This window comes from Tenrec ecaudatus, chromosome 5, assembly GCF_050624435.1.
Source record: "Tenrec ecaudatus isolate mTenEca1 chromosome 5, mTenEca1.hap1, whole genome shotgun sequence".
In the NCBI taxonomy this organism is placed as follows: domain Eukaryota; kingdom Metazoa; phylum Chordata; class Mammalia; order Afrosoricida; family Tenrecidae; genus Tenrec; species Tenrec ecaudatus.
In genome coordinates this window covers 58,302,167-58,590,524 of record NC_134534.1, presented here as the reverse complement: position 1 = coordinate 58,590,524, position 288,358 = coordinate 58,302,167, and the positions used below count along the sequence as shown (strand labels likewise).

At 43.8% G+C, this 288,358-nt stretch overlaps 2 protein-coding genes, 2 non-coding genes and 3 pseudogenes across 6 annotated transcripts; 2 read left to right on the top strand and 5 right to left on the bottom strand.

The window, feature by feature from the left end:
* Window positions 1–52,343: 52,343 nt before the first annotated feature.
* LOC142449535 (U6 spliceosomal RNA) lies at window positions 52,344–52,428 on the top strand (annotated as a pseudogene).
* Window positions 52,429–85,414: 32,986 nt separating this feature from the next.
* MRPS28 (mitochondrial ribosomal protein S28) lies at window positions 85,415–223,671 on the bottom strand. The gene is made up of 3 exons (XM_075550637.1): window positions 223,420–223,671; window positions 178,557–178,738; window positions 85,415–85,684 (listed from the first exon to the last, which is right to left on the bottom strand). Exons 1-3 carry the CDS (start codon window positions 223,633–223,635, stop codon window positions 85,525–85,527), a joined length of 558 nt encoding a protein of 185 aa, XP_075406752.1. The 5' UTR covers window positions 223,636–223,671; the 3' UTR covers window positions 85,415–85,524.
* LOC142449349 (U1 spliceosomal RNA) lies at window positions 115,992–116,154 on the bottom strand. The gene has a single exon (XR_012784548.1). It is a non-coding gene; the product is annotated as a U1 spliceosomal RNA (small nuclear RNA).
* LOC142448741 (peptidyl-prolyl cis-trans isomerase H pseudogene) lies at window positions 171,595–172,126 on the top strand (annotated as a pseudogene).
* On the bottom strand, window positions 191,326–192,369 carry LOC142448740 (DNA-directed RNA polymerase II subunit RPB7-like; annotated as a pseudogene).
* Window positions 223,672–229,730: 6,059 nt separating the features above from the next.
* TPD52 (tumor protein D52) lies at window positions 229,731–262,992 on the bottom strand. 3 transcript variants are annotated; one of them, XM_075550634.1, is made up of 8 exons: window positions 262,854–262,992; window positions 246,130–246,245; window positions 244,767–244,915; window positions 242,439–242,540; window positions 241,245–241,271; window positions 235,622–235,663; window positions 233,361–233,409; window positions 229,731–229,976 (listed from the first exon to the last, which is right to left on the bottom strand). In XM_075550634.1, exons 1-8 carry the CDS (start codon window positions 262,990–262,992, stop codon window positions 229,854–229,856), a joined length of 747 nt encoding a protein of 248 aa, XP_075406749.1. In that variant the 3' UTR covers window positions 229,731–229,853. The 3 variants fall into 3 exon arrangements, with proteins under 3 accessions (XP_075406749.1, XP_075406751.1, XP_075406750.1); XM_075550636.1 differs by lacking the exon at window positions 235,622–235,663; XM_075550635.1 differs by lacking the exon at window positions 241,245–241,271.
* A 12,790-nt stretch (window positions 262,993–275,782) lies between these two features.
* On the bottom strand, window positions 275,783–275,946 carry LOC142449427 (U1 spliceosomal RNA). Its single transcript, XR_012784605.1, has one exon. It is a non-coding gene; the product is annotated as a U1 spliceosomal RNA (small nuclear RNA).
* Between the last annotated feature and the right edge of the window lie 12,412 nt (window positions 275,947–288,358).

Genomic DNA, 288,358 nt, shown 5'->3' with positions numbered 1-288,358 from the left:
TATGCTGATGTTTTTATTTCTGGGTCTTCAGCATTTTTCCATTGGTCTGAATATCTGTCATTATACCAGTACCACACTGTTTTGACTATTGTGGCCATATAGTATGTGCTAAAGTCAGGTAGAGCAAGCCCTCCTACTTTGTCCTTCTTCTTGAGGAGTCTCTGCTAATTCTGGGCTTCTTCCCTCTCCATATGAAATTGGTAATCAGTTTTTCCATTTCCTTGAAGAAAGATGAGGGTAATTGTATCAGGATTGCATTAAATTTATATAGTGCCTTTGGTAGAACTGACATCTTAACTATATTGAATCCACGAGCATGGGACATTCTTCCATTTGTTGAGATCACTCTTGGTTTCTTGTAATAGGGTTTTGTAGGTTTTCCCATATAGATCTTTTGTTCTTTTAGTCAAGTATATCCCTAGATATTTCCATTTGTGTTTCGCTATTGTGAAGGGTACCACCTTTTTGATCTCCTCTTCTGCAGTCTTATCTGATGTGTATAATAGTCCGATGGACTTCTATTTGTTGATCTTGTATCCTGCCACTCTGCCAAACTCCTCTGTGATTCCAGTACTCCCCTTGTGGAACTTTTGGGATTTTCCATATATGAAATCACATCATCTGCAAATAATGATAGTTTCACCTCTTCCCTCCCCAGACGAATACCTTTGATGTCTTTTCTTTGCCTTATGCTGTTAGCTAAAACATCCAGCACAATATTAAATAAGAGTGGGGGCAAGGAACATTCTTGTCTGGTCCTCTTTTTTCAGTGGGATTGTGTTAGTCTTTTCGCCATTGACTACCATGTTGGTTTTTCATATATAGCTTGTATTGTCTTGAGGAATTTCCCTTCTGTTTCTATGTTCTCAAGTGTCTTAAACAGGAATTGGTGTTGAATGTTGTCGAAGGTTTTTTCTGTGTCTATCAATATTATCATGTGGTTCATGTAATTTTTCATGTCAATGTGATGAATAATAGTAATGGTCTTTCGTATTTTGAACCATCCCTGCATCCCTGGTATGAATCCCACTTGATCATGGTGAATTATTTGTTTTATATACTTTTGTATTCTGTTGGCTAGTATTTTGTTAAGTAATTTTGCATGGATATTCATTAGGGATATTGGTCTGTAGTCCTCGATTCTTGTGGGATCCTTGCCCAGTTTTGGTATCAGAGTTATACTAGCTTCATAGAAGGAGTTCTGGAGTTTGCCATCTTTTTCTATGTTCTGGAAATGTTTGTGTAGGATCGGTGTCAGTTCTTCCCTAAAAGCTTTGTAGAATTCTCCAGTGAAGCCATCTGGTCCAGGGGATTTTTGTTGGTAATCCCTTGATAACCTTTTCTATTTTTTCTATTGCTATGGGTCTGTTGAGATTCTTAACGTCATTGAGGGATTGTTTTTCCAAAAATTTGTCGATGTCTTCCAAATTGTTGAATTCTTGGGAGTACAATCCTTCGTAGTACTATGTAATTATTGTTTTGATTTCATTAAGGTCTGTTGTAATGTCCCCTCTTTCAGCCCTTATTCTTGCTATTGAAATTTGTTCCCTCCTTTCTTTGTTTAGGTTTGCCAGTGGTCTGTCAATTCTGTTTATTCTTTCAAAGAATCAACTTTTAGCAGCATTAATTTTTCCCATAGTTTTCTCATTTTCCCTCTCCTGAACCTCAGCCCTGATTTTTATCACTTTAAAAAAATTTTCTATTACTAGGATTGTCCTGCTGACTCTACTCTAGTTGTAAATTTTGTGCCAGCATATGAAACATGAGTCTCTCTTCCTTTCTCAGGTGTGCATGTATTGCTATGAAACTTCCTCTGATAACTGCCTTTGCTGTGTCCCATAAGTTTTGGTACGTCATATGCTCATTCTCATTGGTTTCTAGAAATTTCCTAATTTCATGTCTGATCTGTGCCAGCACGCACTCCTTTAGCAGTAGAATTATTCATCCTCCAATTGTTTGCTTTTGTTGTCTTTGTCTTCCTTTGGTTGATTTCCAGGCTTATGGCACATTGGTCAGAAAGAGAGGTCTGTATGATATCAATGTACATTCACTTTAAATTTATGTAGATTCTCCTTATGCCCCAGAATGTGATCTATCTTCGAATATGTGCCATGTGAACTTGAGAAGAATTTGAATTTTTTTGTATTTGGGTGACAAACTCTGTAAACATCCATCAGTTAAAATTGTCTAATTGTAGTGTTTAGAACTCTAGCCTCCTTGTTGAGTTTCTTTTCCTGTGATCTATCTTTCTCAGACAGCGGTGTATTGAAGTCACCCACTATAATTGTTGAGGCTGTGATTTCTTTTTTCTTCTTTTGGAGTGTTTGGTTGACATATTCAGCACGTCTCTCATTCGGGGAATATATGTTTACAATGCTTAGTAGTTCTTTGTCTACCATTCCCTTGAGCATTATATAATGTCCCTCCTTATCTTTTTTATGGTTTGCACTTTGAGGCCTGCTTTTTTTGAATTGTTGTTTTCTTGATATACCTTTCTCCAGCCTTTGATTCTCAGTCTACTTTTGTCTGCAGACTTGAGATGTGTCTCCTGTAGGCAGCAGATTGATGGGTTGTGTTTTCTACGCCTGTCTGTTAGTCTCAGTCTTTTAATGCCTGAGTTCAGGCCATTGATATTCAGGGTTATTATTGCCATCTGAGGACTCTGTGATGCCATCTTATTCCTTTTGTGTTGAGTGTTTCCTACTTTCCTTTTTCGTGTGTGTGTGTGTGTGTGTGTGTGTGTGTGTGATTCTTGACTTCTTTCCATCCTTAAGCCAATTCCACATTGGGGTCTGTTTTCTCTTTGTTGTCCTCTGGGTGAGGTTGTTCTCTGAGGCGGTCTCTTATTTATGCTTGGTGAGTGTTTTTCTTCTGCCCATACTGGGTCGGCAAGGATCTTTTTTAGGGCTGGGTTTCTTCTAACGTATTCTTTGAGTTTTTGCTTGTCTGGGGAGACTCTTACTTCTCCATCTATCTTGATCATATAATTTGGCTTGGTAGAGTATTCTTGGGTTTGCATTGTTTAACTTCAATTTTTGGAATGTGTTACTCCACTCTCCTCTTCTTCATAGTTTCTGCTGATATGTCTGAGCATATTCTTATTTGGGAACCTTTATAGGTAATTGCTTGTTTTTCCCTAGCTGCTCTTATGGTTTTTTTCCTTTTCCTCAAAGTTGGATAGTTTAACTATTATGTGACTTCTTTTTGATATTCAGGCTAGCTCGTGTTCTTTCAGCCTCCTAAATGGTTGCCTGGTTTTCATTAATTAAGCTGAGGAAGTTTTCCTCCAAGAATTCTCTCACTATTGTTGAAGATGACTTCTTTGTTGTGTCTTCCACCGATAAGCCAATAATTCTAATGTTGTTCTGCTTCATAGCATCAGATATCGCTCTTAAGTTTTCTACAGCTTCTCTGATGATTTTATTAGATTTTTGTTCGTGTTTGTTAAAGTCTGCTTGGCTGTCCAAGTCACTGATGCAGTTCTCTGCTTCCTCCCTTCAATTCTCAAGGTCCGTGTTTCTGCTACTGGTTTTTGTTATATCCTCCCTAAGCTCCTGTGTTTCCCTTTGGTGTATGGCCTTTATCTCCTCTATCATTTCATCCATTTTCTGTATTGTTTTTCCTCATGTCTTGTATGACTCCAAGCAGCATTCTGAAAATTTCTTTCTGTGCAGCTCAATGTCTGATTCTTCTACGCATGTCATTATGTTTGGGACCTCTTCTGCCGTTGCCTTTTGTTTCTCCTGTTTTTTCGTTGAGCTCGTTGGGGCTGATGGTTGTGTAGGCAGAGTTCCCCGATGGTTTAGTGACCCGCAGTGGTGAGATGTTCCTGAAACTGGAGTGGGGGCTGGAGCCTCAGTGAGTGCCCTCAGGCTGCTTTGATCTGGGTTTTCAGGGTACCCTTAGCAGCCCTTTTTTTGGGATTAGTAATAAAAAATAATTTAAACAAAATTTTGGGCAGATAAAGGAAAAAATGGAGAGAGAGAAAGAAGGAGAAGGTGAAAAAAAGGAGAGAAAATACGTGATAATAGTAGAAGTGGAAGGAGAAGAAAAAAGAGATAGAAGGAAAACCTATAGAAAGGGGGAAGAAGAGAAGTACTAGCAATAATGAAAAAGGAGGAAGAAAGAAGAGAGAAAAGGCAACACAAAAAGTAAAAGAAAGAAAAGAGAAAAACCAGCACATGATAAAAGATGTATATATGTATACATATAAATTCCCCCCCTTCATTTCCCTCTAAGTTCTGGTGATGCCTAATAGAACACGGAGGTGGAGTAGGCCTCGCTGTGACGGGATGTGGTGCTGATCTGGGCTCCGGTGCCGGGCTATGTGGGGGGGGGGGGGAATGCTCTTCAGATCAGCAGGCACTCCCAGGTCCCTGCAGGCCTGTAGAGTTGAGCCTGTGGGCAGCGGCTACACAGGCAGGAGCAGCCCCCCAAGGGTGGGCCTCCTGCACCGGCTGGAAAGGGTCCCTCAGTGGTGAGAGCCAGCTGGAGCACACAGACGGCTCCAGCGGGGACCACAAAGCTGTGTCCTAGGCTCCCTAGCAGGCAGGGACGTTTATTGCTTAATCCGACAGCCCTGTGAGCTGTGCAGGCAGGCTCCGCAACAACGTGGTCCTAGCTGGATGGGATAGCAGCGGCTCTGGCTGGAAACTGTGGCCAATGGCGCGTGTCCACTGCCCAGGCCCAGAGCTAGGAGCTGCCGACCGCTGGAATCCCCGCAGCGCATGGGGTGGGCAATGCCACTGCCACAAGAGTGCAGAACCATGTCGCTCATGTTCCCAGCAGGCAGGGGCACCCACTGTTGTGCCTGGCGCTGTCAACGCTGGAAGGGGCGCCGTCAGCAGGCAGACTCAGCAGCTACAGGTCTCCGCAGGCCAGCCTGAAGTGGCTCCAGCGGAAGTGCAGTGTCGGGGGTAGCAGCGGATGCGCTATGGTGTGACTGGAGCCTGTGGGAAGTGCTCAGTGCAGGTTCCGGGCCAGGAGTGGGGCGGATGCTAAGCTGACAGGGGTGAATGGACGGGCAAATGGGGTGCAGGTATAGAGGTCCCAGGTAGCAATTGGTCCCTTGTGGGGGTCGCCAGGCAGCCCCCGATGGCCTGCAGGTCAGTTACCCCGGCCTTGGATGAATGGAGGGAGGGACTCGGTCCCAAGAGCAGATCGCTGCCACGTGGGGAGAGGGGAACCATGGGAAAGAGAAGCTTCTCTCCTAGTGAGGTCCTGTGAGTGGGCAGCTGCTGTAGGGGGTACTGTGACTGCTGCGTGGTCTCGGCAGGGCAGGCAAGTGACTCTGGGCTCAGGGTCCCGGTCTGGGGATGGAGTGGGGCTATAGCTAGTGGCAGCCACGATGGTGGCAGCCTAGTGACAGTATTGCCAAGTCCCTGCTCAGGACAAATCCATGGGGGTGGAGGGGGGTGCTGTCCCTGGAGAATATTTTACTCACCAGACTCCTACCACTCAGCTACCTGGACACCAAGCCCACTTTGTTCGAAGAGCTCTCAGAGTATGCGGGTCCCCTGGTCCGCCATCTTCCCAGAATCTCTAAATTGTCTTTAAGGCATGCATCTAAACTCAAAGTAGATTATCTTTTATAGCTTATTATACTCTCACTAGAAGGCAGGGGCTCAAATTCTCAAGACTGTCGGATCTGGTTTAGAACCCCACAGGGAAACCGAGGAAGGTCCTCAGGGAGAGATGGAGTGGCACACTGGCTGTCCCCATGGGCTCTGGCATCGGGACAATGGTGAGGATGGCGCAGGACCCTGCAGTGGTGCATTTGTTGTGCAGAGGGTTGCTGCGGGTTGGAACCAGTCCGATGGCCCCAACAACAACAACAAAAACAGCAAGACGTACTGGCCCTGCGATCTTAGATAAGGTACTATGCCTACTTTGTTTCATCAATGAAATGAAGACGATACCTGAATTAAACGGTTTATAAGGATGAAACAAGATAATGTATCAGAGGAAACAGCAGTATGGCACAAAACAGACATCTAATAATTATTAGTATTAGCAATTAGCATACTCTCCTTAAGTCTGTTGAGAGCTTTGAAAAGTATGACACCCTAAACAAATGCCAAATACTATCAGTGACATGTTTGGACTTCAGATAGTGAGCCAAGTAAGAATTCATGATTTTGAATTTAATGATATGTACATAAATAATGGAATAAAGATAAGCAAGTAGGTCAATGTTGTAAAATAGAGAATCCAGGGGTAGACCTACATATCAGTCAAGTAACTGGTTTTCAAACCAGTGTGCCAAATCAATCTAGTGAAGGGGGGAAAAGGTATGTATTTTCAGTAAATATTACTGAAACAGCTGAGCATCCACATGAAGGAAAAGTAAATCTTTGATCCTATTTTATTTTTACCCCTCAAATTACCCTGAGTTGAATCACAGACCTAAACTTAAAACCCTGAGCTATGAAACATCCAAAAGAAAACAGAATAGTTTTACAATCTTGAAATAGGAACTGATTTCTTAGACTAAACATATAAATATGTATTAGCCATTAAAATTCATAAATTGGACCTCATCAAAATTTGAAATGTCTGCTCCTTAAAAGACACTACCAAGAAAATAGATGAGCCAAAATCTGGGAAATGTATACCCAATAAAGAAAACATATCGAGACTATATGATGAATTCCACAACTAATTGATAGAAACACAGTCTACTGTACAATGGGCCAAGGCTTGAAGAAATGCTTCACAAATAATGGTGTGGTAGTTACCTAATCTGGTATCAACTTGAAACTATTATGAATGAAGGGGTGGAGTTTAGCCTGTCAATCAGGTTGCAACTTGATGACCTCATTTGGAGGTGCAAAGGAGATAAAGACTCACTGCGGGCGGGACACACTCTCTCTCTGCTAGACATTCCTGATGACAAGTCACATGGTGCTTTGCTGATCAAGCCAGTGCTCTGGAGCAGGAGAAGCCATGTGGAGACCCATGTCAGCACTGAGATGCTTCCACTGCCACTGGATCCGCAAGGCTTTCCGCCCACTGGCCTGTGATCTTCCTGTACTTGGCGTCATTGCGTGTTTTGTGTGAGTCTGAAGAGGAATTTATAGACTGGTATCAGACATATTGGCTAATATTGAACTTATGGACTTGATCTGGACCAGGCTGGGATGTTTTCTTAATATACAATTACTCTTTGATATAAGATTCTCTCTTACCCAGGAGTCTCCCTGGATCTGTTTCTCTAGTCTAACCAGACTAACACACATGGAAATATGGATGGTCAATAAGCCCATCGAAAACTACATTGCATCAAGAGTCTTCAGAGAAATGAAAAAGCATATCAAATGGAGATTCTCTCTCATAAGCTCACTAGCCGAGAGCAAACCCATTACCAATGGACCAGTTCCAATCAGGATGACCCCACTGGACAGAGCAGAATCGCCCCCTAGGGTTGCCAAGGGGCAGGCCGCATCCTTACCTTCTTCCTGCAGAACAGCTGGTGGGCTCAGACAACTGGCCAGCTATTGGCTTGTCAGTCCAGCTCTTTGACAATGGCATCCCCAGGGCTCTGCCCCTGAACCTGACAGCATTGGAAACTCGATGGGCATGTCCTCCCCCACCTCGCAGGGTCACCATGCATTTGCATTGACTCCACTGCCGGGGGTTTTAGCATGATTCCAACACAGAAGACTGTTACTACATGTGGATGTAGAGTATGTGCGGCTCCCATCCATTGCTAGTGAGGATGTCAAATGTCACAATTGTCTGAGAAACTATTTGGAAGTTTATGAAACTATCAAATGTAAATTAGATATAAACTATTAAGTTTATGTCTGCCCTATAAACTCAACATTTCATTTTCGGTGTCTATCCAAAAGAAATGAGAATGCATGTCCACCAAAAGAGTGCAATCATAATAGCCAAGTACCAATCAACCGAATGTTCATCAGCAGGGGAATGGATAAACACACAGTCAGATATACCCACAATGGAATCTTGTTCCCAGAAGAGTCAGCCAAGGTCTCAGAAAGATGATGTCAAATAAAGTGGTCACGGTAGGAAAGGCTACAAGGCCATCGTACAGGACATAGGAGGTGAAGGAGGATGCTAGCGTGATTGGACGTAGTGTGATCACCATAATAAACCTTTATTTTGTGGACACTACAAAGACAACTCTATGGTGGGAACACGCTAATAGAACTCTGTCCCCACTGGTCCTCCCCGAGACTGCTCTAGCATCCGCTGGAGCGCCGGAACTGCCTGGAGAGGCAGAAGGAGCAGGTACCGGGAGCAGAGTGAGAGGAGGCCAGCAGGGAGGAAGCGGAGGGTGCCCGGCTCTGCCCGCTGTTGGGCCTGCCGGGGCAGCAGGCTGCCACTGACACGGCCACTGCTGCCTCCTGCCCACCAGACAGCCTGAGAGCCTGAACCCAGAGCCACGTCCTCTGCCTCACCTGCCTGTTTCCTACCTGCCAAGGGAGGCAAGAAGCTGAGTTGGAAACCTTTAGATCCACTGTGGGTCTGTATGTGTGGGGGGATGGGGTGTGGGTTAACCAAAGGGGGGCTGATTTTCCTTTCAAAAAGAAAGGCCTTATGAAAACATGAGCATAGATGCAGTTGGACATTGCTTGAATGGGCGTTAAGCGATGCACACCTTGAAATCGAACACAGGCCAGACTAATCCAGGGTGATGGAAGTCCAGGACACCTGGGAAGTGGCCCGTGAAGGGCACCTTCTGGAACACTGACCATATCCCAGATCTTGTTTTGGGTGGTGACCCTATGTGTGTATGGCATTGTCAGAAACCCATCAGACTGGTCACTTAAGGTCCCTACGTGTTCGGTGTGTGCCCACCCTGCCTCCTTGACTGAGTCCCGGGGCAGCACAACTGGTTCGGCGCTCAGCTATGGGCTGTTTGGAATCCACCCAGAGGAGACAGAGGTCCCGGCCTTCTCAGAGCTGAGGACAAAGGTCATTATCCCATTTCGAGTATTAGAGGCAGTAGAAGACACTTCTAAAGTATTTGTGGACTCTTGTCCATTCAAATAGCGGGTGGCAGGACACACAGCAAGATGGATCCTGAGAAGCCGCTACCCTGCGGGACCTTGCTGAGGCTTTCAGGGCACACAGAAACTCTGTGGGCCACGGCCCCCCTCTTTCTAGAGATTAGCTGAAAGATGTTGGCAGGTGGCTGTGAAGCGGCCCTTCTCCTCCGGCCAAGGAGCTCAGGGTTACTAAACTCTTCCTCCTCCGCCTTGCTCACCTTCACTGTGTATTGTTCGTCTTGTTTATCCACGGCTGCCAGCCCAAGGCAGGACCTTGTGCTCTTTGTATTCTGAACCCCCCCCCCCCCCCCCGCCCCACGAGGGATTAGGCCTTACTCAACACTCAGTACTGCGTTCATGGCTGATCCCAGCGTCAGTCACAATATCACGAATAAAAACAGCAGTCCCGCACTCCCTCCTGAGACCCAAAAACCGAATCTCCAACCATCTTTTCCCAGTCTGGTTTTATTCGGAGGGTAGCTTTATCTATTTAAATCCAGGGCAACCTTGCTTTCGAATCCGTGATGTTCTAATTGATAGTGGCATCTGCTGACACTTAAAAGGCCACCCACCAGCAAGCACTCTGGGCGCCCCAGTCCACGGAGTGCAGGGAAGTGTCCTGACACGTTAAAAAAAAGCTCTGTGGGTGCAAGAGAGAAGCCAAGAACAAGCCCTGGATTGGGGCATTGTTTCCATTTCTAAACCATTCTATCTTGTGTCCTCTTTTCACTCACAAGTGCAATATTGTCCCCTTCCTCTGCCAACAGACCCGAAGGAGAGGAGAGCCGGAGGCTAAGAAGCGGAGCGGAGAAAAGGGTCTACAAAATGGTTTGCATTGTGAGGCAAATGCGAGGACATGGAAACCAGAGAGGGGAAACAGACCTGTTCCCTGACATTGTCCCGCCCTCACGGAGGACAGGTGACATCTCCCCGAGCAGGTGGACACGGTGTGCAGGGGAAGAACCAACATTGAGAGCGTGCCTATAACCTTTTGGTGGCAGCCTACCCATTCAGCAAAAACACTGAAGACACCCGATTAAAGGTCGAAAGCAACCTAATTGGTAATCCACCGGCTACACCATTTGGTGTTTGTGCCGGTTCTGTTGGGATCCCAGCCTCATTCCAGTGACACTGCTAGGATGGTCTCCCTCACTGTGGCAGTCATGGTGTCACACCTCCTCGTGCCCATGAACTTGCTCCAGTACTGTCATCTACTGAGTCCTTGCTGGTGTTTGTTGCCCTTTTAATCATAGACGACTCAGTGGTATACATGCCCGTAATTACTAACTGCTTCAATCCTCAAAAAACAAACCAAACGCACTGCCATCATGTTGGTTCCGACTAATAGTGACCCTATAGGACAGGGTAGAACTGCACTGTGGGTTCCCCAGACTACACCTCTTTACCGGAGTAGAAAGCCTCATCTTTCTCCTATGGGCCAATTGGTGGTTTCAAACTGCTGACCTTGTGCTCAGCAGCCCAGCGTGTATGTCACCAGGGCTCCTCATATGAATACTCACAATAAAACTGTTCTGGAAAATCATTCTATAGGGAATTGCAGCAATATTATCAGTAACTGGGTGGAAGCCTTGTTTTACTTTACTCCTTTTTTTCTCGCAGTTTCGTCGACACTTCTACACATCATACAATTTAATAGTTCAATCATATCAAGAAGACTTGGAGAGTCATGACCACAACTTTAGCACAGTTTCCTCTTCCTTGTATTCTTTATTCGTGTAATTAACTGTGGCAATTCTCCAGTTCAATACCTTCTATATGTTTATATCAGTGCCCTTTCTCAAGAACGTTACAGATATAATATTAATCACCACAAAATAGTACCTAAAGTACCAGACACCTTGGCAAAATCAGCGACTGTAGAAATACGACCAGCAAAAAAAAAATAACAACAGCATGTGTGTATAGTGCATGCATATGAAACCACATGATTGAAGAGTCACTGTTGCTGAATAACAATGACAGGTCTTCCCAGAGATGCGTAGAAATTAAAAATAAATAAACTAGCAGATAGTTATGTGATTTGGGCTTAAGAAAAATGTTTCTGAAAAAAGAGAAAGAAGGAAAAACGTTTCTTTTGCTATAACTTAACAACAGGGTTATTCTTATTTAGAAAATAATACATTTCTACTGAAATATTGCACCCAACATTTTATAGACAATCGCTTTGACGTCACCTGGTGTGGTTCACACCCTCTGCCGCCCGGAGTAATCTCACAACATAATGGAGACTTCCCACTTAAAGGTGAAATTATCTTGTCATCCACATTGCAGTCTTTTAGAGACAAAATTATTTAGAGTTTTTCTAAGCTATTTGACTTCCAAAATGTCCACATCCGAACCATATTCGGTTTCCAGATCCATTGCCAAGGGTCACCTTCTTCATCCTCTAATTCCCCTGCGACGTGGAAGTCCACTTGCTTTCTGCTCTCATTTTAGCTGTTGTACCCTCCCACAGCATGTAGGGTTCCCTAGCTCATCAATCATTTGATCCTGCGCGTCTCGGTCTGAGGACTGACTTCATAGGGAAGCACAGGTAGACTAAGGGGTCCTAGGGACACAAACCAGAGGCCTCAGCAGCTAATTGAACAACTGATGGTGTGAACCAATTGTGTCATACGTGGTTAGGTATTGAACTGGTCACAAGGTCAGCTGTTCAAATGCTGAGAGAGAAATACGTGGCTGTCTACGCCCTTGAAAGCTTAAAGTCTCAGGACCCCGAAGAGGCTGCTATCCACTGTCCAAAAGAGCCACTATGCGCCGAATCAACTCGACGGTAGCGATTTTCAGTTTGGTTCCGTGGTTTGCAATACTAGCTAGCAAGCTTAGGGGGTACTGATGAGAAAGGGACAACCCCAGGAATGTAAAGTAAGAATGATTGCACAAGTCAAAGACTGCAACAGCAACGTCACTAACTTGCACATGCAAAAACTGCTGAACTGGCGCATATTTCCCCATATTTTTGACAACAACCAAATGAATATACTAGGGGAAGAAAAACGTGATTCAAGATGAAACTTTAACACATTTATTTAGTTGCATCTTCATGAATACTCTTTTCTCGCCCTCCTTGCTTCATTCTCTCCTCCATCCGACGAGCTCAGACTGAGTGGTCTGTTCATTCTCATCTAAAATGCACCTCTATCTGCTCTCTTAATCTGAGTTCCTCTTATCTCCCTCGAAACGTTGATCTCTTTATTTTGAATTCCGCATCTCTTGTCTTCAGTTGTTTCCACTCTGAGGGCTCCTCGCCACTGCCTATACACAAACACAGGCCTCTACTATTCTCTATGACCTTACTTTTATCATTATTCATTTTTCCACCCTTCATTCCCACCCTCTCTTTCACAGTCAATTCCTTAAGAGAGTGGTCTGCCCCCTCCACTGCCACATCTCTGCACCTTCTTACTCTTGTACTCACTGACATTCTTTCTGACATCTTCATGTTAATAACATACTATTGTAGAAGACTTCACCACTTTATTGCTAAATCCAATGATCATGCTTCTATATCTAGCTTATTCATTCATATGTTGGTGGGTGGCTAGGTGGTCTCTACCTTTTGGCTATTGTGATCCGTGCTGTAATAAATTGGTGTACAAGTGGCTGGGCCTCTGCTTTCAAGCCATTTGGGTTTATACATATGAGTGGAATTGTTAAGGCATATGTGATGCTACTTCTAGATTTTTTGAGGAACCTCTTCAGCTAGTGTCTTAATAAAACAATTTACCTGGAAATGATAGAATCTAGAAATGTGCTATTTCCCAGAATAAAGATGCCCCCATGCATGACAAAAGACAACTATACAATTGCAAAGTTACTTTGCCAAGTTCTTCCTATGCCCATTTTTAGCTACCATCACCAGGAATGTGCCTACAATCCATATTAAGGGGGACAAACACAAATCAAGAGCTAAACTCTCACGGAAGACAAATTTAAGAACTAATGTCGATAAATTCAAGATGGACCAATAATTCAGAAATTATCTTTAGGAGGTTTTGAATATTAGGTTTGATTTCATAAAACATAAGGAGGTGTCTGATTAGCATTTTTAGAAATTGGACTTCCATATCAATAATTTGATGACTTTGTATCAATTGAGGAAAGAGATTTCTCTTGCCCCTGGCATACCATGTTGTAAGCCTTTTGTACTACCATGGGGTGTAGTAGGCCTTGAGTCAGAGAGATCTCCAGTGGGGGCACAATGAAAAGATATCTTTCCATTCATTCCACAAAGACTGGGCATCTACCGTGTGCCATATCCTATACTTGAGGCCATCGACAGGGACCACACCAATGGTCCTGCGCTAGCGTCACAATTGTTCTTGTGTGTGAGACCCTTGTTGCAACCACTGTGTCCACCCATCACCTTGAAGGTCCTCCTCTTTTCCCTGCCCCTTTTTACTCAGGGCCGGTCTCTCCCGAAACCTGTCTAAAGCAGCTGTGACAAAGTCTCACCATCCTTGCTTCTAAGGAACATTCTAGCTGGACTTTTTCCTAGTCAGACTTGTTGGTTCTTTTGGCAGTCCATAGTACTTTCAATATTCTTCTCCAGCACCAAAATTCAAATATATCGATTGTCCTTTGTTCTTCCGTATTCAATGTCCAACTTTCCCATGCATACGAGGTGGTTGAAAGTACCATGAGTTTGGGAAAGCACACCTTAGTTTTCCAAATGACATCTTCGCTTTTCAATACCCCAAAGGGGTCTTATGCAACATATTTGCCCAATGTGATCCATAGTTTGACCTCTTGATTGCTGCTTCATGAGTTTGATTGTGGATCTAAGCAAGACAAAATCCTTCACAGCTTCTAACTTGTCTCCATTTTCCATCAAGTTTCCTACTGATTCGGTTGTGAGGATTTAGGGTTTTCTTTGTTTTGGGTTGTCATCCACATGGAAGGCTGCAATCCTTGATCTCCATCACCGAGTGTCTCCATTTCTCCTCACTTTCAGCAAGCAAGGTTGTGTTACGGATATATTGTTAGATGACACAGATGTCAATAGGTAGTTGTAATATTAATGCTGTAAAGAGCAAGGCTGCATGCTGTAAGTATGTAGACCAGAGCTAGGAAGAGAGGTCAGAAAAAAGCTTTCTGAAGAACTAAAAAAATTAGTTAGATCAAGTGTGTGTGTGTGGTGGTGGGGTGGGAATTCCAGGAAAAAGAACCCACATGCAGAAGGCCACAAAGCAGTAGCGAGTAGGGCAGCTGAGAAATCTAGAGGACACTAAGTCAGCTGACACATCCACGCCACAGGTGTGTAAGAGCGTGAGGATGGAGAGGTAGGCAGAACTGACCTCATGGAGAGCTTTGTAAGTCATGGTGAAGAGTGCGGATTGAATCCTAAGAGCAACGAGAAACCACTAAGCACTTTAAACAGATTAGATTTGCATTTTTCAAAGTACTCTGCCTGCAGAGTGGAGAATCTTGACTGGAGGTTGGAAGACTAACTAAGGGGATGTTGTAAACGTTCAAGATGAGAAGTGTGGAGTTGGAGATGGAGAATTCAGGAAAGCTTTGGGAAGGAGAAATGGCAGGAGCAGACAGATCATGGACAGGAGAGGGGGAGGGCAGAGGAGCATGGTCACTCATGGGCAAGTGGGTGCCGGAGACACCATTAACTAAGACAGCAAACACCGAAGGAGGGCCGCCTTCTCCATCCACGAGGCGGATATGCATTAATCTGAAAATCTCATGTGAGTTCCCTAGCCAGCCCTGCACAGGACTGGCCACATGCCCACTCTTCCCCCAGTTGCCAACATTGTCAGTACCTTGGTTTGTGGTTGTTGAAAGATGGAGCAGCCGCGGCTTACGTGTGGAGACTCCTGTGCTACATGTCCCCTAGCTGACACCACAGTCTGACGACAGGAACAAATACAACTCTGTGGTTTGCTTTCTTTCTTTTCTGTCAGCTCCCAACAAGCCTTTTTACATAACCTCCAACAATAAGCGGCCTTTGAGTATCTGGGCACAGGCTGTACTGTACTCAGGGACATTTATCTTCCACATGAAGATGAAAAGATAAGCATTTTGTCTCTTGATAAAGCATTAGGCAGCTCATTCAGCAGTAGGCCACGTGGTTTCTGCCTCCTTTTCTCTTCAGCCAGGACAGTGGCCTGCCTCTGGGGTTGCCCGGGGTGGTCGTAATCCGACTTCACCTACTGTAGCTGGGTATTCTGGGCGATGCCCTTGCCACCGGCCTCAGCCCAGAACAGGCACAGAGCTGACTTCCGTGTTCTTTCCGAGGAAAGAGCTATAGGAGGCAAAATGCAAAAGAACCAGCAGCCCAGTCTGTGGAGGGACACCTTCCTGCTTCCCCTGCCCCGGCCTAAGGACTGAGCCTGTCCTCAGCCCTCTGCCTGAGGTTGCGGGAGGCATGCGGTGCTCTTGAAGCGCTCCAAAGGAATACTGGGCCAGGACGTCCCAGGGAAAATGTAGCGGGAAGTCTGAGGAACTGGGCCCTCCTCTTAGCCCTGACCTTCATTAGTATGGTGATCACGAACAAGTAACTGGGCCTTGGTCACCTCGTCATTGTTCTTAAATAAATAGGGAAAGAGAAGCATATGGCATCTCCATGTTCATTTCAGTCTTGTCCCGGGAAAGGCAAAACCACATCTGGCTCTACGTGTCTGAGGCGTAAGAATCGTTTCTTGCTTTCCAACTAGACGGCCTCGCCAGAAGGATGCCCTGCTATTTCCACGATGGAGTTTCATGAAGGGGGAGGTGAGAAGGCAGGACTGTGTGCTCGTGCTTTATGATTTCTGGCCTGAGAGAGGCACACATCGCACGAGAATGGAGACTGAGCCTCTCCCGTGCGCCCTCGTGCAGCGCTCAGTAAACGGGGCTTCACAACTGTGACGGCACAGCCGTCTCTGCAGGGAGAATGGGAGGCTCTCCACCCGGCGAAGTCAGCATGAGGCCTTCCAGGAACCGAAACTCTCCTTGCGGTTGTTGAAAATGTCCACAGCAAAATCGGAACCACTTCAAAGGGCTCTGCGTGTACTCTGAAGTGACGTCGGTTACAGAGTGTTTGTTTTTCAGTTCTTGCATGCTCTGGTCACCACGCTTGATCTGTAGGACGGGAGGAGACACAGGAAGCACAGAATGATGCTTTTCAGACAGGCCCTAGCAGCAATGGGCTGAAATTGCATGAAATCACGGAATCTTCATGAATATTGGTTTGCTGGACAAATTAATGGAACATATTATTTTCATGGTAAACAAAAGTATTCATGTTATGAAGTACCTGTAGGATGGGAAATTAGCATCACTTTTTTTGGGGGGACTGCAGTGGACTGGGGCTGGAAACCAAGAGTCTCGACTCCACTGCCCTGGAGATTCGACTTTGAGTAAGTCGCCTTCGCTTCACGTACAACAAGGGGCTTGGGCTATGTGATCTCCTGGAGACCCCTGAGAGATCGCTCTCCATCTTACAATACTTTGATGATGATTCCACAGGGAAGACCAGCTAACGGCTCTTGTCTAGTTATAGCTTCTGACCTATTTTATCCTTGCTCTGACCTACTCTCTAGCCTCAGCAATGGCTTGTGTCAACCATTCTTTAAACTGCTTTTTAGCTCTATGATTAGGCGCTACCATTTGTTGTGTGCCTCTGCGTCAATTCCGACTCATCTGAGCCCTACGTGACCTAGAATTGCCCCACAGGGTGCCCTGAGCTACTTAATGGCAGCGCGTCATCTCAAGTGTTCTCTCTTGCAGAGCCACTTATGGGCGTGACCCCATCATCCCTTTTCGTAAGGAGCCGCTGAGCACGTAACCAGCTTAACATCCCGACTCTTCTGTCCGTGGATAGCAGGGCAGTACAAGAGGGCAGACGGGTAAGCTTCCTACTAAGGATCTTACGAAGATCTGCAAAATGTCTGCGAAAGACATATAACCTTCCGAAGCTTTTGTGCTTTCTTTTCCTCAGTCTTTGTCATGAATTGGGTGTAAGTTTACAGAACAGGCCGTTGTTTTCCATTGGGCCATTCGTACACATGCACATTCTCTCCTCATCCCACTCCTCTCAATGCGCTGTGCGTACCCCTCTTCCTCCCTGTGCCTCCTCTTTCCAGTCCTCTTTCTTCACTCTCTGAACTTTGTCCACAGGTAAATGCTGTCCTTCTGATTTTAAACGACTGATTATTCTAATGTGAAGCTGGGTTCAGTTACAGACCCGAAGGGTAAGAGTCATAGTCTTTGAGGGGGCGCGGATCCCAGTAGTCTCTGTCTGACGAGCGAGGCTGGACTCTTGAATACTCTTGAGTTCGGTTCCGCATTTTTCTCTCACACTGTTTAGGAGCTCCTAGTGTGACTTCTTTTCGAGCAATTGGTAGTGGTCGCTGGGCACCATTTATCTCATTCTTCTGGTCTCAGAATTGCTGAGTCTGATATTTGCATGGTCCATCAGTCCGTTGGACTTATTGTTTCCATTGGGCCTTCCAATCTTTTTTTTTTTAACATTTTATAAGGGGCTCATATAACTCTTATTACAATCCATATATATACATACATCAATTGTATAAAGCATGTCTGTACATTCTTTGCCCTAATCATTTTCAAAGCATTTGCTCTCCACTTAAGCCCTTTGTATCAGGTTCTCTTTTTTCCCCCTTCCCTCCCCGCTCCCCCCTCTCTCATGAGCCCTTGATAATTTATAGATTATTATTTTTTCATATTTTGCCCTATCCGGCGTCTCCCTTCATCCCCTCCTCTGTTGTCCGTCCCCCAGGGAGGAAGTCACATGTAGATCCTTGTAATCGGTTCCCCCTTTCCAACCCACTCACCCTCCACTCTCCCAGCATCGCCCCTCACATCCCTGGTCCTGAAGGTATCATCCGCCCTGGATTCCCTGTGCCTCCAGCTCCTATAATCTTGTCACTCTTCTTTACCCTGAAATGGCAGAGACTAATAGTTGCACCGTGGTGACTCCCCATGGCCCTTTAAGACCCCCCTCACTACTCACCGCATTAGGGAGTAGAGGGTTGCTTTGTGAACTCTGGTCTACCAATTGACCTGGCTGTCCCTCAAGATGATGGTCTTCATCCCCCAGGCCCAGAGACTTGCTTCCTCAAGGTGTTTGGTTATGTCTAAGGAGTTTTCATAACTGTAACCCCTCTACATTCATGGAAATATGTGTACAAATATCTTCTATCAAATCCATACACGTTCATGAGTATATTTCTCTTCCCCTCCCCTCTGTTCAGTCTGCATGTGTATCCAAGCATTGGCTTGTGGATTGGCTGCAATCCACCCAGTTGCAAGATTGAGTATGTAACAGTGTTTGCCTCTGTTGCCTCTAACCCTCCCAAGTCTCCCAGTGTCTTCCTTTGCCACCATCACTTGTTCCCACCCTTCCTCCTATTGCTTATTGCCTTCCCCTTCACTTCAGATGCCACTTGTCTAGTCCCTAGCCAGTGACTTCTCTCCTGCCCCACCCCAGGAAGGGGAAGGAGATGCTCCAGCCCAAGGCTAAGTCCCTGAGGCAGAGGTCAGACGTAATTTCACCCTGTAGCCCTTTGCTCCTTCTCTGACACCCACCACCCCTCCCAGGACACCCCACTTTTTTGCTGGGTTCAGTCATCTGTGGGAATGGCCCCAGAGGCCTCTCAGACAGTACTCCTAACTATGGGATTTATTAGGGGTTAACAGTTTACACTGAATCAATTCTTCGGTCAGGAGCCCCTCTTCTTAGCTATTCTCCCAGGAAGACTTTTCTCTGGCCCCTGGCCCCTCAGTCACTCAGCCCTTTGGCTTCTGGCCTGCTCAGGGCAGTGTTAGAAAACTCTTTGAGCATTGATAAAAGCTTAAAGGTACTTCACTCTGAAAACCAGCTCCCGCCCAAAATCACTCAACGTTGCACAATCCTTGGGCCAGGAACCCCACACTCTGTCTCTTGTTCTTGATGTTGCTGTCTTTGCTGAAACCTCCGCAGCTGCCACCCCTTCACAGGGCTCTCAGGGCCCAAGGGTCATGCTACACTCATGGCTCTTATATATTGCCGGTTGTAGATCCCTCATTCCTTCCTGCTTGTAAGGGGGTAAATTAGTTAGTTTATTGTGCCAACCTGGCCAATAAACACATGTGGGGTTAATAGAAGGGTGGAGAGATAAATGGCTCAGTGAGCCTCATCTTTCTAGTTCTCTGGTCTCTTGCTTTGTGATGGTCGGACCAGGGTGCAGCTGCCTTAGCAGTTCCCAGCTTCAGCTTGCAAGGCTCACTTCCTGCAAGGCATCCCTGAGGAGAAGTCACATGGACCTACCCTGATGCAGCCCTCGGTGCTGGAGCAGCCGTGTGGAGACCGCTGCCAACCCTGAGATGCTTACACATTCACTGATTCAGCTTTCCTCCTGCGGTTGGCATCATAGTGTGTGTTTTGTGAGATGGAGGAGGACTTTGTGGATTGGTGTTGGACGTATGGGTTAATGTTGGACTTGTGGACTTGAGCAGCACTGGCTTGGGATGTTTTCTTGATGCGAACTTAACCTTTATATAAAACTCGGTCTTATACATGAGTTTCTGTGGATTTGTTTCTCTAAAGTACCCAGACTAATACAGGGGGCTCACTTAATTCCCAATGGAATGGCAAAACTGACCAACCCTCCCCGTGGTAGACCACCATACACCTTATTTGCATGTTCCCATGCCGTCACCTGGTGGGAAGTTAAATCAACTGCACCACACCTAGGTATCCTCGTGGCAGTGGCTCTCAGTGATGGCGCTTATACACAGCGGGTGCACTCAGTCACCGTTGAACATTGAAGGACCTACTTTTGCAGAAGAACCTCTTTCTTCTTTTAGATATTAACCAATTAAAAATCATTGCTGTGGTAACTTAACGTTCAATTCATATTCTTCCTGTAGTACATAGGTTATTTTGAAGTAGACAGAAAGATGTGAGGTTACAGCTGGCTCCCTATAACCCATCTTGGGTTTTCTGTGTTCATTGGGAAAGGGGTGGGAAATGGGTGAGACTTTAACACCTTCCTTCACGGCTCTAGTCTCTTCTGGCATTGTCCTCCTGTTTTTCTCCTCCCCCTTCATTCTAGACCACCATGTGTCCCTGTTACTGCAGCCCTGCTCCTGGGCCCTGGAGCGCTGTCTACCTGTACACGTACGTCATAACTCATGCTAATCCAGCATCTAAAAGTTAGGCCCTCACATCCCAACAAAGCCGCCCGGCTGTTAGTGATTCTTTATTAATTACTTGTTGACACTCGTTGATGAAAAACCCCTGTTGTTCTAAAGTTTCTTTCAGACCCCACTTCCCTGGTAGTCTACCCTCTGCTCATAATAAATGATCTTACCTTTTATTCTACTTTACAGGGAAGGTTGAATCTATCAAATCTGGTCACCCAACTGTTTCCTCTGCCAATTTAATTGCTTCAAAATCTCCAACATTTCTTCCTCTTGTTGCCTTCACTTGATAAACATGGCTCTCTTCCCTTTGCCAGCGTTTGCTCTTCTCTCTCTGTGTCCCAATTTCATTTCTCCCTAAGTCCCTCAATCTATTGCTCTATCCGCGCCTCCACTGCCTTTTTCTATTTTCTTCTCCTCTCTCCCGTTTCTCTCTTCCACCCTTCCTATGTGTACGCTTCCAGAAACATGCACCAATGAATACAGCTAACCCACTGAAGTGCCTACTTAGTCTCAAGCTTCTTTACTCCCATAACCAACACAACTCTTGAAAATCAGTCTGCGCGCATCTTTTATATATATACATACACACATATATAATTTTGTTGGCTCTTACAGTTAACTCTTATAACAATTCATGTATCACTTGCATCAAGCACATTTGTTACATATGTTGTCATCATCCTTTTCAAAACATTTTCTTTCTACTTGAGCCCTTGGTATCAGCTCCTCTTTTTCCCTCCCTCCACACTCTCACACCCTTGTGAGCCCTTGATAAATTATAAATGATTATTATGTTCCAATCTTACACCATGCGCTGTCTCACTTCACCCATATTTCTGTTGCTTGTCCCCCTTGAGGAGTGGTTTTACATCAATCATTATAATTAGTTCCCCCTTTCTCCCGCTTCTCCCCTCCCCTTCCCTCTCCCCTCAGTATCATTACTCTCATTATTGTTCCTAAGGGGGTTATGTGTCCTTGATTCCATGTGTTGAGAACTCTTATCTGTACCAGCATGTACATGCTCCCATGTAGCCAGATTTGCAAGATAGAACTAGGGTCATGATAGTGGAGGAGGGGGGGAGCATTAAAGAACTAGAAAAATGTCATGTGCTTCATAGGTGCTATACTGCACCCCAACTGGCTTGTCCCTTTCTTGTGACCTTTCTGTGAGGGGATGTCCAATTGTCTACATATGTGTTCAGGGTCTCGACTTCATCCCTCCCATTCACCTTGATATGATTGTTTGTTCTGGGTCTTCTGATGCCTGATACCTGATCCCATCGACACCTCATGATCACACAGGCTGGTGTGCTCCTTCCAGGCAGCCCTCCTTGTCTTGATGTCGCACCATTCGCTTGCTCCTTGTGCACTACCTGACTTGTGCACTTGCCCCTTGTGCACTACCTGACTTGTGCACTTGCCCCTTGTGCACTTGCCCCTTGTGCACTACCTGACTTGTGCACTTGCTCCTTGTGTACTACCTGACTTGTGCACTTGCTCCTTGTGCACTACCTGACTTGTACACTACCTGACTTGTGCACTTGCTCCGTGTGCACTACCTGACTTGTACACTTGCTCCTTGTGCACTACCTGACTGTGCACTTGCTCCTTGTGCACTACCTGACTTGTGCACTTGCTCCTCGACCAAATGCCATGATGTCCTTTTACTAAATGCAACCAGATCCAATCTGTGACATCTAAGGAAATACTCATTCGACTCCCATTTCTCCCAGAGCCTTGTGTGAATTAGGCACTGCATACATATTTGTTGAATTTAGTTTCTGAATATAGAACTATTGTTTTATCCTTGATGTGATTACAAAGTAACCATACTCCTACTAAAAACTGTCTCTTTGGGAGGAAAACTTTCTTTTGACTAAATTGAATTTAGAAAGAGCAGAAAGTTAAAACATAATCAGCTACTTCCTATCTCTCCCTCTCCAAATAAAAGCCTTTGAAGCATGATAAACTTTCACAAATTCTTCCAGCCACCTCTCTCTATCCCAGAATCCATCTCCACCTGTCAAATCCTACGGTACTTCAATGTCCATCTCAATAGACAATACAATGCTCTTATAGAAAGTGCTTCCTCACTGTCACTATTGGAAATAGTTTCTCTATTTTACCCTAAAAAGTACACAAAATTATAACTTTTTGGTTCTTATTTTCTTTTTCAAGTATTATAATACCCCAAACCAACCTGTTGTCAAGGTTGGTTCATAGATTCATAGCGTCCCTAGGGTGGAACGGAACAACTCCACGGTGTTTTAAAATTAGGAAGGGTGTTTGTTAGGGTTGGATCCACTCACCATGTGTATTCAATCTGTGTGCTGAACAAATCATCAGAGAAGTTGGATTTTATGAAGAAGAATGCATTAACTGGATTAGAAGAAAGCTGATCAACAACTTCCAATATGCAGTACACGCAACCTTGCCAGCAGACAGTGAGCAGGACTTGCAGCACTTGCTGAGGAAGATCAACGACTGCAGTCTTCTGAAGGGACCATAACTCACTGTCAAGAAAGCCAAAGGCCTCCCACCTGGATCAAGAGGTAGCATCATGGGAAACGGACACAAGCGTGACGTTGACCAGGGTTTTGTCGTGCTTGGTTCCATAATCTGTGCTCTGGAAGCAGCAGTCAGGAGACCAAAAGACGCATTGACGTGGCAAATCAGCTTCACAAAACCTCCTTAGAGTATTGGAAAGCAAAAACATGACTCTGAGGGAGGACTAAAGCACACTTGACCCAAGCCATGATATTTTCAATTGTCTCATATGCACGTTAAATTTGGATATTGAATCAATTCGTTTTATTTGAATTGGAGAAGAATATTGGCAGAACCATGGACTGCTCATAGGTCAAGCTGATCTGTGTTGGGCAAAGTTCGGCCAGTGTGCTCCTTAGGGGCAAGAATAGCAAGACATCATTTTACATTGTTTGGACCTCTTGTCCAGAGTGACCATCCCTGGAGAAGGACATCATGCTTGGTAAAGTGGAGGGGCAGCGACAAAGAGGACCCTCCAGGAGAGGGACTGACAGACACAGTGACTTCGATGATGGGCTCAGCAGAGAAGCAATGAGGAGAACCAGGCAGGTTTCCGTTCTGTTGTGCATCAAGTGGCTATGGGTCGGAACGAGATGGGTGGCCCGTCAGCAGCAACAACCACATGCAGTTTCCAAGGCCGTACATCTTTATGGAGACAGCCCCCCACAACTTTCTCCTGTAGAGAGCCTGGGGGGACAGACTGCCCCACCCACCTTTCAGTCAGCCAATGAACAATGAACTGCTGCAGCACCAGTGTTACTGTCTATCATTATAGTTATTAATAATCCCATGAAAAAAAATAACTCCTTAAAGGGCAAGGTCTCTTTTGGCGATTTTCTTTGTGCCCCAATGCACTTAGTAAAAAAGACCTAATAAATATTTGGCGTGTGGGGAAAAAATGAGAACCTGATGCCAGGGTTCAAGTGGAGAGCAAATGTTTTGAGAATGATGAGGGCAATGAATGTACAAATGTGCTTTACACAATTGATGTGTGTATGGATTGTGATAAGAGATGTATCAGCCCCTAATAAAAGGATTAAAAAATATTTGGCGTGGGGCCGATGCTTACGCTTTCTTTACTATCATTTCTTCATAAACCCATACTGCTTCGCGATAAACGATTGTGATGATGTGTTTGTTACAGTCACCACTTCCTAACGGTGTCTTCTCTCTCCTGTCATAGCAAGTTTAGCATAAAAGTTCTTTGTGAGTCATCTGTTTGATTTTGAAGGGCGCGTGAGAAATAGTCCAAGGTGGTCACGCCACGCTGGCTGTATAGTCATACCTATGAGGAGAGTTGTGTTGTTAGGTGCGTCGAGCCGGTTCCGACCCATAGCTACCGCACAACCGAGCCAAGCACGGCACAGTCCAGTGCCAGCCTCACATATGTTCCTCTGCTTGAGCCCATCACTGCAGCCAAGGGCCTGCCTTCCTCTTTCTGACTGTGCCTCTGTTTTGCCAAGTAGGATGCCCTTCTCCAGAGACTGGTCTCTCCTGACGACATGTCTGAAGTGTGTACGTTTTTTTGCCATTTTTGTCTCTAAGGAACACTCTGGCTGGACTTCTTCCAAGAGAGAGGGGCTTGTCCCGGTAGCAGTCCAATGTCTTTTCCAGCACCACAGTTCAAATGCATTGGTCCTTCGGTCTTCCTTATTCCAGGGTCCAACTTTCACGGACATAGGAGGCGATTGAAAACACCGTGGTTTGTGTGAGGCACACCTTCGTCCTCAAAATAGCATCCTTACTTTCTAATGCTCCAAAGAGGTCTTTTGCACAGATTGACCTGATGCAAAGCATTATTTCACCCTTGACTGTTGTTTCGTGTAGTGGTCTGAAGCATCTATTCAATATATATTTGTTGGGCACCTGCCACTGTGCCAAACCTGTTCTAAGCACTGGCTCTATAGTGGAAACTGAAGCAAAGTAAGGAAAAGGTCCCTGCCCTCATAGAGCTTATCTTTCAGAAGGGAGAAGAGACGATAGACAAGGTAAGCAAAGGACACATTAGAAAATAAAAAGGGCTAAGAAGAAAACTACAGCAGGGAAGGGGATAGGATGTGTGGCGTAGTTACTGGGGGACTCTGAAAAACTGACATTTGTGGAAGGGAGAGAGAGTGAGCTGTCTGGTACAGAGGGAGACTATTCCTGGCAGAGGGCCCAATGAAAGGAGTGGCTTGCTGGATTTAAGGAACAACAGGTCAGTATTGTTTGGATGGTGGGACAGTGAAGCGAACAGTAGGAGTGAAGGTTGGGAGTTAATTGCGTGGTGCACGAGGCAGATTGTGCAGGGCCTTCTAAATCGTACGAAGAATGTCGGCTCTCACTTTGGAGCAATCTGAGCAGAACAGCATGATCTGACTTTAGTGTTCAAAGGATCACTCTCTGTTGTAAAAAGTCTATAAAGAAGCAAAGGTAAAAACTGACCACTTACGAAGTTAATTCAATAATGTAGGTGAGAAGTGACGATGGATTGAGTCGGGATGATGGAAGTAGACGTGGTGAGAAATTATGGAATTCTGAATCTATTTTGAATGTAAGTCAATAGGATTTACTAGCTACACAAACATGAAGTACATAAGAGGAGTTGAGTATGATTCCTAAATGTGTTACATGAGCAAATACGTCTTGGGAGGTTGGAGGTGAAGAGGACCAGAAGTGCATTTTAGGGCATAGTCAATTTGGCAGTGCCGACTAGACTCAATGGAGTAGCTACTAAGTAAATTGCTATACATCGACACCTCAATTATTAACTGTCTCAGTCAATATTTTGCTTTACAACAATAGTAAAACACCGATTCTCAATTTTGTACATGGACAACCCACATATAACAGTAACAGATGTGGAGTGCCAGCCACGTGTAACCCTGGCTGTGATGGTTACAGTAGGTGTTAACTTTGGGGGCTACAATTCTCTGATTTGACATTGATGTAAGGATCTAGGTGGAGAGCTTTAAAAAGGTTGTGGAAATTTTTCATTATATTTTCATTCCATTTTTCCACAAAATTTTTGAACCCCCTCATATTTATTTTGGAAGTTATGGAATGATCAAAATTGGAAGTTTTATAATGATACAATTTGGCAATTATGCAATTTGGTGGTTATATAATGATGTCATCATATTACATTTTGGGACCTGATGTGGCTGTCCTCCATTAGTACATAAGGCCAATTTTTGCATTGGAAGCTAATTATGTTGATAAGTGAGGGATAGTTAGGTAGGTAGGTAGATAATAGATAGATGTTAGATAGTTGTTAAATACATAGATACATAGATAGATACATAGATAAATCTAGAAAGGTTCAGGCTAGAAATATTCATGGGGAGTCCAAGCTGTGAAAGTGTATGAGCTCCCTGAGGTAGATGTGTAGAGAAGAGAAGCTGATCTGACTGAATCCCATGGTGCTCCAACTTGAAGCCATAGGGAAAATGAATAGTGTAAGCATACTCGCGTGTTATGAATCTGTTTCCAATTTCTTCTCTCCAACATTCAGAGGCTCCTCTATATCAAACCTAGTGAGGTCCTTCTGCATTAGGACCAAATGCTTCTGAAATTGAGAGTTGCCTAACTACAGTTTTCTAGAAAGACCCCTGAAAAAGGCCCTTTGAGTTTATGGGCCCTATCGCCTAATTCCATGTCCTCAGTTTTGCTTTTAACGGGAAAAGAGGGAGGGCCCAGGAGGGGGCATTACATGATTGCCACAGTGTTTCCTAGAGCAAAGTTATTCCGGAATGCTCAACCACAAGATGCACGCTGAAGCACACAGAGCACAGCGAGAGCATCTTGGAAACCAAAACAACGCTCGCTTTCCAAGAGGAAGAAGTAACCAGAGCCAACCCATCTACCTGTGGCTGAATTCTCAGAGGAACAGATGGCAAGCCTGAACCTTGAACCCAACCAAACCTGAAATTCTCTTAAAGAGGACTTTTTAAAGTGTGTGTGTGTGTGTGTGTGTGTGTGTGTGTGTGTTTGATGCATGTCTGTCTCTTAAAGTTTTCATCATATTTTCAAAACTTTAAAATGAAATGTAGACTCGAAAAAAAACATTAAACGCTATTTTCTGACCTAAATCTAGTCCCACCACCCACTAGGAGAAGAGCAAGGTGGGAAATAAATGGTAATCCTATTTATTTTCAAAGTTTGAATAGGTAAAATGCTAGCTCAGTTGAGGAACAAACACTATTCTCAGGAGAGAAAGTTCATGGGAATGTAATTTGCTTTTTTTCAAAAAGAGAAATTTAACACCCGTGGTGTTAAATTTCTTCCTAATTTTCTTTTTCACAAACCTTAACTTTGGGTTATCACCTTATTGTACCTTTCAGCATTTCTCAAACCTTAGACAAAGGGAAGAAAGTACACAACTACACAAGGCCCCAATCCTCTCTGTGTGAGAACACAGTCACAGCCCCTCCTCCAGTGACCTGGGACTGTCCTTTCTTCTTCGTCTTGAGTTGTAGAAAGAATGCAGTCATGTTTCTGATCCTTCACTGGTGTCCATCAGGCATCTCCAGCTGTATTTGAAGCAACTTAGCAATACTCAAATGAGGTATAGACATCTGACATGTTTTCTAAATAGCTGTTTACTTTGAAAAGCTTGAGCGACTGTTAATAAAAGAGGGGGGGCTGCGACGGGGAGGGGTGTAAGAATTCCAAATAAATTCCATACGTTTGTGAATAGCTAAAGACTTGTGCGTATCCAGATCTTGGAATAAATCAAATGCTATAAGTCAATGGAATTGAATTCTTTGGAGAAGGCACATGAAAGGGGCACCAGTTTCATGAAAAACACAGACCAGGGTTTGAAGTCTCACTGGAGCACTTACCTCACTGCCCCCGAGTCGATGCTGACTCATAGTGACCCTGTAGGACAGGGAGGAATGCCCCTGTGAGTTTCTGAAACTTTCGCTTGCTAAGAGAGGAGAATGCTTTACCTTCTTCCTTGGAGAGACTGCTGGTTTCCCACTGCTGATCTGGCGGGTCCCAGGCCAACCTGTAGCCACCATGGCACCAGGCTCCTCTGTCACTTGCACTGCCTATAAGTCCACGGCCAAGGTACCATCTCGCTGTCAGCTTTAATTCCCTGGTCTATAAACAAAGATGGTGAGTACCTACTCCATAGGTTATAGTGAGGCTTCCCCAAGATACATCAGGTAGCCATCGGGATAAGACAGGGCTGGTCCCCGACAAGTATGACACCTCCAGTTAGCGACGAAGAGGAGAAACTCAACTACTGTCAGCTGTGCAAGAAGGCATGTTGAAGGAGACACATCCTAGACGGTGGTTCTCCGCCTTCCTCAGGCTGCGACCCTGTCATACAGTTCCCCCATCATAAAATTATTTCCGTTGCTACTTCATCACTGTCATTTTGCTACTGTTATGAATCAGGCAATCCCTGTGAAAGAGTCGGTCGACCCCCAAAGGGGGCGTGACCCACAGGTTGAGAACCGCTGTACTAGAGGAAAGGCTAGTGCCGACGGTTAAAAAGCTAACTGTGAAGTGAACGATGGAAGATCTCAGTCCACCCAGAGACGCCTTAGGAGCAAACCCAGACAAGCTGCTCCTGAACAGGCAGCTGCTGAAACCATGGCAACGAACAATTCTCCTGTGACACATAGGAGGTCCTTCGCCATGAGTCGGACCATACAGTAGTGGGTAGTAGCGGGGAAGCAAACTCCTTTGTCAGGGGATGACATGCTGTGCCTGGCATGCTCTAGTACCAAACCCGTGACTGCGCCTTCTGGCGACTGCTCTAGGGCCAGCGGGGGGGTGGGGGGTGTGGGGGGTGGGGTGTGTGTGTGTGTGTGTGTGTGTGTGTGTGTGTGTCTTTTGTTCTTGTTTTCATTGAGATAGGAGGTCAGACGAAAAATTCTCCAGGGTTTTGTAAATTCAAATAATGATAACCAGTTCTGAAAACAGCCATTCATTTATCCCTGTAGTTGGACTGAGCCAACTGGAATCATGACCGTGGGTTTTATTTCGGAAGCCGTATTTCATTCACATAAATCACGACATGATGGTTACAAGCGGAGGTAACAGAGTGACGGCAGGAATGGCTCCACAGTCACCACGTTGTTCTGATTTTGTTTTCTTATTTTCATGGTAGCTGGATGTGCTCGTTACACAATCTGTTGTCAACTTGAGTATTAAGAGTGAAGGGGTGGGGTTTAGTCTGTCAATCAGGCCGCACCTTGATGAGCTCATTTGGAGGCACTAAGGAGATAAATAGCTCGCTGGAGACAGGAGATGGGTACCCTCCCTGCGAGACATCCCTGAAGACACATGGAGCTACACTAGAGCCCAGGAGCTGGAGGGGCCACGTGGAGACCCCTGCCAACACTGAGATGCGGTCGCTCCCACTGGACCCACTCGACTTCCCACCCACTGGCCTGTGATCTTCCTCCATTCGGTGTCATTGAATGTGCTGCGTGAGTCTGAAGAAGAATTTATAGGTTGTTATCAGACATGTGGGTTAATATCAGACTTGTGGACTTGATCTGAATGGGGCTGGGATGTTTTCTCAATATTCAATTGCTTTTGTATATAAAGCTCTCTTATACACATATGAGTGACCATGAATTTGTTTCTCTAGTCTACGCAGACTCACACACCGGAGAAGCTCAGCTCAAATGAAACTCAATGCTATCGAGTTGCTCCTGACCCATCGTGAGCCTGGAGGACAATGCTGACGTAGGCTAGGTGGAGGGTCCTGCTCCCACTACGTTAGAACAGCAGTCTGGGCATCAAAGGACTCAAACTGTGCTCCTTGTCATTGGTCTTTGAGGGGAACAAAAAGAAGTCTGAATGGGGCACAACTGGGGGTGTAGGGTACCTAGGGCAAAGTTTCCCCACTAAATTCTCATAGGACAGGCCCTGCCACCCTCAAAACATGAGCAGGTGCATAGTTGTAAAGGAAAACACTTTTCTCAGTGCATCTTTTCGGGTCTTTTTCTCATCAATGCAGTTTTCCATGTTCATAAATTTTCTATGCTACCATCATCTTGCCTCCATCAAGAAAATCGATCAAGATGACCCCTTGGGTGCCCCAAAACACAGGGGCCAGCACCTTCTCAGCTGACCTCTCTGCCTTGCATTTAACTGGCCCAGCAGATCCCCTCTGAAGACACTGCTTTGCTTGGATTTTTTATTTGTTTTGATTTGATTGCTCTTTGGAGTATGTTGGTAAATCTAAAACCTGTCCCCAGCTATGCTTCCTTGCATAACACTATGCTCAATATCTTTGATCATGCTTCAGAGTCTGACGGAAGGTCACCTCTGTGAGGCAGGTGCACTGGGCCCTGTGTTCTTTTAGCCCCCGCCCCTCCTTTTTTGGATGGCATTCATTAAGTCCAGTGTGTTGCGGAGAAAACTTGTTTGCCACTGTCACTGAGCATGTTTTGTTTGTGATAAGCCTGTGCATGTGTGAACTCAAACCTTAGGAGCAGCAGTGTTTTTTAATATTTAAATCTAAGTATAAGTCACACAGGCCACAGTGGGAAAGTACATTGAGGCTCTTTTCAGCCCAGAAGGTTCCCTAGTCCCCTTTGCCACTCTGCTCATGGGACTTTGGGGGTGTGGGGGCAGGAGGGAGAGCACAGGTTATAGGAGTGGGAAGATGACTGAATGCCCCACTAGTGACTCCCTCAGTCTGAATGGAGCACTATGTGGGCAAAGAAGCCAGCCAGAGAGTGCATTGTACTCAGGCTAGCCAGGGAACTTTGGGCGGAGTTGGTTAACCCCTCGTTCTCCAAAAGGAAGAAGGTAGTATATTGTTAGCTGTTAATTTCACTCCATTCAATTATTTATATCTAACATGAAAATTTGCTGAAATCTTAAAAAATTTAAAAACAGTTGTCTCCAACTTGTAGCGACACAGAGTGTACCGCCCAGTAAGATTTCCAGAACTGTAATCTCTTAGGGAAGCTCACTGCCACATCTTTCTCCTTTGGAAATGCCCGGTGGCTGGTTGGTTTTGACTGAAGACCTCTCAGCAGACTAGCGCTGAAATGACTGTACCACTAGGCTCCCCCTCCCTCTTTTTAAAACATCAACTCACCTATTTGTTTAAGAACAAGCAAATTATAGATAGATGATAGATAGATAGATAGATTAGATTAGATTAATAGATAGATATGGTTGGCCATTTAGTGAAGTCTTGGGAATTTTGCATCCCAGCAGAAAAATATGAAATATGGAGCAGTTCACTTGAAATTAAGACCTTACTTTCATTTATCAAGCCTTAGGGATTTCCCAGCCCTGCAATTCATCTGGTTTTGGTTTTTTTAAGGGTGTCCCAGCACTACCCCCCCAACACACACGTGCACATGCACGCGCACATATACATCCGGTTACATAATGATGCCAAAACAGACAAGGACGGGAAGTGAAGATTAATAGCAACGCGAACGGTGAGGATTGTAATCAGCTCAGCCAGTTCTATTTACACAGCATCCTCCTCAAGAACCGCAGCGCCCTACAAGATATTATCGCGCTAAGCCGCCCAGCGGCTTTCTCAGAGTGGCTTTGTGGGAGCTCAATGCAGAAAGGGAGCAGCAGCCGGGCGGGCGGGCGGAGGCTAAGTCATGGGTGAAGCTGGAAACCTGACCCAGCGCCCCTGACGCACGGGCCATTGTCCTGTCCACGTCTCCGGCCACCTTCCTGTCAGGTGCCCAGTAAGCAGGTTAACTGATACGGCGGCGATTATGTGGCTCCTGCCTACGTGCAAAGTGCCTGGTGGAATGCAGACTGTTCTTATTCACATGATTAGATTTTTGAGTACACATCAGCGACGGGAGATGGAAAGATGGTCTCAGATGCGGAAAGTCGCTGCGCCCGCAATGCGGCGCGGACCGTCTGAGCACAGGCGGGGGGCCTGGGGAATGAAGGCCACCTCTTAATTGCGGAATGGGCAGTTCAGGGCCCTGGTGCCATAGAAAAGCACGCCCCATTCTTTATTCATTTATTTTTATATTCGTAAATGCCACCAGCACATTCCTTTAAAAAAAAGGATTTTTATTTTATTACTTAAAAAAAAAAAAGAAAGAATAAAAGGGAAAAGGTCCTGAGAAACGCCGGGTGCCGAACCCTAAGGCCACTGGAGGCAGACCACGTCCTTTCGCACTGGGCCGCTGGGAGCGCCGGGGATGGGGGGAATAGGGGCTGGGGGTGGGGGTGGGGGGCCGTGGAGACATGGGGGCCCGGGGAGCGCGCGGGCTGGGGGCGGCGCGCGGGGGGCGCGGGGCTGGGTCCGGGGGTGGGGGGCGCGGCCGGCGCTTTCCCTCGCCGTCAGGGTGACAGGGTGACGGGGTGACAACCCGGGCAACAGCCGCTGTTCACCCCAGCCTCGGCTGCCTGCACTCCCGGGGGCCGCGCGCCGCCGCCGTCATTAGCCCGGGGCCTTTGGCCGGCCGCTGGGTCGGCGACTGCAGCGTCAGCTCCAGGGAGCCGCCACTCTTTCACAGCCCAGGGCCCCGCGCGGCCGCCTCCGGCTCCCCGCTCCCCGCTCCCGGGTGCCCAGGGCTCACAGCCAGCGCCAGAGGCTCCTGGGGCTCGCCCACGCGCTCGGGCAGCTCCCCCTGGAACCCGGGGGACCCCGAAATGGTTCAGACCTCCGCAGAGAAAGAAACGGGATTCGTCTAGGTTACTCATGTTACTCATTACACATACACACACACACACACACACACACGTAACGTGTATGTCAGAGGGGGAATATCCACCTAATTCTGTTAGGTGGTGTGGGTTTTGAATTGGGCTGCGGACCGCGAGGTGAGCAGTTTGAAACCTCCACGTGTTCAGTGGGAGAAAGACAGGCCTTCTACTCCAGTGACTAGCTACAGTCTGGGAAAGCCACGGGGCGGTCTGCCATGAGTCAGAATGAACTGATTCCCAGGCAGGGATTTTTTTTTTTAATTGTTTTTGGTAGGCACTTCAGTCTACTCTAAAGAAAGGGCCCGTCTCTTTGGCGCCTTTGCTCCTGGGCAAGCTGAACGTGGCTTGGCATCTCCCTCCCCTGCCTCCCCTCTGCTGGCATGATTCTCTTTGGCTGCCATCGGGTGGACATGGACTCTTAGCGACCCTATAGGACAGAGTTGAACTGCCCCTGTGGGTTTCTGAGCCTGCTACTCTGCAGAAGTCAAAAGCTCATTTTCCCCAGCAGAGCAACAGGTGGTTTTGAACTGCTGATCTTGCAGACTATAGTCCAATGTGTCACTATGGTCACCAGGGCTCAGTCTCTTTTATTAATTTTGTTACAGTTGCATTAAAGAGACATTTTTATTGGTCTGTGCTTCACATGTCATACAATTAAATCACTCAGTCCTAGTAGCAAAGGTTGTGCCCTCATCCCCGCAGTCTCAGAGCATTTTCTTCATTGTTAGCTCCCCTTTCTCCCCATCCTCCCCTGCCAGGCCCCAGGTAGTTTATTAACCCAGGTACTGCCTCTGTAGATTACCTCTCTTAGGTTTCATATACAGGAAATCAAAGCACAAACAGGAAACCAACAACCCAAGCCAACAACGAAGACTAGGCAAAATATAGAAAAAAAACTCCACTTGAAAAAGCAGAAATTACTAAATCCAAAACAACTTTAAAATGGGTCAAAAGGGAGAGCAAACGATAAGGTGCTAGATTTTTAACTAACTGTATCTGCCATTTCGCTTTACAAAGCTCTCTGTTCACAAAGCTATTTACATCCCTGAACTAACCATGTTCAGGTTTACAAGAACCTTAATCCAGGTAAGGAGCCTGTACATGAATTTTGGGCTTCCACTGTCATCCAGTCATCTGCGAACCAGGTGTTCAGAGTTTAAGCTCTGATGCCATTCCTTCCTTCAAATTTGGATTTTAGTATTTACCATCTTCGGATCACAGCAGCTTTGGAAAAATGACTTCTTTTAACCTCACATTTATTCTGCTTCCGAGATGAGACTTCAGCTCTTGGGGAAGACATGAGGCCCTGGCCCCTCTCAGCATCACTCACTCTTCAGGGTACCTGGGGGTCGTGGCTAACTGATGAGTGATGTATGACTTTCTAATCTGTGTGATTGCCTCAGAAACATGGGTAGGCCATGTTCATCACTGCTCCTGGTCTAGGTAAAGGCTTCTAACCTCCTGGGGAGCACAGGCTAACAAAACAGCATGACCTGCTTAATACTTCCCCGTGTTTTTAATGCTATCTCATCACACCTCACAGCCATCTGTTTGGAAACCAGTTTCAGGAAATTCAGGAATTTGGCTCAGCTGCAGATTAGTAAGCAGCAGTTCTGTCAGGTGTCATGCTCTCAAATCCACAGTCTTATTCTAGATAAAGGAAAAGTTCAGAAGAAGAGAGGACGTTGCACTTTTTGTTCAGAGACCCAGCGTACAGAAGTGCTATTCCCATTCTGACTGGACAGACCTTGTCTCAGCTTTATACCCAAAAGGATTCTCTCAGAGACTTGAGATCTTAACCAGTACCTGAAAGTGTCTCTGTTTTAACTGCTCACCGAGCTCTCCCCAAGTTCTAATGAAGTTCCTCTGTGACCTTGGTGCCTGCACACACACACAAAAAAAGTGCTGAACTCAGAATGAGCAAACAGAAACGTAACAAGCAGTGTGGCCAGAGTACCAGCCTAAAACAACGTCTTCCTGTGCTCCTTGTACATGTTTTGGTCATTTCCTCTTTAGTATGAAATCATTTAACTCCTAAATGATCAATGGAATAAATACTTTTCCCAATAGTTTAATCTTTTATAGATCATGATATACTTTATTTGTAAAGTTTCTTTCCACAAACCACGACCTTCTGAAAACCCATCTTCAGATCAATAGAAGACTTGATGGAATCGATCAAGGGGCAAAAGTAAAGCTATAGCATCTGGGGTCTCAAAGACTTGAAGTTAAACAAGCGGCCATCTAGCAGAGAAACAGAAGAAGCCCACCAGCCTCTGTGATCACAAGGTATCAACAGGATCAGGCATAAGAATCCTCCCCACCCCCCACCAAAAAAAAAAAGACCCAACAAAACATATTGTTGAGAATGAGGGGGGTTGGAGCAGAGACTCAGACCCATCTGTTGACAATAGGACCTCCCCTCACAGAAGGGTCACAAGGAAGGGATGAGTCAACCAGGACGCAGTGTAGCTCCAATGAAACACTCAATATTCCTCTGGTTCTTTGAGGCTTCCTCATCCCCTCTATCATGACCCCAGTCCTGCCTTTCAGTTCTGGCTAGACTGGGAACAGAAATGGGAATAGCAATACCAGGAGGGTAGAGGGAAAATAGGGGGTGCTGGGGAGGAAGGGAGAAACTGAAGGCAATGATTAACACATAACCCCGCCCCCTGAGGGGGGTGAGCAGCAGAAATGTGGGCGAAGGGAGACAGCGGGCAGTATAAGACATGAAAATAATCATTTGTAACTTATCAAGAAGTCATGAGGATGGGAGGTGGGGGAGGGAGGGGAAAATGAGGAGCTGTTACCAAGGGCTCAAATAGAAATTAAATGTTTAGAAAAAAATTTAAAAAAAGCAAAAGTAGTGGCAAGTCTAGCTAACTGTGCCTGCCTTCCTGGATGACAAGCCAGGGACTGGGTGTGGAATAGAAGATGAGAGGCTTAGGGCTTCACAGTTTCAGTGGCAAAGGCATTTTGTACCTGGTGGGCAGGGGACATTTGGAACACAGAGAGGGAGCCTGTTTGATCTGCTTGTGGTTTAGTGAGCTAAGGCCTTGCCAGATCCCTTGGCACATACTTGGTCCATGGCCTGTTGTTGGTAGAAGGCTCATGGAGGCATCATTGAACTATGAAGCTGGAAAGGGTGGTTCTGCTGCGACTCTTACAGTACATGACCGAGACCAGGGAAGATAAAAAATGCCCCAGACATTGCATCCTAAATTGCATAATAATAACACCCCAACTTTGCTGGGTATCTGAACTATGCATACCCCTTCTTGTATATATTTGTCCTTTGTTTCGACAGGCAGATGGTGTTGAGCCTCGCTTACTGGGAAATAATTAGGGTCCACGGTTTCACCAAGATTACTTCAGAGTAAGGACTTTTTAATAAGCACTAGTAATGAAAGATAGAATTAAATAAAAATGATACTGTCCTTCAGAATAGAGCACTTGGGAAATTACATACTGCCTTGGTGATAGCTTGCTGCAGAAAGCAGTGTGCGTGTGTCCGTGTGAGTGTGTGTGTCCATGTGAGTGTGGGTGTGTATGTGTGTCAGTGTGAGTGTGTGTGTCCATGTGAGTGTGGGTATGAGTGTGGGTGTGTATGTGTGTCAGTGTGAGTGTGTGTGTCCATGTGTGTGTGTATGAGTGTGGGTGTGTGTATGTGTATCAGTGTGAGTGTGTGTCCATGTGAGTGTGGGTATGAGTGTGGGTGTGTATGTGTGTCAGTGTGACTGTGTGTGTCAGTGTGAGTGTGTGTGTCCATATGAGTGTGGGTATGAGTGTGTGTGTGTGTGTGTGTGTTAGTGTGAGTGTGTGTGTCCATATGATTGTGGGTATGAGTGTGGGTGTGTGTATGTGTGTCAGTGTGAGTGTATGTGTCCATGTGAATGTGTGTGTGTGTCCATGTGTGTGTGTCCGTGTGATTGTGTCTATGTGAGTGTGTGTGTCCATGTGAGTGTGTGTTGTCCGTGTGAGTGTGTGTGTGTCCTGTGATTTTGTCCATGCGAGTGTGTGTCCATGTGAATGTGTGTGTGTCCGTGTGAGTGTGTGTCCGTGTGAGTGTGTGTGTGTGTCCATGTGAGTGTGTGTCCGTGTGAGTGTGTGTGTGTCTGTGTAAGTGTGTGTGTTCGTGTGAGTGTGTGTGTTCATGTGAGTGTGTGCGTGTGTCCGTGTGAGTGTGTGTGTCCATGTGAGTGTGTGTGTCCGTGTGAGTGTGTGTGTGTCAGTGTGAGTGCCTCTCTCGGTTGAAGCCAAGGTGCCCGAACCCGCCTTGTTATTTCAGAGTCACAGATGATACAGCCAGCTTGATCCCTAGCTGTTTTGTCCATCATATTTGGCTACATGGCTTTTGATTCTTTAACAAAAAATTAAATCCTCTCTTCAGGGATAAAACCCCACTCCTCGGGATATCCAAAAGAATATTTGAACTTTGAAGGCAATTCTGAAAGAAAAGGCTTTGGGCAGTAGCAACAGAGTTGAAATAAGTACTTTGTGTACGAGGGTAACTTCTACCGAAGGAGACAACATTCATTAAGATATGTATGCTTGGCTGTATTTGCAGAAGAATTGGTTGCTTTATATTCCTGCCTCTTCTTTCTCAATATAACCTATGTGTGTGTGGAATTTGCCTCTTACTCTGTTTTCCCTTCTTCAAAGTGTTCCATGACCTGACTCTTAAACCACAGCTTCAGAACCTTCTGTCTCCTTAAGCCGCAGCCGGATTGCTTTGATACTCTGGTCAAAAGGCTCTGCTCTCAATGGGGCTCAGTTTACAGGCAAGCTGCAGGCCCCTCTCCCTTGCCCTCCGAAGAAACACGTCAAGGTAGGGTCATTATGAAAGACTCGGCGATCCGAGAGGAGAGCAAGTCCTGGGAAAGGAGGCCTTTGTGCCTTGAGGAACAGCTGAGCTGCCTGCGGGGACTGTGAGCCGTCATGCACACTGAGCTGGCTACAGGCACATTGAGCAGGGATCGCCCTGAACCTTCCACATAAGGAAACTTGGTCAGTTATTTTACCCAGAAAGAAATGGTGGCAAGAGCCACCATGGCCGATGTTCTTATTAAACCAACATCTGACTTTCCCAAGAGTCCTTGTCTGCTAAAATCTCACTGCATGTTTCTTCAGAAATGACATCACCTCAGAATCTAATTGATGTTTCTGAAAAACAAAGTCGTTTCTCCCTGGGCAGGACTCCTTGAGGATGCCTGCACCTTTATCACCTCTACACACTCAACATAGTACCACCAAAATAAAAACCCATTGCCTCTGACTTGTTGCAGATGCATAGCAAGCCTATAGGACAGGGTAGACCTGGCCCTGCGTGTTTCTGAGACTTTGCTCTTATGGGAGCAGAACGCTTCATCTTTCTCCCAAGCATAGTACTAGGGACTCTGTCCATGTTGAGTGAAAATTTATAATCCTTCACTAGGCTTATAATTTCTGTAACACCAGTGTTCATTTTTCTTTGTTAAATTCCTAATTCCTGTCTCATGTGCTTTTCTCTTATCCTATAATTCTGATGTTGATGCCTGAATTTATAATAAAACTCTGCCCACAACAGACCCCAACAAGATTAAAAGGATAATTGCAAAGTACTTTGAAAGTCCATATTCTAATGAATTCAACAACGTGGAAGACATGGACAAATACTTGGAAAAATAATCCCTCCCTAAATTATCCCAGATAGAGGTCAAATACCTCAACAGACCCAAACAGAGAAGAAATTGATATTCTTATCAAGAAACTACCAACCAAAAAAAAGCTCCCAGAGCAGATGCTTCACAGGAGAATTCTACCAAGCATTCAGGGAAGAACTGACACTGATCCTCCACAAATTATTCCAGAGCATAGAAAAAGATGGCAAACTAACTCCCAAACTCATTCTATGAAGCCAGTATAACTTTGATACCCATACAGGGCAAGGATCCTACAGGAATAGAAAACTACAGACTGATATCTCTAATGAACATAGATGCAAAAATCCTTAAAAATATATTGGCCAATAAATACAAAAGTATATAAAACATATTCATCATGATCAGGTGGGATTCATTCCAGGGATGCAGGGATGATTTAACATCCAAAAGTCCATCAATATTATTTGCCACATTGATAAGAAAAGGGATAAGAATCACATGATAATATTGATAGAAGCAGAAAAACATCTGACAACATCCAACACCTATGCCTAATTAAGACACTCAAGAAGATAGGAATGGTGGGGGAGGGGACCGATTACAAGGATCTACATATAACCTCCTCCCTGGGGGACAGACAACAAAAAAGTGGGTGAAGGGAGACATCAAACAGTGCAAGATATGACAAAATAATTTATAAATTATCAAGGGTTCCTGAGGGAGAGGGAGCGGGGAGGGAGGGGAAAAATGAGGAATTGATGCCAGGGGCTTAGGTGGAGAGCAAATGTTTTGAGAATGATGAGGGCAATCAATGTACAAATGTGCTTTACACAATTGATGTATGTATGGATTGTGATAAGGGTTGTACAAGCCCCTAATAAAATGATTTTTTTAAAAAAAGAAGGTAGGAATGGAAGGAAAATTCCTCAAGTTAATCCAAGCTATTTATAAAAAGCCAATAGCCACCATCATAATCAATGGAGAAAAAAATGAAAACAATCCCGCTGGAAAAGGGGACCAGACAAGAATACCCCCTGCCCCCACTTCTTTTCAACATCGTACTGGAGGTCCTAACTAACAACATAAGGCAGCGGAAGGACATTAAAGATATCTGCCTGGGAGAGGAGGAGGTGAAACTATCACTATTTGCAGATGACACGATTCTGTACACTGAAAATCCCAAAAGCTCCACAACAGAAGTACTGACAGTGATAGAGGAATATGGAAGAGTGGCAGGATAAAAGATCAACAAACAGAAGTCTATTGGTTTGCTGAATACATAGGACAAGACCACAGAAGAGGAGATCAAGAGGGCCTTCACAATAGCCAAGAACAAATAAAAATATCTACAGATATATCTAACTAAAAAGTGAAAGGCTTATACAAGGAAAACTACAAAACCCTACTACAGGAAACCAAAAGTGACCTCCATTAATGGAAGAATATTCCATTCTTGTGGATTGGAAGACTCAATATAGTAAAGATGTCAACCTTACCCATGACACCATATAAGTTTAATCTGACCACCAATTTCATATGGAGAGTGAAGAAGCCCAGAATTATCAGAGAACTCCTCAAAAAGGGGAAAGCCAGAGGGCTCGCTTTATACCTGACTTTAACACCTACTATACAGCCACGGTGCTCAAAACAGCATGGTACTGGCATAGCGACAGAACCTAGACCAACGGAAAAGAACAGAAGACCCAGAACTAAAGCTATTAGCTTATAGACAGCTGATCTTCGACAAAGGCCCCAAAAGCATCAAGTGGGAGGTGGATGTCTTCTTTAACGAGTGATACTGGATGTGATGGATATCCACCTGTAGAAAAATGAACCAAGACCCTTACCTCAGCCCATACACAAACACAAACTCAAGGTGGATCGATCACAGACCTAGAAGCAAACCCCTATACTATTAGGACCATCAACGAAGGAATCAGGGATCAGGACAAAGCTAAGAACCTTGGCTCAAGGGTAATGCACAGGCTCACTGTAATAGGGAAGGGTACACACGCAGGTGAACCTGAAATCTACAAGTGGGCTCTACTGAGGATAAAAACCTGTGTGTGTCTAAAGACTTCACCAAGAGAGTAACAAGAGAACACACAGATTGGGGAGTATTTTTTAGCAATGATACAACAGACAAAGGGCTTATTACTAAAATCTATAATACCCACCTAGCCTGCAAAAAGAGGAAAACAGTTAACCCCCTGAGGAAGTGGGCAAAAAATCTGAAAAGACATTTCACCAGGGAAGAGAGCTGAATGGCCAATAAACATATGAGAAAATGCTCCCCATTATTAGACATCATAAAAAGGCAAATTAAAACAACTATGAGATGCCTCCTAATACCCTTGAGGATATAGCCCAAATCACAAAATCAGCGAGCAAAAAATGACGGAGGGGATGTGGCTAGATAGGAACTCTCCTCCACTGCTGGTGGTTGTGTAGATATGTGCAGCCACTATAGAAAGTGGTGCTTATACACAGAAGAGGTAAGAAATCGACTACAACTAGTCATCTGTGCCCCAATATTTATTGCAGCACAATTCACAATAGCAAAGAGTTGGAAACAACCTAAATTTCCATGGATGGATGAGTGGATTAGTAAACTCTGGCACATACACACAATGGAGTACTATGCATCACTGAAAAGCATTGATGATCACATGAAGCACGTCATTTCATGGGAAGAGTTGGAGGAAATTGTATGCTAAGTAAAGTCAGTCAATCACAAAAGGAGGAGTACAGAATGAGTCCACTGAGGTAAGTATAATCAGCACAGTGCTTAATCAATGCAAGAACACTTTGTTCTATTAAATTGGCTTTCCATGATGCACACCACGATCACTGACGACAAATGTGTGCATAAGCAAATGTGGCGAAGAAAGCTGATGGTGCCTGGCTATCAAAAGATATAGCATCTGGGGTTTTAAAGGCTTGAAGATAAACAAGTGGCCATCTAGCTCAGAAGCAACAAAGCCCACATGGAAGGAGCACACCAGCCTGTGAGACCACTAGTTGTCGAAAGGATCAAGTAGCAGGCATCAAAGAACAAAAACTCATATCATTGTAAATCAGGGTGAGTGCAGAGTGGAGCCCCAAAGTCCATTTGTAGGCAACTTGTCACCCCCTTACTGAAGAGTCGCAGGGAAGAGATGAACCAGTCAAGTTGTAGGTTAGCAACAATGAAACACACAACTTTCCTCTACTTCTTAAATGCTTCCACGATCATGATCCCAATTCTACCTTACAAATCTAGCTAGACCAGAGGATATACATTGGTACAGATAGGAACTGGAAACACAGGGAATCCAGGACAGATGACCCCTTCAGGACCAGTGGTGAGAGTGATAGATAATACGGGGAAGGTCGGGTAGAAAGGGGGAACCAATTGCAAGGATTTACATATAACCTCCTCCCTGGGGGATGGACAACATAAATGTGGGTGAAGGGAGATGTCGGACAGTGTAAGATATGATACAATAATAATTTATAAATTATCAAGGGTTCATGAAGGAGGGGGAAGTGGGGAGGGAGGGGGGAAATGAAGAGCTGATATTTAGGGCTCAAGTAGAAAGCAAAGGTTGTGAGCATGATGATGGCAACAAATGTGCATATGTTCTTGACACAATGGATGTATGTATGGATTGTGGTAAGAATTGCACGAGCCCCCAATAAAATGATTTAATAAACAAAACAAAAAAAACAAGCACAATTGCCCAACTGGAAAAAAAATTAGTTATTGGCCCATGTACATATATTTATATGGCAATACATTGAGGAAGTGGAAGGACTTTGGGCCTATGCTCAAGCCCTCCCTCAACACAAGAACACTTTGGTCTAACAACCTGGCATTCTGTGATGCTCACCTTCCTGATAAGATCACAGAAGACACAATGGGCACATAAGCAAATGCGGTGAAAAAAGCTGATGATACCCAGCTATCAAAAGATATCACATCTGGGGTCTTAAAGCTTGAACAAGAAGCCATCTGCAGAGAAGCAACAAGCCCCCATGGAAGAAGCACACCAGCCTGTGTGATCATGAGGTGTTGATGGAATCAGATAACAGGTATCAGAAGACTCAAAACAAACAAAGAAACAAAAATAGATTGTTGAGAATGACGGGGACTTGAGCAGAGATGCAAACCCATCTGTTGACAATAGGACCTCCCCTCACAGAAGGGTCACAAGGAAGGGGTGAGTCAACCAGGGCACAATATAGCTCCAATGAAACACTCAATATTCCTCTGGTTCTTTGAGGCTTCCTCACCCCCTCTATCATGACCCCAGTCCTGCCTTTCAGTTCTGGCTAGACTGGAGCATGTGCACTGGTACAGATAAGAGCTCATGACACATGGAATCCAGGACAGATAAACCCCTCAGGAACAGAAATGGGAGTAGCGATACCAGGAGTACAGGAGGAAGGTGGGAGGAGGAGGGGAGGAAGGGGGAACTGATCTCAATGATCAAACGCATACTCGTCCCCCTGAAGGAGAGGAACAACAGAAGTGTGGGTGAAGGGAGACAGTGGTTGGTGTAAGATGTGAAAATAATAATTTATATTTTATCATGGGTTCATGGGGTGGGGAGAGAGGAGCTGATACCAAGGGCTCAAATTGAAAGCAAATGTTTAGAAAAGGATGATGGCAACATATGTAAAAATATGCTTGATGCAATTGATGTATAGAATGTATGTAAGAGACCCCAATAAAGTGATTTAAAAACAAACAAACAAACAAAGCAAGAAGGAAACCCGGCGGTGCACATGCATGATCAGAATCATGTTTGGTTTCATCCTAGCTGTGAATTTGACTTGTAGGCTAGCTCTGGGCTACATAAGTTAAGTGGATGCTAGGTAATCTGAGGGTGGAGCCCCACTGGCACAATGGTTGAGTGCTCAGCAATAAGCCTAAAGGGTTCAGTATCTGGGCGAAAGGACCTGGTGATCTCCTCCTACAAAGACCACAGTGTAGGAAGCCCTCTGGAGCAGATCTACTGTGTCACATGGGTCACATGTGTTGGTGTGGCAGTTATGGTTATGTCACCTTGTACTTGTGTGGAAGAGGAGTCCCTCCTGTCAATCAGGTCACAGCCTGACGAGGCCTCCCAGGAGGTGTGGCCTTTTTATAAGAGAGACAATGGGGATCCTTTACCCCCTCTCTCTCAGCCCCCTTCACCTTCCTGCTTGCTGGGACTATGTGCCTGCCTCCAAGGATGACCCACCTGGGCTGCCACACATAGAGAGCTGTCAGAACTCTGACCTTGGATCCATACAACTCTGCACCTATCAGCCTGTGACCTTCGAGACCCGGCTTCACCTTTCTGTGTCATGGACTTGTAGCAACGTGCGCCTGAAGAAGGCTCTGACTAGCACGGGAGCCATGGATTTGCGTTGAACTGGGCTGGGAGGCTTTCTCGATACTGAAGGACTGACTTTATCTCAAGTTCCTTCGTAGGCATATGTGAGTGTCGCTGACTTTGTTCCTTTAGCCAACCCAGCCTAACAGTCTGAACCAACTCGACGGATCATATGGATTGTTAAGTGCTGGCCCTGAGTTAGAAGTCCACAATCGGGGCTCTTCGCTCTCATCACTGGTCTGCTGCACTCCCCTTTTGACTTGCCCTCATGTGTGAGGGTCAGACTGGCCACTCTCCCTGAGCTGCATCTTCAGGGCTGTCTTCTGCAGTGCTGTCCTCTAGGGAGCAGAGATCATGTTTTGAGCTGAGGCTGGCCCTGCAGCCCTCACAAGGAACAAGCTGCTTTGAGCAGAAACATTGTCCTCTAGGTCTGGCACCCACAATGAGGTCTACTCTGCTGAGAGGTGAACTATTACCCCATACTAGTGGAGTAAGAGGAAAGGAGGAGAAGACCACACACACACACACACACACACACACACACACTACAAGGAGGTACCCCCCCCAACAGATTTTTTTTCAAAGCTGTGTGTTTAAATTTTTTTTTTTTACAAATGAACCTTATGGGAAGTGTACTTTCCATTACACTTAATACATTTGTCAAATCTGCGATTCCATTCTTGGAAACATTTTTCAAACTCATCTCTTTGGATGGCTGACAGCACCTCCCTCGTTTTTCTTTACCTTTTCTAGGTCATCAAATTGCTGTCCTTTCAGGACCCTCTTCATTTGAGGAAACAAAAAGAAGTCACATGGAAGAAGTGAGGTCAGGTGAGTAAGGTGTGTGGGCAAGAGAGGCATGCTGTTTTTTTTGCCAAAAACTGGTGCACTGAGATGGCTGCATGAGCAGGTGCATTATTGTGGTGCCAAAATCAGCTCCCTGTCTGCCACAGACCAGGTCTTTTGTCCCATACTGCTTTGCTATCTTTTCAGAACCTCTAAATAGAAAGCTTGGTTAACAGTCTGACCTAGTGCATCGAACTCCAAATGCATTATGCCTCAACAGTTTCATCCGTTCAGGAAGTGGACCAACTTCCAGAATCAATCTACATTTCATCTTTTTTGAAGTGAGAACACTACTCGTACACTTGAGTTTGCCCATAGCATTGTCCTTGTAAGCTGTGTTCAATATCACAAGTTTCTTTGGCATTTTTCCAGAGCAGGGAATACAATTTCACAGCTGCACACCGTTCTCTTAAATCGGCCGTCACAAAAAGCAAGGTCTGAGCTAAATTGCTTTTGTGAAAAATTTCACTGTGACCAGAGAGGACCTTCCCAGGCAGCGCCGCTAGGTGCACTAACTCAGAGGGAGTGACTTGATGCTCACCAGTAGGAAAAATGAGTACAGAGCTGTTTTCCATTTGGGGTTTTTTTTTTGAGGGAGGATACCCCTCATATAAATAACAAAAAAATGTTTGCCATTTTAACCATTTTTAAGTATATAGTTTAATAAAATTACTGTCTTTTATGAAAATAGCACATGCCTCTTATGTTTGTTAACCAATGCTCACTTCCCCTGACATGCTTTTGTAAACGCGCTTCACTAAAAGGAGCTCTGGTGGCTGAGGGGCTCCATACTGGGCTGCTAACCAGAAGGTTGGTGGTTTGAAACCACCAGCTACTCGGTGGGAGAAAGACATGGATTTCTGCTCCCTTATGGAGTTATGCTCTCAGAAAACCCACAGGGGCAGAGTTACAGCTTGTCCTGGATGGTCACTCTGAGTCAGAATTGAATCAATGGCAGGGAGCATTGTGTTTTGGTTTTGCTAATCTAATAATAATAATAATAAATAGCCATGTTATTCCATTCCCAGGTTGTGCTCCCATCGCCACGATCCAATTCCACAAGATTCTAGCACCTCAAACAGAAACGCAGTATCCTTCCCCATTAACACCTTTCTCCATCCTCCCAGCCCGTGGTAAGTACTAATACATTTTGACTCTTTTAATTTGTCTATTCTAGTTATTTCACTATATGGGATCATGCAATATGTGTGCTTTTGTGTCCAACCGATGTTAGTAGCATGTTTTCAAGACTCGCCCACATTGGAACATGGGTTCTCTCTCTCGATGGCTCGCCAGTCGTGCACTGTGTGCACGTAGCGCGTTTGGTTGTCCCACTCCTCTGGTGGTGGACCTTAGCCCCATTAATGGCTGAAGCCATATGGCTTTAAGGTAAACATCTTCAGACTTCAGATGTTTAATAAAATCAGGTGACCGATGAGAACTCTTTGGGTTATGATGGGAGGGGGCAGAGAATCCTAGTGCAATTATTTTCATTTAAAAAGTCATATGGACCCACAACTCGGCAAATCACTGCCATGGAGTCAGTTTGAACTCACATCAACCCTATGGACAGAGTGGGACTGCACCTCTGGATTTCTGGGACTGTACATCTCTACGGGAGTAGAAAACTCATCTTTCCCCCATGCTGCTGCGAGCAGTTCCAAACTGCTGACTTAAACCGTTAGTAGTCCATCTTGTATCCTACTGGGCTAACCTGCTCCTTACAGGGACCCAAGCGCCGGCCTGGGTCTCCCATGGTCATGCAGCTCCGTGGCCATGTGAATCCAGAACAACTTGTTACACGGTTCCCCATCCTCACACCTTGGACAGAACAGTGACCCAAAGCGACACCGACACAGAGAAAGAAATTTGAATTCCAGAAAGCCTTCCGACAGACCTCCGCACTGGCAGGCAGGCCCCGGGGACACCGCCTTTGTGGGCTCCAGGAGCGTTTTAACTATGCTGGAACATGGAAAATATGCCCAAGAGGGAGCTTTCTTTTTTGAGAACCAAGGAATGCTATATGCACAATTTAACTATTTTCCCCCTTCCTGGAGCTATTTGATTCCTCATTATTGCCAAGAGAAAGGGCTTATAAAGGCCCTTGACATATAAACGTCTAATTAGGAGACTTTCAAAGCTGACGCCACCTAAAACGCTTAATTGCTTTTTAAGAGAAGAAAAAGAAATTACGAATTTATCACTCTACAGCTAAAGAATTCCTTATTTCTGCGTTTCACTCCATCTAGACTAAGCCTATCGCTGTCACTCACGAAGTCAAATGAGCAGCACGCCTTTACGCTGAGCAGGCGCGTGATGTTCATTCTGTGTCACTGCACTCGCTTCGGCTCCTTGAGGAGAAGCCTGAGACCCGGGCTGTGTACGGCTCATCTGAGGGCTGATCCTAGAGAAGGGAGAGAAAGGGCAGGGAGAGCAAAACAGGGAATGAGGGAAACACACTTCTGTGGGAAGCAGGGCTTTCATTTTGCCGGGGCCACCTGAGAAGACCACTTAATGCCTGCTAAAATTGTTCTCTTGAAAGCTAGGAAGCCGGGCCACGACGTCCCAATCCATTTATATGGCCAAGCCAATCCCCCCTCCCCCCCCCACAATGTCGGCAACGTCTCAGCACAAAAAGTAAAACAGATGTAATCTATTAGCCATCTATTGCTATGTTATAGTCCACTCCAGAACGCAAAACACAACCAACACAGCTTGTTTTCCAGTTGGTGTGAATCAAGAATGCAGGAGCTCAGCTGGGTAACTGTCTCCCAACTCTTGCGAGAGTCAAGATGCTGATGCAGCTTGCTACCATCTGAAGGCTTCCTTGGGGCTGGGACCCGGTTCAAGGATGACTCCTTCACATGGCTGTTGATGGAAACCTTCAGTTTCTTGCCATGAGAATCTCTCTAAAATGTTGGCAAGCGTCCTTCCCACATGGCAGACTAGTGAACCAAGAAAGTTCCAGAACAAGTGAACCAAGAAAGAGAGCAAGACAGAAGCCATCATCTACTTATATGCCCCAGTCGATACTATTTAGGTTATTGGGCACACAGAACAGCCCTGATTCAATGGAGAGTCATCTCCAAGGATACGAAGGCTAGAAGGTGAGTATGGTTGGTGCCACCCTGGTTTACTACCACACACGAGTATGATGCCCAACTGCAAAAACAAAACAAAAACAACAAAAAACTTCCCATCTATTATGTCAGAATGGTCATTTTTGACACTCTGACCAAAAAAATTCATATGAAGTCTGTTGCTGGGTTCTCTGGATTTGCTTTTAGAAGAGTTTTGTTTTCCTGATTGCCATCTTACCCATGTCTCTGAGGTAGTGACTGAGGCGGGAGCCAAGTAACTGTCTTGCAGCCATGAGAAGACCAAATGGACCCTACAGATCTCCTTGTACCACCCAACAACCAGTCACTGGTTCGCGCAGTGCCTGCTGGGTGAGGAAAAGGCCATTTGCCTTTAGTCATTGCTCTTGTGTTTTCTGCTGCTCGCAGGTGAACTCAAGCCCTAGTGGGTACAGTGCTCCCAAGTAGGTTTAGAGTATCTGCTTTGGATTGTAATGTGTCTCCTACAAAGGTGTGATGAAGTGTTAGTCTCTGCACCTATGAAAGTGACTTTGCTTGGGGAAGTAGGCAGTGTGTCACTGGAGGTATTGGAATACAGACCACTCAGGTGACATGATCAAAGAAAGGAAGGGATGCCAAAATGTCTCTAAAATTTTTGTACAATGTTGCAGCTGAAATTTACTATCTTTTATAAAAGCATTGCTGTAGTTAGGTGTACTGTCAGGCTTATCTCCTTTCAATATACTAAATTCAATCTGCACAATGAGCAAATAATCTGACAAACAAGGTAAATGAAGAACAGCCTCAGGACTGGAGGAAGACTCGCTACCAACTTGCAATGTGCAGATGACACAACCTTGCTTGCTGGAAGGGAAGAGAACTTGATGCACAAAGATCAAAGACGACAGCCTTCAGTGTTGATTACACCTCAATTTAAAGAAAACAAACATCTCCACAACTAAGCCAATAAACAAAATTAAGACAAATGGGGGAAAGATTGAAGTGGACAAGGATTTCATGTTACTTGTACCCACAATAAACACTTAGGGAAGCAGCAGTCATGAAATCAAAGGACATATTGCACCAGGGAAATCTTCTGAAAATATCTCTTTAAAGATGTTAAAAAGACAAGATGTCACTTTGTGGATTAAGGTGCACCTGATCTAAGCTATGGTATTTTAAGTTGTGTTATATGCATGTGAAAGTTAACAACAGGGAGAGTGGAGAAGAATAGAGGCATTTGAATTATGCTATTTGTGTTGGGCTGGGTTCTCTAAAGAAGTAAAACTAGTGATAGAGAGCTAGATCTATATGTAGTTAGAGAGAGAGAGAGAGAGAGAGAGAGAGAGAGAGAGAGAGAGAGAGAGAGAGAGAGAGAGAGAGAGTTACTTTAAGTCAGAAAGGAGTTGAGGACACCTCACAAGTTCGTTGTGCCCTTTACATAATCTCCCGTCAACTTCAAAGGGGTGGAGTCTAGCCTGTCAATTGTGTTGCAGCTTGATGACCTCATTTGGAGGTATGATGGAGATAAATAGCTCACTGGAGGCCAGACACACACTCCCTGCAAGACATTCCTGTTGACAAGCCACATGGAGCCATGCTGATGGAGCCAGAGCCCTGGAGCTAGAGGAACCACATGGAGATCTACTCTAGGGCTGAGATACCCCCCGCCCCAGGATCCACAAGACTTTCCACCCACTGGTCTGTGATCTCCCTGCATTCAACATCATTGAATGTGTTGTGTGAGTCTCAAGAGGACTTTATAGACGGGTATCAGACACATGGGCTAATATTGGACTTATGGACTTTATCTGGACTGGGCTGGGATATTTTCTTAATATACAATTACTCTTCATATTAAGCTCTGTCTTATACACATATGAGTCTCCCTAGATTTGTTTCTCTCGTTTACCCGGACTAACACATTAGTTGTCCCACCAAAACCTTTTTTCTTTTTGGCTTATGTGCACACAATACTTACAAGACTAAAACTTTATGCTGATTTACATCATGGAGCATTACTGGGCCTTAACTGCCAAACCATTGAGAATCCTGATCCAGCCCAGTGAACATAAAACCTATCACAGTGTTGATGAAAAATATAGAATATACCATGGGCATGTGGACATGTTGTCCAAAGGGACCAGTCCCTGAAGGACATCTTGCTTGGGAAAGTGAAGGGGCAGAGACAAAGAGGAAGACACTGGTGAGATGCAATAATGAGCTCAAACAATAACAACAAATGTGGAGTCCAGGACATGCAACAACAAGGTCGTTCTAATAACAAAAACAATCTTTTGTAAACCAAGTTTACATGCAGCAATATGCTTACATTTAACAATATACTTGCAAGATTAAAACTCTATGCTAATTTTCTTTGGAAACTTCTAGCGTCCTCAGATGAGACCTGTCACTATTATTCAATTGCAACACAGTTGCATCTGCATGCTGGATTGTTTCTTCCTAGTTGCTGATCTTGTCAAAGCACCTGGTGTTCCAGCTACAATGTAGCAATCTTAACACGGGAGGCAGTAGATTGGGGGGAGTTACACCAAGCCAAGTAATGTCACTGGAAACAGGGTTTCTCTTTAAGATATCATTATTCAATTAATGATCCTGTAATTCTATGCAATCAGAATCGTCCCTCCACCCCCCCCCCGCCCCCATGTATTTGAAATAAACTTGTATATCACTAAAGACTACAAGTCCACTTCAGTTTTTTGGTTTTTTCCTACCCCCACCCCAGCCCCCCTCCCCCCAGCTATTCAGACCAATATTTAGATCCAACTGGTAAGGAATTTGGAGGGATTTTTTTTTTAAGGCTATGAGTCTTGACTTTCGGGTTTTTCGTTCTTTCAAAAAAAAAGCATATTCTTACACAGCCCATCTCAACAAATGAAATCAGTAATCATATCATGCTAAACCCCCCATAAATGTGGTTCGCTTTCTTTTTTTTTCCTTTGCTATCCTCACTCCCTCCTTCTATAATTTTTTAATCTCTCCTTTTTCCTTGTTGCCACCCTGTTCCCTGGTCTCCTTGTAGTTCTCAGTCTTGTCCATTGGGGAAAAAGCCACGTTTCTGTTTCTTTCTTTTTTGTCCCCTTACATAACACGCCACTAAAGAGTTACCTTTCTAAGATCAGCTTTGCTAAGCTTAATGTTGCCTAGTTTTGTCCATGTCTTGTGGTGTTTAAGACAGTTGTCATTGTTGTCCATTGATGCGTAATCGTCCACTCTCTGAGTGGACCAGACTTGTTGATGCATACCTTTATCGTCACAGATCTTGGTGGTTTCCATGTCTTTTCGGTCATGGAAGTTACTGCAAAAAAATAGAGGTGTGCCTGTGTCTGCTGCTGCTGTGTTCTTTATGTCCTAAGGTAGATACCCAGTGGAGAAAGCGTGGAATCCGAAGGTGTTTATATTTGCGTATGTTTAAAGACGTGGCCCCGATTCCCCTCGTGGCTGTACAATCACAGTCTCACTGGCAGTCTGGGAGCCTTCCAATCTCTCTGCACATGCTCCGACATTTATTATTTTCTGTTTTATTAAATTTTGCTAAAATGTCAGTGTGAGGTGGCATCGCATTGTTATTGTGATGTGTATTTCTTACTGCTAATGAATGTGAATGTCTTCCTGTGGTTGTTGAACCTGATGTCTTCTGGCAAATTATCTGTTCATGCCTTGGGCCCATTTTTGATTGGATTATTTATATTTTTCTTATTAAGGTGCTGTATTTTTAATAGATTTTTGAGATGATTCCTTTACCTCATGTATTATTACTAATACCTTCCCCCAAATTTGTGGGTTCTCTTTTGAAGTCTTTTGATAAGCATATACATCCCAATTTTAGGAAGGTCCTAATCCTTTATTTTGCCTTCTACAGAGTGGTTATTTTGTCAATATGTTCAGGAGAGTCTTAAAAAAATAGGATAGACTCACCAACAATGACATATACTGGGGGAGGGCGGCGTGTGGAGGTCAGCCTCTAAGCTGAGAAATGCCTTGGGCTACAGAAGCTGCAAGAGACAGCGAAGGGTCTCACCCCGGAGCACAGCTCAGCCCAGTAGCATCAACAGAGTTGGTGCCGGCCAATGGAGTAACACATGGCCTCATACCCCCTTGCCCTCGCCCTGCATCTAATACAGAATCTTTAGTAAAGTTTATCATTAATGTAATCATGCAGCACAATGTTAAGTACCGTTGCAAATTGCTCAGGTGTATTGTGTCTTAGATTATATGACTGCTAAGAACAACATTGGTTTATAAAATCTTTCTAAAGTGAAACATAACAGCATTCCAAAAGCAACGACTCTCTCCACCAAGTGGATTCTCACTCACCATGACTTACAGGACAGAGCTGACTCCCCGTGGGTTTCCAGGCTGTGAGACTCTACGGGAACAGACTGCGTCGTCTTCCTCCATCGGGTGGGTCCAAACTACTGACCTTATCACTAGCAGCCCGACCTGCAACCCAGCTCCAGCCCAGTTACCACTCGCTGAGCTGGTTTTAAAATTGGGAGATCATTTTAAACCTTTATCCTTCCTTCCACTTAATTCTACCTCATTCTAAAAAAATAATACTGATAGAGGTTCACAAATACTACGTACTGTAGCTGAAACACCAGAAGACGTGACAACATCGGTGGCTGTAAAAGCGCCAGGAGCAATAAAAACCATAGAGCGCGGTTGAAATCCCACGATTAGAGCACCATTGCCTGTGGGTGGTGATGACGGCTTGGGCAGGAGCCCATCGGGGGGTTCGAAAGTAAATTAGCGTCGGGTCAGCCGGGTAGGTAGAGTGGAGATGATCCCTTTACTTGAGGATCATTCCCAGTTCCCACCCTTACCCCGCCCGTGGGTGCTCTCTTCACTCTTCTGATGAAGCTTTTGATAGGCATATAATACGTTTAGAAGGTCCCAATCCTTCACTTGGTCTTCTGTTTTCAATATTTTGATACAGGTAAGCTAGACTTACAAAAACAAGTCTTTGTTGTTGTAACAAGGATACTTTTATAATAAACTACATTTCTGTTAAAACACTGCACAGTGGCAGCACAGGTACTAAAACTGGAGCCATACAGAGAAGATCAGCATGGCCCCTGCGCAAATCTGTGGAGTGTTCCATACTTTCAGCGTTGTTTCTTTAAACAACAACAACACGGCATGATCATTGTAGTGCCGCTTCTTCTGACAGTGTCCCTCAGTGCAAGCCCCTGCTGGTACCACTGGCCCAGCCACTGTTGTGGTGTACATTTCTAACAACCAGAACCATCTGAAACAAGAAATCCCTATCTTGAAAGGTACTGATGTCATGGTATTTTGATATGGCATCGGAAGAAACAGGGACACATCTTTAACAAAATCACCATGGGGGTGGGGGGTTGATGGTTGATTTTTTAAAAATCTCACCAAGTTCCAAGATGTGGTTTTAAAGTTGTCAAGAATATAACATTGCAGGTGTTTTCTTAAAACAAAATATCCTCTGCATGATGATCTCCACACTTGCGCAGAATGATGTTTCTCCAGTTCTCTCACCTGGTCAATTGTCCACACACCTTTGGGTTTTCATGGGTGGCAGTCCCTGTACTGAGAGGCCCCCGAGCTTCTCCCTGGTCCATCCTGGTCCATCCTCAGTCTTCTCATATTTCCTTCAGCAGCCTTCCCTGTCTCCTCTCATCTACATTAGCTCCCTGAGTCATATTCCCATTCAAATGTGACATTTTCTTTTTGGAATTTACCAAAGTTCTATCTCTTCTATTCATTTTTGGAATTATGTGTGTAATTTGCTTTCCCCACTAAAATATAAACCCCTCTGGGCAGGGGCCATATTGATGACATGCATCCCTAAATTCCGGGTTCTAGCAAGAGTACAGGTGGGATGTGTCAGTGCCCACTCATTGGAAAGTAGGGCATTTTAGTCGACCAGCAAAGGCCTGCTGATCTATCTTGAGAATCAGCCATTGGAATTGTACTGCGACACACTGTATTAGACAAGGTTCTCTAGAGAGATAAAACCAGATTGCTGATAGATAGATAGATAGATAGATAGATAGATAGATAGATAGATAGATAGATAGATAGATAGATAAACACAAGAAATAAACTGTTAAATTATAAAGCAGTACAAATGGCTCAGTGCAACTCACTCTTGTGAGAGAGTTGTGAGACACTAGCAGTCCTTCAAGTCTTAAGGGCTGCTAGGTAGTCCTCTGTAGAGAGAGCTAGGCTATCTCAGCACAGGCAGCAAACAGCAAGGCAGGTCACCAACTGTGAGCCAGGTCACCAACTGTCAGTCCCCAGCTCAAGAGATGTACATTCCAATCATGTGGTCTTAAAGGGAGATCAAATTACAGTGACACAGTCCATAGGCTACGCATCCCACAGGTAGTGTAGCCTGTAAATTGAGGCACAGAACAAGCAAGGCAGCCACACACTGGTCTGATGAACAAAGAGCAAGAGACAAGACAGGCGAGGCTCACCAAGCCATTTATCTCCCACCCTTCAATTAATCCCACTTGTGTTTATTGGTCAGGCTGGCACACTAAACTAATTATCACAATCTACCCCTTGCCAGTCTGGGACCTATACACAGAATTTAGTCATATATAATTATATAAGTTCTGGATATTGATGAATTTACACTTATACTTATCATCAATCATCTATCATACATATAAATGAAAACACACTGAGTCCAATTGTATCTGATATAGCATACCCAAACAAAGGAAAGATACGCAATAAGCACATAAAAAGAAAATACATTGACAATTATAAACCTCGCTTTTGCAATTGATCATGTGGTCGAAACTGATAGGTAGAACTACCTTCTTCTACTACCCATTCTGTATCACCTTTGCCTTCAGCAAGCACCTCAGCTGGCTGTGGTTTTTTGCCTGGTGGCATGACACAGACCTTCATTCCTGAGGGGTCTGGGTCATTATAAGGCCCGTCAGAATTGTGTTGCTGTAATTTACCATTTACTTTAATCACAGGTCATGGTAGCACTAAGAGTCGGCCTATGGGATCTCCTGGATTCCAGACATATTCTTCTTTACCTCCATTATATAACACCAGTCCAATCTGTCCTGGGTAATCAGGATCAATCACACCACTTAGTACAATGACACCCTTCCTGACCTGTTGATCCAAAGGCATGAGGAGCCCAAAGTGGCCAGGGGGCATTCTCAGCTTCCAGTTCAGTGGAATCCGTGCTGGGCTTCCAGGGGGGAGAGTTCCTTCCTTCTGGACCAGGACCTCCAGGCCTGAGGAACACAGGGTTGCTGGGACAGGAAGCAAAAATGCTGCAAGTGGATCACTAGGAGTAATAGTGAGTGGTGCCACTCCAGCTTCCACTCCTTGGTTCCTGCACCCATGAATTCTGACTATTGGAGACACAGCACCATATATTGGCCACTGGTTTAGAGCGTATACAGCTTCCTGGAGAACATTGCCCCAGCCCTGCAAGTTGTTGCCACCTAGTTGGTGCCGTAATTGTGTCTTTAGGAGCCCATTCCATCGTTCTATCAAGCCAGCAGCTTCAGGATGATGAGGAACATGACACGGCCAGTGGATTCCATGGGAATGGGCCCATTGCCGCACTGTATTTGCTGTAAAGTGAGTTCCTTGATCTGAAGCAATGCTATGTGGGATGCCATGCCGGTGGATGAGGCATTCTGTAAGTCCACGAATAGTTTTGGCAGAAGCATCATGTGCAGGGAAGGCAAATCCATATCCAGAGTAGGTGTCTATTCCAGTAAGAACAAAACGCTGTCCCCTCCATGATGGAAGTGGTCCTTTGTAATCAACCTGCCACCAAGTTGCTGGTTGATCTTCCCGAGGAATGGTCCCATATCTTGAATTTAATGTTAGTTTCTGCTGCTGGCAAATGGGGCACTCAGCAGTGGCAGTGGCCAAGTCAGCCTTGGTGAGTGGAAGTCCATGTTGCTGTGCCCATGCATAACCTCCATCCCTGCCACCATGTCCACTTTGTTCATGTGCCCATTGGGCAATAACAGGGGTGGCAGAGGAAAGAGGAGGACCAGTCTCCACAGCGTGTGTCATCTTATCCACTTGATTATTAAAGTCCTCCTCTTCAGAGGTAATCCTTTGGTGAGCGTTCACGTGAGATACAATTACCTTTACTTTCTTGCCCCATTCAGTGAGGTCTATCCACATACCTCTTCCCCACACCTCCTTGTCACCAATTTTCCAATCATGGTCCTTCCAATTCCCTGACCATCCAGCCAAGCCATTAGCCACAGCCCATGAATCAGTATATAATCTCACTTCTGGCCATTTTTCCTTATATGCAAACTGAACGGCCAGGTGCACTGCTCGAAGTTCTGCCATTGGGAAGATTTCCCTTCACCACTGTCCTTGAGGGATATTCCAGAAAGGGGCTGTAGAGCTGCTGCTGTCCACTTATGAGTGGCACCTGCATATCATGCAGACCATCTGTAAACCAAGCATGACTTTTTTGGTCTTCAGTTAAAGTATGGTAAGGAACTCCCCAGGAGGCCATAGGTGCAGACTGGGAGAAAGAAGGTAATGTGACAGGAGTGGAGAATGTGGGCATTTGGGCCACTTCTTCATGCAGCTTACTTGTCCCTTTAGGTCCTGCTTTGGCCTGATCTCAGATATACCCCTTCCATTTAACAATGGAGTGTTGCTGCGCACGTCCAACTTTATGATTCCGTGGGTCAGACAATGCCCAGTTCACGACAGGTAGTTCAGGCCTCATGGTGACGTGGTGGCCCATGGTGAGGGGCTCAGTCTCCACCAAAGCTCAGTAACAAGCCAACAGCTTGTTTTCAAAGGGGGAGTAGTCTGCAGAGAATGGCAGGACTTTACTCCAAAATCCCAATGGTCTACACTGTGATTTACCAATAGGGGTCTGCCAAAGACTCCACACTGCATCTTTATCTACAACTGACACCTCTAGCACCATTGGGTCAGCTGGATCATATGGTCCCAGTGGCAAAGCAGCTTGCATGGCAGCCTGAACCTGTTGAAGAGCCTTTTGTTGTTATGGGCCCCACTTAAAATTGGAGGCTTTTTGTGTCACTTGATAAATAGGTCGAAGTAGAACACCCAAGTGAGGAATATGTTGCCTCCAAAATCCAGAGAGGCCCACTAGGTGTTGTGCTTCTTTTTTAGTCATTGGAGGCACTAAATGCAATAGCTTATCCTTCATTTTAGTAGGAATATGTCAGCATGCCCCATACCACTGAACCCCTAGAAATTTTACTGATGTGGAGGGTATCTGAGTCTTCGTTGTGCTAATTTCCCAACCTCTTGTATACAGATATTGTACCAATGAATCTAGAGTCTTTGATACATCCTCCTTAGTGTGTCCAATCAGCATAATGTCATCAATATAATGGACCAGTGTGACATTTTGTGGAATAGACAGCTGATCAAGGTCCCTTTGGACTAAATTATGGCACAGGGCAGAAGAGTGGATATACCCCTGGGGGAGAGTTGTGAAAATATATTGTTGCCCCTGCCAGGTGAAGGCAAACTGCTTCGGGTGGTCCTTTGAGACTGATATTGAGAAGAAGGCATTGGCCAGATTAATAGCTGCATACCAAGTACCAGGAGAAGTATTAATTTGCTCAAGCAATGTAATCACATCTGGAACGGCAGCTGCAATTGGAGTCACCACCTGGTTAAGTTTACGATAATCCACTGTCATTCTCCAGGATCCATCTGTCTGCTTTACAGGCCAAATAGGTGAGTTAAATGGGGATGTAGTAGGAATCACCACCCCTGCATCTTTCGGGTCTTTGATGGTGGCACCGATCTCATCAATCCCTCCAGGAATGCAGCACTGCTTTTGGTTTACTATTTTCCTCATCAATGGCAATTCTAATGGTGCCCACTTAGCCTTTCCTACCATTATAACCCTTATTCCACATTTCAGCAATCCAATATGGGGGTTCTGCCAGTATGTATGTCTATGGAACTGGGGAAATAACCACAGGATGGGTCCGGGGGCCCACTGAACCCACAGTGAGGAGTACTTGAGCTTAAAACTCCATTGATAACTTGACCTCCATAAGTCCCCACTCTGACTGGTGGGTCTTCGAAACACTTTGGGTCTCCTGGAATTAGTGTCAGTTCTGAGCCAGTGTCCAGTAATCCCAAAAGTTTGATTCTTTCCTTTCCCTAATGAACAGCCACTCTTGTGAAAGGCTGCAGGTCCCTTTGGGGAAGGCTAGAAGAAAGACTAACAGTAGGGACCCAGCCTCCCCCTCATTCAAGGGGATGTGGGTCTGTGAACTGGCTCAGGTCTGGGAATTGATTGAGCGTATTTGACTGTCTATTCTGCTGTTCACCTGATCTACCATTCTTCTGCCTGTATAGATCACGTAAATATTTAGTAGGTTTCCCATCTATTTCATTCCTAGGGACACCGTGGCTAAGTAGCCAATGCCATAATTCCACATGAGACAGGTTGCTTTGATTACTACTGAAATCTTGTTGTCTATTATAACCACACCCACCCTGTCTCTGTTGACACCTGCCCTCTACCATCCAGGGGTGGGGGGGGGCAATCAACTCCATTGTGGGCAAATGTCGGAGTTTGCTTAAGGCAGTGCCCACTGTTAATCATGGTGCACATAAAATAGCAATTACAGGAGTCTTAAGAGACGCTGGGGCCCACTTCACAAACTTGTTCCTTATGGTTGTGGTAAAGGGTATGTCCTCAGGACACCCCCTTTTTGGGTCTATGGAAATATCTTGATAGAGCCATTCCAACATACCATTTTCTGTAAGCTTTTGGATGCCTTCCTCTACAGTGTACCACGGTAGGTCATGTATTTCAAATTGGTCTAATCTAGACCATCTGGCAGTCCATGCTTCATTGAACCAACCAAATAAAGAGATTCTCTCTTAGCCTCTCTCGTAGAGACATTGAAAGAAGAGTCTATGCTTCGGGGTCCCATATCCATAAATTCAGACTGATCTAATACTACATTTCATGCACCAGTATCCCACACCCTTAGTGACCATTCCCAGGGATATTCCCCAGGCTTCTTGTACGTAATTGAAAACTCGAGCAGATCTGTGTGAGTATAGTGCGCTTCTTCTTGGGTAATCATCTCAACCTCACCTTTAGGAGCTTTCTGAGACTTAATTTTAGTGACAGGTTTAGCAGAAATAATGAGTGGTGAGGGTGTTTCCTGGGTGCTCTCAGCAATATCTTGTAAGGCATCTCCCTCAGGCAATGCTACTGATGCAGCCCCACCTGGCATATCAACTTGAACAGTTTGGCTAATTTGCTCAGGTGTGGATTGTGAATTAATACTTTCAGCTGAGAGGGGTGTATTTATTGACTGGGGTGGGTCGATTGTTTCTAAGGGCTCAATATCCTCCTCTTCTAGATCCCATATGTTCCCATCCTATGTTTCAGGGTACCAACTTTTTTCAATCAATGCCCTAATTTTGGTTTCAGACACTGATCTAGATCTGCAATTCAGCTGCTGTTGTAATTCAGCCACTTGTATAATGAGACTCTGGACCTGGTTCTCAGCAATGTCAGCTCTTTTACTAGAGGAGAGAAGGCTCTCCTTTATAGCACAGATGGAAGTTTTCAAATCTGTTAGTCTGCACCTGAGGTGCGCTTTTGAGACTATGAGACCATCCCTCTCCTTAATCACACTTTCTATTGTAAGAAGGACCAGCCAACTAGCTTCCCTATGCTTGCCATCCTTATAAAACTCCTGGAAAATATCAAACATATAATCACTCAGAGCCTCTCCTTTAACCAGCACATCTATTGGTGGTGCTACTTTAGGTATTATCTTTGCTATTTCACACCATGGATTAGGAAGAGTAGCAGACTTATCCATGCTTTGGGATGTTGAAGTAGCATCACTAGTGTTAAGACTAGTCAGGCTGGAGAGCCAATTTAAGAAGCCCATATTTATGATTTTATTTTTCTAGAAGCACTTCTGGTAACAAAATGTATTAGCCAGGGTTCTCTAGAGAGATAAAACCAGATTGCTGATAAATAAAAAATATATATTTATAAAGATAGATATATAATACAAGAAATGAACAGCTAAATTATAAAGCAGTACAAATGGCTCAGTGCAACTCACTCCTGTGAGAGAGTTGTGAGACACTGGCAGTCCTTCAAGTCTTGAGGGCCACCAGGTAGTCCTCTGTAGAGAGAGCTAGGCTATCTCAGCACAGGCAGCAAACAGCAAGGCAGGTCACCAACTGTGAGCCAGGTCACCAACTGTCAGTCCCCAGCTCAAGAGATGTACATTCCAATCATGTGGTCTTAAAGGGAGATCAACTTACAGTGACACAGTCCATAGGCTACGCATCCCACAGGTAGTGTAGCCTGTAAACTGAGGCACAGAACAAGCAATGCAGCCGCACACTGGTCCGATGATCAAAGAGCGAGAGACAGGAAAGGCGAGGCTCACCGAGCTATTTATCTCCTGCCCTTCAATTAATCCCACTTGTGTTTATCGGCCAGGCTGGCACAATAAACTATCTCACTCACATTGAGTCATCCTGAGTTGGAACTGACTGGTGGAGTGTGGTTTGATCAGGCGCCCTGGTGGAGTAGTAGTTACACATTGGGCTGCTACCTGGAAGGTCAGCAGATGCAAATCACCATGAAGAGCTACAACCCTGGAACCACAGGGGAGCAGTTCTACCCGGCTTAGAAGAGCAGGAGGACTCTGAATGGCGGGATAGCCCTGAGCTCAGAGGGGAGGTGGGGATTGTTGTTAAGAGTTTGATTAAAGTTGTGTCGGGGGTGATGTTATGTCCGCCACTGTCATTTAAGGAACCTCTGGACAGTCCATCAAGTGCTCTGGGTGCGGGGATTTGTGGAACTTAGGAGCTGTCAGAGAGGCTTCCATACTGGACTGTGTCAATCGAATGCTGAAGTTATTTCAATGACTTATATCTCATTTTTTGTTCTTTCTGATCAAAAGTCCTCAGATAGCAGAAGTGGGTCCAGGGATGGTGCCTCCCCACAGTAGACTCGGCAAAACTCCCAAACTGTCAAGTCAATTGATAGAGTTTCCAGGAAGGGCAGGTTCTAATTCTTTAGCTGCCCCAACAAGGGGCTGGGGGGGTGGGGGAGCACGACGGATTGCATTTTCACAGATTCAAGAATTTCTGAAGGCTCTATTGGGTTTTTGAGGCCAGCATTTTGAAGAGGTAAATACAGACTGGGGAATCTCTGTTTACCCTCTGGTGGCGAAGCAGGCATCTGGAGAGAATTTCACTGTGGTGATACTTTGCTTGTGAGTAAGGGTCTGTTTGTTACACTGTAGCACATGGCTATCTGGCTTTTCAGAGAGGCGCCATTCTCTTTCTGGGTTCTTTACCAAACTGAAGGGAAAAATTCAAGATAGGCTATTTTGAGAATGTTAAAACACGGCCAAACCAAACTCAAAAGACCAGAGAGAATAGGAAGAGAAAAAAACAAAACCCAAGTCATAAGAAGAGTTGAACAATCGAATGCCTGCTTGAAAAACAATATATTGTTGTGTTGCTTATTCTACTTTTTAAGTACCTACTATAGTTACGATAGAGTAGGATGTGAATGGTTTAGTGCTTGGTAACTAAGGTTGGTGGTTTGCATCCATCCATAGGTGCCTCCGAAGGGAAGACCAGATATCCTACTTCCAAAATACTGCAGCCTTGAAAATACTAGGCTGTACCCCAGAGGTATATCGCTGTGTGTCAGAAATGACTTGACAGCAATGGGTTTGTTTGTTTGTTGTTTTGACAATGGAAAATGCCTATAATTGAACTCCTGTCTATGCAGCTGCTTGCTAATCTGGACTGTTTGGGTACAAAGGCCCTAGAGGCTGGGTGTGGGACAGCAGAAATTGGCTTCATTTCCATCTATTTCTTGACTCTGCTGTACAGTGTAGAATTTTAGGATTCTCGAGTTGGGTAGAGACAAGGGTTCTGGAATACTTGGATATTTCTGTATTCAGATTACTCTGGCCTAAAAGGAACCATGTGGAACTGTTTCTTTTCAATAAATAAATATCTGACAACAATGATTTCATTGAAGGTGGTCATTTATAAATTTCTTCATTTTCTATTGAAATTAGAATATAAATCCTCAGTACACCGGTATTTAAAATTACTAAATAAAAACGAATTGGAGATTAGGCTATCAGAGCGATACATAAATGAACTCACTCAGGCTATCGTCACCATTTGAATGTTGTCTGTAAGGGAAGGGAAGAATGGATTGATCTACTTATCTTTCCATCTACCTATAAGGGCAAGTAAAAAAAGCATTGCTAAAAAAAATCTTAGAAACTTTTATTAAACAAAAGTATCAAGGTGTGAAGCAGTTGTTTTTTGACATGTCCTTCATCTAGGTCTATACACTCCTGAAGGTAGTGTGGTTCCTGTCTCTAACCCTTTCTAATTCCCGGCTCTGTGATTTACATCCTTTCAAAACAAGAGTGTTAGCATCTTCAACGGACTCAACTCGTGTTACTTTGAAATGTTCTATGAGTCTGAGGAACCAAACATGTCTCAAGGAGTAAGATACGGATGTCGGGTGATTGGGATAAGGTTTACATGGACTCTTTAGCCTTGGTACCTTCAAGGCACGGCCAGGTGCTTTTATCACGGTGGAGGGAAAATTCCTCAGTGCAAAGTTCCTGGCCTTTTTCTTGCCAAAGCGGGTTTTGATTTTCTTAAAACGTCTTCATATTAAGATCCTATGATCATTCTGTGTGTGTTGAGAAACGTGTCCAGATCACCCCTCTTGAATAAAAACAAACAGTTGGCATAATCTGTACCTTCCGTTGTACCTTCGTTACGCCTTCAGTTGGTTGAGCTGGTTCCCTCTGGCTGCTGTTTGGCTTGGAGTTTAGGGGAAGGTACTTTCGTGAGACACAGCCAAAGGTATCGCTCAGTGTATCACTGAGAGACTGTGTCCCTGAGAGCAGAGCCAGGGTTCTGTGGGTGCCTAGGAAGAAACCTGTTTGGGGGATGGGGTGGGGGGTGGGGGGGTGAACAAGAACCCTTGTCGCCCAAACTTTTGTAATTATCTATCTATTTGCCCTTCTGATCATTAATGTACCTTTCCCGTACTATAAGTACGAAGGGGAAAAAAAAAGAAAAAAAAAGAAAAAAAAAGTATGAAGGGAAAATAAGATTTTAGGCATTGGCAATTCTTTCCATGCCTTTTAAACACTAAATATCAAAAGATTCCTGATAGATTAATTATCCACAGAGAGTACCCATCATAAAGAATTGACTAAAAAATATTAGAGACTATAGAATTCTTGCCCCTAAGGGAGAGAATTACACAACTCTGCATTTCTGCTCCCGTACAGAGTACACCCCAGGGCAGGTCCATGCTGTCCTATGGGGCTTGGACCCGGTGGCAGTGAGGTTTGTTGGTTGGTGTGGTTGGTTTGGGTACATGCTGAATCACTACAAGGATCATATAATTCAATCCAGAGAAGAGACGATGCCTTTGCAGAGACTTTTGTATTCCATCCACTCCACTGGAAAACATTTAACAAACAAACAAACAAACAAATACCCAATGGGTTAGGATAGTCATTGAAAGTTTTGGCCTTATAGTTAAAGTCACTTTCAAGCCCACAAAAGCAAGGGGCTCCTCTGTTTCCACTCCACTCTCCAGAGAATCAATCTAAGCCGGAAGTCAGAAAAAAAGGCAGAGCTTCCAGTGTACAACTTATATTAAATCCGAACAAAAGGCCACTGCCCTCGAGTCGATTCTGACCCAGAGTGACCCTACAGGACAGAGTAGAACTGCCCCTGTGGGTTTCCTCGATTCTCATCTGTGTGGATGAAGACTGCAGCCTTGTCTTTCTCCCGTGTCCTAGCTGGTGGGTCCAAAGCACCAATCTTTTGGTTATCAGGGGGATGCTTCGCCACTGGGCCACCACGGCTCCTACCGTTCCATTACTGATGCCAACGAAGGGAGCAGGATTTGTTTTAAAATGTATTTTGTGTTGTCTCTCTGCCTTTTGGCTAAGATCAAGTGTGTTTTGCGGATGTTTCATTTTAGTGAAAACTTGGAATGGCAGGGAGCCTTTCTGCTGATCTCTTCTGAAGTCCCCTTGAGTCAGTGAAGGACTAAATCTCCGGAGAGCATGTGTCAGAAGCCTTCCAATGTCCCACACCGGCCTCTAGCCAGGCGCCTTGACGAGCTGCGCTGCGGGGTTCCCTCTTTGGGTGGCTGGTGAAACCTTTTCACCTCTTCCCTCACCGTGCGAGCTGTGGAGCTTGGGGTGAAAGAAATAGAGATGGCATTGGGGAGCATTTTGCCGGTGGACGGGTTGGATTAGTCACTCCGATGGAGTGGCCTGGCTTTGTGTCTCTAGACCAAGGAGCGGTTAAGGAGCTGCAGTTTGTGATGACAACGATGTCTTTGTGAGGCCAGGTGTGATTAAGAGGCCCCTCTCGCCCATGTTCAGAGGCTTCAATGTAACCATCTTTCCAGCAGCCTGATGGGAACTGCCTCCTGCCAACGCCGGTCAAACAATCTCGGTGAGGGATGGCGGCAGGAAGCAGTGGGCATCGAACGCTCTAAGACCTGGGTGCAAGTTCATGAAAGAGCCAGACTGCAGCAGGGGAATGTAATCCTCTCCCTTTCCTCGGACTTCCCCCGCCTTTACATGCAAGGACTCTGTGCCTGCTTCCCCTGAATCCAGTGAGCACCCTAATGTTTGTGCCAGCAGAGAGGTCAAAGAACACAACTCATGCGAAGGCAGGAGACATCCTGTGGAGTCACACACATAGCCACCGCTTTGCTACTGCGTTCAAGGCCAGGAAATGTTCACATGGGCACAGGGAGCCATGCCCCAGCATGGCACTAAAACCCCCAAAATACCACAGGTTGTGAACCAGGCTCAGATGGACACTTGAAATTGTTCGTGTAGTACAATCTTTAACCATGTCTGTTCAGCATCTCTACAACAGCGGGCCGTGAACTCTATATTCAGAAAGCGGGGGGAGCAGAGACAGGGGGGTGAGAGCGGTTGATGGGAAAGAAGAAGAGGGACAAAAGGAAGGTAATCCAGAAGATTTTCTGTTCCTGGCAAAGCATCTCACCTTTCTCGGTTGATGAGAACCTAGTACAGAGATGGCCACTGGATCTATTGAATTACATTCAATGACTACTTAGGAAAAATTTGCATGCGCATGACAGAAAACACAAATGGAACTGAGGAAAAGTTTCCTCTCTGGACAATGCTTATTCACTCTGTGCGATGCTGATTTGTGTACATACATACACTGAGCAAAGTTTAAGGAGGCATTGGTTTCTGTGACAACGAGGGTGTACAAGAAGACGCTAACCTATATCATGCATAACGTATACTAACTCTTCAAGAGTGATTTACCAACCCTCCACCTGGTCATGGATTTGCTTATTCATTTAAATACTTAAGACGTAAGAAACTGTTGTTGTTAGGTGCTGTCAAGCCAGTTTTGACTCAAAGGGTCCCGATCCAAACCTCAGAGTGAACCTCTGGCCAGCCTCATGCCATTCTCGCAGTCTGAGCCCAGGATGGCAGCGGCCGTGTCAATCCATCTCATGGGGGGTTTACTTTTTACCACTGATTCTATTAGCTAGGGATGCTATTGAAGCCGATTTTTAAAAAGAGTGCATTCATCTACCAGTGTTCATGTAGCAGTTTTCACAACAGCATCATTCGAAAGGTAGAGATGACTACATGAAAGGCTAAGTGGAATGTGGTGTCATCACACAATTAAATACCGTTCAACCCTGAAGATGAATGAGTGAACCAGGGAAACCAGAGTCAAGCAGACAGACACCGAAGGACGAAGAGAGCCTGACCTCGTCCAGTGATCCAGACAGAATGGGCAAAGGCACAGAAACCAAGTTTATTCATCATTATCAGAAGCCAGGGAGAGAGGGGTCGGGGCGTAATGATTGCTTGGGGGTCTGATTCTCTGGTTGGGGTGATGAAACACATTTGGAAATAGATAGTGGCGACGGCTGCACAGCACACTGAATGTAATCAATATCAATGATGTGCACTCGGAAAGATGATCAATTGGCAATAACATTTCAAATTATTCTTTTCAGATTGTCTTCTTTTAATATAACAATACCATTAATCTCAGTGATAGACGGCTAGCAGCTCATAATATCTGAAATATGCCAGTGGTTCTTGAAACTACGGACAAAGACCTTGAAAGAGAAACAGCAAATAGACATTACAAACCGCACACACATTTCTACAAGTCTATGAATTTCCTTTGCACGCCTTCCCAGACTACTGAAAAGCCAAGGCTGGAAGTTAGAAACTGAAAGTCATACTGAGGCCAACAAAAGCGACAAATGACAGCAGAGGAGGGATGGAAAATTCCAGAAGCAACAGCAGCACGAAAGGCTAGTCACTGTGTAATAGGGCAAAGCTCTTGAAATGCGACTAAGAGCAGCCAGCTAGAAAAGCATGGAGGACATTGTCCGTGGCAGGCATATGGACATAAGTGAAACGTGTCTGTGGATAGCGAAGGAGGATATAGATTCCACTCACACTCGCTGCCACCAAGTCTATTCTGACCCTATAGGACCCTATAGGACAGTGGTTCTCAACCTTCCTGGGACTCTCTAAGACAGCTCATGTTGTGGTGACTCCCAACCGTAAAATTAGTTTTGTTGCTACTTTATAACTGTAATTTTGCTACTGTTATGAATCGGGTGATCCCCCAAAGGGGTCGCGCCCCCCAGGTTGAGAACCGCTGCTTTAGTACAAGTTAGACGGCCCATGTGGATTTCTGAGACTGTAACTGGAGGTGGAAGTAGATCGCCTCATCTTTCTCTCAGGGAACGGCTGGTGTTTTAGAACTGCTGACCTTTCGGGTAGCAGCCCAAATCCAAAGGATGCAGTGATCTGAGGTCATTTAGGAATTACAAACCGGATTACTAGACAAATGATTGGTGGTTTGGATTCAGGACTTAGAAAACAGACTTGGAGATCTGTTCCCAACAAGCTATCACCTAGAGAGCCCTGATGGAGGAGTCCTGCTCTGCACCCATTGGGCTGCCAGGAGACGGACGTGACCTGGCAGCAGCTACCAGCAACAGACCGCCCCATGTGACTACCGTCTATTAGTTCATTATACGGTCAGGATTTGCAGGCTGCTGTGATGCTGGAAAGGGGCCTTGGTGGTTCTGTGGGTTAGGTTCTGGGCTGCTAACCACAAGGTTGGCAGTTCAAACCCACCAGTGGCTCCATGAAAGAAAGACGAAGCTCTCTGCTCCTGTGAAAAGCGACCATGTCAGGAACCCAATATAGTGTCCTGATGAGTTGGAATTGACTCCGTGGCAAGGGGCGACTGTTGTCTTGTTATGATAGTGGGGGCCATGCCTCTGGCATTTTAAATAAAAGTAGGGTCCCCATGGTGGCAGTGTCAGGGAAGCTTCCAAAGGCAGAGTAGGGAAAGAAGACTGGGCATCTACTTCTGAAAATTAGCGAATAAAAATACTAACACAACAAAATACTGTCAGATATACTGGGGAAGATGAGCCTCCTAGATAGCATTCAGAATGTACAATGTACAATGACCACAACACCGTGCCCCCAGCCGCCAGCCACTGTGAGGATAGTAAGAAGCAGGCAGCGCTTCTTTCTGCTGCATGTGGGATTACCATGAGCTGGACCAACTTGACAGCAAACAGCAGTCACAGCAGGAAATATTCTGGGGACAGGAGACTGTGTGTTGTATTTTGGAGTCTTATAAGCCAAGATTTGGCTAGATAATTTATGTATTTCCTGGTGGATGAAATTAATTCTATAGCCAAGTTATATCCTTAGTTGGGTTCTGATTCATTAAGGGTTCACAATCTGTTCTTTGTCATGAAAACACTCATAAGTTTCCCTCCCATAACATATCATTGACCATGTGACATGTCATTAGAAATGGTCAGGCAGAGGAATAGATGAGACTTTGCATAAAGCCCCACGGTTACTTCAAAACGCTAAAAACCGGGTCTACGCTAAAAAATACTTGGTGTAGATTTAAGAGAGAGTGGGAAATGATAGGAAATTGATAGCAATGGAAAGAACATGAAGACTATGTGGTCGTTTGGCACGTTTGCTAATGCCACATGTTCTGACTACAGGGATTTCTAGGTAGAGGCAGAACCCTACAGGTGAGATGATGGGCGTGGGAGAGTGTCTGAAAGTGGCCACAATGTGTCTCTCTTCACGTGACACAAAGATTACATTGTTCTGTCTCAACAAGCACACAGTATGTAGACCAGACTTCTGTGAAAGCTATCTTTTACAGAACTGGGAAGGCCACAGAACTGGGCCAGGGAACAAACTTGACACATAGGCGTTTCCTTAGATGGGAGAGAAGATGTCTCACCTCCCTAGGCACTAGATAGGTTTGTGGAGTGCCTGGGTTGTACAAATGGTTAAGTGCTTGATGATTAACTGAAACGTTGGTGGTTTGAACCCACCCAAGGCAATGTCAAGGAATGGTCCGGCAATTTACTTTGAAAAAGCAGCCCTTGACTCTGTGGAGTGTCGCTCTCCTGGAACACACATGGAGTCACCATTAGTGGGAATCGACTGGAAATCAACTGAAAAATGGGGGGGGGGAGGTATGTGCAGGTGCTGTTTGAGGGACCACCTGGGGAAAGCGGGAGCTAGCCTCTGTCTTGGGGAAGAACAAAGCCAAAACACACCCCAGGGTCCTGTACAGATAAACCACTCAGATCTAAGTAGTTATCATTCTAATTAGTCATGCATTCTGTGTCTATTTTGCTTGAAGCATCCCAAGATCTTTCTTTGAAAATGCTTCCTTACCTATTACTGCCTCTTCTCAGATGGTTCAGCACCTGCTGGATGGACAATGCTCCACCTCCTGAGGAGTTCAGCACGCTATTTAGAAGATAACTATTGTGAAGCCCACTCACCTCACATGAGTAAGAGGTCAATTTCTGGTATACCAGAGGGCTCAGCTTTATAACCACTCTGCTCTTTGCTCTCTGTGGAACAAAATCTCTCCTGCTTTTTCTGGTTCCTGTGCCACACCTATCAAGTAACATTGAAGTTAAATTACATGGAGGCTGATTATAACATTTGCTTGGTAGAATTTACACAACTCCTTTTGCTCTATTAGTCATTAAAAATTTTGTTAGTACATGCAAGAGAGCATGAGTTGGAATAAGGGAAAGTGTTATTACAGATTGAAAGGACTAATGAACCAGAATTAAAAACAAACAAAAAACCAAATTATAATCATGGGATTAAACTGTCATCCATTTTGTGATTCTATTTTTGAGACTTAGTCATATATTTAGCATCACTAAATACATCTAAAATTTAGCTATATAGATACTTAACTGTAGCATTATTTCCTGCAAATAAAGCTTGTACCTCCACCCATGCTCCTGGTCTCAGCTGCCTGCTGGAGGGGGATTTCCACTCCTTTCAGTATGATTGGGATGTTGGGACACCACCTTCATTTGCTGGCTTCAGTGGTACTGACTACATGTAAAATGAAAATCTTGCAATCCGAGGAGAAAACAATGGACGTGACGGTTCTGGGGAGGACAGGGGAGAGAGGAGGTGGGGGAAAGGGAGGGGATAGCCAACAAACCCAGGGACAAGGGCACAGAAAGAGATCTAAAATCGATGTCAAGGAGGACATAGAGTGCCTGGTGGGGTTCCATCAAGTGCAACGTAGCCGAGAGGAAGTACAGAGAGCCGAGTGCAGGTTGAACGTGATGGTGGGACAGGAGGACAGTAAGAAGGAATAGAGAAAAGAGGTAGGAGGAAAAGACATTTACAGAGGTGTCCACATAGGCATGTACAAATGCAAATATATTCATATATAATGACAGGGATATAGGTCTATACACATATATTTATAGGTTAAGTATTAAGGTAGCAGACGGACACACTGGGCCTCTACTCAAGTCTTCCCTCAATGCAAATATACTTTGTTCTAATAGCCTGTCATTCTGTGACACGATCGCTGAAGACAAAATGGGTGCATAAGCTAATGTGGTGAAGAAAGCTGATGGTGCCCGGCTATTACAAGATATAGCATCTGGGGTCTTCAAGGCTTGAAGTTAAACAAGCTGCCATCTAGCATGGAAGCAACAAAGCCCACATGTAAGAAGCACACCAACACATGTGATCACACGGTGTTCACAGGACCAGGTATCAGGCAACAGAGGAACCCAAATAAACAACAATTTTGATGCAAATGAGGGGGGTCGGAATGGAGACCCAAAGCCCATCTGTAGACAACTGGACATCTCCTCACAGAAGGGTCACAAGGGAAGGACAAGTCCTCCAGGGTGCAGTATAGCACCAAAAAAGCACACCACATTGTAGTCTTTAATGCTTCCTCCCACCCCCACCACTATCATGACCCCAGTTTTACCTTGCAAATCTGGCTAGACCAGAGCATGTACACTGGTACAGATAAGAGCTCTCAACACACGGAACCCAGGACAGATCCCTCAGAAACAGTAATGGAAGTAGTGATACCAAGAGGGTGGGAGGGAAGGTGTGGGGAGAAGGGGGAGAAAGGGGGAATCAATCGTAATGATTGACATACACACCCCCAGGGGGACAAACAACAGAAATGTGGGTGAAGGGAGACAGCAGATGGGTAAAATATGAAAATAAAAATAATTATAAATGATCAAGGTTCACGGGGTTGGGAAGGGGAAAAAGAGGAGCTGATAGCAAGGGAACAAGTAGAAAGAAAATGTTTTGGAAATAATGATGGTAAAATATGTATAAATGTGCTTCATACAATTGATGTGTGGATTGTTAGTAGAGCTTTAAAAAACTCCAATAAAATAATTTATTAAATTAAAAAAAAAAGAAATGAAAGTCTTGGCATTTGAGTGTTGTCTGGAAAAAGCACACTATCTTCCTTTCTTTAGTTCATTCATTTGAAGTAACTTTTGTTGTCACGGTGTCATGTGCATTTTCCCCAAACCATATGCTCTGAGACTTACGAAGTGTGGTGAGACAGTTGAATTGTTTTTTCAAGCAGGCAATTTTGTGTGGCAAATGGTGGTAATCTGAGCCACTTTTTCATCTCTAAAGACTTAGTTTGTTCAAAGGATGACTTCAAGGCCTATGGAATTTCTAACTCGGAAGTTAAGATCCTATTTGCAAAATCCCAACTTCAAACTCTGACATGTAGCATGCAGGTACTAGCGCTGAAACTAGACCCCTGTGTTTGTGGATTTTTCTTCTCCGACCTTTATTATGCAGAGTTCTTTGTAATTTGTTTACAAGAAACATGGAAAATACACGTCTTTCGAAATAAACTACATGCTTCTCTATGGAATTTATACCAAAATGTGTATTTATTTTCACAAACCAAACGATATGAGTGTAAGAAATGCAATACTGTGTCAGCCTGTGGTTTCAACCCCCTCATACAGGTTGCCCCCATTATCCGAAAGTAGGACATTTGATTCGTAAGCCGAACCAGGGTAGAGCCAATGACCAATAATTTCTTAGGGAATTTTTTCCTTTTGTTCCCAGATCCCAAAAGTAACCTGCCAATCATAATAGCATATAAAAACTAAAATAACACTAATGTGTGGTGCTGACAGACCACTGCAAAGTGGGGGGGATGATGCTGAGTGGAGGGTACTTCAGGAAGGAGTCTGACCAGGCCCCTCTCGCTGCCCCGGTGGGTGTTGCCTCTCTCTGTTGCCACAGCTTAGTACTAGCCTGCCTCTTCCTTCCTTCCTTCCTTCCTTCCTTCCTTCCTTCCTTCCTTCCTTCCTTCCTTCCTTCCTTCCTTCCTTTATCTCTTTCTTTCTCCCCATTAGAAGAGAAAATTCTCTTCAGATTTAATTTAGTTAACCAAAACAGGTACTAATGTAGGTGTTTCTTTCACAAAAGGCAAGTGGTGTGCAGAGACATTTCACAAAGCAGGGGGAACGTGCTCCATCCATGCTGGTTGGCCTCCATCATTCTGGAATGAATCAAGCTCCTCTGGCTTCCACTAAGATTCAGATACATGGCTGACCATTCACAGATCAAGCAAACCTCTCCGGAGCGTGTTTTTAACTTTGACTGATATCAGTGATAGAAATAACGAGTTCCACATTTTGACTACCTGCCTGCACAATAACCCCCATCCCCCCCCCGCCCCACCCCCACCCCCCAGAAGTGAATAGCTTGACCAGCCAAGGCCCTGGGTCGGAGCTTCTTTAGAAGCAAGTCAGTCAGTTTAACCAAAGATGATCTTAAGCAATCAACAAATGGAAAAGAAATTTAAAAAGGGGTGGGGGGAGGTGCTGGAAGATGCTGGAAGACTGTATGACAAACTGTTAAATTATCTGGGCATGAACCTAAACATCTCAGGATGGCAGATTCTTTCTCTCCACAGCCCTATATGGATAATGTTGGAAAATTCTAGATATATTTCTACTTCACAGCTTCCCCCTTGCCTTCTCTGACTTCATGACCATCGCCCTCATGTTGACTTATCGCTTGCTCCTGCAATGGTAGTTTCCCATATTCCTTCCCGACTCGACCTGGAACGCTTCCCATTCCATCCCTTTTTGAAAGGCGAATGTGCTGCAGTGACGGGAATCAATCCAAGTAGAAGAGTTTTTACCACAGCATTAGAAGCAGACGTATGTACTAACAGAGAGTGGGAACAACTGGATGACTCAGAAGGTAACCCTGATTGAGTGTTGAGTTTAACTTGGGAGCTAGGGGTGGTGACAGCGAGAGCAGCAGGTCCTTGTTTGCCTTGGGGAGACACAGTGATCCCATAACATCCCGAGGAATGAAGACAAAAAAGAAGAAGAAACTGCATGAAGACCGGAACAATCGGAAGAGTATTTAATCTAGGATGACTTTGAGGAGCCATTTCGATTCATCTACAAAATGAGGAGCACACTAGAAATAAATAACACAGTGACAAGGTTCTCTAGAGAAACAAAACCAGGACACTTACGATTATATGTATAGAATCATAGATAGCACACAAAGGAAAGTAACAGCTATTTAGTCCACACAGCAGTACAGAGGGCTCATTTCAACTCACTTCCGTGGAAAAGTTAATATGCTGGAAGTTGTTTAACTCAAGAGAGCTGCTGGGTCCAAGGTCAAGGAACCAGACAGCTGAGTCTTCCCTAGGGCAATGCAGGTAGTCCATCCACAGGCAGCAAACAGCAGGGCAGGTTACCAACAGTCAGCAGCTTAGAAGCTTAGCAAAGGAGGCCCGGATGAGATATCAAACTCAAGCAATGCAAGACGACAGGATCTGCCAGCCTCAACCTCAAGCATTGTACACACGAGCAGTGTGACAAAGCAGGTCTCAAAAGAATCTCAAGCTCTAGTGACACGATCCACAAGTTGGCTGTCCCACAGATAGTGTAGCTCACAAGTTGAGGCAGAGAACTAGCTAAAGCAGCTTCAGGCTGGTCCGATCACCAGAGAGCAAGAGAGAGGGGGGCAGGGCTTGCCAAGCCATTTATCTCTTTGCCCTCCAATCAAACTGTGACCTTATTAATCCTACATGCTCCTATTGGCCAGGTTGGCAGAGTAAACCTATCTATCACACAGTGGAAGCTCCACATCTACAGCACATCTACAGAGTCTAGAATGAAAAGTGCCTATTCTCTGGTCGGTGTTCAAGCAACTTTGATGGTGAAACCTCCACCGTTTATCAATAAAATGACAACTCACTCATGCATTTGGGTAAAGACTTGAAAAGACATTTCACCAGACAACATCCAAATGATCACCAAATACATGAGCATCCTCAGCTATCAGAGGGATAGAAATCAAAACCACAGTGATAAACTTTTACTCCAACTAGGATGGCTCAGGTTAAACACGAATATTAATGGGGATATGGGAACTCATAACCGTATATGCTGTTTATCTTGATAGAGTTTCACATCATTTAGCTTCTCTTTTTCTGATTGTTTCTCTAACAGACTGAGGTTTGTCCTCAATTTCAAGAACTGTCTTGCACTGATTTAATTCTACTCCTTTGCCTTTGCAATGTGCTATACATTTCTTAAATGTTACTATTATTTTTCTGAATGACTAATAACTAATAGTGATTATCTCAGGGTGATGGGATAAGTTATTCTATTGTTTTCAAACATCTGCACCTCTCTATAAGAAACCATTTAAAAAGAGCTAGATCATTTGGGGCTGCTTTCAGCCAGTGATTGAGCTTGGTGTGAAGGTACTGGAGCTGAGTCATTACTGAATAGGTAAGTTGTGCTCTCGTGGTCTCCATTAGCCGAACTCAGACTTTCAAGAAACACATTACAGTCTGAGATTCTTACCACTCAATCCTTCTTCCTTTCCTGTCTCCCTTCACAGGTGCCAGATCAGCACCCCAGTATGAGGCGCTCCCAGACTACTTCTGCTCTCTCTCCTCAATCTGATGCCCTTCCATTTCGATCATGGTGTCTACTTCTTAGGAGGATCGCAACTGGTCCAAGCACTGTGAAATCGTGATTCTGTTGTTCAGATTAATTGATTTATAAAGCTATCCCCTTGATTCAAACACTTGCTTGACTTCAATCATAGAAAGAGAACCAAGATCCTTTCCTAAGACATTGGTTCTTTAGGGTATCTCAACCTAGCTGAGTTTAACAGATTTCTCTAAGTCAAAGACAGCTGGAGACCCTTGTTTTCAAAGCTGCAAAGGGAGGACCTGCAGCACCTGAAGAGTGAACCAACCAGGAATCATGCTCAGAGCACAGGACAATGGAAATATAGTGTAGGCTGCAAAGAACTGCAGTGTCACAGCAAGGAAGTGACGCCTGCTCCCGAATTGGGTGTAGGAAATCACTCCCTGAGCAGATGCCATAATCTTCTAGGCGTGTCAGGTGTGTCTGTCTTCTGGGGCTACCTTAACAAAAAATCACAAATAATTTCAGTGGCTTTGAGCAACAGAAATTCATTCTCATACTGTTCTAGGCGCCCAAAGTCCAAAATCAAGGTGTCAGTATGGTTGATTCCTTCTTGGAATTTCAGGGGGAGTGCGATAGGTAGGTTTATTGTACCAACATGGCCAATGAACACATGTGGGATTAATTGAAGGATGGAGAGTAAATGGCTGAGCAAGCCTTGCCTTTCTTGTCTGTTGCTCTTTGATGACTGGATCAGTGTGCCACTGCCTTGCTTGTTCTGTGCCTCCATTTGCAAGCTACACTACCTGTGGGACACCTAACCTGTGGACTGTGTCGCTGTAGTTTGAGGTTCCTTCAAAACCTGCCTCACCACGCTCCTGGAGTATACATCTCTTGAGCTGGGGACTGACGGACCCTGTCATCTGACTGACTGTTGGCAACCTACCTTGCTGTTTGCTGCCTGTGTCCAGAGAGCCTGGCGGTGCTCAAGACTTGAAGGACTGCCAGTGTGTTAGCTGTCTCACGGAAGTGAGTTGCACTGAGCCAACTGTACTGCTTTATAGATGAATTGTTTATTTCTTATGAGATATATATACATAATTATTAGTGTCCTGGTTTTGTTTCTCTAGAGAACCCTAACACAGGGAGATTCTTTCTATGACTTTCCGAGCTTATTTATGGTGGATACCAGCAACCCTTACTGTTTCTTGGCCAAATATAATTCTACTGATCTCTCTGGCATCCTATGACATTACCCCATGTGTTTTTCAAACTCCTCTCTTCTTAGAAAGTCATCATCCATTGGATTTTGGGATCACTCTATTCCAGTATGACTCTAACTTGATTATTATATCTGCAAAGACTCTATTGCCAAATAAGACCGCATTTATAGCTTCTGGGTGAACATGAATTTTGAGAGGACACTAGTCAAACCAGTATAACCACAAGATGGTAGTTTTCTGATGATTAATCTTTGAAAATATGACTAAAGGATCTTGTTATAGGATCTGAAAACTAAAATTGCTTTCACTATGTAAGCAATTCAATTAGCCTGAGACCACAGGGCTCCAGAAGCCATATGTGGAGGTGCTGGTTGAAAGTCCCAGTTGAACTTAGCCTTCCAGGCATCCCTGCCTACAAATTACCACATGTGAGTGAACCTGTCTTTGACCCTACTAATCCAACCAGCTGAGTACCTCCGAGTGACCTTTTAATAGCACGGGGAAAATGTGCCCATCTGAAGCCTGCCTGAATTCCTGAACTACATGATTTGTGAGATATAATAAAATGCTTGCTGTTTTAAGTCACTAACATTTGAGACAATTTGTTATGCAGTAATAGTAGTCAAAACAGGTGGCTAAGGTCATTGGAAGAGAAGTGGCTAAAGGTTTACATAATTTGAATCATTCAGTCTGATGTCGAAGTTCCCATAGAGGGTGACAAGTTATCACTGAGTAAGGGGAAGTAACTGGCAGGCTGACAGGTAAGAGCAGTAAGGGGGAGTGCAGAGCGGCTAAAAAGGGATAAAGCCTTATCGACATGAATTTCTAGGGTATAAGAGCCTTTGAAAGGTGAAGGAGCAGAAAAAACAATGTGCAAACCCTTAAGTGTATAGGGAAAACATAAAAAAAAAAGACCCCCCCCAATAACCCCTCCCATCTCAAGAGATGAGAACTGGTGTCCTGAAGAGCCCTGGAGATACAGAGCAGGTTGTTGATAGCATCGCATGAATGCCAGAGGCCAGATCATACATACTTGAGTATAAGCCGCCCGATTATCCGCAGAGGCGCCTGATTTTACTACAAAAACTACATTAAAAACATGCTGACACCAGCCTGTGTGATCATGAGGTGTTGATGGGATCAGGTATCAGGCATCAAAGAGCAAAAAATCATGAAGGAGGGGGAGTGCAGAGTGGGGACCCAAAGCCCATCTGTAGGCAACTGGACATCCCCTTACAGAAGGGTCACAGTGCAGAGACGAGCAAGTCAGGGTGCAGTGTAGCAATGATGAAACATGCAACTTTCCTCTAGTTCTTTAATGCTTCCTCCCCCACCACCCCACTATCATGATCCCAATTCTACCCTAAAAATTCGGCTAGACCAGAGGATGTACACTAGTACAGATAACAACTGGAAACACAGGGAATCCAGGACAGATAATCCCCTCAGGACCAATAATAAGAGAAGAGATACCAGGGGGGTGAAGGGTAAGGTGGGGTAGAAAGGGGGAACTGATCACAATGATCTACATATAACCCCTACCCTGGGGTATGGACAACAGAAAAGTGGGTGAAGGGAGACATAGGTCAGTGTAAGACAAGAAAAAATAATAATTTATAAATTATCAAGGGTTCATGAGGGAGAGAGGTGGGGAGGGAGGGGAAGAAGGAGAACCTGATACCAACGGCTCAAGCAGAAAGAAAATATTTTGATAATGGTGATGGCAACAAAGGTACACATGCGCTTGACACAATGGATGGATGTATGGATAGTGATGAGTTGTACAAGCCCTCAATAAAATGATTTTTTTTTTTTAAGTGCTGAATGGGTCAGAAAATGACGACCAGATAGGACTCATCCCTCTGGAGCTCCTGCTGCCAGATCAGAAAATTGGGAGGTAAGGCGAAGGAAACGGGGAGGTGGAGTCCTGACATTAGAACTAGGGTACCAGGGTTACTCCTGAACACCTTTTGGTGTGGGATTTCCACTCACAAAGCAAACCAAGAACGCTCTAAAGCGCTCTAGCTTTGGCGAGGCTGCAGGCGCCGGCAGTGCCCTTGGCAGGAGCAGGGATCTATGCAGCCAGAAGGCGGAGAGGGGACAGAATCCTAGACAGGAGGGGAACCTCTCTCCGGAGCTCTCTGCACGGTTGGCTGCCTTGAGCTCACCGCCAGGGGAGTGGTGGAGGGTAGCCATAATTTAAAGTAAAAGAAAAAATACAATATTACCTTAGGAAGATCACGGTGTGGGAGAATTTAAGCGGAAAGTTGGGAGTCCAGGGAGCAAATTTACTTCCAATTGGCCGAGAAGGAAGCAACCCCCCTTATAAGCTGGATCTCCCCCTCTGGGGGCCAGCCTGACAGCCCCCAAATCTGAGCACATCACATGCAAAAATTAAAAAAGGGTGAAATATATTATTGGTTTAAAACTCAAATCTAAATCTGGTTGCTCAACTCCAAGTGAAGCCCTTAACATAAATCAGCTTAAGTAACCTAGCTAAGGAATGTCAGAACTCAGTTACAGGGCCTGGCAGCTTTTAGCATAACAAAGACCCACTGTAACAAGAGTCAGCTTTAAACAGCAAGGAGCTACAGCCCAGTGACTGTGAGAGACAATTACATTTGAGTATACTCTAGCTGGCCAGGGAGATAATAGATAGATAGATAGATAGATAGATAGATAGATAGATAGATAGATAGATAGATAGATAGATAGATAAAATCCTCAGGCTCATCGGGCTTGCTTTTTAACTTTTTTGTCTCCTGTTTGCCTCTTTCTTGGTCTCTCACATTCTACTGCTAACCTCCAGACCACTCCCCTTAGCCTAGGGCATTTACACCTGTGCCACACCCAGCTAGGTGAACTCCACCAAGTTCCAAGCTGCAGCAGGAACCTCTGCCCAACCTCCCCAATACCAACACAAGCAACCCTTCTGGGTCACTCCCCTGAGAGGGAAGCCACAGCAGGATAAAGTGGTAGGTTAATTCCATAGTGAAATAAGCTATAGGCAGTTCGAAGACGCTCTCCTACAAGTTTCCCAGAGAGAGCCAGTGCTCTTCGACTCACAGGGAAATGGCACCTGGCTCCTCTAAAACAACACAACGCAAACAGCCATCAGCCCCAATGACCTCAATGAAAAATCGGGAGAAAGAGAAGGCAATGCCAGATGTCCTGAACATAATGGCATTCATAGAGGAAGCAGACATTGAGCTGCCACAGAAAGAAATTTTCAGAATGCTACTTGGAGTCATAGAGGATATGAGAGAAACAATACAGGAAAAGGATGAAATGATAGAAGAGGTAAAAGCCTTAAATCAAAGAGAAATACAAGAGCTTAGGGAGGAGATAACAAAAACCAGTAGCACACTCATGGACCTCGAGAAGCGACTGGAGGAATCAGAGAACCGCATCAGTGGCTTGGAGGGCAGCCAAGCAGACTTTAACAAATGCGAGCAAAAAATCTAATAAGATCATCAGAGAAGCTGAAGAAAATTTAAGAGCTCTCTGTCTGATGCTCTGAAGCAGAACAGCATTAGAATTATAGGTTTACCGGAGGAAGACACAACAAAGAAGTCATCTGCAACAATAGTGAGAGAATTCTTGGAGGAAAGCTTCCCCAGATTAGTGAATGAAAACCAGGCAACCATTCAGGAGGCTGAAAGAACCCAGCACGAGTGGACCCCAAGAAGAAGTCACCAAGGCACATAATAGTTAAATTATCCAACTTTGAGGAAAAGGAGAAAATCATGAGAGCAGCTAGGGAAAAACAAGCAGTCACATATAAAGGTTTCAAAATAAGAATATGCTCAGACCTATCAGCAGAAACTATAAAGAAGAGGAGAGAGTGGAGTAACCTATTCAAAAAATTGAAGGAAAACAATGCAAACCCAAGAATACTCTACCCAGCCAAACTATTGATCAAGATAAACGGAGAAGTAAGAGTCTTCCCAGACAAGGAAAAACTTAAAGAATACATTAGAAGAAACCCAGCCCTACAAAAGATCCTTGCTGACCCAGTATGGGCAGAAGAACAACACTCACCAAGCATAAATAAAAGACCACCACATAGAACAACCTCACGCAGAGGGCAAAAAATAGAAAACAGCCTTCAAGATAGTATTGACTTAAATATAGAAATACTTGAAAGGCTGCTGAAGTAAGCTTAAAAAAAAAAAAAAGGCAAATGGGGCATAGGGAAAAAGCTACGGTATACAAAATATCCCTGGGCTGAGGACCAGGTAATATGGCAGGGACCAGACCAAATACAGGGCTACACATGGTAGGCAACTAAACAAGGAGGTGGGAAAAGGAAAAATAATAATAACAAAACAGAAAAGGGTAGAGGGGGCACAGGGTACCAACCCACCCAAGGGGAGGGTATTGTTTGTGTCTCCACAGGGAAGGAGGGACCAGACTTCATCCTGATGCTCCAAGATGTGAATGCCACATGCCAGCGTGGGGTAGGGAACCAGTGGAGAGGTCTGGGGGGCCGGCCCCAACCCCAACTATTAAAGGGACATCTGCCCCTCCCCTCAAAAGAATTTATATCAAAGGACGACACTGAATCTACAGCTCTGGAAGAGGGACATATCTGATTGGAGCACACGGGAGCAGAGGAAGGGGGAGGAGGAGAGAGTGGATCACATCATGGCCCACCAGGCCAGATCGATGTTCCCAATTAGAACAGCCAGTCGACAGAGAAGACCACATGGCCGGCCCCACTATGAGGCACGACGTCCCTCACAGACCGACCCATAGGCATACAGGTGACAACACCAGAGACACAGTGAGGGAATTGCACCCGATTGGATCTTCCAAGGCAAAACATTAAGGGGGTGCAACAGAACAGCAAGGGAATGGAGTGGCCAGGTCCCCAGGGAAAGCTGAAGGTGGACTTTGGGGCCAGGGCATGGTGCCCCAACAGACTGGACTGGAAAACACTCCTAAAGGCCAACAAACAAGCCTTGAAGTAACTACAAGCTTTTCTTTCTTGTGTTTTTGTCATTGTTTTGTTGTATATTGTTGCTTGGTTGTGCTCTGTCTTGTTTTTGTGCATGTTATTACCTCTGCAGGTCTGTCTAAATAAGAGAGGCTGGATGAATAATTGGAGGAGGAAACATCGGGGCCGATAGTTCCGTGGGGACATGGGAGACGGGGAGGTGGGGGGAAAGGTAGTGGTGTTAATAAACCCAGGGACAAGGGAACAACAAGCAATCCAAATTGGGGATGAGAAGGGTGTGGGAGGCCTGGTTGGGCATGATCAAGGGCAACGTAACTAAGAGGAATTGGTGAAACCCTGGTGGGGACTGAGCATGATAGTGGAACAGGAGGGAAGTCAAAGGAAATAGAGGGGAGGCAGAGGGAATTTATAGAGGTCTAGATAAAGACATATATATATGCAAATATATTTATACATGAGGATGTGGAAATAGATCTATGTGCATATATTAACAAGGTTTGTATTAAGGCAGCAGATGGATATTGGACCTCAACTCAAGTACTCCCTCAATGCAAGAATACTTTCTTCTATTAAATTGGCATTCTAGGATGCTCACCTTCCCAACACAACCGCTGAAGCCAAAGCGGGTTAACAACTAAATGTGCTGAAGAAGCTGATGGCGCCCGGCTATCAAAAGAGATAGCGTCTGGGGTCTTAAAGGCTTGAAGATAAACAAGTGGCCATCTGGTACAGACGCAACAAAGCCCACATGGAAGAAGCACACCAGCCTGTGTGATCACAAGGTATCAGGTATCAGAACAAAAGTCTTACCATAGTGAATGAGCTGGGGAGTGCAGAGTGGAGACCCAAAGCCCATTTGTAGGCCACTGGACATTCCCTTACAGAAGGGTCTTGGGGAGGAGACAAGACAGGGTGCAACATAGCAATGATCAAAAATACAACTTTCATCTAGTTTCTAAATGCTTCCTTCCCTTCCTCCTCCCACTGTCATGATCCGAATCCTACCTTGCAAGCCTGACTAGACCAGAGGAGGTACACTGGTACACATGAGAAATGGAAACACAGGGAAGCCAGGGCGGATGATTCCCTCAGGACCAGTGGAGTGAGTGGCGATACTGGGAGGGCATAGGGAGGGTGGGTTGGAAAGGGGAAACCTGTTTCAAGGACCTGCATTTGACCTCCTCCCCGGGGGACATACAACAGAAAAGTAGGGGGAGACTTGGGACAGAGCCAGATATGACAAAATAACAATTTATAAATTATCAGGGGTGCATGAGGGAAGGGGGATGGGAGGGAGGAGAAAAAAATGAGGACCTGATTCCAGGGGCTTGGGTGAAGAGCAAATGTTTTGAGAATGATAAGGGCAACGAATGTACAAATGTGCTTTACACAATTGATGTATGTATGGATCGAGATGGGTGGTGTTATTAGTCCCTAATAAAAAGATTTAAAAAAAAAAGAAGTGGGGGAAAGTGGGAATGTGCCATTATATTTTAATTCATTTTTTTCTACACTTAAAAAATCCTCTGATATTAAACTTAACCTTAAATAATACATTGTTTAATGGTATTTTTTAAATATTATATGCCATCTATGTAAAAAATGTTTTGAAACCGACTGTGGTAGCAATTGTACAATACTGTTTTATGTGATTGATGGAATGTTATGATATATGTAAGAGCTCCCAATAAAATATTTTTAAAATGTGCTGAAAAATTCAGCGTATACATGAGTACATACGGTAATAGAAGGCAGCCATGGAGGGGTGGCATTTATAATCTATGGAGATATATTCGTAGTCGTATCAGTTGAAGGTCTGCATGGTTCAAATAATGGGGCTTACCTTCTGATGATGATGGAAAATTGGCATAAGGTCAGATCTGGCGCAATTCCCACACTGTGTCTCCAGTGCTGTCCATGGCAGGCCTACGGGTCAGTGAGGGAAGTCGTGTTCCATACTGAGACCGGCCATATGGTCCTCTCTGTGCATTGGCAGTTCTGAGCAGGGACATCATCCTCAAGGCCTGGTGGGCCAGAAACTTTGTGGGAACACATAGCCTCTTTTTCCTCTTGTGAATGGCTTGTGGGTTTGAACCACTGACTTTACAGTTAGCAATGCTCAATGTCTAACCCACAACACCAGACAGACAAAGCAAGGAAGTCCTGAGGGAATACCAAAAATAGACTTTGGGGGGAGGGAGTGGCACCCTATCAGGTTAGACAGGAAAACACTCCTAATGGTCAACAAGCAGACCTTGAACTTGAACTATTTACAAGCTTTTCTTTTTTTGTGTGTTATTGAATTTTTTATTGATTTGCTTTCTTTTGTTGCTTTGTTTTGCTCTGTCTTGTTTTTTTTTTACATATTATTATCTTTGCAGTTCTATCTAGATAAGATAGGCGCAATAAACAGTCTGGAGGAGAAAACAATGGGACCAAACTGTTTCAGGGGGACATGGGAGAGGGGGAGGCAGGGGAAAGGAAGTGCATGTTAACAATCCCAGGCACAGGGGAACAACAAATGATCCAAAATTGATGGTGAGGAGGGTATAGGAGGACTGGTAGGGCTTGATCAAGGGCAATGTAACTGAGAGGAATTACTGAAACCCAAATGAAGGCTGAGCATGATAGTGAGACAAGAGGAAAGTAAAATGAAATAGAAGAAATAACTAGGAGGCAAAGAGCATTTATAAAAGTTTAAATACAAGCATATACATGTATACATATATTTATATATGATGGAGAAATGGATCTATGTGCATATATTCATAGGTTTAGTATTAAGGTAGCAGATGGACATTGGGCCTCTACTCAAGTACTCCTTCAATGCAAGAATACTTCATTCTATTAAACTGGCATTCCATGATGCTCACCTTCCTGACACTATCGCTGAAGACAAAGCGGGTACATAAGCAAATGTGGTGAACAGGGCTGATGATGGCTGGCTATCAAAAGATAGTGTCTGGGGTCTGAAAGGCTTGAAGTTGGACAAGTGGCCATGTAAGTAAGAAGCAATAAAGCCCACATGGAAACACACCAGCCTGTGTGATCACGAAGTGTTGATGGTATCAGGTATCAAAAACCAAAAAATCATATCATTGTGAATGAGGGGGAGTGTGGAGTGGGGACCCAAAGCAAGTGGACATCCTCTTATAGAAGAGTTGTGGGGAGTAGACGAGCCAGTCAGGGTGCAGTGTAGCAACAATGAAACATACAACTTTCCTCTAGTTTCTGCACCCCCCCACCCCTAACTATCATGATCTCAATTCTACCTTATAAATCCGACTAGACCAGAGGATGTACAGATCAGAGCTGGAAACACAGGGAATCCAGGATGGATGGACCCCTTGGGGCCAATATTGACAGTGGTGATACCAGGAGGACAGGGGAACGGTGGGGTAGAAAGGGGGAGCCCATCACAATGATCTACATATAGCCCCCTCTGGGGGACGGACAAAGTAAAGGGAGATGTCAGACAGTGTAAAATATGACAAAGTAATAATCTATGAATTGTTGGGGGTTCCTGAGGGAGGGGGGCCAAGAGGGAGGGGAAGAGGTAGGGAGCTGGTTACAGGGGCTCAAGTAGAGGAAAAATGTTTTGAGAATGATGGCAACAAATGTATAAATGTGCTTGACAAAATGGATGTATGTATGGATTGTGATGACTTGTACAAGCCCCCAACAAAAAAAGTATATTAAAAAAATAAATTGGGATGAGATACCATCAGTTCAGAGTCTCAAGGAGTGGGTAATGAGTTCATTATTCCATCATTAACCAGCCATACCTGTTGATCAAGGGCACGTGCTGAGCCATGAGCAGTGACAAGTAGGTAAATCCCATCTCCCATTCCCTACCTCCTCACCAACTTGTCAAATGTTTCCAGTTTCTTGGGATTCACTGAAATGATTCTTAAATTTCTTCCTTCCAGATCATTCCCATAGAAATTATGAGCCAGGGAACCAACGAAGTGCCTTCAGGACATTTCTCCTTATATATCTGATAAGCTCATCAAATTTAACGTGTCTAAACTGGAGCTCTTATTGTTCCCCCTGAAACCTACCATGCTCTCTCAGTTAAAGGCAACTCAATTCTTCCAGTAAAGGCCCAAATCCTTGATGTCTTTTCCCCACACCCCATTGTGCAGTATGTTAGGAAATCACACCGGCACTCTCTTCAAAATATATTATTTCAACCACTTCTCACCAGTTGCCCACTGCCCCGGTAGAAGCCGCCATCCTCTCTGCACGTCTCCTCACACATCACCCCTCTTGTGCCCTCCTTGATCACATTACGTCTGTTCCGTCTACTCTAAGGGATCCTGCTAAAATAAAACGCAAGTTCAATGATCTCTCTCCACTGAGCTCCATCTCAGAGTACAGAAATGCCAGTCCTCTCTGAGCACATCTCTTCCTTTTCAGTTAGCCTCTCCCTGTTTCTTAACTTCTGCAGAGATCTCTGTGGCGAGCTCTAGCTCACTCAGTTCTCTCCGCTATCAAGACTATCTCAGTGAGGCTTTCTCCAACTTGTCACTCTGACAAATGAACGCACTCATATACCTAGCTTTAGTGTTCTCTTTAGTGCATGTCACATTCTAATTTTTTATTGTCTATAAGGACAAATCAAAAAGTATAGCTGCTAGACTTCTGGGTCATGCCCGCACAGGCTTAACCCAACAGAACACGCTGACACGTCCCTGTGTCAAGTTCTCTTAGTGTTTGTTTCACCCCCGCCTCCCTTAAAAGATCCAATCAACCCAGTGGTGTCTGAGGGGCATTTGCTGGGCAAGTTCAATTCCAGGCAGACAGGTCAGCTCAGAAGGTCATGATGATTGTTTAGGGGGATTCCAAAGGAGTAATTTTGATGAGATTTTCTGAAATCATTCAGACAATTAGGGGGGCTTATGAAATCTCAAGAAAAAATTGCACCAGTGATAAAAAGGCCAGGAAAGTTAAACACCAAGGAATTTTTCATCATGACAATGTACCCGCTCATCCTTCAATGGTAGCAAAGGCTGTCCTATGAGAATTTAGTTGGAAATCTCATCCCTTCCACCCTACAGCCTTGATCTAATCCCTTTAGACTTCTTTTTGTTCCTCAAACTCAAAGAAGAATTCAACAAAACACAATTTGAGTCTCTAAAGGATGCAAAAATGATTTTGTTTAGACCTGGTATAAATCGAATAGTGTAGCATTCTTTGGGGGAGGGTCAGAGAAAAAGAAACTTTGCCTTCAGAAGTGTAAAGACCTAAGTGGACAATATATCAAATACCAATTCTTTCATATGTTAATCCTTTTGTTTAATCAACGTTCTATGATTTTGTAGCATTGCTTTTTTGACTTATCCTTGTATTTTCCTCCATCCCTTCCTCCACAGGGCAAGGAATTTTGTGTTTATTTGTTCACTACTGTTTCTCTGGTGTTTAGACTGGTGCTATACACACAGATATGTTGTCAGTACAGTTTATACTATACCATCAAAAGAACCAATGGATTTTTTAAAAATGGAGTTAAAAAACATTCTGACAAATAAGAGTTGCTTGTAATAACTTTCATTTATTACAGTGTATCTTCCTTTAATCATTCAATCCCAATGTTCTCATTGCATTTTGGAGGAAGGAAGAATGAGTGCCCTGGGTAAAGTTCACTCCTTGTCATGACGTGTCTCTTCTGCCCACGTCTTTGCTGTCCTGGAGCCCTAAGAGAACCGCATCGGCTTCCAGGACAGTTGTGTCGGTTGTGGCTCCCAGGAATCTGGATGTGAGCTCAAGATCTAAGAGCCGCAATCGCACTCTGGTCCCTTTCTGGTATTTCCTAAGTAGGAAGAAAAACAGAATCCCATTTATTAATTCAGCACAACACGAGCAACATCATGGAATTCAAATTCCAGTCTATGATGGCACAAAATAAAGAAGTGACCACCTGCAGGGCAGTCAGTTAATATTTAATGTAGCTCTTCTAGTCAGTCTCTGACTCCCACCAAACCACCTTTTCCTGCATGGGTTTGTAAATGTGCAGGGAAGACACTGATAGGATTCACCTGTAACTGGGAACAGCTTTCCCTACAGTGCCATCCTGCGGCGTCTGAAAGGAGCCCTCTGAGAAGCAGGAGAAGGGAATCTCATTACCAGCCAGAGCCAAGAGCGGTGTGCTGCCTCTGGACCCAAGACCAGTGAACCTGAGCAGCGAACCTCCCGGCTGCAGAGGAGCGGCAGCACAACATGGACCAGAGCAGGGAACCGAGTGGTGCACTTCCCAAGTATGTTAGTCTGCGCCCACTAGAGATACGAGTCCAGAGACCCTCATATGTGTATAAGAAAGCTTTATATAAAAGAGCAATTGTACATTAAGAAACCATCCCAGCCCAGATCAAGTCCAGAAGTCTGATATTAGCCCATATGTCTGATACCAGTCTATAAATTCCTCTTCAGACTCATGCAACACGTGCCATGACACCAAATCCAGGAGGATCACAAGCCGGCGGGTGGAAAGTCTTGAGCATCCAGTGGTGCTGGAAGCATTTCAGCACTGACAGGGCCTCCACGGGGCTCCTCCAGCTCTGGCTTTATCAGCACAGCTCCATGTGGCTTGTCAGCAGGAAGATGAAGCAGAGTGTGTGTGGGTCCCACCTCCAGGGAGGAAGACAGGGAGTTTCCAGAATCCTCAGAAGGCCATGCCCACACAGAAGCCTCATTGGTTATGACCTGACAGGCTAGACTCCACCCCTTTGCTCAAGTTGACAGATTACGTAACTGCCACACCAAGCAAGTAAAGCTGAGTGCTTTGTGCAGGAGGCTGGCTTACAGAGTGGGGTGCCTCTGGACACTTAATTGGGGAAGCTGGGCTTGCCGACCCATGAAAGTGAGGCTTACTGGAGTGGCTAGGTCTGCTGACCTACGAGCTTGAGCTGAATGCCTTCAGGTGGAGGCTTAGAGCAGAGTGGTATGCAGCCTTTAGGTATTTATTAGCAGACCAAAAAATTTTGTAACATGCCCCGATAATCAACTCTCCTGGGCATTTCTGACTGGTATTATAACTTGTTAACTACCTTAATAATCCCTTTGATCATGAATTCTGTCTGTGAGTTCTGTGTATCCACTGCAATGGAGATTCGAACCTAAACATCGAGTTGAGCATACTAACTGACAGCACAATGTCTAGTGTCTGAGATATGGGTGTGTTGAGAGTCCGCTGAGTCAGGATTTTCACCATAAGATGACCTCTGATAAGGATGGTGGTGGGTCACAGGTAAGCATTCAACTGTTAATTAAAGGCTGCCAGTTCAAAGCCATCCAGCAGCTCCATGGGACCAAGACTAGATGATTTGGTCCTGCAAATGTTACAACCTAGAAAGTACGAAGGGGCAGCTGTACTCTGGCACTTGGACTTGCTATGAGTCAATAAATGACTGGTAGCTACTAATAACAACAACATGGACATTACAATCACAGTAAAAATGTATTCCAACTAAAATTCAACACAAGTCCTTGAAATTAGTATTTATTTTAAAATGTCACTGATATTTAAAAGTAGAGCCTACCATGCTTGGGGCGGGGATGGGGATAGGAGGAGGGGGGAAGTTTTCTAAAACACTTTTCTCTTCCTAAACGTAAAATCTTCTTCTAAAGTATAGTAAATTTTACAGAAGTGCAAGTATGAGGGATTCATAATTGGGATTTTACTGAAGTGCAAGTATAAGGTACTCATATTTGTGGTTATTAAAATGTAACCACAGCCATAACATACATACATGATACCTCAATTTGGACAATTAAATAATCATGTATTTTCTAATGCCAAATGCCACTTGATATTCATTTTTGCCTTTCTTCTTGGGGAATTATTTTGAGAGCTAAACATCAACATCTACGATAAACAGAAAAATAAGAGGACAGTAAAAATTTTGCTGCTGGCTGACACCACAAATCTTTGAACAATCTACAAATTACTTCACATATGTTACATTAATATTAAAATAATTTCAGAAACAGAAAACAAAAAGGCATATTTCTCTTAAAAAGCCACTGGAAAAGAATTTTGGCAGACTAATCACCGGTCTCTATATAATATTTCATTAGATGCTCAGGAGGAATTTATGTCACACATTAATTAAATGTTTAGCTTATTCACCCTTAAAAAGAATGTGTTTCTTTTCCTGATTATAGATGTAAAATATATTTTATGTAAAACTTGAAAAATAAAATGTAAATTTGAAGAAAAATTAAAGGCAGTCACATTCCTACTACAAATAATATTTTGGCACCTTGATCTTCCAGGCTTTTCATGTGTATTTACAAATGCATGTATGTGTATTTGACAGTTTAGATGGGATTTTCTATCTTTGTTTTGAAAAGAAAAAAATTCCTATAATATTTAGCTTTATATTCTGGAATATAGCTTCATATTGTTAGAAAATGATTACAGGATATACACTGTAAGAAATAGCAATTGGAAAAATAAGTTTAGTACACAGTTAAAGTAAAATTGCATGTTATTTATGCAAATTTTAAAATGTATTCTCTCTTTATTTTGTTTGTTTGAAATTAGTTTGTGAGCCACAGAACAATTTAAGTCAGTTTCACTTCCCCCTTTTTAACCACTCACAACCACTCTGGGAGGTTGTTTTTTTTCAGGCTATGATCCACTCTTATCTACCCATCTGTCTGTCCCTCTGGTTTGTGGACTATAACACATACAAGGAAAAACATTCAGAATGGCACAGTCTAGCTCATCCATTCAGTGGCAGCATCCCATCGAAACCTCTGTCTATGAGGCGCTTTTCATCTCTTCCCACCCATCTTAACTTTCTGTGTCTTCCCTTTGCCCCACGGTTTTCCATTAGTCCAGCCTTTTTTAATGGAATCATTGGGGCTTTCTATATTTAGGATTTTATCATCTGCAAATAAAGAGAGTTTTGTTTCTTCTGTGCCAGTGTGGATGCTTTTAATATCTTTCTTATCGCTTGGTTAAGACTTCCAGGTCGATATTAAATAAGAGTGGTGATAAAGGCCAACCCTGTCTCCTTCCTGTTCAAGGGAGGAGGGGTGGGGTTTTCAATTTTCCTCCATTAAGTGAGTTGCTCCCCAGTGGGTTCGCATTATACAGCCTTTTTCACATTGAGAAACTTCACTTCTATTCCTATTTTATAGTTTTCATCAAGGATACTGAGTTTTATCAAGCGCCTTTTCTGAAATGATTGACAAAATCATATGGTTCCTCTCCTTTGTATTGTTTATGTGGTGGGTTGTAGTGATCGTTCTTCTGATGTTAAACCATCCTTGCATACCTGCTATGAATCCCATTGGATCATGATGTACTTTTTTGATGCTCTGTTAAATTCTGTTGACTAAAATTTTGGGGTCTATCAGGGATATTGGTTTATAACTGTTAATTCTGTTGATAACTTTGCCTGGCTTGGGTATTAAGAGTTAAAATTGCTTCATTAAATGAGCTTGATGGTATGCTGTTCTTTTCTTTATTCTGAGACAGTTTATGTAAGATTGGCGTTAAGTCGTCTCTAAATGCTTGCTAGAATTCTCCAGTAAAATCATCTGGACCCGGCCTTTGGATATTTCAACTCTTTAAATCTATTTCTTCTTGTGTCATATGCCTGTTGAGGTTTTCTACATAAGTCTGTCTTATTTTAGCTAAGTAATGTGTTTCTAGAAATGTATCCATGTATTCTAGGTTTTCAAATATGTCGGAAGGCAATTTTTCATACCGTGTGATTTAAAAAAATTCAGTTGGTTCTGTTGTGATGTCACCCATTTAATTTATTTGTAATATTTTCTTTTTCTCCTTTTCTTTTGTTATGTAACAATCCCTTAGAAAAACCACCTTCTTGTGATCTTTTTCTATATTCTTTAAAGTTTGGGGCTCATTCATTTCTGCTCTAATCTTTTTTTCTCTTCTTACTGTGCTGAGGGTTTACTTCCGGGTCTTGATCTAACTGCTGGTTTTGATGTGTTAAGTTGTTCACTTTCATTCTTTCTTCTTTCTGATGTGTGTACTGATTGCTATACACTTCCCTCTGAGTACTGCTTTTTGTACTCCAGAGATCTCAGTGTGTTGTACATTCATTGTCATTTATGTCAAGGAATTTTATTGTGCTTATTTCTTAAATTACCCAGTGGCTTTTAAGTGTTGTTCAATTTCCATGTAATTGAATGTATCATGTGCAGCTCCCAAGAGCCTCCCTCTTGCCAGAAGTGAGTCCGTCATCTGAATTCTCATGGAGTAACCAAAGACTAGGGTGGAGTAGAAGAAAGAGGCTTTGGAATTATAGACCGGAATGCAAATGTGATCCCTGCTACTTACTAGTTGTATAATTTTGGGATGTTTTCACTGACGACAATTTACTCATCTACTTTCCATGGTTTCTGTAAAGACTAATATATTATTCATATTACTGTATATACATATAAACTATTACAGTATTACAGGGTTATGTATTGGTCTTCTCATGGCAAGGTCAGTGTTTCCAACCCATTAACTGCTCCGAGGGACACAATGAGGCTTCCTGCTCCTGTAGAGATTTACAGCCTTGGAAGTACAGAGGGCCACTCCTCGTCCTCCCAGAAAGTCACTATGACTCAGAATGGACTCGGTGGCAGCGAGTTTGTTTTGAATTTAAAGGATATTATACAGAAAACACATAGTAAAGGCAAATGTCAGGGTAATTTTACTTAATTATACCTGGTAATGGTGTCATTATAAAAAGAGGAAAACCCCAGATTGAAAGTCAGAAGAGACCCTGAAACCAAAGCAGAAGGAAGAAATGATGACAAAAGCAAGGGGCTGGAAGACGACGTGTTATCACGAAACGTGCGCAGAGCAGCTGGAAGGCCAAAGACAAGAACACACTTGGCATTTCTCAAGCTGAAAAAAACTGAATAAGAAAACTCAAGTCCCAAGTTGTAATGCTGAAGGTTTTTATAGGGAAAATATACAATGTTCAAAAGACATTAAAAGAAGATAGAAATAATTCACAGAGTCACTATCAAAAAGAACTGGTGGATGTCCACCCAAGTGAGAAAGTAGCATAGTACCAAGCAAGCCCTGCTGGCCTTGTAGGACAGAGTTAAAGCTGCACTGAAGGCAGCGGCGAAAAAGGCAGCGGCGTAAACGACAGCGCCAGACTTGATGAGCGCCAAGTGACATGTTTCAGCAGACACTGGATGTGCTCAGCTGTCTCTGCCAAGAAATTTGGTACATAATTAATATCACATGCTGAAGATAATTAAAAAATGATTGTAGTTGTACATCAATAGGAGACAGCCAGAAATTCAAGCTTGTTTCAGAAGGAAATGTGGACTGACAGATAACACTGGTGATGGAAACTGGCTGAAAGTAGAGCACACGACAAGATGCCTGCTTGTGTTTCACTGGCTCTGCGAAAGCACAAGGCCGTGTGGGGCATAAAACATAACGGATACTATGGAAAAGAATGAGAGTCCTAGCACTCTTTACTGTGTTCATGGGAAGCCAAGAAGCAATCCTTAGCATAGAACAAGGGATACTGAATGGTTTAAAATTAGGCAAAGTGTATCAAGTATGTATTCTTTCACCATATTCATTCAGTTCAATTTGTATAAACCTATAACCAACCAACCAACCAACCAACCAAACAAACTCACTGGCACTGAGTCAAAATTAACTCACAGCGACTCTACAGGACAGGTAGAACTTCCCCTGTGAGTTCCAGACTGCAATCGTTTATGGGAGTACGAAGCCGTCTTCCTCTCTTGGAGCTGCTGGAGATTTTGAACTGCTGACCTTTTGGATCACAGCCTAACACATAACCACTCACCCATCAGGTGCATACTCGACAAATAATCTGAGAAAGTGGATTACATGAGGACAAATGAGACATCAGGATTGGAGGAAGTCCTATTAACGATATGCAGCTAACATAACCTTGCTTGCTGGAAATGAGGAGGGCTTGAAACATTAATGAAGATCTAAGAGTATAGTTTTCAGTATGGATTACATCTCAACATAAAGAAAAATCCTCACAATTGGACTGTGGCAGTTACAATAATCTACGGTCAACTTGAGGAAGGGATGGAGTTTACCCTGTCAATCAGGTCATAGCCAATGAAGCCTCTGGGTGGACATGGCCTTCTCCTGAGGGTTCTGGGAATTCCTGTCTTCCTTCCTGGACGTGGGGCATACTCTCTGTGCTTCACATTCCTGTTGACAAGACACATGGAGCTATGCTGATGGCAGCCCTGGAGCTGGAGGAGCCAAGTGGAGACCTACACCAGCATTGAGATGCTTCCACCGCCACTGGATCCACAAGACTTTCCACACATTGACCTGTGATCTTCCTGCATTTGGCATCATTGCATGTGCTGCATGAGTTAGAAATGGAATTTATGGACTGGTATCGGACATATGGGCTAATATCAGATTAAGGACTTGATCTGGACTAGGCTTGGATGTTTTCTTACTATACAATTACTCTTTAATACAAAGCTATTCCTTATACACACGTGTCTATGAATTTGTTTCTCTAGTCAACCCAGACTAACACGTGGACCAATAATTAAAATCATGATAAATGGAGAAAAGACTGAAGTTGTGAAGACTTTTATTTTACTTGGAACCTCAATTACTGCTTGCCAAGACACCAGTCAGGAAATCAAATGAAATATTGATTGAGCAAATGATATCTTTCAAATGTTAAGAAGCAGAGATGTCACTTTGAAGATGAATGTGTACTGTAGCTCTCTCAAGTGCTTCAGACACATGTGAACGGTGGTGCTGGGGAACCTCGGCTGGATATCCCATAGGCTTTCAGAAGATTGAACAAATCTGTTGGAAGAAGTTCAACTGGAGTGATCCTTAGAAAAGAGAATGGAGAGGCAGTGTCTCCCATGAGGAACCCTTCAAGGAGATGGATCGACACAGTGGCTGCAATAAAGAGTATGGTACACAGAGTCGCCATGAGCCAGAACAGACTCGACTGTTCCCAACAACAATCTCCAATGACATTCTATCAACAAACAAACATACCCTCTGCATTGTAGGTATTTCTAGGAAGTGCTGTCTTCCCTACCAGACTGTAAACTGGGGAACACATCTAACTGAAGGTAGTGCATTGAATAGTGGCCTTCATTCTTTTGAGTACACCAGAAACACTTGAGCATCAGGTTACAAAAGGAGACAGAAGTGGAGAAGTGCATGTGTGTGTGTGCGCGCATGTGCTGAGAAGTCTAGTTGGTGATTTAGAAAACCTGGGGAGAGACTTGGGAATCTGCCTTGTCAACAAGACTTTGAGGTGATTTTATGCAGCTTCTCTGTCACTACTTGAGCAATTCTGGCCTAGAATGACCTTTTGTTGGGTAAGGTACAGTGCAGGGTTGAGGGTGGGGACCGGACACCCTACATGAATAAAAGGACTGTTGAAAGGAGTATCTCAGACAGAAGTCTGTGGCCACCTAAAAGCGTTGGACTGCTAACTGCAAGGTCAGTGGTTCCAACTGACCAGCCTCTCGTTGGGAGAAAGAAGTGACTACCTGCTTCTGTAACGATGTACAACCTTGGAAATCCACAGAATACCTGAGTCGGATTGACTTGATGGCAGTGGGACAGGATTTGAGAGCGTTTCCTGCACACTGGCTGCTCCAGAAAATTCAGGACGGAGAGAACTCAGCATGGTCCTCAGTCAACAGGATTGGCATCCATAAAATCAATGTGGAGTTTTAGCCTGGTTTTAACTTAGAATTCTTTATTAAGGGAATAGGGGGAAAAATAATAGGTGGAGCATTTCTGAGAACTCCAACGCTGCCAATGTAATTTGAGGTAAATCTCCAGCCTTGTAGTCTTTGATAATCACTGAAATTACTTATGTCTTCTCATTTCTGGTTTCCATTGTTCTATATGACAAGATTTAAAATGAATAAAATAGAATTTACTCAAATTGTCCAGACTTCATGTTTTGCATGAGTATAAAAATCCGACAGAGGCACTATAAGGCAGAGATTGAGTGTGGACGCTGAAGCCAGATGACCGGAAGTGATGTCCAGTGCTAGTCCTAATAAATGATGCAGCCTGAGCAAATGGGAGTCATACTTGTGCCTCTCCCCTAGGGTTCATGTGTGTAAAAAGCTGACATTTGCAAACCCTTTCAAGTGCTCAATAAATGTTAGCTATCATCATCAACACATATTCCTGGACACCTGATACTTTAAGGTGGGAATGGTGGGGGGAGGGGAGCAGAGAACCAGAGCACTCTTAGCAGATTATGATTAAATCAATAATGGCTTACTGTAAAGGGTGAGTTTGGGGACTAGTTTTGGTTGGATATTTGCTTTGACTCAAATCCTACTTGTTCTAACAGTGTAAACTTTCCCCGGTTACCATGTGTTATTACATAAATGTTCTATGAAAGTGAGAACAAATTCTTCTAAAGGAATGCTAAATTTCCTTTGAGGGGGTGGGGCAAAATACGCAGAACTAGGAGAACTTCCCATGGATCAGCCCAAGTTTCCCTGCAGCAACCACAATATAACTGGAAACGAGAACATGGCACATACAGCCAGGCTAAGGGCCTGGGTGAGTTATCTACTCCAGCATTCTCTTCAACAGTGGCTAATGAAGATTTAGGAGCACGTAGAGTTGATGACCTTCTCCTACCACGTTTGCTTCTTTGGCTCTTGTGGAGCTGGAGCTAAGGCTTTTACGAATCTACCTGTATTCTAACATCTATAATCTTTAGGGGAAACAGCCAAACCAAGCTCATTGCCATTGAGTTGATCCTGACTCAGTTTTTAGGAAGGGGGAGATAATTTTTTATAGGTTCATTATTCGTTCTTCCAAGAAATGCTTTATAAAATACAGAGATTTAAAATTATCATCTCAACAGCAGATTTAACTTGTAACCTAATTAAGTATAACCTTCATGGTTTGATGGGCCTGCATCTCCCGCCTCTGTATCTTCTTTCCAGAATGGAGCTGCATTACTCTTCCATCTGATGCACTGTCCCTCACTCTTCTGATGACTCTTTTCTGTACAAAACGCACAAGTGCCTATAAACATATGTGGCTCCAGTTTTCTTTGGGGCGCGGGGGCAGGGGGCGTTGGTAGATCACCTGAAGATTATCCAGGATGAAGAAGCCCTGTTCTAGATTTCCTTAAATCTGATGATTTTCCTTGAGATAAAATAACTGGCTTCTCATTTCATCTAGACATCATGACCTTGTAAATTATTTTGTTTTATTTCAATGTGCTTCTTAAGGAAATTCAAGGCTTTAGTAAATAAGCTCAATGAGCTAATTCCCAAGGCTACACAGCTAGTAAGAGCCAACATTTACTACAGCCTTATTTTGGAAGGGAAATAAGACAGAAGTTCATAATATGCGTAAAGAAGATAATTGTGTTTTTATTATCCCTAACTCTAACATTATTAGGAACGAATAAGGGCAGGATTCAATGAACAACCATGTCTGTAGCAGCATCACATTTTTGATTACAATGATATTTTCTATGAAAAATTATCTGTTTCCAAAAAGTTTATGGAAAACCTCATTTTATTTCAATTTCATTTTTCCATAAACATATTGAAATCACTTGTGTACCTCCCTTTTCCCACTAACATACACTCTTAACAAAGGAACAAGCTTCAGATCATTAACCAAAGAGACTGGATGTATCCACCCAGGTCTCTAAAACGTCCTGGCAACATGGCGAGGGCTCTTTGGTTGTCTACACTGATTGGGATTTTGGCATTTAGAGTGGGTGCAAGGGATGCAGACATTTTGTATGGATTTTTCTGCACAGCAGAGTTGTGCTGCTTGTGTTCCAGACACTGTTGTGGGTGAAAACATTCTCTTTATAATTATCTTAGTTGAGAACGTAAGTCTGTTAAAGCCGAATATGAGGTTTGCTATCACTTAACTGTACGACAAGTTTCCAGGAATTCAATGAGTATGTCAATTGATGGAAGACGGACTTTCTTCAGAATGTTAGCCAGAGCTGTTCTCTATTTCTGAAAATTACATCACCATAAGCAATGCCACTCATGGTTTCCAAGTTAATGTAATTAAAAAGGAATTCCTTGTTGGGCTTCATGGCCTTTGCTAAATGTACCCCTTTATAATTTAACCTTTGGCTCAAACTTTTCATTAGCATATTAATCTACTCTACTCTGGAGGCACAGTGGTTACACGATGGGCTACAAATTGTGAGGTCAAAACCACCAGCCACTCCGTTGGAGAAAGACTGGGCTTCCTATTTCTGCTAACAAAACTCACAGAGGGAGTTCTGCGCGGTCAGGTCGCTGCGAGTTGGCATTTGACAATGGCAGGGAGGTGTGGAGGTGTTCGCCATCTAGGAGCCCTGGGGGCGTAATGGTTATGCGGTGAGCTGCTAACCACAAAGTCAGCATTTTGAACCCACCAGCTCTTCCCACCAGCTCCTTTCCACTCCTGAAACGTTACCATCTCGGAAGTCTACGGGGGGCAGTTCTACCCTCCTATAAGGTTGCTACGAAACAGAACTGATTCGGAGGCAGTGAGTTTGATTCGGAGTACATTTGCCATCTAAGAACATATGACTTATGCTGTCACTTTCAATAAAATGCATTTATAGAAACAATCAAAGCATCAATAATATAAAACACCACTGCCTATGAGAAATGCCTGTTGATGGATGTATTCCATACACTGTGGTTACTGAGCACTTTAAATATACTAAGTGTGATTATGGAATTTAACTTTTAAGTATGTATCACTTGAATCTAAATTTAAATCACCACATGCCAGTACAAGTCTAGACAATCTTGAGTTGACAATAGAAATAGGAAATAGACTTTGCTCACCATACACACGGACAAGTAAAAAGTCCTGCCACTAGGGTTCTGGTCATAATGCATGAATGTTCTGAACAGACATACTTCAAGATGCCCTGCAATCAGTGAACGGTTGCAATGCGTGCTCTCAGCAATGCACTTGGCTTAGTCTCATTACGGTGCCCTAAAAAAAAAATTCCAATCAAAAAGTGGCTTCCAAGAGTCTCTAGTAAGCCAGTGAAATTCAAGGAAGATAGGTCAGCTGAGGTTATGGCAACTGTATGGGGGGATTCCAAAAGCATGATCCTATGAGAAAATAGTTTTTCTCAAAGGATACAGGATAATCACAGGGGCTTAATATGAAGATTTAAGAAACTGAAACCTACATTAGGTGAGAAACAGGCAGGAAAGTGGTGCTAAGGAATTTGTTTTTGCCCATCACAACAATGCACTGGCTCATTCTTCAAGAGGAGCGAGGGCTGTTATGAGAACTGCATTGGGAAATCTTATCCCCAAACTCAAAGAGCATCTTAAGGGAACGTCATTTGAGCCCTCTAAGGATGCCCAAGCTGTTTTTTTGGACATTGTGTAACTCAAAGGGTGCGGAATTTTGGAGAAAGGTTAGAGATGTACAGATCCCACCTTCAGAAGTGTGTGGAACTAACTGGAGGACATGTTGACATTTTATTGAATAGGTTTCTCTTACTTTGTAACCATAGTTTTATACCCACACGAAGTGTACATCATGGCAGAAAGGCTAGTTTTACAAGAAAAAGAGCACCGTGAAATAAATGGTTACCTACCACAAATGATCTAACAGTAACATGCAGTCATTCTTCCCTTTCTGCTGTTTTAGATGCCCCTCAAATCTATGCATGACATAAAATAGACACAGAACTGACCTGCCTTACCTGATACAGAGTGGTTAAAATTAGATTCCCCAAAGAGATCATTTCCTCCCTATTACAGGCAGAAGAATTCATTAAAGGTTCCTGACCCAATACTACCAAATGATATGAAAGGATTCACAAATATTTTGCCCCCCTTTTTAATGAGTTTTCAATTATCTGTGACTTCTGGTAAGGATGGCAAACAATCCCCTGCTTCACAGACAGTAGTCTTGGCAGTGTCTTTGTCTGAAGTAAAATGCAAACCGTGGGCTGCCATCGCATCATGAACTCACTCCAGGGGAAAAGATGGTTACTTTTCAGTGGTAACAAATACTGAATTAAATTGTCGGGGAAAACAAAAAACAAAATAACGCAACTCCGCAGCTTCATGTAGCTCTGTCTATTTCACTCTCTATTAGGAAAAAACCCAGGTATCAGTTTTTCAGAACTCTTAAGAGTTCACGTGAAAATCATAGAACACGGCTGTCTTTTGGAAGGCAGATGGATGTCTCCAATGAGAGATGAAAACAGCCTGCGTTTTCACTGCGTGGCGTGGTTCTCCTTTTTAAATTCAAGTGCTCAAGCCTCTGACTGATCTTTGCGGACTCCAGTCTAAATGGATTCCATCCCACTCCGCCGTGGCTGCTCTCTTCCCAGACCATATGCGGCAGTGCGAGCCTGCCCGTCTGAGCCGTATAGGAAGAGGGCAATTAAATCTGGGTTTGCATTTTTGCATGAAGGACATGGTTTAAAGAGTTTCCCTTGGAGAGGTTTCTGACATTCCTTCCACAGACATTCTTTAACATCTGTCAGAGCACACTAGTGATGGTTCTCATAGACTTAAAATAGAGAGCATCTCTCAGACTAGCTCTTTGATATAAATATATTAAATAATACAAAGCCAAATAAATGAAAGGCTTGGATTGAACTTCAGTATCTAAAAAGGATATTGTGAGGAATTCTGACGTTCTTGTCAAATTAGCTGTCTTGGTATAATCATAATTCTTAGAGGTTTTAAAAATAGTTCTTTTGAAATCATTAACCATCTATGTTTTCATCCCAGTAAGTTATAATCACTTAGAACTTTTCTGATTTTCTCACAACTCTTTACTTCAGAAGTAAAATTTTCTTTTCTCTGTCAAAGAGGAAGAAAAATGTCTCCAGCATTTTAATTAAAACCAACTTGAGTGTGTGTGTGCACATAATTCATAGCACTGCTCACGGCATGGTGACGAGGCCGGCATTCACGTCTGTGCGCGTGCGCGTGGGGAGATGTGTGCACTGCTCCTCCTGATGGAAACGCTGGGCCGCGATGTCTTCACTGCTATAAAGCAGGGTGGGAGTAGATCTAAAGCCTTTTGTAATACTTTGATTTTATTCTACTTTCAAATGCAACTTTTTATTTTGGAAAACTGATCAGTATAGCGTGTGGGGGTTACGCATTGGGCTGCTAACCATAAGGTCAGAAGTTTGAAACTACCAGTTCCTCTGCAGGAGAAAGGCAGGGTTTCCTAAGTCTATAAAGAGGTACAGCCTGGGAGACTCACAGGGCCAGTTCTATCCTGTCCTAAAGGGTCACTGTGAGTAGGCATTGACCCAATGGCAGTGAGTTTGTAGTTTTGAGAGTGATATTACATAGCAAGTTGATTAACCAACCAATTCAGTTGATTGACTGAATTATCCAGCACTCCCACCCTCACAATATGTACCATATACCTCAACCTCTGTGATTAGAATCCCACAGGGGAATGAGATATCTTTATGTTATGAGGCAGGATTAGTATGGGGAATACCTTGAGCCAGTTTCCTTTGAGAAAGAAAAAAGAGTTAAAGAGGGCAAAGGGAGAGATGGGATAAGAATGATTCCAAGACCCATGGAGATCTCCCAGGAACCAGGAAGCAGAAACCAAAGAGATGAGGCCTTCCCACATAGAAAGGAAGCCCACCCCTGGAGCCAGCACGTGCGAATCCAGACGTACAGCCACCGACTTGGTGGGAAAATAATTTCTGTTGGTTAAAGACATACACTATGGCAGTACTAGATAACTCAGATAACCATGTAAGCACAATTTACTAAAATCATCTGCTCAGCGCTCAAGAACCCACCATTTACTATCACACAAATCAAGAGTCGGGTGTGGCTTGAAAACGGATTTATAAGACATGTTATATACCAATTACCTGATTTCTAAAAACTCCCCAATAATGTCCAATAATGATAGAATCTCCTATATTTTCTTTTTTAAACATTTTATTAGGGGCTCATACAACTCTTATCACAATCCACACATACACATACATCAACTGTATAAAGCACATTCATACATTCTTTGCCCTAATCACTCTCAAAGCATTTTCTCTCCACTTAAGCCCTCTGCATCAGGTCCTCTTTTTTTCCCCCTCCCTCCCCGCTCCCCCCTCCCTCATGAGCCCTTGATAATCCACAGATTGTTATTTTGTCATATCTTGCCCTATCTGGAGTCTCCCTTCCCCCCCTTCTCTGCCGTCCATCTCCCAGGGAGGAGGTCACATGTGGATCCTTGTAATCAGTTCCCCCTTTCCAACCCATTCACCCTCCACTCTCCCAGCATCACCCCTCAAACCCCTGGTCCCGAAGGCACCATCCACCCCGGACTCCCCGTGCCTCCAGCTCCCACATGCACCAGTGCACAACCTCCGCCCCATCCAGTCCCACAAGGTAGAATTCGGACCATGGTAGTTGGGGGGAGGAAGCATCCAGGATCTGGGGGAAAGCTGTGTTCTTCATCGGTACTATATCGCACTCTGACTGACCCATCTCCTCTCCTAAACCCCTCTATGAGGGGATCTCCAGTGGTCGACATTTGGGTCTCGGGTCTCCACTCTGCACTTCCCCCTTCATTCACTATGGTATATATGTATATATATATATATATACCATATATAACATTAAAAGAACATAAATGTTTTAAATTTATCATAGCAATTCATTTTCAGAATTTTCCTTAACCACGTTCCTGTCCCTATAAATTTAACAACTCTGGGAGGTAAGGGGGTATCAATGAGAAGCCAGTCTAGGGAACCAGTGGAGAGGTCTGGGAGGCTGGCCCCAGCACCAAAAATTAAGTGGATTCCTGCCCCTCCCCCGAGAAGAATTCGTTTCAAAGGACGATATTGATTCTGCAGCTCCGGGAGAGGGACATATCGGATCAGAGCACCCGGGAGCAGATGAAGGGGCAGGAGGAGAGAGTAGAGCATAGCCTGGCCTACGAGGCTGTGAGGATGATGTTCCTGATTAGAGCAGCCAGTCCACAGAGAGGACAACATGGCTGGCCCCACTATGAGACATGATGCCCCGCAGTGACCAATGGTGCTACAGGGGACAGCATAGGAGGCACAGTGTGGGAATTGCACCTGACCTGATCCCACCACACAAAGCACTGGGGGAGTGCAGCGGAACAGCAAGGGAATGGAGCGGCAAGATCCCCGGGGAATGCTGAAAGTGGACTTTGGAGCCAGGGCATGGTGCTTCAACAGACTGGACTGGAAAACACTCCTAAAGGCCAACAAACGATCCTTGAACTAACTATAAGCTTTTCTATCTTGATGTGTTTTGTTTTGTACTTTTGTCAGTGGTTTGTTGTTTTGTTGTCTGGTTGTATACTGTTGCTTTGTTTTCCTCTGTCTTGTTTTTGTGCATGTTATTATCTCCACAGGTCTGTCTAAACAAGACAGGCTGATGAACTAGCTGGAGGAAAAACAACGGGACCGACAGTTCCGGGGGGACTTGGGATACGGGGAGGTGGGGGGTAAGGAAGTGGTGTTAACAAACCCAGGGACAAGGGAACAACATGGGATCCAAATTGGTGATGAGGAGGGAGTGGCAGGTTTGATAGGGGATGATCAAGGGCAAGGTTACGTAAAGAAGAGGTATAGCTGTAACCCAGGTGGGGACGGAGCATGATAGTGGGGCAGGAGGAAAGTCAAGGGAAATAGAGGAAAGAGCTAGGAGTCAAAGGGCATTTATAGAGGTCTAGACAAAGACATGTGCATGCAAATATAAAGATGAGGATGGGGAAATAGATCTATGTGTCTATATTTATAGGTTTAGTATTAAGGTGGTGGAAAGACCTTGGGCCTCTACGCAAGCACTCCCTCAATGCATGAATACTTTCTTCTATTAAATTAGCATTCTACGATGCTCACCCTCCCGACACAACTGCTGAAGCCAAAGCGGGTGAACAAGTAAATGTGGTGAAGAAAGCTGATGGTGCCCGGCTATCAAGAGACAGTGTCTGGGGTCTTAAAAGCTTGAAGATAAACAAACGGCCATCTAGTTCAGAAGCAACAAAGTCCACATGGAAGAACACACCAGCCTGTATGATCACGTGGTCCCGAAGGGATCAGTTATCAGGCATCAAAGAACAAAAAATCATATCATTGGCTGCACACCTCCATGATACGATTGCCGAAGACAAATGGGTGCATAAGCAAATGTGGTGAAGAAAGCTGATGGTGCCCGGCTATCAAAAGAGATAGTGCCTGGGGTCTTAAAGGCTTGAAGGTGAACAAGCGGCCATCTAGCTCAGAAGCAACAAAGCCCACATGGACGAAGCACACCAGCCTGTGCGATCACGAGGTGCCAAAGGGATCAGGGATAAGACATCATCATCATCATAAAAAAAAAAAAATCTTACCATAGTGAATGGAGGGGGAAGTGCAGAGTGGAGACCCAAAGCCCATTTGTCGGCCACTGGAGATCCCCTCACAGAGGGGTCTAGGGGAGGAGATGAGTCAGTCAGGCTGTGATGTAGCACCGATAAAGAATACAGATTTCTCCCAGATCCTAAATGCTTCCTCCCCCCAACCCCCACCACCACTACCATGATCCGAATTCTAATTTGCAAGTCTGGATAGAGCAGAGGTTGTACACTGGTGCAGATAGGAGCTGGAGGCACAGGGAATCCAGGGTGGATGATACCTTCAGGACCAGGGGTGTGAGGGGCGACGCTGGGAGAGTAGAGGGTGAATGGGTTGGAAAGGGGGAACCGATTACAAGGATCTACATGTGACCTCTTCCCTGGGGGACGGACAACAGAAAAGGGAGGGAAGGGAGACTCCGGATAGGGCAAGATATGACAAAATAACAATCTGTGGATTATCACGGGCTCATGAGGGAGGGGTGAGGGGGGAGGGAAGGGAAAAAAAAGAGGACCTGGTGCAAAGGGCTTAAGTAGAGAGCAAATGCTTTGAAAATGATTAGGGCAAAGAATGTACAGATGTACTTTATACAACTGATGTATGTATATGTATGGATTGTGATAAGAGTTGTATGAGCCCCTAATACAATGTTTAAAAAAAAGAAAGAGAAGACAGTCTAGACACAAGGACATGCCTACTCCCCTCTGCCTCCTAACCAATAAAAAACTTAGACCCAGCCATTGCGATCGAGTCAATTCCAACTCATAGTAGGGTTTCTGAGGCTGTAAATCTATACAGGAGCAGACAGCTTCACCTTTCTCCCACAGAAAAGCTTAGTAGGTTTGAGCCACTAATCTTAAGGTTAGCAGTCCAACACTCATCCGACCAGTGAACTTAGTGAGAGGTGGAACTGTTAGGGAGGCCTTGATTTCTGTGCCTTTTTAACGAGACTGAACTCACATTACCAGATGACTTTTGGAAAGGCAAATTTTGAGAGCCTGAGAGATTGCTACACGAGCAGTCTATATGGGCTGGCAAGGACTAGAGCAGCGGTTCTCAACCTGTGGGTCACGACCCCTTTGGGGGGCAAACGACCGTTTCACAACAGTCACCCGATTCTTAACAATAGTAAAATTACACTTAGGAAGTAGCAATGAAAATAATTTTATGATTGAGGGGTCACCACAACACGAGGAACTGTATTAAAGGGTCACGGCATTAGTAAGGTTGAGAACCACTGGGCTAGAAAGTGAAAACAATCTTTCATGGAAGTACCAAACCCATGTTGTAGGTTACATACTATCCTGCTCTTATCTGTAGGACAAGTTCCAGAGACAACACAGGAAGGGGAAGTAGTGCAGGGAGAGAGATGGATCACAAAACTCCTCTCACATCCAGACGAGGCTTAACATAGGTTGGTTTGTAAGTCCTTCAGCTTTGGAGAACAGCTCTGAATCTAGAGCTCAGGGAGAGGGGTGCAAGTGATTAGAGCACACAGGAGCAAACAACGAGGGAAGGAGAGAGGAACACATCCTGGCCCACCAAGCCCTGAGGACCATATTCCTGCTCAGAGCAGCCAGTGCAAGAGAGGACCATAGGGCCAGCCCCACGACGAGACACGACATCCCTCACTGACCAATAACTAGCACTATGGGGGACAACACTGGAGACACAGTGTGGGAATTATACCCCATCTGCCCCACCATATCAGGGTGAAACTCTAAGGGCGTGCAACAAAGCAGCAGGGGGAGCAGAGCACAGAAGTTCCCAGAAAATACTAAAAATAGACTTTGGGGTCAAGGCGTGGTACCCCATCAGATTCGACTGGAAAACACTCCTAAAGGTCAACAAACAGACCTGCAACTATTTATACATTTTCCCTTTTTAATTGTTTTTTTTTGCTTTTTCTGTTTTCTTTTGTTGCTTTGCTTTGTCTTTTGTGCTTATTATTGTCTCTGCAATCTAGATAAGCTTGTTTATCTAGGCGAGATAAACAATCTGGAGGAGAAACAATGGGACTGAGGGTTGGGGTGGGGGCCGAGGGTGCGCTAAAGCGCATGGGGGAAAGGAAGGGGAGTGACAACAAACCCAAGGACAAGGGCACACCAAATGATCTAAAATCGGTGGCGAGGAGGGTATAGGATGCTTAGGGAGGCTAGATCACGGGCAATGTAGCTGAGAGGAATTACTACTGAGACCTGAATGAAGGCCGAACATGATAGTGGGACAAAAGGAAAGTAAAAGGAAACAGAGGAAAGAACTAGGAGGCAAAAGAAATTTATAGAGGTCTAAATATAGGCATGTACATATGTAAATATATTTATATATGACAGGGAAATAGATCTATGTACATATATTTATATGTTAAGTATTAAGGTAGCAGACGGACACTGGGCCTCTACTCAAGTACTCCCTCAAAACAAGAATACCTCCCTGATACAATTGATGAAAACAAAATGGGTACATTAGAAGAAAAAATCATATTGTGAAGGAGGGGGAGTGCGTAGTGGGGACCCAAAGCCCATCTGTAGGCAACTGGACATCCCCTTACAGAAAGGTCATAAGGAAGAGATGAGCCAGTCAGGGTGCAGTGTAACACTGATGAAACACAACTTTCCTCTAGTTCTTGAATGCTCCCCCTCAACCCTCATCATGATCACAATTCTACCTTACAAATCTGGCTAGACCAGAGCATGTACACTGGTGCAGATAAGAGCTGGAAACACAGAGATTCTAGGACAGATAAACCCCTCAGGACCAATAATGAGCGTATCGATATCAGGAGGGGAAGGGGAAGGTGGGGGGAGAAAAAGGGTACCAATCACAATGATCTACATATAACCCCCCTCCCAGGGGAACAGACAACAGAAAAATGGGTGAAGGGAGACATCAGTCAGTGTAAGACATGAAAAGAATAATAATAATTTATAAATTATCAAGGGTTCATGAGGGAAGGAGGGTGGGAGAGGGAGCTGATACCAAGAGCTCAAGTAGAAAGAAAATGTTTTGAAAATGATGATGGCAACATATGTATACACGTGTTTGATACAACAGATGTATGTATGGATTGTGATAAGAGCTGTACGAGGCTCCAATAAAACTTAAAAAAAATAAGTCCTTCAGGGGTTTGCCTGATATTTGCCCTTTCTACCCCCAAATTTTGTAAGATTTATCAAACACTCCAGTTCATGCCCTTTACAATTTAAAGTTGAAGGCATTGAAGCTTGGACAAGTTACGTGGCATAAAAATGAAAAAGAAAATCAACTGCAGAGATACACAGGATAGGACGCTATTTGAAAGCCACTCGTGTGACAATGGGTTTTAGGAGCACTGCAAGCTCAGGGTCAGAGATATGATTTGGCTCCCACAAAGTTAATGTAATGCTAGATTACATTATGTCGGATTAGTGGAAATATATATTGTTGTTGTTGTTGTTAGGTGACATTGAGTCAGCTCTGACCCATCATGACCCCACGCACAACAGACAGAAACACTGCACGGTCCTGTGCTGGCCTCACAATTGTTCCTGTGCCTGAGCCCAGGATGCAGCCACTGCGTCAGTCCATCTCATTGGTGACCCCTCTGCTTTACCAAGCACAATGTTCTTCTCCAGGGACTGATTGATCTCTCCTGACAACATAGACAAAGTCTCTAAGACAAAGTCTTGCCATCCTTGAGCCTCAGGAGCTGGACTTACTTCTTCCACATCGATTGGTTGGCCCTTTCAGCAGTTCGTGGTACATTCAGTATTCTGCCCCACAATTGAAATACAGTGAGTCTTCTTTCGTCTTCTTTATTTGGTGTTCAACTTTCACATGCATATATTGGGGGAAGGGTGGGCGCCTGCATTATGTCTTAATTCCAATTTTCATCAACTTTCTGAAGACCTCTTGGATTCTACATAATACATACTCCATGTACCGTATATACTAGAGTACAAGCCAACCTGAGTATCAGCCAACGAACCTAATTTTACCACAAAAATTGCATTAAAAATGTGCAAAAAAGCGGCCAACTAGCTCAGAAGCAAAAAAGCCCACATGGAAGAAGCACACCGGCCAGTGCGATCATGAGGTGCCAAGGGACCAGGTATAAGGCATCATGCAAAAAAAAACAACAACAACGATATAAGTGTGTGTATATATGTGTATATGTATATGTATATATATACCATATTAAATGAAGGGGGAAGTGCAGAGTGGAGACCCAAGGCCCAAGTGTCGGCCAATGGAGATCCCCTCATAGAGGGGTTTAGGAGAGGAGATGGGTTAATTAGGGTGCGAGGTAGTACCGATGAAGAACACAGCTTTCCCCCAGATCCTGGATGCTTCCTCCCCCCAACTACCATGATCCGAATTCTACCTTGCAGGACTGGATAGGGCAGAGGCTGTACACTGGTACATATGAGGGCTGGAGGTACAGGGAATCCAGGGTGGATGATACCTTCAGGACCAAGGGTGTGAGGGGCGATGCTGGGAGAGTGGAGGGTGAGTGGGTTGGAAGGGGGGAACTGATTACAAGGATCCACATGTCACCTCTTCCCTGGGAGAGGGACAGCAGAGAAGGGGGGAAGGGAGACTCCGGATAGGGCAAGATATGACAAAATAACGAGGTATAAATTACCAAGGGCACATGAGGGAGGGGGGGAAGGGGAGGGAGGGGAAAAAAAAAGAGGACCTGATGCAAGGGGCTTAAGTGGAGAGCAAATGCTTTGAGAATGATTGGGGCAGGGAAAGTATGGATGTGCTTTATACAATTGATGTATGTATATGTACGGATGGTGATAAGAGTTGTATGGGTCCCTAATAAAATGTAAAAAAAGAAAAGAGGAGAAAAAAATGATTAGGGCAGGGACTGTACAGATGTGCTTTATACAATTGATGTATGTATATGTATGAACTGTGATAAGAATTGTATGAGCCCCTAATAAATTGTTAAAATTAAAAAAAAAGATTAAAAAAAAAGAAAATGAAAAAAAATGTGCAAAAAACATCGGCTTATACGTGAGTATATACGGTACTCATTCTGAATTCCTTTCACTTTTCTGACCTATTTAGAGTACCGCAATACATTTTGGGCAGCAAAATTAGAAGGCTATTGATGAATGGGGGTCTACACAGACAAGGGTGGTGAATGAAGACTATTGGTGAAGAAGGATGACTAAGTAGACTGAAAACATGTACAAAGAGGACCTTCTAAATGTTTGTAGTATCTGAAAGGTTTTAATATTAAAGGGGAGATAAAGTATATCTTGTATGACTATTTTGCATGCCTCTAGAAAGTAGACATAAGATAAATGGGCAGAAGAAATAATATGGCACATTCAACAGATTTTAATTTAATATTAAGAAGAACTTCTAATAGAGCTAGCTGGAAAGAGAATTGCTTCTTTTGTGCACCTATGAAGGAAATCATAGCAAATTTTCACGGGGGATGACCAATTTGGTGAAAATTGAGCAAGAATTCGAAAAGGGTTGAAATCGAGAATTCTACAGAGCCTGGTGGTCCTGGCAGGTTAACATTCAACTGTTGAGGATTCAAGGCCACTAGCCCCTCCAAGAGAGAAAAAGACGAGGCTACCTGTCCCAGTACTCATGTCCAGCCTTGGAGAGCCCCCTAGAGCGCTGTTGTGAGTCGGAGTCAGCTAACTGGGCATGGGCTGGCTGGCAGATGGAATGGCTCACAAAGACTTAGGCTTTTCAACCAGGAATTACTAAAGCTGGAGAGAACGTGTCATTTTTTAAGCCAGCCAGAAGGTAAGTCAGGAATATAAAATAAAACTATTCAGGCTACGTTTTATCACTGAACTCTTTCACACTATGAGGTATGGTGACTTTCATTTATTAACACATTCATTTCCAGATAGCAGTATTTGTTATATACAACTGGATTGTCCATATGGCTCAAATTTGATACTAAAGAAGATTATTGACATGATTACTGGGATTACACGAGAGAGACAGCTCAATCTTTGTTTTACCTTTTCTAATAATTATTTCCCTAGGTAGGTAGGCAATTTCTAATGATGGTGGGATCACACTCCTCTTGTTTTAAATGAGCAAAGACATACAGAGAAATAAATGTACATGTACTTATTCTTTTGTTTTATTATGCTAATTTTAATAAATGTAATGTTAATGTGGTACAATGGTGCTTCAAAGAGTTTGTGGAAAAATTCCATTATCTTTTCTCTACATTATACCACAAAGTTTTTGAAGCCCTCTTGTATTTTAAATCTCCACTTTACAGCTCTGCACTATACTATACGTAGGAGATGTTTCACTACACAGTCATCTGGTAGTTTGATATATTTTTGCTTCTGATCTTAATAAAACAAATGGTTCTGAATAGACTAGTATCTCTGTGCTGACTTTATCTGTGTAGTAATAGAATACAACAAATATATTTGTATTAAAGTTCTGTAAAAATATATATTGAATTAATCCAAACATTTTTTAAACTATAAAAAAAATCAATAAAACAAGAAGTTGGTTTTTCAAAAGGAGTAGCTATATGTTAACTAATATAAGCACTGATGAACAAATTCTTACGCTTTTAAATGTTGATTGGTGATTTAGAATTTTTTCTTCACTGTTAACAAGAAATTGTTGTTCTTTGTTGCCATCAAATTGGCCTCTCAATCGACTTCTGTGGAACAGAGTAGAGCAGCAGCTGAGCCTATGGTATCTTCATGATCACTGTGGTGCCCATTATGTTAATCCATCTCCTTAAGAGATTCCCCTCGTGACCAGACTTCAATCTGGTGGCTCCAAGATGTGAATGCAACATACCGGCATGAAGCAGGGACCCAATAGAGAGGTGTGAGGGGCCAGCCCCAGCCCCAACTACGTGGACAGGCCCCATTACCCCCAGAAGAATTTACTTCAGAGGACAGCACTGAAGCTACAGCTCAGGGAGAGGGACATATCTGAGCAGACAGGAGCAAATGAGGGGAGAGGAAGAGAGAGTGGAGCACATCCTGGCTGACCAAGCCTTGAGGATGATATCCCTGCTCAGAGCAGCCAAAGCACAGAGAGGCCCATAGGGTCTGCCCCACTATGAGACATGACATGCCTCACTGACCTATAGCCCTACGGGGGACAACACTGGAGACAGAGTGTGTGAATTGCACCTGAACTGATGCCACCACACTGAGGGAAAATTCTAATGGCGTGCAACAGAACAGCAAGGGGAATATAGCAACAAAGTTCCCAGGGAATACCAAAAATAGACTTTGGGGCCAGGGCATGATACCTCATCACACTCAACTGGAAAACACTCCTAAAGGTCAACAAACAGAACTTGAACTATTTATAGGCTTTTGTTTTTTTTATCATTGGTTTCGTGTTGTTGTTTTGTTTTCTCTTGTTGCTTTGTTTTGCTGTTTGTGCATATTATTATCATCTCTGCAGGTCTTTCTAGATAAGATAGGCGCAACAAACAATCTGGAGGAAAAAACAATGGAGAAAACTCTTCCAGGGGGACATGGGAGAGGGGTAGGTGGGGGGAAAGGAAGTGCATGTTAACAAACCCAGGCACAAGGAAACAAGTGGTCCAAAATTGATGGTGAGGAGGGTATAGGAGGCCTGGGAGGGCTTGATCAAGTGCAATGTAACCTAGAGGAATTACTGAGACCCAAATGAAGGCTGAGCATGATAGTCGGACAAGAGGAAGTAAAGGAAATAGAGGAAAGAACTAGGAGGCAAAGGGCATTTATAGAGGTCTAAATATAGATATGTACATATGTAAATACATTTATATATGACAATGAGGAAACAGATCTATGTGCATATATTTATAGGTTTAGTATTAAGGTAGCAGATGGACATTGGGCCTCCACTCAAGTACTCTCTCAATGTAAGAACACTTTGTTCTATTAAGCTGGCATTCCATGATGCTCACCTTCTCCACACGATCGCTGAAGACAAAGCAGGTGCAAAAGCAAACGTGATGAAGAAAGCTGATGATGCCTGGCTATAAAAAGGTAGAGTATCTGGGGTCTTAAAGGCTTGAAGATAAACAAGCAGCCATTTAGCTCAGAAGCAACAACACCCACATGGAAGAAGCACACCAGCCTGTGTGGTTACAAGGTGTTGATAGTATCAGGCATCAGGCATCAAAGAGCAAAAAAAATCATATCATTGTGAATGGGGGGGGGGGAGTGCGGAGTGGGACTCAAAGCCCATCTGTAGGCAACTGGATATCCCCTTACAGAATGGTTGCGGTACGGAGACGAGCAAGTCAGGGTGCAGTATAGCAATGATGAAACATACAACTTTCCTCTAGTTCTTTAATGCTTCCTCCCCACCCCGCTATCATGATCCCAATTCTACCTTAAAAATCCAGCTAGACCAGAGGATGTACACTGGTACAGATAGGAACTGGAAACACAGAAAATCCAGGACAGATAAACCCCTCAGGACCAATAATGAGAGTAGCGAAACCAGGAGGGTAAGGGGAAAGTGGGATAGAAAGGGAGAACCGATCACAAGGATCTACATATAACCCACTCCCTGGAGGATGGACAACAGAAATGTGGGTGAAGGGAGATGTTGGACAGTGTAAGACATGACAAAATAATAATAATTTATAAATTATCAAGGGTTCATGAGGGAGAAGAAGTGGGGAGGGAGGGGGAAAATGAGGAGCTGATACCAAGGGCCCAAATAGAAAGCAAATGTTTTGAGAATGACGATGGCAACAAATGTACAAATGTGCTTGACACAATGGATGGATGGCTAGATTGTGGTAAGAGTTGTACGAGCCCCAAATAAAAGGCTATTTTAAAAAAAGATTCCTTTGCCTTCACTGCACTCTATTTCACCACACTTGGTGTTCCTAGGAGGGAACTAGTAGTCCTTAGGAAGAAATTCTAATTTTGATGAACACTCACTTCCCTATCAAATTCTATTTCACAGGGGGTATCAGTAACTAGCTTCTCTTGCCCCTGGTCAGAGAGTGCTAGGTGACAGGAAGATGATGGTCGGTGTCCAAGAGGAAAGCAAAGGCAGACCACATAGGATCTTAGAAACCAAGATAAAGGGCTTAGGGTTTATTTTAGGTGCCATGTAAAGTTTTGAGAGGCATACGATCAGATATGTTTTTTAGGCTGTAGAGGAGCCCTTTGGGGGGGTGGGGTGGTCAATTGACTCTTTCACAGGGGTTGCCGGATTCATAACAGTAGCAAAATTACAGTTATGAAGTAGCAACGAAAATAATATTATGAAAAAAAAAGAAAAAAAGAAAATAATATTATGCAATGTATGGATTGTGATAAGAGATGTTTAAGACCCCCACCCCCCAATAAAAGTATTTAAAAAACAAAGTAAACGACATTCAAAAAAAAAAAAAAGAAAACAATGTTATGTTTGGGGGTCACCACAACATGAGGAACTGTCCTAAAGGCGAGCATTAGCAGGGTTGCGAACCACTGCTGTAGAGGGACAGAGGTAAAGAAGCCTGCGGGTGGGGAGGAGTGAGTAGACAGACTAAAGACTAACGTACCCCTGGGAAGAGCCACTGGGGTGACCAAAAGGCCACACAGATTACTATTTGGCTGGGACATCAAATTTCAAGTTCACAGCAGTCAGTAAATAGTTTACTGATTATACATACTGTCTACTACTTTGGTCAGGATTCATTTGGGATCACATTAGAAAAGAGCTTACTCTTTTAATAGATTGCCTGTATTCCTCTTGTTTAATGAACAATTCACTCAGAAATAGGACCATCTGCTTCCTGTCATAATTGGTACAGGTCTGGCTTTCAGGGTCTCTGGGCAATGCGGACTGGGTTCTAATGAAGTGAAGTTTTCAAAGATGTATATATCATGGGTTCTAGCAGGCAGGATTTTCTTAATTTTAAAATCAGTAATAACTTCTTTGTTTGCTTATTTAGAAATGTGATACTATCATAGGAATTCCTGTGTGTGATTACAGGCAAATGTTTCATTTATTTGAAATACATATTAACCAAGTGCCAGGCAAGGAACCCCGGTGACTCTGTGGATTAGGCAACAGGCTGCTAACTGCAAGGTCAGATGTTCAAACCCACTAGCTGCTCTACAGAAGAAAGATGAGGCTGTCTGCTCCTGTAAAGATCTACAGTTTCTCAAACCCCAGTAAGAAGAAAGATGAGACTTTCTACTCCCATACAGAATTACTGCCTTGGAAGTGCACAGGGGCAGTTCCTATAGGATTGTTAGGATACAACTGACTTGATGTCCTGAAGTCTGGGTTTTGTTCTTATGGTATGTGGCAAGCAGTTAGTTAGGATATTAAGTAAGTCTGCGGTATTAAGGCGTTTAGCGTCTAAAGGGGTATATAAACTATCATAAATTGTGGTGAGTAGTATAATAGAGGTATATGTAAATGCAAAAATTCTGTTAGGGAAGAAATGCCAGGGACTCTAGGGAGGAGAGCTGACATGTATATACAATTTTACAGAAGTACGTGAGGCAAACAAAAAAATCTAAACCCAGTTCAACAACCTACCTGTGAAGGCGTTCTTCTGATTACTCCAGGCTGAAGATATTTATCCCTCTTCTAAGTTTCAATAAAAACTGTACGCCCGGTTCATTAGCCAATCAAGCAGCAATGCTCTGACTTACCACTTCTATTATTGTCTTCAGCCCTGATTTAAATCTTTAATTATCATCAAGTTTTAATGAGGCATGCCTTACTTTCTAACAAAAATATAAGTTTCTCCAAAGTAAGGGCCATATTTAATGAATCATTCACAGTGTTAAAAGCCCAATGAATGACTGCCACTCTGATTTGATGAGACTGAAGATGTCAAAGAAAGAGCTTAGATGTGAGAATCAGGAGCTTTACTATCGGTTTTTTATCCACCCATCACCAGCTCGAGAATGTTGTTGGTGCATTTCTCTGGGCCTAAATTTCTTCTGTCAAAAGAGAGGGGGTAACAAACGATATATATGGTTCTCAGAGGTTTTATGCCTCCATGCTTCTATGGCTAAACCAGTTTGAATTCTAATTTGATTATTAAAAGGTCAAGTTTAAGTCTCTATTTACTACCTTTTACAATCTTCTTTCTCTTCTTGTTTCAATTTTTCTGAGACATTAAAAGGCCACGACATACAATTTCATTTAATACTATATTTAACATAAATGGGATGGGGGTGTGGTGGGGGTGGATATCTAACAAGCATTTCATTATCAATCCTTTAAGTTTTTATTTTGACTTTAAAACACGGTTAGCACGTAGGCTAAAGCCCAGGACAGAGGAGTTCATTGTTCTATTCAAGTGAAGCACATTGTACGGAAGGCAGAGAACACTGGCACGCACAGTACAGAAGACTGTTCTGTGTTTCCTAATGACAGGTTTGAAGATGAAGTCTAAACATTTCACAACGTAGTCTATGGACCCACAAAGCCCGTGGCCATCGCGCCCACTCCAGTGGGCAGCAGCCCGTGCAGGAGAGCGCGCGGGGCTTGCTAAGGCTATACATCCTTACAGGGCAGGCGAGCACATCTTTTCCCAGCTCCAACGACTGACGCGCTTTAATCACAGTGCCACAAGAGCCCCCAGAGCATGCCTACTTCAAACCCCAACCCTACATTTACACAACAGATCGCTAAATGTACAACATGGACATCACGCACTTTTGGTTGTGTAACAAAACGTCTTCAGTGAACAAGAAGAAACAACTGCTCAATTGTACACAAATTTTCTCCTGCAACTCAGAAAATGGCTACTTTAGCGATTATCAGATAAAGGAAATAGACCCATCTGAAAAGTGATTACGGTTCTAACTTTACAGTCACTAACCCTTTTGCTGATTCACATTAAAGAAATTGGTTGCTAAAAACCAGTGCTGGCAAAAGCAATTCTGATGCCCAAGGATGGGACAGGCTCCATGACCACAAAACTATGCCACCTCTACCTTTTAAATAGAGTTTGCCAAAGAGAAGAGTGTTATTAGGCAGCCTTGACTGAAACAACCCACTGCCACAAAGCTACTTTAATGTACTGTCTCTATCGAAAATCACAGTAATCCAACAGCACATTACGATACGTTCCCATCACTGCAGCAATTCCCGCCACAGGCAACACTCTGTCTGCACAAAGAAGCCTCACATTCTACGCTGCACAAACCCCATCCCGACTGGCACTGCGCGGCTGCCAAGAGGAGCATCTGTGTGCTCCACAGTACACAACCCTGCTCTTGGCTCTTTTCTTTCCTTCTTTTTCTTCTCCGCCCCTCCCAGACAATAAACTGTGTGGTTGCTTGGTAAGGAAATGATTTTTCATACCCTCCCTCTTCCCCTTTATTCACTTGTTTGCTTGTTTACATGACAGTCAGACAACCACATCTATCATCCACGAGTACGCTGAGTCCAAATCATGAAGACAGTGTTCTACTTTCTGAGTTCACGTGAGCCGAGAGGTGCTTCCTATAGCTTTCGGTGTAACAGCACGGATTTAGAAACAGCTTAAGTATCCAACTCGAGGGGATCAAGTAAACAGGCTATGATATATTCCTATACAAAAACAGGGGATTTTAGGAGAATGATCCAGAGACAAGGTTCATTATAGGGCTAGCTAATAAGTGAGAGTGGCACATTGGGAAATGTAATAGCAACTTAACTTTACAATTAAGTTACAAAACAATACATTTTAAAGCATTACAAAACAAAAAAGACCAGTATTATCTCATGGTAATGAGATATATCTCTATTTTATGTTCTCAATAAGCAACATCATGATAGACAAAGAAAATACTACAGTGGCCGAGGAACCATAAGCAACGCTGAGGGAAGTAGCAGTAAAAAAATTTTTTTTTTAATCAATAGACAGTTTTACTTCTTTAACGTTTTGAAGAGCTCTTTTGGGTCAAAATGTTACAAAGCAAAGCTGACAAAGTGAGGAAGGGCTCGCTTGAATCACGCCTTGGTGTGTGCAGCGGCCCAAATGCATGTGAGGGCCGTACAGCAGCAAGACTTCTGCAGAACCGACCCTCTGAGCTACAACGGTGGCTCCGAGCACTGAGTGCACGTGATCGCCAGGAGAACGATGACCTCTTCCCTGGAAAGGCTCTCACGTACTTTGGGCATGTTCTCTAGTCCTTAGAGAAGGACATCATACTTGCTAAAGTCGATGGTTAGTGAGAAAGATGCAGTTCCTTATGAGACGGACTGACAGAGTCATAGCACAGCAATTGGGGAAGACCAGGCAGTGTTCGTATGACTGTATGTGTGGTAATTATGAGACCAGGCAGCGTTCATATGACTGTATGTGGGGTAATTATGAGACCAGGCAGCGTTCGTATGACTGTATGTGGGGTAATTATGAGACCAGGCAGCGTTCGTATGACTGTATGTGGGGTAATTATGAGACCAGGCAGTGTTCGTATGACTGTATGTGGGGTAATTATGAGTCTTAGTAATGTGGTTCCGGTTCTGTAATCAGAAAAACAGTACTGTAATGTTATCGCAGGATAGATGGCAAAATTAAATTTATTATCGTTAAGAAATAGAATACTTCATTCCCTCTCAAAGATAACATTTTACTAGCTTTTCCAAAACTGTCACCTTGAAAAATCACATAGTTTTCATGTGAAAGGTGTAACAAGCGACCAACAGGAATTCGGGGCGAGGGAGTAGAATAATAGCAGTCAGCAAAGACAAAAGTATAGTTTTAACTGCTCAGTAAAATTGGAACAGGAAGGGGAAGAAGATTGTAAAGGGTGGTAGATCCACATTTAGAGATGAACCTCCCCCCCCCCCCCCCCCCGCCAGAGGAGAGCACGAACATAGCCCTCAGCTACCACAAATGATGCAGTCGAGTTTCCCACATTTGGGGAAATGGCAGGGGTCAGCACATCCGGAGTGCAATGGATGAGCCTCGCCCTGGGAAAACCCCTTCATGATCAAGGTGTCTCCCCTGCCAAGTAAGTATAGAGATGAATTTTTAATAAATGAACTAGAGATAGAACTGATAAAGTCATACAAGCATGGAGGCTTAAAACCTCTGAAAACAATAGGCACCTCATCAGTGCAGAAAAACTTATAGCTGACTGATAATTTTCATGCACTAGAAAACTAAGTGAAATGTACCACTGATACATTATAAGCAACAAATAAATATAGTTGGTTTAATTTTGTGTGTGGTTGTTGATATTAACGGCAAATGGAAAATAAATGTTTTTTCTTTAAATAAAATATATGAACAGTTCACGTTTTATTTTTACCTTTGCCCAGTTGACAATCCTCTTTATTATCAAACTGGATTAGTACGAAAACCACTTCCAGTTTACTTTAACCTCCCTGGCGGTCTTATTATGTCAGTAATTTTGTAGCCAAAGCGGTATATTGTTTTGCATAAAATTTGTTGTTTTATATTATAAGCCTGTAATTCTTAAGAAATTACTCATTTTAATCTCTCTAGTAGACATTCCAGATATGATAAACTTTAATACACAGTTAACATTTACCCTGAGCTACACTCGGAATTACCGCCAGGGAATTAAAGGATGAAAAGCTACTTTACTAAGATTTTACATGAAGCACATTTACAAACAACTATTCAACAAAGGAACAAGACCGAGATGGCTCTATGGAATGACACTGGTTTATTGTGTGTCATTCAACACTCGACACTGAATAAGTGATACACGTCTCCTGGTGTGCGATCTGGAGTTCACAGTGCCTTGCTATAAACAACAGAGTGGATATTTTTCAGAGATATTTCTCTAGAAGCCAATCCATCTATTTCTCTGCAGACTAGTAAATGCAAATAAAATTGAAAGGGGAAAGACAAAGTAGGTAAGTGGAGACTTGTCAGCAAGTATAATGCAACTTTAATTAGTGAATGAACATTTAGCAAATCAAATGTTAATATTCTATTACCAATATGCTGGTAGTTGTTACACTGTACAAATAGGTATACTTTCACCACATCCCGAACTGCTTATACTTTTTTTGTTAATACATGATGTTTGTTTAGCGTCTACTATTTGCCACACATGTGCTCTGCCCTTCACATGTGACCTCATTCGTCACATACAAGTAACAGTAGAGCAAATAATACATACCAATAACAGCATTACAATTATAATCCCCATTTTCAAGTGAAGAACTCTCCCAAAGTGAAGCAGTACGTAGACGGCCCAGCGAGGATTCAATGCCTGCCTCCCTGACTGCTAAGTTTCGTTCTTTTTAGTACAGTATTGAGTAGGAGAAGCACAACTGATGCAAACGGTAAGAAATGCTCTGTGCTTAGCGTTTCAGTAAGTAATGCGACCAGATAAAGAAAAACTGTTTCATTGCCCTCAAAAACACTAACAAATATACATTTATGTAGAGAAATCATATCCAAACATAGTTAGGACATAAGCGAATTTATAGATAACTGAACATTTTTGTTGCAAATCAGTCGAAAAGCATCTTAGTCTATCAATTCATGGTTTAGCTGACTGTTAAGAAGTTGGACTATAAGTTCAATTATTAAAATATGTTTTCTTATCAGAAAACCCTAATGTAATCATATCAACAAATGGGAAACACTTTTTACATACATTTAACAAATAAATATTTAAGAAGGTAAAACCAAACAAAGAAATCTAAGAATATTTAATTTGGGGATTCTGTGGGTGTCCTGGGTTGGTAGTGGGAGTACAGTAGAATTATAAAATAAATTGTATGAGCAATGTTACAAAGAAAAAGATACCCCCCCCCCCATACCAGCTATGTGGATAACCGCCCCTCACCCCAGAAGAATTTACTTGAGAGGACGGCACTGAAGCTACAGCTAGGGGAGAGGGGAAATCTGAGCAGAGCAAATGGGAGCAAATGAAGGGGGAGGAAGAGAGAGTGGAGGCACATCCTGGCCCATCAGGTCTGGCGGACAATATCTCCGCTCTGAACAGCCAATGCACAGAGTGGACAATATGGCTGATCCCACTACGAGACACGCCGTCCCTTGATGGCCCAGGGCCCTAAGGGGGACAACACTGGAGACTCAGTGTCAGGACTGGCCCAGACTGACCATGTGACACCGAGGCAAAGCACTAAAAGCATGTGGCAGAGCAACCGTGGGAGCAGAGCAGGGAGCACGTGGGAGTACAAAGGACAGACTCTGGGGCCAAAGCAGTACAAGGACAGACTCTGGGGCCAAAGCATGGTATCTATTTACAGGTTTTTATTTCTTTTTAAAAGATTTTGCTTTTAATTAATTTATTCTTTTATGGGTAATTGGTTTCCTTTTTTGTTGTCATAGCTGTGTTCTCACTCATCACCTATCTTGCTATGGCTTGATTTTTGGTGCTTATTATTATCTCTACAGATCTATCTAGATAAGATAGACTGGATGAATAGTCTGGAGCAGAAAACAACGGGACCAATGGTTCCGGAGAGACATGGGAGGGGGGAAAAAGGGGGAAGGAGGTGGTGCTGACCAATCAACCCAGGGACAAGGGAGCAACAAGTGATCCAAAAATCAGTGGCTAGGAGGGTATGAGAGGCCTGGTAGGGATTCAGCAAGGGCAAGGTAACGGAGAGAAATTACTGAAACCCAAATGAAGGCTGAGCATGATAGTGGGACAAGAGGAATGTAAAAGGAAATAGAGGAAAGAACTAGGTGACAAACGGTATTTACAGGGGTCTAAAGACTGGAATGTACGTATGTAAATATATTTATATAAGAGTGTGGGGAAACATCTATGTGCATATATTTATAGGTTTAGTATTAAGGCAGCAGATGGACATTGGGCCTCCACTCAAACACTTACTCAATGCAAGAACACGTTCTATTAAATTGGCATTCCAGGATGCACACCTTCCCGACACAATCACTGAAGAAAAATGTGTGCATAAGCAAATGTGGTGAAGAAAACTGACGGTGCCCAGCTATCAAAAGATACAGCGTCTGGGGTCTTAAAGGCTTGAAGGTAAACAAGCGGCCATGTAGCTGAGAAGCATCAAAGCCCACATGGAAGAATTACACCAGCCTGTTTGACCACGAGGTGTAGAAGGGACCAGTTATCAGACATCAAAGAACTAAAAATCATATCAGTAGGTTCCCACTTTCCTGATACGACCAATGAAGACAAATGTGTGCATAAGCAAATATGGTGAAGAAAGCTAATGGCGCCTGGCTATCAAAAGATATAGCATCTGGGGTCTTAAAGGTTTGAAGCTAAACAAGCAGCCATCTAGCTGAGAAGCATAAAAGCCCACGTGGAAGAAGCACACCAGCCTATCTGACCACGAGGTGTAGAAGGAACCAATTATTAGACAACAAAGAACTAAAAATCATATCAGTGGGTACTCACCTTCCTGATATGATCAATGAAGACAAACGTGTGCATAAGCCAATGTGGTGAAGAAAGGTGATAGTGCCTGGCTATCAAAATATATAGTGTCTAGGGTCTTGGAGGCTCGAAGATAAACAAGTGGCCATCTAGTTCAGAAGCAACAAAGCCCACATGGAAGAAACACACCAGCCTGTGCAATCACGAGCTGACGAAGGGATCAGTTATCAAGCATCAAGAAACAAAAAAATCATATCACTGTAAACGTGGGTGAGTAGAGAGTGGAGACTCAAAGCCCATCTGTAGCCAACTGGGCACCTGCTTAATGAAGGGTTATGGGGAGGAGATGAGCCAGTCAGGATGTAGGGTAGCAATGATGAAGCATATAAGTTTCCTCTAGTTCTTAAATACTTCTCCCCCCACCTCCCACTATCATGATCCCAATTCTACCTTACAAATCTGGCTAGACCAGAGGATCTACATTGGTACAGATAGGAACTGGAAACAAAGGGAATCTAGGACAGATGACTCCTCCAGGACTAGCGGTTAGAGTGGCGATGCCTGGATGGTGGAGGGAATGTAGGGTAGAGAGGGGGAACTGATGACAAGAATCTACATATAGCCTCCTCCCTGGGGGATAGACAGCAGAGAAGAGGGTGGGGGGAGACATCAGACAGTGTAACATATGACAAAATAATAATAATTTATGAGTGATGAAGGGTGCATGAGGTAGGGGGTAGTGGGGAGGGAGGGGAAAAATGAGTAGTCGATAATAAGGGCTCAAGTAGAAGGCAAGTGTTTTGAGAATGATGATGGCAACAAATGCACATATGCACTCGACACAATGGATGTATTTATGGATAGTCATAAGAATTGTACGAGCCCCAATAAAAGGATAAAAAAAAAGACCAAAAAGAATTTCAGGCAAGTCTCAGTCATTATTGTGCAGTTATTAGAGGACCTTGGGAAGAAAAAAGGTGGGCGCAAGACAAGCTACAAGACAAGCTGTAACTTGTTACAGCTTTGAATACAAAAATAATGATGTAAATGCTCACCAAATTAACAAAAACTAAAAAAGAAAATAAAAATTCTGTTATTAAATATTTCAACAAGAGTCTTCTGGTCTTTCAGTCTTCTGGTCTTTCAGTCTTCTGGTCTTTTCCCACAAGTTGTATTCTTTCTGTAACCCAGGTACCTGCCTCAATTTCCCATCAGCTAAACCACTCTACTTTATTCTTAAGTAACAAACCAATGAAACTTAAATGTTAACAAAGTTGATGATGAAGCTGTTTTCTGAGGACCTAAAAGTATTATTTCCTTATTTTTAATAAGCATGTGAAGTTCTTGGGGATGTGTTGAAAAGCTAATTTCTGGGTTGTATCCCCATACATTCTGAGTCTTCACATTTGGGGTGAAATTAAATGGACCACATCTTGAACAACAATTTCTAGTAAGCAAACATATTTTAATAAGAAGTTTTATGGCATCACAGGAAACTTAATTCTACAAATGAGGCATTATTGTACACATCTTTTGGTTCTTTGGTTTAAATTTCTTTGTGCATTTATTTTGAAAATCAGTTCACCTTGGTGATTTCCTCTTCAATGATGTGCCTACCTCCCCCACTTTCATCCCTTCCATCTCCCTCCAAATAGAAGACAGCGAAAGGCGCTGTTGGGGTCCTGAGTCCCTTGGGTAGCTAGAAAGGGGACAGAAACCCAAACAATCACTGGGTGTGAGCCTGACAACTAAGAAGAAGGCTGAGATGGAGTGGGAGAGGGCGCAGAGAAAGATGAAGAGGCGATTGAATGAAGTACTAGCGGTCCTTCTACCATCACTGTGCCTGCTGGCAGGGGCTGGAGCGAAAGCCTCAAACACTTAAGATCAGGCTGATCCTGAAGACGGGAGGTGGCATTTGAGTTTGAAGGAGGGATGGGTCAAGAAAGAGGGACCAAAAAATAAATAAATAAATAAATAAATAAATAAAAGAAAGAGGGACCACCTTTCTCTTTGCAGAATTGGATACCCCTCCCCTGCTCCCAGGCCAAGGGCAGCAGGTTCAAAGACTGTGGACACGTCCATCGCTGTAGGCGATGTACAGCATGGAGTCGTCTCCACGATGCTCCGGGTTTAACGGACCCCTGTGGCCCTCGTCTCCACGATGCTCCGGGTTTAGCGGACCCCCCCCCCCGTGGCACTCGTCTCCATGATGCTCCGGGTTTAGCGGACACCCGTGGCACTCGTCTCCATGATGCTCCGGGCTTAGCGGACCCCCGTGGCACGCTTGTGTGGAATGGCATTATTGACAAAGGAAAACAATCACCTTCAGCTTTTCGATGAATCCAAGGAGAACTCACCCGCTGAGATCAGAAGGTATCACTGAGACTGGACCCGGGTATTTGTTGGATCTTCTTGCCCTCAGAGCAGTGCTTCTCAAAGGGACGCTCCTCTTTATACATGAACTTCATTGTCCTGGGCTGAGGGACTGTGCGTGTGGGTGGTGCTGGGTGCAGGGCAAGGAGCAGGAGCTAGGCCAGCGCAGGGGCATTTTCCATGGATATGTTAGTCAAAGGAATTCCTGTGCTTTCCCACAAAACTTAAGAGTATGATGCTAGCTAATGAGAAGATGAAAGAGCTCCACAAAGTGTATGGGAAAACAGAATGGAAAGATACTAAATATACTCGGGTATAAGCCGGCCTGAATATCAGGTGAGGCATCTAATTTTACCACAAAACTGCATTAAAAATGTGCTGAGAAACTCGACTTATCCACGAGAATATGCAGTAGTGGGTTTCCTACGGTGTTATGAAAGCCCTCCGCATTTTTCAAAGTCTCTCTGACAAATTTTGTTTTTGACTTCAGTCGTGCTGGGTTGGGGTATATTCAAGAAATTTAGAAAGAAAGTAACAGTAGACAAGTGGTTAAGAAGCCCTGCTTTCAGTCCACAGCGGCATCTTTCTTTTTCCCTTCTCCAAAGGTGGCTTGCAGCTTTCCCACAGTATCAGGTTGCTGGTCTAGGAACACACACAACCTAGGTGATAATTCATTTAGATTTAAACTACTTTTTTTCAAAGCCAACTTTTCCAAACAATGCATCACCTACATTTTAAATGGTGGGTGAAATTCTACCACCACTTTCAAAATAAGGGACAAGGAGGTGCATTGTACTGGACAAAAGAAATGAAGAAAAGTATTGACAGTACTAGCAATCTATAGTACCCTTGGGGTAAAAGAATTGTTGAAAGAGTTTTCTCACACATGCAAAAGCAATGAAGCATACATCAATATTCTTTAGTTATTTTTTAGGACTTAGGTATTGAAATACTATAGAGGCCATTATCATTTATCAATATATATAATCCTTTCTCCCACAATTAGACAAATCAGTGATATAAACCTATGTTTAAAATTAAAACAGAAACTTAAATCCAACGAGTAGAACTTAATTTCCAATGCTCTGAGAAGATTTGACTCAAAAAAAAGCTAAGAAATGCAATCTCTGGCAGAAACATTATGAACATCTTTGTGGGTGAGGCCGGGCTTCCTCGAGAAACAAATCCAGCGGCACTCCTATGTCTGTAGGAAAGAGCTTTCTATCCAAAAGCAATTGCATATTGAGAACACACCCCAGCCCAGTCTGCATGAAGCCCATAAATCCATTAGCCCACATGCCCAGTACTAGTCCATAAATTCCCTTTCAGATTCACACAGCACATGCAAAGATGCTGAATGCAGGAAGACCAAAGGCTGGTGGGTAGAAAGTCTTGTGGATCTAATGCTGGTGGCAGCAACTCAGTGCTGGCTCCTCCAGCTCTGAGTGTGGCTCCTCAACCGCAGGAAGGTGAAGCAGAGAGCGTGTGTCCCACCTCCCGCGAGAAAGAGAGGGCGTTCCCAGAATCCTCATGAGAAGGCCATGGCCATAAGGAGGCCTCATCAAGCTGTGACCTGACCGACAGGCTAGACTAAGTCTAAGGCACCCCTAGACTGACTTATCAAGGTGACATGAAATTAGGTAGCTACCACAATGTGGAAAGATACATGAAAATCTCAAATCTTCTCATCTCTCTCCTATGCGGTCCTATAACATCTGGAGCCCTTGCTGTATCTCACTGTTTTTCCCAATCACCAGCTGAAGAAAGAGACTCCAAACAGTACGACAGTGTAACTAACTACTCTGTGTCTTCCCTTAACCTCTGTATTCGATCTTGTCTGTTTATATACTCTTGAAACCAGACAGACTCTTTAGCACTTCAGCAACTATGACAAGGCAGACACCAGTAGGGCAAAAGAACTTAACAGTAGTATAAAAATTACATTCGATATCAAGAAAACCATGAAAGGCAAAAAAAGAAAAGAAGCCAGAGTTAACCAATGGTTGCCACAGGTGAAGGGGAAAGAGTTGTTGTGTAGGGGGCATTGAGTTTATGTCAACGGTGGTAGAAGAAGTTGGAAGATAAACAAGTGGCCTTCTAGCTGAGAAGCAACAAAGTCCACATGGAAGAAGCACACCAAGCTGTGTGACCATGAGGTACTAATAGGATCAGTTATCAGACATCAAAGACCCAGAACAAAAAAAAATCATATCATTGTGAATGAGGGGGAGTGTGGAGTGGAGACACAAAGCCCTGCTGTAGGCAATTGGATATCCCTCTACAGGAGAGTTGCAGGGAGGAGATGAGTCAGTCAAGGTGCAGTATAGCACCAATGAAACATACAACTTTCCTCTAGTTCTTGAATGTCCCCCCCCCACTATCATGACCCCAATTTTACCTCACAAATACGGCTAGATCAGAGCATGTACACGGGTACAAATAAAAGCTGGAAACACAGGGAATCTAGAACAGATAAACCCATCAGGACCAATATTGACAGTAACCATACCAGGAGGGGAAGGGGAAAGCGGGGGTTGAAAAGGGGAACTGATCACAATGATCTACATATAACCCCCTCCCAGGGTGATGGACAACAGAAAAGTGGGTGAAGGGAGACATCAGTCAGTGTAAGAAGTGACAAAATAATAATAATTTATAAATTATCAAGGGTTTATGAGGGAAGGATGGTGGGGGAAAGAGGGGAAAAAATGAGAAACTGATACCAAGGGCTCAAGTAGAAAGAAAATGGTTTGAGAATGATGATGGCAGCAAATGTACAAATGTGCTTGACACAATGGATCTATGCATGGATTGTGATAAGAGTTGTATGAGCCCCCAATAAAATGACTAAAATAAATAATTTGGAAAAGAATATCAATAATGGCTGTAAACACAAAGAGTATAATCAATGAATTAACCTTGAATTATATAAGTAAAAGTTGTGGAACTGGAGAATGTTCTGTTATGCATATTTTTTACCACAATTAGGGAAAAAAATCACATAAATAAAATGACAACAAAGAAGAAAGTGTTCTAGAATATGGTGACAATTGTACAACTCTTCTTGATATAACTGAATTATTGAATTGTATGACATGTGGATGGAGTGCTAATAAAACTTTTAAAAAACTGTGTTCTCGAGAGTCTCTGAGAAGTCACCTCTGTGGTCAGGTGGCATCAAGTCTGTCCCAACTCATCATGACCTTCTGCGTAACAGAAGGAAACACTGCACGTTCAGTGCCACCCTCACAATTGCTCCTGTGCTTGAGACTACTGATTCAGCCTCAGTGGCAACTATGCCTTAGCATAAGGTTTACACAGGAGAGGCGCTTCAGGAATTTAGACTCAATTGCTTTCTTTTCTAAGTCCAATTGTGAGCTAAGTAAAAAAAAAAAAGAACTAATGGACTAGAAATGAATTTGAATAGTTTGTTCTGATAGCTGAAAATTACATTTACTGCTAAAAATAAGGTACTTAAATGTTTCTTCAACAGTTTATACAGCTCTAAAGAGAAGGTAGACACGAATATCTTTCACCATATTATCCATCATAAGAATGTGTGTCCTGAGTATTATAAAACAAGGAAAAAGGGATTAAGATGAAAAATGCTTTTCAGGTTAATGCTCAGGCTAAAAACCATGACCAGTTGCCTTGGAAAAAGGTAGAACACACTGTTATTTTGCCATATTTTAATGTAGTTAGATGGCAAGGGCATTTGTTGATGAGGTAAGGTAATCACAATCTGGCAGACACTCACTTTAGGCACCCTAGCAGTCTACAAGCTTTCTCACGGAGAAGACTAGGCGTCTGAGCACAATGAACTTACTAACACTGCTGGGTAAAAATGGGAAGATCTGTTCATTTGTTTTATTTTATCTGCTTCAGGATGTTTAGGGATAGTGTTTCCATTCCGAAGGAAAATCGATTCATGGAAGGCAACACAGAAACTGCACCAACTCTTCACTGCCCATTGTGGCTGAACTCAAGGAAGAAGCATAGAGATTATGGGTAAAAAATGAAGCCACAATTTCAAGAGATTCATTATGATGGCTTAAGTCTGGAGACCACCTCGGCTCAAAGTGAAGAGAGGGCATCATTGTGAAGATGGCTTTTAACATTCTGGCTAGGTGACCACCTCCAGGTAATGCCAACATCCACCTGGTTCTGACTTAGGCAAAGCAAGGCGAGAAGTCAGTGTTGTTGGTGCCGGGTCAAGGTGCGTGTGCCCGAGAGTTCTCAAGAGCACGTGCTATGATGAGCGAGCTCAACGCGGACCACTAAGCAGCACGGCTCTCCATTTGTGCAGTCTCACAACTCGAAGGTAATTAAAAGAGCTTCCAGGCTGCTTTTTAAGTGCTACTAAATAAAAGAATACTTTAAATTATTTAACAGATGAGTATAACCATAACTAAAATAAGAGAGACTAAACCTCACATATTACCCATTGACAAAAGGAACTTTGATTATAAGGCCTACTTTCGAAAACAAACGAACAAACAACAATAACAAAAGCCCGCCGCTGTATGCCCCTGGCCTAAACCACTCAGGCGGGGAAATTCTATTATGCTTCCTTTTAAAAGGAAAAAAAAGGAGGGAGGGGGGGCGCTAACAGGAAACTCAAATAAAATTTCAACATCCTTCCATTAATTGTCTATATTTTTAGGAGGGCTCAATAGCCCTATTTCATTCCAAGTGGCCAAGATTTAAGATTAAAAGATCAGTCCCCGCAGCCCTTTGTCTCCAATTGTCTTCTTCATACTTCAGTTAGATGTTGTTGTTAATAACAAGCGTTATTTCCCCAGCTGTGAAGTCATCCAGCTAGCAGCTGCCTTAGCAAACCATGCCAAACCTACACCAATACATAAAGACAGCTGCTTTGCCTGCCCTTACAGATGAAAGAAAAGTGCTACAGGCCTAGAAAATCTCTACTACTGTCAATGGTGGTGAGGGCAGCTGCTTGCCTGTCACACTGCTGTAGCAATAGCTACAAGAAGTGAAGAATGAAGATGACTAATTGCTACCTACAACATATACTGTTTCCAAATTGTTTTCATAACGGGATATTACATTGGTTTTGATTACTTTTAAATTTCCATTCCATAGTACTCCATGCACAGAAGCAAACCCTTACCATTATAAATGGTCCTGTGTCTACTTTAATTTTAATAAATAAAGCAAAAAAAAAGCCTTAAAGGTGTGTCCAAAATTTAAGAGTCACCATTAGTAAATGATAGTCTAACCAACTGCTACAAAGCTTCAAAATAATGTGAGAATCACTAATGACATGTTAACATTTCAAGGGACAGTTTGGTGGGACCTAACATTTGCAAACAGAAACGAATATTTGTTTCATTAAAATGGTGCTCTTTGCATAAACTCAGTATGGAATAAAGGTCAACTTAGAGTTCATATGCAGAACTTTATTTCTGTTATAGGAATTTTTTTTAACTTAAAAGAAGAACACATGCATTTTGATCACTGTGAGATCTGCATTTTCTGTGAAACATGGCCGAAGCAGGGCAGAGGTCAAGAGGCCATGTGGATGAGGTTAAGGACCAGAGAGGGGCTGCAGGCACAACTAAGAAGAAGGGAATTGTACTTTGAGCATTTCTGATAGTCCCCCAAACACACCATAATCAAAGCATGATCTTCTGAGGTCTGTGAGGCCACTGCAATGACTTTTCAAACCCAGCAGAGGCACAGAGAAGCTTGGCAAGGACGGTCGGTGTCAGAGTCAGCAAAGAAGTCTGGGAGGTGGAAGCATGTCTGACCTCTCCCTCATAGATAGGGGCCTTGGGTTGATGGCGAGTCGATTCTCTTTCCCCCTTCCTGTGTCAAGGAAAGAGGAAGTCAGATATGGGCCACGTGCCCTTTTAGCACATGGAGCAAGAGTTTGAAAGAAGGTCGGTACGATCTTAAAGATGAGTCTAGAGTAAAGAACGTGCAGCTGCAGTTCAGTCAGGGAAGGAAGAAGATCACAGATTTACGACTGACAATAAATACTGAAGTCGGAATGTCATATGGTGCAGCATTTTCAATTTTAAGGAAACATCTTGGCCTCAGCAAGCTTTCGTCTTGATGGATGCCAAAAGCACCATGCAAAGATCAGCTAGTTCAAATTCTCTTAAGGAAGAGCAAAGCTAATGAAGATGAATTTTGGGGATGGGTAGTCGAGGATTTACCAATATGAGCAGAAAGCAAAGTACAATCAAAACGATGGCTTCTGAGGAGATCTTTTGATCAGTTAAATTCCAGGCAGGCAGGTTCTTTCAGAAGGTTATGGAGACTGTTTTTGGAATTATAAAAGGGTAATCTTCAAAGATTTTCTGCAGGGACACAAGACAATGATGGGGACTTATTAGGAGGCATGTTTTAGAAACAAAACAAAACTGCATTAGTGAGGGGGGAAAAAGTGAGGAAAATGGTACCAAAGAAGTTTTTCTCATCATGACAAATCAGTCTGCTCATTCTTCAAGGGCACCAAGGGCATACGAGAAATTCATTAGGCAAGCTTACCACATCCACCGTCCATTCCTGAGCTTGCCTCTTTTTCCTTTTTTGAGTTCCAGGGGTTTACCTGCCTTCAGGGGACTACCTGATTTCTTAGACACTGCTCCGGACAAGTGGTATTTAAGATTAAATGAGTAAATGTCTGCTGTTAATGCTCTGGAGTTGCAATATGAAAAACATTTTGATTATATCAAATCAACTGTCATCAGATTGAATCCAACTCCTGGTGACCCTACAGGACAGGATAGAATAAGACTGGAACTGTTTACGGGATAGAAAGCTTTGTCTTCCTCCCTCAGAGTGGCTGATGATTCTTGAGCTGCTAAACTATCTTTTAGCAGTCCAGGGTATAACCACTATACCACCAGGGTTTCTTGATTACCCAATATTGCCTATAATTCAAAACATCTGCCCTGTGACTTCCACTTTGGGACTCCTTCCCGATAATTGCATTTCTCTGGGCATGGTATCTTGAGCAGACCCTGCTATTTCCTACTGCACACCCACTGTTCTTTTTCGACCTCCGTTTCCTCATTCCTAACCGAGCCCCCTTCAGTTTGGATAGCCACGGGGATATTGCTAGGGAATGCTGGATGTAGTTCCAACTCCAGGTAGAGTTCAGGGCAGTTCATGTACATCCAGGGCTGTCACTCAGGCGTCACGCACAGAAGGGCGCTTGCTTAGAGTTTAATGTACTATGGCCATTGTTTTGAAAGTCATAAATTTTATCTCTTTAAATGTATTTTGTAAATGATGTCTGATGGGAAAATGAAGCATGATCCCAGGGCTTAGAGCTGGCGTCCTCAAACTACGGCCCGCTGAGGACATTTATCCGGCCTGCCGGGTGTTTTTGCCCCATTTGTATTTTTACTTCAAAATAAGATATGTGCAGTATGCATAGGAATTTGTTGCTAGTTTGTTGTTTTTTTTTTAAAGTATAATCCTGCCCTCCAACGGGTCTGAGGGATAGTGAACTTGCCCCCTGTTTAAAAAGTTTGAGAACCCCTGGCTTAGAGTCTCAATGCCCTCACAGTCCCACTTCCTCAGGTGGGTTTTTCAGCAATCTGCTCCTCAACAACTGCCCCTGCTCAAATCAACCAGTGGTAGCTGGCGCCCATCTGTGTTCAGGATGGCAGCGGAGGTGCATCAGTAGGGGAAAGCCCACTACTCGACTGACAGTGAGGGCTGTCATCCAACTCCTGGCCCACACTTGAGCTTGCAACTTGTGTTTGCTTGATAAGAAGTTGTAATACCCTGAGGTTGAGTTAGGAAGGTGGGCCCAGGAGAAGGTTAGATGAATTTTCCTGCTCCTAGATGGATTGGTCAGCATTTTCATTTTACACTGGTCCTTGCAAATTATGCACCTGCCAGCCCTGCTACATCTTGAGCAATCTAAATTCATCATGATACTTTTTCAAAACCCATGTCAATAACTACTTTAAATCTGGGCACAGGATAAAATGCTGACCAAAAATATTGAAAGGAATATCTTCAAGTAAATGTTTTCTTACCCTTAACAAGAATGTGAGCCCTGGCGCTATAAGGGTTACACACTCGGATGCTAACCATGGGTTCAGTAGATCTGAGGCTTACAGTCTGAGGAGCTGGTCTCAGGAACCCAGAGGGGCACTTCTACCCTGTGTGATAGGGTGACCAGGAATCAGAATTGCCTTGACGTACACATGACATTACGCTTTTAAAAATAGTAATAAAGATATTGTAGAACCTATTTTAGCAACTTTGGAAAATAATTGCCCAATGCTTTGAAATATCCTCAACCCTATCCCCTTTCCCTCAAATGAATTTGATTAATTATACAGTCCAAACTAAAGTCAAACCACTCAAAAACAAACCCTTTTAAAAATATGGTAAAATATCTTCAGTGATTCCATGATCATAGATTTAAAATAATACAGCTAGACACCTTGCAGCCAATTCTAATTCATGGTGATCCCACATATGACAGAGGACAGGTGTACTCCTGAATGGGTGGTTTTTCAGAATTAGCTTGTCTCTGGGTGGACTTGAATCGCCAACTTTGTGGTTAACAGCTGAGCACATCAGCCACTAGTACCACCTGGGGACAATAGCTAGCTAGCTAGACAGGAACAATTTAATTCATATAGATACATTTCCACGAGAAATTAGAAAAAATACCAAATTTCTAATAAGACTACTTTTGTTTCTCATTACTATTTCATCATTCCCAAAATCAAGCTCATCATTACTGAAATGTGTACTACACCAGGGAGAACAGGAACAAATCTATTTAAACTTGGAGGAGAAATGTGATTGTATTGTATTTTGGGGGGAAAAAACGGCATTAACTAGTTCTGACAAAGGAGTGAGGTTCTCCCTATAGGAACATTTTGCTATCAAGATCCAGGCTCCCAAACAGGCTAGATGCGGCGATCTCACCTCCACACAGCAAAACAGCCGCGAAGCATCTTGTTCTTCCTAATGGAGTCCTTCCGATCACCACTCTGAGCCATGCTCCTTAACACAGGCAAGGCCCCGCACCCAGGAGAGTTCCCCAGTTCTCCTGGGCAGGTGAAGCTCTCAATACATTGATCAGGCTTCCTTTGAGATTTGTCTACTCCTGCAAAGCACATGATCTAGTTCTGGATAAATAATAATGTCAGAAAGAAATATTTACAATTTGATAAATTCATGTTAGGTAAAGTATCCAAGAACATGTCAGGGACAAAAAAATTCATCTGATGTGGGAGGAGCCGGGAGGGGTAGGGAAAGGGAGATATGGTGGTGTCTTGGAGAAACAAAACAAAACACCATTAAAACACATGTTTATCACTTTTTAAGAAATAACTTGGGGGAGTGGGAAAATTAATTAAACATTCTTCAGACGCCACAGGGCTGAAGTCAGTGCTCTGACGAACCGAGCAGCTGTCAGTGCTGCGTGGGCTCCTGTCCTCGTCCTGTCCTGACCTCAGCGCTGAGCCTGAGAACCTGTCACGAAGGTGCTCTCACACTGGGAGACATCACGCAGCAGCTGCGGGCGCGCAGCAGGCAGCAGCCGTTTTCTCTCTTTAAAAAAATGATATGATGCCACTCTGGTTGCATATTTCATAATGCAAGGGATATGAGGGCTCTCCTTGCTGCTGCAGGGGAAGGACAGTGAGCTTTCCACCCCCTTAGGACACGGCTCTCACGGACGGGACCTACCACAGTATCGCCAGGGTCTGGAACTTAATCCATCACTGTGCTTGCATCCAGAGCGCATTTGTTACTGTCATCGCTGGAGAATATGTTCATGGTCGGAGGACTGTGCTTTTCCAGAAGGCGGGAAGAGGGAGGAATCGAGGAGGAACGGAAAGCAGAAGCACAGGGAGCTGTGCCAAGAGAGTCGGTCAGGCTGGGGATAGCAAACCACGAAGCAAAATGTGTGGGAGTGGTGGCCGGGAAAACTGGTTTGTTCTGCACACCCTCACCCAAATCACAATGTGAAGCTTTTAAAAAAAAGTTAATAGGTATTATCAGTTCTACAAACTGAGAAAAAGTGACATTAAAATTCTGTGAGAACCACTGATAAAATAAGTAAAATATAAAGTAGAGGTTATAGGAAAGAAGCAAATAACATATACAAGGGGGCTTTAAAAAGACAGGCTAACAGTGCTTCCTTTCAATGCCAGGCATTTGCCCTAGTGACAACATTTCTGATAGCTCCTTTCCAATCTTTCCCTGTTATATTCAGAGACTACATTTTGACGAAGAATTATGAAGTAAGTGGGCTCATGAATTCTTCCTGATACATTGCTTAAGCTAGACAGAGTAGCTGCTACATGGGTCCCTTTCCCACGAAAGATAGTAGGCACTCTGCTCCTATAAAGATTTACAGTCTCGGAAACCATGTACTGGGTCACTAGGAGTCAGAATCGGCATCCTGTATATACTCGAGTATAAGCCGACCCAAGTATCAGCCGAGGAACCTAATTTTACCACAAAACTGCATTTAACATGTGTTGAAAAACTCAGCTTATACACGAGTATATATGGTAACTGGTGGTAGTGGGTTTTTGAGGGATCAAAAAATCAAATTCACTGAATTGAGTCCATTCAGACTCACACAGACCAGCTAGATGGGGGTAGAATTGACCCTGTGTGTTTCTAAGACTCTACATATTTACTGGAGTAGAAAGCCTCATCTCCCTCCCTCTTTTGGTCCCTAGAAGCGGTCATTTTCCTTATCTTGTAGGCAGCCCTGCTAGTGAAAAGGTGTTCTGTGCATTTGCTTCTGTGTCTAGCTATGAATGGCAACTCCAGCTGGTTTTTTTGTTTTGTTTGTCCTGTTTTGTGAGTGGAAACCCCCCTGCATCTTACCTACTGGGGCTGTGAGGATGTAGTTTCAAGGACTATAAAGGACTGGGGAGCACAGTCTGATGAGGGCTCAGTTCTAAAGTTTGATGAAGACTTGACTCTTGCTACTCACGCTGAGCCCTCTGACCAGGGATATAATGAAAAGTCCCAGCGAGAATGGGAGACAAAGAGCAAAATTCAAATTCATAGAAAAAAAACCTGACTTACTAGACTAAGAAGAGAATGGAGGAGCCCCGAGACTATCACCTTAAGATGACACCTTTGTAACCTAGAAATGAAACCACTCCCAGAGAACACTTTCAGCCAAACAGACTGGGTTATAAAATGAACAGGAGCACCTTGAGGAATGTGTTTCTTAGAACAAACTTCTAAGGGGACCAAAGGGACAACATTTGCTCCAAAGCAAAGCTGAGAAGTTAAGAAGAAGGGAGAGACTGGAGGGCTAGGCATGGGAAGGCAGGGTGGAAATGGGGAGAGTGCTGACACAATGTGGGCACACGACTACCAGAGGACAATTTGTGTATCTCTACTGTTGCTGTGTGAACTGTCACCAAAACCACAAGATGCTTTCTTAAAAAGACTTGACTCTTTCAGGTCTGATTGGCATCTTTCCTAACTGCTAGGACTCAGCAGTTAGCTGAATTTTTCCCTCTGGAGATCTATGAAGAATCTCTTTTCCCTGTTATTTTGGTGTTCTTTGCTCCATTTCTTGTTACTTCAGATAAAGCCAATTGGATGTGGGTAAGTTAACACATTAAAAAGTAAGCTAGAAGAAAAATTAAAAATGAAATAGTTAGATGGTTGGTTTAGAAAAGACAAAGTATTGCAATTAAAAGCCAAAGATCGGCAGACCAGTTAGGAACACAGAGCTTGGCTAAATTCTATTATGAGAGACACGTTTTCAATAAATCAAGGCACAGACGGTTAAAAGTAAATAAGTGAGAAAAGATATATATGGGGGGGGGTTCAAGTGAATGGAAAAGCTACATTATCTTTGAATATAATTTGTTTTATAAGCTTTTTAAAGCCCTCTAATGTACATATTATATAAATACTAACGAAAATAAAGTTGTTATAGTCATATTAATAAGAGACAGCAAAGTTAAAGCCTGAAACAGTAGAGAATTTTGAAAAAGAACATTTCACAATGACAAATGGATCGATTCCACTGATGTTGTTGGGTGTGGTCCAGTCGGCTCCAACCTTAGTGACCCTATGTCAAAGAGAACGCTATCGTTCCAGGGCAGCCTCAAGACTCTTCCTTGGTTTGAGGCATGGTGGGAGCCACTGTTCTATTCTCATAAATAGTTACTCACAAAAACTTAAGGGTAGTTCAATCGTGTCCTGTAGGCTCCCTACTGACTCAATGACACTTGAGTTTGGTCTCTCCTTACATGTCCAAAGTATGTGAGACCAAGTGTCACCGTCCTTGCCTCGAAGGAGTGTTCTAGCTGTGGTCCTTTGAAGAGATTTGTTGGTGCTATTGGCAGTCCATGACACTTAGGCTTATTCTTCACCAATAGCTTAATTCATATGCGTTGATTCTTCTTCAGACTTCCTTACTCAGTGTTCAACTTTCACATGCATGTGAGGCGACTGACAACACCAGGGCTTGAATCAGACTCACCTTAGTCCTCAAAGTCACATGCTTACTTCCCAACCTTTGAAGAGGTCTTGTGCAGTAGGCTCACCCCGTGCAATGCATCATTTGATTCCTTGACTGGTGCTTCCATGAGCATTGATTTTTGGATCCAAGGAAAACAAAATCCTTGAAAACTTCATCAATCTTTTCTTCACTTATCATGATGGTACCTATTGGGCAAGTTGTGAGGATTTGGGTCTTCTTAACATCCAGTTGCAATCCACACCTCAGCTGAAATCTTTGATCTTCATCTCCCTGTGCTTTAAGTCTTCCTCACTTTCAGGAAGATAAAATCATTCTAAAAATTTTACCCAATAATGCAGTTTCAAAATATGTCAAACAAATCTGATTCAACTCAAAGAAGAAATGGCTAAAAACATAATCACCGTGGAAGATTTCAACGGAAACTCTCCTAGTTATCCATTACTGATATAGCAGAAATATCACAAGTATGTACAAACAAAATATTTTCTATTACAGTTTAGGTTACACAGCATTTTCAGAGGCATCAACTCTAGCGGAAAGCTTTCTTTTTCTCTGCTACTCTCGAGGAAGGTAGCTGTTTCCTGTCAAGATCAATGGTCTAATGTCTTGGGGAGGTCGCTGTGTGCCTTGGCTTCAGTCTCCTCCTGAGCCTAGGAGGTTCTCAGTACAGCAGCCCTAGAGCTAAAGAATGCGCTTGGTTCTAGGTTTTCTTCCCTGGTGGTAGTGGCTCTCCTTTCCTCTGCTCACTTCTCTTTGCTGTCATCTCTCAAAAGGAAAAAAAAGTGATACAGGCTACACCGCAGGGGTTTTCTCCTTACACTGGATCCGGGCTTTGACTCGAGCAAGTGTGCCATATTCCACCTAAGCCCTTCAGAAGAGACGGCCTGAGCAGATCAGATCACACCACGAAGGATGCTTATATCATAATTAAGCTGTCCCATTACACCATTATACAACTGTCAAAGCACTCAGAATCATATTTTGGGGGCACACAATTGATTCCATGACTGATACCACATAGTGAAGAAAAATTTGAAAATTGAACAACACAATTAACTCAAAAGTCTCTGACACATTTACCAAAACTGACTACATGCTAAGTCTTCATGTAAGACTCAACCACTAAAATTATAATATTTCAAGAGTACGGTAATTGATGCAATGATTACGACAAATCAATGGTACAGAATAGAGGATGCAAAACAGAACTACTGAGTGATAGGCATTTAATTTCTGGAAAACGACACACTGCAAACCGAGCACTGGAGAAGGACAGTCTTTTAAAGAAATAAATGGAGCTATGTCACCTGTTATCACAATGTCGACATATATAAACCATAGACAAATGAACAGATTTTGAGCTCACACATAATTCTAGCCCTGATCTAAGAGTAATTCATTTTTATGACATGGCTCTACTCAATACTTGCCTTTTGAAGTGATCACTGAAGATATGGGTGTTATAGCCAAGTGTGGTGAAGAAACCAGGTGGTGCCTGACTATTAGAACGACAAGCATCTGGGGTCTTAAGTCTTGTCTTATAACAAACAGCCACCTAAGAGAGATGTCAGTTAAATCCACCTGGAAGAAGCACACCAGCCTGTGTGATCCATGGCTTATAAGGAATAAAATCCAAATCCAGAGGAGCGAGTGGTATTGGAACTTAAATTGTAAACATCTGTTTTGCAGATGATTATGCATGACAGTTAGACCATTGGCAGTGCCCCGTGGATCTAGCCTCTGGTGAACCTCTCTGACCACCGACGAGGACTGTGAAAAGCGTTGTGCACTGGAAAGTGGGCTAGTATAGAGGGAGTTAGGTTAAAATTTAACAGCTCATCATGTGTTCGCCCTTTGAATAATTTAAAATTCATTCTACTTCTGCTTTTCAAAAATATGATGTTTTTCTCTATTTTATTTTGTTATTATTGTTTTTGGGGGGATGTGGTGGGGATGTTTTCCCATATATGAAATTCAGGATAGGGAAATCTAAAGAGAAAGCAAGTGGATTAATAGTTTCTTAGCATTATGGCATGGGGAGGTTGATAGGAATGGGGAATAATAATGAGTACAAGAATGAAGAAACTGTTCTAAGGTTTGATTGTGGTAATGATTGCACAACTCTTTTAATACGCTTAAACCACTGAACTGTACTGTCAGGGGAAGCCAGCTCCTAGCACATCACTACGGGTCTGGTGGGCGCAACTGTACAGCGATAATAAGTAAAGATCATAGTAAAGTTATAGAGAGCATGAGCGTTATGAGAAGTATTGAAATAAATGGGAGTCAGACATGTTTCATGGTAGCATGCTCACCTCTGCCCCGCATGATGGTCCACGTGGAGGGAGAGAGAGAGATTTAATGCTAGCCCAGGCCTTTTATATTCTCTGGGATGTGCAAGCCCCCTAATTACAGGTGAGGACATACGTCACTGGAAGGGGCTGTCCTATGGGTAATACAGTAAATGAGAGGGGAGTGGTCCAGGGATATATACGCAATAGGAAGGGGAGGGATTGGGGTTAAACATGTGACAAGATGGGCAGATCCTAGGTTTAGGATGGCGGCTTAACTTTGACCTATTCCCTAGATCTCCATAGGAACCATTATGAGTAGGGTGTAAACCCCACCTTCAGGAACCAAATAGATGTCTGTAGGTGTCCATTGTCTTGAACAGCAGGGAGTGGGACCTACTGCAGTCTGGCAACTCACAGGCCCTCAGGGAGGATACCGGTGAGAGTCTGGCCTCCCCCCACACTGTATGGTGTGAATTACAAGCCAAAAAAACTATTAAAATAATAATAGTCAAAATAAGAAACCCCCAAAATAAAACAGATAAATAATTTGTAGTATGCTCGTTCAATGAAATATGAGTTAATGACAAAAACTCTACTACGGCCCCAGATTACAATTTGACTAAGTTGTTGCATGAAAGAAACCAGCCACAAAAATCATACCAACCTACCTATTCTTTCATTTAAATAAAGCTAAAAAGCAGACCGAAGTAGGCAAGGATGCCCTTTCAGAGGAGAGAGCGACTGGGAAGAAGCACAGGAGGGACCTCGGTTCTAGCAATCTCCTACTTCTTGGCCTGGGTGGGATGGGCAGATCCACTGTGGTATACACTTAGGGTTTATGCACTTTTTCACAGGCATGGTATACTTCAGCTAAACGATTAAAAGGCAAACTAGCAAACAAAATAAAATCAATAACCACTCTAATAAAACAATTTACCAACCCAAAACGAAGGAAAAGAGTCCTCCCTCGGGATCATTCATGTGGATGCAGTTTGACAGAGGCTGGAATTAGAGGCATCTGAAAGGCTTCCTTGGACACAGGCATGGCAAAAACAAAAACAGAACCCATTGTCGTGGAGTCCTCTGACTCACAGACATCTATCTCTAGGGAGCAGTTGGTAGGGTGAAGTTGCTCATCTGTCACTCAGGAGCCGAATGCTTAATTACTGCACAACCCAGGACTGACTCCCAGCCAGGCAGGGCAAGCAATGCTGATTATTAGTTGGGGCTGTTAACCAGAACCACACTTGGCTTCCCAAGTGGTTTGGGCGCCCTGATTCACGGTGAATAGATTCTAAAAGAAAGAGCAGGGCAGAGGCAGGAGCACACCTTGGAAATCTTGCTGCTTCTTCAAGTCACTTCTACTTACACATGAGTGAGTAGGCCAGGGGATTCGCCAAAGGAGGGAAAGCAAAACCCACCTCTAGAGACGTGGCACACCAACATAATTCTGGACACATTTTAAAATCACCACAGTCTGCCTCTGACTCAAATGACTTACCTTCCCCCATAAGCTAAATACACTCATTCCCTCCTAGGATTTCCAGGAGTCCATCTGCCTGTTCCAGATCAGGCTCAAAGGCGCCAGCTCCAGCATCCTACAGTTACACCAGGCCCAGAACCTTGATGGCCATTCTCCTCTACCCCGAAACCAAACTCGCTGCTATTGAGTTGCTTCTGACTCATAGTGGCCCTGTACAGGGTTTCTGAGGTTATAAATCTTTGTGTTTTTTTCCTTTAAAAAAATACATCTATACTTTCTTTCAAAGTTCAAACTCAAAGATCAAGCAATGTATGAAGGATTTTCTTATTATGTACTGATAAACTCTAAGATATGTATGTTAAATAAAAAATATGCAATTATTTTGTATATTATACCTTATCTGGTATTTAGTTTCCTATAAAATTTTTAAAAATTATCTTTTTATAGGGAGCTCATACAAATATCTTAAGAACCCATAAATAAATTAGGTCAAGCATAATTATACAGTCTAAAGATTTCCCTTCTTCTTGAACTCCTTGACATCAGCTCTTCTTTATCCCCTCCCTCTCACACCCTATCCCCCCCCCCAGGAGCCCTTATTGTTGTTATTATATATTACTACAGATTATTATTGGGTCTTGTTATTTTTTGCTGTATCTTACTCCATCCAATAAACCCACTGACTTATGATCCTGTTGTTCACTCCCCTTGAGGGGGGGTTATATAACCATCCTTCCTCTTAGCACCCCCTCCCACCACCTTCTCTTCCATATCTTCAGGGAGATATTACTCCCTTACTGTTTCTGAAGGGTTATTTATCTTGGCTTCCATACATAGAAAGATCTCAATTATACAAATGAACCTACGCAGGTCTAATAAGATTAATAAGGTAAAACAAAAACCTTAACAGTAAGCGGAGGAAATATTAAAGAATAAGAGCAGTGGTTCTCAACCTTCCTAATGCCAGGACCCTTTCATACAGTTCCTCATGTTGTGATGACCCCCAACCATAACATTATTTTCGTTGCTACTTCATCACTGTAATTTTGCTACTGTTATGAACCGAGCGGCCCCTGTGAAAGGGTTGTTTGGCGGTAAAGGGGTTGAGAAACGCTGACCTAGGGGATAGTTGTGTGTTCCGTCAGTGCTAGACGCAATGCTGGAGTTATTACGCCTCTCCTAGGGTCCTTCTGTGAGGGACTGTGTAAATGTCTGACAGGGGGCTTGGGGCTCTACTACATCCATGCGCCCTCTCATCCAGTTGACTGCCTGATTTTGAACTTCTGACACCCATTCCTGTGACAGGAGGTTGTAAATCTCCACGGGAGCAGTCAGCCTCATCTTTCTTCATTCAGCAGGGGCTGCGGGGTTTCAACCACAGCTCTGCTGTTAGGACTTCAATGCGTGCCTAGAAGACACATGCTGCGCCCCACGCGTGACGGTGGCATAAGTACTAGGGAACTCATGTTGAAGAAAGCGGACTAGTGGAGGCACCCAGCAGCCGCTGCTTCACAGCAGCTCCTGCATCCAGGCAAGGAGACGCTCTAACGGAGTAAAATGCACAAAATACTTTTACATCAAGAAATTCTTAATGATATTAAAAAAACTAAGAACTTTGAGACAAAACAACTAATTGGTCACCATTAAAATATACCAGTACAAGAATGAAGACAACCAATTTATCATTGTGAAAACTAATAAATAAAAGCAAATAATCATTTGCCCTGCCTTTGCTTTAGAAATTTACCTCAGGAAAGTCGAAAGGTTTATTAGGGAATTTTTTCCCCATTCATTTTTTAAATTTTTAAATCATTTTATTAGGGGCTCATACAACTCTTATCACAATCTATACATAAATCAATTGTGTAAAGCACATTTGTACATTCATTGCCCTCATCATTCTCAAAACATTTGCTCTCCACCTAAGCCCCTGGCATCAGCTCATTTTCCCCCTCCCTCCCTGCTCCCCCCTCCCTCATGAGCCCTTGATAATTTATAAATTATTATTATTTTGTCCTATCTTACACTGTCCAATGTCCCCCTTCACCCACTTTTCTGTTGTCCATCCCCCAGGGAGGAGGTTAGATGTAGAGCCTTGTAATCGGTTGCCCGTTTCTACCCCACCCTCCCTAATAGGGAAATTTTATATAAAATTTTCAGCTATTACCATCATACTCGTGTATAAGCCAAGTTTTTCCAGGACATTAAAAAAATCGTTTTATTGGGGGCTTGTACAATTCTTATCACAATCCATACATAAATCCATTATCAAGCACATTTGTACATTTGTTGTCATCATCATTCTCAAAACATTTGCTTTCTACTTGGGTCCTTAGTATCAGCTCCTCTTTTTTCCCCTCGCTCCCCACCACACTTGCCCCTCCCTAATCATTTTCTTATGATAGTGAAATAATGCTATATTATTATTAATGCTTTGAACAATGGGTCAGAGACTGAGCACTAAAGACCTTTGTTATACTGAAGCTCTAAACTACTATAAAAAGGGAGTTGTTATTCTCAGGGAAGTATTCCACATTTTTCTTTTGCTTTATTTTTAATGAAAATTGGTTTTTCTAATGAAACTTCTAAAACAAATATAGGATTTTACACTTATAGATACAGTTTTCTAAAGCTGGATTTCATTTTGAAAGATTAAGCAGGATCATTTCAAATAAAAGCAAAAGAATTTTTTAAATTGTTTTTCTTCAGCAGTTTTATCAGCATGTAATTCATATATCATACAGTTCAATAGTTCAAGCACATCAAGGGTTGTATAATCATCACCACAGTCAGTTTTAGAACATTTTCTTCATTCTTTTTGGTTTTAAAATCATATTAGTGGGGGCTCGTACAACTCCTATCACAGTCCACCCATCCATCCATTTGGTTGAGCACATCGGTGCATTTGTATTTGAGCCCTTGCTATCAGCGCCTCATTTTGACCCTCCCTCCTCCGCGACTGAATGTTTCTAAGGCAGACTTCCTATTCTATGGAATAATTCTGCTCCCCAGATTTCCCCTCCCCAGAAAGAAATCCAAGCATATCTACCATATGGGTTTGAGGCACGTAGGAAACATTCATGGAGAAGCTGTCACCTAAAACCATGGACCACAACTGCCTGAATAGCAAATCTATTTGTGCTCACCAGGCAAGGAAACAATATTGAATTGCAATCCGAGATTGTCCCAATTTGTACACATCATAAAAAACTAGTACATATTAAACAAACCAACAACTATAACAATACTTTATTTCAAAGACTTATATTCCTATGGTCCAATATTACTTTTTCAATAACAAAAATATAAAAATAGTACTTTCCTGTCTTGAAAGGCTAAAGATTGACTGACTGAAACTTCGCAACACTGCCAAATTTCCACACGGATAATTCCCAAACCTCAAGCAATCTCGACAACATCCTGCTTTACAGGGAACGCTCGCTCCACTCAGTCCAGGCTCAGAGAGATGACAGGGCTCGACTCAGTTCAATAAACTTGCACCTCCTTGAAAGGAGCGGGCACCGTGCATTGAATCACTACAGAGCCGGGCGCTGACAGGTACTCTTGCCTCCTTTTTAAAGAGACAAATCTAATAGTGAAGCTGGATGGGAACATGCCTGGCTGCTTTGTGTCTTGTCTGGATAGCCTCTCACTTCCTCATAACAGGTAGGCACAAGCACGGGCTGCTGCTGAATATGCCAGACCTTGTCAAGAGGCTGGAACCCACCGGTCTTTGCAGTGTCCCAGGCAGACCCATTTTCTCAGGATCATGGCTCTTTGCCAGAGCCTAATTAAGCTACTGACAACGCCGGGTGTTAACTCTCTCTGCACCCACCCACAATGATATGTGCAGCACACCCATGTGCTCCCCCTCCTCTCAAAGGCAGGGACTAGGCTTCCCCGTCCTCACCAGAGTGGGGGCGGGGGCGTGCAGGTACCTACAGGCTAGAACTCACCCCCAGGACTTACGATAAAGAAAAAGAAGCTCAGTTGCTAAGACTGAGGGTCAAGAATGCACTTCAAAATATAGGTGGACTTTAGTTTTTATTTGTTAGAGTTTGGAGGAAAGGGCTGGAAAAGTCTCCGTTTTAATGAGGATTCACCTGAGGGAAATACTCTTTCATTATGAAACAGAAAGCAAGCACCTGGATTACAATGCCTGTGTGGATCCTTCTTAGCACATGAGCCAGACACTACAGTGCTTTTGAGATTCCCAGCACACCACTGCTGGTCATTTAACAAAGAGAAAGAAAGCACCCTCTAAGATTTAGGCGCTGTATCTTTCACAAAACAAAAAGATCAAACACAAAACCTTATTTGTAAGCAAAGCCATGGTGTCTCTGGGTCTCTGGCTAAAACCCACAGCAATGGGGATGAATGAGGGGAAGCAGTGACAATGGCCAAATGGGTGAAAGGAAGCTTGCTCTGTTGGGGCGGTTTCCCTGATGGCAATCTTTAGACCCTAGGCCTAACTACTACATCTTGAACAAAAAGTGAATTCGGCTCCAAGGGGAAGCAAGGGGCTGCACAAGGAGAAGCACCGAGCCACCTAGTTGGGCCCATGCAAGCTGGGCATCAGAAAAGATCCTATTTGAAAATAACTTAAGGATATCTAAACTGGATTCAGGAGAAATGCAGAAAATCGATTTGTCAGGCTAATTACATTCTCCTTTGCACAACAGGGTATCCCACTATGCACAACAAGCAAGTAAGTGATCTTTTCTCATTCTGGGTTCGCTAGCAACAGACACCTGCTGACGATGTCCAGCTTCATCTTCCAGATAACAATGATGCCATTTTTAATGGCTCAGTGACAGGAGTCACCTTTCAACTACCACACTCCAGTTTCCCCCCAATAGTCACTCCTCCACTCACCACGGTTCTTCAATCACGTTTACAACTCCTACTACTTTGTAGGGCAGTAACACCACCGTTGACTATTTCCCCTAACAATTACTGTGGATGCACAGCTATTCCTATCTGGGGAAGACAGAAACTTTCACACCTACCTACACACCACAATACGGCCAGAACAAAAAGAGTGGCCTAATTAATTACTGGCCAAAAGCCAGCCTTTCCAAATCAGGGCTCCATCCAGCACGAGGGCATATGGTTTGCAATTTCTTACAAATAAGAAAAGCCCTTTGAAGTGATTACACTCAGATTAATTACATCTGTCAAAATCACTCTGTCTATGCAACTACAGTACTAAAACTGAAATGACGTTATTTGGATAACGATTTCACTATGAGTATTTGAAGACAGTTTTCGTTTCTAAGAGTTAAGATTGAGTGACTGGCATGCATTTTAGAAAATATAATTTTAATACCACAGAGTTGGTCCATGTGGATGGAACATGACAACTTACTGAGGAACAATATGACTGTCTTCCCATGGAAGAATGATTTCATTTGTACCTCACACTTTCAAAGGTAGAACATATTACATATTTAGTATTTCCATCACATTCAATACTTTGCCATTCTCTCAAGATGGTGCTTGTGATGAAAAAGGTGACAAAAAAGGGAGGTTATTTAACCTGCGTTCTTGAAGGCTAGGGTTTTCTATACTTCTTCATTGCGTCTCTAGTGACGAGCGTGTACGAGGGGACCATGAATTGTCAGCCTCTGAAGAAGTCTTGGTCACAGAGAGCTCAGTGCAGTAAGTACCAGGCAGGAAGGCCTGAACGGAGCCCGGCTGACTAGATTCTGACTCAGAGGAGTGTCATCCAGCCTTGGCATCTGGAGTGCTCTATCCTCAAATTCCCAGTGGGATGAAATAAGCACCCACTTAGAGAGCCACTGCATCAAACCGTTTAGAAAACACGAGAACGCCTGGCGAGGCGATGAGGCTTTAAGATGCCTTCTCTCCATTTCCTGCCGTCGTTCTATTCCTACATATGAGAGGGCACCAAAGAGGTCAAGGAAAACATCCATTATCTTTCCACTCCATTTTCCCACAAGCTTTTGGAGGGTCTCTCCCACCCTCGGCCTCCCACCACCACGCCCCTAGGGAGAGTGGGAATTAGAAAGACTGCCACTATTTTACTTTTAAACTGTGCCCAGTATGTAGCAGAGTCTAGCCCGGAGATATCCAGTTAAAAACAAAAACTGGTTAAATAATGAATTGTGGAGATAAACAAAAATTCTACGGGCAGGCAGCTCTCATTATGAATCAATTTTCCTAGTGGGTAAACACATTTCTAAACTTTTTTTTTTCCTTTCGCAAACACAAAGGTGATTCTCCTGCAAGGGCCATGGGGCTGTGATGTGCTAGGATGTATTTAATTGTAACCTTGTTTCCTCAGAATACTGGAAGAAGCCAAAAGCAGTAGCCGACATTGCTAACACAGCTGATAGCGCTCAGTCTCAGTCCACTCCCGTCATGGCCACGCCTGGGGCAGTGCGGCCCTCTTGCAAAGCCGGGGCAGGCACTGACGCCCAGCGACTGAACCAGCAGGCGAGCAGGCAAAATGAGGTCATAAGAGGCAGATCTGTCACGGCGATGGCACCCTTGCTGAGAATGAAAACATTAAAAAAAATCACCTGTAGCCTACACAATTGAAAAATGAAGGCGAATCAAGATGATTCAAGCTGGTAAACTCGTGGGCAAGCACCGGTTGACCAAGGGAAACCATGCAAACAGCTGTGGCAGTGGCTGTTTCACTAGGATGAAGTATCTACCTTGTTGATCTTTCAGTCTTCCGGATCCATTATCTATTTTCCGTTAAGAAACATTAGAGTTCAACGGAGAAGAAGCTAGAGACAGGACAAAAAACCAGTTTTTCCCCCTCTCCAGGAGGGCGGTAACCAGATGTCAATAGCTGCAGCTGTGACTATATAATTACCTGTTTGCATCAACGCAGACCAGTTTAAATTTAATAGGTCAGATGACAATGCAGCAAAATGCATTTAGCCTATGATTACCCCTTTTCAAACATTCTCTCACTCGCAACTTCGACCCTGGGAACATAGCAGGCACAGATTTAGGTCAATAAGAAACACTGACCAGCACAATAGGCCTTGCCTCAAACAGCGCTGTTGACAGACACCAGCACAAAGGCCATGAATAGAGTCCCCCTCAGTTCTCACACAGGGCGAAGAATGACCCAGTGTGCTGCTGCTTTGGTGCTCTGTTGGTACAGTGTATACAGCTTTTGTCCTCGGCCACTGTTCCCTGCTCAATGGGGGCTACAGAGCCTAGGAAGTGAAGGCGGAAGAATGCTTCACACTCTTGCCGTGGCCAGCAGTTGTATCCATGCGCACATGACAGCTCAAGTGAGAACTGGAAGTCACTTGATAAATCCCCTCCGGTCCCAGCTTGTAAGAGTGAAGCCATTTTTAAAATTAAAAATACAGGTAACACAAAATAGAAACAGTCACCATTCACTTAGTGTTCGTACAGTTACAAACAGAGTAATTGTTCTTTGGTCTTTTCTGCCTTTTTACACTGAATCCAACTAGAATAATCTTTACCAGGGGCCTGAGCCCTGGTGGTGTAGATGTTAACAGTTGGGCTGCTATCCACATGGTGGGCAGTTCAAAACTACTAGCAGCTCCATGGGAGAAAGACTGGTTTTCCAGTTACAGTCTTGGAAAACCCAAGGGGACTGCTTTGAGTTAGCATTGACTAGAGGGCAGGGAGTTTGGTTGGGGGTGAGGTAGACAGGGGAAATCAGGGCAGGTTTAAGTAGAACTGATATAATGCAGGTCATTACTGAACACAGACTTCTGGAAGGGGGCCAGAAGTCCAAGCAGGGGTTCGAAGACACCAGTGAGGCCTCAAAGTATTTCTTTGCTATGTGTTAATAAGGTTTCATCACAAGCACACACACACATCTCTCTGGGTGCCTTCTTGCCAAGGTAATGGGTACATAATGTAAAGAATCCAACCCCAGAAAAAAAAACCCCAAAAACAGGTCTTCACAATTCAGACAGAGTGCTTCCAGAGGCTCAAAAGTGATTTGTTTGATATTGGCCAAGGACACCAGGCCTGCCTATAGCAAGGGACAGGGTCTAGGTGAGTGTCATTTCTCTTAGCCTAAACATCAGAGCAGAATCCCATCAATGCTTCAGTGTAGTTTCAGATTGTGTTCCAATTCCAGTCTGCCAGATTTTACTGTGTGATTTTATACGAGTATAATTTATGTCTACATTTCTTCGGCTGTAAAATAGGATGGCTATCCATGCACTTATTCAAAATTAATTGTTGCGATAATAGCAATGGCTACGTCATTTGTTTCTGTAAAGATAAAATAAGTGATACAGATAAGGTGTACCTAGAACAGCACCTGGTATAAAGTATGTTATATTGCAGGTAAAATAGTTTCAAGGTCACTCACAGTGTTAATCCAGGCGTCCTCAACTACAGCTTGCGGGCCACATGTGGCCCGCCGAGGACATTTATCCGGCCCGCTGGGTGTTTTTGCCCTGTTTGTTTTTTACTTCAAAATAAGATATGTGCAGTGTGCATAGGAATTTGGGTTTTTTTTAAACTATAGGCTCTCCAATGGGTCTGAGGGACAGTGAACTGGCCCCCTGTTTAAAAAGTTTGAGGACCCCTGTTTAATCGCGATCGCAATTTTGACTACTACAATGAATACTAACATCACCGCCACTCCTAGATAAAATAACTGTTTTATTCATGACTCTACAGGAAATGCTGAGCAGAAAATAAAGATCACTGATGCTTGAGTTCATTCCATTTACCAATAAGCTTTTAAAAAAATCATTTTATTGGGGGCTCATACAACTCTTATCATAATCCATACATACATCAATTGTGTAAAGCACAATTATACATTTGTTGCCCTCATCATTCTCAAAACATTTGCTTTCCACTTAAGCCCCTGGTATCAGCTCCTTATTTTTACCCCCTCCCTCCCCACTCCCCACTCCCTCATGAACCCTTGATGATTGATGAATTATTATTTTGTCATATCTTATACTGTCCGATGTCTCCCTTCACCCACTTTTCTGTGGTCCGTTCCCCAGGGAGGAAGTTATATGCAGATCCCTATAATCCCTATAATCTACTCCACCCTCCCTCGAACCTGCAGGCATCGCCACTCTCACCACTGGTCCTGAAAGGATCATCCGTCCTGGATTCCCTGTGATTACCGTTCCCATATGTACCAGTGTACATCTCTGGTCTAGCCAGATTTGTAAGGTAGAATTTGGGATCGTGATAGTGCAGGGTGGAGGGAGCATTTAGGAACTAGAGGAAAATTGTATGTTTCATCGTTGCTAGACGGCACCCTGGCTGGCTCGTCTCTTCCCCGTGGCCCTTCCATAAAGGGATGTCCAGTTGCTTACAGATGGGATTTGGGTCCCCACTCAACACTCCCCCTCCTTCACAATGATAGGATTTTTTGTTCTAATGATGCCTGATAACTGATCCTTCGGCACCTCGTGATCACACAGGCTGGTGTGCTTCTTCCATGTGGGCTTTGTTGCTTCTCAGCTAGATGACTGCTTGTTTACCTTCAAGTCTTTAAGACCCTAGATGCTACATCTTTTGATAGCTGGGCACCATCAGCTTTCTTCACATCTGCTTATTCACCTGCTTTGTCTTTAGCGATTGTGTCGGGAAGGTGAGCATCATAGAATGCCAGTTCAATAGAAGAAAGTATTCTTGCATTGAGGGAGTACTTGAGTGGAGGCCCAATGTCCATCTGTTACTTTAATACTAGACTTATAAATATATAGATCTATTTCCCCATCCTCATACAAAATATATTTACATATGTACTTGCCTTTATTTAGACATGTATAAATGCCCTTTGCCTCCTAGTTATTTTCTCTATTTCCTTAGACTTTCCTCTTGTTCAACGATCATGTTCAGTCTTCATTTGGGTTTCAGTAATTCCTCTCGATTACATTACCCTTGATCGCGCCCTACCAGGTCTCCTACGCCCTCCTCACGACAGATTTGGATCACTTGTTGTTCCCACATCCCTGGGTTTATTAACACCACTTCCTTTCCCCCCACCTCCCCGTCTCCAATGTCCCTCCCAGAACTGTTGGTCCCATTTTTCTCTCCTCCAGATTGTTCATCCAGCCTATCTTAGAGAGACCTGAAGAAGCTGTTTCTATTGGTCTCTAGTAAAGAGATGAGGTGCCCTGGAGGCATAGTGGTTTGGCTGCGATCCGAAAGGACAGCAACTTGGAAACACCAGCCGTTCTATGGGAGAAAGACAGTGCTTTCTACTCCCACACAGAGTTACAGTCTCAGAGACCCACAGGGGCAGTCCTACCCTGCCTTACAGAATCCCTATGAGTCAGCTTTGACTTTATGGCAGTGCGTTTGCTGATTTGGTTTGAGTGAATATATGAATGCAAACTTTATGAATGCTTACCTAAGAATGGGCTTCAAAAATTTCATGGAAAAATGAAATTAAAGAATAGTGGAATTTCCCATGAACTTTTGACACTCCCATATATATGGCATAGCTACATAAAATGCACATAAAACTTTAACATTAAAACCTTTTTAAATGCACATGATTTAGATATTTATCCAACTCTACATTGATGTCCAGCCTAATTTATCTTAGGGAAAAATAAATAGCAAATTATAATGAACTGCTTGCTATTTTAGGAGTAAGACAGTTTTCTAAATTACTTATTCAAGGTATATTTTTTAATAAGGAAACTGAGGGGCAGAGAATTAATTCACTTAAGGTTTTCACTGCTAAATAAGCAAGCCCAAGTGGTGTGATGCCAGCTCTTGCCCTCATAACACGATAGTATATTGTCTGAATAACACCTCTATGAAAGCTTCCGTAATAAGTTGCTAAATAGTTATGGGTTATCCAATAAGCAAGATAAGCACAGGTTGCCTTGTGCTTACTTACTAAGCTGTAGTGGACAATCTTAACCTTTTTCTTCTTCTTCATATAGGTTTGACTGGCATTTGTTTTTCTCTCAACCTGCAGCATCTTCCTGATTCCTACAGCATCAAGGCTTCTTTTCAAAATGCAATACCTCACAGGGACCAAGTACTCAGTAGGCAAAGTAAGCACACAACCAATGTGAAATTGTTCCTTATCCACGAGTATGTATGCCCAAGTAAACCCATGCTTACCTTGCTGTCTGGGTTATCTGCCCCTGTCAACATAGTACTGTAATCCTCATGGGTAAGAAAGGAACCAATTCCTTCCATAGTTCTGGCATAGGATCAAACAATATATCTAGAACAACCTCACAAATGACGATATACTGTCAACTAAAAATGTCTAAGGTACACTCTTTATCCTTTTCAGAGAATAGACAGCTGCTGAACACATCTACTCTATTAGGAGTCAGAAAGTTTTGCTTCATTTGTTTTTCTAAATCCTCATCACTATATAACCATAATTAGTTTCATGCTATGAATTTAATCTTATATGCTAATTATATCTGAAGTGGTTCTGAGAATGTAAAGAAGTTAATTAACAAAAAGTAATTGCCTTGAGGAGAGATGCTTTAAGCACATAAGTGATTTTAAAAAAAAGAGGAAAAAAAGTCCATTGTTCTATATATCTTTAAATCCCTTATAGTATTCATTGGTCTTAGAACACTAATACAAAACAGGAACAATACAAGACATATAAATAAAAACCTGTACTTATTTAAAAGTTCATTCAATAGGGCTTTAATTTGTTCTTCAAAGTCAGATCTTGATTATAATTGAGTTTTACATGGAAAAGTAGCAGACTTGTATTTCCAGTAATCTGACTAAATAGTGTACAAAAAGGAAATTAGTATAAACTATATGTGTGTGTATGTGTATAAACTTTCCTTTAAATATATTATGGATTTAGAAATTTGGAATTAATTATAGAAAGACCCATCATTCATTTGTCAGTGTGTCATACTGTGGTGGCCTATGCCTTACAAATAAAAACAGTATTTCAAATACTCGTAGTGATAATGAAGGACAGGTTTCAAATGAGCTTTTGTATTAAGACAAACGAGGAAGAAAGACCTGACAGTCTATTTCTGGGGGAAAAAACAAAACAAAAAACAAACGAACAACCAAGAAAACCTGGCTAATGGACACCTTACCAAGAACAACAGAACATTATCGATTATAGTACCAGAAGACTAGTTCCTCAGAATACAACTGAGGAAGAGCTCGCTTCTAAAGCAGAGTCAACCTAATGATGTGGATGGAATATAGCTTTGAAGACCTGTACTTACTGAGATGGCCAACTCAAAATGAGAAGAAACAGTTGCAAACACCCACTAATAATTTGAGGGATTATATGATGCACTACACATCTGCAAATATTAAGAGCTGTCAAATGAAATGAAACGCTAAAAGATCAATATCCCAGGCATTAGTGAGCAAAACTAACCTGGTACAAGCCATTCTGAACCAAGTAGTCATATCATCTACCATGTCGGCAATGACAAGAGGAAGAACGCCAGTACATTCACTGTCATTGCAAAAGGTGGAGACCAAAGAAGGGCTGGGAGCTGGAAGACAAGCTGTGGCGATAAACAGCGCTACAAAGCACAGGCACATGACAGAAGCTTGCAGCAGCAACACCCCATTCCCTGGAAATACCCTTCTTCAACGTAAGTGGCAACTTACAGTCATGTACTTGGACCTGCCAGATGGACTACATAGAACTGAAGTCATCCTTCTCTCTGGAAAGAATATGGAAAAGCCCAATCTCTCAGTCAGAGCAAGGCCAGTGGCTGACTGTACAACAAACCATCAGTTGCTCATATGAGTGCTTGAGTTAAAGCTGAGGAAAATTAAAACAAGTCCATGGCAGCGACAGTATGACCCGGAGGATACACCACATGAAAATTTGAGACTACTCCAAAATCAGATTTGATACACTGAACACTAATGACTACAGATCAGGCAACTTGTGGGATGACATCAAAGACATCCCACATAGAGTAAAAAAACCATCCAAATGACAGAGAAGACCACAATGGATGTCAGAAAAGTCTCTGAAACCTGCTCTTGAATTTAGAGTAGCTAAAGTGCATGGAAGAAATTAAGTAAATGAGCTGAACAGAAAATTTCAAAGGGCAGCTCAAGATGACAATGTAAAAGCATTATATAAAAATGTGAAAAGACCTGGAGTTGAAAACCCAGACAGAACACATTTGGCATTTCTCATGTTGAAAGAACTGATGAAAAACTTCAAGTCTCATGTTGCAAAATTAAAACATTTTATGGTCAAAACAAGAAAGGTGTACATCAGAGTTGTATCCTCTTACCAGACTTATTCAATCTGTATACTGAGCAAATAACCAGAGAAGCTGCCTTATATAAAGAAAAATGAGGCATAAGGATTGAAGGAAGGTTTAATAACAACCTGTGATATGAAGAAGACACACTTTTGCTTGCTGAAAGGGAGGAAAACTTGAAATACTTGCTGATGTAGATCAAGGACTGCAGCCTTCAGTGTGAATTATAACTCAATGTTAAGAAAACCAACATCTTCAGTAGGTACCAATGGAGAAAAAAAGGTGGACATTATGAAGGCTTTCATCTTGCTTGGATCATGATCAGTGCTCATGGAAGCAACAGTCAAGAGATTAAAGGACACACTGCATGGATATGTCTGCTGCACAAAACCTTTTAAATTGTTGGAAAGCAAGAATGTGACTTTAAGGACTAAGGTGCACCTGACCCAAGCCATGTTATTTTCAATCACCTCATAAGCATGTGAAAGTTGAACACAGAATATAATTCATAAATTATCAAGGGTTTGTGAGGGAGGGGAGACTGGGATGGAGGAGGTGGGGAATGAGGAGCTGATAACCAGGGCTCAAGTAGAGAGAACATGTTTTAAGAATGATGATGGCAACAAACGTGCTTGATACAATGGATGGATGTATGGCTTGTGATAAGAGTTGTACGAGCCACCAATAAAATGATTTTAAAAAGAGAGCTGAACACGGAATAAGGCAGGTCAGAAAAGGATCAATGCATTTGAGTGACAGTGCTGGCGATGAAACTGAGGGTACTGTGGACTGCCAAAAGAACAATCACATTGGTGCTGGAAGATGTACAGCCAGAATCCTCCACAGACCCAAGGGCAGCAAGACGTCATCTCACGTACTCTGACATGTCATCAAGAGAGCCGTGTAGCTGGGAAGGGCATGGTGCTTGGTGTGCTAAAGGGCCGCGAGAAAGAGGAAAGCCCTTGCCGGCACGATGGTCTCAGTGGCCGCCACAAGGTGCTCAGACATAAGGATATCGCTAAGAATGGTGTAAGCCGCAAGGATGGTGCTTTGTTCTGTTGTACACAGGTTCACTAGGAGTTGGAACCAACTTGACAGCACCTACCAACAATAACATCTGGGAGAAATGTTGACCAACGTAAGACACATCATAAGAATACACAATGAATACACACAGTCACTGTACATGTGTGCAGTTCAATTTTAAAATTTGTCTTGGAGCCTAAACCATTGCATTTCCCCACTCATCTTGGTGGAGCTCATTCTGGTAGTGTTCCCACACACGCTTAAGCTGGAAAGAAAACATGAGGGCCAGACCTGATTTCATATAAATGAATCCAACCCTGTTTTCTAAAGGTCAAAAACCATTCAAACATGGTAGGGCTGGTATGCCTGATAACATATCCCGGTAGCCTATCTTTTACAATAATCAAAAAAGAATGAGAGCAGGAACTACTGGTGTTTGGATAGTGACTCTTGGCTGCTGGTGATAGAAATGAACTCAAACTAGCTTCAGAAGAGAGAGAGAAATGCATTTATTACTAGAATACTTGGTTGTCTAAGTAAAGAAATATGGCCAGACTTCCAGCATGGCTGGGTTCAGAAAGTGAGAAGCCATCAGAATCCCAGGCAGGAAGGAATCTCTCCTGTGATTTTCTCTCACGTCCGTCTGCATGTCTGCACAGTTCTTCTCTTTCTTTGGTTCAGCTTTCTGTTTCCAACGTGCTGGCTGCTGCACGCCCTGGAACTTACAAGTTACAGCCCCAGACATGTGACAAGACCTACTCATCTTTCTTTTAGTCCAGACTGCAGGGGATGGAACTTGGTTGATTCCAGCTTGGTTCAAAGGGCTGCTCTGGTAGAATCGGCCGGGGTCAGAGGGAGACACACATACATTTCAAACCTGTCTTCCCTCGGACCACTGCTGGAGTGGATGAAAGTGATCTCTGCCAATATATCAATTCCAACTCACAGCAACCCTGCAGGACAGAGAACTGCCCCTGTGGGGTTCTGAGGCTGTAAGTCTGTACGTGAGCAAAAAGCCTCCTCTCTCTCTGTGTTAGACGGGGTTCTCTAGAGAGACAAAACCAGATGGCTAATAATTATACACACACACACACACGGAAAGATAGATAACACAAGAAATGAACCGTTACATTATAAAGCAGTACAAATGGCTCAGTGCAACTCACTCCCGTGAGAGAGTTGTGAGACACTGGCAGTCCTTCAAGTCTTGAGGGCCACCAGGTAGTCAGTCCTCTGTAGAGCAATTCAGGCTATCGAACACAGGCAGCAAACAGCAAGGTAGGTCACCAACAGTCCCCAGCTCAAGAGATGTACATTCCAATGGTGTGGCGAAGCAGGTCTTGAAGGAACCTCAAATTACAGCAACACAGTCCACAGGTTAGGTGTCCCACAGGTAGTGTATCTTGCAAAATTGAGGCACAGAACAAGCAAGGCAGCCGCACACTGGTCCAATAATCAAAGAGCGAGAGACAAGAAAGGCGAGGTTTGCCGAGTCATCTATATCTCCGCCCTTCAATTAATCCCACATGTGTTCATGAGGCAGGCTGGTACAATAAACGAACTACCTCATTCTCCTGTGAGTTAGCATTTCGGGTTAGCAGGGGTGGTAAGTGACAACTGAAGATGCTGTTAGGAGCTGGGGCCTTCAAAAGGTGCCTGGTACGAAGGAAGTAATATGTGCTACGCATGAGCTGCGACCTTGCTTATGGCCCTCACACCACCATGTGCGAGGGGCGAAGATGAGGGCAGGGCTGGGGGCTCTGGGAGAAGCCAGCTTTCCCTTCTCTCTGGCATGGAGAGTGAATAGCAGAGAGACACCTGGCCAGCATTGTGCCAAGAAGCTGACGGGCCACGTTTGAATAGAAGCTGTTGATTCTCACTTGCTGTTTTCTTCATATTTGACTAACACATAGATTCTTCTGACAGAATTGCTAAGCTGGTTCTCCCTGAACCCCAGGCTAAATACCCTAAATATTTGTTTCCTACAGTAAACACTCAGCATGCCCTCACCTCACATCACTCGATACATACAATTTATGCATTCTTGAATAAAGAGTTTTAAAAGTAAAATTTAGAATGGCACAATGATTGCGCTCTTATCGCAGATAAAGCAAACCTACTTACCCATCTGCCCACCTTATAAACCCTTTCATAATCCCTATCTCTCCCGCACAGCCAAGCTCCTTCCCTATTGAATCCATTGTCCGTTAATGCTCACTCCCGAAATAGCTTTTGAATCTCCATTTCATCAATAGTGCCATTCTCCATTCAAGATCTCATGATTTCTTTTCTGAAATTTTACAATCAATGTCCCTGACTGTAAACCTTCAATAGAGTTTGCACTAGCTTCAACACTCAAAAGCAAAATCTTCTTGTCACATTCCTGCCTATAAGCCTCTGTTAGTCCCCCAAAGCCTGAAGTAGAGGCGCCAACCATCCCTGCACATCAGAACTACCTGAATTCCTGGCCCACCCTAATTTTCTGAGTCAAAATCTACTAGAGTAGGACCTAGAAATCTGCCTTGTGAAGGAACTACCAGGCCAGCGTCAATTTTGGAGCTGAGTCAAAGTACCACTGCGCTCTGATTTGAACAGATTGTCCGCACGATTTGAACAGATACAAGTAAGTTCCCAGTCCAGTTCTAGTCTACCTCGTTCAAGTCTCATCCCTGCTACTTGCCCTTGCCAGCCTTTCCCACAATACAATATCCCAGTCCACACTACTGGGGCAGCTGTACAACCTCCTTCTTCTCCCTTTCCCGAACTGAGGAACCTCTACTCTCTCTTTAAGAATTTACTCAAAGATCCAATCCAAACAACTCTATCGATGCGAACAAGGGGGTTTGGAGTAGAGATCATAACCCATCTGTAGACAATTGGAATATCCCCCCACAGAAGGGTTATAAAGGAAGGGATCATTCAAGCAAGGTGCAGTAGTATAGCACCAGCGAAACACATGTCATTCTCCTAGTTCTTGAATGCGTCCTTCCCACCCCAAGCCCCCACTACCAGGGCCCAGTTCTACCTTACAAATCTGGGTAGACTGGAGAACACACATTGGTACAGATAAGAGCTCTTAACACATGGAATTCAGAACAGATAAGCCCCTCAGCTACAGCAGTGGGAGTAACGATATGAGGGTAGGGGGATAGTCAGGGAAGCGGGAGAAAAGGGGAACCCATCACAAGGTTGGATATAAAGCGCCCCCCCAGAAGGGGATGAATGAGAGAAATGTGGGTGAAGGCCTGGCTGCAGGTACGCCAGGATCTGCCATCCCCTTAGGACTTTTATTTTACTACTCTGTAGTCTGGTGGCCAAAATGGCTTCCTTCCCTGGGGCACCTGGTCAGCAGGTGCTTCCCCCTATGCTGTACTCACAACTGCCTGTGATAAATTTCAGCTCTCTGCCACCAGCACCACCTCCTGGCCCCTCTTCCCTCTCTCTCCTACCTGTGGGCCCAGCTTTGCAGCCCCTCAGACTGGCTGTGTGGCCTCCACCTGCTGCTGCTATTAGGGTGCTGCCTTCACCTGCCCAGCCCTTCCCTGCTAAGGGCGAGCAGAGCTGCACCCAGTGGAACTGAAGCTGTTCCAGGATTATTGAAAACTGAACAGCAGTCTTGGGGCCTGGGTCTTCATGGACTCCCCCAACTGGAAGGTCTTTCTTGGGCCTGAATTCCCGTCTCAAGGCCCAGCCTTCCACCTACAGCGGTGTCTTCCACACCCAGCGCATCAACCTCTACCAGCAGGCCTCTCCCCCGATGCCCTGCGCTGGATGCTGAAGGCTTGGGAGCAGACAGGGCCACCACTTCAAGAAGGGCTCTCTTGATGGGCAAAGAAAGGAACCTGGGTCCTGAGGGGACAAGAACCCTGGGTTGCCCCCACCCCGCTGAGGGGGAGTTTCCCTAAGCCCCTCGCCCCTGGGGCTTGTATATAGATTATAAATATATAAGGGGGAGAGGGGTGGGTGGGGAGGGCCTGTGAGGCTGGGGCCTCACTTCCCCTCCTACCCCTTCCCCTGCTCCCCTATCCCTGGGGATGTTTGTTGAAAAAGAATAATAAAAGGATTTTAAAAATTAATTTTTAAAAATGTGGGTGAAGGGAGGCAGTGGACAGTGTAAGATATGATATAATAATAACAATATATAATTGATCAATGATTCACAAGGGTGAGGGGGTGGGGGAGGGAGGGAAAAAAGAGGAGCTTATACCAAGGACTCAAGTAGAAAATGTTTTGGAAATGATGATGGCAACATATATACAAATAAGCTTGATACAACTGATGTATAGAATGTTGTAGGAGCTGTAAGGGCCCCCAATAAAATTAAAAAGATTTGGTTAAAATGTTACTTCCTTTGTGAAGCCTCCCTTGACTGCTTCTAGCACGCAATCATTGCTGGCCAGAGTTTAAGAGGCAGTCTTCTGTGTTGGCTAAGGGGCCCCGGTGGTTTAGTGGTTTGGGCATTCGGCTGCTTACTGCAGAGCTGGCCGCTCTGTGGTAGAGCGATGAGGTGGTTCATTCCTATAAAGAGTGACAGTCTCCGAAACCCACACGGGCAGTTCTCTTCATCAGAGTGGACCAGATGGCGCTGAGTTTGAGAGTGTGCTGATGAAGCACGTGGACCTGGAACCCAGACTGCCAGTGTATGAGTCCAGCCTCTGAGAATCGCCAGGGAGTGGAAATAACAGGTGGCCCCAAATTATTCAACCCCGGAGCCCTTAAACCGCCGGCTTTGTAAAATGGGACAAAAATCATAGTCATGCCAAGTACGACCGTTTAGGGTTTAGTGAGATAATACATGAAAAGCAGTTGCCTGGCACCTAGCAAACTGCCACAAAATGTCAGCTGCCTGTTAGATACTGTGAGCCAGCCCGCCCATCACATTAAACCAGGAACCAGCCTATTCTACATTTAAGAATTCTTTCTCAATTTTGATATGAACCTAAAAAGTCATGTTAACAAAATGACTGCCTTTCATTTCCTTCTCCAAGAAAACTGAGGATGAACTCGTAGTTGTGTGCTACTGTGTTGATTCCCCCTCCAACACGGAAACCCTCTTTGCCAAGCTAGAGCCGCTCGGAAGAATGGCTGGGGCTGGGACTTGGGGGGTGTTTGTCCTGTCAACCCTTTGGTTAGCACCCAAGCACTGCACCGTTGGGTCATCAGGGCTCCACTGGATGGACTTACTATACTTGTTTTGGGGGGAAGGGGAGTCCTTTGTGTAGACAGGATTTAGACTGTCTGTTTTGGCCTGGCCTCTGAAGTTTTCCAATAGGGAGGTAGAAATAATTTTGAAATCCATGAAACAATTTTCATAGATCCTTAAATGGCTGTGGTTGGGGAATCTGCGAGTCTCCTAATATTGCATACAAAAGGTATCTATATATATGGTATATATATAATATATATTTATTTATTTTCTGGTCACCCAATGTGATTTCAAGTGGACCATGGCCTTAAAGTAAATACAAACATTGCTCTAGGTGTAGGAAATTCCATAGCACTAGCTAAGTGGAGCCCTAGTGGCACCGTGGGCTACATGTTGGGCTGTGAACCTCAAGGTAAGCAGTTCGAAACCACCAGCTGCTCTTTGGGAGAAAGAGGAGGCTCTCTTCCCTGATAAAGAATTATAGTCTCGGGAAAGGGCATTTCTGCTCTATCTTGTAGGGTTGCTATGAGTTGGAATAGGGCAGCGAGTTTGGTTTTTCGGTGAGATCTGGTTGAAAAACTCTTTGGTATATAGCCATACAGAGGGAGAAAAAAAGAACAGAAAGAAAAGAAAAATGCCACTGCCACCGAGTCCATTCCAACTCACAGGAACCTTATAAGCAAGTTGGCAAAATTTTCATCTGATAGAGCACATTGTTCAATAATTTTATCATTGACTAATTATGTTCTGCTCATCTACATCTCGCCCTCTCTTTTAAATACCAACTATGTAGCTGCTCTGTTAGACAAAGACTTCTTCCAGAAAAACTGTTTACAGAACTTGGACTCCAGCAACTCTTGCAATATAATCCTTGTGTATTACTGAGCCACAGAGAAATAACTCCTTAATTTGTGGTGAGAATAAGCACTGCACAACAACCTACAGCGGGTGGCACGAAGCTAACCAAGCAAAGAATGCGCTGTGTCTATACGAGATAAGATGTTATAGATCCAAAATATACACGGCTATAAATAAAGCCTGTGGTTATTTGTTGAGGTACAATGATTCCCATTGCTGGGGCAAGGGCTACCCTTAGCATGTTTTTAAAAGGAACAGCTAAAGCTGTCTGACAGCAGACTCAGTGGCACCGCATGCATTGTTTAGGCTAGGGAATGAGGTGAATTGCTCTGGGGAGCAACTTTGGGAAAAAGCTGCCTTTAATACAAACAAACAATGGACTGTCCTTCAGAAACCACGATAAGGGAGAGGAGGGCAGTGGGATCAGTCCTACTAAATCAGCATGCCTGTAATTTGGGAAACCACTGAATAAGAGCAATCAGTGTGTCTAAATGTGTATTTGTTGACAGCTATAATCAGATCAGGAGCCCTGGTGGTGCAGTGGGTAAAGCACTTGGCTGCTAACCCAAAGGTCTGTGGTTTGAACCCATCAGCTGCTCCGTGGGAGAACATTACACGTAGGTCACAAATAAATGTCAAACCTTGGGGAGTTTTAAACAGAAAAAGATAAAATAACCAACTCTACCACATATATTCAGTCATAAGACAATACCTCAAAAATTACCTGAACTAGAGGGTGACAAAGAATCAGGATAAGCACCGAGCTGCATAGTCAGTGGTTCAAACCCACCAGTCACTCTGGAAAAGATTTAGTCTCAGAAACCCTACACAGAGTCCCTGTGAGTCTGATGGCATTAAGTTTCTTCTTTTTTTTTTTTTAATGGGGAAGGGGGGCGATGAAGGGGAGTTGCCATGGAGTTGATTCCAACTAACAGAGACCCTATAGGACAGAGGAGAACTGCTCCATGGAGGCTGTATTGAAAGTCCTTACAGATGAATTTGTGGAGACCACAATTTTATCTTGATAAACACTGTAGCTAATTGTATATTCTGGAAGACAAAGGCTTTGCTTGCCTTTATTAGATATGTTTCCTGTATAGGAAGGCAGGGACACATTAGTGTCTGAGACTGTCCAATGTACAGTGCTATAGTTAGGGATTACATCAACTAGACGCTGACCATACTTCTGGGTATGAGTAAGGATGGAATTCAAACTATCAACCAGGTCACACATAATGGCACCTTGGGCTGGTGGGATGGGGGTTTGAGTAGTGGTGGTGGTGGGGGGTAACATGTTCAATAAGAAAGACCAAGCAGAGTTGGATCTTCTTTGGCCTTTCAGACTCTGGGTCTCTGTGTCTGCATGTGGGCTGCTGATCTGGAGAGTTGTTGGCATCCTGCCATGTTTCCACCCACTTTAGATCCACCTGACTTTGCATCCACCAGCCTGTGGTCTCCCTGCTTCCTGTATCATTGGCCTGCAGCTATGAGTCTGGAGAAGGGCGTTGGCTAGCATTGGAACCATAGACTCAAGTTGGACTGGGCTGGGATGCCTTCTTGATTATACTTCTTGTTATAATGTTCTTTCTTATACATATATGAGCATTGCTGGTCTTGCTTCTCTAGACAACCCAGCCTGATACACAGCAATCAAAGATGAACTTTGCCAAGCAGCACCAACTCCCAGGGTCATTTATACCAAGCATAAATAAGGCAGCAGGTAGACAAGTAGCCTATGGGAAAGTGAAACTAGGAGTAAAAAGACAGAGCGAGGAGCCTGGGGCGATACAGATAAGGGGTACAGAAAATTCTAAACTTTTATCACATTTCACAACCAGCGGTTTCATCCTTTGTGTCAGTAGTAGTTACAATTTTCCACAATTACCTTTACTTTAATCACTACAATCACTCTCCAATTGTGGCTGTGCATCTTTTACAATACTCCCAAGTAAGAAACATAAATGATTCTACAACCCTGTATTCTCATAAAGAGATCTCTTTATATACATACATATTACAGACCACTGAACTAAGTTTCTTCAAAACAGTTAGTCTCACTATGTGAAATGTATTCTAATATTTCATATTCTATTTTGCATGAAAAGTGAAAGCAAAAAGAATGACCCACTGCACTTATGCAGCTTATGTAAATCCACAACTCAAAAGTGAAGAGTTCTGTTATGTACAAGTATGGCCACAGTGACTGAAGACAGACAAAACCATAGCCAAGGCAAACTCGCTGTCGCCGAGTCAATCCTGACTCCTACACCCCCACCCCCACCCCAAGGCTCTTCAAAGAAAGGAGAAGTTAGAATGCAACCAAAAAATGTCCTAGGAGTAATAAAATCAGGTAATAAGATCTCAGTGAATATTAGCAATTGTTGTTATGGGGGAAAATAGAAGTCTAGCCTTATTCTAAAATATGGCCCAAATAGTTTCAAGGAAATTAAATCTAAAATATCGAACTAAAAACACTAGAAGGGAATACAGGCCACTCTTTCCAAGGAAGACTGAAGAGAAATAAATGCACTTAAATTATGGTGCTGGTGAAGAATATTGACGGTGCTATCAACTGCCAAAAGAACCAACAAATCTGTCTTGGAAGAAGGACAGACATACTGCTCCTTAGAGGCAAGGATGGCACGACTTGGCCTCACTTACCTTGGACATGTTATCGGGAGAAAGTAGTCCCTGGCAAAGGGCGTCATACTTGGTAACGTGGAGGACAGCAGAGGAAAGAAGGCTGCTCCTAACAAGTTGGGCTGGAGAATGACAATACTGTGAGGGCGGTGCAGGGCGGGCAGTGTCCCTCTGCTGTCCACACAGACCCTGCGAGCTGGGACAGCCTTCAGGCGCCCAACAACAGCAAGAACAAGCCACGCGCCTGCCGGCCCACTAGAGGAAAAGAGCCCTCGCAGCTAGAGCAAAGGGCATAAATAAGAAAGCAATATACCCCAAAACTCATGGAAGTGCAATAGTTACTGAAGACTTAAACAAAATATTTACCATTAGTCTTAAATGTGACAATGGTAAGACTTTGGCTCCCTTTCATTGGACACATCATCAGAAAAGACCAATCACTAAAAAAGTATCACGTTTAGTGCGCAAAAATGAGGGAAACCCTGCATGAGAGAGCCTGATGCAACAGCCGTAACAAGGGATTCAAACACACCAACAGTCACGCAGATGGTACAAGAGTGGGCGATGCACCCTCCTGTTACCCACAAGGACCCCCTGTGTTGGAGCACAATAATCAACCTACAAGAACGACAACAATAACTAATACTGCACTTTCACTCCTGATGGCACTGTGGGGTAGATGTCAGACAGCTGCAAGGTTGGCAGTTCAAACCCATCAGTAGTTCAATGGAAGAAAGATGAGGCTGTCTGCTCACATGAAGACACATCGTTTTGGAAACCCTAGTTAGGTAGCTATGAGTCAGAATGAATTGATTGCAGTGGGCTTGGTGTAAGTGACCTAAGAATAAAATATTTTACAAAATGTGACAAAACATTTATAAGAAGTTACTAAAACTAAAAAGTGATAATTAAGAGATTTGCTTTATCTGATAAATATGCAATTTAAATAGTTTTCGAAATATGGAAAAGTAAGGATCTAACTTGAGTGGACAGATTGTTCAGAATGTCATCCTCGCTGTACAATGTGGTGGGGTTGAATCTTGGGAGACAGCAGCTAGGCTCTAGTTCAAGTTCTACTACATACTAATTCATAGACGTTACCTATGTTTTAGAACTTCTCCAGGCCTTATGCCTCAGTTTTAAAAAATAAAAATGTGAATGATGTCTAACTCGGAAGCATTACCTTATAATTTTCTTTTTACTCCAAAAAAATTATTTGGAATTTATCTCAAATATAAAAAGATCAGGGGTACAAGAGTAAGCTATGGTTATGCATTTGAGTGCTGAACAAGGAATTTGGATTATGACCTTAGTTTCAACCAATCTTCATTCCACCTCCCATAGATGCAAAACAAAACAAACCAAACAAATAAATAAATATGCCGTTTCCAAGAATTGTGACATAATTCTATTTTCCAGAAAATGAAATCAGTGGATAACCACCCTTAGGAAATGAGCATAGAACAAACCCATTTAACATGAGCTAAGATACAATAATTGGAACGGAAGGAGGCAAAAACTCGCTGCTTTAATTGTGCATTATGAGTCCTTTTATTCTAGAGAGTAGAAAAATATTAACAGAAATTCCCTGAAACAAACGTATCTTAGTCATCCAGTCACTAATTATTGTCTTGCATTTTGTTTGAAGAAAAGAAAATATGGAACTTACACCTTCAGTATTCAGCAGCCTCAAATGGCAAATAATTTTCACTTTGGAAAAGGAAAGGTTAGCTACATACATGTTAGATAGCTTTCACTCAAAGTGTGTGTAAGGTGACTGCCTCTGTCCTTTGAGAGGCAGGTCTGGAAAAGAACGGCTGGGTTAGAATCCCAGCCCTGCCACTGCCAGTGGCTGGCGGTCAGACAAACCCCACTGGCTAGGTAGCACAAGAAGCAGCCACTTCGCCCTCCTCCCCACAGCACTCCTTACGAAAAATGAAATGCTTACTTTGAGAGGTGTCCTAACAGTTAGGGAGTGGCTGGCGTCTGTTTTGTTTTCCTGATAAAAGGCACCTAGATATTGACCCTACCCTCTTCACTTTGTCCTATCTGGAACACAGATTGAAGCAAATACTGCCACTTTCAAGCTGCCCGACATTATCCCAGAAGCCACCTAAATACAGAATGGTTTTATGTAAGAAAAATATACACGGGTAAATCAAAGTCAACTGCTACCAATCGTAAAGAGCTTCATGAAACAAAAACATCAGAATGCAGAGATATTTTTTCTCACCATACCCTCTAAGTCTACACACTCTAAAAGCAATGTTTTTGTCTCCCTAACCCTTCCCTGAAAGAAACTCTTAGGACACTGTTGGGTTAGAGTTGGGCTGCTGGCCACAAGGCCGGATTCATACCCACTGCTCCCAGGGAGGGGAAAGGCTGTCTGCTCCTGGAATGATTTGGAAATCCTTGCGAGGCCCGCTCAGGGTAGCCAGACATCAGCATCAACTGGCTTTGGTAAGCCTTTCTTGAAGAATTCGGCAGCTCTTCAGCTATGCCATATACAAAGGCCGCCTTGACATCCTCTAAACAAGCAAACTCACGGCTATCACATCAATTGTGACTCAGAGACCCTACAGCAGTGGTTCTCAACCTTCCGAATACCACGACCTTTTAATACAGTTCCTCATGTTGTTGTCACCCCCAATTATAAAATTAATTTCGTTGCTACTTCATAACCAATTTTGCTACTGTTATGAATTGGGCGACCCCTGTGAAAGGGTCATTTGACCCCCCCCAAAGGGGTTGTGACCCACAGGTTGAGAACCACTGCCCTCTAGGAAACGGCAGCACTGTCCCTGTGGGTTTCTGAAACTATTTATAGTAGAGAGCCTCATCTTTCTCTCACTGAACAGCTGGTGGTTTTCAACTACTAACCTCGTTATGCTAATCAATGCATAACCAACATGCCACCAGGGCTCCTCACTCATTCCCATTAGCCAATGCTAACTCATAGGAGTCCCCTGGGAGTCTCCAAGACTGTACTGTTTACAGGAGTAGAAAGCCCAGTCTTCTTCCTACAGAGCTGCTTAGTGATTTTGAACCGCTGACCATGCAAACTGCAGCCCAACTCTGAACTACTACACCACCAGGGGTCCATACCAGGGCTCTGCTAGGGACTCAAATCCTGTTCCTTTTAAATGTTGAGTTTGGGGAACAAAAGGAGTCTGAAAGGGGTAAGATTAGGCTGCAGGGTAGCTGAGGTTAAGACGTCCTAACAAAATTTCTTGTAGGAAGCCCTTGAGATGAGGAGGTGCATTGTCAAAAGATGAGGAGGTGCACTGTCTTGATGGAAAAACCTCTTACTGGCCCCCTTCTCCTGGCCTTTCTCTAACTTCGTGCATTCATAGCATTATCTCCCACTTTCTCCCCCACTGCCCCCCATCTTTAAGCCCCATGATTAGCCTGTGTCCTGAAAAAAAAATCTACCAAAATTTGCAATCACCACCCCCAAAGTCAACAAAACCTTTTGAATAGCTTTCCTTGAATTTACCTGGCCTAGTAGATCCCTTATAAGGCCTGTCTCGGTTGGACGTATTTTTAAAGCACGATGGGACGAAGTGATAAGGAGAGAACATGAATGTGGCCATCTGCTGGTCTCAGGCGCGCTCGCACACTCTTGTTGGGAATAAACCGGTGCAGGCGTGTACTGCAACCCTTGCTGGCAATGCTTTTTGACTGACCCTGGCACCCTCTGTGCCTAAGCCGCAGCAACCAAGTTTCCTGCTCTTTGCAATGGACACTTCTAAGTGATTCTGAAAGTTCAACTCTCTCAAGTTCACTTTCCTTCTCTCTAAAATAGGGAAGATAATAGAAAGATAGGTATGTAAATAAAGCATATATCTATCAGGTATTAATATCACCACAGTCACCATTGTGGCTAGCATTTTAGAGCTTATGTCACAAACTGGCATATGCTGAGCTTTATTCTTAGAAATTCTTTCCTTCAAACTTCTGATATTTCCTTCAGTGAAATAAATGAGACAAAGAATTTAACAAATTCAATCTGAAGGCAGAGTATTTGGGGAAAAAGCTAAATTCAGAATTAAAATCTCTAAACAAATTATATTCAGAAAACAAGCAAGCCAACGGAGTTGCAATTACAAATAGGAAAAGATTCAGGAGTTGAGTTTGAGATTCAGAATATTAATGTTCAGCTTCTGACTTTCTCAAGTGTTGGCATGTATCCTCCTAAATAAAAATATAAACAAAACAGGGCCAAACAAAATGGACAGTGAATAAAACAGAAGTTCCAACATATGGTGAACTTAAATGAAAATGCTGAGTTTAAAAATATATGCATTCACAGCAATATATTTTAGAAGCCAAATAATTTCACGTCATATTTTCTATGTTGAAAGAGAGGTGAGTAGCTATCGCCATTAAATGAGGAGGCTTCAAAAGATTTGTGGAAAATGGAATGACAAGATAATGGAATTTCCCCACAAACTCTCTGAAGCCCTCTTGTACGTATTACACACAGCTGATAATCTCATTTTTTAACAAGTCTCGTATACAAAAGAAAGTGCTTTCAAGGAAAATATATCAAGGAAATACTCATTTTCTTAATAAATTCAAAAATGACACAGGCAATGGCATCAAATACACATGAACATTATAATAAGCTCAATCAGTACTAATTAAGGATCTAATTATACCTATTTAATATCTAATTTGCATTTTAAAAAGGAACACAAAGAATTCTATTTTAGGTCCAAAATTAAAATTTTAAGAGAAATCTAACTATAGTAATATGGAAAACTCATTTCTTAAAAATTAGAACAAACCAAGAACAAAGCATCACATTGTCAAGTAGAGGATTACAGCGAACCAGAATGAACCCTAATTTGCCACGGACTACATCTAAATGGAGTCACTTATGTCCCTTATAGGCACACAAAATATTTTTCATTATGCCGTGGTCTGAAAATAAGAGATTCTCCAAATCAACTCCTCTGAACAATTCAGTTCGTTAAATTAGCCTAGGGCTCAGCCTCCTAGAAAACGGAGCTTTTGCTAAGCCTACTGATTCAAGACTAGAAGCAGTATTTCCTTCATTTCCTTCAGTGCTCTAATGCTCCGTCTCTCAACTTCCTTGCATCCAGCAGAAACTCTTTTATCTCCTCTCTACCATGTTTACCCTCTAAAATCTTCTAAAACACTTCCTGGAGTGCAGGGAGCTATGGGGAGTCGAAGACCCAAAGGAAATGGAGAGCAGTGAGAACATCAGAGAGAAGACTAGCCAGCAGCACTACACACTGCAGAGCTGGAGAAGGAGCTGTATAAGAGTCAGGCCAGAAATGTGGTGAACAAAGCGGATGGTGCCCTGCTATCAAAACATATAGCGTCTGGGGTCTAAAGGGTTTGAAGGTAAACAGGCATCCATTGAGCTCAGAAGCAACAAAGCCCACGTGGAAGAAGCACACCAGCCAGTGTGACCACGAGATATGGAAGGGATCAGCCATCAGGTATCATCAGAACAAAAATCCTATCACTGTGAATGAGGGTGAGTGCAGTGGAGACCCAAAGTCCATCTGTAGGCAATTGGACATCCTCTTACAGAAGGCTCTTGGGAAGCAGACAAGCCAGTCAGGGTGCAGTGTAGCAACGATGAAACATACAACTTTCCTCTGGTTCCTAACTGCTGCCCCCCTCCCCATCATGATCCCAATTCTATTTTACAAATCTGGCTAGACCAGAGGATATACACTGTTACAGATAGGAACTGGAAACACAGGGAATCCAGGGCGGATAATCCCTTCAGGACCAGTGGTGTGAGTGGCACTACTGGAAGGATGGAACAAGGTGGGTTGGAAAGGGGGAACTGATTACAAGGATCTACAATGTGACCTCCTCCCTGGGGGATGGACAACAGAAAAGCGGGTGAAGGGAGATTTCAGACAGTGTAAGATATGAAAAAAATAATTTATAAATTATCAAAGGTTCATGAGGGAAGGGGTAGTGGGGAGGGAGGGGAAAAATGAGGAGCTGATGCCAGGGGCTTAGGTAGAGAGCAAATGTTTTGAGAATGATGAGGGCAATAAATGTACAAATGTGCTTTACACAATTGATGTATGTATGGATTGTGGTAAGAGTTGTATGAGCCCCTAATAAAATGATTTAAAAAAACCAGAAATTGTGCTTAGAGCAATTTTATCACCATGTTGTTGTTACACTCTGTGTGCTATGTGCCTTTGCCTCATTATATATAAAGCTGTATTTTGTAAATAAAATTTGCCTTTGGATCATCAAAAAAAAAAAAAGTCAGACCAGAACCCAGTGGGCTGAACTGAGGTAATGAATGAAAATTTAGGAAACAAGACCAATTTTTTTTGAATTGAGAGAAATAGAAAAAAAAATTGAGAGGAGATAAAATGTATGTCTAGATTTTATTAAATCCAGGGGAAGGAAGACTACTGAGAAAACGAAAGGTAGGGAATAGAAAATCCAGGGAGTAGTACACGGAATCTTATGAAATTTCAGATATTCAACTATCTTTTTACTTATAAAACCAATATATTAATATGGTTCAATCCAACCCCTCAATTTGATGTCCATGAAGGAAATAAAGGTTTAGTATTAAGGGAACAGATGGACAGTGGGCCCCTGCTCAAGTACTCCCTCAACACAAGAACACTTTCTTCTAACAATTCAGCAGTTTGAGATGCTCACCTTCTTGGCACAATTGCTGAAGACAATGGGTGCACAAGCAAATGTGGTGAAGAAAGCTGATGGTGCTTGGCTACCAAAAGATATAGCATCTGAAGTCTTAAAGGCCTGAAGATAAGCAAGCAGCTATCTAGCCGAGAAACAACAAAACCTACATGGAAGAAGCACACCAGCCTGTCCTCGTTTGCTGACTCGATTGCTGAGGACAAAGCAGGTGCATAAGCAAAAGTGGTGAAGAAAGCTGATGGTGCCCCACTATCAAACGATACAGTGTCTGGGGTCTTAAAAGCTTGAAGATACACAGGCGGCCATCTAGCTAAGAATCAACAAAGCCTACATGGAGAAGCACACCAGCCTACCCCAACACGATCACTGAAGACAAAGCGGGTGCATAAGCAAATGCTGTGAAGAAAGATGATGGTGCCCGGCTGTCAACAGATCTAGAATCTGGGGTCCTATAGGCTGGAAGATAAACAAGTGGCCATCTAACTGAGAAACATCAAGGCCCACATGGAAGAAGCACACCAGCCTGTGTGATCACAAGGCGTTGAAAGGATCAGGAATCAGGCATCAAAGACCCGCCCCCCACCCCCTAAAAATCATGGCATTGTGAATGAAGAGGAGTACGGAGGGGAGACACAGGGCCTATCTGTGGAAAATTGGACATTCCCTTGCAGAAGGGCTGCAGGGAGGAGACAAGCCAGTCAGGGTTCAGTGTAGCAATGATGAAAATATATAATTTTCCTCTAGCTCTTGAATTCTTCCCAATCCCCACCCCAACAATCATGATACCAACTCTACCTTATAAATCCGGTTGGACCAGAGGATGTACACTGGCACAGATAGGAACTGGAAACACAGGGAATCCAGGACAGATGAACCCCTCAGGACCAGTGGTGAGAATGGTGATACCGGGAGGGTAGAGGGGAGGTGAGGGAGAAAGGGGGACCAGATTACAAGGATCTACATATAACTTCCTCCCTGGGGAACGGACAGTGGAGAAGTGGGTGAAGGGAGACATCAGATGGTATAAGACATGACAAAATAATAATTTATAAATTATCAAGGGTTCATGGGGGAGGGGCTGATGCCAAGGGCTCAAGTGGAAAGCAAATGTTTTAAGAATGATGGTGGCAACATACGTACAAATGTTCTTGACACAACGGATGTTTGTATGGATTGTGATTAAGAGTTGTACGAGTACCCAATAAAACAATTTTTTAAAAAGGAGATAAGGTTATCTGCATAATAGATGGAAGAAACAGGATGTTTAACGGCGAAGCATTCCACTGTCATTGCTCTGCTAACGATGCTGTGCATCTTTATAGAAGCAGGTGGCCCGACCTTCCCAAGGAGTAGCTAGTGCGCCTGGACCCCTGCACTTGCAGTTAGCAGTCCAATGCTTACCTAACAGCACCAACAAGGCTCTTTAAAGGTGAAAAAGGTAGAGAAATAAATCTACAGGAAATGAATGCATGTTCAAAGCTCTTGTGGGCATTGGGTAAAAACTGGGAGGTCACACCCATCCAAAGGCACCTTGTAAGAAAGCCTGGGGATCCTCTTCTGGAAAGTCACAGCCCTGAAAGCTCTATGGTGCACAGTTGCCGTCAGTCAGAATTGACCCAACCACTCTGGTTGTGGTAAATCTACCTGGCAAGGTGATAGTTCTTCTGCAAAATGATTACACCTGGCAGTTTACAATTACAATGATTCTGCCTGGAATAGTGGCACTATGTACTCAACTTGGCTACTCTCACTTAATGTGACACAAACACACACAATTGACCCTGATCCCTGTTGCCTTTTTTTGTTTGCTTTGTTGTTTTTTTAACGGATAACCACAGAGGATATACAAACCTAGATCCCTGTATGAAGCTGTTAATTCCCAGGTCTCTATATTCAATAACCAACCTTCTCATTAATTCTAACCTCATATCACCAATGGCTACAGAATAATCAAAGCATGTGCTGACTTGCAGAGTTACTCTATCCGATGTTTACACTGCCGTGAGCAAACTTCTAGTTTTCCAGCCACCTAAGCATCAGTTGCCAAATCCTATCAGTCTTTTCTTGCAAGGCTTTCTTCTAATTTTCTTCTTTCCATCTGGTCTTGCCCCAAATCAGCTCCTGGATTACTATAACCATTCCATAACCATTCTTACATTGGTAGCAAAGCATTGGCCACAGTTGTGGTTTTAAAATATATACACATTGTGTGTGTGTGTGTGTGTGTGTGTGTGTGACACCTCTCTCTATAAAAGGTGCAGCCCAATTCCCCGTCTCATAAACATAGACTGGGCTTAGTGACTTGCTTCTGGGATAGAATATGGCAGACTCAATAAGTTTTAACTAGGTCATAAAAGACACCATTTCTCTTTGCTCACTCTCCTACACCATTGTTCTGGGCAGAGCCAACGGCTATGTCACGAGGAGCTCATTGAAGAAATCTGTGTGAGGAGGAGCTGGGGTCTCTTGCCAAAAGCCAGCCCAAATTTGCCTGGCATGTGAACCACCTTTGTAAGGAACCCCCCAGCCTCAGCCAAGCCTTCAGATGACTGTAGTCCTGGCTGACAGATAAACTGAAGCTCAGTAGAGACCCTGAACCAGAACCACTCAGCAAAAGCTCTCCTGGATCCCTGTCCCTGAGAAACTGCGTGATAATGAATGTTTATTGTTTTAAGGCACAATTTCGAGGTAATCTATTACATATAAGTAACTATTAAAATCACGCCAAGTTCATGATCAATTCTGTGCCATTTCTCCTGCTGTTTTCCCTTACACTTATCCTATCATTATCCTGATCCTAACTGACCCCCCACACACACCTTTACCTCCCCCCCCCCACTCAATCCTTCAGAATCTATCCAAAGTTCCACTTCCTTAGAAGACGTGTTTTTTTTTTTGTTTTGGAAAGCATTACAGCTTTAATTTCTCTAACTTTAATTTCTCTAACTTCCCAACGGCGACCTTCCATACTAGACCACTAGCTCAATCGTGTAGGCCTTCACTCATCCAGCCCTCTGTCATTGGACTATGTGCACCTTTCACCCCAAGGTGCCATACAGTTCTCCTGTGACTAAGCTACTCAATAAATCAAGAGAAAATTAACAAGTCGCCATACTCACACACACGAGATGTATTTGAATAGTATAAAGTAGTGGGTAACAACATGAACTCAGTCACACTACCTCAGGTTTGATTCCTGCTGTTGATCTTGGGTAAGTTATTTAAAATTTCTGTACACATTAGTTTCTCCAGTGTCTTTTTTACAGAGGATTCTAATAGTATCTACATCAATATCAAAGAAAAACAACAAATCACAATACATAGAAATCTCTTTGACCAAGTGCCTTGCACAGGGAACGTCCTCAACAGATGCTAACTACTACTGTTCTTACAAATTATCAAGAATCACAAAATGCAAGATAAAATTCTAGGTCTCTGGGAGTCTAGATTTTTTGTAAATGAAAGTCTAAACTAGGGTTGCTATGAGTTGGCAGTGTCTTGATGGCAGTGGGTTTTGAGTAGTCTAAATTAATCCAGAATTCTATAAACTAAAATGGAATTCAGACTTTCTATTAAAATAGAAAGTTCTAAAATTGTTCTAAAATTCACCTATTAAGTCAGTATTAACTCTAGCCTGAACCAGGAGTGCAGACTTGACTTGTTTTCCTCTTCATCCTATTAGGAACTTTAGCTTCAAAGATTTGCTCGGAACACACAATTGCTTGCTTTCCTTAACAAGCAGCCACCACAGTAATTTCCCGATTCACTTTTGACTTTCACAGTCCTGGGACGTAACACAGGCAACATTATAAGTATAAATCTAAACAATCTATGAGCTGACACATAGAAGATTATGCTACACAAAGCCAGCCAATTCTTCACCCTAATCAAAACAGAATTTAGCTTCTTCTTCCGGGTCGGAGCCATGGTGGTGGCAAACTCGAGCCCAGTCAACCCGGCGGTGCTCTTTGACGTTGGCAGAGGCGGCCGGAAGTTGGCCGCGTGAAGACCGAGCTTATTGCAGACGTCGCGCCTAAAGCGGTGGAGAACTTTAGGAATTCTGCACCAAAGAATTCAGAAAAAATGGGGTTCCAGTAGGATACAAAGGAAGCACCTTCCACAGGGTCCTCAAGGATTTCAGGATCCAGGGCGGAGATTTTATAAATGCAGATGGTACTAGAGTTGCCAGTATTTACCAAGGACCATTTGCAGATGAAAATGTTAAACTCAGACACTCAGCCCCAGACCTGCTGTCCGTGGCAAACAGTGGTCCTAGTCCAGATGGCTGGCAGTTCTTCATCACCTGTTCTAAATGCGATGGGCTGGATGGGAAGCACGTGGTGTTTGGAAAAATCATCAATGGGCTTCTGGTAATGAGAAAAATTGGGAATGTTCCCATGGGCCCCACCGATAAGCCCAAGCTGCCTGTGGTGATCTCCCAGTGTGGGGAGATGTGAATGGAACGAGGCCTTTCTCCTGGGTGAGCCACTTGGTAAAATCATCTGGATTGGCCTCCCTGCCTACTGCTGTTTCATGTGATCAAGAGACTTTGGAAGTATCAGAAATCCAGGACACAGATTTCAGTTTTTAACTGTTTAGCTGTAAATAAAAAAAATTAAAAAAAACCCAAAACCAGAATCCAATAGAACAAATGAATTATTAGAACTTTGGTACACCATGTATCCATATAAGGACCAAAGCAAACCTATATTATTCAAAGTCTGAATTCATGTGTTTCAAGGATTTAGCACATTTGGGAGATGATTTAATTTATATAACCTTAAGATTTGTTATTAAAATATAACAGATAAATTTGTACCCTAAAAAAACCCCATAGCTGTAATTGAAAAAAAACCCCACAAAAACTAATAGAATGATTGTAAATTGTCAATTTATTTTTTTTAAAAAAGCATGCTTCTTAATTGTGTATCACATTCTTTGGCATCAAAAAAAAAAGAAACCATATCATTAAAATTCTTCTCTTTTCTCTTTCTACCACCAATACACTTCGAAACTTTAGATTTTGAAATATTCAATATATATCTCATTCCTTACTTGACCCTCTGTATCTCAGAACCTGAAATAGAAACAAAGCCTGGGAAATTAGCTTGTTTATCCCACCTAGTGTCAAACAAATGTACAAATAATATGCAGTGTGCATGCTAGTTACCTTCGGGCTGTCAATCAAGCTTGTTTTGAAACTCTTGGCTTTTCAGAGCTGTCAATCATGTCTGTTGTGACAGAGATGGCAGGGTGGAGACAATGCTTTACAAGATGTGATCCTTATTAAAATATCAATAAGTAAATGGGCCTTACTTGGAAAACTGGACTTGAGGGATTTTACAGAAAAAAAAAGTTGAACTTTTGGAAGCGCAAAATTAAAATGCAACTTAATGACATGAGAAGATTTGAAATATCTAGCTCTTTAACCAAAATGATAAGCATGGTTTAACCACAGGAATTTTATAGTTCAGCAAAGAAATAAAAATGTTTTGATGGGTACTCTCCACAAGTATTGAGAGTGTGAGTGAAAATGAGAGAATCATGCTCCTCTAAATCTGGGCATTTCCGTGTTCAGATTAAAAATCTAAAAATTCAATTATATTGGCAATATAATTCACATATCCTACAACTGAACATTTCAATCATATTAAAAAGAGTTGTGTGTTCATCATCACAGCCAACATTAAATATTTCTTCTCTCTTGTACCCATTGCTATTGGCTCCCCTTTCCTCCCAACCTCCCTGTCATGTTTCTAGCTATTAATCACTGGATTTCATATGCAGAAAAACATACAGAGCAAAATAGATTAAAAAGCCCAAACAACAATGACAAAGTAAAACCAACTGAAAACAAAGTGTGAAATATTAAAAAACGGGATCAATTTTTTTTCAAGTAGGTCAAGAATCAAGTCTATCTATAGCTGTTTTTAGCCTTACCAGTACAACCCAACTCACTATTTACCTCATTCACATCTGAAACCAAACATCGTTCTGCACCTTTCCACTCCCGCAAAACCCACACTGACTCATTCACCAAGGCCTTCGACAATGCTGAAGAAAGCCTCCATTCCCTCGCCTCACATTTCATTCACATTCTCATCATTTCCCGCAGCAGGTTTCTTACTGGCCGCCTTAACAGCTGCTTCACTCCAAAATCCACCCCACGGCTTGAATGCTCTCGCTAAAACAGCAATCTAGCCCAGTTCCCTGCTACAATGTCTTAGTGGATTCTTACTGTGGTGTAGAAAGATGCTTGAAACATCGGCCCTGCCTAGCTCCCCAGTCTCGCATCGCTCCTATCCTCAAGTCACTTGCACTCCCAGAAGAATTTTCTCACTTCAAACCTCAGCAAGAGTTGCACCCTAACCTGGAAATCCTCACCTTGTCTCCACTAGCTGTCTCCCTCCCATCTGGACAGCTCAGGCAAATGGCTAGGCCCTCGGAGAAGCCTCCTCTGACTCCAGCACACTCAGTCGCTGATCCCATTTGCCACTCCTTGATGTTAGTTGCTGTGGAGTTGGTTTCAACTCTTGGCAACACCATGTGCACAGACCTGCTCCATTGGGTTCTCAAGGCTATGGCCTTTGGAAAGTATGTGGCCAAGCCTATTTTTCAATGGGCTTCTGGGTGGCTTGAAGCACCAACCTTCCAGCTTAGGTACCTAACTGTCTGCACCACCTCTGAATGCCTTCCTTCCTGAGGGTACAATAAATAGCACTTGCAGGGTGTTCCATTGGTGTCTCCATTTCCCGAACTGAATCCTCAGTCTTGAGAGCAGGGATTGTCTGGAATCTGTACCTCTCTATCATTAAACACAGAAATGTCATCCAGTAGCTGCTCATTAACTACTTTATGATGATTTAGATATATTATCAGGTGCTAGCATATTTTATATAGGTTAAAATCAATAGCTTCAATAAACTGTATTACAGGTACACTCCAAACCAATTAATCAAATCAATGCCATAAGCAACAATTCCTTAGGCTTAACAAAATTTATAAGGAACCTATTAATTTACTCAGTTTCACTCAAGTATCACCACTATATTAAGTAGTATTTCCACTATGGAATATGCGCATACGCAACAATGGCATGGCAGAGGCATTTCCTTGAAAACCTATGTTCTAGGATTTAGATAATAGCACAATACAGTGGAAAGAGCATTCTTGTGAGTAGGGTGCATCCAGGCCTGGGTCTAAGTTCCTACTTTGTTAATGATTGGCTATGTGACTTTGCAACATGTTATTTAAGCTCAGAGACTCATTTTCTTTATTTGGAAAATGGGGACCCTACTTTCTATGCTCCTTTTTTACATTGAAAAAAAAAAAACCCTATGATTATCAGATGGGAATGGGGAAGGGATCATCTTAACCCAATTGAGGAAAAATTTTGTAAAATTGTATGCTGTATAAATCACATACACACAATATGGGGGAGAGATAGCAGGCGGGTTCTCATGACAGGACGTGTGTTTCATACCTTTACCTCATAGTAACATCTGTTCTTATTGGGGATGCACAGGATGATTCCTGGAAAAGTAGGCCAAAGTGAAGACCCAGGAAAAGGTATACACATAGACTTTTCAGATGGTAACTTAAAGCACATCCATGTGAGCATTCGGATAGAGGCACAAGACCTCTGAGCAGATGCCCACTCACTAAAGGCCTGCATGGAGTTTCTGAGAGAACCAACACCTACATTGCAATGTTTGTTATTGCCAGTCATTGGCTTTAAATAAAAACAAGAACATAAAACAAGACTTTCAGATTTTAATGTTTTCCCATATCTTTATGGCTTTCTTGATCTAATTCAATAGCAATTCCCTTTAAAAAATGAAACAACCCCTCTCCATTGTAAAGTTCATCTAAACTTTAGAATTAGCTTTTGTAAGAAAAAAGACTCTATTTATAATTAATGCAGTATTCAAAATAAATTACTTAATAACTATGCAAACAGATTCAAACACAACCAGCATTCAGTGGAGGAAGCAAACATGTCTAAGTGTAGTACAGGACTTACGAGCTTCTAATGTTTCATGTGGTGCTATCACGTGTCAGTGGGTTTCATATCAGAAGTGTCCAATACTTTGGCAAGTTAGTTAATGACATGAAAATACCAAGGAAGTATCTGCAGTGTCTTAAGTTCATGTGAACGACAAACAACATAATTTAAATGCCAGAGATTGGTGCTCTAAAAATGAGGTCTCCATCAACTCAAAATCTTTTCCTGTTTTGTAACTCACTCTAAGTAGACCACTACAACTCTTTATAGTATGAAATTTACTATTAATGCACTGTCTAGAATCCCCTTTCTCTATAAAAGTGGTTCGCAAACTTTGACTCTTCAGTACAAATATTCTTTCCCTACCTATACACACACTTAAACAAAGATGCCCAGTTGAAGCATCAACTAAATCCACATGGGAGAAGCACATCAGCCTGTGAGATCTATGGATTGTAAATAATAAAATGTAAATTCAAAAGAGGGGATGATATCAGAGCTTAAATTGTGAACACTTTGTTTGCCGAAGGCTATAGATGACGGTGGAAACCCAAAATCCATTTGCAGTGCCCACACATAGATTAAGCCTCCAGTGAGTCTCCTCTGACCATAATCAAGGAACATGAATATGAATTATCTTATTTGATCGCCCCTTTAAACATTGTTTCAGTTAAAAAAATAAGATAGAAGTGAAGACAAAGTACACACAGATCAAGCGTCTGGTGAAGCCCCTCTGACAGTGGACCAGGGCTGTGACTAGCTCTGCTCTCGTGCAGAGGGCACTGGAAGGTGGGTCATAGCAGATGCAGTTAGGTTACAACCTCACACCATATCATTCGATCTCCCCTTAGACCATGTTCACATGATACCACCATCGGTATAACTGCACCCATTGGCCTGTGATCTCCTTGTATTGTGCATCATTGCATGTGGCTGTGTGAGTCTGAAGAGGGATTTATGGACTACTCTTGAACTTAAGGACTTTCCTGGAGTGAGCTGGGATGCTATCCTGCTTTGTAATTACTTGATAGAAAGCTCTCTATTACACATATATGAGTGTCACTGTATTTGCTTCTCTAGTCAACCTGGCCTAACACAATGTTGCATGTATGTATAGAAAAGAAAACAGTATATATGAAGGGTCTTCAAAAAGTTTATGAAGAAACGTAATTAAAAGAGAACGATATTTTTCCTATGAATTTTTCAAACTCCCTCTTCTAGGGTTTGGTTCAATCCTGAGCCTTGGTCATCCGTTGGAGGTCTTGGAACATATCCCCGTGGATAAGGGAGGACACTACTGAATAAAACAACGGGATAAATCTTCATAACTTTGGGTCTGACTATGAAGTCTTAGGCTCAACACCAGAAGTATGAGCAATAAAAGAGAAACTCAACTGGACTTCATCAAAAGTGAAAAAGCAACCCGCAGAATGAGAGAAAATATTGGTGAATCGTACAACTAAGAGTCTAATACCAATAACATGAATAAAAGTTACAATGCAACAACATAAAGACAAGCAACCCAATCAAAAATAAGCGAAGAACTTGAAGAGAAATTTATTCAAGCATGATACACAAATGCCAATAAGCATATGAAATGATGCCCAACATTGTTAGTCATTAAATAAGTGCAAATTAAAATTAATACAGTACTAATCCACAAACACTAGAATGGCTAGTATCAAACAAATGGAAAATAGCAAGTTCCAGTCAGGTTGCGGATAAGCTGGGACCCTCACGTGCCACTGGTGGGAATTCAAAACAGTGCATCCACTGTAGGCAATCATTTAGCATTTCTGTTAAAAAAATGGTTGGCATAAAAGTGCCATCTGATCCAACAATCTCATTCCTGGCTGTCTACCCAACCACAGTGAAAACAGAGATTCACAACACGGATATTGCACATCAGTGCTCTCTATAATACTATTTACAACAGCCCAAATGTACAAGCATCTTAAATGGTCATCGTCAACAGAGGACTAGATAAACTTAATGTAGTCTATACATACAGTGGGATATTATTCAATCACAGAGAGAAATGAAGTTTTAATAACTGTTCAACATGTGTGAGCACTAAAAACATGCTGAGTGAACTAAGAAAGGACGATTCCACTTTTATGAAATGTCAGAAATATGCAAATGCATAGAGTGGCAGTTACATAATTTCATGTCAGCTTTAAGGTATTTTTATATGGAGTCTAGCCTGTCAGTCAGGTCACAGCACAATGGTGACTTCCTGTGGGTGAAGCCTTCTCTCCCATAAGAAGGATCCTGGGAGCCTCCTCCCCACTCTCTGTGCCTTCACCTTCCTGCTGGGAGACCTTGGTTGCTGCCAGAGCCCTGGAGATGTGTCCACCACCATTGGATCCATAAGACTGTGCACCCACTGGCCTGTGACCTTCCTGCATTCAGCACCATTGCTTGAGACTGTGTGAGTCAGGAGAGAGACTTATAGAATAGTACTGGACTTTTGGACTTGAGTTGGACTGGGCTGAATGCTTCTTGATATAAAGGTTTTCTCTGGATTTGTTTCACTAGTCACCCCAGCCTAACACATTTAGACTCATCTACATTAGTGACTAGTATTACTAGGTACTACTGATTACCAGGGGCTGAAGGTTAGTGGAGATAGAGTTATTACTTAGTAGTTACTGAATTGTTGGAGTGATGAAAACATTTCGGAAAAATATAATAGTAATGTTTGGATGACAGTATGAATGTAATTAATGTCACTGAATTTTACACTCAAAGATGATTAAAATGGTATATTTTATGATATATATTAACCATAGTAAAAAAAATCAACTAAGTATAATAATAATGCTTTTGATCTATCTCAATATATGGATGTTCTTAAAGGACTTAGGAATGATGCTACTTACTCTCCATCCACTTCTGGTCTTTTGCACACACAGTGGAACTTGCCACCAAAATCTATGTAAAGATCATTTTCCACAATATGAAAGATTCGTCCAATGACCAGTTTATCTTTGGCAGGTCCCATCTGTGTCAGGGGTGAGTGTCTCAGCATAGATGCAAAGGATTCCACAGTCTTGGGGGAGCCCTAAATGAGAAAAGAAATAGACATGTACATAATTTAACATAAAAATATATGGTATAGAGACGAGCTCGCAACATAGGGAATCGAGGAGATAAACCCCTCTGGACCAATAAAGAGAGTACCAGGTACCAGGAGGGTGGGGGAAGGTGTGGGGAGAAAGGGGAACCGATCACAACGATCGACATGTAACACCCTCCCCAGAGGGACAAATAACAAAAAAAAAGTGGGTAAAGGGAGACAGTGGATGATGTAAGATATGAAAATAATAATTTATAAATTATCAAGGGTTCATGAGGAAAGGAGGGTAGGCAAAGGAGAGGAAAAATGAGAAGCTGATACCAAGGGCCCAAGTAGAAAGAAAATGTTTTGAAAACGATGATGGCAACATATGTACAAGTGTGCTTGACACAATGGATGGATGGATGGATGGATGGCGATAAGAGCCCCAGTAAAATGATTATACTAAGGTGATCAGATTTTAACATTGGTAAAGCAGGACACCATTCATGAAACTCATATCGTGGCGAAAGAGCCACATGGCAGCCGAAAACCATATCCCCTAGCTTGTCGTGCATTCTTTCCAAAAATCAGGACTTTTTAAAAAAGCCGTGGGATGTGGGGAAAATTGTTAAGAATCTAGACTGTCCCGCCAAAAGCGGGGTGTCTGGTCACCTTACACACACACACACACACACACACACACACACACAACCAGTCGCCATTGTGTTCATTTCAGCTCTTGGTGGCCACCGTGTTCCCAAAAGGAGCACCATGAGCCTTTTAATGGCTATGTCCAGTTGCCTGGCCATTCTTCCGAGGTACTTCTCCTAGGATGCGAACCACTAACCTTTTATTGAGTCGCTAGATGCCTAACTAACTGCTTGAATGACTTAGGGACATGGAAGGTATGACGCAATAAAATCTTTAAAAACAATGCTAGCAGAGTTCTGAGCCCTTCACTGTCACAGGTTACTGTGAACAACAGCTAGTAGGAGGTCTGGAAAAAGGGATAAAGTCAATTTTTAGGTGCTACCCTGAACATGATATAGTGGCAATTTTTCCTTAATCCAAAAAGCTAACCAGATACACATATGATCATGACAAATTTTAATGAACAAAAAGTAATCTACCTTGAACAAGAGTATTTATTTACAGTATGTATGGAATAGGAAGTCTGAATTTAGAAAAATTGGAAGCTGTCAAAAATTAAATGGACACACAAAGATCAATATTTTAAGCAACTGTGAGCTGAAACAGACTGGTATGGCCATTTTGAATGGAAAATCATCTGATTTACCAGGCCAGAAATGACACTCTTGGACTGTCGCAAAAGACGTTTCACGATCTATCCTTAAGTACAGGGCTATCTGTGATAAGGTCAGGCTTATCCACCTTCCAGGACGTTCAGTCAATACAACTACCATTTCAATGTATGCATCTATCACTAATACTAGCGATGAAGAAATCGATTAATGTTACTGTCTTCAGTCTGAAATTGATCATGCAATCAAGAAGCATTGATAATTATTGGCAATTGGAATGCCAATAAAAAAGGACAGTATATGGAAAATATAGTCTTGGTGATAGAAATGAAGTTGGATATCGCACGACAGAATCTTACAAGACCAATAACTTGTTAACAGTAAATGTTCTTTTTCAACAACACAAATGGCAACTACACATGTGGACTTCTCCAAAGGAACAGACAGAAATTAAATAAACTCCATCTGTGGGGTCAGCAGCTACAAACGCCTGGGAGCTGACTGCACAACCGACCTACACCTGCTCATGTGTAAGTTCAGGTGGAAGCTGAGGAAAATTTTTAAAAGCCCCTGAGAGCCAACCATATGCACGTGAGTAATTTCGAGAACATGTTAAAAACATATTTGATAACTGAACACTCATGACAGCAGACCTGAAATGCTGTGGGACGAAATCAAGAATCAAAGCCCAAGGAAGCAAGAGGTCACTTAAAAGACAGGAAAGACAGAAAAAACCAAGATGGATGGCAGAAGAGACTCTGAAACTTGCTCTTAATTATAGCAAATGGAAAAAATGATGAAGTCAAAAAGCTCAATAGAAAATTTCAAAGTCCAGTTAGAGAAGACAAAGTAAAATATAAAGAAATGGGCAAAGACCTAGAGTTAGAAGGCTAAAAAGGAAGAAAACACTCAGCCTAACTTAAAAACTGAAAGAATTCAAGAAAATGCAAGACTTAAATTGCAACATTGAAAGTTTCTGTGGGAAAAATACTGCCTGACGCAGGAAGCACGCACAGAAGGTGAAAAGAATGCAGTCACCGCACCAAAAAGCACTGTGTCAAAATGCAGCAGCTGATTAAGAACCAGTGGTTCTGAAAGAAGAAGTCTAAGCTGCACTGAAGGCGTTAGCAAAACACAATGCAGCAGGAATCTATGAAATCCTAATTGAAGCATTCCCTCGTTTTTGCCAGGAAATTAAGAAGACAACTGCTTGGTCAACTAATTGGAAGAGATCCATATTTGAACCATTCCAAAGAAAGGTAAACCAACAGAATGCTCAAACTATAAAACATTATCATTGATATTGCAAGCAAGTGAATTGAAGATCCTGAAGATCATCCAACAATGGCTGTAGGATTACATTGACAGGGAGCTGCCAGAGACTGGCAGGATTCAGAGAGGGTGTGGAGCAAGGGATATCACTGCTGATGTCAAGTGGATCTTGGCTGAAAGCAGAGAAAAAGAGGCTTACTTGTGTTTTATTGACAATGCCAAGGCATTTGCCTATGTGGATCATAAAAACTATGGATAGCCTTGAGAAGAATGGGACTCTCAGAGTACATCGCTGTGCCCATGCGGAACTTGGACATGTATCAAGAGGAAGTCTTGCAAACAACACAGGGGAATACTGCACTTTATAATCAGGAAAGGTATGCATCTGGGTTGTATCCTTTCACCATACTTATTCAATCTGTTAACTGAGAAAATCATCAGAGAAGCTGGATTACATGAATAATAAGGTGGCATCAGGATTGGAGGAAGGCTAATTAACAACCTGCAAGTTGCAGATGACAAAATCTTGTTAACCGACAGTGAGGACTTGAAGCACTTACTAATGAAGATCAAGGATCACATCCTTCAGAATGGATTACTCAATGTAAAGAAGGTAAGAGCCCTCACAAATGGACCAAGAGGTAACATCATGATAAGCTTAGAAAAAACGGAAGTCTTCAAGGATTTCATCTTGTTTGCATCCACTATAAATCTGGAAGCAGCAGTCCAGAGAACAAAGGACGCACTGCATTGCGTAAATGTGCGGCACAGACCTTCGTGCAGAGCTGAAAAGCAAGGATGAGAACTAAGGGGCACCAGGCCGACACCATGGCACTTTCAATCGCCTCATAAGCATGTGAGAGCTGGACACTGAAGAAGAATCGCTGCTTAAGAAGTATGGTGTTGGCACAGAATCTTGAAAGTTCCATGGACTGCCAAAGAAGCAGCACATCTGTCTTGGCAGGAGCACAACCAGAATGGTCCTCAGAAACAAGGCTCGTGGACTCTGTCTCATGTGCTTTGGACATGTCATCCAGGGAGACCAGTCCCTAGAAAAGGACCTTATGCTTGGGAAAGTGGACGGGCACTGAAAAAGAGGAAGCCCCCAGCTCCACAGACTGAAATGGTGCCTGCAACAATGGTTCACACCTAGGAGGGTCCAGGTTTGGGCAGTATTTTACTCTGTTGTACCTACGGTCGATATATGTTGAAATCAACTCAATGGCACACCTAACAACATGGCCTTTACAGTGTGTACTGTAACAAGCCGATTAGCATGTTGAACCAAATATTATGCATGAAAAATACTAAAGTGAGATATTTTTTCATTAAAAAAATATATAAATTTTGCTAATCTTCATATGTTGCATCAATCTTCATAGAGTGCTTAGAGCAGTAGTTCCCTAGTAAATGTTACTAAAATGAACCAGATGTGCCTGAGAGTCTACCAAAATGTCATAAACTTCTATTAGGTTTAACATTTTATCTTATTATGCAGTTGTACTAATCTTATTTTTCATTTCTCAAATATCTATAGATGAGGTCTGTTTTCTACATCTGGTACAAACAACTTATTGGGGATGACTTAATCGTTTTATTTTTTTCTAATCAAAATGGTGGATTGGTTGAGTAAACTGGCTAAGAATATTTGGGTGTTGGCAACAAGTATACAAATGGGCTTGACACAATTGATGAATGTATGAATCATGATAAGAGTTGTACAAACCCCCAACAAAATGACTAAAAAAATAAATAAAATTTTAAAAAAGAATGTTTGGGTGAAAGCAGATTTGGTTTCAGTCTTAGCTCAAACACTACTATGCAATGGTCATTCAATTGGTCATCCAACCAAAGCATGTCTTCTCCAATGCCTAATGCATACAGTTCTCTGAACCAATGCTCATACCTCCTGCTAGGACACTAGATATCAAATCACCTCACCATGGTGAGGTGTAATTTTTTTCCCTTCAAATCTTATAAGGGAGAGCAGAGAATAATGTGTCAATTTACATCTTGTAACACCAATGAAAGCAACCAGGTGGCATTGTGCTTTAAGAAGCGAGGTGTGCTTGTCTGCTTCCTCTCCCATGCTGGTGGAGGCTGGCCGGAAGTGTGAGGATGTGTGCGTATCAGAGCCTCAGCAGGATGAGGTGAGCAGTTGGCTCCAAAGCCTCCCTCCCGCATGGGCATCGGAGGGCAGGAGAGTCCGTTTGAGCCCTTGAAGACGGCTTCTAAGAGGGGAACTGACTTCACTCTGGGAGTGGCCATCTGTAAAATGTACCTTGATCCAGGCTTAATGAAAATTATGACTTTTAATACCAATGTAAATACAAAGACATGATCAGTCTGAACATGAACCTTGTTATATAATACTTTTAAATGACCTTAATTTGTCATAATTTTCTTCTTTTTCCTAAAGCAAAACTACAAAGGAAAAATAGCTTCTTCAATTTTTTTTGTGCTACTAACTTTTTAGGAGCCCTTTCACATATTAAATTGACGTGACTAAACAAACACATGTATAATTACTTTTTTTACTTGAAAATTTTTTCCCATACACGTGCTATTCCAGAAACTTTTGAGTACAAATGTGTGCCATCTTCTCATCTATCATTTGTGTGTTGTGTGGTGTGCACTCTGTCTCAAACTAATCGCAGGGAAACATTCACAATCTGATTTGTCTTGGAGGATAAATTGAACACTTTTAATTTGAGGAAATATTATTTAGAGCTGCATAGCACATGTAAAAGCTACCGAGCAGTATTTGTGACTGAGCTTCAATACACGAACTCCTCCAAGGGTTACAAGCACACTGTCAGTCATCAGGGTGGGCACAGACACTCCTTGGCTCCAGCTGTTAATTGAAAGCCAAGCCCGTGTAGCTACATCTTGTGAATTTTCCAATAATAGCCAGAAATCCACATGTTAATGTAGACTTTCCCATCTTTAAATGCTTATAAGTAAAAAAAAGAAAATTTCTCATTTTACAAATCTGGTCATATTCACCTACTAGGTATCAGACTGGGCTCATGAACCCTAAGTTTCTAACTGCCTCCAGAAAAAGAAGAAAACCACTTGGCTGACGCAAGACCCTTAGACACTAGAGGGAGGGGGTGGTGATGAGCCATCAGTTGAAGCACATTGGACAGGAATCCAAGGAACGGTCAATTTAAACCAAAGGCACTACAGTAGAAGTGGGGGGCTTCAAGAAGTTTGTGGGGGTGGGGAATGGAACTGAGAGATAATGGTCTTCCCATGAGCTTTATGAACTGCCCTCACAGATCTAGATCCAGAGCCTGCAAGTGAAGCTGGCTGGAGTCCTAACACTACAAGAGCACCTTGAGAAAGTCCTTGTTTCTGGCAGAGAACCAAGGATGAACATCCTAGAGACTCACACAGACACAGCCAGGAACTGGCCTCTTGAGGTGCTACATGGAGAGTAAGACGGAGTAAGCCATCAGAGCCAAGAGCCCCTGACAGGAGCAGCTGCTTGGATCCTCTACTGGAGCTGTGGCCCCTTCATAGCAGCTGCCACTAGACAGCTGAGAGTATCAGCAGAGGGGGCTCCTCCAGCGTGTACCCGGGGAGAGTACAAGGAAAGGGAAGACTGGGGATGGCTGGTCTTTTCTTCGTATTACTTTAAGAATTGCAACTTCTAATCTGTAAGTCAAGAACTTGAAGAGCGAACCTTGACAATAACCTGACTCTGAAATTCCTGTTCAAGAGAAAAGTAAGTTAGAGCCTTGAAATAGCTCAGATTGTTCAGTTTGGTGCTGCAAGTATGTGGTTGGGTATCTTTCTCTCTCTCTCTGGGAGGGGGGGGTGGGTGGGTGGTGGTGGTGGTGTGTGTGTGTGTCTCCTTAGTGGGTGCATATAAATAAATACACAAAGGGCTTCAAAAAGTTAGTGGGAAATTTCTATTAATGTTTAAGTCAGTTTTCCTTAAATTTATTGGAGCCCCTTTGTAGAAAATAACTAGGTGGTATATATAACTATACTATATAGTATATATACTATATATAATTCTATACAAATATTATGCATAATTTACACATATATATAAAATTAATTATTCACTAGTGCTAAATATTTCTTAAAAAAATAAAACCCAAAACATTTTCCATACGGCCTCATTCCAAAGGCATTTCGAGATGAGAAAACATTTTGGATCTTCTAGAATCTGTGTCAGTTTAAAAGATTCCACTAGTCCTCAATACAGGAATTAACCTTTCCCTAGAGAGGTTGATAATAAAGCTGTAGGTCCTGAGCAATCTGCCACCCTGCACTGCCCATGGCCACCTTCGTGGAGCTCCTCACCAAAGCCAAGATGCCCACCATGGGCCTGGGCACCTGGAAGTCTGCCCCAGGCCAAGTCGAGGAGGCTGTGAAGACAGCCATTGACGCGGGTACCGCCACTTTGCGTCCCCGTGTACGGAACGAGCGCGAGGTGGGTGCGGCCACCCAGGAGAAGCTCAAGGAGAAGGTGGTGAAGCGTGAGGTCCTCTTCATCGTCAGCAAGCTGTGGTCCACCTTCTTCGAGAGGCCCCTGGGGAAGGAAGCCTGCCGGAAGACCCTTCAGGATCTGAAACTGGACCATCTGGACATCTACCGCATACACTGGCCTCAGGGCCTAAAGCCTGGGAAGGAGCTCCTCCTTAAAGACGATGCAGGCAACCTGCTCTGCAGCAAAGTCCTTGGATGCCTGGGAGGCCATGGAGGAACTTATGCTGAAAACAGGATAATTAAAGAACTATACCTTCCTTCACCTTCAGCGGGGACCTTGAACACAGGGACCATGTCTTCCTAATTCTATTATTTTGTCAATAATCCCTCTGCCCATTAAATGGTAAGTGCTCCATCTAAATTTCTGTGTTAAAGTTTGTATCTGCCATATGTCTGCAGGTTTTTCTTATTGTGCTGGCTGGCAAGCTGCTACTGCTGGAACTACACCACCAGTATTTTCAAACACCAGCAGGGTCAGCAATGGTGGACTGTTTCAGTGGAGCATCCATATAAAGCAGGCTAGGAAGAAAGGTCTGGCAATCTACTTTAGAAAACTCTGTGGATCACACAGAATATGAGATCCCTAGATATGAGATGCCTAGATTAGAAGGCATTTAAAACACAGAGTACGGAGAAACAGACGCAAGCATACCAACACTCACAAGGACGTCACCCAGGACTGGGCTACATTTTGTTCAGTGGTACATGGTGTTGTCATTAGTTGTAGGCATCTCCATGACAACTATTAACTATGATAACTTTCATAAAGACACAAATCCACATAATTTCAAGCTGGAAGGTACGTCACAGGGCCTATGTTTTTATTGCCATAGTTCACAGCCAGATCTCCAACATATACTTGTAACTTGCCTAACTCGGCAATTGTTTGTTAGTTTTTATTGTGGTAGAATCTACACAATATAAAATTTATCATGTTAGCCATTTTAAGTGGTAATAAGTTTATTCAACATGTTGTACAACTACCACCACTATCTCCAGAACTTCATCATCCCAAGAACAACAGTATCAATTTTCCCTCTCCTCTCCCAGGTCTGGTAACCTCTATTTTACGTTGTCTCTATCACCTCATATAAACAGAACCATACATTATATGTCCTTTTGTGTCTGGCATATTTCAACTAGCGAATTTTCAAAGTTATTTCCACCTTTTGGCTATTGTGAATAACGATTCGAAGAACATCTGTACATAAGTATCTGCTTTAGTCTCTGCTTTCAATTCTCTTGGGTAAATATTGTGATTTAAGGTGTTGTGTTAACACGCTGGCCAAGATTCTCAGTGGTTTGGCACTTGAGACCAAGTAATTCCCTACGATGACAGCTACCATTTGATAAACATCTCCATGAGATCTGCTATGATCAGTCAATCAATTGAAAGGAAATTTCCTTAGAGGTGTGACTTGATTCCATTATAAATGGGTGCCGTGGAAATGCTTGTCTTCTGCTGGGTCCGGCTCCTACCTCTGGCTTGTCCTTTGAGATCCGGTTCTATGGAGTTGAGCCAGTAGCCTGCCACATTGCCCGCCTATCCTAGGAGTAATTAGCAGCCTGCCATCTTACCTGCCAATCGTGCTTCAGTCACGGCTACCGCCAGAAACTTGCCAGGCTTAAGTTCATCATTTCCGTAGTTCGAGTCAAGAGAAGCTCCCAGCACAAGATAATATCCAAAAGTGAAATTGCTAGGATAACTGACAAATCTATGTTTAACTTTTTAGGAGCCTCCAGCTTTCCATGGGAATGTACCATTTCATATTCTCACTAACAATTGCCCCACAGCCTTACTAACTTTTTGGGTATTTATTATGTTGTTGAATTTTTATTTTAGCAATAGACATCATTTTTAAATATATATTCTGCTATTAATCTTTTATCTTATATATAGTTTCCAAATATTTCCTCCCATTCCACGTGTTTTTCACTCTTTATAATGGCTTGTTATACATAAAAGTTTTAAATTTTAATAAAATCTAATCTGTTTTTATTTTGATACTTGTACTATAAGTGTGATATCTAAGAATTCATTGCCAAATCCAAGGTCCTGAGAAGTTACACCTGATTTCTTCAAATGTAGATTTAATAAACTTTGATCCATTTTGAGTTGATTTTTGTCTATAGAATAAAGTACTGCCTTAGTTTTTTGGGCAGCTAAGAACCATGGGCCTTAAACAACACGACGCTACTTGCTAACAACAAAAACACAGGATACCTTTCATCTCCTTTTCATGTCTGCAAACAACCTCTGGTGGTTCTTCCCATTTTTCCCTATAACCAGTTCTCTCTCATTATCGCACGGCTGTGTTTGACATTGACAAGGTTTCCTCTTTTCTTCATCTTTCTCTTTGTTTTGGAGGTAAGGGGAAGTCAACTTTCAACTTAAGCTATGGACTAATGAGAACAGCCTTGAATCACAAGAAGGTCCAGTAGAACCCAGTCGTTAAGCATTACAGATAATTCAGCATGACAATGGCCTGTCCCTAAAATAATAATCTTCTTTAAAACCATGAAGAAATGTCCAAGCTACGAGAAGTATGATAGTAAATGGTATTTTCTCTAGGTTTTAGAGGGGAAGTCGATGTGTTTCTTCAGTGAGTGAAAACATTTTACTCATAGTATAAACCTGTTGGATTAACACCTGAATTTGTGTAAAGACCACTAGAACACATATCAAATACACAGTCAGACAAAGCACTCCTTCCAAGATTACAGTCTAGAAGCATCTCTGAATCCCTTGGGCACAAGCCACGTTTAGCTCATTTTCTTGTCAAGTGACTTCTAAAAATAATAAATGTAGCTACTCCCACAATCTCTGCTGACAACAGGGGTCTGTTTGTAAAGTGTCTGAACCACCAATGCTAGCACCTCTCCTGCTGCTGCAGACTGCCAGTCTAAAGGCACACTGTCCCCCGCTGGGAGGACATCCTCATGAAGCTCAGGGTCCGGCCCTGCTTATGGAAAATGCTGCTAAAAAGCCCACTTAGATTTGTCATAGGTAAAGCAGATGCCTTGGAGGTCACTGCTTCCTTTAAGAATTGGTCAGAAAAGGCATTTTGTACCCTAAAATATAAACAGGGTTTTACAAAGTGATAAACATTACAAATGGAAGACAGATACTATCCTACCCACCTTGTTCTTTGAAAGTAAACCCTAACAAAAAGAATGCATTACACTGTTTCACTGTAGTACTTAGCAAGGGAAACACACTCAACATGCATATTCTACAACTAGTCATTTTTAACTGACTGTGCTGCAATAAGGGAGCTTTGGTAGCGCTGTGGGTTAGGCACGGCGCAGCTATCCGGAAAGAGGGTGCTTCAAAGTCCCCAGCTGCTCCACAGGACCAGGCCAAGGCTGTCTCCTACTAGAAAGGTTCAGTTTCCAAAGCCCTGTAGAGGATCACTCTGAGTCAGAGTTCATTCTATGCCAGTGGTTTGGGGTTAGTTTATCTGTACTACAAAAGTCTTCGTTGCTTTAACACTAACCAATCAGTGCTATGGTTCTAAAAATGCTATTTTATCAAATGGCTAGTGAGATGGCAAAGTGAATGCTTATTTATCACCTGTGTCTCGTTAAATGACAATAAAGAATGAATGAAAAACATTGGAAGCCAATATTAGAGATGAAAGTGGGATTGAGTCAAATATATACAAAAGAAACCAATCATCTTCTAGTGGGCAGAAAGGGAGTTAATGAGTGATAACAAAACAGAATGAAGGAAATTGCAGTTGAAAAATCTATGTGGAAGGAATAATTAAAAAAAAACATTAAAAGGTACGACTCAGTTATGCCAGAATTAATGAAAAGGTAGAATGAGAACGAAACCAAAAAGGGAGGGGGGTTTACAGTACAGATAGCAGTAAGCCTTCCGCCAAGCGCACAATATCTGTGTGAGGAGAGGTCAAATGCTTACAGACATCCTTCCTCCCCAGGGCAGTTAGTCAACCAGACTATATGGCAGGCCCCACTCCCTGCTACTGGGGACAATACACTATTCCTCCTTGAGGCCTGATACCAAGCGTTCACACCCTACTGATAATGGTTCCTATGGAGATCTAGGGAATAGGTCAAAGTTAGGCCGCCATCCTGAACTGAGGATCTGCCTATCTTGCCACATGTATAACCCCAATCCCTCCCCTTCCTATTGCGTGTATGTCCCTAGACCACCCCTTCTCATTACTGTATTGCCTATAGTACAGCCCCTTCCTGTGACGTATGTCCTCACCTGTAATTAGGGGGCTTGCACGTCCCCAGAGAATATAAAAGGGGTCGGGGCTACCATTAAACTCTCGCTCTCTCCCTCCACGTAGACCATCGAGTGGGGCTGAGGTGAGCATGCTACCATGAATTGTGACTGACTCCCATTTATTTCAATACTTCACTTCTATCTCTCATGCTCTCTGTAACTTTACTATGATCTTTACTTATTATCGCTATACAATTGTGCCTACCGGACCCGTAATGATGTGTTAGGGGCTGGCTTCCCCTGACAATATCTGGTGGTAAGGCTTTATCACTTTAGCAAGAATAAGTACAGTGGTTCTCATTTCTCTTCTAGAAAACAAGTTGAGTAAATTGTATAGAGAACTAAGTTTTAGAGTGATTTATGTTGGAATAGATAACTTACACCAGCAGTAAAGAAAATAATCAAGAGCTGTACAGCAAGTGTATCAGCAGTTCCTGAGGACTACATACTATTATAGAATTACCACAGCCCCATGGGCATTATCTCTAACATTCCTCGATAAAATGATAATGTCTGTGTTAGACTGGGTTGACTAGAGAAACAAATCCAGTGACACTCACATATGCGTAAGAGAGAGCGTTACATCAGAGCAACTGTATATTGAGAAAACAGCCCAGTCTAGGTCAAAGTCAACAAGTCTGATACTACTCCATAAATCCCTCTTCAGACTCACACAGCTACATGCAGTGGTGCCAAATGCAGGACGATAATAGGCCGGTGGATTTAAAGTCTTGTGGATCCAGTAGTGGTGGAAGCATCTCAGCAGTGGTGTGGGTCTCCACGTGGTTCCTCCAGCTCTCTGGGTCTCAACAGCAAGAAAGTGAAGCAGAAAGAGTGTGGCCCACCTTCAGGGAGAGAGGAAATTTCCAGATTCCTCACGAGAAGGCCACACCCACAAGGATGCATCATCAGGCTGTGACCTGATTGACAGGCTTGACTCCACCCCTACACTTACTTATCAACTTGACATGAAATTAAATAACTACCACACTGTCTGTAAAGTAGACCAGGTGCATAAACTATAAACATATGAATGAATTTTGTGCTTGCAATTAATCAGAGCCCCAATCCATGAACAATTGGTTCTTTTTTTTTTTTCCTGTGGCAACGTGGAGCCATTTATGAAAACACAGAGTCAGAAAGGTCGCAGAGTGGCAGCTACGCTCCAAGCAGAGCCAGGCGTCTTCTGGACTGCATGGAGCCTTCTGACTTTTGTCCCCAGAGCAGGGCGCCTGAGCTTCCGCACAACTCGGGATGTACGGCAGTCCTGCTTCCTCCATGAGGACTGACAAGGCGGGGGGCCACCGTGCTCAGCTTACAAGTCCCAGGTTACCCATCAGGGAGCCAATAGCAAAAATTTCGTTCTTGTCTACCCGGGTGGCCACGATCTTCAAACGGATCTCGTCATCCTGCTGAATCACAATGTCCTCGTCCACAGTTTTGTAGCATGGCGGGTTTGAGTTGGGCACAAATTCCATCTCCGAAGGGATGGAATGTCTAGAGATGAAGCACGACATGGGTCCAATTTCTGTGAAGAGTCCCACCTTGTTGACCTGTGTGACGACGGCATCTACGACCTCCCCTTTAAAGGGCCGGAACACAATGGCCTTGTACTTAACAGGGTAGAGGACAAAACCTCGGCCAGGCTGGATCACCCCAGCACCAATATTGTCTATGGTGGTGACAGCAATGACAAAGCCGTACCTGCTCCGCAGAGCCCAGGGAAGGATAAGCACCAGGCCTTTCCTGCTATCCGCCTTCAAAGTCTGTCTGCTTTGTCCCTTCACAAACATCCAGGGAGGCCCAAGAAGTGTCCCGTCAGGTCCCTGGGTACAAACCAAACCCCGAGCCTAACTCATAGCAACCAGCTAAGGTAGACTAGAACTGCTCCTTGACCAGTTGTGGAGACTGTAGATCTTCCCTGGGCACGGCGGGGAGGGGGTAACCTGCAGAGAACACGGCTTAGGCTGTGTGCTCCCGCACGGGCTCCGGCACGCGGCAGGAGCTGAAGAAATAGGTACATAATCCAGTCATCTCAGCGGAACGCAGAAGAAAGCCCATTATCCACGTTGGCAACGGACCCAACAGGCAAAGGTCTGGCCGGGTCGCCCGGGAGGGTTGGGGGGCTTCGCAAAGCGGGTGGCCGGCCGCGGATGGGGCGAGGACGGCAGACGCAGGAAACAATCAGGCGGCGCGGAGCGCGCGGCACTTACTTGCCGGTGCAGGTCCCCTCCACCTCGGTGAAGAGCTTCTGCTTCACCGTGTTGAGGACATTGGGGCCGAAGTAGCGCGGGTGCAGCAGGATGGATCTCGTGCTCCAGGAAGATGTGGTAGAACATCTTCCCCAGGAGCAGTGACAGCCGCGCCGACCGCCACAGAGCCGCCGAACAATTGGTTCTTATGATGTGGCCCTATTCAGTATTTACGCTCAGCAAGAGAAAACTGAAGGTAGGGTGCGATAGCAAGGTGTGGTGAAGAAACCAGATGATGCCCAGCAATCAGAAAGAAAAGCATGTGGAGTCTTACAGGAGCTAACTAAGACAGAAGTCTGTTAAGCCGCACAGAAGAAGCACACCAGTGTGTGTGATCCAAGGATTATAAACGATACAATCAAAGTCCATAGGAGGGAGTTATACTAGAGCCTAAACGTTGAGCACCTGGTTTGCAGGAGGGAGGCTGTGGATGAGAGACAAAGTCCAAGAACCATTTGCACAGTCCTCCCTCAAGTGCATTAAGCCTCAGGCAAATCCCCTCTAACCCATGGTGCCCTTTGAAAGGAGAGATTGGGAAAGAAAAGGGCAAAACACTCAATCATATACACTGAAAAAAAGGGGTTTAAGTAAATATTTTCACAAATCAGACCATTTTAAAAAAGCCATACAATCATATTCCTTTATAATTTTTGACGTTTTATCTTTCCTAAATAAAATTCAACTTCACATTTAATGACACCCTGAACCAAAGAAACATTTTAATTATTATGGTGGAATCTACTTGTAATTCTGGCACCACCTGAATATGGCTATTCATGTTAGGACACGATTTTATAGTAAGTGGTAGCTTTTTATTAAACTTCAATGATTGAAAAACTAAAGTTTATATAAGAATAGAGAGAATAGCAAAATGAACCCCCGTGTAGCTCTAATCCAGTTTCAACGTACAGTCCATTTCACTGACTTCTGCTCTTGGCTTATTTGTGTGAAACTCAAATACTATTTTAACTATACACATTTTAACACATTCTATGAAGATGAGATATCGCTTTAAAAATAATAAAATTTCAATTTTATTATAATTCTAAAATTAAAAACTCATTCACAGGATTTCTGATTACCTATAGTGTTCAAATTTCTAATTTTCTCTTTGTCTATAAATTAAGGATCCAAATTAAAGCCACATATGTGGCTAAATGATATTTTTTTAAGTCTCTTTTAATCTATAGTTTACTACTCTGCCTCTTTTATTTCCATGCAATTTACTTAAGAAATCTAAATCGTCCATGCAGTGACTCCCTAGAATTGAAATTTTACATCTCCATAGCATCTTTTAATGGAGCCTATTTTTAGTAAACAAGTTGACATTGGAGACTTGATCTCATTCAAACTGCTTCTTGCTGGGGGACTGGGGTGGCCCAGGAACACCGCCTCATAGGTGGGACCCATCAAAAGGTAGAGTATATCTGGACTTTTTTTTGGGGGGGGAAGAATGCGGTGGAAGGTGATATTAACAGTGGATGATGTTCACTGCCTAAATCCACTGATTAATTAGGGGCTGCGAAGTGGTTTTTTTTTTACATCTATCATTCCTTCCTTAGCAGCTGGAATACTACTATAAATAGGAACTTCTCCTATAGATGGTGATAAAATTCACATAAGAAACTCTCATAAGAAATGTTTCTTTTTCATTATGCATCCGTTTTCTAGGAAATTAGTTGGTTCACTAGCATTTTCCAGAGGTTGTCATTAATATTTTGGTTTGGGGAGTGTATTCCTAAAGTGTTGTCCTCACAACATTAAACAGCCATATAACAAGCACTCAGTGACTGAAAGGGCAAGCATTCAAAAAGAAAAAAAGTTTAAGAATAATAATCAATTTATTATAGACCGAATCACCACCTAGCTTGATTGCCTTACCTGAAGTTGATAACTAGGGTGAATTTGCCCCTCAGGATCATTTGACAATGTTTAAATACACTGTCGGTGGTCACAGCTGGTGACAGAGGTCAAGAATGATGCTAAACATCCTACAATGAATAGGACAGTCTTCCACTGTCCTATGAATTAGAATTATCCCATCTAAAAGGTCACTTGTGCTGAAGTTGAGAAACCCTGGATGACCTTAGTAGCACATGGCAGGCCAGGTTCAAGAGCAAGTTAGTTGCATTAAGAAAGCTCTAGAATGGCAGCCAAGACCAGTCTCTGGTGAAGGACAGCATTCTTAGTAGTGGAACATTTTAACAAGATGGATGGACACAATGGCGATGGTTTGAGGCACGAATGGCCTCAAACCTAAGAACAACTGTGAGGGTGCACAGGACTTGGCAGTGTTTCATTCTGTTGTAGGGTCGCTGTGAGTCAGAACCACCTCTATGGCGCCTAACAACAACAGGATGGCAGGCAAGGCAAAAGATTAATGAAGTGAGAGTTACGCTAGAGGCAACATTAGAACGGCAAACCGAGTGTGGCGGACTTCGTTAAAAGGCATGGGTGTACTGGCTGATATTTTCTAATTTCAGTGGGAGGAGAGAGACTCAAGACCATTAGCATCAGCCATCTACTGTCCAACACATTTTTACCAATTCAGACACCAACCATCTTTCCCGCAACCCTCTTTACTTCTCTGCAGGATTCTATAACTCGATGCAATGACACACAGAACTCAGATATCATGCTCATTCATGGTTATGTGGTTGATTAGAGAAGTGCTGTTGTTACTGGTGGGGACAACCACCAACAAAACACTGCCTGGTCCTGTGCCAGCCTCACACTTACTCTTATGTTTGCTCACTGTTGCAGCCACTGTGTCCACCTAGCTTGTTAAAGATCTGTCTATTGTTCACTGAGCATCCACTTACCAAGCATGATGCCATTCTCCAGGGCACCTCCTGATAACATACTGTGTTAGTCTAGACAGACTGGAGAAACAAATCCACAGAAACTCACATGGATAGAAGAGTTTTATTTATATAAAGGGTATAAGTAAGTATGCACTAAGAAAGCATCCCAACCCAGTGCTGTCCAAGCCCATAAGTCCAACATTAGCCCATATGTCTGACACCAATCTACAAAGTCCTCCTTAATCCCACAAAACACATTCAATGACACCGACTATAGTTGGAAAACCCAATCAGTGAACATGTAAGCATCTCAGCACTGGCAGGGGTCTCCACACAGGTGCTCCAGCACCCAGGGCTGCTTCGGGGTAGGTCCATAAGGCTTCTTCTCAGGGATGTCTTGCAGGAAGTGAGCCTTGCCAGCTGAAGCAGGGAACTGACTAAGGCAACTGCACCCTAGTCTGACCATCAGAACCAAGAGACTCGAGAACTAGAAAGGCAAGGCTCACTGAGCTATTTATCTTTCCACCATTCAATTAATCCCATATGTGTTTATCGACCAGGTTGGCACAATAAACTTTAACTATCTCACATACCTATAGTATATAGGCCATGTTTCACCAACTTCATTTCCCAGGAGAATTCTGTCTATAGCTCTTGGTCTATGTATAGGTTCCACATGAACAAAATTAAGTGTTCTGAAGTTTGTTATTCACAATGTGATTCATACTTTTTCATGATCCACACACTCAAATGTCTTTGTATAGCCAATAAAACACCGGTGGGAGAAAGGATGGGCTTTCTACTCCCGTAAACAGTTACATTCTCAGAAACCCACAGGGGATCGCTGTGTTAGTCCAGGGAGACTAGAGAAACAAAATCATTGACACTCACATATGTGTAAGAAAGAACTTTATAGTCAAAGAGTAATTGTGTATTAAGAAAATATCCCAGCCCAGAATCAAGTCCATATGTCCAATAACAGCCCATATATTCGATACTAGTCTATAAATTCCTTTTCAGAGTCACGCAACACATGTAATGATGTCGAATGTAGGAAGATCAAAGGTCGGTGGGTAGGTCTTGTGGATCCAGTGTTGGTGGAATCATCTCAACTCGGACACGGGTCTCTATGGGTCTCTCTACCAGCTCTCTGAATGTCTCAACAGCAGAAAAGGGAAGGGAGAGAGTGAGAGTCTGGCCTCTAGTGAGTGATTTATCCCTGTCCCGCCTCCAAATGAGGTCATCAAGCTGTGACCTGACAGGCTAGACTCCACCCCTTCACTCAAGTTGACAGGTGCTTATGTGACTAGCACAGTCGCTATGAGTCAGCATTGACTGACTCAATGGCAGTGATAAATATCTTTGGCAGCTAGATTTTATGTCAACTTGAATTTGTGTGACCATGTAGGGGCGAAGTCACAGCCTGATGATGCCTCCCCGGGGAGGTAGCCCTTTTATAAGAGAGCCTTGGGTAACTGCTCCTCCTTCTCTCTGCCCCTTTGCCTTCCTGCTTGTTGGGGCTCTGTGCCTGCCTCCAGAGGACCTATGTTGACCCCTGACCCCAAGACCTATTGGTGCTTTACCATGTTTCCACTGGCTGCAAAGCTGCACTACTCTGCACCCACCACCTGTGAACTTCCTCCTGCTTCAACGTTCTACGTCATTGGACTGCAGCCACGCCAGTCTGAAGAGGGCTCCAGGTTAACATCAGATCCAGGGACTTAAGATGGATTGGGCTGGACTGCCTTCCTCATTTATTTCTAGATATAAGTTTCTTTCATATCTCAGTATCATTGGTTGTGTTTTTCTAGACCAGGCGTCCTCAAACTATGGCCCATGGGCCACATGCAGCCCACCGAGGACATTTATCCGGCCTGCCGGGTGTTTTTGCCCCATTTTGTTTTTTGTTTTTTTTTACTTCAACCAGCTCAACATACACCTCTCTGGCATTCTCTGCTTTAGGACAAGATTCATATGATATTAACAATTATAACCGTTTTCCATACCTCTTCTAAACCTGGCTTGCATTCTTGGCAGCTTCCTATGTACTTTTGCAATTGATTGTGAATAATTTTCACAAAATTTTACTTCTATGTGATTTTGACATTATTATATGATCTCCACATTCTGTCAGATCACCTGTATTTAGAATAAGCACAAGTATGGACCTCTTCCAGTTGGTCACCCAGACAGATTTTACATGCTTGGTAAAGTCTTCCAAACGTCTTGCCATAGACCAGTGAGCATATCCAGCACTGCATCCACGTGTTGAGATATCTTCACTGATGTTCCACTAATACATGGAGTCTTGTTTTTCACCAATGCTTTTAAGGAAATGCAGTTTGGACTTCTTCCTTCAATGCCATCTACTCTTGATCCTATGAGACGTTTGAAATGGCAGAACATTCAGCAATCTGTTCTGGTGCAGTGATTCTGTGTGTTCCTTCCTTCTTCCTTTGATGCTTTCTGCACGATTTAAATTTTTATCCGTAGCATCCTTCAATATCGCCACTCAATTCTTTCATTTACCTCTTCAAGCTGCCCTTTGAAATCTTCTCTTTGCTTATGAACTTTATCATTTCTTCCTTTTGCTTTAGCTACTCAAGAGCAAACCCCAATGGCTCTTCTTACATCCATGTTGGTGTCTTCTGTCTTTTTAATGAGCTTTCTATTCCTTAATGCATGAAGTCCTTTGTGTCATCTCACAACTCACGTGGTCTTTGTACGTTAGTCTTCAACGCTTCAAATTTACTATTGAAGTGGTCTCTAAATTCAGGAGGGATATACTTAAGGTTTTATTATGGCTCCATGGACTTATTATATATTGAACTTGCATATGAGCAATTGATGATCTGCTCTGTAGTCAGTCTCTGGCCTTGTAGTAACTGATGATGTTGAGCTTCTCCATAATCTCCTCCCAAAGATGCAGTTTATTTGATTCCTTTGTATTCCATTCAGTGTGGTCTACATGTATAATCAATCACCTTTTTGTTGTTGTTGAAAAAATTATATTTGTAATGAATAAACCCTTGGCTTTATAAGTTTCAATAACCAACCAAAAACCAAACTCAAAGCCATTGAGTTAATGCTGATTCATAGTGATCCCCTGTGGGTTTCCAAGACTAATTGTTTACAGGAGTAGAAAGCCATCTTTCTCCCAAGGAGCTGTTGGTTATTTTGAATTGCCGACCATGGGAATCACAGCTCAAAACATAACCACTAAACCACCAGGGTTCTATAACTAAAGTACTCGAAAATTAGAATGAGATCCTTGAGCCTCTAAATGTATGTCACTTTCCACTGTCAGCAGAAGCCCTCAACCCAATCTGAGGCTAGTCTCCTCTTAACTGAAGAACTTGAATGGTCTGCCCTGAGCTTGTTGCAGAAACTGCTGATGCTCCTAAGCCAGGGGTGGGCGCTCAACATGTCCGTCGCCATCTATTAGTCGATCGCAAACGTAGCGTGGGTGGATCGCGTGGCACTCAAAAAATAGACGTGAGCCTGTCAATACCGTCACTTCACTGATCTACTAGTCAATCGCAAACGTAGCGTGGGTGGATCGCATGGCACTCCAAAAATAGACGTAAGCCTATCATCAATACCGTCACTTCACTGATCTACAGCGCAGCCAATCAGATGCAAGCTTAGGTGTCAAACGCATGTGCAAACAACTGCGCTAAGTGTAGCAAAACTGACAAGCGAAGTTATTGCCAACGTTTAGACCTTGGTTTTTTCTCTTGATGTCAGAAAGGGTATTAAAGTGAGTGGGGGAGCTGGACCAAGTAAGAAGACAAAAACGTACCACTTTCATACGGAATGGGAGATTTTGACCCTACAAGCCGGCATTCAGCTGAAGTCCAGTGCACATGTACAGTTCTGGAACTTATTTGAAGAGGGAAAGTACCCAAACATGAGAAAATGTGCTACCTCACTGACTGCATTATTTGGCTCTACTTATTTATGTAATTCAGCCTTTTCCCACATAAAGATAATTAATTCCAAGTACCGTTCCACCATGACTGATGACCATTTGGAAGTGTGCTCGAGGCTGGCTGTCAGCAGCTCCTTTTCCTGTCCACACTATGCAGCCCTGGCTCATTCCATTCCGTGCAAGTCATCAGGGTAAACTCAGGTCATGACAAAAAATATACATGGTTAATTGTGTTGTGTAGTGCAATGTGGACTCATGCGGTATGCAAGGTACATAAACATACATTGCGCATATAGAGAACTCTCAATGTATTGATGAATAAAGGTAATAAATAAAAATATCTTGCATTTTTGTAGTCCGTAGGTCATTTTGACTTGATCATTTTATAAGTAGCTCGCATGCTGAAAAAATGTGAGCCCCCCTGTTCTAAGAACTTATCTCTGTTTTCACTACACCTGAATCTGTACTGCTTAATATAGTATGTAAGCACATGAAGTTATTTAAGTTTAAATTAAATATACTTAAATTGAAAACTCAATTCCTCAGTGAACTAGCTACACTTCATATTTGCTCGATGGTCACATGTGAGCAGTGCAGATATTACAGAGAATTTCCATTACTGCAGAAAGTTCTATCAGATAGCACTGTGCTAATTTTATAACTTCAATGTTTTAGCCCCAGCACACTCACTGCCACTGAGTCAATTCTGACTCATAAAGACTCTATAAGGCAGGGTAGAACTGCCTCATTCTGTTTCTGAGACTTTATATCTTTATGGGAGTCGACAAACTCATCTTTATATTTTACCTTTTGGGTGGCAAGTGGGTTATGTTGGACAGCTGATCAGAGGTCAGCAGTTTGAACCTACCAAAAAGGAAGTCCCGCATTCCCTGGAAGCCAGAAAAACAACTTAAAGCTAAGTATACCAAAATGTCTTAACATTGGAGGGTAGTTCATGAAGAGGTGCAATGTATACCAAAAGAATTACAAAATGTTTCCAATTTATATCCATAGAAAGCGGGAATCTGTAGGGGTGGCTAAGGGTATCCGGTAAGAGTGAGAGGCAAACAGAACTGGACTGGGCTGAATTCATTAACATGGGCTCATTTAGCAGTCTTCAGACAGCGTGCCAGTATTAGCTCAAGTGGCTGGGTAGTAGTTTTAATAGCTGCTGCTGCGTCTCTCTCTCTCTCTCTCTCTCTCTCTCTCTCTCTCTCTCTCTCTCTCTCTCTCTGCTACTTGAATGAAACCTAACCAACCCCTGCCCCACAAAGACCAAAACAAAACAAAACAAAACACCAAATGAAATCAATTGCCACGGAGTCAACTCTGATTCATAGCAAATCCATGTGTTTGTGTAGAACTGCACTCCACTGGGTTTCAGATGGCTGTAATCTTCTGAAGCACAAGGACAGACTTTTCTTCTAACATGCCTCTGGTTGGATTCAAGTCAGAATAAAGACTTAGGAAGGTCAGGTGAGCAATGGAATTTTAGCTCGGGTCCATTCCCCAAATCTTCCAGTTCCAAAATGATACTTGGAATAAGTACCAGTAACTGACAGAATCAGAATCACCACACTGGTCCTGTTTTCTGACCCAGAAAGGCTTATAGTTCATGTGTACAACAGCCTTTCATGATCAAATGGTTGTGCTGTAAAGAAGCTGTGGCCCAAATAAGTCCTGGGGGAACAAATGACTCATATGTCCGTGACCAAGATTCTTGCTCCTTTGCCTTTTCCCTCTCAATTTGCACCTGTGGTATGGCCACATGACTGAGAACACACCATACACACACACGCACACAATCTTTGAGCTTGGTTTATAAATGGTTCTACAAAATAAAGTAACACTGCCTGGTAGTTAATAGTTGTAATATCACAGATCCACCTTGGAGTGGTGCTGAGCATCAGTGATAAAGAAACATTCCACTCTAATGGGCAGAACTTTCAACAAGGCACCTGAATGTTCATTTTGGAACATTCAGGAAAAAGAGGCCCAAGGTCTGGATCTACGTTGATTTGTGGGAAGTGGCCAATGATTATGCTGGTCTGGTCTGGGATGGACTGTAGACAGACCTCTCTGAAAGGCAGAGGAAAAAGATAAATGAGTTGTAAATGAACTCTTTAGCCAAGAGTAATCTTAAAAATCACATGGATAACCTAACAGTCATGTTGCTGTCAGTCAGTCTCTTTCTGCACTCACTCCTATCCTTATTAAATAAGTTCAAGAACAAATTAACTATGCAGCAGGAATGTGCTTCTTAGTGGTAGAAGGAAACATCTCAACAGACACCAGGCTACTTGAACCCCTCGAATTTCACCAAGTTGGCAGGTCCCTACATTTTTGTGGGTTAGAAGTTACGGATGGCCTCAGGAACGCTGACTCCTAGTTACCAAGGTTGATGTGGCCAGTCACTGCTAAATGCCCAATGACAGATACAAACTCTAAGTTTCCAGTAGAACATCACTCACTGGAATGATCAAGTAGTTAAATAGTGCCAGGTGGATTACATTGGATTAGTATAAAAATGACAAAGACATATTATCACTGGAACAGATAACTATTTCATATGGATTGACCTTAATAGAATGGATAAAAGTTTTGGAACCTTCATTTCTTCACTAGGCATAAACATGCTCATGATCGTTAGCCTCTGAGAGATGCATATCAAAACACCAAAGACATATATCCTCTTACCCCAGCATTAACAGCAGAGTTTTAAAAACAAAAAGATAACATCACATTCTGGTGAGGGTGTGGAGAGGCCGCGGGTAGGACTGTGGGGCAGCACCACCACTGTGGGAAATAATAGAGACTTCCTCAAAAGATGGGAAGAAAAACACTACATGCTCCACAATCCCACTACTCGGTAGAAATCCTAGAAAATAAAACCCATGACGCAAATTGATAGATAGACACACATATTCACTGCACTATTCACCACAGCAAAATGTTGGAAACAACCTAAATGCTCATGGGATACGGGATAAACAAACAATAGAACATATACAAAATGGAATATTATGCAACATTAAAGAATTAACAATGAATGAGAAAAACACCTTATTATATGAATGAACTTGAAAGACATTAAAAACTGAAAAACAGTAACAACTGCTATGTGGTGCATTTCAACAAGTGCTATGTGGTCCATTTCCATAGGATTTCTGTGGCACCAGACAGGCTCATCCCCCTGCCTCCTCCCTACCCACCGGAGAGGGCAGCCAGTGATTATACCACTGATCTGAGGTCAGCAGTCCAACAGTTACTTACTGCACCACCACGGCTCTTTATGGGAGGGTACTAGGCTGAGTGACATGACTCACGAAAGGACTCGTATTATATGAGATAACTCTTATAGAAAATGAAGGAAAGGTTTTCACACAAAAGTAACAATCTGCCGGAAAATGCTTTGGGGGACCCCAGGTGGGGAGTGTCCCAGGTGGTATGCACTGAATGGGCCACATTGGCCTGGGTTTCTGAGCATATTCTGGGGCTCAGGCCAGGTGCTCTGAAACACTGGGAGCATTGGATCCTGGATCTTCAGGGCACACTCCACTGCGTGAACTGGACTCTTACCTCAGCCACACTTGTAACCTGAGAACTTCAGAAGGAAAATACATGGTGTCTGAGGAAGAAGACAGCTGTACCAAGATGGTCTGTCAGTAGACACACAAACATGATCTTGCCACACCAATGCCCTATATGCTGTATTAAAACATATTCTGGAAAATCTGTGACTGACATTCTTAGTGAATATCATTATAAATTTCCCTGACAATTAATCCCCATTGTTTGTATAAAGTGCATCCAACCACGGAAAGAGTGATTCTGTACAAGTGAATAATTTGGGTACTGTGATATGGAGTTAGCCTACATTGGTCCAAAATACCTCTCAACAGGGCTTTAAAAAATTAGTGCCAGTGGCTAACAAAAGACAAAATTATGATTGTTATGCCCAGGGAGAGTATCAATAAGATTCTCTACCGGCAGGGTGGAAGAAGATAGACTATCCAACTCACATTCCAAATAACGGAATACTGGTCAGCTAGGGTAAGAGTGAAACCACAGGAAGATACAGAAGTAGCCCAAACCACCACTCCCTACACACACACACTCATACGAGTCCCCCAAGAGAGAGCCCAGTGTTCTTTGATGCTGGAAGATGGCTCCTGGCTCCTGTAAAACAACACATAAACAGTAACCAGCCCTAACAGCATCAACGAAAAAGCAGGACAAACAGAAGACAATGCCGGAAGAAGTCATGAACCTAACAATGGGCATAGAAGAAGCAGATATTGACCTGCCATAAAAAGAAATTTTCAGAATGCTGCTTAGAATCATACAGGATATGAGGGAAGCAATACAGAAAAAAGATGAAATGATAGAGAAGGCAACACACCAAAGGGAAATACAAGACTTAAGGGATGAAATTACAAAATCCAGTGATAAATTAACAGACTTTGCCAACAGACTTGAGGAGGCAGAGAATCACACCAGTGACCAAGAGGATAACCAGGCAGACCTCAACAAACAAGAAAAGCAGTCAAATAAGACAACCAGAGAAGCTGAAAACCTGAGAGCCATGTCTGATGTTATGAAGAAAAACAGTATTATGTTATGAAGAAAAACAGTATTAGAATAAATGGACTACCAGAACAAGAAACAACAAAGAAGTCAACAGTGAAAATAGTGAGGGAATTTTTAGAGGAAAACTTCCACAGCTTAATAAATGAAAATCAGGCAATCATTCAGGAGACTGAAAGAACACCAGCTAGACAGAATACCAAGAAGTCACTAAGACATGTAATAGTTAAATTATCCAACTATGAGGAAAAGGAGGTCATAAGAGCAGCTAGGGAAAAGCAAATAGCCACATATAAAGGCACCCAAATCAAGAGTATGTTAAGACTTATCAGCAGACACCATGAAAAAAAGGAGGGAAGGGAGTAACATATTCCAAAAATGGAAGGAAAATAACACAAACCCAAGAATACTATACCTGGCCAAATTATCTATTAAGATAGATGGAGAAGTAAAAGTCTTCCCAGACAAAGAAAAACTCAGAGAATACATAAAAAGAAACCCAGCATTACAAAAGATCCTTGCCGATCCAGTATGGGCAGAAGGTCAACAACTCTGAGTGTAAGTAAGAGACCATCAAATAGAACAACTCCACCCATATGGCGATTGTATTAGTCTAGGTACTTTAGAAAAACAAATCTATAGTAACTCATGTGTAAGAGAGTTTTATATAAAGGTTAAATGTACATCAAGAAAACATCCCAACCCAGTGCTGCCAAAGCCCACAAGTCCAACATTAACCCATATGTCCAACACCAGTCCACAAAGTCCCCCACCTCCCAAAACGATGCCAACTGCAGGAGTAAAGTCAAATCGGTGAACGTGTAAGCATCTCGGCACTGGCAGGGGTCTCCACATGGCTTCTCCAGTACCCAGGGCTGCATCAGGGGAGGTCCATGTGGCTTCTCCTCAGGGACGTCCTTCAGGAAGTAAGTCCCACCTGCTAAAGCAGGGAACTGGCCAAAGTAGCTTCACCCTGGCCTGACCATCAGAAATTAAGAGATGCAAGAACCAGGAAGGCGAGGCTCACCGAACAATTTATCCCTCTGCCCTTCAATTAATCCCACATGTGTTTATTGGCCAGGTTGGTACAATACACTAACTCAGCGACAAAAAGAAAGCCCCCAAGATAGCATTGGCTCAATAATGGAAAGAAGGCAAGAATGGGAAACCAGGGTGGACGATCCCTTCAGGACCAGGGGTGTGAGGGGCGGAGAGTGGAGGGTGAGTGGGTTGGAAAGGGGGAACTGATTACAAGGATCCACATGTGACCTCCTCCCTGGGAGATGGACGGCAGAGAAGGAGGGGAAGGGAGACTCCGGATAGGGCAAGATATGACCAAATGACAATCTATAAATTATCATGGGCTCATGAGAGAGGGGAAAGCGGGGAGGGAGGAGGGAAAAAAAGAGGACCTGCTGCAAAGGGCTTAAGTGGAGAGCAAATGCTTTGAAAATGATTAGGGCAAAGAATGTACAGATGTGCTTTATACAATTGATGTATGTATATGTGTGGATTGTGATAAGAGTTGTATGAGCCCCTAATAAAATGTAAAAAAAGCAACAAAAAAAAAGAAGGCAAGAATGAACCACACACACACAAAAAAACACAAACAGATAAGACAGGTAGGTAGGAAAACACCCAGCACAAAAGGTACAAGATGACATCACAAAAATACACAGATGGATGTAATAACACTGAATATCAATGGCCTGATCTCAGGCATTAAAAGGGAGAGGCTAACAGACTGGCTCAGAAAACATAACCCATTGATTTGCTGCCTATAGGAGACACATCTCAACCCTGCAGACAAGAACAGGTTGAGAATTAAAGGCTGGAGAAAAATATACCAAGCAAATGGCAATGCAAAAAAGGAGGGGTAGCGATCTTAATATCTGACAAAAATGATCTTATGGTACAGGCTATAACAAGAGACAAGGAGGGGCACTATATAATGCTCAAGGGAACAGCAGACCAACAGCCAGTGAACATAATATATACACGCCCAACACGAGATCAGTAAAACTTAAAAATCAAACATTCCAAAAGATGAAAAAGAAATCACAGGCTCAACAATTATAATAGGTCACTTTAATATACCACTCTCTGAAAAAGACAGATCACATCTTACGAATCAGAGCCGTCCTATGATCTGGACGGCTCCAATTCCCAGAAGCAGCCGTAGTGATTCACTAACGCCACCAGCTGAAATGGTAACGATGTGTCTGTGGCTGCACTCCATCTCTTCCCTCTGGTCTCTGTGTTAAATCACATCCTGCATCCCCCGCCCACACGGACTCCGGCCTCCTCTCCCGGCTAAAACATGGGGAGGAGGCATTACCATGAAAGTTGTATTTCAAAATCTTGTAGTGATGGAAAATGAAGACTGACTTGGAACAGATTCCAAAAGCTAAAAATGTTTGTTGTGGTTTAACGTCTTTTTATGGGGCTCTAGAAAGTGAATTGCATAAATGGGTTATGGAGTATCGTCAAAATGGTTACTGTGTAACATGCATGGGAATCTGCATACATGCTGTACAAATGGCTGAGGATGCCAAATATAAAGCACCAGACATTGAAAAAATTGCTGCGTCAGCAGGATGGTGTACCAGCTTCATAAATAGGTTTGGCTAACTGGTATGTTTGAGACAAAGAACAAAGATTTCCCAGAAATTGCCACAAGACCTTGAAGAAAAAAATATGTCATTCCAGTCATTTGTTATAAAACAAAGAAGGCAGATACTGGTAATATGGATGAACTGCCATGACTTGATCTTCCAAGCAACAGAACTGTGGCAAGTTTAGGAGAAAAAAACATTTTTCTCAAAACCACAGGAAATGAATAAAAAAAACACTTTACAATTGTTCTATCAGTTGGCTAATAGAACTAAGCTGCGTCTTGTCATTATTTTTAAAAGAAAGACCTTGCCTAAAAAGATCAATTTCCCACCAAGAATTACTGCGCATGCACATGTTAAAGGCTGGATGGATGATGACGGGACAAAAAAATGGCTGGAAGAAATTTGGAACTGACGACCAGGAGCAGCCTTAAAAAAAAAGCCATCGTTACTTGTTTGGGATATGTTCAGAGCCCACCTATCAGATGACATAAAAAATTGGCAAAATCTAGTAAAGTTCCTTTAGCCATTATTCCAGGTGGGCTTACATGTGTACTGCAGCCTCTGGATGTATCTTTGAATAAGCCTTTTAAAGACCGTGTGCGAAGATGTGGCATGAATGGATGTCATCTGGTCAAGCCCCACTAACAAAAGGAGGAAATCTCATGAAGCCTGACATAGAGTTAATAGCAAAGTGGGTTCGAGATGCATGGGAAGACATTCCAGAAGACATGGTGCAACGTGCCTTCCAGAAATATACTATTAGTAATGTTATGGATGGTAGTAAAGACTGCACTTTGTATGAAAATGACAGCAGTGATGGTGATGACAGCGATCTCAGAGAGGACAGCGTCTATGATGACCTCACACCAGCTGAAGCTCTGCATTGGGATATGCAAAACTGAAGGATTTTAACTCTTTACATTTTAGCTTGGGTGCTGATTGAGCTCAGGGAATAGTACTCTTAAGGTATAATTGTTGATACCTTATTGTTTTTGTTGAACCTATTTTCCACTTACTGTGCTGGTTTACTAATGTTAAACGACTTGTCCTTTTATTTATGTTTTTTATTTAAAGTAAATATTTAAATACCTTGCCCCACTGATATCTCAATTTTTAGTAATTTTATTTTCATTTGTTTTGATTATTGAAACTCATCAATAGCTTTTGCATTTTCCACCCTAGGCTTATACTTGAGTCAATCAGATTTTCTAGTTTCCTGGGTAATAATTAGGTAACTCGGCTTATACTCGGGTCGGCTTATATCTGAGTATATACGGTATATAAGTCTAATGCTATCCTGATATGAATACCACCATCCTTCTTCAAAGAATTGGAAAAACTGATTACCAACTTTATATGGAGAGGGAAGACGCCCAGAATTAGCAGAGAACTCCTCAAGAAGGACACAGTGGGAAGAATTTCTCTACCTGACTTTAGCACGTATTACACGGCCACAGTGGTCAAAACTGTGTGGTACTGGTATAACGACAGCTATTCAAACCCATTGTGGAAAAGAGCCGAAGACCCAGAAACAAAAACATCAGCACAGAGACAACTGATTTTTGGTAAGGGTCTTAAAATAGCAAATGAGAAGTGGATGCCCTCTTTAATAAATGGTGCTGGATAAAAATGAAGCAAGCCCCTTACCTTACTGCATGCACAAGAATAAACTGAGGGTGGATCACAGACTTTGAGGTAAAAGCCCAAAGTATTAGGGTCACTAATGAGGGAATTGGGACAAACCTGAGAACGTTGACAATGGAATGCGTAGGCTATCAGAAATTGGGAAGGACACAAATACAGATAAGCCACAAGTGGGATATACTGAAGATAAATCACCTGAGTACATCGAAAGAATTCACCAAGAGAGTACTAAGACAGCCCACCGACTGAGAAAACATCTTTAGTAATGACACATCACACAAAGGCCTTATTACTAAAATCTACAATACTTTGCAAGCTTAAAATTAAGAGAAAATTTAACTGCCCACTGAGGAGGTGGGCAAAGGATTACACAGGGACAGAAATCCGAATGGCCAATAAACATATGAGAAAATATTCCCAATCATTAGCCAAAAGAGTAATGCAAATTAAAACAACTCTGAGGTACCACCTAACATCCTCAAAGACAACCCAGTTCAAAAAATCGGAAAGCAACAGTGTTGGCGGGGCTGTGGTGAGATAGGAACTCTCATCCACTGCTGGTGGACCTCTAGGATGTACAGCCACTATGGATTTGGCGATTTCTCAAACAGATGGAAATTGAGCTACCATACAACCCAGCAACCCCCCTACTGGGCATATACCCAGAAGAGGCAAGAAACAAACCACAGCCACACATCTGTGCTCCAATGTTCATTGCAGCACAGTTCACAATTGCAAGGAGTTGGAAACACCCAAATTTCCATTAACCGACGAGTGGATTAAAAAACTGTGGTACATACATACAATGGAATACTATGCATCACTAAAAAGCAGTGAGGAACACATGAAGCACATCGCCGCATGGGAAGAACTAGAGGAAATTATGCTAAGTGAGTTAAGTCAAACACAAAAGGACAAGTACAACATGAGTCTGCTGAGGTAAGTTTATTTAAAAAAAATTTTTTAAGAAAAAAAATGCAAAAGGGGCACAGGGAAACAGCTACTGTATACAAACACTCCAGGGGTGAGGTGTAGGTATTATGGCAGGGGCCAGACCAAATCCAGGGGTACATATGGTAGCCAACCAAAAAGGAGGCGGGGGGGTGGGTGAGGAAAGGGAGAAAAAAAGAGATGTGCAGTGGGGGAATAGGGCTGTGACCCACCCAAGGGGAAGGTATTGCTTATGTCTCCACAGGGAAAGACAGACCAGACTTAAATCCAGTGTTCCGGGATACAAATGGAGTATGTCAGCAAGGAGAGGGGAGCCAGTGGAGAGGCCTGAGGGCTCGGCCCCCATACCAGCTACATGGACAACTGCTCCTCCCCCAGAAGAATTTACTTGAGAGGACGGCACTGAAGCTGCAGCTAGGGGAGAGGGGCATGTCTGATCAGAGTACACGAGAGCAAATGAATGGGGAGGAAGAGAGAGTGGAGCACATCCTGGCGCACCAGGCTTGGAGGACGATATGACCGCTCCGAACATCCAATGCACACAGTGGACCATATGGCTGATCCCACTATGAGACACGACGTTCCTCGCTGACCCATGGCCCTACAGGGGACAACACAGTGTCGGGATTTGCCGGGACTGACCCCTAAGACATCAAAGCAAAACACTAAAGGCACGTGGCAGATCACTGGGAGGAGAAGAGCAGGGAGCTCCCGAGGAAGTACAAAGGATAATCCCGGGGTAGGGTGGGGGTAGGGGGGGCAGAGCGTGGTACCCTATCGGACTTGACTGGAGGACATGCGTAGAGATCAAAAATCAGACCTTGATCTATTTATAGGTTTTTCTTTCTTTTTGAAAATGTTTTTCTTTTTAATTAACTTATTCTTTTATGGGTCATTGGTTTTCTTTTTTGTTGGCATCATTGTGTTCTCATTTGTTGCCTTGTCTTACTATAGCTTGTTTTTTGGTGCATATTATTATCTCTACATATCTATCTAGAGGGGGAGGTGGGGGTAAGGAGGTAGTGCTGACTAACCCAGGGACAGAGGAGCAACAAGTGATCCAAAATTAGTGGCAAGGAGGATGAGAGAGGCCTGGTAGGGATTCAGCAAGGGCAAAGCCATCGAGAGAAACTACTGAAACCCAAATGAAAACTGAGCATGATGGTGGGGCAAGAGGAAAGTAAAAGGAAATAGAGGAAAGAACTAGGAGACAAAGGGTTTTTATAAAGGTCTAAATACAGGCATGTCATATGTAAATATATTTATATAGGATGATGGGGAAATAGATCTACATGAATTTATAGGTTTAGTATTAAGGCAGTAGATGGACATTGGACCTCCACTCAAGTACTCCCTCAGTGCAAGAGCACCTTGTTCAATTAAATTGGCACTCCATGATGCACACCTTCCTGACACAATCGCTGAAGACAAATGTGTGCACAAGCAAATGTGGTGAAGAAAGTTAATGGTGCCCAGTTAGCGTCTGGGATCTTAAAGGCTTGAAGATAAACAAGCAACCATCTAGTTCAGAAGAAACAAGGCCCACATGGAAGAAGCACACCAGCCTGTGTGACCACGAGGTATTGAAGGGACCCGGTATCAGGCATCAAAGAACAAAAAATCATATCATTGTAAATCAGGGTGAGTGCAGGGTGTAAACCCAAAGCCCATCTAAGCAACTGGACACCCCCTTACTGAAGGGTCACGGGGAGGAGATGAGCCACTCAGGGTGCAGGGTAGCAACAATGAAACATACAACTTTCCTCTAGTTCTGAAATGCTTCCTCCCCCCATTATCATGATCCCAATTCTACCTTATAAATCTGGCTAGACCAGAGGATGTACATTGATACAGATAGGAACTGGAAACACAGGGAATCCAAGACAGATGACCTCTTCGGGACCAGTGGTGAGAGTGGCGATACCTGGAGGGTGGAGGAAAGGTGGGGTAGAAAGGGGGAACAGATTACAAGGATCTACATGTAACCTCCTCTCTAGGGGATGGACAACAGAGAAGTGGGTGAAGGGGGATATTGGACAGTTTAAGATATGACAAAATAATAGTAATTTATGAATTATGAATGGTTCATGAAGGGGGAGAGTGGCAAGGGAGGGGGAAAAATGAGGAGCTGATATTAAGCACTCAAGTAGAAAGCAAATGTTTTGAGAATGATGATGGTAACAAATGTACAAATGTGCTTGACACAATGGATGTATGTATGGATTGTGATAAGAATTGTACAAGCACCCAATAAAATGATTTAAAAATGCAAAGGGGGCACAGAAGAAAAGCTACTATATACAAACACTCCAGGGGTGAGGTCCAGGTAGTATGGCAGAGGCCAGACCAAATCCAGGGGTACATATGGTAAGAAGCTAAAAAGGAGTGGGGAGCGGAGAAAGAAATGTGTAACAGGGCACTAACCCATCCCAGGGGAAGGCACTGTTTATATCTCCACAGGGAAAGAGGGACCAGACTTCAACCCTGTGCTCTGGGATGTGCATGCAGCATGCCAGCATGGAGCCGGGAGCCAGTGGAGGGATCTGAGGGCCCGGCCCAACTACATGGACAGCCGCCCCTCCCCCCGGAAGAATTTACTTTAGAGGACAGCACTTAAGCTGCAGCTCGGGGCCGGGACATGTCTGTTCAGAGCACACTGGAGCAAATGAAGGGGGAGGAAGACAGAGCAGAGGGCATCCTGGCCCACCAAGTCTTGAGGACGAGATCCCCGCTCAGAACAGCCAATGCACAGAGAGGACCTTATGGCCAACCCCACTATGAGACACGATGTCCCTCGCTGACCCATAACCTGGGGGACAACACTGGAGACACAGTGTCGGGATTGCGTCCAGTCTGACCACACACAGAGGCAAAACACTAAGGGCGTGAGGCAGAGGAGTGGGGGGAGCAGAGCAAGGAGGTCCCGAGGGAATGCTAAGGATAGACTTGGGCCCAGGATGTGGCACCCCAACGGACTTGACTAGAGGACATTCCTAGAGGCCAACAAATAGGCCTTCAATTATTTACAGGTTTTTTCTTTTTTAAAAAAATTTTTGTCCTTGTTTTTTTGTTGTCATTTTGTTTTCTTTTGTCACTTTGTTTAGCCACCTCTTGTTTTGTTGTTTTTTTGGGTATGAAAATTACCATCTCTGCAGGTCTATCCAGATAAGATAGGCTGAATGAACAGTTTGGAGGAGAAAACAACGGGACAGATGGTTCCGGAGGGACATGGGAGAGGGGGAGGTGGGGGAAAGGAGGCATTGACCAACCCAGAGACAAGGAAACAACAAGTGATCCAAAATCAGTGGCAAGGAGGGATTGATCACGGGCAATGTAACCGAGAGAAATTACTGAAACCCAGACGAAGGCTGAGCATGATAGTGGGACAAGAGGAAAGTAAAAGGAAATAGAGGAAAGAACTAGGTGACAAAGGGTAATTACAGAAGTCTAAATACAGGAATGTACATATGTGAATATATTTATATATGAGAATGGGGAAATAGATGTATGTGCATATATTTATAGGTTTATTATTAAAGTAGCAGATGGACATTGGGCCTCCGCTCCAGTACTCCCTCAATGCAAGCACACTTTGTTCTATTAAATTGACACCATAATGCTCATCTTTCCAATGCGACCACTGAAGACAAATGTGTAAATAAGCAAATGTGGAGAAGAAAGCTGATGGCGCCCGGCTTTCAAAAGATATAGCGTCTGGGGTCTTAAAGGCTTGAAGGTAAACAAGTGGTCATCTAGCTCAGCAGAAACAAAGCCCACATGAAAGAAGCACACCAGCCAGTGTGGTCACAAGGTATATAAGGGATCAGGTATCCGGCATCAAAGAACAAAAAATCATATCATTGTGAATGAGTGGGAGTGTAGATTGGGGACCCAAAGCCCATCTCTAGGCAACTGGGCATCCCATATAGAAGGGTTGCAGGGAGGAGAGAAGCCAATGAGGGTGTAGTGTAGAAAAGATGAAACATACAAATTTCCTCTAGTTCTTAAATGCTTTCCCCCTACCTCCCCACCCCACTACCATTATCCCAATTCTACCTTACAAATCTGGCTAGACCAGAGGATGCACACTGGTACAGATAGGAACTGGAAACACAGGGAATCCAGGACAGATGATCCCATCAGGACCAGTGGTGAGAGTGGCAATAACAGAGGGTGGAGTAGAAACAGTGAACCGATTATAAGCATCTACATATACCCTCCTCCCTGGGATCACACAACAGAAAAGTTGGTGAAGGAAGACATTGGGAAGTGTAAGGTATGGCAAAATAATAATAATTCATAAATTATCAAGGGTTCATAAGGGAGTGGGGAGCGGGGAGGGGGAAAAGGAGGAGCTGAAACCAAGGGCTCAAGTAGAAAACAAATGTTTTGAGAATGATGAGGGCAACAAATGTACAAATGTGCTTGATAATCTCGATTTATGTATGGATTGTGATAAGAGCTGTACGAGCACCCAACAAAATGATTTAAAAAAAATAAAACGATTCTCTACCATAAATTAACAAGGTTTGGTAAGGGAGCCAAAGGCAGATAAAAAGCAAAACAAACGCATAGATCCAGGAATGGGTTTGGGGCTCACACTAACTCCTAGCTCCAATTTAAGAACAATGCATTCTTACCTCATGGTCCCGCTCGATACTGACCCTCAGGAAAGGAACAGAGAAGATACAGGTGCTACAGCAAACTGTGGGGAAGAGCGTAGACAGGGCCTGGCTTTCATTCAAAATAGCGTCTGGGGGCTTCAGGGCTTGTTTCTACACAAGCAGTCATCTAAGTGAGACATCAACTAAGTCCACATGGAAGCACACCAACATCAGTCACGGTAAGAATGTAAGCCACAGCATCTGAGCCAAAGGAGGGGCTAGTATCGAGAATCTGGTTTTCAGAAGGCTATGGATGACAGTGAGAGCCCAACATACATGTGTGGGATCGACATAGAACACACGCCTCCGGTGATTCCCTCTGTCCATAACAGAGGGATGGGAGGAATGTGGTTACTAAACAGAGTGCATTGAAGAAATGACGATAGAAGATCAAAATGGTACACCTGCCTTGAACAGTTCAAACCTTGTCAGATGATCCCCCACTCTGATGCATGTTAGGCCTGATCTTGCTTTCAACCTTTTCTGTATTTTGTTTGTGTGTTTGTTTGCTCACATTGGGGTTTATCTCAAATGTGTTATGTCATTGGGGGGTCCCCTCTTGCATTTTTGTTGTGTTTTTCGGTATATGAAATCCAGGATTGATTAATCTATAGGGACAGCAAGTAGAAGGAGGGTTTCTGGGGGGTACAGTGCTGGTAACGGTGATGGTGGTGGTGTGGTGACGGTGGTGGTGGTGACGGCAGTGGTGTGGTGACGGTGGTGGTGACGGTGGTGGTGTGGTGACAGTGGTGGTGTGGTGACGGTGGTGGTGACGACAGTGGTGTGGTGACGGTGGTGGTGACGGTGGTAGTGTGGTGACGGTGGTGGTGTGGTGACGGTGGTGGTGACGGCAGTGGTGTGGTGACGGTGGTGGTGACGGTGGTGGTGTGGTGACGGTGGTGGTGACGGTGGTGGTGTGGTGACGGTGGTGGTGTGGTGACGGTGGTGGTGACGGTGGTGGTGTGGTGACGGTAGTGGTGACGGGGGTGGTGGTGACGGTGGTGGTGTGGTGACGGTAGTGGTGACGGGGGTGGTGGTGACGGTGGTGATGATGGTGGTGGTGTGGTGACGGTAGTGGTGATGGTGGTGGTGGTGGTAAAGGGAGTTGAGGAGTTCAGGACGGAACAGAATGTTTGGAAACTGATTGTGGTAACAATTGTACAATACTGCTTGATGTGATTTAACTATGGAATGATGATATCTGTATTAACTCCCAATAAAATAGTTAAAAAAAAGAGAACATTCTTTGATGGCTATCAGGGTAGGGAGGGGAAGGGTAATTAATAAAGAAAATGAAGGCCAGACATTTATTTAAATGAAAGGAAAGGAAATATAAAATAAGGAAGAATTCAACAAAATGAATTAGGCAAATGAGCTGTAGAAGAGTTAAGGTAACAGAGGTAAACACTATTCCATAAGCTAACAATAACAGTAGTAGCGATGATCTATGAATGCATGCACGACACATAATGTGTGTGGAAAGGAAAGTGGGGCTAGGCATGAAGATGTGTATCTATGTATGTATATGTTTATCAGAGTGTATTTCTATGTACATATTTTAATGTGCTGCAAATATATCCATGAATACAGCTGAGCACATAGGGACGAGCGTTATGAAACAGCGTTGTTGTAAGAGAGCACCATGAGGGAAGGAGTCACTGGACCCGGGGGCTGAGCACCGTCAGGGGTCTTCAGGGCGTGGGGACAGCAAGCTCAACCATATAACAGTCTACAAAGATCTAATTCTTCCTTTGCTAAGCAGAGGTTGGGGTCTTAAAAGCTATGGTTGTACTGACTATTGGTGTCTTCCCACTCAGAGTGAAAAATACCAAACTCCTTGGCATTGCATTGATTATGACACATAGTCACTCTGCAGAGCAGGGGAAAGCTGCCCCTCTGGGTATCGGAGATTGTAACTCTACGATAGCAGACCGTCTTATGCTCCCATGGAGCGGCTGACGGTTTCAAACGGGTGACCTTGCGGTTAGCAACCCAATGTGTAACCACTACGCCACCAGGGCTCCCAGAGCAAAGCAGAATGAAGAAAGTCAGGCACATGAAAATAATTACTCCGAAGGCGAATGGACCACACAAATCTCCTCCTCCTCTATGCTGAGAGGAGCTAACTGACGCCTCGCCACCACAGCTGACTGCTCAAAGAGCTCACTGAGGGCGGGTTACGCATTAGGTTAAATTACGTGGTTTTAACCCACCAGCAGCTCCTTGGGAGAACTCGTACACTATCTGCTCACATAAATATTCACAGTCTAGGAAAGCTTAAGGGGCGATTTTACTCTGTCGTACAGGGTTGCTATTAATTGGAATAAATTCAATGGCCGTGGGCGGTGAGTCGTTTGGTAGGACAGGAGAAAAATGTGAAACAAAGCTCAAAACCATGAAAAAGGCCAGGCTTACTGGTCAGGAGACTGGTGGGGCTCCCAAAACCATGGCCCTCAGCCATCCTTCCGGCCTGCAAGTATAGTCACCACTGTACCTGACCGCCCAGCCTGACAGAGCGGCCTGGAGGTAAAGGAGAGCCTACTTCGTTAGAGCAACCAGCCAACCATGCGACACCAAAAGGACAGCACTTGTCCTGGGCCAAAGTTCAGAAGGCAGGAACAGGCAAGACGGAAGGAAAAGTGAAAATGGAATCAGGGATGACCTGAAACAAAATGTATCTGAATTGCTGAATAGATGGGCTCTGTAAACCTTCACCCACTTCACAATAAAATGGTTTTTTCAAGTGAAAAGAAAGCATACCTGTCAAATATTTGCATGCTACCTTACTTAAGCTGCATTAGTTTTTCAAATGTAAGACTAACTGTCTTACATAAAAATTCTACCCAAGTCCAAATAATAAAACATTATTTTCCATCATAAAACAATAAAACATTCTGCTGTGGAATCTCAAAAAACTCCTTTGCAAACCATTGTTTTATGTGTTGAAAGTGATGTCACCCTCCACCCCTCTGAGTCGGAATTGACTAGATGGCAGTAGGGGAAAAAAACAGGTAAATCAGAAAGAGCAGCTCTTTGCTCAACTATCGCCACCTAGTGGTTAGAGGAGGAATCCTCTACTACATACATCACAGGTCAAATCTGCTTTGAAATTCTACAACCCAGTGTTATCTAACAGAGGTTTTTAAAATATTTTTTAAAGTAAAAACAAACAAAAAAACGGAACAGAAAAAAGGCAAAAACGTATCCTATTATATACATATGACATGCACAAATATTACAGGTAATAAATCAAAGGACAAAATAAATGGATGATTAAGCGTGGGATGAATCAGGGATCTACTGACCTCCAACAAAATAATGGTCATACAGGTCATTTAAACTGAGTTCCTTAGAATAACCTCAGAGAAATTCTAGGATGGGGAACGTGAGATGAACTGGCCTGGGATGCTAACCAACAGGTCAGTAGTTAGAAACCACGGGATAAAGAGAAGGCTTTCTTCTCCTGTCCAGAGCTGCAGGCTCAGACACTCACAGCGGCAGTTCTACCTGCCCTGACCTAGCGTTGCTGGACGTTTGCAGTGAGTTTGGTTTGGGCCTTGGCTTTAAGGAGCTTAGGTGGCGCTGTTGGTGACGGTTGAGCTGCGAACCTCAAGACGGGCGCCAGAACTCTCCAGGAGAAAGGAGAGGCTGTCTGCCGCTGCAGGACTGACGGTCTGAGAAGTGACCAGGGCACACTGTGAGTCAGAACTGGCTCAGTGGCTGTGGGTTTGTTTTGGCCCTTGCTGCAGTTCCTGTCCAAAGGTGAAATGTTCGTTTTAAAGACAATGCGACAGGCCCTTATGACTATCTACTATAGATACATAAGCTGCATTTTAATGAATGTAAGAATTAAAGCAGATGGGAACAGCTTGAACATACACCATTACACTGACATATTTTGAATCTAATAGTTCACCGAAGATGTTTTTTATCAACACTCAAGAATCAAACAATAAAATTTAAGTACAATTCAGATCCTCAAATACCTATTCAAACCTTATTTATGAGCAAGGCCTTATGCAAGGGATGAAAAAAACCTGAAGTCATAGGCATTGAGTGGATGCCAACTCATAGTGACCCCACAGCAGAACTGCCCCACAGGGGAGAACTGCCCTTGTGAATAAACAGCTGGTTGTCTGAACTGCTGCTGGCTTTGCCCTTGGCAACCCAAGGCACAACCACTACGCCACCAGGGCTCCTAAAGGGAAGAAAAGGTGAATGAAAAAACGATGCCTGGTCTCCAGAAACTATAGCCTAGAAAACCGGATGAAACAAGTTCACAAATGACTGAACCACACCTGAGCTGTGTGCCAAAGGGAGTAACAAACAAAGGCCAGGGCGTACAAAAGGGGGCTTTACTAGTGACTGGTGAGATCACAAAGCCTAATGGAGGAGTTTATGCTCACAATGGAATCTGCAGGCAGGAAAAGCAATTCCAAAGGAAGGAGCAGAGGGAAAAAAGTATCTAATGAGCAGTTTAGGAAATGTCGACTTGTTCACCTTCCAAGAAACTTTTTTAACAGGCACCATTCTGCAACTGAAGTCTTGGCCAGAACTCCCATCCATAAAGGTATGATTTTGTTAGTACAAGGTTGTTTTTTATTTCTTCGATTCAAATTAAAATCACCTAGTTAGAGTCCATGAACATGAACAAGCAGCTATTTTGATACACCGAAAGAGTTAGCCATCAGGGGTGAGGGATGACAACTCCTGCTGGTATTTTGCTTTGGTTGTTCAAGATCAAGAAACTCGGCATTGCACGCCCCAGGCTGAGAAAGCAAGCCTGTCCCTCAGAGGCTCCATCTATCCAAACTCACACTGTGTGCACATTTCGACTCAGTAGATATCCTACAAATAAGCACTTCCAAGCATGAGAAGGTAAGTGAAATGTTCATTCCAGCACGGTCTGCATTAGGGGTTGGGTTAAAAAAATCACCGAAAGGCTGGATTATCAGAGCCTGATAAAGTGTCCTATATCTATACCCAGCAAATACCTTAAGTGTATTGATATATAATAATATGGAACTAGCAATTTCCAGCAGTTCTAGATAGCTGCCGTAGGTTAGACTCCAACTCACAGTCCCCTTGCGTACAACAGAAGGAAACCCTGCCTGGTCCTGCATCTCCTCGCCCTTTCTGACCTTCTCCGGCACCAAATCTGGTGTGTCCCCTGCAGCAACTGATCCTTCCTGAAGAATCAAGTGTCCAAAGCAAGCGCTGTATGGGAAAATGTTCTGTTGTGCTTTATAAGGTTTTTCTACCAGGTAATGTTTAGAAGTAGATTGCCAGGCCTTTCTTCCGTGTTTTAGTTTGGAAGCTCCACTGATGAGCCTACTAGTACTGGAAACACTTGTGGCACCGCTTCCACCACCACAGTAAGGCAAGCAGACAGGCAGGGGTGGACCTACCATATCCTAGCTATTCTCCATAACATGCAGTCAAGACAATCTGACTTCTATGCTGAGTGCATCTGTGTCAGAGTGGAATTTTGCAACGCAGGGTTTTCAAAGGTTGATCCGCTTCAGGAGCTTTCCAGGCTTTCCTTCGGAGGCACTTCTGGGTAGCCCTGAATTGACAACCTTCCCATTGGCAGGTGAGCGAGTACACTGTCTGACCCCCTCAGGCAGATGAGTGCTTATTAAGTGAATTCAATTCATCTTATAAGAGTCTCATGGAATAGGGCTTACCTTTGTAAAAAGGAAAAGGAGATAAGTAATCATCAAGTAATTTTCAAGGATACACAGCTAAAAAGTGGTAGAAGAACCAGGATTTCAATGATAACTATCTATTCTAAACAATAATAAAGATTTAAAAAAAGCATTTATAGTATGATCTAATTTGTATGGGTTTAAGAATATACTTAATATACTCAAGCATAATAAGCTGACCCAAATATCAGTCGAGGCACCTAATTTTACCATAAAAACTGCATAAAAATGTGCTGAAAAACTTGGTGTAACCTCGAGTATATGCGGCATGTCAATGTCTACCTTATGTATCAACCATACAATAAAAAAGCCACAACAAAACCAGCCGCCGTGGAGTGCATTCCTGCTTAGAGACCCACCCTCAGAAGACGGAGCAGAACTGACAACGTTCCCATGGACGCAGCCTCTGTGGGAACAGACTACCACATCTTGCTCCCACAGTGGCCGGTGGGTTTGAACTCCTGACTTGCCAGTTGGCCACCACATCCTTTTCCCACTAAGCATATCTCTGAAGGTAGGTACAGTATTTTTGAAAACAAACAAAAATACTTGCCAGCCCTGGGGAAGTAAGGAAAAGAAAAAAAAGGCTTTTACATTTCACACAATAACTTTCAGTGCTATTAAAAAATATTTTTAAATAAGAAAAGAGTACTTTTATGATTTATAAAGAATTTCCCTCCCAAAAAAATCCTATTCATACAACTATCAGCATCTTGGTAGCCTGGTGCCGTAGCATAGTACGCACTGAGCGCTACCCAGAACGCCAGCAGTTTGAGCGCACCAGGTGCTCTGAGGGAGACAGGTGAGGCTGTCTACTCTTGTCCCAGGGGTCACTGTGAGTCGTAATCAACTCAGTGGCAGTGAGTTTGACAATTCAGGTTTGTTTCATGTGTAAATACTCTCACTAAAAATACCTAACAACTGATCAAATGCCTCATCATAAATATGGAAGGCAAGTACCTAAAACGCCAATAGACACTGGAAAGGAGACGTAAGTGGTTGTCTTAGCTCTTAATGCTGTTATAATGGAAAGACAAGAGGAAGGCTTAACAAACTCTTCCTCTCAGTTTAGGAGCTCAAACCAAAAGAAAACCCCAAAAGTCAAACCCACTGCCTTCGAGTGGATTCCTACTCAAAGCAACCATATAGGATGGGGTAGAACTACCCGTGTGGGTTTCCAAGACTGCAAAGCTTTACGGGGCTAGAAAGCCTCATCTTTCTACTGAGGAGTGACTAGTGTATTCGAACTGCTGAACTTGAGGTTGGCAACATAATACATAGCTAACATGTAACCACCAGGGTTCCCATTGAGGAGCTAGTTCTATCCTGTCCTATAGAGTTGCTATGAGTTGTTGGAATCTACATGGGCCATGGAGCGAGCAGAGTCGAGGATATCAGTTTAAAAATCAGTAAAAGGGTCTGTGACTTGGCAGTACTCCAACGCTAAGGCCTAGCAGAGCTAAGGCCTAAATCCCAGCCTCCTGACACTACTCCCCAGGGAATTTCCTTTCCTTTTTAGCCAAGAAACAGAGAATCATGAGCATGAAGTGAGGTGCATGGCCGGATCCAACACACTGAACCTCCAGCATGCAGTGTAATGTTTGCCAAACGGGGTTGGGCTGGAATCAAATAGATATGTTGGGGCTGCTCGCTACCTCCTGGGAAAACTAGGGAGCCCCGTGATGACTGCCTGAGAAAGGACCGAGAAGAGCAGAGATGAAAACTCTGGGGCCCTCGCAAATACCTTGGTGGTTTCTTTAATGCTTACGTTTCTTTGCTGCATATCATGTCATGTGAAGAAGCCCCGAGCGTGAGTCCCAAACACCTCCTGACTGTGCATGTGATGCCAGCTTTTCATCCCTGCCATAATTAATTCAACAATTTAGAAGTGTTTTCTGGGGATTTGTAAAGATGCTTGGACGAGGTCTGTATAGGTGGAGCAGGTGATGAAGGGATGTCAACCGAGGTGTGGGGAAGTGAGATGTCTTAATAGGGCTCTTTGATCCGCTTCTCTAAACCCCCAGCAAACGACTGGGTAAGACACGCAAACACTGCGTAGAGGGCTCTAGCTCGAGGATTTGTCAGTTTTGCCATTCTCCTGGCTATAAGAATGAGGCATCTCGGAAGCATAAAAGAGAATTCCCAAGACTATCAAAGAAGAGGCAGCAGAAGAAATCTGAAATCCCTGCTTGAAGTGGCGGAGGTGCAGGGGTATGGCCATGCCCTGCGGAGGCTAACAGACAAGGCTGGAAAGGATTCAAAATACAAGCAGTGACGAGTGAGCTGCCTCATCTGAGTAGCTGATGAAATACCAAACCCAATGCCATGGAGTCTATTCCAATTTATAGCAGCTCTCTCTAGTGCTCCTGAGGCTGTCAGTCTTTACAGGAGCATCTTCCTCCCTCGGAGCGGCTGATGAGTTCCAACTGCTGACCTTGCCCTTACCAGAAAAACTCAGAACTCATTACATCCTTCAGGACCCTCATATCCTCCAAATGGGAACACATTGCCACAAATATCCATTTATAGTCAAAGTTTAGAATTTAATTACAAATGTAATTGCAATTACAAAGTAGGATCTAAGAAAATTGGAAGTCTTCAAAAATGAAATGGAATGCATGAAGTCCAATATCCTAGACATGAGCAAATCAGAAAATCATGTGGTATACTAGGGCTTGAATGGCAAACCATCTGGAGGAAGGAAGTACAGTCAGAGAAGCGAGAATGGCAAGACTTTGTCTCACATGGTTTGGACAGGTTATTCGCAGAGATCAGTCCCTGAGAAAAGGATGCCATGTTTGGTAGAATGTTAGCAAAAAAGAGGAAGACATTCAAAGAGATGAGTTGACCCAGGGGCTGCAATAATGAGTTCAAACATAACAACTGGGAAGACAGTCCAGGTCCAGCTGGGGCAGTGTTTCATTCTGTTGAACAAAGGGCCTCTTAATCAGAATCAATTCGATGACCCCCCAACTCTTAAACAAATGCAGAAATAAACCCAAACTTCTATTCTTTGTCTATTTTATGCATTTAGTAACTTTATTGCACTTCCCAAAAGTGTTGACCAGCAAAGACAAAAATTACACATAGACATGGAATCCTGGTGGTCTAGTGGTTTAAGCACTCAGATGCTAACTGAAAGGTGGGTTGTTCTGTAAAGATGTACAGCCTTGGAAACCCTCCCGGCAGCTCTTAAGTCCTACATGGTCACTGTGAGCCAGAATCCATCCAACTGCAGCGGTGTGTGAGTGTACATACAAAGTCCTGGTGGCAGTGTCAGGCGCATGTGTGTTGGGCTGCTAACTGCAGGGCTGGTGACTCACTCACCAATCACTCTTCAGGAAAAAGAGGAGGCTATCTGCTCCCATAAGATTTACAACTTCAGAGGCGCCATACAGAGTCGCTGTGTTGGAACAACCCTGCAGGAGTGGGGATTTGGGGTGGCACAGTGGTTACAAATTAGGCTGCAATCTGAAAGACCCGCAGTTCGAAACCAGTAGCCACCCGCGGGGTCAAGAAGGAGCTTTCTACTCCTGTAGGTAGTTATAGTCTCCGAAACTCCCAAGGGCAGTTTATCCTGTCCTATAGGGTCGCTATAAATCGGCATCAACTCGGTGGCAGTGAGAGAGCGATAATTTATTATTGTTATCAGAAAGTCTTTTGCCGGAAGGCAAAGTGAAACACTGGGAGATCCTATAATTGGTCAAGCTCACAAACACAGTAATCCTCTCATTCACTACATCATCGAATACGTACAGAGGGACTATGCCACGCACTAAAGGCCCACGCTGGATACAGCTACAATGCAGAACAAAGCCGAACTCAATGCCATCGACCCGATGTGCACTCCCAGAGACCCTGAGGACGATTAGAACTGCTCCTGTGAGTTGCAGAGACTGTGTGTAACTCGTTTCTGGAGTAGAAAGCCCCGTCTTTCTCCCACCATGCAGACAAGACGACCTAAAATCCTAACCTCCTCCAAGGAGAAAGACGCGCCGCAGCCCAGAGGTCCCAGAGAACCAGGTCGGCAGCGCCCCCTGCTGGTACGGGCGACCGCGCAGGACCACACGGACTGGTAACGAAAGGAGGAAACTACCAAGAGCCCTACACCACGTCAGCGGCGACGGCTTCCAGTCCAGGCCCCGCCCCGTTACGCCGAGCCCCGCCCCCGAGCTTGCTCCGCCCCGACCTGACGGCAGGCCCCGCCCACAGCGTCGCACAACTCCTCACCCGCTCGGGCTCCGCCTGCTGCTGCTGGAGCAGCTCCGAGTGGCGCTCCAAAGCGCTCGCAAAGCCGCCGGCGCGAGTTCGAGGTTCCACGGCATCGGAACCGCCCTCTCCGGAGCCACTCTGAGTGCCTGAGCTTCGGAAGGGCCGGGAGAAGACAAACATTCGCAGGAAACGGCTGTCGGCAGCCACGGCGCGAGTGGCACACAGCGCCGCCATGCTTTCTCCGCTACCTCTGACCTTTGACTCCCGTCGTCGGCGCGCAGGTCACGGGCGGGGCCAGAGAGGCCCGCCCACTTGCCGGAAGGCGTGGCCTAGCTGGTCTCGTCGCGGCAGCTTGTCCTTCCGGTGTACTTGCAAAGCGTGTTGGACTAGCGGGGGTTTGGCCGGTCCGGACGTCCTTTGATTTGGGTCCTGGGAGGAGACCCTTTCTCTGACTTGGATCCACACCGGAGAAAATGTCTCCGCCCTGGAACGGACCGCAGGACCCAACCGGGCCGTTCTGCCCTGCCTTGTCGGCTGCCTGTGAGCGGGCGGACTCCAAGGATTTAGACTCAGGCCCTGCCCGCCTTGCCCTTGATGGTTCCTTTGGGAATCAGAGCCCCAAACGCGCTCTGTCTCCGGCTCCTGTCATTCTCTCTGCCACTTGCTGGCAGGCAGGAAGGGCGCGTTTTGTGCGCGAGCCCCGGGTTTGATTTCCCACCGTGCCCCGCAAGCACAGCCACCACGCAGCCCTTAGTGGGAGGTCCAAAGGCTACTGAGCAGTTTTCAGGGCAGCTTCCAGAGTAAGACCAGTAAGAAAGACCTGTCGGGTCTGTTTTCAAAGTCAACCAATGGAAACCCTATGGGTCAAAAATGGCCTACCCAGCAAATGATCTTGGGAAGGACACCAGACTGGGCAATATTTTTGCTCTGTTGAGTGTAGGGTTCTCATGATTGGCAGTTAAGAACAATATGCTTAAAATAAATGTAATATGTTTTCTCCCAACCATAGGAAGCGCCATACCTGCTGAGGTTGGCTCTCTGGTGCCTGGTACCTAACATCAACTCACTACCACCCTGTAGATGGTAACTCACAGCGAGCCGACAGGACAGTAGAACTGCCACGTTGGGTTCCCAAGGCTAACATGATTTTCTTTTTATTAAAAAACAAACAATGCAGAACATAAAGCCTCAACTTTCTCCCAAGAAGTGGCTGGTGGGCTGGAATGGCCAACCTTGTGGTTAGCGGCCAGGACTAAGGTTCAAATATGGGATGAAGCATGGATCTTACTTTGTCCTCCTTTGACTCTTTATTAAGTCCTCCCACCAAGCAAAATTGATTTTTTAGACACCATTAGATGGCTACAATCTAATTCCAGTGAATTAGGAAATCTCCGAATGATGCCCCACCAAAGACCCCTGCCTTTACTCTCAACCTCACTCCGTTGCTCCGATTATTTAGTTCTCAGTCTTGGCATGCTCTGTTCAAAACCTTTAGCACTCCTTGACCAAATGTCTTCAAAGTAAGCTGCCAATCTAGCTTTTCCTCAAACCCACCAGCAGGTTCTCAATGGTTCTCATACTGGGGGTGGCGGCTCAGCTTTCTGGTTCAAGTTAGAAGGGATTGTGTTAAGAATGCCTCTGATGATGGGTTTTAAATCTTGTTGATGTTATCAAGTTTATGGTACCATTAAAATATATACTAGAACACGGGCCAGGAATGGTAGAGAATTGTCTCAGTAGAGGTTTATCTTTACTAGCCAACTGCAGGGTGATTTCATCAAGTCAGTATGGTGCTATCCTGGGTGAGTTCTCCCTCTTAGCACTTAATAGTTTAACTCTTCTGTTGTAAGACCTGAACCTACTATTCAATATTAAGGGAAACTTTGACATCCGGTAAAATCGAGAGGGCACTAAATAAGCTACATACAGTTCCCCTTCTTCCCTCTCTCAGGGGTGAATCCACCTGGCCAATCAATCCTCCATATCAGGAGGACTAGGGAGAGTGCCTGCTTATCGTATCGTATTGGACTCCGGTTCCCTGCAGCCCATAAAAAAAGTAAACACCAAAGTCACTGCCCGTGAGTTACCATGGGCTCAGTGACCATACAGGGCAGGGTACATCTGCCCCTGTGAGTTTCTGAGACTGTAACTCTATGGGAGTAGAAAGCCCTGTCTTTCTCCTGAGTAGATGGCAGTTTTGAACTGCTGACCTTGCAAGTTGGCAGCAGGATGTATAACCACTACACAGCCCATAGAACTACACACAAAAAAGCTAAACACACCCTCCCATGGGAAGCGAGGCTCACCACCCCATCCCTGAGTTACTGGAAAACCAGTCTCTTCCAGCCCCTGCTGGTTCCTCACTCTGGCCTGGAATGAGCCAGCTGGGGCAGGACGCCCAGTCCATCATGCAGCCCTATGTACTTCTGACTACTGATAACTCTCATCTCACGTCTAGTGTTGGGCGTCACCGACTGGGCCTCCATCATAACCTTGGGGAGGAAACGCTTTCTCAACAACTGGGTCATGAGGAGGAATAGGGTGACCACGTGACAACAAACTGTCCCGTGGGGTTTTTCTTGGCTGGAACCTTTATGGAAGTGGATCAACAGGTCTTTTCTCCCGAAGAGCAGCTCATGTGCTGGAACCATCAACCTTTTCATTAGCACCCAGCGTTTAACCACTGCACCACCAGCACTCCTTATTTGGACTTTAAATAAGGCCATTTAATGCTGCCAATTCCGTTGCTTCCTTCACTCATAAAATCAAGGAATTATCTTTCTCACTAAATGTAAGAAAGCCCTTTGTAAACGTAAGCACATAAGTATCTACAAAACACAAGTGGTTACTACAGGCCCAGCTCTAAAATTCAATAGACACATTCAGCTCCTGCTTCAACAAGATGATCAATTCCCTCAGGACTGTGGCGAGCAGCATTTGTGGACAAACTTTAGTCTGTTACGTTTTCAAAGGGATCGCCACTTTCTATTCAGTCACAATAAAAGGGAAATGACTGAGCCCTCCCTGGAAAGGATACCATGTGGTAGAGAGGCAGTGAATAAGAGGAAGGATTGCCACCGTGGCTGCCACGGTGGGCTCTGGTGTAGGCACCGTGGTTGGTGTCGGCTGGTGTGGGCCAGGCAGGGTTTCGTTCTGTTGTGCAGAGGGTGCTATGCGTGAGAACTGACCCGACAGCACCGAACAACACATTTTCAGATGTACCTAAGAGTGATACCGCCGTGAGCCAACAGGGTCTCTGTTACGAATCCAGTTAGAATTGGACAAAACCCAAAACTCAATGCTGTCAATTTGGACTCACGACGACCCTATAGAATTGGGCAGTCAATAGAAATAAGGATGCTATGACCAAATGTCTGCTTATCATGAGCAAAAATCTGATTTCTCCATCAGGGTTGGAAGACGTAAAAAGAAACACACGGAGTCTTGACATATATGGCCTACAGGGTTTTGACCTGGCTCTTGATACATGACTTTCTCCACAGCCAGCAAGTAGCTTTTGCAGTTTTGCTTGATACACTGACTCAGAATAGCTGCTCATGGTCTTTTCATCTATAGGATGTGAAAGCTTTAGAATGCACTTATCCTTGTTGGCAGATAGGTGGCATATACGAACTCATACCCAAATTAGAGCATTTTTATTGTTTTCAAATACCATACAAGATATATATATTAACGTATCCATAAAAGTGAGCCCAAACATGTCTTTTCTATTTCAGTTGTTGCTTTGAGTCGCTGCAGGGATCCTCAGATTGCTGCTATTTGCTCCCCTGGCTGGCTTGGGCTTCTAAACAAGCACTGCTGCTATGCTGCCCCATGTGCAACGAATGAAGCACATCACTCTGTTAGCGGATGAGCTTTTCAGAGACATTGTCTTATTTCACTTTCTCTTGATTTCACTGATGTTTCCCTGTCGTAGTGCCGCCAGGCACAAAATAAAATAGGGTAGCCAGGTGTTCTTAGTAATTACTGTGTTCACAACTTGTTAAAGTGTCTGTGAATTCATAATATTGAATCTGCCGCAAACACCATTTTGAATGTTTCCAAATCCTTATGTTAATTTTTCTAAATTTCTTCCCACTTTATTTTTCAGACTTCTTTTAAGGAGCAAAGTGCCTCAGTGTAAATCATTTCGTACTTAAGTGTTAGGTAAAACCCACTGCCATCAAGTTGATTGCTATTCATAAAGACCCCATACAAGGTTTCAGAGACCACCAATCAACGGTCTCTTTCTCATACACAATGGCCTGGGTGTTTGACCTGTCGACCTTGAGAGCATGTCAACATCTAGTCCACAATACCATCGGGCTCCTGTAGTGTAGGTCCATCGAAAAGTGACTCCTGTTTCTCTTTTCACAACCATCTAGAATACCCGCCTACATGTGCAACTGAATTCCCAGCCCCAGATTACTGTCTCTATGGAGGAGGGCAGTGAAGATATTTGACTCTCACCCAACTTAAACTGCCATCTCATTCCATTTAGCTTTGTTGAAAATATAGGAAATGGGTCAGGACACGCAGGAAAGAATGTGGTGAAAAGCAGATGATGGATTTCAAAACAAATTTACTAGTTGGCAAGAAAAAATATTTTACCAGTTATGTTGAGTGGTAACAATATCTTTATAAAACAGCAAACTCTCCTGAATGACTTTGAAGACCATGCTTTTGTGCAACTGGTTTTAAAGCCTCAAAGAGGTTACAATTTAGGGTATTTTAGGTTAAGACCAATGAGTGGTGACTTAAAGCTGATAGTTAAAACCAACCAAGCAACCCTGACTTCTTTTAGCATAGATGTCGGTTGATTCTTTAATAAAACAAGCTATCCAGGTCATGGGCCTCATAATCAATATTGAGACCTACACTGTGGATAGGCAGACTTTATTAGACTTTTCACATGTAATAGAGTTTCAATGCATCTAAAGTGCCAACAAAAGCAATCAAGAATGGTAGTGCTATTTTCTAGTAACCAGCACTGTGGCTTTTCAAGTGTGGTTTCCAGAGGATTATTGATCCTGAAGTAAATCTAACCATGCTTAAAAAAAAAAAATCCCAGGCCATCGCAAGCTTGGCAATTACTATGTGGCATAAACAACAAAAGAGTCACAACCTGGTCAAAAATAAATGCAACCTTGTAGGCCACTGCCAGGCGAGGGAAAGGTGGTGGTGATAAGGTAGTAGTTGTTGGAATGGACAGAGTACTTGGCCTCTAGGCCATCCAGGCCCGGGGCTTTGCATCATTCACATCCCAATGCTGTTTTCAAGGTAGAAGGCAATGTCTACAATTTCATTTATGACTTTATAACAGAGTGAGAACAAACACGTAGAATGTGATGAGGAGGGTCTTGTATCATGAGTTTTTATTACCTTTCTTGTAGTCCAAAATATATTGCATCCTCGGGGGTTATCACCAATCCCTTAGCAGAAAACCATTTCAAGTAATACTAGTTGCAGATCTCTGCCTGGTTTGGCAAATGGTACTAAATGAATTAAATGAAGGCAGCCATGTCTCCCCCCGATGGAACGGAGTTCAGCATCTGTACAGCTGAAAAACCCAGGCTTGGGAATTAAATATCTGAAGAAAGTATTCCTATTTCAACTCATGGATGATAGAATATGCTTGGCTCAGAATGTTATCTTGTGGCTTTGTCCCTGAAATTAGTGTTTTCAGCCAATGAAGAATAAATTGATAGAGGTGTAATAAAAACCAATATGCGACAAGGCTGTGCAGTCAATTGAGGATGAACAAGATAGAGATTCTGCTCTCACGACACTGAGTGTTTTGATAGACTGTACAGATGATCACATACAAAACTTTCGCAAGTTGGATATAGAGCTGATTTATTTAGTCCAGTATATTCATAATATTTAGAAGACATGTACTGTATTCAAAAACAGTGTTTATTCACAAACAAAAAAACCTTCTTTTTGGTAGTTGGTAGCTCTTCCCTTAGTGATAAGGAATATTATTCCCAAATTTTTAATAGCCATAATTCAGAAAAATTAAAAGAACCAATATAGTTAGGAATCAAATATACAGAGGCTCAAAAAAAAGTGGGGGGTGGGAGGTTGGGGCAAATTTTACAGAAGACAAAGACCAAAATGGCATCCAGATTCAGAGCAACTTTATAAAGATAGAACATTTCAAGAGCTTGGGCAGCTTCTTTGATCAATAATGGTGTCTCCATCCAGAGCTTTCTGATGCATAGTGGAAGGGGTTTTCCAGGAACAGAGGTGAAGATATATATATATATATATATATATATTTTTTTTTTTAATTTATTATTTTTCCTAACTCACAAGCTATGTGGTCAAAGGAATATCTAAAGCTAAAGAAAAGCACATCTGGTGGAAACGCAGGGCAATGAGTGCTGACGAGACGTGCCTGCATCTCCCTCGCGGCAGCTTGGCAGTGGGCAGCAGAACGGGGGTGGGAATCACGGCTTCTCTTGCATCGGCTGCTCCGTAAGAGGCTCCGTAGTGGTGGCACTGGCATTTGCGGTGGAGTTCAAGACTTCTCCGAAGTCCCCGCCAGCAGGCTTGGTGCCCCCTACTTTAGACTTAAGAAAAGGTTCAAAAAAGGGAGAGACATGAGGAGAAAACACAAATTTAGCTGGCTCTGCATAAGGGAAATCTAGTGTTACTTTAAAGAAGAGATATCCCGGGAACGGACAAGGTCAGGATCATTACGTCTGTGTGAAACTTGGTGCTGTTGTTAATGTTCAGTGTGGCTTAAAAAACAAACAAACCATCTCTGCTGAGCTATCCACGCTGATCACCCTATTCTGCCTCCTCCAAGTGCTCTTTCCATAGGCAGTTCTGTCTAACGCACTCGGTAAGACCTCCCAATCTTCCTGTTCTGACTCATGGGGACCCGCTACTATTTTAAAATACCTAGTGAACCCTCTCGATACTTGGAAGGCACTCTGTATCGCATCAAATCAGCTGTTCATTTGCACTTGTTCAACTATATTAAGCCCAGTTTAAAAAATAGATCCTCCCCCTCCCTCAGTTAGCTGTAACCCTCTGTTGAAGTACTGTCCGACAGAACCAACACTAGCTCAGAGATTCCCAGGCAGGCATCCCACCACCACCTGGAATCTCCCCAAACTGACTGCTATTGAGTCGATACAGACCCACAGTGACCCTATAGGTCAGGGTAAAACCGTCCCTGTGAGGTTCGGTGATTGTAACTGTTTATGGGAGTAGAAACCCCCCATCTTTCTCCCACAGAGGGGCCACTGGTTTCCAACTGCTGATCTGCAGACCACGGTCCAACTTGTAACTACTGCATCACCAGGCTCCTCCCGTGTGCCTACAGAACTGATGTCTAGACATCAGCAAGAGCCCAAGGTGATTCACATCCACTGGAAGCACTGATCCCACCTATCTGACCTGAGACATCGATAAACATTCATTTGAATAGGCGCATCTGCCCCATACTTTAAAGCAAGAGATGCTTTTCAAAACCCTTACACGTGACGTGTCACTCATCATTATCAATCCGAACTAGGCGCTCTCATCATGGTGCATTTCATGACTGACCAACAAGACAGTTGGCTAATCTTAGGAACCAGTCCAAACCAGAAACTCATCGGGAGTGTGAACTTGACCTCATTCAACCCTGAGTAGCCAGAGACTGGTTATGTATCAAGAAAGTGGGTAGAATTTTCTCTCTCATCCTTTGTTCTCCCATGAAAAAATAGGCAGTACTTTTGAACTGTTTTGAGACATCTTTATAATGTATATCCATTCTCAAGGGACCCTAGTGGGGCTGTGGGTTTGGCGTTGGGCCTGCAAGGTCAGCAGTTCAAATCTGCTGGGATAAAGAGGAAGCTTTCTGGTAGAGAAGCACCATCTTGGAAACCCTCTATCTGAATTGACTAACTGTGTCTGAATTGACTAAACGGCAATGGACTTGCCTTTGGTGGAATATCTCCCATAGCTACTACATTTATAAAAACATGCCTTAATTATCCGAACGCGTCAAGAGCCTTTGCAACTGACCATTTACCAAACTGAAGAAGTACTCACCACACTGGACCCCCTTCTCTATTCTTTGGCTCACCTTTTTCCAACTCACAATGCTCTAAGCAGGGTTTTCAGGACTAAATATTTGGGAGAGCACACAACCGCATCTTTCCCCCAACCACATTGGCCAAGACACACTGGTGGAAGTTGCTCTTCCTCACTCCCACGTGATCGTTTTGAGTATCATTTTGAAAACAAGATGATTTACCAAGCAGTGAATTCCTAACTATGGAAAACCATTCTCTTTCACCAAAATTAAAAACATTAAAAAATAAAATAAAACAGTGAACCTTTGTCTGTTGCCATTGATGACACTGACAAATTGTCATCATGGCATTATTTATAATTAAAATTTACAATGATTGAGGATTAAACAAATGATATCCATATTACATAAGGGAACTTCAAGAAATTCACAGAAGAATGGAATTAAAAGACTGGAATTTTCACATGAGCCTTTTGAAATTCCTTTGTATAATGGCAGTGATTAAATAACATATTGAAGGGGAATATTTAATGACATGGGAATGTGCTTATAATGTATGAATTACTGTACATACTTGTGTATAAGCAGTTTTTCAGCACAAAAAATGTGCTGAAAAACTGGGGTTCGGCTTATACATGGGTCTTGCTGCACCCCCTCCCCCAAGAGGTAACAGGACGAGCACCCGTTATCTCGTGGGTGATTGCCATTTCTCCACTGTTCATTCAAGCCCCACTGACACTGCAGGACTTTGAATGTTTGTTTACTCACATCTAATCAATCAGAGCCATCCTATGACGTGTATCTTTGAATAAGCCTTTTAAAGACCGTGTGCGAAGTGCGAAGGATGTGGCATGAATGGATGTCATCTGGTCAAGCCCGACTAACAAAAGGAGGAAATCTCATGAAGCCTGACATAGAGTTAATAGCAAAGTGGGTTCCAGATGCATGGGAAGACATTCCAGAAGACATGGTGCGACGTGCCTTCCAGAAATGTAGTATTAGTAATGCTATGGATGGCAGTGAAGACTGCGCTTTGTCTGAAAATGACAGCAGTGATGGTGATGACGGCGATCTCAGTGAGGACAGCGTCTGTGATGACTTCACACCAGCTGAAGCTCTACATTGGGATACGGGTGATGATGAGGAATCCAGTTTTGAAGGATTTTAACTCTTTACATTTTAGCTTGGTTGCTGATTGAACTCAGGGAATAGTACTCTTAAGGTATCATTGTTGATACCTTATTGTTTTTGTTGAACCTATTTTCCACTTACTGTGCTGGATTACTAATGTTAAATGACTTGTCCTTTTATTTATGTTTTTTATTTAAAATAAATATTTAAATGCATTACTCCACTGATGTCTCAATTTTTAGCAATTTTATTTTTATTTGTTTTGATTATTGAAACTCACCAATAGCTTTTGCATTTTCCACCCTAGGCTTATACTTGAGTCAATCAGTTTTTCTAGTTTCCCAGGTAATAATCAGGTGCCTTGGCTTATACTCGGGTCGGCTTATATTCGAGTATATACGGTAGTTGTTTTATAAAGCATATTGATATAATCCCACCACAAACAGAACATTGTCTCTGGATGGCAAGAAAAGTTCTCTCTCTTTTTATTAATGTTTTGTGTTTTCCTAAAATGCTTTACATTTTTCTAAAATATTAAACTTTGCCCAATTGTAGAAATATTTCCGATGAAGAGGAGCACAAACTTTTCGAGCACACTTGTGGTTTAAATGATATCTTTTTCTAACAGTCCTCATGCTGACATCTCCAACACACACGCAGAATTCACTGCCCATCCATCATGTAGTGAGTAGGATTCTTAAAGTTCTCCAAGTATTTTTAGAAAGAAATGTGCATAATGTACCCACACTATGGCGCCACTCCCCCTCCCCCCAAATATAGTCATTTCTCCACTTGCCTTTAAGTTTTCAACCTTTTCTTCAAATGATTTGAAGGTCGGGGAGTTTCTATGGAGGGAAAATAAAAACAAATAGTATAACTACAAACACTGGGGGGGAAATAACAACTTTAAAAAACATCATTAGTTGTTTCCAAATATTAAGAAACATATTAGGATCAGCTCTCCCTAAGCCAAAGAATAGATATATTGCCTTTTTACATAATCATGCCTTGCACTGTACGTTTTTACGTGTGAACATCAGGCCCCCCTCATTTCCATACTAAGCTAATTTGATTACATGAACATCATGTAAAAACAAACAGCACGGTCAGCTTACAAAAGTAACAGTACAGGAGGGATGAGACTACCTAAAACACATATGTCCCATGTGCAGCGCTTGTCTTATCTCAACGTTGAGAAATAAAATGATAAGACGCACTTAAACCACTTGAAGAAAATTTGGGGGACAGAAAAAAAATTCATCTAGAAACATTTAATGCCCCCATCGGATACCTCCTATGAACGTGCACACACAAAAATATTGTCTAGTATTACTAGAGGATCAATATCTGTTTTAACAATGCTGTAATTTCATTTTTGAATCCATGAACAAAGCCAATCTTGGACACAGGTGATATACAGTCCCACCATAGGCGAGGAAAAGGGACAACAGCAAGTAAAATACCAATTCTTTCACAACCCCAAATGTCACCATGTGACTAATTTAATTTTAATTAAGGTGCTGTGCTGTAGAACTCATGTTTAAATGAATTTGTTACCTGACAAAATTCCTGCAAAATTCCTCAGCACCCAAGCAGAAAAAGCAGGCTATAGGTTTCCTAATCAGGAAACAGCATAATCAACAGGGCAAACCAAAACACCAAGCTCACTGCCTTCTACTTGGTGCTGACTCCTAGCGACCCTAGAGGACAGAGCAGACCTGCCCTGTGGGTTTCCAAGACTGACTCTTTATGGGATCCCCTCTTCTTTCTGCCAAGGGAGTGGCTGGTGGTTTGGAGCTGGTTTTGCAGTTGGTAGCCAATGCATAGCCACTGCTTGAATCCTCGAGAGGGACGCCAAAGAAGAAAGAGCCCAGAAGCACGGCTTTGCTGCCTTTACCTTTGCCCATATTGTCTAAAGCTCACCCCAGCACCTTTGTCTGTTTCCAACGCTTTGTTGTTATTTCTTCTGGTGTGTGAGAATCCTTTCTACTACCCGCAAATGAAAAGGACACAGTGAACAAGGCTGTCCTGTTTCCACAGAGCTGCCCAGCAGCACAGGCTAAGCCAACTGGTTCTCAAAGTGTGGTCCCGCACGGATTCGTGAGGCATGGATTTGCGGGTCCCAGTGTAAGCCTACAGAAGCACAAGCCCTTTAGGAGGGGCCCAGCAAGCAGGTTTCCTTAGCCCTCCAGTAATTCTGATGTATGAAAAAAACCTCAAATCATATGCCAAAAATCCTCTGCCTCCCTCGAGTGGTCAGGTGACACTGCGTCACGCTTCTCGGTGAAAGAGGATAGTAGATTTAAGTAGAGATGGCTTAAAATGTCACACTGCCCACTGCCGGTGAATCGATGCTGACTCACGGGGACTCTATGTAGGGTTTCCAAGGCTGGAAACCTATGGGAGGAAGTTGCCTCATCCCAAGGAGCGGCTGGTGGGTTTGAACCGCTAACCTTGCAGTTAGAAATCCCGTGCTTAAACAATAGCTCCACCAGGGCTCTTTAAAGATCACACTCTCAATCACTGTCAGCGAGTCAACGGCCAGTCACAGTGACTCTACAGGACAGGGCAGGGCTGCCCCTGTGCGTTTCAGACTGGAACTCTTTACTGGAGTAGAAAGCTTCCCGCTTCTCCCATGTAGCAGCTGGTGGTTTTGAGCTTGCCGCTTACTACCCCAACTCGTAACCTCTACACCAGCAGGGCACCTCGAATGTCACACTAGGATCAGGGAAATAAGAAACGGGGAGGAGGCAAGAAAATTGGGTAATTATAGCTCATGGAGAGACATTTCTAGCCCCGCAAAAGGAGGTTTCTTAGATCAATAGTGTGGGCTTTTTCAAGCAAACCGGTTTCTGATGTGAAGAAATCTAAGAGGCTTATAAAAATAACACAGAAGTAGAAATTCTTAAACACACATCCATGCCAGCAATCTTCGGCACCCATCCCAATGTCCCAGGAAGAGCAAGTGCAAATAGATACAACGTTAAACAGGTAAAGGTGAATTCTACTTAATACGAAAGCACAAGACCAATCACATTTTGTGAAAATATACATTACCTCATAGCAGGCATGCTAATTGAGTGCTGAATGGAGCGTATACTATTTGGCAGCATTAAAAGATATAGAAATGAAGTTAGTACAGTAGTGAGTAGACTTATTAAAAAGCTAACTAAAACTTAGCTTTATAAGAGGCTTATTTATTTTGACATCATGAAGAATTATTGACTTTTTGAGGTGGAGGAGAGGCAGTCCAAGTGATTCTTGCATAATTTTATTCGTGAGTCAATTTCAGCATAATCCCCGTAGTTAGTACAGCAAGTAATAAACTTTTTTTATAGCAAACGTGAGAACTGTTCAGTGCTTTCACCTGCACTTATGCGTCATTCTGTATAAAGGCTAAGAAGTGAAGTGATTTACCCAAGGTCACAAAGCTGGTGCAAAAGCGGAATCCAAAGCAGAACCTTGGTATCCAGCACTTCAAAGCCATGTCCGTCACCTCCCCTCAAAAACAAAGCACGCATACATACACGGACGCACACATGTACACACACTGAGATGCGCAGACCAAAGCAAGATAAGTTTAGGGGTCTGGCAGCCATCTTTTCCCCAGGTCCAAAAGTGAAGGTTTTAAAGTAACTCATCTATTAGACAACGTTAAATCATTTCAAAATCATGTCTGATCCTTAGTAACAGCACCAGTTTCTAATCAGCGACACTTGTACTCAATCTCTATTAAATTACATGTCCTTAACAGCCATGCAGCACAGCCACTTACTTTTAGAAGGACCAGATTTGCTGTTATATTTTACGAGGGAAACCAAGAATTAAACACACCCCCTTGAAGAGGAAAGGAAATGAATACAGAAAGTTACAAAAGACGGGGGGCGGGGGGGCGGGGGGGTTGAGGAAGTGATTTTTGTAGGAAGAACTACTCCCAAACCAAACTCACTGCCATCGACTCGGTCCTGACTCGTAGCGACCCTGTAAGACAAGGTAGAACTGCCCCTGGGTTTCTGAGACTGTGACTCTTCACAGGAGTAGAAGGCCTCATCTCTCTCCCGTGGAGAAGCAGGTGGCTTTGAACTGCTGACCATGTTAGCGGCCCAACACATAATCACTAAGCCACAGGGTTCCTTCGTAGGAAGAACAGGGCAAATGTCAATGTCAGGTCCATCCACAGCTATCTGACTCGCTCTCTAGTCCTTATGTAGATACATTCCATTTTGTTGGTGGGTGCTCTGTCATCCAAGTATGGAGAAGCTAGATGCTACCCAAAGCTTCCACATTCTTCAGCTTACCTATCATCTCTGATACCATTCAAGTTAAAGTCTAATATGGAAAACTTCAAAATCAGAAAGCCAAATTGCTGCTGGATCAGAATCCTCTCCAGTAGACATGTTTCCAAACTAGAAACAATTTTTGTTGAAATTCTTTACAACTTGAGTCCTTACCCTCAAATATATTCATCTACCAGGTAGGAATGTAACTCTGGATTTCTCAATACACACCTGAGCAGGGCGACCCAATCCTCACTCAAGACTCAGGGGCTTGCCTACCACCTCTCATTCCTCTTTTCCTTTGAAAAGGCTTTTCTTTGAAAAAGAGGAATTGATTTGCATTTTCCTCATTTCTCACCATTATTTGGTCTTCCCATGTTCCAAATAATGACAGAAGATGACAAAGGAAGAAAGAAGAGTTGATGGCAGACACGAATCGAGTGCTTACCGTATACCAGGCAAGCTTAAGACAGTGTCTGTGTAGGATTTCTTTTAACTCTCAGTCAACTCTGCCATGGAGTCACTGAATGTGGGTGACAGAGCGAAGTAACTGCTCATAGGACTGTTTATCATTACTATCGAGAGGCCTTTAATTGAAAGATTCATTATGGTACTTACAAAATTTCATCTCAACTTGCTAAATAGGTCTCGGGGTGGAGTCTAGCCTGTCAATCAGGTCACAGCCTGATGATGCCTCCTTGTGGGCATGTCCTTCCTATGAGGATTCTGGAAACTTCCTCTCTTTCTCTCTAGAGGTGGGCCACACTCTCCCTGCTTCACCTTCCTCTGGAGGAGACACTCAGAGCTAGAGGAGCCACGTGGAGACCTGCGTCAGGATGGAGCTGCTTCCGTCGCCATTGGATCCACAGGACTTTCCACCTACCAGCCTGTGGTCTTCCTGCATTCAGCATCATTGAATGTGCTACATGAGTCTAAAGAGGAATTATGGACTAGTATCACACATATGGGCTAACATTGGACTCATGGAGTTGATCTGGACTGGGCTGGGGTGTTTTTTCAATATGCAATTGCTCGTTGACATAAAGCTCTCTGAAACACAGACATGAGTGTCAATGGTGTCAATGTGAGACACCAGGCCTAACACATTCATTAGAACCGATTCCATACTAGGCTGTATTCTCTTTGCACTGTCAAACTTCGCCAATTATTATTTTGGTTGTGAACAAGTCCATCCCTACTATGTAGAGCAGTGCGTTAAAAGAATACTTTCTTCAAAAGAAAAAAATTAAAAAGAATACTTTGTGAATTAGCAATGCAAAATAAAAGCTGTTGGTAAGTCTAACAAACGCAAGTTGGCAAACTAGTACATTTTTTCCCATCTCTACCCATAGTTCTGTCTGAGACGGAAATCTAGGTCCTAAATGTGATGGGGAAGTACGGAATGCGGACAAAGGGTAGTAACAGAATCAACCCAAGATTTCATAGCACTTGGCAGGAGAGAGACCCCATCTCCACGGCAGGGAACTGCTTGTTGCCGGAGTGGGAAAACTCAAAATGTACCACCCAGGCGCCCTCTACTTGAAAGGTGCCCTGGAAATTGCTGCACCATTCACACACTCTAAGATAGTGGGATATATATCTATCCCCATCACCCAAGGACTCCTTTCAAAACCCCAAGCTAAACCCCTGCCAGGCAGTTCCTCGACTCATAGTCATCCAGTCGGCAGAGAACAGAACCGCCCCACCGGGCTCCAAGGCTGTGGTCTTCATAGAAGCAGGTGCCACAAATCCTCCTCCCATGGAGCAGCTGGTGGGTTTGAAAGAGTCCATCTTTCGGTTAACAGTTGAGCGCTTAACTACTATGATCAAAGCTACCGCCAGCAGCCTTTCTGTAGCCAATGCTTTGGCATTGATGTGTATGTGAAAGTTCATTTTAAAATCAGGTGTCATCGTTCATTCTTTCATTCACTGCAAGTTCCCACTTCCTTTTCCCACTCCACTCAATAGCTTTACGCTCTCTCAGAACAAGAGCCGCTGCTGTAGTCTTAATAGCTGCACATATTTGGCACACTAACATCAGCAGAATGGATTACATGACCGAATGCAGTTCTACTTATTTATACAACTCAGGTAGTTCTAGATAAAACTGTCTTGAGTTGCCTATAGCACTTGAGGCATTTAAAATGAACATGGAAGATACAAAATTGCCTTCACAAATAATTTTATGTCCCTCTTCAGCAATAGCTTGCTTTTTTCTTTAGGGCAGTTTTATTGATCGGTTATTTTTATTGTGGCTTGTGTGGAAGTTTACAGAGAAAATTTGTTTCCCATTTAACAATTTATACACAATCTTGTTTCTTGAAATTAGCAGCAATCCCCCCTCAATATAACAGCACTCTATGCTCCTGACCCTTCCTGCCTTCTGAACTTTGTACTGGGCAAATGCTAACCTGATGGTCTCCTCTGGTTGACTGTCCTGAGGAGTACATTCCTCCCAGGTGTAGTGTCTTTGCACCTTATGATTGTTGCTTTTAGGTGTTTTCACATCAGTTCCAACTCTTAACAATCCTTTGTTCAATAGAAGGACACACTCCACATTCCCGTGTCATCCTCGCAGTGATATGTTTGAGCCCATTATTGCAGCCACGGGGTCAATTCACCTCTTTTCCACTGACCCTCTACTTTACCAAACGTGATGCCCGTTTCCCTTTTCTTTCTTCACTTTATAGGTCTGTCTGCTGTTTCCGTAAAAGGTGATCCCCGTGGGAGGGTTCAGTTCCAGGTTTGAAGGGGGATCTAAGGGGGTCATAGTCCCCAGTCGCTCTCAAACCAGTACGTCTGGGCTGCTTTCTAATTTCGTTCTACATTTAGTTTCTATTCTGTCCAGGACCTTCTGCTGTGATCCAGATCAGAACAATCCAATCCTGATCACAGCAGTCAGAAGTGATAGCAGGGGGGCTATTTTGCTCCCCTGATCTCAGGTGAGTAGACACTGTGATCTGCATGGTCCATATGAGTTGCTTGGTCAACTGGGGTCTTATTTTCTCTTCTTCTTTGCTCCAGACAGGGAAGCTCAAGAGGTGCACCTTAGACTCATAAGCCTGTAAGTCCCTACTTGCTACTAACCAAGGTGGGATGTAGAATATTGCCTTTGTGGACCAGATTGTGCTAACTGACCTAGATGCCTCTCGTGACTATGACCCCAAGTCCCCACATCAAGTGCCTCCATCCCTCAAGGGTTTTGATTATGGTGAAAACATTTTCATAACATTGTCCCCTATAGTGTTACAGGCTAACCTAAAGCACAAATGCTAAATGAAAAGCAATGGACATATAAAATACATATGTAGAAATAGCCTCTGCCAAGTTTGCTCATACTCTTGGGTGGACATACTATCCCACACCTGTTTAGCTTGCATATCTACCTATGTATCCTCTAGTAAATTACTGCTTATCATACTATTATTGCAGGATTGTGTATCTAATCATATATGCCATTGTTAAGGCACAATTTTGAATTCAGATGGTCCAACATTCTGAGTTTGGATATTCCCATGATATCTTAGAGCTACGTGTCCTAAGACAGGAGGAATGAAGCTTTAAGTACCTGTTTGCTGGCTTAAGAAGACCACAGGGTAGGTCTAGAGCAAGTGACTATTTGAGACCAGAACTTGCGTTCATGGAAGCATGGGTGAAGAGCCCTCTATGTGCTTGCAGTCCAAAGGCCTTCCGCCACCTCCCTTTCCTCCAGGAACTAAGAAGACCACTGGAGGGTCATCATGGGGCAGAGAGAACACAAAGTCACTCTCTGTGAGGCATAATTGGGGCTGACATTTTTTAAATGTGCTTTCTGGTTTGGACTCAAGTACTTTCATTTCCCTTTCAAAAACAATAAAAACCCTTTGTGTGGACAGTTAAAAACGACAGGCTCTGAAAAACCATAAACAAGTCAAAAAAAAAAGGTCTTCTTATTTTTAAAAAAGGCAGGGTAACCTGTGTGAGTCTTAAGGCTAGAGTTCTGAGGCAGGACACACATGTGCAGCACATTACACAGTCGTAATGGGAGCCAGGCGAAGGGAGATCCCAGCACCCATTACCCAAGCACCAGAGAGACACAAGCACCAAAAAACAAACAAAGTTAGACATAAAATGAGAGGAATTTGCATGCTATGTAAAGCTGCTTCTTTTTACAAAGGGGGGGGGGAACAGTACAAAAGAAATGTCAAAATCTTTCTCATATCCCTGAGTCACAGTATCCAATTCCTCTTTTCATCGACCCAGAACCCAAGGTATACCAAGAAATTTGAAAGACACTTCCGAAAAAGATATCCCCAATGCAAACATAGCACGGGGTGGACAAACACGTGCCAGCATCCTGGAAGTCTCAGCACACTTGTGTGACACAAACGCTGGACGGCGGCCAGGGTTCCGACTCTCCTTACCTAAAAGAGTGTGACAAGGCTTGCAATCTGCAAGGAGCCCGAGTAAGCATTGAAAAAGAAAGGAAGTTTCGGATGAATCTAAAACAAGTAAGTCACCTACTTTTTACAACTCGTTTAAGATCGTCATTGGATTCCCAAATGCTAGGCAATACTGTGAGCTTAAAAAAGAAACCTGTTCAGCTGTACAAATCAACAATCCAGGGATTTGGGTTGAAAAAGCTGTCCTATACATGCAGACTTCCGTTTTCTTGGCAGTATTTTAAAGTCTATGCCAGTGGCTACATCAATAGATGCCCCATGAAGTAAATTTACAATACCCTTCAATAAAATAAAAAAAGAAAAAGTTACCTAACAGATGTACACATTAGTCCAGGGTTTGAGAACGCTACGTGCACTGTGCTAAGCTTGGAATGAGACCAGTTCAAGTGCAGGGAACAAATCACTTTGTCCTGTCAATACAGACCATCACATACAGGATCCACAACGGCGGACCGAACCTCCGGACCGGACAAAATTCTGGTTGCTTCCGCACAAAGGACAAAACACAGAGTCATGCAACCTGAGTGGAAAACAAACCGGCCCACACATCTTGCATGCCAACAGAAGCATGGCCAATGTAACCCCCAAGGGTCGTTCTCAGCAGGATTCAAATCCACATCGTCAGGGAGGGAGGGGAGCACGTGAAGGCACAGTGAGGCGGTTTTATCAAAATGGCAAAGACAAGCTAACCTGAAGCACAAAAGCTAAATCACAAGCCACTGCTCACACAATCGAATGCCTAAAGCATGAAAGTCGACATGGTTTCCAGATGAGTGAAAATCGATGGACACATGAGCATACTGTGATGACCCCACGGAAGAGAAATGCAGCGTGTGGAAGGGAAGCCAGGTTCAATCCGAGCGTGCACCTACACTCAGCCCCACTAGGATGCCAAGCTCTGCCCACGGTCACAGCCGGCCCCCTCCTCCCAGAGAGATACTTCCCCTGTGAGGCTGAGAACGAATACACACACGTGAAAGCGCACAACCAGAATTTTTAAAAACCACCTTAAGGCATTCACAAGTTCAAATGCGAGGCCCTAAAGACTGTGGGCACGCCCCTCAAAGCTCCTGTCCCCAAGAGTGCCCTCCCTCCCTCCTCTAGCAGCGCTGTTCAGATCCCTCCAGGAAGCAACCTCCTGGGCCACAGACATACTTGACGTCTTCCAGCTTTTTTGTGATGACTGAGCCAACGGATGAAAAGGCAGCTGAAGCCCTTTGTCCAGCCTGCGTCAAGGTCTCAGATGTCTTCTTGTATCTGTATTCGAGCATGAGAGAACAGAGAAAGAAAGTTAAGTTCAAAAAATTCTCTCTTATTTCAAGCATAGTGGTCACTACCTATTCAAAAAAAGAAAAGAAAGGAAAAAATTGCGTAAGAACACCTAAGGTCCTTCACAGTGACCGTGTCAGCATCTCCACAGCGCCTCAGTCTGAAGTGTGATTCTCGGCAACATCCACTGGAAGGCCCCAGGGCAGCCAGAAGGTAGGAGCCTCGATAGGCTCAGATGAAAACCAAAACAAAAACTCAGGGAATGGACTAAAAAATGATCAGGGAGCAAAGATGAAAAAAAATGAGAGTCTGAAATAAATTATACCTTTTGTTCCGAACTAAAATCAAATCAAACTCCTCAGGTGTCTTTTACAACTTTATCTCCTAAAAACCCAAACCCACTGCTGTCGGGTCTAGTCCTGCTCATGCCCTATGGAGCAGGCTAGACAGCCCCTTTGGACTTCAAAGGCTGCAAGTCTTACAAGAGCAGGGAGGCTGATCTCTAATCATGCAGCGTCTAGTGGGTTTGAACTCAGGACTGATTGGCAAGGAGTCTAGTGCACATTCCACTCCACTACCAGGGCCCCGTTCATCTCCTAAGAGGGGGCCAGATACAGCATTCAGGTCAGGAGATGTAGGGTCCCAGAGTATTTTGCTGTCCAATAGAATCCATGGCCAAAAAGAATTGTTCATAACGTTGCATGTCTGTAAAGCAGCCAAATAGGACCTTTCGGGAACAATCATTACAACACCAGAAAGGTTACAACCTCCCTTCCCAACTACCTCGAATATGGTGCCTACGAGAGAAGCCAAGGCTGCCGCATTACAGAAACGCGTGCTCCGGCCGTTTGACTGACCCTGTCAGCATCAGACTCTGAGAGGCCACACAGCTCAGGCTGACAAGGTCAAAGCATAGTCTCCTGATGTTGTCCGACTGCCTACTTACACAGGGAGGCAAATGGACCGCAATGAGTTGGTACTACCATTTCAGAAATGCAACCAGCCTCCTGCTGACGGGTCTCAAACCCATGCCATCACGTTACTGCCACCTCATAGGAACCACCCTATGCAGGGCTCCCAGGACTGAGCGGCTTTCCCCAGAGCACACAGCCTCATCTTCTTCCTACACAGTGGCGAGGGAGTTTGAGCTGCCATGTAGTTAGCAGCCTGATGCCCATGCCACAGCCCCACCAGGGCTAATGGATGCCCCCAACCCCTGCCATCCAATCAACTCTGACTCGTAGCAAGCCCCTAGGGGGGTTCCGAGTGTGTACATCTTTACAGCAGTGGACAGATTCAGCTTCCTCCCACACCTGATGGGTTTGAACTGGCAACCTGGGGCTAGCAGTCCCATGCTTACCTAACAGCACCCACCAGGGCTCTTAGTAGGGGATGGGGCATAAACATCATGAAGTGCGCCCCGTTCAGCTGGTGGGAATGACTACAGAAGACGAGAGCCAGTTCACCAGAAACAGGCTCCTTCTCTTGTGGGGAAAAGAAACAGCAGGTAATGCCATATCATCATGTGTGTTATCAAAAGAGACTTTAAGGAGTTGGCCTCGGTCACACCATGTCATCAGAGACTGTGATCCAAGCATCCACACTATGCATGATGGTAGGTGTCACCAAGTTCACTTTCAACTCAGAGCCACTCAGTGTGACCGAACAGAACAGTCCCCTCGTGCTTTCCAACCTTGCAGTTAGCAGCTGCAGGCTTAGCCACCGTGCAACCTGGGCCCCTTCACGCTTTGCACAGAGCAGGGGACCCAGAAAGATCGGCTCTGTAGTTAGACTCCCGTTCAAACACAGACCCGCATGTTGAGTCCAAACTTCTCTTGAGCCTGTTTCCTTCCCCAGGGCTATCTTACCACCCACCCTATCGACCGACGTGGAGGACAAAACGGCATCATGGATGTATTTGGTAAATTAACATGGCGCGTTGTTGGAATGAAATTTAATAAGCTCCCGGGCTTTTTTTTTTTTTTTTTTAGTTTGTTGTTGCTTCTTGCAGAATGGTCTAGTGTGCTGAAATTAAACAGAGGCAAACGCATTTCAAAGTCAAGCACACTGCACCCTGGGCCCCCCCAAGAGCAGCAGCAGAAGCTTTCTGGGCTCTTTCCCTTCCCCTCCACAGCCCTAGTGGGGGTGGGGGTGGGGTGGCAAATGCTCTTTACCACTCTCTAGGAAAAGGCGCCAGCAAGCGAGCAAACGTACGCGGATGTCGCCGTCACGTCTTGCCACCCTTTGGCAATGTTCTGCTTTATTTCCTGTAGCGAACTGATTCCCAGCTTCCGCTTAAGGTCGGCGAGATGCTTCTCCTTGGCTGCCAGCACTTGAGAGAGAGTCTGGATTTCCTCTTCCACCTAGGAGGGGAAAGGAGGCAGGGTCGGAACACTGCGCACGTCATTCATATAGAAATTCTAGTCGAGTGAGTGTGTGTGTGTGTTTATTGTAATTTTGATTCATTGATTTGCTTCAAGTATAAAGTAACATATGATAAAGCTGGGTCCAGTGAAAACCTGTCAGAGAAGGAAAACTCAAATATTTTCCACTGAGAGGGTGAGAAAGAAAAGAGGAGTAGGAAAAAGGAAGAGGAGGAGGAAGATAAAGATGAAGAAAGGAGGGGGAGGGGGAGGAGGGAGAAAGGAGAGGGGCAAGGGCTGGGGCTGCAACCTGTGTGAGAGAGAGACAGACAGACAGACAGACAGACAGAAGTGCTAAGCCAGCAACCTGTCAAAGGCAGGAAAACACGGCAGCCCCTTTGAGCTCCGGCTCTCACAGGTTGCACTGCGTGATGGCTGTTCACTCCACTGGTTAGGATTTAAGTCCATATAAGAATAATGAAGTAGACAGTGTTTATGTTAAGTGTTGCTTTTGTTACTGGTTTTGTTGCCTTTTCTTCTAAGCCTTCACCTATTTATGGTGGTCTAGGGTTCATTGTGGGGGGCACGTGTGGGGGGTTGTATTAAATTTTGGTGGTTCTTTTTTAGAATAGGATTAATTAATAGGATTAATAGGGAATGCTAGTTGTGTTTTGTTATACAACAGCCATGGCCACTGAGGAGTACCCTGAGATTTGAGTATGGAATGTTGCAGGTTGGGGGGCTTTCAGGAGATCTGATCACGTTTATCTATTCCACAGAGCGACACACACGCTGCCTCTCCACCACGAGTCCTCCTCCTCAGTCTCCGCCACCCCACCCCCCACCGCCCCCGGACCTGACAGCAAGGTGACAGCACCTGCTCCAGAAACACGGACAGGAACGTGCTTTAAGAGCAAAGCATGAAGCTCCAGATGAGACAGTTCCTCTTTGAAAACATGATGCTGCGAAGCCAGATTCCAAAGGCCACATATCACGGAGCCCATTTAGATGAAATAAACAGAACGGGCAACTCCACAGAGACAGAGAGTTAGCTAGTGGCTCCCAGAGGCCGAGGGGGTGGGGTGGGAGTGATGGTGGGATGATGTCATAGTTGCATGTACTAAATGTGACTGAACGCTACATGTTAAGATGGCCAAGATGGTCAATCACAAGTGTGAGCACCACAGTCATAGCGCCGGCGAGTGGTTCCGTACTTTTGCAAGCTCTCTCCTGAGCTCTTCCTGCTCCTCCTCCGACAAGGCATCCGGGGCACCCATGGTGGCAGCGGCATCTTCCCCTTCCTCCAGGACTGGCTCTGCTCGCAGCACACCTACATGGGGATTTACAAAGAACGACCTCTTAGGCCTGAACGCTAAGCAGCAGTCTCACGTGGGCTCCTCTCCCCCAACCCCCAGAACAGACCCAGCCCCAGCCAGGGGAGGGGTCTGCTGGCCTGTCAAGACTGCCTCTTCTAGAAAAGGAGGCGAGAGAAGGGTGGGCTCACCATGAAAGACAACCAAGTTAGATTCTGCCAAAATAAGGGTTTAGAGGGGGGAAAATAGCATCCTCTCAACTTCTGCTCTTATTTGTCTGCAGAGAAAGGTCAGAAGCCAGGAATGGGATCTGGCCAAAGGCTTGAAAATGCTCACACCAGCAGTGCACTATGACTTAGCTGGACGCCTTTAGCCCCTTGACACGAACGAGAGGGAGTATGTGGAATGCTGGCAGCTTCCTCTGGTTACCAAATTCAACACTTCAAAACCTCCCGGGTGAGGGGAGAACTGTCGCGGAAACTCAAGGCATCCAGAGATTTTCCTCCATGTCTTTCCGTTAGGTATTGGAGGTGGGATACACTGGCAGCTGTTCTTCTTAAGATCCCCTCCAGACACCCTGAAGGAATCCTGGGATCTGTTTAGGATCATAGAAATAACCAGTAATCCCAAAGAGGTTTTCCGCTTTAAGATCTTCCCCCAGCTGCACCCATTTCTCTGGAGGAGAGCCAGTGAGTAAAAACCCACCAGGTAGAACATGGGAATTCTGGAAAGAGACCAGGGAAGCCGCTGCCCTGAGCCATGGTGGCCTCCCTTCCTGCCGACCCCAGCCCAAAGCCAGGGAGAGCCCGGAGTCCAAAGTGGCATCGCCATGGGCACTGACGTTAAGAGGACAAGCAAAAATGTCTGCATGCATTATTTCTAGAATGCAAACTAGCTCACAAGTCCACAAGGGACCCCAAAACCAAGAGTCTCAGTAGCATCTGTGCATCTCATTTTTCTTTCTGCCACAGGCCCTTGCCTAGAGTCCTGTGGCTGGAGCTGGTCTTTCGTTAGTGTTTGAATATTTTGTTCATCCTACATTTCGGGCACTCATGTAGACATTTTTACCTAGCATGTGTCTTGCCCACGGAGCTTCCCTATTGTAGCTGAAACCTGGGACGAGTGCTTACTGGCTTACTATCCCAATGACCCTTGGGCTCCCCCAGCCCCGTGTCACAGGTAAAAGCCTTCAAGAATGTCTCCTGGCAATGGAGGATTTTTTTTTAAGCATGAGGCCCACAGGAGATTTTCCCCTCCTGAGCCCCGGCACTTACATGCAGGAACCAGTGGTATAGTGAGGTTACACATTGAGCTGCTAATTGCCAGGTCAGTGGTTTGAACCTGTCAGCGGCTCCTTGGGAGAAAGATGAGACTGATGACTGCCCTAAAGACTGAGCCCTGAAAACCCCGATGGTCCGTTCGGCTGCGGTCAGAAAAGATTGTCTAGCTGTGGGGTCACCCCTCTTGTTCGTCTCCTCCTCTTCCCACCAGTGAGCGCGGCAGCCACTGCAGTTGTTCCCCACTACCCGCCACACCCATGTCTGGAAAGGCCCTAAGTCAGCCGTGCCACAGGGTGGCACCCACCCCCCACTCCCCACCCTTCCCAACACACACACACACACACACACACACACACACACACACACACACACACACACACACACACACACACACACACCCTAGCCGCCAGACAGCTGATGAGGAGCTCAGCAGTCAGGAGCAAGAACAGCCACGCGCCTCCATAGCGCCAGCACCATGGTTAAACATGAAAGAACTGCACGATCCAGTGAGCTCACGGGGACATGCGTTATGTACGAGGTACACAGACACGCTGCTTACTGTCAACACGCATGCCACGCAGCATTCCAGGAACAAAACATTGCCCACAGGGAATACCAATGAGGCAGCTCAAAGCACTTCAAGCGGGAGTGGTAACTGGGGAGTGAATGAATCCCGGGTGCACAGACACAACTTCACAGTCTAATGAGTAAGCCTGGCAGCTCAAGGAGCGCTGGCTTCTGCCGGTCCCCTCTGCTGCGTGCCCAAAAAATACCTGCAGAACAGACACCTGATCGTGCCACTGCCCGGCGGCTGCCTGTCGTCTTCACTAAGGTTCAGCCCCTGCTTGCGGCACACAGGCCTGGGGCAGAGCGCCCCTGCTCCATGGCTTCGGCAGCTCTGACCCTAAGGGCCGTGAGTGGAACTGGTTACCGGCAGCAGTAAGAGGACCGCGGTGTGCTGCGAAGTTATCCCGGGGCCAGATGACGGGATGCAGCACAAGGCTGACGAAGAGAGGTGCACACGAGCAATAAGCAGACGCAGCCACACAATCCAAACCGGAGCGAGTTACATGTGAACACCATTCGGTTTTTAATATTTTGTACACTACCTCTCTAAGTTCTCCCAACTAGAATGGGACCCCAAATTGAACGTGTTAAATATTCACAAAATGGCAACAAAGACAGTGCTAAGCCAGGCCTCAAATATCAAAGATGACTTCATGCTTTTTGGAATGACCATGATTGTGCCCATCTCTATAAGGCGGGGGGACGATGATGCAATATGCCATTGCTGATAATGTTTTATGCATGCTTGGACAATTCAGAAAGAACATGAGGTCAAGTATTCGGGTAGGCTCTCAAGGAAATTATCGCTGCAAAAGCGAAGTGGGGCTGACCACAGTTGGTCTTCCATACCTCAAAGGTGACCTTGAGACTCTAATTTAGGTGACTCCCTGTCCTGTCTTTTCCACGATCGCCTGTAGGTGGCAGCAAATCATCAACATGAGAAACTGTAAAGCGTGCTTTGTTTCAGTTGAGTAACAGGATGAACATTTGGGGAAATAATGGACATTCAAGAAGCCTAGAGCAGCAGGTATGGAAAATCACCAGCATGACACGACGGTCATATCTTTGGAAAATGATAATACTCCCACCGCCACTGCAGTGAAGTGAAATCATTGGTGTGACTCTCAGCCACATCAAAGGACTCGCTCTACACCCAAACCCAAAGTCGATGCCGCCTGCTATCAGACCCTTAGGAAAAGGCAGGGGACCGTAAATCTTATCATTCTAGCCCACAGGACTTTCTCGTCTGTGAGCTTCTGAAATGATAACTCTGCGGGAGTAGAAAGTCTTTCTCCCACGGAGAGGCTGGTGAGTTAGAACTGCTTCTTTGCAGTTAGCAGTCCAGTACGCACCCTCGACATTTCCACGGACCCTACTGACTACGTGGGGGCAGACACCCAGGATGTGGGAAACTCTAATGGAGGAGAGTGGTCCGCTTTGCCATTCCTCTGGGTCGAAAGTGGGCCGTGTCAGAAATGAGGACAGAGGATGGTACCACCACCCTGAAGAGGGAGGCCCGAGAGCGAAGTTTGGACCGGTGGCAGCCACAGAGGGACCAGCAAGACAAAAGGGGGCTGGCGGTATGGCGGGTCGTATCTAGACTAGCAGTTTCCCAGACTCATCACAAATAAGCCTCTCTATGAAGTCGAAGAACCCAGGAGACTCTGAGAAGAAGCAATTGCATCCCCTTGTTATCAAAGCTAAGGCTTCCCCAGCCCTGGGGCGTCAAATTTCACTTTATTCCTCTTTCTAGATGTTAGACTGTTTCCTCACTGTTTTTCACAAGCACGGTGTCCACTGTAGAGGTTAAGATGGGGCTAAAAAAAAAAAGATGGGGCTGAAGATTGTGGAGCGCTCCTTCTGTAGACAGCGTGGACGCGCTAGAGGTTACTGCACAGATGGCTGCTTTGGACAGGTGTCCGTGGCAAGTGGAGTACGGGCTGGCTCTGCAGCGGGGAAAAGGCCAGGTAAAATGCTTTTATAGGAACACGGGAGTGAGGTAACTGGAATCTAAACCCAAGTAATAATCAGGGACATTGAGAGCAAGTGGCAGATTTTGGAAGAAAGAATGTTCATGTTTGGGTGACTGAACAGAAAATGTGTTAAAGACACCAGGATTTGGCAAAAGCAGGCCTCCGATCCATTTGAGCAGCTGAACCATAAAAATCACCAGTCAGGGCCTTTCCTGTTCCTGCCTCCCTGCTGTAATAGCAACTCCAGACCAAGTGTTCCCGCCCCTCTCTCTATCTACATGACCACGGAGCAGGAGAGAATTGTTACTAAGTGTGTCAGATAAAGAAAATGAAGTCCTCTCATGGCCACTCCGTCCATTCTGACTCAGAGGGACCCCATAGGGCAGGCTAGAAACTGGCCTAGTGGGTTTCTGAGACTGTCGTTTGTTACAGGAATAGAAAGCCTCATCTTTCTCCCATGAAATGGCTGATGGTTTTGAACTGCTGACCTAGCAGTTAACAGCCCAATGTCTAACCGCTATCTCACCAGGACTTCTAAACTGAAGTCCAGAGACCTTAAGCCAGCAGTTCTCAACCTGTGGGTCACAACCTCTTTGGGGGTCAAATGACCCTTTCACCCAATTTCATAACAGTAGCAAAATTACAGCTATGAAGTAGCAATGAAAATAATTTTATGGTTGGGGGGGTCACCCCAAAACATAACAAACTGTATTAAAGGGTCACAACATTAGGAAGGTTGAGAACCACTGCCTTAAGCTAATAACAAATTCACTAATTAGTCCAGAAGTATACATTAAATTATATTTAACTAACTTAAAGTAAGTTAAGGAATTGGGAGGCAAAAAACATTGATAGAGGTATAAATACAGGCAAGTACATATATAAATATATTAATATATAACAATAGGGATTTAGGTCTATGTACATATATTTCAATGTTACCTATAAAGTAGAAGATGGGCATTGGGTCTCCCTTAACACAAGAACACTTTGTTCTAATAACCTGGCATTCTGTGATGCTCACCTTCCTGACATCATCGCTGAAGACAAAAATGGGTGAATAAGGAAATGTGGTGAAGAAAGCTGATGGTGCCTGGCTATTGTAAGATGTAACATCTGGGCTCTTAAAGGCTTGAAGTCAAACAAACGGCCATCTCACAGGGAAGCAACAAAGACCACATGGAAAAAGCACACCTGCCTGTGTGATCACAAGGTATTGACTGGATCAGGCATCAGGCATCAGAAGACCCAGAACAAACAAATTTACCATTCAAATGATGGGGGTCAGAGTGGAGACCCAAAGCCCATCTGAAGACAATTAGACATTCCTGCACAGAAGGGTCACAAGGAAGGAACAAGTCAGCCAGGTTGCAGCAGAGCAGACGGAACACACAACATGCCTCTAGTTCCTTAATGCTTCCCCCTCCCCCACTATCATGACCCGTTTTCTACCTTACAAATCTGGCTAGACTGGAGCATGTACACTGATACAGATAAGAGCTCTCGACACACGGCATCCAGGACAGATAAACCCCTCAGGAACAGTAATGGGAGGAGCATACCAGGAGGGTAGGGGGAACGGGAGAGGAGAAGGGGAGAAACCGGGAACCGACTGCAATGATCGACATATAACACCCCCCAGGAGGACAAATAACAGAAACGTGGGTGAAGGGAGAGAGCAAATGGTGTGAGATATGAAAATAATAATACTTTACAATTTATCAGGGGTTCACAAGGAGGAAGGGAAAAAAGAGGAGCTGATGCCAAGGGCTCAAGTAGAAAGAAAATGTTTGAAAATGATGATGGCAGCATATGTACAAATGTGCTTGACACAACGGATGTATGAATTGTTAAAAAGAGCTTTAATAGTCCCCAAGAAAATGGGTTATTCATTAAAATAATAAAATAAGTTCAGGACTTCATCCTACCTGCCCCCTAACAGATATGGTCATTTAAAAAAGACAAAGTAATAGTGGGAAATTAAAAGTAGAGAGACCAAGGTTGAAATAAAGTTTTATTCGAACCACCCACACTTATCCCAGTGCATCTCCAGAGCTACTGTTTAAAATCCAGATTAGTTAAAAGGCCTAATTAATTGTTTTTCACTAAGGCTGCTCTTAAAGAGAAGAGAGAAAATATAAGTAATTGTTATCAAGGTCCTAATACACCAGCCCAGTTTAGGGATATTTACGTCTTACCCCATAAAGCCCCAAATGAGAGCAGCACTATTGGTTTCATTCAGGAATTGAAGGCCCTCTGCCCTCACTACTCAACACACCCAAAGTCACAGAAAGGGTCCAGAAACAGAGGTTCAAGACCCAGCCTTTCCCCACAGGGACTTTCCCCTTCCCTGCAGGGTTTGAGAACCCGAGGGGAGGGTATGTCAAGGAGGCTAAACCACCAAGACAATACTGCGGTCCATCAATCATAAGATGTTTATTTTTCTTTCTTTTTTTTTTTTGATGTTTATTTTTCTTACCCCAAACACAGAACAATGAGTCAGCTAAGTGGAGTCGGGAATGCTTGTTCCTCTCCTGCAAGCTCACCTCAAAGTCTGCAAACTGGGTGTCAAAGGCACCTCCGTCTGCGGGCAAGCCTCTCTGCTTTCAAAAAGGCTCAGTCACAGATTGTGTGTGAGAAAAACAAATAGAACAGATGTCAATTATTCATCATTAAAAAGAAATTAGGGTATGCTGGGCCCTGAATATGAAGACGTTTAAAGAAAAACTTTAGACAGTCTATTTTTCTTTTGAAAATATGCGAAGGGTTGTTATGGTTGGCATAAAAATGCAAATACACTGCCGTCAACGCAAAGCCAATCATAAGGACCCTATAAGGCAGAGTAGAACTGTCCCTGTGGGCTTCTGAGACGCTAACTGTTTATGGGAGTAGAAAGCTCCGTTTCTTTCCCTCAGAGGTTTGAACTGCTGACCTTGCGATTGCAGCCCCATGTGTAACGACTTCACCATTGGGCTCCCTTCATGGTCAGCATTATCAGTCTAAAAAAATTCTAAAAGAACTGCAATACGCAGAAAACTTTAAGTAACAATAAAGCCTGACTATTTAGCTAACTTGGCAGTACCGATTTTCCTTCATGAAACATAAAATAATACACCCTATAATGTACAGTATTCAATGAAATGCCACACGACTTACTTCAGAGAACTTGTAAATGACTTGGGAAAGATGTCATTCTTTAAGTTTGTGGCTGAAGTGAAAGTGTGTGTGTGTGTGTGTGTGTGTGTGTGTGTGTGTGTGTGTGTGTGTGTGTGAGAGAGAGAGAGAGAGAAAGAGAGAGAGAGACAGAGAGAGACAGAGAGATATAGTTGTAGACTATGAAGTCCTGACTTTAAGATCCTGATATTTTGATCTAAGTACTGACAGTGCCCAGAACAGAGCAAATGTTAATATTTATCTGGACTGGTTTATAGATTATAAAGATTGACCCCAAGCAAGTTCCTCTTTCCTTCTCCATGGGAAGCCACCCATTTGCCACACACTCCCACAAATCTCAACTGTAAAGCAAAGCCTTTTCAAGTATCGTTTAGAACCTACAATTCAGCCAGGGGAGAGGCTGGTGAACACCAATCCCTGCTCCGCCCTGGGGACAGTCCACGTCAGCCAGCACCCGGGCGCCTGTTTGCCTTTTTCTCTCCAGCCTTCAGCTGTTCTTCCTTGACAGCCTTTCCAACAAAGACCAACTGAAGCAGAGGTGGCCTCTCGGGAAGAGCTCTTTCTGCCCACTGGCCCTTCATGGAAAAAGCTTTACCCTTAAGAAATAGTCATTTACAAGCAGATTGTTGCAACTCCCTGGGACAGAACAGACCAGGGCAGCCAGCTCCGGGGGACCTGCCCTGATAGAAGCAGGGACACTGGAGTTGCAAGGCCACGAGTCATGCCCCATCCTGGTCGGAGGGCCCCAGAACCCATCCGGTGGACGTCTCTCATCTGCAATCATGTACATATCCCCTTCGTGGCCCCTTGCCCCACTTGCCACTGTGATCCACCGATCCTCTGACCGTCAGGATTTTGTGAATGTTTTCTGGGTTTTGCCTTCTATCATCAGCCCCAAAGCCATGAACACTTTGGACACCAGTAGGGCCCCATGCTGACGGTCTCCCTCGTCTGCATGCTTTGTCTCTGTCTGGTTTCTGTCATATTGCTAAGAAAGGAGGCTTTATCACATGCATTTGAATGAGGGAGCTCTCCTCCTAAAAAAGTCAGAATTGATTCCACAGTAACTGGGTGGGTTTATTTCTTCTGGCTCATCAGTGTCATTTCCTTGCTTCCCGTAACTTTCCCCTGCTACTCACCCTCTGCTTCCCTCCCCACCCCCTGCCGCCACCACCCCTGGCCACACACACTCCTTTAATCAAGGACAGTTTCCGGTCACTGTCTCATTGAACATCTCTGCAAACCCAGGCAGAAACGCCCCCTCTTCTGATGCTCCCACCCTCTCCCCGGTCTTTCCTTCGTCTGCTGGAGACAATGTTCCATCTCCTCCCTCGCTGTGAGCCGCTTTCACACCCACTGCTCCGGCCCGTGTGGGCTCCAGTGATTTCCCACGGAGATGCTTCTACCAAAGCACCTTGAAGGTCTGCCTCTTCTCATCCGGCCACCCCCTCCCACCAGTGTCTGCACATATCAAACAACACTGCTTGTCCACGTCACTTCCCGGCCTTAAAGCCTCCCATGGATGCCCACCTCCCAGCCAAGCTCGGGGCTTTCACAATCCAGACCGCCTGCTCTCTCTCCCACGACTGCCGCTCACCAGCCGGACAAACGCTCCAACCACAGCTTCTCCAGGAAGACATCTCGCTTTCTTGTGTTGTGCACATGTTATTTCCCAAAGGCCTGTTCATTTTAAAACTCGGTGTGAGGTGTCTTCTCCTAGTGGCTTCCCAGAACCCAGAACCCAAGCTAAGAGATGGCCCCCGGCGCGGGGTATAAGCTTTACGTCATGTGTGCTTCAAGCATGCCCACTAGGCTGTGCCTTAGCACTACATTCCATCCAGTACCATCAGCCCCAACAGGCTGTCTGCACACCTGGCACTAGGCAACGCTGGCTTAATAAATGATCTCTCATAGCCATTAAGTCAATGCTGACTCACGGCATTCCCCTGCGGATTTCTGAGACTGTGACTGTTTACAGTCTTTCTCCCTTGGAGAAGCTGTTGGTTTCAAACTCCCAACCATGCAGATCCCAGCCCAGCGCCTAACCCCTACACCACCAGGGCTTCTAAATGAATTCGAGGCAAGTACAGTTGTAAAGACGGCACAGGTTTCATTCTGTTGTGCATAGGATCGCTATGGGTTGGCACTGACTTGATGGCAAGTAACGACAGGCAAGTCGACAGAGAGCCCAGGTGGCGCTGTGGGGAAGCATTGGGCTGCTAACCACAAGGTTGGTGATTCAAATCCACCAGCCGTTCCCTGCTCCTCGTTCCCTGCTCCTCGGAAGAAAGATAAGGCTGTCTGCACCTGTAAAGATTTACAGCCTCGAAAACCTGATATGAGGTCACTATGAGTCAGAACCAACTCATCTGCAGGAGACGGGAGAAAGGGACACAGCGGGCTGTACCAAGCAGTTCCTGGGCGGAGCGCCTAAGAAAAAGGTCAGACGTTCAGAAAGGCCAGGGGCTCAGCTGCCGCAGACATGGAAAGCCCCGGGCAGCAGTTCCACGCTGACCCTCGTGCGGTCACCAGCACTGAGCGTCAACAGCAAGTGGCTGCACGGATACGTGGATAGGTGTGCGGTGAAGGGAATGCTAAGAACCCAGTCCCCTCCTCGTTTACAGCCTCTGACCTCATGTTCCCTTCTCGCGTCGCTGCTTTGATCTATCCTAGGGCTTCCGTTGAAAACAGACATAAAACGCTACTCTCCTTAAAAGAAAACAAGAGATGTTTTGAATCCCATTTGAGCAGCCAGCTATCTTTAGGCTACGGAGTGTGTACAGAGTGGAATACATCATGGATGGACAGATGGACTGACGGATGTAGAGGTCGGACCCAGAGGCTGGGACAGAGCACACAGTCAGTTAGAAGGGAAGGAGATGTCAGAGAAGGAGTCTACGGTGCCTTTTATGTAGTCTGAATTGTAATACCACCCAACCGACAAAGAGCAAGTCCAGGCCGCGCAATGGTTAAAGCCAGCTTTTGAATCCCCCTGCGGTGGCCTGGGAGAAGAACAGTCAATCTGCTCCTAGAAAGCCCCACGGGTAGCTTTCCTGGTCCTAGAGGACCCTGGGAGGAGCCCTGGTGCACAGAGGGTACCAGTTGGGCTGCTAACTACAAAATAGCCAGTTCAAAACCAGCAGCCACTCCTCAGGAGAAAGATGAGGCTTTCAACAGCCATCAGGAGAGACACGCACAGGGGCAGTCCTAGGCGGTCACAGTCTAACCTGTCTCTAACTCGGAATCGACGTGATGTCAGAGCACTGCAGGTGTGCTGTGAATTAGAGGACACACAGCCACCACACTTCTACCACTCAGAGAGACTGTAGGTGTTGGCCTGCGCCAGAGACGTCTCTGGAAAGGTTTAAAGAAATGTATACACCCTTCTTACAGCCTCTTCCAAGAGGCGACCATACCCTTTACACCGAACACAACATGAAACTTCAGTTTCACAAAAACCCTAAGCCAAACCAGCAGCCATTGAACCGATTCTGACTCATCGGTTATTGAGGCATAAAATGAGAGCACCTCTCTCACCCCTGTACCCAAAGTGAGAGCCCGCATAGCATTCGAATCATCTTTCACAGCACATCCACACAAAAATAATAACGCTCAACAATGGATACAATGTTGGAGAAAATGTTCAAAATCTGACTGTGGTGATGATTGTACAACTTCTCCTGAAGTGAATCAACGATTCAATTATATAATGTGTGATTTATACATTAATAAAACTGTTGAGGGGGAGAGTACACAAGGTAAGAAGATAGTTCCCCTTTTCTACGTCGTGGCCGGTGGGCCCTCCCACTGCGCCCATCCCCGCTCTGCAAGGGAGAAAGGTCCGTCCGTGTGGCTGGGCGGAAAGAGGTGTGGCAGGGCACACCTGGGAGCTCCGCACTGCGGCGTTGGGTCACGTACAGCATTCCAGACCGCCACTCACTCCGACGTGCCAGCAGCACCCCCACCCCACCACCAGGTGTGATGGCCGAAAAAATGTCTCCGGGCAGAGTCTCACGTCCCCTGGGGGACACGATCAGACTCGGCTGAACTCTGCTGAGCACGGTTTTAAAGGACAGGAGCGGTTCATAGCTTCTGCTTAGCAGGGGTTGTGTACTAAAGGGGGAGATTCAAGCAAGGGTCCTGGAGACTGTAGATTTCTTAAGGCCGCGTTTTCCCCGTGGTTGCCCGTGAGGGTGCAGGAAAGCCCTAGGGGAGAAAGCTGAGCCGGTAGAGTTGCAGCAGCAGGAAGAAAAGAAAGCACAACCAGCTGACCCACCCCCAGGTGGCGGTGGTGAGTCCTGGGCGGTGCAATGGATACACCAGTGCGGCTGATCACCAAGAGGTTGGGGGTTTGAGTCCAAGCAGAGGTGCCGCTGAAGAAAAGACTGGTGACCTATTTCCCATCACTCAGTCATTCCACACCCGATGGGGCAGAGTTCTACAGTAACCCGCCTTGGGCCGCAAGGACCACTGGCGGTTTAGAGAGGGAGGACAGGAGGCAAAAAGGACCTTATTTAGGGAGTCCGCTCAGGCAGAGGTGTCCACCTGGGATTCTGCTAGTGGAAGAGTTCCCAGAGGCACGCTCACCCTCGAGACTTCACACAGAGTGGAAGAGGAAGAAAAGACAGCAAAGTAATGTTTACCTTGCTCCCTCAAGTTTTCCTGAATGGACTAACAAGCCAAGGGAGCCTAATCTGCAGTTCATTGCTTCCAAGTCACTCCCCACCCCCAACCCCTATCAGTGTGAAACTAGTCACTGGGGTACCCATAGTGTCCAGGAAAGGCCAGCCACATAGAAATTGGAGGTCCCCAGACAGGATTGGCATGGTGGCTGCCAACGACCGTCCCAAAACGTAAGAACAGTTATGGGCGTGGCTCGGGCTAGGTGTTGTTGAGTACAGGGTCACTATGAGTCAGAGCAGCACTTCACAACAACAGAGAGGAAGTCCCTTCCTTCCTCAGCTGGCCTCTCCATCAGGAGATTTTACATTTCCAATTCTGTTCTGATTTATATTTATACACCATAGAGATGCTTGCTAGTTAAAATCTCTAACAGTCATGGAAAACTTTCAATAATCGGCTCAGCCCTGACAGGGAAGAAATGTGGCGTGGGGGGATCGCACAGAAATCAAAAAGGATAAAATGAAAGTGGACGGGGACCCTATACACTAAGGAATTTTGGTTTGATTTCTCAGACCTTTTGGAGTTCTAGGTATGATAGCATTAAACTAATTGTCAGAGTTATCAAATGATTCTTAGTTCCTGAAATTGCTAGACATAACCAGTACAAGGCAGGACTGCACTTTTCCTATAAATTAGGCAACTGAGTCTATGTAAGTAACACTTGGGGAATTACTCGGATAGATATTGACAAATGGGAAGAGAAAATGCCAGCAAGGCGACCACAGGTGAGCTCCACAGGTGAGCTCCACAGGTGCTGATGGAAAAGAGAAAGGACAGAATGGAATGCCCAGTCCCTAGCAGAGCAGAAATCAACAAACCACTCCCACGTGCTCAAGCTCTTTACCAAAAGAGAAGGTACAGATGACTTGTTCTGTATTATCCATTTAGTGTTGGCAAATGTTGAATATTCTGTGAACTGCTGAAGGACAAACAAACCAATCTTGGGGGTAAACAAAATCCAGAATATTCCTTAAAAGCAAGGATGGTGAGATTTCCTCTGAGTTCCTTCGGGCAGCCCGTCAAGAAAGACTGATCACTAGAAGAAGTCATCAGAGACAGTGGGTAAAATGAAGGCTAGATGAAGGCAAGAGGGACTGACAGTGACCAGAACAACACTAGTGACAAGGCAGGGCCGCTACCACCACAACATAAGATCCATGACCAGAGAAGTGGGGATGTTGTGGATTTTGAAAAACGAGCTCTGGCTGGGTGACTGTGAACTGTATCTCAGCTAACTACACTTGGTGAATGAGGACCTGGCACCACCTCTCTCCGCCTCAATCTTCCCATTTATCAACTGAACAGGAGAGCAGTGTGAATGAGTCCTTTCCAGTTTCCTTCACTCATTCATTGACTTCACAAGTACGAGCTGACCGTAGATATCCCAGCACTGTTTGGGAGAAACAGCAGGGAATGAAACGGATAAAATGAAAACCCTGTCAGAGTTCATCCCCCATGCTCTGAAACTCCATATAAACGGGTGTTCCTCAGATGATGGGCCGCTGTACTGATGGACATTTTAACAAGAAGAAAGGAACGGATACCATAAGGTGCCAGCGTACAGCGAACATAGATAATAAGTAAATTCTTATTTCAACTATACATATTTACATTCATAAGATCTCACTGTCAGGATGCAGGCAGAAAGAAAATGTTGATGGAAACATATGAACAAGCATGCTTAATACATTTGAATGATGGATTGTTATAAGATTTGTAAGAGCCCCCCAATTAATAATTTTAAAAAATTTTTAAAAATTTTAAAAAATGATCTCACTACCATCAGATCAATGCCGACTCATCATGACCCCGTAGGGCAGGGTAGAACTGCTCTGGTTGGTTTCAGAGACTGTGACTCTACAGGAGTAGAAAGCCCTTTCACCCGCGGAGTGGCTGGTGGTTTCGAACTGCTGACCTTGTGAGTTAGCAGCCCAACAAGTAAACACTACTCCACCAGGACTCCTTTCATGTTTAAGAGTGCTCAGCAGAGACATCTAAAGTATTATTGCTGTAAAGAGTTTGAAGTTCCTGCTAAAGACCTCTCTTTGTTCCAATCATTGGACCCAATCCTATCTTTTATTCAGATGGTTTCTCAAGAACACGCTGCCCACAGTTTAGTCATTTGCCCCAAGATGACATTTTGGATAAATATCAAAGAATATGTATTTTTGGATCAATCTTCCCAACCTTTCAGAACAGGTCATCTTTTTAGCAGGACTTCTTACCCAGATTAAAAAGATAAGAGCTGAATGAACTTTTCAATGTATTAGTAATATAGAGTTCATAGGAGCCTCTATGCATCAATACAAAGAGCACAAACACACCCATTACATCTAAACACCTGGCTTGGGGTTCAAACAGTTCCAGGTTTATTATGCCCTGAGGGGTGCCCAGTACTGAGATCAGTAATCACTGTCCCAGATCTCCATTTTTATTGGAATGTTTAGAATCTCGGTGTTCTTACCAGATAATGCCTTAGGGTAGTTTCTATTTATTTAAAGTTCTCATCTCCTACTCTTTTTTTACTAACCATGAAATTGGAGCCCTAATGGATACATGAATTATTAGGGGGGTTTTGGTTATTTTTTTCTCTAGCTGCTAATATGCATGTATGTGTATTATTCATTTTTTATTTTTAATCACATGACTCCAATCCCCCATAGCAGGGAGATGATCCTTCAAAATTTACCCAAGGCTCTCCCAATCCCATCATTACCTGTGGTTTTCACAGAAAACATCTGAAAAAGGCAATGGTGGACCACAAAAAAAGGAAAATTTGCACAGCCATACGAGGATGGCAGAGAGGAACTAAAAGGAACAGCAAGCCGCGGAAGTCTGCCAGTCCGGGCTTCCATGGCCTCTGGTCACCTGGAAACCAGACTGCGTTCCAACGCAGAGAAGCCCATGTGCTTCTAAGGAGGACTGGGAGCCACGGGGTTTTCAGTGGCTGGTTTTGTCCCAACAGATTGCCAGGCCTTTCTTCCTTTCTACTTACACTTCATTCTCAAACTCAAAGTCCCCCAAGTTCCTGGCTCCTTAGAAGCAACGGTGGTGAGTCTTCGTCTTACAAACTTTGGACATGTTGTCAGGAGAGACCAGTCCCTGGAGAAGGGCATCACGCTTGGTAGCGGGGCAGCCAAAAGGCCGCAGTGGCCATCCAGGAGATGGGGGTCGAAACAGTGGCTGCAGCAATGGACTCAAGCATAGGAACAATTAGGAGGGTGGTGGAGAACAGGGGAGTATTGAATTCTGGGGTGCATAGGGTCTCTATGGGCTGGAACTGATTCGATGACACCTAACAACAAGTTTCCCTACTGTTGGCTCATTTCCTGTCCATAAACTCTAGAAACTGGAATGGATGACACCCCTTTACAGGCTGAGTCCACGAGAAGATGCTTGTCCACTTTATTACAAAAGTTCAAGTAGGGCCGTGTGTTATTTGTTGTTGTTGCTGCTGCTGCTGCTGCTGCTGCTGCTAGGTGCCCTGGAGTTGGCCACACCTCACAGAGGCCCTTTGCACAACCGAACTAAGCACGGCCCAGGCCTCCGCCATCCTCGCAGTTGTTCTTGTGGCTGAGCCCCTGGGTACAGCCACAAAGCCCATTCATCTCCTGGAGGGCCTGCCCCACGCACGTCACCATACACGATGTCCTTCTTCAGAGAGGGAGGGCGAGCAAAGGAAAATGGGTTCCTGGGAACGAACCTGACTGCTCCCCTCGCTCCCAACCTCTAAAGACCAGCTCTAGCTTCTAGCAAACATCTAACTGTACCCCAAAGATGGCACCAACTTTAGCCAACCAATAGTTAAAGGAAAGTTGCTTTAACACGTGCCCCGTTGGCAGCAAATATACAAACTAAGACTCCACGACTCAGTCGTACGCGCTGCCCTTCCTGGCTTTTATAATCTTCTCAGTACAGGTGACACTGAACACATGGGGGTACCAGCACGATGAGTCAGAATCGACTTGGGGGCAAGAAGAGAAAAAGGAGACCTATTAATTTTTTTTAATTAGCATTTGCTCAGCAAGACCTCCTTGCTTTCAGGGAACTGGCCTGAAAGATCAAGACTGGGCCTGTGTCTGGCTTTGCATGGGCTTCTTCTTCGCATAGCCTATGATGCCCACTGACCGGAGCCTCTGGCCATCAGAATTACATCATACTGCTGCTAGGAAGGAACAACCATTTCCAAAGGTACAGGTGGCACTCTAAGCTTTTCATTTAAGCAAATCTCTGTATTTGCATATGCAGATCAAAACCCAAGGCACATCCATTAGCAGAACCCTGAATTTAATCCATATTTCAGAGGTTTAAGTCTCATTTTATCAAAGACAAAATCTGGGGAGCCTTCCAGAATCACATCTACAACTGGAACCAAAGGCCTTCAAATTCCTCTTGGGTCATTTAGCAGTTCAGTGATCTCAATGTGATGATCCGTAGAGGCCGAAACTCTTGTAACCAGTAATAACTTTAAACGGCAAAACTCCCATTGAATGCATGTTCTGTGTTTCCCAGAGTGGGTGGGATCACCCAGGTACAATCTATGGGGCACTGGGAGAAGCCAAGGGGGCTGCAAAAAAGCAGACACTTCTACTTTATCCTGAAGGATAGGTGATAGCGAACAAAAGTTTTCATTGTGCTGAGTAATTTTAGGGGCTAGTAGGTCAAACTATTTGGGGACTCTAAGTTCTAAATCTTTCATGACCCATCAACCTCGCGGCCGAGTCTGTAACAGCTGTGTTAATTACATTAGACAAAGCAGCAGCCTCCCACCACACACATATACCACTCAGACGCAGGCACAAGCGTGTGTGTGTGCGCGCACTACACACACACAACACATATTGCCACTCTCACTGATTAAGCATATCCAAGCACTAAAAAAGTGTCCAGCATACAGACACACCTATGAGATTTTCGTGCTACTTAATTTTACAGAATCCGTAGTTACCACGTTTCTGAAGCGTAGGCGACCCAGGCAGAGACGAACTCCCACTAGGAGACAAGTAGAGATAGCTTTTGTTCACTCCTGTATCAAAATCAAATGGAGACTGGTAATCCTCGTCCAAGTCCAAGTCTCTATCATCCATTCCAGACAAAGGCGGAGCGCATGGCTCACCGACCCACCAACTGCTGTTTGCTATTCTTCAGGGACCTGCCGCTTTGGTCAGATTCCTTTGGATCCAAGCAGGACACCCGCAGCCTCTTCGAAGAAATCAACCCCAGGATTTAGAGACCCTGGCTTTCCAGCTCAGGTGAGACACAGCCTTTAGGGAGCTCCAAGCCCTCAGGACAAGCACTCGGAGCAGACCGGTTTAATCAATGACTTATCCCCAGCAATCAAGGAGGGGCTGGATCTGCCACCTGCTATTACTCTGGGCCAACACTGAATAATCTGGGCAAGGGAGAGCAGCTTCCTTCAGTAAACAGGAGTGGCCAGTCCTGCAGTATCGCCCAATGGTCAAACACTTCAGGCAAACACCAGGTGGAATTACAATAAGAAACTAGCATTTATTTATTTTTAAAGCCAGTCAGCTGACCAGTTACCCCCGGGCAGACTTAATCTTCTAGGACAAGGAAGGATTATTATCAGTGTAATCCACAAATGGCATCTGGGTGATACTTTCCCCCCACCCAGGTTTACAATAGAATTCTGAAAGCCAGGCTTCCTGATAATAGCCAGCAGCTTTCTAAGCAAACCTTGGAATGAACATAAAGCTACATGCCCAAGATGACCTTTGCGAAAATGTCGCAAGACCTTCCGGTGGGACGGTCTCGTGTCTCTCTTACCTTTCCTCTTGGAAAGGGATAAAAGGGCAATACTTCTGTTGCCGAGCGTAAGCCTGGGTCCACAGGGTCTGCCCACAAGCCTGTGAGCACACCGCAGGGGGGTAACAGGGTCGCCTTTGTATGGGGTGCCCTTCCGAGGGCCCAGGCTGCAGTTAACCCGTAACACAAAATCCTTAAGTCACTGAATTCACCTCCGTTGGCTGGAGCCCATTAGCAGCGCTTTCTCCGGCCAACGCACCCTTTGTGCAGGTGTTAACACTTGCAGTTCACACAACTGGCGCCACGTGGCTCATCTAAGATGAACTGGAAAACAAGGTTGATTCGCCTTCCCGTGGAGACCCATGTGTGTCAGAAAAGAAATGTTCGTTTCATATTAACATTCTTAAGGGACGCTAACCCAAAATTGTCTTTCTCCTAAAAGATAACAACATCTGGGCAACCACAACCGTTATGTGTGCTCTATTACTATTTAAAAGAATGACTCATTTGATCTTTTGAAACCCGCAGTCTCGCGTTCCTGGAGTAGACCATGGCTAGAGGACTCCTTAGACCCTTCCCCTACTCGGCACTCAGCCGCGAAATAACGGCCACAAAAGCCATTTCTCGGATGCGTTACTCGTTCCCCCTCCTAGAGGCACAGGTCTTAATAGCTAGTCAGCACCAACACCCCTACAATGCAAGCCATGGTTTCCCTCCAATTTCTCCCATCTCCACCCCCCCCCCCCAACGCTCCATGTCCTTAGATCCCACAGAACCCATGGGCGGAGCTAATTTAACCAAAACCTAGGTCCAGGCCCACTCCGAGACACATGGAAAGCGGCTTCGTGAGGGCTTCCTATGAGATAGAAGTTGGTGGATCTCCTGAGACTATGGCCCTTAGGCACCCTTTTGATGTGGAACTGAACTCACTCCAGGGACTCATTTTTCACCCAAACAATCACCAGGTGTTCGAGGGGAACAGTACGCTAATGAGGTAGCGCACCTTAGAACTATCAGCCATTTAAGGTCAAACGGGCAACATGTGCCCAGGGCCAAGTTCAGAAGGGGTGGGAGAGATGAAAGAATGGAAACAGGAAACCCAAGAGGATGAGGGATACGTCCACGATGGGACTTTGAGGGAAATGCCATGACCGAAACACAGCAAGGTGTGTATGAATGGTTGAATGCAAACCAGATGAACTGCTCTGGAAACCTGGAAAAGTTAAATAAGCAAAAAGCTAAAAGGCTCATAGAGCTACTTCTGAAAAACCAGCCACTGACAACACCAAGGAGCACAGTTCTATGAAACACACAGGTGGCCCTGCATTTGAGTTCATAGAGAGCAACCGGTTGGCAGGCATCTACGCTGTACCCCTCGCCTGAAATACTTCCCTGCTTCCTTGCCAAGTTCATTCTTCTTACTTCAGTCGGTCCTACAAAATAGGACCTTGGACCAAACAGGACCTTGAGTATATCCCAGCTCAATTTCGAGGACATCTTAAGAACAAATTTGATCAACTGAACACTCAGGACAAAAGACCTGGTGAGCTGTAGGAGGACATCAAGACTATCTATCGTTCATGAAGAAAGCAAAGGCCGTTAAAGAGACAGGGAAAAAAGAAGAGATACAAGTGGATGTCAAAAGAGACTCTGAACTTGCTCTTCATCACAGAGTAGCCAAGGCACGTGGAAGAAATGATGAGGTAAAGGAGTTGGACAGAAAATGCCAAAGGACTGCTCCAGAAGACAAATTATTATAATGAAATGTGCAGAGACCTAGATTTATACAATCAACAAGGAAGCACACGCTCAGCATATCTGCAACTGGGAGAACGGAAGAAAAAGCAACTGAAGCCACGAGTCGCCCTACTGAAAGGTGCTATGGGTAAAATATTCAGTGATGAAGGAGGCGTCAAAATAAGATGGAAACTCCTTGAGATGATTGAATGACTGAACCATCGAATTATAGGATAGGTAAATTACGTGTCAATAAGACAGTTGGAGGAAAAAAAAGAGGGGGAAAAAGATGGGAAGAATATAACCCTGAGAGTCACTGTACCGAAAAGAACATGCAACTCTTTCAGGAAGTAGCATATGACCAAGAAACAATGGTACTGAAGGAAAAGTGCAAGTTGCACTGAAAGCACTAGCCAAGAACAAGGCAAACAAAGCTCCAAGAATGGAAAGCCTACCGCACTAGTCCACGCCAAGAAATAAGGAAGGCCCACTGACTGGAAGAGATCCATCTTTGTACCCACTCCAAAGAAAGGCAACCCAACAGAATGTGCACATTATAGAACGATATCATTGATATCACATGCAAGTAAGATATTGCTGAAGATCCTCCAACAACAATTGCGGCATAATATTCACAGGGAACTACCAGAAATTCAGCCCAGATTCAGAAGATGTGAAACAAGAAATATCATTGCTGACATCAGATGGATTTTGGCTGAAACCAGAAAATAACATAAAGATATTTACTTGTATTCCACTGACCATGCAAAAGCATCCAACTGTGGATCATAGCAAACTATGGACAGCCTTTACAAGAATGGCAATTCCAGAACCCTTCTCTGTGCTCCTGCGGAACCTGTACATGGATCAGAGGCAGTTGTGTAAGCAGAACAAGGAGGCAGCGCAGGGCCTACAGCAGGAGAGATATGTGCTAGGGTTGCATCCTCTCCCCATTACTTATTCGATCTGTATGCTGAGTACACAAGCCGAGAAGTTGGACTAGATGAACAACTCAGCATCAGGTTTGGAGGAAGGCTTATTTAGCAACCTTGCTGGCTGAAGGTAAGAGGACTTGAAGTATTTGCTGATGAAGATCAGCGATTACAGCTTTCGATGTAGATTCCAACATAATGTAAAGATGGCCAGAATCCTCACAAGTGGACCAATAGGTGACATCATGATAAATGGAGAAAAACAATGGAAGTTGTCAAGGATTTCATCTTATTTGGATCTATAAGCAATGTTCATGGAAGCTGTGGTTAAGAGATGAAACAACACATTGCATTGGGTCAATCTGCTTCCCAAGACCTCTTTTAGTGTTGAAAAGCAAGGACGTTTCTTTGAGGGCTAAGGTGTGCCTGACCTAAGCCATGGCGTTATTTTCAACCACCTCATATGCATGTGAAAGTTGGACACTGAAAAAGGAAGTCCGAAGATTATCAATGCATTCAAGTATGGCGCTGGCAAAGAAACTGAACGTACCATAGAATGCCAAAAGAGTGAACACATCTAGTCTTGGAAGAAGTACAGCCAGAATGCTCCTTAGGAACAAGGATGGTGAGACTTCATCTCACACGCTTTAGACATGTTCTCAGAAGAGTCCTGTCCCTGGAAAAGGACATCACGCTTGAGAGAGGAGGAAGACAGTGATAAAAGAAGACCTCCCACGGGATGGGCTGACACAGTGGCTGCAGCAATGGATTTCAACACAGGAACAATTCAGAGGGTGGTCCCAGACCAGGCAGGGCTTTGTCCGGTAGACCGTATAGGTTGCTATAAGTTGGAACCCCTTCAAGAGTACCAGCAACAACACAACATTCAGATGGAAACCCACTTCTTCTCAGAAGCCCTCCTCGCCTTCTGGCCCCTCCTCCCTGGTTCTGCTCCCAGCCACAGCACAGAATGTGAAGTGTCCTCCAGTCCTCTGGCTCAGCCTTCTCCTCCCACACAGGCTCCCGTCTCTCCCGGAGGACGGGCCGACCAGGAACACTGGCTCCTCATACACACGAAACACATAGTAGTTCAGGGAGACATTCAATGCCCCATTGATAAATTCAAACAATTAGACTTTAAGTTATACCTAGAAGTTTTACTCTTTGCTGCTGAAGTACAATCTTGGTCCTGTTATAGAACATCCTGTTTCCTTGAACCCAAAGGGGTTTCTCAACGCCTCCAGCCAGATCCCGGCAGAGGCGGGGGCATGTGAGAAAATGAGAGTGGGTGGGGGGCAAAGGTGAGAGGGGCATGAGATCCTTCAACACAACGGTCACTTGCAATCGGCTCAAGATTCATGGACAAAGTTTTCAGAACTGAAAAAGAAAGAAAAGTTATTTGGAAACAAGACCCATTAAAGACCTTGGATAACCCATTTTCACACTTACTATGTATACAACGAATCCATTTTAAAACCACTGAAGATCTCTGAAGGAGGCAGAAGCAGGCTACAATGTTACATGGTATGGTGGTTAGGGAGGTTGTCAACTAGACACTCCTGGGTAGGAGGAGAGTCGAATCTGTCAGTCAAGTCCCAGCCTGATGATACCTCCTTGCTGCCCTAAGACTCTGTTATATGAGAGTAGGGCAGAGCCAATTTCTCTCTCTGCCGCTCACTTTCCTGCCTGCTGCAACTGAGCCCTGAGAGCCGTGGCCCTCTGCCATGCTTCCACTAACCTTGAACCCACACAACTCGGCACCACCCCCCCCACCCCGCGACCTTCCTGCTTCACTTTCCTGTGTGACCTGCCTGCAGCTACATGAGCTGAAGAGCGCCCTGACTCGTGGTGGACTCGTAGACTTGAGTTAAACTTGGACGGGGATTTTTCGATGTCTTCTTTTGATAGAGAAGATTACTTGTGGACATAAAGCTCTATCTTATATGAGTGACGTATATTAGTGTCACTGGATTTATCTAGGCAACCTGACCTACCTGACTCTGGAAATGGTGTTCAGGATGCACCACGATAGGTAAAATGAGGCTAAAAGAGCAGGGAATCAGAAAGAGGCTCCCAGTACAGCCCAACAAAGAAGAGAAACCTTTAAATCAGTGGTTCTCAACCTTCCTATGCCATGAACCTTTAATACAGTTCCTTATGTTGTGGTGACCCTCAACCATAAAATTATTTTCATTTCTACTTCATAACTGTAATTTTGCTACTGTTATGAATTATAATGTAAATATCTGACAGGCAGAATGTCTTTTCATTGTTACAGATTGAACATAATTAAAGCATAGTGATTAATCACAAAACAATATGTAATTATATATTGTGAAATATTTATTTCTAATGACAAATGAAATTTGTCTTGAAGCATGGTGTAGCATGGGTAACAGTCTTAATATAACAATAGTTAACTACATTGCTATATTTTGTGACAGTATCCATAAAAAGCCAACTTCTCGGTTCCTAAGACCATCAGAAATATGTGTTTTCCGGTGGTCTTAGGGGATACCAGTGAAAGGTTGTTCAACCCCCCACAGGGTCGCGACCCACAGATTGAGAACCACTGCTTTAGACCAAGGGCAACCATCTCAATTCCAAGTCTTAGCATTTCCCACTGTGGGCTACTTGGCATGTCCATGGCTGTACTTCAAAATGAACAACCAAGAGACTTATTTTGCCATTTTAACTCTAAGACCTGGTTTAACCCAGATGCTCCCATCTCTTGAAGTCACCAGCTTGAGACGTGTAGGCCTGCCATTGGAGGGCCTGTTTCTGAGTACTCAGCTGCTCTCATGAAGGCGATGCCACCAAATGGACCACACAACCAACACAATGTTTGTCTTTTTCCTCTGTTCTACTGTCGCTGGCCACTCCACTTCAGACACAGCAACACTCGTTTGGTCTAGGACCAGAAAATGGCATGTCTATATAAGACCATCTTCCCACTGAGGAATTCCACATCGACTGCTCCCGTAGATTCTAGCATCTGCAGTAGTCACCAAGTGTGCCCTGGCTTAGGGGTGGGCTGTGCTTCAGAACTGACCCATGCAGACACCCTGAATTCACAAGGACCGACGAAGCAGAGACATCTGACCCACACAACGTCAATCAGAGCCCTCCCTGATAGCTACTCTAAGAGTAGGGAAGTGATTCTTCCCTGTAAGGTGAGCTGCTAGATGCTAGTTTTGGGGGGGGGCCAGGCCTTCCCATTCCAACCTGCAAAAGAACTGTGGAGAGATAGAAGGAAGAAGGGCGACAAGACAGGGATGGAGCAGCAGCATCTGATTCCCTAGATCCAGCAACAACAAACCAATACATTTTTGCTCAGTTTCACTGATGACACATAACCCACTCTGCTAACAGGGTTCCTCCTTTTACGGGAAGACTACCCGAATACCTTTTTTTTTTTCCAACCACATAAGGGATTTCCAAAACATTTTTGGGATTTAAAGAGAGTGGAATTTTCCACAAACCTTTTGAAGCCCCCTAGTATTTCTCCACACGATGAGATAGTCTTGGCTAGATTCACCTGTCCTGCTTTCTGAGCCCATTGTAAACTTTTCTTAGATGATTTCCTCTAACACTGCCTTCTCTCACCAAGACTCTACTTAATATATGCATAGTATGTATTAAAAAGTGTTCATTTTAGTACTGTGTAAAGGGTAAAAAGATAGATTATATATGCCTACAAAACGTGGAATACTTTTTAATGCAAAATTTTAAAAATAAGACATTGTCTTATTAAAAGTAGATCACTTTAATGCAAAATAGGATGTTCACATGATGTAAAATATTATATAAACATGAACATTACAGTAAAGAACTGCATATATTTTACATGGTGCAGTTATTAAACAAAGTTATTTCCAAGACAGTTTCATCATATGATCCCTGTTGGTTCAGTAATTGCAGAAAGGGCAAGCCATCGGTCAAAAGAAAGAAAACAGGCTGAAAGAAATTGACGTCACACAACCCGAGCCAAGGGCTCACAGACTGCAGGGCCAGCAGAGGGCAGCCCCACATCGACCCAGAGCGCCTGCAAGAGGCATGGTGTCCTGAGCCCAGGGAAACAGGATGTGACCTCCTCCCTGGGGGTCAGAGAGCGAAGTGGGTGAAGGGAGATGTCGCACAGTGTAAGACATGACAAACTAGTAATTTATAAATTATCAAGGGTGAGGGAGGGAGGGAGGAGTGGGTAGGGAGGGGGAAATGGGTTTAAGTGGAGAGCAAATATTTTGAGAATGATGAGGGCAACAAATGTACAAATGTGCTTGACACAATGAATGAATGTATGGATTGTGGTGAGTTGTATGTGCCCCAATAAAATGATTTTTTTTAAAGAAAGAAAAACCCAGAAAAAAAAAGAAAGAAAAACTGAAGTTTCGATCTGCCTAATAACACACACCTCAAGTATTTCTGGGTAGATTTTCCCTAGAATTGGAACACTTAAATGTTGACATGGCAAACGTATGTGTGTGCATGTGTGTGTGTGTGTGTGTTTACACTTCTCAAAAAACTACTCTCACCACCAGAGTAGATTCTAACTCATAGTGACCAAGCCAGCAGAACAGAACAGTTCCTGGGGATTTATGAGACGGTAAACCTTGCTGGGAGCTGAAAGTCTCATCTTTCTCCTACAGAGTGGCTAGTGCATTTGAACTGTGGGACCCTGCAGTTAACAGCCCGACACATCACCCCATATACCAATACCACAAGGGCTGCACGCACGCGCACATGCGCGCGCACACTTGCTGTGTCAACCTTTTTTACATGCACAATTCACTAACGTTAGTTACATTCATCATATTGTACAACCATCATCATTATCTATTTCCAAATTATTCAGTCACCACTGATGTTTATTTATTGCCAGAATCTTTACAATGGCAGGTGGTACTGGGGATTCTTCAGTCAGAGAGAGCCTCCCTCCTCAGACTTTTTCTCCTATTTATTATTTATAGGAATGTGTGGATTCTTAATCTTTGAAACATATGTGACAAAAATATTATATAGTGAACACACCACAGACAGCCAAAAGAACAAACAAATTTGTCTTGGAAGAAGTACAACCAGAATGCAATTTGGAGACTTCATCTTAAGTACTTCGGACATGTCAGGAGAGACCAGACCCTGAAGCAGGGCATCGTGCTTGGGAAAGTGGGGGGGCAGTGGAAAAGAGGAAGGTCCTTGAGGAGGAGGGTTGACGCGGTGGCTGCAGCAATGGGGTCAGGCATGGGGACAATTGTGAGGATGGAGCAGGACTGGGCAGGGTCTTTTCTGCTGTTCAGCAGGTCACTTTGAGGTGGAACTGATTCAGGGGCACCAACAATAACCGCATGTGTACACCTATTCCATATCCATGGAAGGATAAATACACGTAGCTCGACTATTATCATGTAAGGACATGTAGCATATTTCTACACGCACACGCACACAATTAAACACACATACAAGGGATTGTCTCATGAACCCCGCCGCCATGCAGTCCATTTCAACTCCTGGCCCCTGAGGGGCAGCAAGGACGCGCCCTACGGACGACGGACGGCCTCGCGCTTCTCCTCTGGCGCAGCTCCCGCCCCACGGACCCTCCCCAGCGTAACTCACGCTGCCACCAGGGACGCGTGCGTCCAGGCTCTCGAAGCACTTCTACTTTTGAAACACGGGCTTCACACGCCCGGCAGCCAACTGGCTGTTTGCTTGTGTTTGTTTTCCTGCTGCCCCCGCAGTTCAGGAAGCGCACACAATCCGCTGAGACAAAAGTGCCTATGTCACCGGGCTCTGGAGTCACAATCACAATGTACTGCTTCGGGAAGAATGGCCCACTAAGAAGCGAGGACAGCAGGCCATTGTGTCCACCGTATGAACCATGTATGGGAGAGCTCAGGGGGCTCGCAGCAAGGTTGCAGGAAGTCTAAGAGGCTTCATCCAAGCTTACTGTTTCTAATTTGCTGACTGGCTGTAAAGGGAGCTCTGTGGGGGCGCATAAGCACAACCGACTGTCAGAACCTGAAAGAAACCCAGGAACTGCAGGCCCACTTTTAATTTGGAAAAACTTCCATTATGCTTACCCGGCTATTTTTGGCAACCAGAGGAGCAGACAGAATCCTATTCCTTAAGGGACTGGGAGTGTCTGGAGAACTGTAGGCACTTGTTTAGAATTAATATTTGACCATCAAGCCAGCTGAAGCATACCAATCATACTCCGAATACTCCACCGCCAAGCCGCACATGTTGGCGCTGAGCTCCCTTTTAACCGACAACAAGCTAATCAGGTGTCTCCCACTGGGTCGATCCTTGACAAAATATCTGTACAGATAATGGTAATTTTTCCCTCTACAATTTTATTCAAAAATAGTCTCACTTTAAAATCTATAGCGTCTCCTCTGAAGCAGCTGCTCTGGTTAAGAAACGCCACTTCTCATTCCAAAGTCCGCGTATTGTTTCAAGCCGGTGTGGGATGCCAGTGTTCCGAGTGCACTCCAAGAGGGGCTTGCTGGTTACCTTGAGGGCAAATCAATAGCTGGCAGGCTGCAGGGATTGCCTTTCCGTCTTTTGGCACAAGAGTAAAGACCTCACATTTTTGAAATATCTGACTATAATAAGAATGGTATTTATTATTGCTAAGGCTCCTTATTGACTTTTCGCAAAGAGTTTTATAAAAACCGTACTATCAAAACAGCATATAGCTTATTACAGCAGGAAACAATCTTGGTGTCAAGAAAAACAAACAAAAAACCTGGGGTAATCAAGTTTGGTTGGGGAGCAAGCCTAAGACGGAAACATACTTTTCTGAAAAATACCTGGAACCATGAAACTACGCCATTACTGTCCTGCCGCTCCCGCAAGATCGAAGTAACACGCTTTGTGGATGATTTAATGGACGGACACCATGGCTGAGACGGCGAACCACTGCCGAGCCACTTCGTGCTCAGGCACATGCTGCATTTCCCAACCTCCCTTCCAGTTAGATGTGACCATGCCACCAAATTCTAGCCAAATAAGGGATACACAGGCAGTTGCCAGTTTACGAACAAAATTCTTCCCAACACCGTCTTCAGAATTTTAGGTTTCGTTGGAACGGGTACACGCAGTTCTTCTTCAGCCACATTTTATCAGGAGCCTTTTCTTTCTTTCTTTCTTTTAATCGTTTTATTAGGGGCTCATACAACTCTTATCACAATCCATACATAGATCAATTGTGTAAAGCACATTTGTACATTCGTTACCCTCATCATTCTCAAAACATTTGCTCTCCACCTAAGCCCATGGCATCAGCTCCTCATTTTCCCCCTCCTTCATGAACCCTTGCTAATTTATAATTATTATTTTGTCATATCTTGCCCTGTCCGACATCTCCCCTCACCCACTCTTCTGTTGTCTGTTGCCCAGGGAGGAGGTCACATGTAGATCCTTGTAACTGATCCTTCGGCACCTCGTGATCACACAGGCTGGTGTGCTTCTTCCACATGGGCTTTGTTGCTTGAGCTAGATGGCTGCTTGTTTACCTTCAAGCTTTTAAGACCCCAGACACTATATCTTTTGATAGCTGGGCACCATCAGCTTTCTTCACCACATTTGCTTATTCACTCACTTTGTCTTCAGTGGTTGTGTCGGGAAGGTGAGCATCATAGAATGCCAATTAAATAGAAGAAAGTATTCTTGCATTGAGGGAGTACTTGGGTGGATGCCCAGTGTCCTTCCGCTACCTTAATACTAAACCTATAAATATGTGCACAAAGATCTATTTCCCCATCTTCATATATAAAAATATTTGCACATATAAATGCCTTTGTTTAGACCTCTATAAATGCTCTTTGCCTGCTAGCTCTTTCCTCTATTTCCTTTGACTTTCCTCTTGTCCCACTATCATGCTCAGTCTTCATTTGGGTTTCAGTAATTCCTCATGGTTATATTACCTTTGATCACAGGCCTCCTACACCCACCTTACCACCAATTTGTATCATTTGTTGTTCCCTTGTCTCTGGATTTGTTAACACCACTACCTTTCCCCAACCTCCCCCTCTCCCATGTGCCCCCGGAACTGTTGGTCCCATTGTTTTCTCCTCCAGATTGCTCATCCAGGCTATTTTATTTAAACAGACCTGTGGAGATGATAACATGCACAAAAACAAGACAGAGCAAAACCAAGCAACAATATGCAACAACACAACAACAATAAATCAATGACGAAAAACAAAACACACAAAAAAGAAAAGCTTGTAGTTAGTTCAAAAACTGTTTATTGGTGTTTAGGAGTGTTTTCCAGTCCAGTCTGTTGGGGAGCCAAGCCCTGGCCCCAAAGTCCATCTTCAGCATTCCCTGGGGACCTCACCGCTTATCAGGAACCTTTTCAATGATTTAAAAGCTCCATATGACATCCCCTGACAGAGGGGTCACTGGGAAGGGATGAGTCAACCACTGTGCAGTAAAGCACCGATGAGGCACACAATATTCTACTGGTTCCTTGAGGCTTCCTCACCCACCACTGCCTTCCACTGGGGTTAGACCAGGGCATGCACACAGGTACAGATAAGAGATAAAATCTCATGGTACATGGAATTCAGGAACAAGAATGGGAATAGCAATACCAAGAGGGTAGGGAGAGATGGGGAGGAAGGGGGAACCAAGCGCGATGATGGACACATAACCACACCCCCACCCCTCCAGGGGGACAAACAACAGAAACCATGGGGGAAGGGGGACAGCAGTCAGTGTAAAATATGAGAAGAATAATAATTTATAGTTGATCAAGGGGTCACAAGGGTGGGTGTGGGGAAGAGGAGCCAACACCAGGGGCGCAATAGAAAGGAAATGTCTAGAAAATAACGGTGGCAATGTGTGTACAAATATGCCTGATATAATTCATGTATGGGTTGTTAGAAGAGTTGTAAGAGTCCCCAATAAATGATCTTTTAATAAGTGAAAATAAAAACTCTGTTTCCAGCAAATGATGGTGACTGAGGAGAATCTCTTGCCAGTAGGGTCTGGTTCAAGAAGCCCAGGTGGCATCTTGGTTATGCCTTTGGCTGCTAACCGTGAATCTGCAGTAAGAAACCACCAGCCTCTCCTCAGAGGAAGACGGCTTTCTGCTCCCATAAAGAGGGACATCTCAGAAACTCACAGGGCAGTTCTCCCTGTCCTCGGGGGGCGCTGGGAGTCAGCAACAACCCAGTAGCGGTTGGTTTGGTTTGGTTAATTGTTTCAAAGGGAAGGCAAGTGTACATACCTCTAATTGTCAAATAAGAGTTGTCCCTAACCCAGATGCTTGCAACCAGGGACCTAAACTGTATATGTAGCATGAGTGAGACAATGATTATTTGTTAATAGCCAAAGAGATTTGAAGCTATTTGTCATTACAATAAAAATTAGCTTAAACTGACTAATAGACGTCCTGCCAGATTTCATAAATTTTTCTTTTCTTTTTTTTTTTTTCCAGGGGAGAGCGCAAACGCAGTCCCCCACTACCACAAATTATGCAGTCGAGTTTCCCACATTTGGGGAAATCGCAGGGGTCAGCACATCCGGAGTGCAATGGATAAGCCTCGCCCTGGGAAAACCACCTTCGTGATCATGGTATCTCCCCTGCCAGGTAAGTATAAATTTTTCTTTTACAATGATCAGATGTAAAAAAATAAAATGATCATATAAGGAAACTTCAAAAGGTTCACAGAGAAATTACTTTTCTCAAAGATAGCAGAATGTTTCCACTAATTCTTTGAAGCCCCCAGAATCCCTATAACAGTGCAGGTAGCTATCCATTTACACTTTAAATGAGTATCCACTGAAACCAAAGTCACTGCCTTCAAGTCAGTGTTAACTCACAGCAGTCCCACGCGCAGTGTAGACCGACTCCCATGTGTTTCCAGTACAGGAAATGTCTGTGAAAGCAAACGGCCACACCTGGCTCATGAGGACCAGCTGGTGCGCTGAAGCCACCAACATTTTGGATTGCAGCCCAGTGCTTTAACCACTGTGCCACCAGGGCTTTTAAAAATGACTACCGATGGACCAAAATGAGAGGTTCCAAAAGGAGCAATGAGGAACGTGTGGAGGTCACCAAGCAAAAGTCAGTAACCTTCACTGATAAACATTTTAAATACTTGTTTCTATACTGTCAGACCTTAGAGTCCACCCTGGTTCTGAGATGTTTCTGATCAAGACCTGGAAGCTCCGAGCAGCAGGAGGCCTGGTTATTTTGTCACAGTAAGAAGAACAACCCCCCCCCCCACACACACATACGCACACACAATCACACACATGCCAGAAGAATGCTACCTCTCGGGGAGAGGGGTGTGTCTGATCAGAGCGCATGGGATCAAACAAAGTGGGAAGGAGAGAGAGTGGAACACCATGCTCCAGGATGATATTACTGCTCAGAGCAGCCAGTGCAGAGCACCACAGGGCTGGCCCCATCACGAGACAAAGACATGACTTCCCCTTGGTGACCCATAGTGCTATGAGGGCGGGGGGGGGGGTGCACTGGAGACATAGTGCGGGAATTGTGCCGGATCTGACCCCATCACACTGGGGCGAAACACTATGGGTGTGCAGCGGAGCAGAAAGGGGAGCAAAGCAGTGAAGTCCCCAGGGAATATCAAAAATAGGATTTGGGGCCAGGACATGGCACCCCATCAGACTCAGCAGGAAAACACTCCCAAGTTCAGCAGATGGACCTGGAACTATTTATAGGTTTTTCTTTTTCGGTTGTTGGGGGTTTTTTATTGCTGTTTTATTTTGTTGTTTTGTTTGACTCTATCTTGATTTTGTACTTATTGTCTCTGCATGTCTATCTAGATAAGATAGGTGGGAAAAGCAATCTGGAGGAGAGAACAATGGGAACAATGACTCCAGGGGGACACGGGAGTGAGGGTGATGGGGGAAAGTAAGTGGGTGTTAACAAACCCAGGAACAAGGGAACAAGTGATCTAAAATTGACGGTGAGGAGGGTGTACAATGCTTGATGGGAATTAGTCAAGGGAATGTAGCCGAAGGAATTACTGAAACCCGAACATGATGGTGGGACAAGAGGAAAGTAAAAGGAAATAGAGGTGAGACCCAGCAGCCAAAAGACATTTATAAAGGTCTAAATACAGGCATGCACATATGTAAATATATTTAAATATAATGATAGGGAAATAGATCTATATACATATTTTTATATGTGAAGTATTGAGGTAGCAGACGGACATTGGGCCTCTACTCTACTCCCTCGACACTAGAACACTTTGTTCTAATAAACTGGCATTCCATGATCCTCACCTTCCTAGCATGATTACTGAAGACAAAATGGATGCATAAGCAAATGTGGTAAAGAAAGCTGATGGTGCCTGACTATCAAAAGATACAGCTTCTGTGGTTTTAAAGGCTTGAAGATAAATAAGCAGCCATCTAGCTGAGAAGCAACAAAGCCCACATGGGAGAAGCACACCAACTTGTGTGATCATGAGGTGTCGATGGGATCAGGTATTTGGCATCAAAGATAAGGTGACCAGATGTCCCACTTTTGGTGGGACAGTCCCAATTTTTAACAATTTTTCCTGCGTCCCACGGCATTTTTTAAAAGTCCTGATTTTTGGAAGGAATGCATGACAAGCTAGGGTATACGGTTTTCGGCTGCCATGTGGCTATTTCGCCAGGATATGAGTTTCATGAATGGTGTCCCGCTGGTGTCCTGCTTTACCAATGTTAAAATCTGGTCACCTTAATCAAAGACCCAGAACAAAAAAATCATATCAATATGAATGAGGGGGAGCAGATAAACCCCTCAGGACCAATAATGACAGTAGCAATACCAGGAGGGTAAGGGGAAGGTGGGAGGAGAGAGGGTAACTGATCACAATAGTCTACATATAACTCCTTCCCAGGGGGATGGACAACAGAAAAGTGGGTGAAAGGAGACAGTGGTCAGTGTAAGACATGAAAAATAATTATAAATTATCAAGGGTCATGAGGGAGGGAAGGTGGTGGAGGGGGAAATGAGGACCTGATATCAAGGGCTCAAGGGAAAGCAAATGTTTTGAAAATGATGCCAACATATGTTATGTACAAATGTGCTTGACACATTGGATGAATGTATGGATTGTGATAAGAGCTGTAACAGACTTGACTGGAAAACGCTCCTAAGGGCCAGCAAACGATCCCTGAACTAACTACAAGCTTTTCTCTTGTGAACTGTTTTGTTCTGTTCTTTGTCAGTGGTTTGTTTTTGTTGTTTTGTTGTCTGGTTGTATACTGTTGCTTTGTTTTCCTCTGTCTTGTTTTCGTGCATGTTAGTGTCTCCACAGGTCTGTCTGAATAAGACAGGCTGGATGAACTATCTGGAGGAAAAACAATGGGACCGACAGTTCCGGGGGGACTTGGGGTGGGGGGGTAGGGGGGGTAAGGAAGTGGTGTTAACAAACCCAGGGACAAGGGAAAAACATGGGACCCCAAATGGTAGAGAAGGGGGAGTGGCAGGCCTGGTGGGAAATGATCAAGGGTAAGGTTGCTTAGAGAAGAGGTATACTCTAGCCCAGGTGGCGACGACGCATGGTAGTAGGGCAGGAGGAAAGTCAAGGGAGATGGAGGAAAGAGCTAGGAGTCAAAGGGCATTCATGGAGGTCTAGACAAAGACATGTACATGCAAATATATATAGGAGGATGGGGAAATAGATCTATGTGTCTATATTTAGAGATCAAGTATTAAGGTGGCAGAAGGACCTTGGGCCTCTACTCAAACACTCCCTCAATGCATGAATACCTTCTTTTATTAAATTGGAACTCTATGATGCTCACTCTCCCGACACAACGGCTGGAGCCAAAGTGGGTGAACAAGTAAATGTGGTGAAGAAAGCTGATGGTGCCCGGCTATCAAAAGAGATAGTGACTGGGGTCTTAAAGGCTTGAAGATAAACAAGCGGCCATCTAGCTCAGAAGCAACAAAGTCCACATGGAAGAACACACCAGCCTGTGTGATCGAGTGGTCCCAAAGGGATCAGTTACCAGGCATCAAAGAACAAAAAATCATATCATTGACTACACACCTCCATGATAGGATCGCTGAAGACAAATGGGTGCATAAGCAAATGTGGTGAAGAAAGCTGATGGTGCCCGGCTATCAAAAGAGATAGTGACTGGGGTCTTAAAGGCTTGAAGGTGAACAAGCGGCCATCTAGCTCAGAAGCAAATAAGCCCACACGGAAGAAGCACACCAGCCAGTGCGATCACGAGGTGCCAAGGGACCAGGTATAAGGCATCATGCAAAAAAAAAAGATATATGTGTGTGTATGTATGTGTATATATGTGTATATGTATATATATACCATATTAAATGAAGGGGGAAGTGCAGAGTAGAGACCCAAGGCGCAAGTGTCGGCCACTGGAGATCCCCTCACAGAGGTGTTTAGGAGAGGAGATGGGTTAATTAGGGTGTGATGTAGTACCGATGAAGAACACAGCTTTCCCCCAGATCCTGGATGCTTCCTCCCCCCAACTACCATGATCTGAATTCTACCTTGCAGGGCTGGATAGGACAGAGGCTGTACACTGGTACATATGAGGGCTGGAGGTACAGGGAATCCAGGGTGGATGATACCTTCAGGACCAAGGGTGTGAGGGACGATGCTGGGAGAGTGGAGGGTGAGTGGGTTGGAAAGGGGGAACTGATTACAAGGATCCACATGTGACCTCTTCCCTGGGAGAGGGACAGCAGAGAAGGGGGGAAGGGAGACTCCGGATAGGGCAAGATATGACAAAATAACGAGGTATAAATTACCAAGGGCACATGAGGGAGGGGGGAAAGGGGAGGGAGGGGAAAAAAAAAAGAGGACCTCATGTAAGGGGCTTAAGTGGAGAGCAAATGCCTTGAGAATGATTGGGGCAGGGAATGTATGGATGTGCTTTATACAATTGATGTATGTATATGTATGGATGGTGATAAGAGTTGTATGAGTCCCTAATAAAATGTTAAAAAAGAAAAGAGAAAAAAATGATTAGGGCAAAGACTGTACAGATGTGCTTTATACAATTGATGTATGTATATGTATGAATTGTGATAAGAATTGTATGAGCCCCAATAAATTGCTTAAAAAAATAAAAAATAAATTTAAAAAAAAGAGCTGTAAGAGCCCCCAATAAAATGATATTTTTTTAAAAGGGGAACAATTGTTAGCACGCAGACAGGCCAGGTGGGACAAGCGTGCATACCCACAGGACAAAACCGTATTTCACTTACTCTGCTGCTCTGACCAGGAGAAAACACACAGGCCCCTGAGTAGCATCTGTTTGGACTACTGACAAGGCTTCCCGAAGCAAAGCATCAGCCACAGAGACATTCAAATGCTTAGAGACGGAAGGACCCCACAGGAAGCATGCTTATGCGTAGTTTCCACTGAAGGTCCGAAGTTCCGATAAAAGAAATGAAGAATTACTTATCAAATTCCACTATTAATGCAAGGTGGACAATCACCTGAGCAGCTTTAATTAAATTCTTCCCTTGGATTAAAAAGAAAAAAAACAAGTAGTGTTTTGCACACTAGCTTTCAAGCTGAATGCGTTACAACTGTAGTCATCAAGAATTCCTCTACCTTAGATAAAGGTCGTCTCACAAACCTGACAAGTAATCTAACGCCTTTTAAAGCTAAACAGAAACATTAGACCCCTCTCTCTTCCCCCAGTGATCTGAAATCAAGAAGCAGTACACTAAGGTAGTTAGATTCGGTGTCAACTTGAATTTTCAAGAAAGTCCAGGGGCAGAGACCAACCTATCGATCAGAATAGCCTGATGGTGCCTCTTGAGAGGTGTGGCCTCTTTATAAAAGAAGGGGACAGTGGGGACCCTTCTCTCTCTTGCCCTGTACCTTTTTACTTGCTGAGACTCTGTGTCTGCCAACACGGGTGACCCCATGTGGGTCACCAACTTAGGAGCCAACCTGGGCACTGTTGGAGCCTTGCCATGTTTCCACTAAACTTGGACCCGCACAACTCTAGACCCATGGACCTGTGATCTCAGACCTGCATCTGCTTCAACTTTCTCCGCCATGGCTTTCTGCTACCCAAGTCTAAAGAGGGTGCTGGTTTTGATCAGACCCAAGGATCTGAGTTGGATATGATTGGGATGCCTTATTGATATAAAATTACTTCTTAATATAACATTATTTCTTAGGCACGTATGATTGTCACTGGTTTTGCGTCTCTAGACAACCCCTCCTAAACAGACACCATGTTCAAAGCCTGCGCTTGATTCTTCATTTCTTTTGTGACCAAGAATCTCTGGGAAAATGGCCTACCAAGATAGCAAACCCAGCACTGCCTGATGGTTCACTGACTAATGGCAACTCTCACCAGAGCGCCTGCCCGTCCGTGGGCTTTAAAAGGGCAGGCCTGGCGGCCTCATCTCCTCTCAGGATGAAATTCTAGTCATTTACCCAACATGTTGATCAAAACAAAGAACAATTCTAAATTGAGCTTCTCATTAAGAGGATTTGATTTAGAAAGATAATCCTCTGGAGAAATCTGGCCTCTGAATTTACTGGAAATCAAAAGGCACTAACTGCAAAAAAAAAAATAATAATAACGACAAAGAACGTAGCTCTGAAAAACAGGAGACGAAGGTACACCTATCTTTGTAGAAAGGGTGCTCATTGAAATGAGCCGATCCAAGACCTGGGATTTTTCTCGGCCACGTTTTCTCTCTTAAAAACAAAATTAAGCAAATGCTATTCAAACAGATTTCCCTTGATAACATTTACTCTGCTGCTTAAGAACAAAGGAAGAAAAATAAGAAAACAACAGGACACTTGCAATACTAGGAACCACCGCTCCTAAATTCCCTGCACTCCCCAAATAATCCTTAGTTGCTCTCAAGCTGATCCCAACTCATTGAGTCCCCCAAAATTGGGCTCCATTGAGTTTTTGCTAAATAAACTTGAATATAGCTCCTTGAGATACTCGATGTAAGAAAAGGATCACTCTGGGCTGCAATTTAAAATCCAGTTCCGACTATGGCTTTTTAAAAGTGAACGAGTCAGCTTCTTCAGCCACCAAACCAACTAAATGCTTCTTAAGTCAGTGCTGAGCTCAGTACTGTCCTGTTATGCTGATATATTTTATTATTAAACATCATGACAGTCGGTCAACAACATACTAGAAGAGGGAGGGGGAGATGAAGAAATGATTAACAAGTAAGCTTGATAAAGGATTAAATTAGGCAACTAACTGGACGTGTGTGTGTGTGTGTGTGTGTGTGTGTGTGTGAAAGCTGACTACTGAGGACCCTGCAAGGGTGAGAATGCAAAAGGATAGCTCAAAATTTCACACACAAAATTGCAGGTGTCCTAGTTATCTAAGGCTGTGTGACAACTTACCTGAACACGTGGCAGCTTAAAAACACACCTTTATTATGTCTGTCTCACTATGGTGCTGGAAATCATCACCTGTTTCCTAGCCCAAGGGCAAGTGAAGCACCCAGAGTCACTATTAAAAATGAAGGTTAGGATCCCATGTTTCCCAGGATGATTCGGGAAAACCAAAAACAATTGAATGTAACACTAATTAAATGCCAACGGTGTGACAAGGTGTTAATGGTCACTTGAATTCACACGTTCTAAAGAGGAAGTAACTGAGGCACAGAAAATTACCTAGCTTGCTCGGGATCACCAAACGAAATGAAAGCACACCCTGTGTTTGAAGCCAGACAATCGAGAGTCTATACTTCTGGCCATTGTGCTGCTCTGCCTGGTTCTGGTACGTATTTTAATCTTCCACACGTTTTGAACAGAGACTACCAAAGGAAAAGAGCTCTCCTACTAGAGTCCACTGCTACTTGACAAAGTGCCCAGATAATTCAATGAGAACAACATAAACTTGTTATCAGGTAGTACTGAGACAACTGGATCGCCACATGAAAAAGATCTAGACTCCTAGCGTGTGCGTGTGTGTGCACACACTCACACACACAAACCAAACTCACTGCCGTCAAGTCAATGTAGACTCAAAACAATCCTATCTGACAAGGCAGAGCTCCGGTGAGTTTCTGAGATGGTAACTCTTTATGGGAGTAAACGCCCTGGCTTTCTCCCAAGGTGCGACTGGTGGTTTTTAGCTGCTGACCATATGGTTAGCAACCCAACACATACCCGCTATGTCACCAGGACATCTTAGCTTGCACCCCATACTTAAAATCAAGGACCTAAATGTGAGAGCTTAAACTATACAACTCTTAGAAAGAAACATAGGATTAAATGTATATGACAATGAATGCACATTATTCCTGAGAAGTGACGACGGCAACAGGCTCATTTTGCAAAGATCATAAAGAAAGACCAGTAGCTAGAAAAGGCCCCCATGTTTGGTAGGGAAGGTCAGTGAAACTGAGGAAAGCCTTCAATCCAATGGATTGGCACGCAAGCTACGCACAATTGGTTCAGGCCCAGAAGATCAGTCACTATGAGTTGGAGCTGATTCGACAGTGACTAAAAACAACAAATGGACATGACTTCTGATGAGACAGCAGTTTATGAGATAATGGCACCGAAAGTATAAGCAATAACAATGAGAGAGATAAGAGGCACCATCAGAATTCCTAACACTTGTGCTTCACAACACCATCAAGGGGATGAAATGATGATCCACAGAAGTGAAAGAACTCTTTGAAAATCCATGTTTCTGATAAGGTGCTTGAATTTAGAATATATAGTTCTTACAAATCAATAATGAAAAGACAACTCAATTTTAAAATGTGGGAAAGTCTGATTAAACATTTCTCCAAAGGAGATATCCATCATCATTCATCAACAAGGAAGTACAAGGTAAACCCCGAAGGAGACATCATTTTATGTCCACTAGCATAGCTCCAAGCAGGTAATATCCAGCCATTTGGAGGATACGGAATCTTCACGGTGCTGGTAGAAATGTAAAACTTATGCAGTCGTTTAGGAAGACAGTCTGGCATTAAAAAAAAAAAGAGTTAAACACAGACATAGCAAGTCCATTCCTAGGCATATACCCCCAAAGGAGTGGAAACGAGTGTGTACAGAATGTACACAGACATTCAAAACAGCCAGATCACGAAAATAACCCACGTGCCCATCATCTGAGGAATGGATAAATCAAATGTAATCTGTCTACATGGACAATAAAGAACTGAAATTATTACCCCATGGATGAACTTGACAACACGATCAAAGAAAGAAGGCCATTACAAAGGAACATGCTATAGGATTCCTAAATGAAATAGGCAGAATAAGCATATCTATTGAGACAGGAAAATGATTAGCGCTTGCCTAGGTTGGGAATGGGAGTGCGTAGAGGACCGTGAGGTGTGATGGGCGACGCCTACAGGACAGCTCTCTGAGGTGATAAAGGCTCTAAAATTAATTATAGCTAAGGCTGCACAGCTACATGACTGTGCTGATACCATTAAATTACACACGCTAAGGGGTGACTGGAATGGAATGGGAATTGTACTCAATAAAGCTACTATTTTAAAAAGCAAGGTAAAGTGTATGGTCCCACCTATATAAATTTGTACCATGAGTGTAAGTATAAATGTACAATAGTGTATGTATACCATTTTTTCTGGAAAGAAAGACAAAAAATTAACATGGGGAGACTACAGGGAAGAAGTTTGGTTTGGTTTTCATTAAATACCTTGATATTTCCTGGAAATTCTTTATCCTGTGTAAAAACAACAATAAAAACTTAAGGTTTTTTTAAGTTTAAACTTTACTAATTAATTAAAATGATACAGAACTACTCGAAGAATTGATGAATATATCAGTGAAACCAACTGAAGTTAAGGCGGTGACCTAGGAATAAACAATAATGTATTATGTTAAAAGAATTATAATTTATATCAGCAGATTAAAGATGAGTCATTCTCTAACTCAAGCCAGAAATTCCAGATAGCCAAAAGAGGCTAAATATAAAAAATTAGAAAACATATGCAATAAAAAATTAGAAAAAATGTATAAGGCTATTTTTATATCCCAAGTATTAATAATTTTTGTAAGATAAAATACCCCCACATTATTAAAAGATTGACAACTTTGACTACATACAAATGGTATGACACGAGGCAGAATAAGTGAAAGACAAGTGATATGTACTTATAATAGAGAGAAGCTTAATAACCTTAACTTGGTCAAACCAAAACCAGACTCACTGCCATCAAGTCAATGATGATTCACAGTGAATGCCTACGGGCTTCTGAGACTGTACCTATTTGTTTGAGTAGAAAGCCCAGTCTTTCTCTCTTGGAGCTGTTGGTGGTTTTGAACTACCAACCCTGCAGATCACACTCAATGGGTAACCACTACGCCACCAGTGCTCTTTCTTGGTACCATGCGCATACTAATAATTCAGTAAATGGCAGGTTAAAACAACAAAAGTGGAATTAAACCTATGCACTAAAATAAAAGAATGGATAGAGCGAAATACAGGTTGACTCTATAAAAAGTTATCCATGGGGACTTAAATACATATTCTATAGGTGTGAAGTGCAGATGTAATTCTAAAACTTGGTTTGTGTTTTTATCACCACTGTCATCTGACCCCAGTCCACTTTGAAGTATAAAACAAAATGTTCCCTATAATTATTTCAGCTGAAAAAAAATCAAAGTCAAATAATTCATGTAAGGTAGACCCCCCCCATTTCCATGTCTCACAATATATAGTGTGTTTAAAACAAAAAGATAGCACTAAAATAAAAATATTCAAATTTATTCCTGCTGTGTTTTTCTCTGCCTCTACCCAAAAAAGGTTAGCACTTGATTCCTCACTGAAAGGTGAGCAGTTCAAAAACACCCAGAAGCACCTCAAAAGGCAGGCTGAGGGATCAACTTCAGAAAGGTCATGACTCTGAAAACCCTATGGAACCGGCCTATGCTACACTGGGGCCACAATGCGTCAGAATCAAATTGACAGCAACGAATGACAGCCAGGGACAAGAACAAGATCCGTACAAAAAACTAAAATCAACACTCCACCATTTTCCACTAAGAACTAACCATCGATGTAAACGTAGGGTTAGCCAAATTTTCACTCTTTTATGGATTCCCAAAACAGGCCAGCTATGACCAGAACCCCAAAGGAAGATGAAAATGACCAGACTCTTCTCATCTCCTCCAAAAGATCACGCCCCACAAACTCAAAGCCCCACTGCCATCACGTTGGTCCCAACACTAGAAGACACAGAGGCCTCCCTTTGGGTCTCAGACTCGGTGTTTCCTGGAGCAGCGGCTTCTTTGCCTCTTCTCCCTCCGGCAATGGTCATTCAAATTGCCAGTCTGTGGTCAGCAGACCCACCATGTCACCAGGCTCCTTTCTGGTCATGCAGACCGAGGGCTTTTGATCCAAAATTCTTATAACAAGCTCTCCAAATAACCTTAGGCTTACTCTTAGTTACTGCAATGACTGATCCACCTGAATACCATATCTCGAAAGTAACAGGTACAGCATATGCAAAGTAGTCAGCCCTAAAACGATCATGCAAATTAATGATCAAAACCCAAGAGCATAGCGGATAAAAAGAATATAATTGGCTCCCCTTGAACTCGGCACATTTATTACAAAGAGTCTCACTTGAAACAACATTCTCGGTATAAATGCCTGGAGTTAATTCCAAAATAAACTGAACCAGGTTAGGGGAAAAGGCTTGATTCGTCCACTCCCAAATTTCATGTTGGGATGACTTTGAGAAACTATCGTACGCCAGCCCATACTGATCCTACAGCACACCCGTACATTCCATTATCAACAAAATTTCAAATGTTTTAAGACTTCAAGTGCTTGTAAACGAATTTGTGTCCCAGCCTACCCAAACAGCTACGATATGTGATCAAACAGCTCAAGTCAAATGGGAGAACATGTTCAGACTAAGCACCTGGGACCTGAGGTAGCTTCAAGAATGAGTAACATTCACACAGGGGATGGGAAAGGGAGGGACCAGCTATACCGCACATCGTGCTATCCCTAGAAACTGGGTCACGGAAGACCAGTTGCGTGCAAACCTGATTGCCATATCCCCGCCCAGCCGCTCTAGTGGCAAGCCCCTCCCAAGTTCTTTGTTTCAATTCCCTGCCTTGCATTAATTACCCTATGAGAATGTATAAGAACTCTTCCCTAAAATTGCTAGTTGGAGACATTGGTAGGTTGCCCAAGGTCCTTCTAACAAGATCTCTTTGTCTTCAATAAATTTTCTTCTTTGCTTGTACAGAAATCGGCTTTCCTACTTAGGTATTCTTAAGTCATGGGAGAAAGGATCTTCACTTTGAGGTCCTACTGGTAACGGCTTGGCGAGCCAGCCAGGAGGCCCTTGGGGTTCGGCAGACACCCCTGTCTTCTATGTGAGATCCACGAGAGGAACAGGAGGAATGTGGACCAACCTGAGGGATGGGTGAGTGGAGGAAAAATTTCTCTAACTCCCTACTTTCTACCAGTGTTGGCTTGAGGCACGTGGACTCACTTTCTCTGCAGGCAAAGTTGTCTTTCTCCATCGGTCTTTGTATGTTTGCAGCTTATCTTTCTGCTAGGCCCTTCTTCGAATTTTGGTTTGCAGGAGATTCTCTTGGAATTGTTTTAATAGTGAATAATAATAGGTCGTGAGTAGATACCCCAAACCTACAGGATGTACAAGTTAAAGAGTTGTCTGCCTAGGCTAACCACCTCTCAAATCTGAATGCCTTGCATGTCTGAGGGGAAGGGGGTTTGTAGTGGCAGAAAGGCTCAAGTCCTAGCAAAATGTCTGCTTCTTTGGTCACATGGATGCTAATTTTATTTTGTCATTATTTTATCTAGATTTTTTTAACCTCCTGTTCTTGAGTCTGTATTTTCTTGTACTTGATTGTCCCTTCCTAAGCAATAGAACTTTCTTGCATTTTGGATTCAGGAGCCGGAGATTTCTGGTATGCATCAGATGATCCGGATTTCCTACACTCTGATCTCGTTCATCACCTGGTTCCCAAACTATCCCGGTGTCACTGGGGCCCTTCCTGTGCCATTTCATGAACCCAGTTGTTTTCTTCAGACCGTC

What these genes read in the sequence shown, in the direction of transcription:
- MRPS28 (XM_075550637.1), bottom strand. Translation starts at nt 223,635, where the DNA reads ATGGCGGCGCTGTGTGCCACTCGCGCCGTGGCTGCCGACAGCCGTTTC. An exon ending in AGCAGGCGGAGCCCGAGCGG is followed by an intron (nt 178,739 to 223,419) that starts GTGAGGAGTTGT and finishes TTTCTCATTTAG; the next exon opens with GGCTCCCCCAAGACTGTGGA. An exon ending in AGACCAGAAGTGGATGGAGA is followed by an intron (nt 85,685 to 178,556) that starts GTAAGTAGCATC and finishes CTTCCTACTTAG; the next exon opens with GAAATACCAGAAAGGGACCA.
- TPD52 (XM_075550634.1), bottom strand. Translation starts at nt 262,992, where the DNA reads ATGGATGATAGAGACTTGGACTTGGACGAGGATTACCAGTCTCCATTT. An exon ending in AAAAAGCTGGAAGACGTCAA is followed by an intron (nt 241,272 to 242,438) that starts GTATGTCTGTGG and finishes GGCTCCTTGCAG; the next exon opens with ATTGCAAGCCTTGTCACACT. An exon ending in ATTAGCATGCCTGCTATGAG is followed by an intron (nt 233,410 to 235,621) that starts GTAATGTATATT and finishes TTCCCTCCATAG; the next exon opens with AAACTCCCCGACCTTCAAAT.